This window comes from Procambarus clarkii, chromosome 48 (assembly GCF_040958095.1).
Source record: "Procambarus clarkii isolate CNS0578487 chromosome 48, FALCON_Pclarkii_2.0, whole genome shotgun sequence".
Lineage (NCBI taxonomy): Eukaryota > Metazoa > Arthropoda > Malacostraca > Decapoda > Cambaridae > Procambarus > Procambarus clarkii.
This window is the reverse complement of record NC_091197.1, coordinates 36,616,126-36,904,483: the sequence shown is the minus strand read 5'-3', so window position 1 is coordinate 36,904,483 and position 288,358 is coordinate 36,616,126. Positions and strand designations below refer to the sequence as shown.

Here is a 288,358-nt window from a genome sequence, read left to right as displayed (position 1 = left end):
ATATATATATATATATATATATATATATATATATATATATATATGTATATATATATATATATAGTCTGATGCGACACTTGAGCGTGTTTTGTAAAACTTATTACATTTTCAAAGACTTTAGTTTACACACACAACTATAACTTGAATAGTTATAGTTGTGTATGTAAACACAACTATATAAACTTTATACACACAACTTGGTTGGCTTAATAAAGATTAAGCCACCCAAGAGGTGGCACGGGCATGAATAGCCCGTAAGTGGTACAATTTGTTTCCAGTATTCTGAGGTTGCATTTAATCATCTAGCTGTTATAGCGGGAGGATACTGCTTCACAGTCTTTATGAGGGTGACCAGCTGCTTGACACCTTTGTTGACCAGGAGAGTGACTGTGTTGATGGCTTCAGGGTGGCCACTGCAAGATTCAGGAAGCTCTTCTAAGGTCGTTGGTTGCTTCACATTCCAGAAGATAGTGAAGTAATGGCTTTTCTGTGACAGTTTGGCAGAAGATGCACTTTCTCTGTCGGAGTTCACCAATCTCCCAGTTGCATCTGTAACCTAGACGTAGTCTATATAACCTAACTGCTGTTTCCCTGTGGATTCCTTTTGGGATATTTAACCTTTCTAATTTGGTTGCCTGAAGATACCATGTTGCAGATGGCGAACTTTCAGCTATTCTCTGGCGTAGGTAGGCTTTGTTGAGGTGTGAGAGTTTGCTATAATTTAAATGACTTTCATTTTATATACCTGCATTTGGGTGAGGTGATATGTTACAACAGTTTTGGATGAGGTGAAAACAAACTTTCAACACAAGATAGAACACGAAACAATGGGTATAATATTGGGTAAGTTAGAGGGATGAATGGAAGTAACTGCAAAGGGCTTATTGGCCCATATTTCTTGATGCTTCCATATTGGTGCGGAGTCTTGAAGTGGGTAGAATATAGTTGTGCATTATTGCAAACCAGCCATATACTGTAGATATGTTGACGACATTTTTACACAGGTACCTGATGTTAGACATCTGCAGGAGCTGAAGGAGGCATTTGAGCGGAATTCTGTGTTGCGTTTCACTTACGAGATGGAGAAGGATGGGAAGCTGCAATTTCTAGATGCAACAGTCATGGAAAGGAGCGGAGGTTTCCACACTGCAGTCTACACTAAAGAAACAAACATAGGAATGTGCCTCAATGCCAACAGTGACTGCCCAGACAGGTACAAGAGCAGTGTTGTTAACGAATATGTCGACCGTGCTCTCAGCCACAGCTCAGGATGGAAGCAAGTCGATAAAGAACTCTGTAGGGTAAGGCAGGTCCTAGTCAACAACGGCTTCTCCAATGATTTCGTTGAAGACATCATAAGAAGGAAGGTGAAACGTCATGCAACCTCTGAAGAGACAACTAACACAACACCTGTACCCCCTATTAGACTATTTTACAGGAACTTCTTTTCCACAGCTCATAAAACGGAGGAAAAGGTCCTGAAAGATATTGTTAATAGAAACGTTATCCCTACAGACAAAAATCAGAAGATACAATTGACGATTTACTATAAAACCAAGAAAACTGCCAACCTACTCATGAGAAACTCTCCAGACACAAAGCAGAACGCTTTCAAAGAGACTAATTTCGTCTATGCCCTCAAATGCCCACGTGGGGACTGTAAGCCTCAAAGAACTCAGTATATAGGCAAGACAACAACATCTCTTTCCAGGCGATTAACGATGCATAAGCAACAGGGCTCCATCAAGGAACATATAATCTCTTCCCATAACCAGACCATCACCAGAGAAGTTTTAACAAAAAACACAGAAATTATCGATAGATACAGAGATAGCAGGCGGCTTGATATCTGTGAGGCACTACACATCAAGAAGTCAACACCAGCAATCAACATCCAGTTAATGCACAACTATATTCTACCCACTTCAAGACTCCGCACCAATATAGAAGCATCAAGAAATATGGGCCAATAGGCCCTTTGCAGTTACTTCCATTCTTCCCTTTAACTTACGAAATATTAACAAAATATTATACCCATTGTTTCGTGTTCTGTCTTGTGTTGAAAGTTTGTTTTCACCTCATCCAAAACTGTTGTAACATATCACCTCACCCAAATGCAGGTATATAAAATGAAAGCCGCCTCCAACTTTGCCGCTTCTGCATCGTGTGAGTTAAGGTTTCGTCATCATTATATGTTATATACTCACACATTTTTTATACTTCAGTAAATTTAATGACTTTAATCAATAAAACATGAAATGGGGAACCCACAGATTACCTTATTTAACCTATTTAACACAAACTTATGAATATTCAAGTGAAGAAATGTGCAAAATGGAAAAGTATGATTGTTGATTTATGAAACTTGTGTCGCTGAATTGCTTCAAACGCAGGATAAACATAATTTTTTCTTAAATAGATGTAAGTCGGAATTCCTACTTAATTGTCCTAAACCAAAGCATTGTTCTGCATGATGTTACAAAACTGTTAGAACTCAGATCCCTGATTGATTGGTAGAGATTAACCCACACAAAAGGTGGCACGGAAATTAATAACCCGTTTGGGTAAGCTCTTTGAAGCCATTACCATTATCAATAGCTGATACTAATATGTCAATATCAATTGCTTATACTGGAGATCTGTGGATGGATGGGATCTTCATTTTTTTTTTATTTTTATTTTTACATGCAAGCATGCTTATAAGTACAATAAAAGTAAACAATTACAACATAGAACAGACCAAAATAACAAAGCACAAAGGTGAAAAAACATAAAGGAACAAATGTACTAAACACAAAAACAAATCCCAAGGATACCTTCGCTTATAGGCCTCCCAAATCAAATACTCTATGTCGGTGGGGGGACGATCCCCCTATCGCCGTGAGCCCTGCATAAACTCGGGAACCTCCAGATCAGGCGGAAACAGCCACTCCTGAAGCTCACCGACGCAAGTCGCATAACGAAGCTGGGGAGCGCAAGCCACGTCCTTCGAGGTAGCAGGCAACACCGATGAAGTGTACGAGGGCTGCCGAGACGGCCGCGTCGCCGTACGCACAGGAGCAAAGGACAACCAACGAGATGGTAACGCCTCCACCGAGACCGCAGGAGACACTGAAGAGATGGCCGGAGACGGAATAGGCAATGAAACGGGGACCGAGGAAGGGGTTACAGAACCTCCAGAGCGAGCAGTCTTTTTCAACAGTATCACCAGGCCACCCCGCTCACCACGAACCTCAGCAGGGGGAACCACCCCCATGAAGAACCAGAGCCATCCGAGGCAGGTGACGCACCCGAAGCAGGAACCACAGACACCATATCTGAAGTGGAGGCCGAAACACCGGCACTAACATCCTCAGGCAAATGCACCTCCGCCGTCACCGTAGTATGCAACGCAACCGGAGCCACCCCTCCGTCGCCGGCAGATCCACAAGCGTCGAAGTCGTCAACGTCAGCCCATGCAGAAGAAGAACGCCGGGAACGCTTAGGCTCTGGCCGCACATCATCAGACCCGGAGGCTGACTCAAAGACACTTGCAACACAAGCCGGGCGAACCGATGCACGTCGCAGAACAGGGGGCACATCCACGGCTGAAGAGACGTCCACATCCACCGAATCCTCCTCCACAGGAAGCAGCGGAAAATCCTCCTCACTGAAGAGGTTCACGGGTGCAACGGCAGGCACAAAACAGTCAGCAGCCTGATGGCCCAAGAGACCACAACGATAACACGTCCGAGGCTGGCGGCCGTAAAACACCCGAACGTTGTAACCCAGAAGACGCACAGAGGACGGAATATCTTCCCGGAGCCTCATGCCCAGGGTGCGAATGTTAGACCTCACACCCTTAAGTGGACTGGAAGACACCACGTTCACCCGCACAACGTGCTGCCCCGATTTTGGGGCAGCCTGTCCATGGTTCTTCTGGGACATCGCTTGTTGGGGGTGACAGCTCCGACGATCAGCAGCCTCTTTTTAATTAAGCGCCGTCGCTCGGCTCGGGGTGCGTCGCCTCGTGGGCAGAGGAGCGTGATGCAATGGAGGATGATGATGTGGCCGACACTGAGTTGCCTTCTGAGTTGGATGCTGTGCCTCCTGCTGGTGGCTCCCCTCAGTGGGCTGTTGCCCCTGGTAAGAGCGACCTTGTGGTGGTGTTGACGAAGGATGTGAGGCGGGGGGCCTCTGCTCCTGTTCCGGTTGGTGGGGGCTCTGGGGCCCCTGCAGAGCCACCCTCCGCGGATCTCGGTGCGGTTCCTGACACCGAACGGTGTGCACGCCCTAGTGGGCGGGCCGGTGTGCGGCCTGCCATGCAGTCAGATGTGATTCCCCAGTGTGCGCCCGTGTGTCCAGTGTCCTCGGGGAAAACCCCATCCCTTTTGTCCTCTCGACCGGCGGGGTGCTCGACGGATCTACAGCAACTGCGACTTTTAAGTGTACTGACTTGGTGCGTCCTGTTCCCTGGTGCCCTTCTACCATCTGGGTTCCACGAGAGCAGTGTTTTGTCTCGGGAGTGCCAAATTCGATGCCTCGGCCTACTGCAGCTCCTGGGTGTCCGATTCCTGAAAGTGACCAACTTGTTTGGGAGGCTTATTGTTTACGGTTTCCTGCTCGGGAGTACCCGGAGAAGTATGAGTGATTGGTTTATTGGTGTGTTTGGTTTCTGTCTGTGTTGTGCGTGATGTTTCCCCGGTGCCTGCGTGCACAGGTGGGTGTCCATGTCTGTGCGTGTGGGTGGTGTGGGTGTTGTTCTTGCCCCTGCGTGGCTTGTTTTCTTGTATGTTTTGTGCTTTGCATTTGGTGTGTGTGTTTGTGTTGTGGTTGTGTGCGGTTGTGGGTGTTTGGTGTTATTTCTTTCGTGTCGTTGCGCTCGCCCTGTGTATTGTGTTGGGTGGCGGGCGGTGTGGTTGTGTATGTCGCTTGTGTGCGTGTGTTTATTATCTTGTCCTTGTGACATTGCTTTATTAGGTGTGCGGCATTGTTGTGTTTATGTTATCTCTGTATTTCCCTGTTTATGTCTTTACATGTTTTTTGTTTTTATTTTTTGTTGTTTCCTGTAGCTCTGTACTTATGCCTCTGTGTCGGTGGTTTATGAGGCCTGTTGTTGTTATGTACTAATCTGCACCTGAGTTTGGGTTGCTAGGATGGGCTTGTTTTGTGTTTGCTGTCTGTATTTCTGTACTTCCGTTTTTTGTGGATGTGACTGTTTTATGTTATTTATGTCGTGTTCTTTATTTACATAAGAACATAAGAACAAAGGTAACTGCAGAAGGCCTATTGGCCCATACGAGGCAGCTCCTATTCTATAACCACCCAATCCCACTCATATACTTGTCCAACCCGTGCTTGAAACAATCGAGGGACCCCACCTCCACAATGTTACACGGCAATTGGTTCCACAAATCAACAACCCTGTTACTGAACCAGTATTTACCCAAGTCTTTCCTAAATCTAAACTTATCCAATTTATACCCATTGTTTCGTGTTCTGTCCTGTGTTGATACTTTTAATACCCTATTAATATCCCCCCGGTTATGTCCATTCATCCACTTGTAAACCTCTATCATGTCACCCCTAACTCTTCGCCTTTCCAGTGAATGCAACTTAAGCTTTGTTAATCTTTCTTCATATGAAAGATTTCTAATTTGGGGAATTAACTTAGTCATCCTACGCTGGACACGTTCAAGTGAATTTATATCCATTCTATAATATGGCGACCAAAACTGAACTGCATAATCTAAATGGGGCCTAACTAGAGCAAGATATAGCTTGAGAACCACACCAGGTGTCTTGTTACTAACGCTGCGATTAATTTGTAACGTTATTTGTTACAATAACGTTATTTGTTACAATTGCGTTATTTGTAACGTACTGTTCTTTGTTTGTGTGTGTGTGTGTGTGAGTGTGTTCCCTCCAGTGCCCGTTTCGGGGTTTTCACATTGTGCCATATTTTATGTGCTTTATTTCTTGGTTTTTGTTGTGTATGTTTAGTTTGCATCCGTGTTTCCGTACTTTGTTATGTTTGTCCTGTATGTATGTTTGTTTTCTATTGTTTGGTTTTTATATTGTGTATTTCTTTTATAAAACTAAAATTTTGTATATGTGTCAGTGTCTGGTTTATTCTGTGTATGTTTGTTGAGTCTTTCCATGTCCGTAATGAGTCCGTTTGTTGTGTGTCCATTATTATGTTTCATTTTGTATTCGGACTAATGTCCCTGGAGTTTCTAGGGTCTTGTACTGCAGTGTTCTCTTTTATGCCTGTGTTTCTGCTTATGTTTTGTTGTAATGTTCTTGTTCTTCTGTTCATGTATATTGTGCTATACTTTGTATATTTCTTTTATAAAAATAAAAAAACGTTCACTTGCACACAAACCACTGCGCCAAACCGGCCGAAGTACCGCCTTAGCAGACCCTCCGGAAATTCCAATGGAGCCCCATGCACACTGACGTAAGTGAGGGCACCACTCCGATCAGAGAGTGACACAGTGCCCGCACCATCCGGCAGAGGTAATGTCCGCCCCTCGTATCGACGGGGAAAGTTGCGATACGCCAATTCCTCTGTGAACTTTAATATCGCTCGACGTGCCGTCACCAGCTCGACTTCATAAATGTTTATCACAGGAATATGAAGCCTCACACACCAGCGCTATCTCTGGGTACCCAGCCCAGCCGGAAAATTCGAGGCCCACAATACAGGGGGGAGGGGGGACCCCCATCGTGAACTCCACGTCAGCAGAGGCAGGCAGAGACACACCCGCCCCCATCCGGCCAAACTGGTAAACAACACCAACAGCTGGAGCGCCGAGGCAACACGTCTGTCCCCTACCGAAGCTAGGGCCAGACTCAAAGGAAACTTAAGATTGGAACAGAGGCATACTTTTTCAACCATCTGGTCCACCTTTTAAAGCAAATGGTGGACTCTACAGATATTTTTCTACCGGAATATCGAGCTGGAATTAACAAAATGTGCTCTTGTATTGAAGGGAATTTAAACACGTTCAAGGAAATTTTGCATATCTATAAGATGTTGGTTGACACAGCTCCCACAGCCTATGGGGTTCCCGGACTTGCTCAAGTTGCTGCAGAGTTCCTGGTTACTCTCACAGACTCTGCAGTTACAGTGTACTCTGCATTACAGCTCAAGGATAGTAAACGTTCCAAGTATTCCAAGGATCTCGTCGCTGACTTAGGTGATATTTACCAAAAAATATCTGTAGAGGAAAGATTTACATCTGTTTTCCAGATTCTAAAACGTGACCTTGCACAGCAGTTCTCTCACCTTAGTAAAGAGACAACAGATTTCTGTTTTTTCCATCATATGTCAGTATCGCGTCAAGAATCCTCGGAAGCAGTCCCGGAGGAGTTTATAGACAGCGTGACGCAGGTGGTGATGGAGGCGCCGGTGTTGCTGCTGTCGTCCAAGATGGTGATAGACGAGTCGACGCTGGTCCGCCTACTGCTGGATTCGGCCTCCGACCCCTTCACGCGCCATCCTCTTGTCCACGGCTCCTTCAGTCGTCTGCCTCACCTCCAGGCTGACATTCTGGCATGGAAAAACACTCACAGGGCTCTGCCACAATGAGTGTACATTTACGACAACCACAATATGATAATTTATGGCAACAATGACACTTGCAATTTCGACCACAGAGATAGCTGCAGGAAATTTGATGACCAAACCACACACCAGAGGATGGAGAAGCTCCTCCAACTTTGCCGCTTCTGCATCGTGAGAGTTAAGGTTTCGTCATCATTATATGTTATATACTCACGCATTTTTTATACTTCTGTAAATTTAATGACTTTAATCAATAAAACGTGAAATGGGCAACTCACAGATTACCTTATTTAACCTATTTAACACAAACTTATGAATATTCAAGTGAAGAAATGTGCAAAATATAGAAGTATGATTGTTGATTTATGAAACTTGTGTCGTTGAATTGCTTCAAACGCAGGATAGACATAATTTCTTCTTAAATAGATGTAAGTCGGAATTCCTACTTAATTGTCCTTACCCAAAGCATTGTATTGCTTTGTAGTATACCATATAAATTGAATAGATCGAATACTAATGATCCAAAGTGGATAACAAAGGATCTGAAGAACCTTATAGTTAAAAAGAGAGCGTGGTACAAAAGGATTAAGAATGGGGAAGTCTGTTTAGAACAGGGAATTCGTACAACTGGTTAGAAATACTAAAAAAGAGATAAGGAAAGCAAAAAGAAACTATGATGTTCGCATAGCAGAGCAAGTAAAAACAAGTCCTAAAGGGTTTTTCCAGTTATACAGGACAAAGATTAGGGAAAGGATAGGTCCATTAAAACTGAAACAGGTCAAGTAACAGATAGAGATGAAGAGATGAGTAGTATTTTTAATAAATATTTTATATCTGTATTTACTAAAGAGGAACTTAACAATATGCCATCAGCCGAACAAGTCTATGTGGGTGGGGACGAGGACAGGTTGACGAGTTTAACAGTTACCAGGGAGGATGTTCTTAAACAAATAGTTAAACTCAAACCAAACAAATCCCCAGGGCCGGATGAAGTGTTTGCCAGGGTGCTTAAAGAATGCAAAGAGGAGCTTTGCAACCCACTGTCTACCTTATTCAATAAATCAATAGAGTCAGGCAGAGTGCCAGAGTTTTGGAAAGTTGCTAATGTGATAGCAGTTTTTAAGAAAGGAGATAGATCACTTGCGTCAAACTATCGACCAATTAGCCTAACGTCTATTGTGGGAAAGTTACTCGAATCTATAATTGCAAATAAAATTCGTCTTCATCTTGAAAAACATAAATTAATAATTGAGTCGCAACATGGTTTTATAAATGACCGTTCATGTTTGACAAATTTGTTATCTCTTTATTCTAGCATAGTTGAGGCAGTTGATAGTGGTAAGGATTGTGATGTTGTGTACCTTGACTTTAGCAAAGCTTTTGATACAGTGCCACATGAAAGACTGATTAAAAAGATAAAGGCTCATGGTAGTGGGGGTGCTCTATTAAGCTGGATTAGGTATACCATAGCTATACCAAAGGAAACAGAGAGTTAGTATAAATGGAGTCAAGTCAGAGTGGGAAAATGTTGTAAGTGGAGTGCCTCAGGGCTCTGTTCTGGGACCTCTGTTTTTTGTAATATATATAAATGATTTAGATTCAGGTTTGAGTAGCAACATCTGCAAATTTGCAGATGATACAAAAATCGGCAGGGAAATTATTACGCAAGAACACTCACTATCTCTTCAAGTTGATCTAAATAGGGTTTTCAAACGGTCAAAGGATTGGCTGATGAAGTTTAATGCTGATAAATGTAAAGTTCTGAGGCTAGGTAATGATGATAGAGTTACAAGATACGAGCTAGATGGTGTTGAGATTGCGAAGTCGGATTGCGAAAGGGATCTGGGAGTTATGATAAGTAAGAATTTAAAACAAAAGGATCAATGCATGAATGTTCGTAATAAGGCGAATAGGACACTGGGATTTATTAATCGAAGCGTTAGTAACAAGACACCTGGTGTGGTTCTTCAGCTATATCTTGCTATGGTTAGGTCCCATTTAGATTATGCAGTTTAGTTTTGGTCGCCGTACTATAGAATAAGAACATAAGAACATATGAACAAAGGTAACTGCAGAAGGCCTATTGGCCCATACGAGGCAGCTCTTATCTTTAACCACCCAATCCCACTCATATACTTACCCAATCCCACTCATATACTTACCCAATCCCACTCATATACTTGTCCAACCCGCGCTTGAAACAATCGAGGGTCCCCACATCCACCACGTTACACGGCAATTGGTTCCACAAATCAACAACCCTGTTACTGAACCAGTATTTACCCAAGTTTGTCCTAAATCTAAACTTATCCAATTTATACCCATTGTTTCTTGTTCTGTCTTGTGTTGATATTTTTAATACCCTATTAATATCCCCCCTTTTATGTCCATTCATCCACTTGTAAACTTCTATCATGTCACCCCTAACTCTTCGCCTTTCCAGTGAATGCAACTTAAGCTTTGTTAATCTTTCTTCATATGAAAGATTTCTAATTTAAGGAATTAACTTAGTCATCCTACGTTGGACACGTTCATAAGAACATAAGAACAAATGCAACTGCAGAAGGCCTATTGGCCCATACGAGGCAGCTCCTATCTTTAACCACCCAATCCCACTCATATACATGTCCAACCCATGCTTGAAACAATGGAGGGACCCCACCTCCACCACGTCACGTGGTAATTGGTTTCACAAATAAGAACATAAGAACATAAGAACAAAGGTAACTGCAGAAGGCCTATTGGCCCATACGAGGCAGCTCCTATTCTATAACCACCCAATCCCACTCATATACTTGTCCAACCCGTGCTTGAAACAATCGAGGGACCCCACCTCCACAATGTTACGCGGCAATTGGTTCCACAAATCAACAACCCTGTTACTGAACCAGTATTTACCCAAGTCTTTCCTAAATCTAAACTTATCCAATTTATATCCATTGTTTCGTGTTCTGTCCTGTGTTGATACTTTTAATACCCTATTAATATCCCCCCGGTTATGTCCATTCATCCACTTGTAAACCTCTATCATGTCACCCCTAACTCTTCGCCTTTCCAGTGAATGCAACTTAAGCTTTGTTAATCTTTCTTCATATGAAAGATTTCTAATTTGGGGAATTAACTTAGTCATCCTACGCTGGACACGTTCAAGTGAATTTATATCCAATTTATAATATGGCGACCAAAACTGAACTGCATAATCTAAATGGGGCCTAACTAGAGCAAGATATAGCTTGAGAACCACACCAGGTGTCTTGTTACTAACGCTGCGATTAATAAATCCAAGTGTCCGATTTGCCTTATTACGAACATTTATGAAATCAACAACCATGTTACCGAACCAGTATTTACCCAAGCCTTTCCTAAATCTAAACTTATCCAATTTATACCCATTGTTTCGTGTTCTGTCTTGTGTTGATACTTTTAATACCCTATTAATATCCCCTTTGTTATGTCCATTCACCCACTTGTAAACCTCTATCATGTCACTCCTAACTCTTTGCATTTCCAGTGAATGCAACTTAAGCTTTGTTAATCTTTCTTCATATGAAAGATTTCTAATTTGGGGAATTAACTTAGTCATCCTACGCTGGACACGTTCAAGTGAATTTATATCCATTCTATAATATGGCGACCAAAACTGAACTGCATAATCTAAATGGGGCCTAACTAGAGCAAGATATAGCTTGAGAACCACACCAGGTGTCTTGTTACTAACGCTGCGATTAATAAATCCAAGTGTCCGATTTGCCTTATTACGAACATTTATGCATTGATCCTTTTGTTTTAAATTCTTACTAATCATAACTCCCAGATCCCTTTCGCAATTCGACTTCGCAATCTCAACACCATCTAGCTCGTATCTTGTAACCCTATCATCATTACCTAACCTCAGAACTTTACATTTATCAGCATTAAACTGCATCTGCCAATCCTTCGACCATTTCAAAACCCTGTCTAGATCAACTTGAAGTGATAGTGAGTCCTCCTCCGAATTAATTTCCCTACCGATTTTCGTATCATCGGCAAATTTGCAAATGTTGCTACTCAAACCTGAATCTAAATCATTTATATATATTACAAAAAAACAGAGGTCCCAGGACACAGCCTTGAGGCACTCCACTTACAACATTTTCCCACTCTGACTTGATTCCATTTATACTAACTCTCTGTTTCCTTTGGTATAGCGATGCCCAAATCCAGCTTAATATAGCACCCCCAATACCATGAGACTCTATCTTTTTAATCAGTCTTTCATGTGGCACTGTATCAAAAGCTTTGCTAAAGTCAAGGTACACAACATCACAATCCTTACCACTATCAACTGCCTCAACTATGCTAGAATAAAAAGATAACAAATTTGTTAAACATGAACAGCCATTTATAAAACCATGTGGCGACTCAATTATTAATTTATGTTTTTCAAGATGAAGACGAATTTTATTTGCTATTATAGATTTGAGTAACTTTCCCACAATAGACGTTAGGCTAATTGGTCGATAGTTAGACGCAAGTGATCTATCTCCTTTCTTAAAAACTGGTATCACATTAGCAACTTTCTAAAACTCTGGTACTCTGCCTGACTCTATTGATTTATTAAATATGGTTGACAGTGGGTCACAAAGCTCCTCTTTGCATTCTTTAAGCACCCTGGCAAACACTTCATCCGGCCCTGGGGATTTGTTTGGTTTGAGTTTTACTATTTGTTTAAGAACATCCTCCCTGGTAACTGCTAAACTCGTCAACCTGTCCTCGTCCCCACCCACATAGACTTTTTCGGCTGAAGGCATATTGTTAAGTTCCTCTTTAGTAAATACAGATACAAAATATTTATTAAAAATACTACTCATCTCTCATCACTATCTGTTATTTGACCTGTCTCAGTTTTTAATGGACCTATCCTTTCCCTAGTCTTAGTACGATATAACTGAAAAAAAAACTTTAGAATTTGTCTTTGCTGGCCCTGCTATGCGAACTTCATAGTTTCTTTTTGCTTTCCTTATCTCTTTTTTAACATTTCTAACCAGTTGTACGAATTCCTGTTCTAAAGTGACCTCCCCATTTTTAATCCTTTTGTAACAAGCTCTCTTTTTACCTATAAGGTTCTTAAAATTCTTTGTTATCCACTTTGGGTCATTAGTATTCGATCTATTCAATTTGTATGGTATACTACGTTCCTGTGCTTTGTTTAGAATATTCTTAAATAAGTTATATATTAAATCCACATCGAAATCCCCTTTTACGTCACCTATCGCTAGGTTCATGTCTCGCTCCAAGACCGGCCCACACCCCATACCCAAGACTTTCCAATCAATTTGACCCAAAAAAATTCTTAGGCTATTAAAATCAGCTTTTCGAAAATCTGACACTTTAACAGAATTTTCTCCTACAGGTCTATTCTATTCTATGCTAAATCTGATTACTTTTTTACTGATTTCATCCCATAGATGCTTTGCTTCCATTCTGTCTAAATTTGGTGGCCTATATATATAACCCTCTATTATAATATTATTTGCTTTTTCGTTTAATTCTATCCAAATAGCTTCTGTGTGTGGCTCAGTTTTGATTCCCTCTTTGAGACTACATTTTAAGTTGTCCCTAACATATATGGCTACTCCCCCTACTCGTCTAATATATCGATCTGTGTGAAATAGTTTAAATCCATTTATTTGATATTCAGCTAATAATTTTTTATTTTCTACATTCATCCACGTTTCGGTAAGTGCAATAATATCTATTTTTTTCTGTGCAGACAAGAGCATTTAATTCGTTAATTTTATTTCTTAGACTTCTACTGTTAGTGTAATATACCCTAAGTGAATTGTTATTTTGAGGCCCTTTTTTCCCCTGATCATTTTGCCAATTCCTTTCTCCCACGAACACATACTTTTATTACCTCCTTCCTCCAAATCAATTCCCATACCACTATCTACTAACAGTTTAAACCCAAACAAACACCTCTAACCACTGGTTCCAACGAGTTCGCAACAGCAACAACCCCAGCCCTCGATAGATGCACCCCATCACGAGCATACATTTCATTTCTTCCATAGAAGTGTTCCCAGTTGTCTATGAAAGATATTGCATTGGATTTACAATATCTTTCAAGCCGGCCAAGTGCCCTCGACATCCATTCATTTCCCACTCCCTTTCTTGGAAGAATGCCACATATGATCGGGATTCCTCCCTTGCTCCTAACTAATTCAATGGCTGTCCTGAATCTCTGTATTAGTTCCTCACTCCTAACTCGTCCAACATCATTACCCCCTGCACTAATACAAATAATGGGTTTGTTCCCATTTCCCGTCATAATATCATTCATGTTTCCAACAATATCACCAATTCCAGCTCCCGGATAGCAAACCCTTAATCTGTTCCCCCTATCTCTGGCACAAAACGTTCTGTCTAAATACCTCACCTATAACGTCACCTCGCAAGGCATAACCACTCTAGATTCAAAGATAGAAGCTGTCAAGAACTTTCCAGTCCCTTATAATGCTGAAGCTGTACAAAAGTTCGTAGGCCTAGCTGGATTTTACCGCCATTTCATTACCGGTTATTCAGTGATTGCATCTCCTCTCACTTACCTCCTTAAGAAGGACGTTCCGTTCGTTTGGACAACTGATCAAGAGAAAGCATTTCAAATGCTCAAAGAAGCCTTGATATCTTCTCCCGTTCTCAAGTTCCCAGACTTCACCAAACCGTTTATTTTAGTTACCGACGCCAGTAACATTGGGTTAGGTGCCGTACTCGCTCAAACTAGCGACAGAAAAGAACATGCCATTGCATATGCGAGCCGAGTCCTCTCTAAAGCTGAAAAGAATTATTCGACAACCGAGCGAGAAGCATTGGCTGTCGTGTGGGCACTCAAACATTTCAGAGATATCATCTATAACTACCCTGTCCATGTACTGACGGACCACCAAGCTATCATTCCCTTGTTCAGAGGCAAGAACCCCATAGGCAAGTTTGCCCGTTGGTCGCTCACCATACAAGAGTTCCTACCCACGTTTGGATACTTACCTGGCAAACACAATATAGTTGCCGATTCTCTCTCCCGTTACGTTGCTTTTCACGTTGAATACCCTTCATTAGACTTGCGAGATGTAGAACTCGCACAACGACAAGACCCAATGTGGGCACCGATCATAAGCTTTCTCATTAACCCGCACACGACTCTTACGGTCAAGCCACCCGTACCACTCAAGGAACTAGTACTCTTTGATCATGTGCTCCATCGCAAGGTTATGCTTGGATCTCCTGCCAGACTGGTACATCAACTTGTCATTCCTGAGTCGATAGTGTTAAAACTTGTTCACGACGCCCCACACAGTGCGCATCCTGGCAAGCAGGCTCGTCTTACGTACTACTGGCCCAAAATGGCCAAACAGATTGAACGTCACGTGGATCAATGTCTAACCTGCCTAGCTCACAGAGGCCATATTGTTGGCCCTAACCCGATTCAGACTTACCCTACAACTAATGCACCTTGGAATCGTGTTTCCACCTCACCTCACTTTGTGCTATTTGGGACAGTCATGAGATTTCCTAATATCATCTCCTCGCCGCCCGCGCCACTCTACAACTATGACGACTATGTTAAGGTAAAAAAACGGAGAGACACTCAACTGGTGTTCCAAAGGGTCAAGGAACATCTCTCTAAGGCTACTGATGATTTCACGCGGCTACAAAACGCTCATGTTAAACCTACGAGGATAGGACCTGGATCTTTAGTAATGATCCTCAACCAGCGACGAGATGGTCCCATGTACAAACTGACTGAGAAGTTCCTTGGTCCTTACAGAGTTCTTGAGCATATCACAGGTAATAAGTACAAGCTGGAAAACCTAGCCACTGGAGAACACGTACATGAGCATCTCAACCACATGAAATTAGCCCGTCTGACTGTTGACGATGACACCCCGACTCCTGTCCCTGACAACGTACCGCCTGACCCTACCACTGTGACACCCACTTCGGTCTCAGACACGCCCAGCGATACTACCCCACCACGTACTCACACATACAATCTTCGGTCCAGACCTATTATTTCGACAGTACATCACCAACAATCTGATGATTCATCTTCGTGTGATTGTGTTGTTCCAGTCTGTAAGGGACAATGGATGCGTTCTATCTGCTCCCCTCTTCCTGCCTGTTCATACATGGCAGAGGGAGACTACGTTCGTGATAAATTCTCAGGTGATTAGCACCTGAGAATTCATAGTTTTATGACTAGATTTAAGAGTGATTGCAACAATCGTTTCGCACCCCTCGGCTCAATGTATATAGACCCTTCCACCTCGGGTATCTTTGTTCATAGTTCATTGATCTTGTCGTGTCTCTATACACTATGTAGGTCCTTGTGTTCCAGCCACGTTCATGCTCTCCATATTTTAGTGGAAATGTCGCTTATTCTATGTATTGCCATGTAATATATTGTGCCTACATTAGTGTCTACCATTTATAATCTACTTAACAAGTAACACTTGTGGCTGAACATCATGAATTCCTACGCGCAACTTCTGGTCCGCTGACTCTTCAACTATCACCTCTACCTGCAGCCGGACCTCCTGCCTCCAGTTTGCGCAGACATTTAGCTAGTTAGTCATGATGCTCCATGGATAGCTTAGTTTGAGGATTATATTTAAGCAATGTACTCATTATTCATGCATGTCCGAGATGGTGTTGGACGTCTCAAAAAATAAGCTTGTTTGTTTACGGCCACTATAGGTAAATCACTGTATATAATGTTAGTTAGGTACACACCAAAGGGTTGTCAAATTTGTCAAGCAGATCGCCGAGGACGCCGATAATATCGTGCCGAGCGGTGTTGGACGCCAGTTAGTCGCGATGGACATACACATAGGGTGACCTAATACCCTCTTAAGCTAAACAACTTAATAGGTATCAACAACGTTGTCAGCAGATTTGAATGCAATCTGCTCTGCGCCTGCAGCCTCAGACCTTCAGAGACAGCCTGGGCAAGGGAGCGTCCACACGCGCTCCCTCACACACTCTAGCTAGCTCCTGGCCCGGTGTAGAAGATATATATATTTTTATATAAACTAAGAAAAAGCATTGGACGTTTGGTACTCCAATTCCTGCCCACTACCTAGTAACCTTCGACCATCCCCGGTTCAACACCAACCTTACATCAACCGATGTTACACGTAACGTGGTGGAGGTGGGGTCCCTCGATTGTTTCAAGCGCTGGTTGGACAAGTATATGAGTGGGATTGGGTGGTTATAGTTAGGAGCTGCCTCGTATGGGCCAATTAGGCCTTCTGCAGTTACCTTTGTTCTTATGTTCTTATCATTATGCCTTATGTAGAAAAACTTCTACACAACCTGTGGCACCTAGGGAGGATTCTATGAATTCTACCACAGTACAATATTGCAAGATACACCAAGAAATAAATGTACTTGCTACTGAGTCAGGCAATAATACTACTCTGCCTACGGCTCAACTCAAACTAATTGATAGGAAGTCTAGAGTTAACAGTAGAGGTCTCTTTGATCAAGGATCACAGAAAACCTTCATCACACAACAATTAGTCGAGCAGTTGAAATTAAAACCTGCCAAAAGTGTGAGCCTGAATATTTCTGGGTTCTTGACTAATAGTGGACCTCGTGAATGCCAAGTAGTCAAGGTGTTAGTGAGACTTGAATCTTCCACTAGTCCAATACAAGCGGTAGTAGTAGATAAACTTCCTTCAGACCTGCAGGTCACAGGACTAGTTCGCACTGCGAGATATCTCAAATGTAACCGCATGAGGCTAGCAGATCACAAAATAAATTCTGACTGCCTCACAGATGTTGGTAAGTTACGAACCAGAATTCCTCACCCGAGCACGGAGCAGTGAAGTCCACGCCATCTGTGAGTCCGCTCCCGAAAACTCCACAACATGGACGACGCCATCTAGTGGTGACAGGATATGCCGGCAATAGGCGCTGGATTCCTGTCCTAGTTGGCTCGCGAAGTAGCCGCTGCTGACCTCTGGTGAGGTGGCACTTAGACAGTGAACGAAGAGCGAAGAGGTGGACGTTTGTGTCTAAGCTAGTAAGTGAAGTTTCCTAGTGATCCCATGTAGTGTCCCAGTATTGATGACGTGTCTGCTTTCACAGAGTCAACCTAGGACGGCTGTGATGAACGGTGAATCAGTCTACCCAAGGCAGCCAAGGTCTCTTCACCAGTCTGCTGTGTAGAAGCTGTGAGCCACCCCCAGACGAACTCTGCTGAGTGTGTAATTGCCTGCCTGAGGAGTGGCAGCGACGGGAATCGCCGTATCCGAGGCTGGCTGGTGGAAGAGACTACCCACTGCGGTGCCGACTGAGGAGAGTGACCAGCGAGTTACACGAGGCTCCTGCCTAGGGCTCGCAACCCTAGTATTAGTCGTGGAGTGGCCTAGCAGCGTGGCTGATTGGTACCTGCTAGCTATAGGCTGGACTGTGGTTGTAGGCCATCACGATGAGGCACCCAGTGGGATTGTGATTTGGCTGGCCTATGGCCAGGGTCGATTCATTGTGGGTTCTGGGACACGGAAGAGGAAACCAGGAAAGGCTACCCAGAGTGAGCGTGTCTTCAGAGTGTGACGAAGTTGTATATATATTGTGTAGAAATAATTCCCGTGTGTGACTTTTATTTATATATGGTGATGGAAAAGGAATATATATAGAAATTGGTATACTTGTGTGTTTAATGTACCTCCCCCGTTGATTTTACTTGTATTACGGAGTGCACCCCTTGAAAGCCTCTACTAACTTGGGGCCGGACACACAAAAACAAATACCATCAGAAAAGAACCCGGTTGCGTCCCATTAGGGCCGTAACATAATTGGCATTCCCAGCGGGATCTGACCCCTTGTCAAGTATGTTTGACAGGGGTGGTGATGTAGTGCAATCCCCTGTGAATAATTCCCCTGTTTGTAATTATTAGGACGTTATACGTCCTGTTCAGTGCAGTGTGATCACGTGCAGTGTTGGCGAGTGCGGTGCTCGGTGTGATTAAGTGCAGTATTGGCGAGTACAGTGCTCGGTGGGGTAAGTGCTCAAGTATAGCGGTGTATGAAGTGCTCATGCACCACTTAGTGACAATGGTGGAGAAAATGACCATTGAGGATCTGGACGATGTTCAGGACTTTCTGAACAAAGAGGACTGTCTTGCTAGATTGAAATATCTGGGAAAGCAAGAAATTGTGCTAGTGAGTGCCTATCTGGAGATCAAAATACGTGAAAGTGATTCCCGTGTTGAGATCTTGTCAAAGGTTCACAAACATTTGAAGGCCGGGGAGAAGCAGGAAAGCGAGGTACAAATTAAAGTGAGGTGGTAGCTTCCAGTGAAAAGGAAGATAAGGGTAGTGACGGTGAAAGTGATGCAGGTGAACTGAATATAAGTTTTCTAACTGTAAAAATGCGTACTTTAGAAATAAATCGTGAGATAGAGTGGAAGAAGTTAGAAATAGAAAGGGGAAGTGAAAGAAAAGGAAATAGCTTTGAAAGAGAAGGAAATGGAAATGAAGCGTTTAGAATTACAAGAAAGGAAAGAAGAGCGAGAAAGAGAAGAAAGAAGAGAGAGAGAGAGAGAAGAACGAGAAAAGGAAGAAAAGGAGAAGGAAAGACAACACGAGTTATAAGTGCTGCGATTAGGTGGTCAGAGGAAAACAACGGAAACAAGTTTCGATCTGGTAAGGAATATAAAGATGGTCCCTAAAATCAACGAAAAGGAAGTTTCGAAGTTCTTCGCCGCCTTCGAGAAGGTTGCTGCCTCTTTGGATTGGCCGAAGGAGAATTGGGCCATCATGATACAGTCCATCTTGACTGGGAAGGCCCAAATTGCCTACTCCACGTTGTCCCTTGATGACTCCAGTGATTACGACAAGGTGAAGAAGGTAGTGCTCATGGCTTACCAATTGGTGCCTGAGGCTTATAGGCAGAAGTTCAGGAACCTGAAAAAGACCTCAGAGCACACGTTCACCGAGTTTGCGACCATCAAGGAACGACTTTTTCAGGAGTGGTGTGCTTCTCGGAAGGTGAAGACGAAAGAAGACCTCGAGCAGCTCATACTGTTAGAGGATTTCAAAGACTGCCTATCAGGGGATCTGAAGACATACCTAGAAGAGCAGCAGGTAGAGACCTTGAATGCGGCAGCCACTATGGCTGAAGAATACATCTTGACGCATAGGTCATCCACTAGGTATGTCCCTAAGAATTACCCACGTCTGTTTGGCAAACCTCGTCAAGAAGAGGAGAGACCCGTCCCACAATGTGCTATGAAGACGCCCCCCAAGTAGTCCCCGAAGGACAAGTCAAAGCAGTCCGAAACACCGTAGTCCAAGGAGGAATGTAGTGTGTTGGACTTGTGGGCAGAAAGGACACATTGCTGCTAGGTGCCGAGGCAAAAGAGGTAGCGGTCCACATAGGGAAGTGATGCTGATAGGTTGTGTGACACCACCAGTGGGAACCCAGTCTCTTATGACTAGTCAGGAAGGACCAGGATTGTTTGCCCCTCACTTCAGACAGGTATGTAACGAGTGATCATACTGGTAGATCAGTTGTAGTGCTCAGAGATAGTGGAGCAGCCCAGCCCCTGATCGCGAGAGACTCATTACCCGAGGGAATGAGTGTAGACAAAAGGTTGTCCTGGTTGGGTTTCCTATGACGCGGTACGTTGCCCCCCTTAGTGCCGGTACATCTAGACTCACCTTACTTTAGCGACACATGTGCGTTGGCAGTAGTTGATACCCTGCCTATAGCTGGGATTGACGTAATACTAGCAAACGACATGGTGACAGGTTGGAACGAAAATCATCTCAAGATGGTAGACGAGTCAGCCGGAGCAGCAATAAGGTGTGAGGTAACAATAGGAAACAGTGGTATCCAGATACAGGCAGACGTACAATTATATAATATGTTTACTTCTTCCTCTACCCAACAGATCGAGAGCATTCTAACAGATTCTGCAGATTCTTCTCCCGACAAGAAACATGGGGTTATGGTGACAGAAGCGACTGAGCAAGAGGAGAGACCTCGTGTACAAGCACCCACGGATACCCAAGAGTCTGGAGTGACGGCAGATGAGTACTTGCAGTATGGCAAGGTACAATGTTTACTGAACCGGCCAGAGATTCCCCAGACGTCAGAGGTATGTGAGGTAGGTGCGCAGGCTTCTTTTCTTTGTTCAAGAGAGAACTGGATAAGCACCTCCAAAGGATACCTGATCAACCAGGCTGTGACTCATACGTCAGGCTGCGACCAGCCGCGTCCAACAGCCTGGTTGATCAGTCCAGCAACCAGGAGGCCTGGTCGACGACCGGGCCACGGGGACGCTAAGCCCTGGAAGCACCTCAAGGTAAGGCTCTAGTGCGCTCTTTGATCCAAGCCAGGCTAATGGAGATCGCATCTATGGACGTGATAGGCTCATGAAGCTTATTCCTAAATGTTTCTTGGCGGTATTTTGTTTAATTCTTATGTGTGTTCTAAGTAAGGACCAGTGGACAACCCGACAGATGATGGCTCCTATGAACATCGTGAAGAGACCCCAAGGATTAGAGGCTTGCACTGTGAGTGTTGCAGACGAAGAAGGGACCTGGAAGGTAATGGTGGATACAGGGAGTGGGAGAAATGATATTATGAGTGACTGTTTCCGACAGGTTGACACCCCCCGCGTGATTGCCGAGCCTGGATTCAGCGTTATACGGAACGTTGGTCGACCTGACGGTGGCAGAGCGAACACCATCTTCAATGTACAAGCAGCCCTGTTGGGACTAGGTGTGTAGACGGTTATGCTGTAAGTACCGACTTAACAACTATCGCTGTTACTCCAAATTATCAGTCCCCTGTATTCCAGGTTCCCGTCTCCCTGAAGGACTACCGGACCGGTATAAGAAATGCCGTCTGCAACCAACCACCAGGGGTGCCACGACACAGGGAGGTGTCGATGCACCCCAGATTGCGCAACTGCCGAATCTTACTAAAGACACGTGAGATAATTATGCCCCTGATTAACATCTCGGTGAGGTTGTGGGAAGTCACATCAGGCAGGTCATTGCCTATGATCTTCAAGTTTTCCTTGTGCCAGAATTTCCCATTAGGGCAGTTTTGCGGACAAGACATCCTCGCCACACCAGTCCATTGTTTATGCGAGTCCGTTTGGAGCAGTACCAACATACTAATTTGGTTTGTTTTCTTTTTTGTAGAAACCCAAACCAAATTCTTTTTGGTGCGGAGGTTTTACGAACCAGAATTCCTCGCCCGAGCACGGAGCAGTGAAGTCCACGCCATTTGTAAGTCCGCTCCCGAAAACCCCACAACATGGACGACGCTATCTAATGGTGACAGGATATGCCGGCAATAGGCGCTGGATTCCTGTCCTAGTCAGCTCGCGAAGTAGCCGCTGCTGACCTCTGGTGAGGTGGCACTTAGACAGTGAACCCCATCTATGGAGCGAAGAGGTGGACGTTTGTGTCTAAGCTAGTAAGTGAAGTTTCCTAGTGGTGCCATGTAGTGTCCCAGTACTGATGACGTGTCTGCTTTCACAGAGTCAACCTAGGATGGCTGTGATGAACGGTGAATCAGTCTACCCAAGGCAGCCAAGATCTCTTCACCAGTCTGCTTTGTAAAAGCTGTGAGCCACCCCCGGACGAACTCTGTTGAGTGTGTAATTGCCTGCCTAAGGAGTGGCAGCGACGGGAATCGCCGTATCCGGGGCTGGCTGGTGGAAGAGACTATCGGTAACAAGGTCGTTGATATGTGGAACCAATTACCGCGTAACGTGGTGGAGGTGGGGTCCCTCGATTGTTTCAAGCGCGGGTTGGACATGTATATGAGTGGGATTGGGTGGTTATAGATAGGAGCTGCCTCGTATGGGTCAATAGCCCTTCTGCAGTTGTCTTTGTTCTTGTGTTCTTATGTGAATGCAACTTAAGCTTTGTTGCATTCATTGGGCGTCCTAAGGATGCCCATTGTCCTTAGGGCGTCTGTAGGCGGCCTTGTCAAGGTCTTCTTAAGACCCTGTCCTTAACGACCTTCCACGACGAGGTCTTGTTAATATTGGTCTCCTCCTTCGTTTCTTCCCGATGTTTCAGCTGTCGTACCTCCTCTAGTAGGAAATCCATCTCTGCTCTCAGAGTCACAACTAGATACAACAATTCCTTCACTAATCCTTCCATTATTCCTATAGTAATGTTAATACAATCAGAGCTCCAGCTAACACACAATCTGTTCTCGCACTTGCCTTCAGTCAATATTGGCTTGTTTAATAAGTGCATATGTGACGTATATTGTGAATATTTTAGTTTACCTTAAACATATTCATAGAAAACACCGACCTTACCTAACCTTCTTAGTATGTTAAGATAAGCATCTTATTGCTTCTTAATTACAATTATTACTTAACCTATACCGTTGATAGGTTAAGTAATAATTGTAAATAAGAAGCAATAAGATGGCTTCGAAGATGGCCCGAAGCAAATTTTGGTTGTGGGAGATTCCCATGAGAGGTATTTGGACAGAACGATTTGTGCCAGAGATAGTGGGAACAGATTAAGGGTTTGCTATCCGGGAGCTGGAATTGGTGATATTGTTGGAAACATGAATGATATTATGACGGGAAATGGGAACAAACCCATTATTTGTATTAGTGCAGGGGGTAATGATGTTGGACCAGTTAGGAGTGAGGAACTAATACAGAGATTCAGGACAGCCATTGAATTAGTTAGGAGCAGGGGAGGAATCCTGATCATATGTGGCATTCTTCCAAGAAAGGGAGTGAGTAATGAATGGATGTCGAGGGCACTTGGTGTCAATTGCCGGCTGGAAAGATATTGCAAATCAAATGCAATATCTTTCATAGACAACTGGGAACACTTCTATGGAAGAAATGAAATGTATGCTCGTGATGGGGTGCATCTATCAAGGGCTGGGGCTGTTGCGAACTCGTTGGAACCAGTGGTTTGAGGTGTTTGTTTGGGTTTAAACTGTTAGTAGATAGTGGTATGGGAATTGATTTGGAGGAAGGAGGTAATAAAAGTATGTGTTCGTGGGAGAAAAGAATTGGCAAAATGATCAGGGAAAGAAAAGAGCCTCAAAATACCAATTCACTTAGGGAATATTACACTAACAGAAGAAGTCTAAGAAATACAATTAACGAATTAAATCCTCTTGTCTGCACAGAAAAAATAGATATTATTGCACTTACCGAAACGTGGATGAATGTAGAAAATAGAGAGCTATTAGCTGAATATCAAATAAATGGATTTAAACTATTTCACACAGATAGATATATTAGACGAGGAGGTGGAGTAGCCATATATGTTAGGGACAATTTGAAATGTAGTCTCAAAGAGGGAATCAAAACTGAGCCACACACAGAAACTATTTGGATAGAATTAAACGAAAAAGTTAATAATATTATAATAGGAGTTATATATAGGCCACCAAATTTAGACAGAATGGAAGCAAAGCATCTATGGGATGAAATATCTAGAGCATCTAGATCTAACAGTATTTGTGTCATGGGTGACTTTAATTTTAGTGGAATAAACTGGTTGAACAAAACAGGGAATAGTGAAGCAGAAGATTTTCTAGAATTAATTAACGATTGCTTTCTTACGCAACACATTAAGGAACCAAATCGGGAAAATAATATTTTAGATTTAGTGTTAACTAACAGGGAAACACAAATTAATGACTTCGAAATAGGGAGTGAGCTAGGGAACAGTGATCACAAAGAAATCAGATTTAGCATAGAATGGAATAGACCTGTAGGAGAAAGTTCTGTTAAAGTGCCAGATTTTCGAAAAGCTGATTTTAATAGCCTAAGAAATTTTTTGGGTCAAATAGATTGGAAAGTCTTGGGTATGGGGTGTGGGCCGGTCTTGGAGCGAGACATGAACCAAGCGACAGATGACGTAAAAGGGGATTTCGATGTGGATTTAATGTATAACTTATTTAAGAATATTCTAAACTAAGCACAGGAACGTAGTATACCATTCAAATTGAATAGATCGAATACTAATGACCCAAAGTGGATAACAAATAATTTAAAGAACCTTATAGGTAAAAAGAGAGCTTGGTACAAAAGGATTAAGAATGGGGAAGTCAGTTTAGAACAGGAATTCATACAACTGGTTAGAGATGTTAAAAAAAGAGATTAGGAAAGCAAAAAGAAACTATGAAGTTCGCATAGCAGAGCAAGCAAAGTAAAATCCAAAAGGGTTTTTTCAGTTATATCGAACTAAGACTAGGGAAAGGATAGGTCCATTAAAATCTGAGACAGGTCAAATAACGGATAATGACAAGGAGATGAGTAGTATTTTTAACAAATATTTTATATCTGTATTTACTAAAGAAGAACTTAACAATATGCCTTCAGCCGAACAAGTCTATGTGGGTGGGGATGAGGACAGGTTGACTAGTTTAGCAGTTACCAGGGAGGATGTAATTAAACAATTAGTAAAACTAAAACCAAACAAATCCCCAGGGCCGGATGAAGTGTTTGCCAGGGTGCTTAAAGAATGCAAAGAGGAGCTTTCCGAGCCACTGTCTACCATATTTAATAGATCAATAGTTAGGCAGAGTGCCAGAGTCATGGAAGGTAGCTAATGTGGTACCAATTTTTAAGAAAGGAGATAGATCACTTGCATCAAACTATCGGCCAATTAGCCTAACGTCTATTGTGGGAAAGTTACTTGAATCAATAATTGCAAATACAATTCGTCTCCATCATGAAAAACATAAATTAATAAATGAGTCGCAACATGGTTTTACAAATGGCCGTTCATGTTTAACAAATTTGCTAACTTTTTATTCCAGATCCTCTCCCCGCTCAGCTCGTTGATGCCGTGAGGGGGGCTTAGTGGGCGGCTGCCGGAGTGTGATGCTCCTTGGGACAGTTCTCTGTCCTTTTCTAGCCTTGTGCTCCTGCTGCAGTCCTCTCCAATTGTGCTGAGCACCTTTTCCTTTTCTTTCTGTTTCGTATTTCTCCCCCCTCTTCTCCTATCTGCTTGCCGTTTCCTGCCGACATTTTGCTTGTTTTGGATCTTTCTTTGCACTTCTTCTATTTTGACGCCCAGGTGCTTGAGGAGGCATACTCTTGCACCCGTAGAACTGTTGTACCCGACGTCTCGAGCGAGGGGAACCTTTTATTGTCACTCCCCCTTTCGTCGCTGAACCCGATCTCGACGGACTGACGGTTCTTAAGGTGGCGTTTGTGGGGCGTATACTCACGACGCACCCCTAGGGGCCCCGGCATGATCGGCGATAGCTCCCTGTTGGGTGTCCAGCCTCTAATTGTGGCTCCATGGTGGGTATGCGGGCACATTCGTGGATGAATTTCTCTCTCTTCGTCTCTGTCGATAAATGTTTCCGTTGTACCCTCTCAGGCTCGTGGGGTGGGAGCCCCCAGTGGTGACCACTTCGTCCCCTGGTGCAGCTAAGTCTCTCGTTGTGACTTCTGCGCCTTTTGACCCCTCTCTCTCCAGGGGTTCTCAACGCCGTTCGCGCCCCGGCCGCACTCGCTCGATTAATTCCCGTACTGCCACATATCAGGCCTTGTTTGGTCCCGCTTCATGGGCCAAATACTTTGATCTCATCCCTCTTGATTCTGCGCCTCTTGACGATTTCTCCCTTCATCGGCATCTTGTTGATTCCGTGGATGCGTCTGTTACCTTCAACCCCACTCGTCTCGGTACACGTGTCGTTGCTGCTCCTTCTCAGGATGCAGCTTCCCGCTAGGCAGCCTTGTCTTGCCTTGGCGAGATCCCTGTTAAGGTCTCCAAGAACGTTCAGATAAATGCCAGTGTTGGCACTATTCTCCTCCCGCCCCATGTTGCAACCGGTGTTCGGAATCAGCAGGATTGCCACGATGATATTCGGCATATCCTTGATGCCCAAGGCCATTCTGTCCTCCAGGTTGACTCGTTTACTCGTCCCCCTCGTGGTCGTCGCCGACAACCCCTTCGTGTTGTGAAGATCATCTTTGATGGTAGGACCCTTCCATCCCGTCATTCCTGCTGATGCTAGGTGCTCTGTCCAGGAGTATATTCCTTCTCCTCGGCTTTGTAACAGGCGCTGGAGGTTTGGGCATGGTGCCCTCTGCTGCTCTGGGACTGTCTCTCTCTGTCCTTTGTGTGGGGGTGAAGGTCACTCTAAGTCGGAGTGCACTTCTCCCTAAGCTCGCTGCCTCAAGTGCGGTGGGAGCCGGTCGGCCGAGCGGACAGCACGCTGGACTTGTGATCCTGTGGTCCCGGGTTCGATCCCGGGCGCCGGCGAGAAACAATGGGCAGAGTTTCTTTCACCCTATGCCCCTGTTACCTAGCAGTAAATAGGTACCTAGGTGCTAGTCAGCTGTCACGGGCTGCTTCCTGGGGGTGGAGGCCTGGTCGAGGACCGGGCCGCGGGGACACTAAAGCCCCGAAATCATCTCAAGATAACCTCAAGATAAGAAGGCCCATCCTACCTTCTCCCGTGCCTGTATCCATTACAAGCTTGAGGCGGCCGTCCTCAACTTAAAGCACCGGGAGCGTTTATCTTTTCCTGAGGCGAGGCGCCAGGTTCGCCGGCTCCCGCCTGATGCTAACGTCTCTTATGCTCGCGTGTTGCACTCTTCCTCTCCTCGTCCTTCCTTCCTTCCTCAGACAACCGTTTCCGGGCCTTGGACCCCTGATACGCCCACTGCCCCCTCCTCTTTGAGTTCTGTACCGATGGGTCCCCCTCCTGGTCCTCTGTCTGGGGTTCCCCTTCTTTCTACCCGGTCTGTCGTGTCTCCTGTGTCTTCTTCCTCATCTCCCTCAGATCCTCCTTCCCATCCTCTTCCTCCATCTATTGGCTCTCCTCGCCGCCTGTCGGTGCAGGCGGATGTCCATCGCTCTCCTAACGGCCGTCGTGTGTGCTCTCGTTCAGCTTCTCCTGTTCAGACACTGGAATCCGTTGCCCGGTACGTAGTTGCTGGGACACCAGTCTCTTTAAGTCAGAAGCGTAAGCCTGGCTCCTCTCCTTCCTCCTCCCCGGCGGGTAAGAAGGCTTCGCTTTCTTCCTTGGCCCCTACTTCTGGCTCTGTTGCTCCTTCCCCTCCCATTTCTGTGCTTGTGCCCCCTGTTCCTGCTATGGAGGTTTCTTTGGCCCCTGCTTCCCTTTCGGTTGCTGCTCTTGCTGAGGTGCGCTCCCCTCTTTCTACTCCTCTTCCTGCTGCTGTCCTTGACTGGTCCTCTCCGTTGTCTCCTCCTCCTCCTCCTCCTCCTCCGGACCCCACCCGCTCACCTCTGGTCTGTTCTCCCGCTTCCTTCCCTCCATCTTTGCTCAGTTTACCCATGCCCCCTAACCCTGACTTTGCTGACCCTGATCCCGACCCCTGATATTCTTTAACGTGCTCTGTTGCTCTTTCGCATTAGTTTCTTCCTTGTTCTCTGTTGTTGTCCTTTCTCTTCTCGTCGATGCCTATTCTTCAATGGAACGTTCGAGGTTATTATGCCAATTTCCTCGAACTCCAACTTCTGATTTCGCGGTTTTCGCCCCTTTGTGTCTGTCTCCAGGAGCCGATGCTTGGTGCTCGTCCTGGTAGTTTTCGTGGCTATTCCTTTCTCCCCCCCCCCCCCAGCCGTTGCTGGGGCTCCTAATTCTTCTGCTCTCTTGATCCGCGCTGATGTTCCCTCTGTTCCTTTACTTTTTCCTTTGCCTCTCCATTGTTCTGCTGCTCGTATCTTTGTGGGGAAATGGTACACAGTTTGTTCCATTTATTTCCCCCCGAGTGTCCCGCTTTCTCTTCCTGATTTGAAACACCTCCTAGACTCCTTGCCGGAGCCTGTGAATACCCGGGGTCGCCTTCTTGAGCCGTTTCTCCTCTCTTCTTCCCTGTCTCTTCTGAATTCTGGTGAGCCCACTCATTTGGACTCTCGGACTCGCACCCATTCCTGTCTTGATCTTTCTCTCTGCTCTTCTTCTCTTTACTTAGATTTCACGTGGCAGGTTCTTGATGACCTCCATGGCAGTGATCATTTCCCTATCCTTGTATCCTTTTTCTCGTTTCGCCCTTACCACTCTTTTCCTAGGTGGCAGTTTGCTAAAGCGGACTGGAACCTATTTACCCTCAGTGCTGCTCTCTCTGACGTCTCCCTTCTGCCTCTCCCTTGCGCTCTCCTCCTTTTTCATGACACTGTCTTCGACGCTGCCCTCCGCTCTATTCCTCGCTCTTCCTCTCGGGGTCCACGGAAGTGCGTTCCCTGGTGGAATGCGGACTGTGCTCGGGCTGTCAGCTGTAAGCGTGCAGCCTGGAAGAGGCACCGCCGTCGGCAGACGACCGATTCTTTTCTTTTCTTTCGGAAAGCGAGTGCGGTGGCCCGTAGGGCCATCCGTATGGCTAAACGTGATGTTGGACTTCTTATGTCTCCACAATTACGTCCGAAATTCCCCTGCCACAAATCTGGAAGCGTATCCGCAAGAATGCGGGTAAGTTCGTTCCCGATGTTTTCCCGGTCCTTCACCTCCGTGGTACTCTTGTGGCGGACCTGTTGCAGGTCGCTACCGAACTGGGTTCTCACTTTTCTTCTGTTAGCTCTGGTCTTCATCTTCCCCAATCTTTCCTTCTTCGTAAACCTGTCCTTCAGTCTCGTCCTGTAGATTTTTGCACTCGTCTTCGACTTTCCTATAACGATCCCTTCTCTCTCTCTGAACTTCGTTCTGCCCTGGCCCTCTGCGGTTCTACGGCGGCGGGCTCCGATGGTATTCATTATGAGATGCTTCGCCATCTCCCTCCGTGCACGTCTTAGTATTTACCGAGTCTGTATAATCGGATCTGGGAGTCATCGTCAGTCCCTGAGGACTGGCTCGATGCCGTTGTCCTCCCTGTTCGCAAACCGGGGTCTCTGAGAACTTTCCCTAAGGACTTTCGCCCTATTGCCCTCACAAGTTGTGTCTGCAAACTCTTTGAACGTATGGTTAACGTTCGTCTGATGTGGTTCCTGGAACACCATCGCCTCCTCTCTCCTTCTCAATTTGGTTTCCGCAAGTGCCGCAGCACGACAGATGTCCTGGTGAACTTGGAGGTCTATATTCGTACTGCTTTTGCTGCGAGGACCTCCGTTGTTGCCGTCCTTTTTGACCTGGAAAAGGCTTACGACACCACTTGGCGATATCATATTCTGTCCCAGCTTCATTCTTTTGGCCTTCGTGGTCATCTCCCTCTCTTTCTCTGCAGCTTCCTCTCTCGTCGTTCCTTTCGGGTGCGCCTTGGTACTGCCCTCTCTGCCTCTTTTCAGCAGTATGAAGGTGTGCCCCAGGGTAGTGTTCTGAGCACTACTCTTTTTCTGGTTGCCCTCAGTGGTCTTCTTTCCTCTCTTCCTTCAGGTGTCTTCTCCGCTCTCTGTCGATGATCTTACCCTTTGCTGTCAGGGTGATGATTCGCCTCTCCTTCAGCGCCGGCTTCAACTTGCGATTGATGCCGTGTCATCTTGGCCCACTGATCATGGCTTAAAGTTCTCTACTTCTAAGACTTGTGCCATGTCTTTTACTAGGAAACGGGTCGTTCTTCGTCCCTCTTTGTCACTTTATGGTCATCCCCTTGAGTACAAAGATTCCGTGAAGCTTTTGGGGTTGTTCCTTGACACTCGTTTGTTTTGGTCTCCCCATATCTCTTACCTCCGTGTTGAGTGCTCTAAGGCCCTTACCCTCCTTCGGGTATTGTCCCATACTTCTTGGGGAGCGGATAGGCGCACTCTCCTTGCTTTACATTCCTCTTTCGTCCTGTCTAAGCTCGATTATGGTTGCCCTGCTTACTCATCTGCTTCTCCTTCTACTCTTCGCCGTATTGATGCTTTGCACCATACTGGGTTGCGCCTCAGTTCTGGTGCCTTTCGTTCGACTCCTGTCCTTAGCTTGTATGTTGACACTGGCTTCCTGTCTCTCCAGGACCGCCGTGTCTTCGCTATCTTGCGCGATCCTTACAACATCCTTCCTCTCGCCTCTGTCGTGCTTTAACTTTTACCCCTCCTGCGGTTCCTGTTCCTCTTCACCACCTCCCTCTGTCTGTCCGGTTATCTCGCTTACAGGATTCTCTTTCCGTTCGTGTTTCTAATGTTTCTCCTCGTGTTGTTCCTTCTTTGCCCCTGTGGAGAGTCCCCCTTCTGCAGTTTTGTACATCCATGACCCGCATCACTAAAGCTTTTACCCCTCCTATGGTTCTAAAACGCCTTTTCCTTGAGCACTTTTCTTCTCACTCCCGCTCCGTTTCTGTCTTCATTGATGGGTCTAAGTCTGCGGACGGTGTTGGCTACTCTGTTGTTTTTCCTGATCGCACTTATATGTGTCGCTTACCTCCGGAGACTAGCATCTTTACAGCGGAGCTTTATGCTATTCTCAATGCTCTTCGTCTCCTGCTTTCTCGTTGTCAGTCTTCCTTTGTAGTTGTTGTTGACTCGCGTAGTGTCCTCATGGCTCTCGGGTCCTTTAATCCGGTTCATCCAGTAGTTGTCGAGATCCAGCGTTGGCTGTTTCTTGTCCACAGTAAATTTAAGTCGGTTGAGTTTTGTTGGGTTCCCAGCCATATTGGTGTCTTTAAATGAGCGTGCGGATGCTGCCGCCAAGGAAGCTGTCCGCTCTTGTCCCATCTCTCGTAATGGTATTCCATATTCCGACTTTTACCCGGTTATCCATTCCTCCATTCTTACCCGTTGGCAGGCTTGTTGGTCGTCTGTTACTGGTAACAAACTTCGTACTCTTAAATGTTGTGTTTCCTCGTGGCCATCCTCCTGCCACCGTAACCGGCGATGGGAAACAGCTCTGGCGAGGTTGCGTATTGGCCATACTCGCTTAACCCATGGTCACTTGATGGAGCACCGCCCAGCTCCTTATTGTCCTAGTTGCATTGTCCCTCTTACGGTCGTGCATGTCCTTCTTGAATGTCCTGACTTCCAGGACGAGCGTGTCTTGCTTTCCGACCGCCCCTCGCGGTCGCCTGTCCCTCAGTGGAATTCTTGGTGACTCGGATACTTTTGATATCGTTCACCTGATGCGTTTTTGTTCTCGTATTGGCATCCATGGTGATATTTAGCGCCCTCTGATTATTCTGCACATTTGATGGTGCTACATAGCCTTCCCGGTTTCGTGCCTTTTTTTTATAATTACTTACTTTTTCTTCCAGCATAGTTGAGGCAGTTGATAGTGGTAAGGATTGTGATGTTGTGTACCTTGACTTTTGCAATGCTTTTGATACAGTGCCACATGAAAGACTAATTAAAAAAATAGAAGCTCATGGTATTGGGGGTGCTATATTAAGTTGGATTAGGGCATGGCTATTCCAAAGGAAACAGAGTTAGTATCAATGGGGTTAAGTCAGAGTGAACATAAGAACATAAGAACAAAGGCAACTGCAGAAGGCCTATTGGCCCATTCGAGGCAGCTCCTATTCTATAACCACCCAATCCCACTCATATACTTGTCCAATCCGCGCTTGAAACAATCGAGGGACCCCACCTCCACCACGTTACGCGGCAATTGGTTCCACAAATCAACAACCCTGTTACTGAACCAGTATTTACCCAAGTCTTTCCTAAATCTAAACTTATCCAATTTATACCCATTGTTTCGTGTTCTGTCCTGTGTTGATACTTTTAATACCCTATTAATATCCCCCTTGTTATGTCCATTCACCCACTTGTAAACCTCTATCATGTCGCCCCTAACTCTTCGCCTTTCCAGTGAATGCAACTTAAGCTTTGTTAATCTTTCTTCATATGAAAGATTTCTAATTTGGGGAATTAACTTAGTCATCCTACGCTGGACACGTTCAAGTGAATTTATATCCATTCTATAATATGGCGACCAAAACTGAACTGCATAATCTAAATGGGGCCTAACTAGAGCAAGATATAGCTTGAGAACCACACCAGGAGTCTTGTTACTAACGCTGCGATTAATAAATCCAAGTGTCCGATTTGCCTTATTACGAACATTTATGCATTGATCCTTTTGTTTTAAATTCTTACTAATCATAACTCCCAGATCCCTTTCGCAATCCGACTTCGCAATCACAACACCATCTAGCTCGTATCTTGTAACTCTATCATCATTACCTAACCTCAGAACTTTACATTTATCAGCATTAAACTGCATCTGCCAATCCTTTGACCATTTCAAAACCCTATCTAGATCAACTTGAAGTGATAGTGAGTCCTCCTCCGAATTAATTTCCCTACCGATTTTCGTATCATCGGCAAATTTGCAAATGTTGCTACTCAAACCTGAATCTAAATCATTTATATATATTATAAACAACAGAGGTCCCAGGACAGAGCCTTGAGGCACTCCACTTACAACATTTTCCCACTCTGACTTGATTCCATTTATACTAACTCTCTGTTTCCTTTGGTATAGCCATGCCCTAATCCAGCTTAATATAGCACCCCCAATACCATGAGACTCTATCTTTTTAATCAGTCTTTCATGTGGCACTGTATCAAAAGCTTTGCTAAAGTCAAGGTATACAACATCGCAATCCTTACCACTATCAACTGCCTCAACAATGCTAGAATAAAAAGATAACAAATTTGTTAAACATGAACGGCCATTTATAAAACCATGTTGAGACTCAATTATTAATTTATGTTTTTCAAGATGAAGACGAATTTTATTTGCTATTATAGATTCGAGTAACTTTCCCACAATAGACGTTAGGCTAATTGGTCGATAGTTAGACGCAAGTGATCTATCTCCTTTCTTAAAAACTGGTATCACATTAGCAACTTTCCAAAACTCTGGCACTCTGCCTGACTCTATTGATTTATTAAATATGGTTGACAGTGGGTCACAAAGCTCCTCTTTGCATTCTTTAAGCACCCTGGCAAACACTTCATCCGGCCCTGGGGATTTGTTTGGTTTGAGTTTTACTATTTGTTTAAGAACATCCTCCCTGGTAACTGCTAAACTCGTCAACCTGTCCTCGTCCCCACCCACATAGACTTGTTCAGCTGAAGGCATATTGTTAAGTTCCTCTTTAGTAAATATAGATACAAAATATTTATTAAAAATACTACTCATCTCTTCATCACTATCTGTTATTTGACCTGTATCAGTTTTTAATGGACCTATCCTTTCCCTAGTCTTAGTACGATATAACTGAAAAAAACCTTTAGGATTTGTCTTTGCTTGCCCTGCTATGCGAACTTCATAGTTTCTTTTTGCTTTCCTTATCTCTTTTTTAACATTTCTAACCAGTTGTACGAATTCCTGTTCTAAAGTGACCTCCCCATTTTTAATCCTTTTGTACCAAGCTCTCTTTTTACCTATAAGGTAAAAAGTATAAAACTTTTAGGTATAAAACAGCCATAGAGTTAGTTAGGAGCAAGGGAGGAATCCCGATCATATGTGGCATTCTTCCAAGAAAGGGAGTGGGAAATGAATGGATATCGAGGGCACTTGGTGTCAATTGCCGGCTGGAAAGATATTGCAAATCAAATGCAATATCTTTCATAGACAACTGGGAACACTTCTATGGAAGAAATGAAATGTATGCTCGTGATGGGGTGCATCTATCGAGATCTGGGGTTGTTGCTGTTGCGAACTCGTTGGAAGAAGTGATTAGAAGTGTTTGTTTGGGTTTAAACTGTTAGTAGATAGAGGTATGGGAATTGATTTGGAAGGAGGTAATAAAAGTATGTGTTTGTGGGAGAAAGGAATTGGCAAAATGATCAGGGAAAGAAAAGGGCCTCAAAATAACAATTCACTTAGGGTATATTACACTAACAGTAGAAGTCTAAGAAATAAAATTAACGAATTAAATGCTCTTGTCTGCACAGAAAAAATAGATATTATTGCACTTACCGAAACGTGGATGAATGTAGAAAATAGAGAACTATTAGCTGAATATCAAATATATGGATTTAAACTATTTCACACAGATAGATATATTAGACGAGGAGGTGGAGTAGCCATATATGTTAGGGACAATTTGAAATGTAGTCTCAAAGAGGGAATCAAAACAGAGCCACACACAGAAACTATTTGGATTGAATTAAACGAAAAAGCTAATAATATTATAATAGGAGTAATATATAGGCCACCAAATTTAGACAGAATGGAAGCAAAGCATCTATGGGATGAAATATCTAGAGCATCTAGATCTAACAGTATTTATGTCATGGGTGACTTTAATTTTAGCGAAATAAACTGGTTGAACAAAACAGGGAATAGTGAAGCAGAAGATTTTCTAGAATTAATTGACGATTGCTTTCTTACGCAACACATTAAGGAACCAACACGGGAAAATAATATTTTAGATTTAGTGTTAACTAAGAGGGAAACGCAAATTAATGACATCGAAATAGGGAGTGAGCTAGGGAGCAGTGATCACAAAGAAATCAGATTTAGCATAGAATGGAATAGACCAGTAGGAGAAAATTCTGTTAAAGTGCCAGATTTTCGAAAAGCTGATTTTAATAGCCTAAGAAATTTTTTGGGTCAAATTGATTGGAAAGGCTTGGGTATAGGGTGTGGGCCGGTCTTGGAGCGAGACATGAACCCAGCGATAGGTGACTTAAATGGGGATTTCGATGTGGATTCAATATATAATTTATTTAAGAATATTCTAAACAAAGCACAGGAACGTAGTATACCATACAAATTGAATAGATCGTATACTAATGACCCAAAGTGGATAACAAAGAATTTGAAGAACCTTATAGGTAAAAAGAGAGCTTGGTACAAAAGGATTAAAAATGGGGAGGTCACTTTAGAACAGGAATTCGTACAACTGGTTAGAAATGTTAAAAAAGAGATAAGGAAAGCAAAAAGGAACTATGAAGTTCGCATAGCAGGGCAAGCAAAGACAAATCCTAAAGGGTTTTTTCAGTTATATCGTACTAAGACTAGGGAAAGGATAGGTCCATTAAAAACTGAGACAGGTCAAATAACAGATAGTGATGAAGAGATGAGTAGTATTTTTAATAAATATTTTGTATCTGTATTTACTAAAGAGGAACTTAACAATATGCCTTCAGCCGAACAAGTCTATGTGGGTGGGGACGAGGACAGGTTGACGAGTTTAGCAGTTACCAGGGAGGATGTTCTTAAACAAATAGTGAAACTCAAACCAAACAAATCCCCAGGGCCGGATGAAGTGTTTGCTAGGGTGCTTAAAGAATGCAAAGAGGAGCTTTGTGACCCACTGTCAACCATATTTAATAAATCAATAGAGTCAGGCAGAGTGCCAGAGTTTTGGAAAGTTGCTAATGTGATACCAGTTTTTAAGAAAGGAGATAGATCACTTGCGTCTAACTATCGACCAATTAGCCTAACGTCTATTGTGGGAAAGTTACTCGAATCTATAATAGCAAATAAAATTCGTCTTCATCTTGAAAAACATAAATTAATAATTGAGTCGCAACATGGTTTTATAAATGGCCGTTCATGTTTAACAAATTTGTTATCTTTTTATTCTAGCATTGTTGAGGCAGTTGATAGTGGTAAGGATTGCGATGTTGTATACCTTGACTTTAGCAAAGCTTTTGATACAGTGCCACATGAAAGACTGATTAAAAAAATAGAGTCTCATGGTATTGGGGGTGCTATATTAAGCTGGATTAGGGCATGGCTATACCAAAGGAAACAGAGAGTTAGTATAAATGGAATCAAGTCAGAGTGGGAAAATGTTGTAAGTGGAGTGCCTCAAGGCTCTGTCCTGGGACCTCTGTTGTTTATAATATATATAAATGATTTAGATTCAGGTTTGAGTAGCAACATTTGCAAATTTGCCGATGATACGAAAATCGGTAGGGAAATTAATTCGGAGGAGAACTCACTATCACTTCAAGTTGATCTAGATAGGGTTTTGAAATGGTCAAAGGATTGGCAGATGCAGTTTAATGCTGATAAATGTAAAGTTCTGAGGTTAGGTAATGATGATAGAGTTACAAGATACGAGCTAGATGGTGTTGTGATTGCGAAGTCGGATTGCGAAAGGGATCTGGGAGTTATGATTAGTAAGAATTTAAAACAAAAGGATCAATGCATAAATGTTCGTAATAAGGCAAATCGGACACTTGGATTTATTAATCGCAGCGTTAGTAACAAGACACCTGGTGTGGTTCTCAAGCTATATCTTGCTCTAGTTAGGCCCCATTTAGATTATGCAGTTCAGTTTTGGTCGCCATATTATAGAATGGATATAAATTCACTTGAACGTGTCCAGCGTAGGATGACTAAGTTAATTCCCCAAATTAGAAATCTTTCATATGAAGAAAGATTAACAAAGCTTAAGTTGCATTCACTGGAAAGGCGAAGAGTTAGGGGTGACATGATAGAGGTTTACAAGTGGATGAATGGACATAACCGGGGGGATATTAATAGGGTATTAAAAGTATCAACACAGGACAGAACACGAAACAATGGATATAAATTGGATAAGTTTAGATTTAGGAAAGACTTGGGTAAATACTGGTTCAGTAACAGGGTTGTTGATTTGTGGAACCAATTGCCGCGTAACATTGTGGAGGTGGGGTCCCTCGATTGTTTCAAGCGCGGGTTGGACAAGTATATGAGTGGGATTGGGTGGTTATAGAATAGGAGCTGCCTCGTATGGGCCAATAGGCCTTCTGCAGTTACCTTTCTTCTTATGTTCTTCTTATGTTCTTAAGGTTCTTCAAATTCTTTGTTATCCACTTTGGGTCATTAGTATTCGATCTATTCAATTTGTATGGTATACTACGTTCCTGTGCTTTGTTTAGAATATTCTTAAATAAGTTATATATTGGATCCACATCGAAATCCCCATTTAAGTCACCTATCGCTGGGTTCATGTCTCGCCCCAAGACCGGCCCACACCCCATACCCAAGACTTTCCAATCAATTTGACCCAAAAAATTTCTTAGGCTATTAAAATCAGCTTTTCGAAAATCTGGCACTTTAACAGAATTTTCTCCTACTGGTCTATTCCATTCTATGCTAAATCTGATTTCTTTGTGATCACTGCTCCCTAGCTCACTCCCTATTTCGATGTCATTAATTTGCGTTTCCCTGTTAGTTAACACTAAATCTAAAATATTATTTTCCCGTGTTGGTTCCTTAATGTGTTGCGTAAGAAAGCAATCGTCAATTAATTCTAGAAAATCTTCGGCTTCACTATTCCCTGTTGTGTTCAACCAGTTTATTCCGCTAAAATTAAAGTCACCCATGACATAAATACTGTTAGATCTAGATGCTCTAGATATTTCATCCCATAGATGCTTTGCTTCCATTCTGTCTAAATTTGGTGGCCTATATATTACTCCTATTATAATATTATTAGCTTTTTCGTTTAATTCAATCCAAATAGTTTCTGTGTGTGGCTCTGTTTTGATTCCCTCTTTGAGACTACATTTCAAATTGTCCCTAACATATATGGCTACTCCACCTCCTCGTCTAATATATCTATCTGTGTGAAATAGTTTAAATCCATATATTTGATATTCAGCTAATAGTTCTCTATTTTCTACATTCATCCACGTTTCGGTAAGTGCAATAATATCTATTTTTTCTGTGCAGACAAGAGCATTTAATTCGTTAATTTTATTTCTTAGACTTCTACTGTTAGTGTAATATACCCTAAGTGAATTGTTATTTTGCGGACCTTCTCTTTCCCTGATCGTTTTGCCAATTCCTTTCTCCCACAAACACACACTTTTATTACCTCCTTCCTCCAAATCAATTCCCATACCTCTATCTACTAACAGTTTAAACCCAAACAAACACCTCTAACCACTTCTTCTAACGAGTTCGCAACAGCAACAACCCCAGCTCTCGATAGATGCACCCCATCACGAGCATACATTTCATTTCTTCCATAGAAGTGTTCCCAGTTGTCTATGAAAGATATTGCATTTGATTTGCAATATCTTTCCAGCCGGCAATTGACACCAAGTGCCCTCGATATCCATTCATTTCCCACTCCCTTTCTTGGAAGAATGCCACTAACTAGAGCAAGATATAGCTTGAGAACCACACCAGGTGTCTTGTTACTAACGCTGCGATTAATAAATCCAAGTGTCCTATTTGCCTTATTACGAACATTTATGCATTGATTCTTTTGTTTTAAATTCTTACTAATCATAACTCCCAGATCCCTTTCGCAATCCGACTTCGCAATCTCAACACCATCTAGCTCGTATCTTGTAACTCTATCATCATTACCTAACCTCAGAACTTTACATTTATCAGCATTAAACCGCATCTGCCAATCCTTTGACCATTTCAAAACACTATCTAGATCAACTTGAAGTGATAGTGAGTCCTCCTCCGAATTAATTTCCCTACCGATTTTCGTATCATCGGCAAATTTGGCAAATTTTGCTACTCAAACCTGAATCTAAATCATTTATATATATTATAAACAACAGAGGTCCCAGGACAGAGCCTTGAGGCACTCCACTTACAACATTTTCCCACTCTGACTTGATTCCATTTATATTAACTCTCTGTTTCCTTTGGTATAGCCATGCCCTAATCCAGCTTAATATAGCACCCCCAATACCATGAGACTCTATTTTTTTAATCAGTCTTTCATGTGGCACTGTATCAAAAGCTTTGCTAAAGTCAAGGTACACAACATCACAATCCTTACCACTATCAATTGCCTCAACTATGCTAGAATAAAAAGATAACAAATTTGTTAAACATGAACGGCCATTTATAAAACCATGTTGCGACTCAATTATTAATTTAAGTTTTTCAAGATGAAGACGAATTTTATTTGCTGTTATAGATTCGAGTAACTTTCTCACAATAGACGTTAGGCTAATTGGTCGATAGTTAGACGCAATTTTTTAAATCCTGAAGGGTTTTTTCAGTTATATCGTACTAAGACTAGGGAAAGGATAGGTCCATTAAAAACTGAGACAGGTCAAATAACAGATAGTGATGAAGAGATGAGTAGTATTTTTAATAAATATTTTGTATCTGTATTTACTAAAGAGGAACTTAACAATAAGCCTTCAGCCGAACAAGTCTATGTGGGTGGGGATGAGGACAGGTTGACTAGTTTAGCAGTTACCAGGGAGGATGTAATTAAACAATTAGAAAAACTAAAACCAAACAAATCCCCAGGGCCGGATGAAGTGTTTGCCAGGGTGCTTAAAGAATGCAAAGAGGAGCTTTCCGAGCCACTGTCTACCATATTTAATAAATCAATAGAGTCAGGCAGAGTGCCAGAGTCATGGAAGGTAGCTAATGTGGTACCAATTTTTAAGAAAGGAGATAGATCACTTGCGTCAAACTATCGGCCAATTAGCCTAACGTCTATTGTGGGAAAGTTACTTGAATCAATAATTGCAAATACAATTCGTCTCCATCTTGAAAAACATAAATTAATAAATGAGTCGCAACATGATTTTACAAATGGCCGTTCATGTTTAACAAATTTGCTAACTTTTTATTCCAGCATAGTTGAGGCAGTTGATGGTTGTAAGGATTGTGATGTTGTGTACTTTGACTTTAACAAAGCTTTTGATACAGTGCCACATGAAAGACTGATTAAAAAAATAGAAGCTCATGGTATTGGGGGGGTGCTATATTAAGTTGGATTAGGGCATGGCTATTCCAAAGGAAACAGAGAGTTAGTATAAATGGGGTTAAGACAGAGTGGGATAATGTTGTTAGTGGAGTACCTCAGGGCTCTGTCCTGGGACCTCTGTTGTTTATAATATATATAAATGATTTAGATTCAGGTTTGAGTAGCAACATTTGCAAATTTGCCGATGATACGAAAATCGGTAGGGAAATTAATTCGGAGGAGGACTCACTATCACTTCAAGTTGATCTAGATAGGGTTTTGAAATGGTCAAAGGATTGGCAAATGCAGTTTAATGCTGATAAATGTAAAGTTCTGAGGCTAGGAAATGATGATAGAGTTACAAGATACGAGCTAGATGGTGTTGAGATTGCGAAAGGGATCTGGGAGTTATGATTAGTAAGAATTTAAAACAAAAGGATCAATGCATGAATGTTCGTCATAAGGCGAATAGGACACTGGGATTTATTAATCGAAGCATTAATAACAAGACACCTGGTGTGGTTCTTAAGCTATATCTTGCTCTGGTTAGGCCCCATTTACATTATGCAGTTCAGTTTTGGTCGCCGTATTATAGAATGGATATAAATTCACTTGAACGTGTCCAACGTAGGATGACTAAATTAATTCCCCAAATTAGAAATCTTTCATATGAAGAAAGATTAACAATTATTATTATTAACATCTTTATTGACAAAATTAATTACAATTTTGCCTAATCTGAGGATTTTGATAGTCTTATTAAAGTGAGGATAATGCTAGTATTCACTGTCACGCAGGACAGAGGGTCATACATACGACAATAGGTCTAAACTGTACGCTGAAGCACATATATATCATGATTACAATCAATGTTTTAATGTATCTATATGTGAAAATAACTTTCTGTTGTGCACTGCCACACAAGGGCAGGGATGGGTCCATAAGTGATACAGCTTAGAAGTAATATAAATAAAAATTGTTCTTCATTCTATAAAATGGACAAGCAAATTTTGGGTAAATTGTTAGGATGTCGTCCAGAACACCTGAGTCAATAAAATAGTTACACAGTTGGTGGTACCAGAGGCCAGGAGGTCTAAAGTCCTTTACGGTTTCACATTCATCAATATAGTGTTCTAGTGAATGCATTAAAGGTTTACCACAGAGTTTACAGTCTGAATATTCTGGTAGTGGCTCAGCCTCACTAACCTGCCAGATGTGTCTATAGCCAAGGCGAATTCGCGCAATGACTACATCACATTGCCTGGTCCGGTTACTGTGCTGACCATATTTGAATTTTCCTTGCGTAATATAAATTGCCATGTGCAATTTATATTTCCCCCATAACTCTGTTGGAGATAACGGAGAGCCGGTGGTCTATATGACTGCAAACAATGCACGAATTTGATTTGGATGTGACGTGTTGGACGCGTCATTTATACATACATTCCAGTGTCGGTCGTTCTCCAATAAATTCAGAGCTCGACATGCACTACGGGAAGTGGCATCTGTTACGCCGTTGACAAATCTCAATTGCTGGAAAGACGTTGGACCGGGCACATTTAAAAACAGAATGCGAAGAAAGAAGCATTCATCCAGATTAGGATGCACGGTGTAAAATCTGCCTGTCATTGTTCATTTGAATACGCTAGTTGTCCGTCGATTCGCGCTCCTCGTTTGCTTGTTCAAATTATTTTCTACTGGCATTCCAAGTGAAATACATAGGCACTTCCGAATATAGCATTGTTTTCGCAAACACGTCATTTTGACATAACGTGAAGAAAACAGTTACCGCTGTAGCCGGTGGATTCACAGCTGTTTGTTGCACATTTGCAGCTGTGAAATAAACCTGTTGTTCATTTTCGTGTTTTCAAAACATAAACAAAAAATACTAACAAAATATTTCAATTCAAACGCAGATCAATCGACACAGCTCAATTTAACCACCAACTGCACTGAAAAATCAGAGAGAAAGATAAGAAAACGAAATGAAAAAAATGAAAAAAGAAACAAATAAACTATACCCACGAAATGAACGGTATTATAAACAACACAGCTCAGTTACAACGCAATGTCACACAAAATAATTAAATCAAAATGAAAATAAATCAAAATCTATGAAAATTCAATTTTTCATTGCAATCGGAAACATTGAAATGGAATCGTAATATATTTTGTATAGCTTGTGTTGGTCTTACGTGCAACAGATTGCACTGTTTAAAAAAAATAAAACATATTTTTACCTATCAGAGGTGTGTCATCTAAATAGTAGGTATATAAAAACATGCAGGTATTCGAATAGAACGTTGTGTCAAAATTTCAAAGCATTCGGTAAGGAACTTTCGGAAATAATTGCGTATATTGCTCCGACGTCCTACAGATGGCACTGTTTAAAAAAAAAACATGTGTTTTTTCATGTCACAGGTGAAGCATGTATATAGTAGGTATATAAAAAAAAACTCGCCTATTCCAATGCAACGTTGTATCAAAATTTCAAAGCAATCGGTAAAGAGGATTCAAAGATTTCCTTCACATGAAAAACACAGTTTTCAAAAGAAGCATGTTTTTTCCCGTCACAGACGTGATATCGATAACGTATGTCTATAAAAATCCGCTCGGATTCAAATGGAATGTTGTATGGAAATTTCAGAGCAATCGGTGAAGAAGTTTCGGAGATTATCAATTTTGAACAAACGAACATTTCCATTTTTATTTGTATAGATGAGTCACAGCTTGGTCCTACAAAGTTATACCTTAATGAATCAGAACATGGTCCTTCAAAGCTATACATTAATGATTCACACTATGGTCCTACAGAGATATTCATAAATGAATCACAGCTTGGTCCTACAAAGCTATACAAAAATGATTCAAATCAGGGTACTACAAAGATATTCATTAATGATTCACAAGATGATCCTACAAAGCTATACATGAATGATTCACAACATGGTCCTGCAAAGCTATACATTGATGATTCACAACATGGTCCTACAAAGCTATACATTGATGATTCACAACATGGTCCTGCAAAGCTATACATTGATGATTCACAACATGGTCCTACAAAGCTATATATTGATGCTTCACAACATGGTCCTACAAAGCTATACTTTGATGATTCACAACATGGTCCTACAAAGCTATACATTAATGATTAACATCATGGTCCTATAAAGCTGTATATGGATGATTCACAACATGGCCCTACAAAGCTACACATTATTGATTCACAATATAGTCCTACAAAGCTATACATTGATGATTCACACCATGGTCCATGAAAGATACTCATTAATGATTCACAACATGATCCTACAGAGCTATACATTAATGATTCACAACATGGTCCTACAAAGCTGTTCATTAATGATTCACAACATGGTCCTACAAAGCTATTCATTAATGATTCACGACATGGTCCTACAAAGCTGTACATTGATTATTTCTGATATAGTCCAACAAAGCTGAACATTAATGATTCACAACATGGTTCTACAAATCGTTACATTGATGATTCAAAACATGGTCCTACAAAGCTGTACTTTGATGATTCACAACATGGTCTTGCAAAGCTATACATTGATGATTAACAACATGGTTCTACAAAGCTATTCGTTGATGATTCACAACATGGTCCAAAAAGCTGTTCATTGATGATTCAAAACATGGTCCTACAAAGCTAAACACTCATTATTATCAACATGGTCCTACAAAGCTGAACATTTATGATCTACTACATGGTCCTAAAAAGCTATACACTAATGATTAACAATATGGTCCAATAAAGCTATATATTGATGATAAACAACAAAGTCCTTCAAAAATATATATTGATGATTCACAACATGGTCCTACAAAGCTACACATTGATGATTCACAACATGGTCCTACAAAGCTACACATTGATGATTCACAACATGGTCCTACAAAGCTACACAGTGATGATTCATAACAGGGATCTACAAAGCTACACATTGATGATTCACAACATGGTCCTACAAAGCTATTCATTGATGATTCACAACATGGTCCAAAAAGCTGTTCATTGATGATTCAAAACATGGTCCTACAAAGCTTAACACTCATCATTATCAACATGGTCCTACAAAGCTGAACATTTTAGATCTACTACATGGTCCTACAAAGCTATACACTAATGATTAATAATATGGTCCTATAATGCTATACATTGATGAGACACAACATGGTCCTAAAAAAGCTACATATTAATGATTCACAATATGGTCTTACAAAGATATATATTCATGATTCACAACATTGTCCTACAAAGCCGTACATTGATGATTCACAACATAGCCATACAAAGCTGTACATTGATGATCCACAACATGGTGTCCTACAAAACTGTACATTGATGATTCACAACATGGTAAACAATGCTGTACATTGATGATCCACAACATGGTGTCCTTCAAAGCTATACATTAATGATTCACAATATGGTGCTACAAAGATATTCTTTAATGATTCACAACATGATCTTACAAAGTTATATAATAATGATTAAGAACATGGTCATGCAAAGCTGTACATTGATGATTCACAACATGGTCCTACAAAGCTATACATTAATGATTAATATCATGGTCCTATAAAGCTGTATATGTCGGAAAATCCGACACCATTTAATAATATCATACAGGCAGAAACTATTGCTCTGTTGTATAAACAAGTTAACCCATAGAAAATGTAACTTGTAGTGGAATTTCCGTCTATAGAAAACGGGATATCATTACCACATATTATTATAAATTCACCACCTATTATGGTGGGAATTATTCTTAAATACATTAATCTTTGGACTTTACCATCATAAAAACATCTCATATAAATTAACTTAATTATCAGAATTAAAATAGAGTAAATGTGACCCTTCTATCACTTACTGTCATCTGGACAATGTAGGCCAGTAGCGTCAGTGAGGAGGGAGTGGTCAGCCATTATTATTGTACTTAGACCAGAGGCGCACGGGAGCAAGTTCGGCTCCTGTTAATTTTACTTGGACGAAGTGTTATGGAAACCAAAGGTGTACCATCATCAACACGCTGTCAACAAACAGCGTTCTGCCGAAACCCATTTATCTATCACTTATGGCCATTAATGTCATTAGATAGGGGCGATCCGGTTAGAATACGAACTGCCTCTTAATAAATGGTAATTAAGCCTAGGTCTTTATGGTTCCTTGTACAGTGTTTTCTCTGATATAGCTGTCATATATAAGGATTCTGGCTTCATAGCTAGCGCCCTTTTGACAGGTCAAGACGAGGAAGCATGCTTTGTGTACCAGTTACTGGGTGATGGAAGCTACCTCAGAGAGGATAATTCGGTGTCTACATCCTGGTTATACCTGGTGGACTAAGGCCTGCTGTACAATAAGATAAGGAACCTCTTCAATGTACACTAATGTGTAGTTAATACTGTAGTTTGATTGGCTGCATATATATAAATTTAATATAAACCCCCCCTAATGTGTAGAGGATCGATTTGTGAGATTATTGCAGAAATACAGTCCACTTATCATCATACCAATTGCTATCGAAGTATACAAATTAACGTAAATATAAATTCTATATAAATTCATATAAATTAAATAAATATAAATCTCACAGGTCGGTTCCCACATTATATGGATGATTCACAACATGGCCCTACGAAGCTATTCATTATTGATTCACAACAAAGTTCTTCAAAGCTATACATTGATGATTCACACCATGGTCCATGAAAGATACTCATTAATGATTCACAACATGATCCTACAAAGCTATACATTAATGATTCACAACATGATCCTACAAAGATATTCATTAATGATTCACAACATGGTCCTACAAAGATATTCATTAATGATTCACAACATGATCCTTCAAAGCTATATATAAATGATTCACAACACATACCTACAAAGCTATTCATTAATGATTCACGACATGGTCCTACAAATCGTTACATTGATGATTCAAAACATGGTCCTACAAAGCTGTAATTTGATGATTCAAAACGTAGTCCTACAAAGCTATATATTGATGATTCACAACAAAGTTCTTCAAAGATATACATTGATGATTCACAACATGGTCCTAAAAAGCTACACATTGATGATTCATAACATGAATCTACAAAGCTACACATTGATGATTCACAACATTTTCTTACAAAGCTATACATAAAAGATTCACAACATGGTCTTACAACGCTATATAATTATGATTCACAAAATGGTCCAACAGAGATATATTTATGATTCACAACATGGTCCAATAAAGCTCTACATTGATGATTCACAACATGGTTCTATAAAGCTATACATTGATGATTCACAACATGGTCCTACATAGCTATACATTGATGATTCACAACACAGTCCTACAAAGCTATACATTGATGATTCACAACATTGACCTACAAAGCTAAACATTGATCATTCACAACATTGTACTACAAAGCTGTACATTGATGATCCACTACATGGTCCTACAAAGCTATACACTAATGATTAAAATAAGGTCCTATAAAGCTATACATTGATGATAAACAACAAAGTCCTACAAATATATTCATTGACGATTCACAACATGGTTCTACAAAGCTACACTTTGATGATTCACAACATGGTCCTACAAAGCTACACATTGATGATTCATAACATGGATCTATAAAGTTACACATTGATGATTCAGAACATGGTAATAGAAAGCTACACATTGATGATTCACAACATGGTCTTACAAAGCTATATAATAATCATTCACAACATTGTCCAACAAAGCTATATTTATGATTCACAACATGGTCCAACAACGCTATACATTGATGATTCACTACATGCTTCTACAAAGCTATACATTGATGATTCACAACATGGTCCTACAAAGCTATATATTGATGATTCACAACATAGTCCTACAAAGCTATACATTGATGATTCACAATATTGTCCTACAAAGCTGTATATTGATGATCCACTACATGGTCCTACAAAGCTATACACTAATGATTAAAATATGGTCCTATAAAGATATACATTGATGATAAACAACAAAGTCCTACAAAGCTATGCACTAATGATTAACAATATTGTCCTATAAAGTTGTACATTGATGATAAACAACATAGTTCTACAAAGATATACTCTGATGATTCACAACATGGTCCTACAAAGATGTACATTAATGAGTCACTACGTGGTCCTGCAAAGCTATATATTAATGATTCACACCATGGTCCTACAAAGATACAGAAAATTAATTCACTCAATGGTCCTACAAATATATACATTAAGGATTCATAGCTTGGTCCTACAAAGCTATACATTAATGATTCACCACATGGTCCTACAAAGCTATTCATTAATGATTCACAACATGGTCCTACAAAGCTATACATTGATGATACACACCATGGTCCTAAAAATATGTACATTAATGATTACACAGCTTGGTCCTACAAAGTTATACATTAATGAATCAGAAAACGGTGCAACAAATTTATACATTAATGATTCACAACATGGTCCTACAAAGCTATACAATAATGATTCACAACATGATCTTACAAAGCTATATATTAATGATTGAAAACATAGCCCTACAAAGCTATTTATTAATGATTCACAACATGGTCCTACAATGCTCTACATTATTGATTCACAACATGGTCCTACATAACTATACATTATTGATTCACAACATGGTCCTACAAAGCTATACAATAATGATGCACAACATGGTCCTACAAAGCTATATAATAATGATTCACAACATGATCCTACAAAGCTATACATTGATGATTGACAGCATGGTCCTACAAATATATACATTAAAGATTCACAGCTTGGTCCTACAAAGCTGCAAATTAATGATTCACAACATGGTCCTGTAAATATATACATTAATGATTCACAGCTTGATCCTACGAAGCTATTCATTTATGATTAACTATGCATTGCATTAATGAATCACAACATGGTCCTACAAAGCTGTTCATAGATGATTCACAAAAACGTCCTACAAATATATAAATTAATTATTCACAGATTGGTCCTACAAAGCTATACATGAATGAATCAGAACTTGAACCTTCAAAGCTATATATTAATGAGTCACAGCTTGGTCCTACAAAGATATATATTAATGATTCAAACCATGGTCCTACATATATATACATTAAAGATTCACTACCTGGTCCTACAAAGCTATTAATTAATGATTCACTATCATTCATCCACGTTTTGGTAAGTGCAATAATATAAATTATTTTCTGTGCATACAAGAGCATTTAAAGCATTTATTATCTTTTCTAGGCTCCTACTATTCTTGTAATATTCTTGTAAGTGTATTAGTATTATGAGGCCCTTCTCCTTCCCTGTTCATTTTGCCATTTTTTTCCCCATTTAATACATAATTTTATTACCTCCTTTCTGCATATCAGTTCCCATTCCATTATCTATTAACAGTTTAAACCCCAAAAAAGCACTCCAACCAAAGTAAATGCACCCCATCCCGAGCATACATGTCATTTCTTCCATAGAAGTGTTCCCAGTTATCAATGAATGATATTGGATTTGATTTACAATTTTTGTCCAGTCGGCAAATGAAACCAAGTGCCATCGACAACCATTCATTTCCAACTCCCTTTCTTGGAAGAATGCCGCATATGATCGGGATTCCTTGCCCCTAACTAATTCTAAGGCCGTCTTAAACCTCTCTATCAGATCCTCACTCCTAACTCGTCCTACATCATTTCCACCTGCACTGATACAAATAATGAGTTTGTTCCAATTTCCAGCCATAATATCATTCATGTTGGTAAAAATATCACCAATTCCTGCTCCCGGATAGCAAACCCTTAATCTGTTCCCCCTATCTCTAGTCTAATCTTCCAGTAGATTTGTGTTTTAGAATAATCCATTCTGCCTCTAAAGCCTCACAGACGCTGTCATGTTGAATCGGCCCTGATACCCAAAATGATCTTTAGTCCAGGCTTTGGTGCTATACTTCTGACCCTAACTTTCTTCAGGAATATCATCCGCCTTAGCTTTGCCCTGTCTCTTTTACTGCATTATTTTATCTTCTTACAGTTTTCCTGTCTTTTTTCAAACAAATTCATTCCATTGCTTCTAACCTTTCCTCTACCTGATACGTTTCATTTTTACAGTTTTTATTTTCCTTTCCTTTCTATTAAAAACTTTGCTAAAGTTAAAGAGATTAAAAAGCAAGGTTCACAACGTTACTAACCTATTCACTTTCATCGGCAATTTTAGGCTGGAATAAAATTATAAAAAAAATTGTGAAACATGAGCAACGCTTTGTACGACCATGGTGTGAATCATCAATGTATAGCTCTGTAAGACCATGTTGTGAGTCATCAATGTACAGCTTTGTAGGACCATGTTGTGAATCATCAATGTACAGTTTTGTAGGACCATGTTGTGAATCATCAATGTATAGCTTTGTAGGACCATGTTGTGAATCATCAATGTGTATCTTTATAGGACAATGTTGTGAATCATCAATGTATAGCTTCGTAGGACCATGTTGTGAATCATCAATGAAGAGCTTCGTAGGACAATGTTGTGAATCATCAATGTATAGCGTTGCAGGACCATGTTGTGAATCATCAATTGTGTATGCCCATATTCTGAATCATCAATGTATAGCTTTGTAGAACAATCTTGTAAATCATCAATGTATAGCTTCGTAGCACAATGTTGTGAATCCATGTGTAGGACCATGTTGCGAATCATCAATGTATAGCTTTGTAGGACCATGTTGTGAATCATCACTGTATAGCTTTGTATGACCATATTCTGAATCATCAATGTATAGCTTTGTAGGACAATTTATTTGAATCATCAATGTATAGCTTCGTAGAACAATGTTGTGAATCATTAATGTATAGCTTTTGTGATTGTTGACTCAAGAAATTTAACCACAATGACTAAACTGTTGTCATTACTGTGTCGCCTTCTAGCACTTATATGGCTTCTGAATCAATTTCCCATCATATTTTTGTTTATGGTAAACAATATCATAATAAACACATCAATGTCTTTGTTTATGATAAACAAGTCCCAAGGTCTTCTTAACCTACAATATAGTAATACACTATGACTTAACTCAGTTTTCTCTTTATTATTAATAATATTTTGAATATATAGTTATAAGCATTATTATAAATACAATATTATAAATACAAATAGATAAAAGGTATTTATCTAAAACAATTTTACAATTCATTATAAAATAACTCAGGTGTAGGAATGTCTTTCTGGACCTTTATACTTGAGTAGAAGCTTGGAGTAAAACGCGGCAGGCACCGTTTTGTAGCAGGGCTCAGAGGCACCGTCTGGAGTATGGCTGAGGGGACACCATCCGGGCAGGGCTGAGAGGGCACAAACCGGGAAGGGCTGAGAGTGCACAAGCCGGGCAGAGCTGAGGGGTCACCTTCCGAGCAGGGCTGAAGGATCACCTTCCGGGGAGAGTTGAGGGGACACCATCCGGGCAGGGTTGAGGGGACACCATCCGGGCAGGGTTGAGGGGACACCATCCGGGCAGGGTTGAGGGGACACCATCCGGGCAGGGCTGAGAGGACACCATCCGAGCAGGGCTGAGGGGACACCATCCGGGCAGGGCTGAGAGGCACCGGGGAGGTTAATATTGACGTCGTCAGAAAGTACTAAGTTTAGCTGATGGAGAATGCCGTCAAGAGCAGCTGGCTCTCCCTTACGTGGCAATGCCATTTCACACTTCTTACAGACGCGCGTTTCGTCTTCATTTGTTCAAAGATGTATAAAACCATTCTCCCCAGCTTCTTCACATCCACATCCAGTTTCAAGTCTTTCTTTATCATCTGTGTATCACCCACATCCGCCAGGGATGTGGGTGATACACAGATGATGTGATACACATCATCTGTGATACACATCGTCTTTGGGCTCAAAGTCGATTTTCCGAAGTCAATCAGGAATACTTGAGGTGGCTTACAGAAGTTAGGAGAAAGGGTGACCATGACATTAGAGGTGTGAAGGTCACCATGTATAACTCCCCTCTTGTGGACCTCGCGCAGGCGCTGACCAACCTTCAAAACAATATAGACCAGGTACCAGTCCAGTAGGGCATTCAGTCCGGTAGGACTCCAGAGGACTTCTGAGAGCCATATCTCGCCCCGGGAAGACATCACAATGGCTTTTGGGTCGTAGCACACTCCCAAGACCTTGGGAGCTCCTCCAGCACCATCTAATCTTTTCAAGACAAACAGCTCTGTTTCGAAGGTCCTCGAGAAGGCATGCCTCATCGTCTTCAAGATGGCATGTCCGCCGCACTAGGGAACACGCCCCACAACCCCATCAGCGCCCTTACCGATGTATTCCATCTGGGACGTCAGTTGATCAAGGCGAGCAGAGTTCAGTAAAACGCAAGACATCACGTTGATCGCTGTAATATACTCACAAATTGTCTTATAAAGACTAGTGTATAACGGAAGTATGAGCACCAAAATCAACCGCTTCACAAGACTGTGTGTGCAGAAGATGAATAACGGAAGTATGAGCACCAGGATCAACCGCTTCACAAGACTGTGTGTGCAGAAGATGAGGCACAATAACGTGGCTGAATAGTTAAACAGCACATTCGATGACAGTCAGTCCTGGACATATATAAGAGCCATGTGAGGTGAGAGGAGTAGGCAAGAGAAAACAGATAAAAGGAAGATGAAAGGTAATAACAAAAAATAAGAATAAGGATGGTGAGAATAGGAGGAAGGTAAGAATAAGAGGAAAATAAGAATAAGAGGAAAGGTAAAAATAAGTGGAAGGAAAGAGGAAAGATAAAAAATAAATGAAAGGGGTTGATGCTGTTGCCAACTCGTTGGAACCTATGGTTGGAGTGGTTTATGTTCTTATGTTCGCTTAGAATATTTTTAAATAAGTTATATGTTATATGCTAGGACTCACTATCACTTCAAGTTGATCTAGATAGGGTTTTGAAATGGTCAAAGGATTGGCAGATGCAGTTTAATGCTGAAAAATTTAAAGTTCTGAGGTTAGGTAATGATGATAGAGTTACAACATACGAGCTAGATGGTGTTGAGATTGCGAAGTCGGATTGCGAAAGGGATCTGGGAGTTATGATTAGTAAGGTTTAAGACTGGGGAAATCAGTTTATAACATGAATTTGTGCAACTGGTTAGAAATGATTAAAAAGAGATACGGAGGGCAAAAAGAAACTACGAAGTTTGAGTAGTGGGAAACCAAAGACAAATCCTAAAGGGATTTTTCATTTACATCGAACAAAGATTAGGGAAAGGATAGGTTCATTAAAACTGAGACCGGTCAGATAACAGATAATGACAAAGAGATGAGTAGTATTTTTAATAAATATTTTATCTCTATATTTAGTAAAGAGGAACTTAAGTTATATTTTGAATCCATATCGAAATCCCTTTTTACCTCACCTATCGCTGTGTCCACATCTCTCTCCAATGCCCCCCCCCCCCCCAGCCCCAAGACTTTCCAATCTATTTGACCCAAAAGAAATTCTGAGGCTATTAAAATCAGCTTTTCCAAAATCTCTCACTTTAACAAAATTTTTTCCTACAAATCTATTCCATTCTATGCTAAATCTGATTTCTTCATGATCACTGTTCCCTAGCTCACTCCCTATTTCGATGACATTAATTGTGTTTCCCTGTTATTTAACACTAAATCTAAAATATTATTTTCCTGCATTGGTTCCTTAACGAGTTGCGTAAGAAAGCAATCGTCAATTAATTCGAGAAAATTTTCTGTTTCATTATTCCCTTTTCTGTTAAGCCAGTTTATTCCACTCAAATTAAACTACCCATGACATAAATACTGTTAGACCTAGATGCTCTAGATATTTCATCCCATAGGTGCTTTGCTTCCATTTTGTCAAAGTTTGGTGACTCTCATATTATAAGGCTATTTGCTTTTTCGTTTAATACTATCCAAACAGTTTCTGTGTGTGACTCACTTTTGATTCCCTCTTTGAGACTGCATTTCAATTTTTCCCTACGTATATGGCTACTCCTCCTCGTCTAAAATATCTTTCTGTGTGAAATAGTTTAAATCTATTTCTTTGATATTCAGCTAATAGTTCTCTACTTTCTACATTCATCCACGTTTTGGTAAGTGCAATAATATAAATTATTTTCTGTGCATACAAGAGCATTTAAAGCATTTATTATCTTTTCTAGGCTCCTACTATTCTTGTAATATATCTTAAGTGTATTAGTATTATGAGGCCCTTCTCCTTCCCTGTTCATTTTGCCATTTTTTTCCCCATTTAATACATAATTTTATTACCTCCTTTCTGCATAACAGTTCCCATTCCATTATCTATTAACAGTTTAAATCCCAAAAAAGCGCTCCAACCAAGGTAAATGCACCCCATCCCGAGCATACATGTCATTTCTTCCATAGAAGTGTTCCCAGTTATCAATGAATGATATTGGATTTGATTTACAATATTTGTCCAGTCGGCAAATGAAACCAAGTGCCATCGACAACCATTCATTTCCAACTCCCTTTCTTGGAAGAATGCCGCATATGATCGGGATTCCTTGCTTCTAACTAATTCTAAGGCCGTCTTAAACCTCTCTATCAGATCCTCACTCCTAACTCGTCCTACATCATTTCCACCTGCACTGATACAAATAATGAGTTTTTTTCCAATTTCCAGCCATAATATCATTCATGTTGGTAAAAATATCACCAATTCCTGCTCCCGGATAGCAAACCCTTAATCTGTTCCCCCTATCTCTAGTCTAATCTTCCAGTAGATTGGTGTTTTAGAATAATCCATTCTGCCTCTAAAACCTCACAGACGCTGTCATGTTGAATCGGCCCTGATACCCAAAATGATCTTTAGTCCAGGCTTTGGTGCTATACTTCTGACCCTAACTTTCTTCACGAATATCATCCGCCTTAGCTTTGCCCTGTCTCTTTTACTGCATTATTTTATCTTCTTACAGTTTTCCTGTCTTTTTTCAAACAATTTCGTTCCATTGCTTCTAACCTTTCCTCTACCTGATACGTTTCATTTTTACAGTTTTTATTTTCCTTTCCTTTCTATTAAAAACTTTGCTAAAGTTAAAGAGATTAAAAAAGCAATGTTCACAACGTTACTAACCTATTCACTTTCATCGGCAATTTTAGGCTGGAATAAAATTATACAAAAATTGTGAAACATCAGCAACGCTTTGTACGACCATGGTGTGAATCATCAATGTATAGCTCTGTAAGACCATGTTGTGAATCATCAATGTACAGCTTTGTAGGACCATGTTGTGAATCATCAATGTATAGCTTTGTAGGACCATGTTGTGAATCATCAATGTGTATCTTTATAGGACAATGTTGTGAATCATCAATGTATAGCTTCGTAGGACCATGTTGTGAATCATCAATGAAGAGCTTCGTAGGACAATAATGTGAATCATCAATGTATAGCATTGCAGGACCATGTTGTGAATCATCAATTGTGTATGACCATATTCTGAATCATCAATGTATAGCTTTGTAGAACAATCTTGTAAATCATCAATGTATAGCTTCGTAGGACAATGTTGTGAATCCATGTGTAGGACCATGTTGCGTATCATCAATGTATAGCTTTGTAGGACCATGTTGTCAATCATCACTGTATAGCTTTGTATGACCATATTCTGAATCATCAATGTATAGCTTTGTAGGACAATTTATTTGAATCATCAATGTATAGCTTCGTAGAACAATGTTGTGAATCATTAATGTATAGCTTTTGTGATTGTTGACTCAAGAAATTTAACCACAATGACTAAACTGTTGTCATTACTGTGTCGCCTTCTAGCACTTATATGGCTTCTGAATCAATTTCCCATCATATTTTTGTTTATGGTAAACAATATCATAATAAACACATCAATGTCTTTGTTTATGATAAACAAGTCCCAAGGTCTTCTTAACCTACAATATAGTAATACACTATGACTTAACTCAGTTTTCTCTTTATTATTAATAATATTTTGAATATATAGTTATAAGCATTATTATAAATACAATATTATAAATACAAATAGATAAAAGGTATTTATCTAAAACAATTTTACAATTCATTATAAAATAACTCAGGTGTAGGAATGTCTTTCTGGACCTTTATACTTGAGTAGAAGCTTGGAGGGCACCGTTTTGGAGCAGGGCTCAGAGGCACCGTCTGGAGTAGGGCTGATGGGACACCATCCGGGCAGGGCTGAGAGGGCACAAACCGGGCAGGGCTGAGAGTGCACAAGCCGGGCAGGGCTGAGGGGTCACCTTCCGAGCAGGGCTGAGGGGTCACCTTCCGGGCAGGGTTGAGGGGACACCATCCGGGCAGGGTTGAGGGGACACCATCCGGGCAGGGCTGAGAGGACACCATCCGAGCAGGGCTGAGGGGCACCGGGGAGGTTAATATTGAAGTCGTCAGAAAGTACTAAGTTTAGCTGATGGAGAATGTCGTCAAGGGCAGCTGGCTCTCCCTTACGTGGCAATGCCATTTCAATCACACTTCTTACAGACGCGCGTTTCGTCTTCATTTGTTCAAAGATGTATAAAACCATTCTCCCCAGCTTCTTCACATCCACATCCAGGTTCAAGTCTTTCTTTATCATCTGTGTATCACCCACATCCGCCAGGGATGTGGGTGATACACAGATGATGTGATACACATCGTCTTTGGGCTCAAAGTCGATTTTCTGAAGTCAATCAGGAATACTTGAGGTGGCTTACAGAAGTTAGGAGAAAGGGTGACCATGACATTAGAGGTGTGAAGGTCACCATGTATATCTCCCCTCTTGTGGACCTCGCGCAGGCGCTGACCAACCTTCAAAACAATATAGACCAGGTAGGGCATTCAGTCCGGTAGGACTCCAGAGGACTTCTGAGAGCCTTATCTCGCCCCGGGAAGACATCATAATGGCTTTTGGGTCGTAGCACACTCCCAGGACCTTGGGAGCTCCTCCAGCACCATCTAATCTTTTCAAGACAAACAGCTCTGTTTCGAAGGTCCTCGAGAAGGCATGCCTCATCGTCTTCAAGATGGCATGTCCGCCGCACCAGGGAACACGCCCCACAACCCCATCAGCGCCCTTACCGATGTATTCCATCTGGGATGTCAGTTGATCAAGGCGAGCAGAGTTCAGTAAAACGCAAGACATCACGTTGATCGCTGTAATATACTCACAAATTGTCTTATAAAGACTAGTGTATAACGGAAGTATGAGCACCAGGATCAACCGCTTCACAAGACTGTGTGTGCAGAAGATGAGGCACAATAACGTGGCTGAATATAATAGTTATATATAATATAACAGCACATTCGATGACAGTCAGTCCTGGACATATATAAGAGCCATGTGAGGTGAGAGGTGAGAGGAGTAGGCAAGAGAAAACAGATAAAAGGAAGATGAAAGGTAATAACAAAAAATAAGAATAAGGATGGTGAGAATAGGAGGAAGGTAAGAATAAGAGGAAAATAAGAATAAGAGGAAAGGTAAAAATAAGTGGAAAGAAAGAGGAAAGATAAAAAATAAATGAAAGGGGTTGATGCTGTTGCCAACTCGTTGGAACCTATGGTTGGAGTGGTTTATGTTCTTATGTTCGCTTAGAATATTTTTAAATAAGTTATATGTTATATGCTAGGACTCACTATCACTTCAAGTTGATCTAGATAGGGTTTTGAAATGGTCAAAGGATTGGCAGATGCAGTTTAATGCTGAAAAAATTTAAAGTTCTGAGGTTAGGTAATGATGATAGAGTTACAAGATACGAGCTAGATGGTGTTGGGATTGCGAAGTCGGATTGCGAAAGGGATCTGGGAGTTATGATTAGTAAGAATTTAAAACAAAACGATCAATGCATGAATGTTCGTAATAAGGCAAATCGGACACTCGGATATATTAATCGCAGCGTTAGTAACACGACACCTGGTGTGGTTCTCAATCTATATCTTGCTCTAGTTAGGCCCCATTTAGATTATGCAGTTCAGTTTTGGTCGCCGTACTATAGAATGGATATAAATTCACTTGAACGTGTCCAGCGTAGGATGACTAAGTTAATTCCCCAAATTAGAAATCTTTCAGATGAAGAAAGATTAACAAAGCTTAAGTTGCATTCACTGGAAAGGCGAAGAGTTAGGGGTGACATGATAGAGGTTTACAAGTGGCATGATAGAGGTTTACAAGTGGATGAATGGACATAACAAAGGGATATTAATAGGGTATTAAAAGTATCAACACAAGACAGAACACGAAGCAATGGGTAAATTGGATAAGTTTAGATTTAGGAAAGACTTGGGGAAATAAGAACATTAGAACATAAGAACAAAGGTAACTGCAGAAGGCCTATTGGCCCATACGAGGCAGCTCCTATTCTATAACCACCCAATCCCACTCATATACTTGTCCAACCCGTGCTTGAAACAATCGAGGGACCCCACCTCCACAATGTTACGCGGCAATTGGTTCCACAAATCAACAACCCTGTTACTGAACCAGTATTTACCCAAGTCTTTCCTAAATCTAAACTTATCCAATTTATATCCATTGTTTCGTGTTCTGTCCTGTGTTGATACTTTTAATACCCTATTAATATCCCCCCGGTTATGTCCATTCATCCACTTGTAAACCTCTATCATGTCACCCCTAACTCTTCGCCTTTCCAGTGAATGCAACTTAAGCTTTGTTAATCTTTCTTCATATGAAAGATTTCTAATTTGGGGAATTAACTTAGTCATCCTACGCTGGACACGTTCAAGTGAATTTATATCCATTCTATAATATGGCGACCAAAACTGAACTGCATAATCTAAATGGGGCCTAACTAGAGCAAGATATAGCTTGAGAATAACACCAGGTGTCTTGTTACTAACGCTGCGATTAATAAATCCAAGTGTCCGATTTGCCTTATTACGAACATTTATGCATTGATCCTTTTGTTTTAAATTCTTACTAATCATAACTCCCAGATCCCTTTCGCAATCCGACTTCGCAATCACAACACCATCTAGCTCGTATCTTGTAACTCTATCATCATTACCTAACCTCAGAACTTTACATTTATCAGCATTAAACTGCATCTGCCAATCCTTTGACCATTTCAAAACCCTATCTAGATCAACTTGAAGTGATAGTGAGTCCTCCTCCGAATTAATTTCCCTACTGATTTTCGTATCATCGGCAAATTTACAAATGTTGCTACTCAAACCTGAATCTAAATCATTTATATATATTATAAACAACAGAGGTCCCAGGACAGCGCCTTGAGGCACTCCACTTACAACATTTTCCCACTCTGACTTGATTCCATTTATACTAACTCTGTTTCCTTTGGTATAGCCATGCCCTAATCCAGCTTAATATAGCACCCCCAATACCATGAGACTATTTTTTTAATCAGTCTTTCATGTGGCACTGTATCAAAAGCTTTGCTAAAGTCAAGGTATACAACATCGCAATCCTTACCACTATCAACTGCCTCAACAATGCTGGAATAAAAAGATAACAAATTTGTTAAACATGAACGGCCATTTATAAAACCATGTTGCGACTCAATTATTAATTTATGTTTTTCAAGATGAAGACGAATTTTATTTGCTATTATAGATTCGAGTAACTTTCCCACAATAGACGTTAGGCTAATTGGTCGATAGTTAGACGCAAGTGATCTATCTCCTTTCTTAAAAACTGGTATCACATTAGCAACTTTCCAAAACTCTGGCACTCTGCCTGACTCTATTGATTTATTAAATATGGTTGACAGTGGGTCACAAAGCTCCTCTTTGCATTCTTTAAGCACCCTAGCAAACACTTCATCCGGCCCTGGGGATTTGTTTGGTTTGAGTTTTACTATTTGTTTTACAAATAGTAAAACTATTATTAAACTATTATTACCTTCACTATTACAGTGAAGGACCTGGTGACTCTAGTGGGAGCCCTGAGGACAGAGTTGGAAGTGAAGGACCTGGTGACTCTAGTGGGAGCCCTGAGGACAGAGTTGGACTCTCTGCGGGAGGAGGTGCGTCAGCTTAAAAAACAACGAGAAGTAACGAAGGAGGAGACCAGCAGTAAAGGGACCTCGTCTTGGAGAGTTGCAAAAGACAGGGGCCTTAAGAAGACTTTGATAAAGCCGCCTTCAAACGCCATAGCAACTTCAAATTCATTTGACGTTTTGGAGGACGAGTGCTGTGGAGAGACTGTGGATCGCGCAAAAGGGAAAGCAACGAAGAGAAAGGAAGCGCAGGCCCCTCAGAAAGTAAAGGAAGTACCTAAGCAAACATTAGTTGTGGGAGATTCCCAGATAAGGTATTTGGATAGAACGTTTTGTGCTAGAGATAGGGGGAACAGGTTAAGGGTTTGCTATCCCGGAGCTGGCATTGGTGATATTATAAACAACATGAATGATATTATGGCTGGTAATGGGAACAATCCCATTATTTGCATTAGCGTGGGAGGAAATGATGTTGGTCGAGTCAGGAGTGAGGAACTGATTCAGAGGTATAAAACAGCCATAGAGTTAGTTAGGAGCAAGGGAGGAATCCCGATCATATGTGGCATTCTTCCAAGAAAGGGAGTGGGAAATGAATGGATATCGAGGGCACTTGGTGTCAATTGCCGGCTGGAAAGATATTGCAAATCAAATGCAATATCTTTCATAGACAACTGGGAACACTTCTATGGAAGAAATGAAATGTATGCTCGTGATGGGGTGCATCTATCGAGAGCTGGGGTTGTTGCTGTTGCGAACTCGCTAGAAGAAGTGGTTAGAGGTGTTTGTTTGGGTTTAAACTGTTAGTAGATAGAGGTATGGGAATTGATTTGGAGGAAGGAGGTAATAAAAGTATGTGTTTGTGGGAGAAAGGAATTGGCAAAACGATCAGGGAAAGAGAAGGTCCGCAAAATAACAATTCACTTAGGGTATATTACACTAACAGTAGAAGTCTAAGAAATAAAATTAACGAATTAAATGCTCTTGTCTGCACAGAAAAAATAGATATTATTGCACTTACCGAAACGTGGATGAATGTAGAAAATAGAGAACTATTAGCTGAATATCAAATATATGGATTTAAACTATTTCACACAGATAGATATATTAGACGAGGAGGTGGAGTAGCCATATATGTTAGGGACAATTTGAAATGTAGTCTCAAAGAGGGAATAAAAAAAGAGCCACACACAGAAACTATTTGGATTGAATTAAACGAAAAAGCTAATAATATTATAATAGGAGTAATATATAGGCCACCAAATTTAGACAGAATGGAAGCAAAGCATCTATGGGATGAAATATCTAGAGCATCTAGATCTAACAGTATTTATGTCATGGGTGACTTTAATTTTAGCGGAATAAACTGGTTGAACAAAACAGGGAATAGTGAAGCAGAAGATTTTCTAGAATTAATTGACGATTGCTTTCTTACGCAACACATTAAGGAACCAACACGGGAAAATAATATTTTAGATTTAGTGTTAACTAACAGGGAAACGCAAATTAATGACATCGAAATAGGGAGTGAGCTAGGGAGCAGTGATCACAAAGAAATCAGATTTAGCATAGAATGGAATAGACCAGTAGGAGAAAATTCTGTTAAAGTGCCAGATTTTCGAAAAGCTGAATTTAATAGCCTAAGAAATTTTTTGGGTCAAATTGATTGGAAAGGCTTGGGTATGGGGTGTGGGCCGGTCTTGGAGCGAGACATGAACCCAGCGATAGGTGACTTAAATGGGGATTTCGATGTGGATTCAATATATAACTTATTTAAGAATATTCTAAACAAAGCACAGGAACGTAGTATACCATACAAATTGAATAGATCGTATACTAATGACCCAAAGTGGATAACAAAGAATTTGAAGAACCTTATAGGTAAAAAGAGAGCTTGGTACAAAAGGATTAAAAATGGGGAGGTCACTTTAGAACAGGAATTCGTACAACTGGTTAGAAATGTTAAAAAAGAGATAAGGAAAGCAAAAAGGAACTATGAAGTTCGCATAGCAGGGCAAGCAAAGACAAATCCTAAAGGGTTTTTTCAGTTATATCGTACTAAGACTAGGGAAAGGATAGGTCCATTAAAAACTGAGACAGGTCAAATAACAGATAGTGATGAAGAGATGAGTAGTATTTTTAATAAATATTTTGTATCTGTATTTACTAAAGAGGAACTTAACAATATGCCTTCAGCCGAACAAGTCTATGTGGGTGGGGACGAGGACAGGTTGACGAGTTTAGCAGTTACCAGGGAGGATGTTCTTAAACAAATAGTAAAACTCAAACCAAACAAATCCCCAGGGCCGGATGAAGTGTTTGCTAGGGTGCTTAAAGAATGCAAAGAGGAGCTTTGTGACCCACTGTCAACCATATTTAATAAATCAATAGAGTCAGGCAGAGTGCCAGAGTTTTGGAAAGTTGCTAATGTGATACCAGTTTTTAAGAAAGGAGATAGATCACTTGCGTCTAACTATCGACCAATTAGCCTAACGTCTATTGTGGGAAAGTTACTCGAATCTATAATAGCAAATAAAATTCGTCTTCATCTTGAAAAACATAAATTAAGAATTGAGTCGCAACATGGTTTTATAAATGGCCGTTCATGTTTAACAAATTTGTTATCTTTTTATTCTAGCATTGTTGAGGCAGTTGATAGTGGTAAGGATTGCGATGTTGTATACCTTGACTTTAGCAAAGCTTTTGATACAGTGCCACATGAAAGACTGATTAAAAAAATAGAGTCTCATGGTATTGGGGGTGCTATATTAAGCTGGATTAGGGCATGGCTATACCAAAGGAAACAGAGAGTTAGTATAAATGGAATCAAGTCAGAGTGGGAAAATGTTGTAAGTGGAGTGCCTCAAGGCTCTGTCCTGGGACCTCTGTTGTTTATAATATATATAAATGATTTAGATTCAGGTTTGAGTAGCAACATTTGCAAATTTGCCGATGATACGAAAATCGGTAGGGAAATTAATTCGGAGGAGGACTCACTATCACTTCAAGTTGATCTAGATAGGGTTTTGAAATGGTCAAAGGATTGGCAGATGCAGTTTAATGCTGATAAATGTAAAGTTCTGAGGTTAGGTAATGATGATAGAGTTACAAGATACGAGCTAGATGGTGTTGTGATTGCGAAGTCGGATTGCGAAAGGGATCTGGGAGTTATGATTAGTAAGAATTTAAAACAAAAGGATCAATGCATAAATGTTCGTAATAAGGCAAATCGGACACTTGGATTTATTAATCGCAGCGTTAGTAACAAGACACCTGGTGTGGTTCTCAAGCTATATCTTGCTCTAGTTAGGCCCCATTTAGACTATGCAGTTCAGTTTTGGTCGCCATATTATAGAATGGATATAAATTCACTTGAACGTGTCCAGCGTAGGATGACTAAGTTAATTCCCCAAATTAGAAATCTTTCATATGAAGAAAGATTAACAAAGCTTAAGTTGCATTCACTGGAAAGGCGAAGAGTTAGGGGTGACATGATAGAGGTTTACAAGTGGATGAATGGACATAACCGGGGGGATATTAATAGGGTATTAAAAGTATCAACACAGGACAGAACACGAAACAATGGATATAAATTGGATAAGTTTAGATTTAGGAAAGACTTGGGTAAATACTGGTTCAGTAACAGGGTTGTTGATTTGTGGAACCAATTGCCGCGTAACATTGTGGAGGTGGGGTCCCTCGATTGTTTCAAGCACGGGTTGGACAAGTATATGAGTGGGATTGGGTGGTTATAGAATAGGAGCTGCCTCGTATGGGCCAATAGGCCTTCTGCAGTTACCTTTGTTCTTATGTTTAAGAACATCCTCCCTGGTAACTGCTAAACTCGTCAACCTGTCCTCGTCCCCACCCACATAGACTTGTTCGGCTGAAGGCATATTGTTAAGTTCCTCTTTAGTAAATACAGATACAAAATATTTATTAAAAATACTACTCATCTCTTCATCACTATCTGTTATTTGACCTGTCTCAGTTTTTAATGGACCTATCCTTTCCCTAGTCTTAGTACGATATAACTGAAAAAACCCTTTAGGATTTGTCTTTGCTTGCCCTGCTATGCGAACTTCATAGTTTCTTTTTGCTTTCCTTATCTCTTTTTTAACATTTCTAACCAGTTGTACGAATTCCTGTTCTAAAGTGACCTCCCCATTTTTAATCCTTTTGTACCAAGCTCTCTTTTTACCTATAAGGTTCTTCAAATTCTTTGTTATCCACTTTGGGTCATTAGTATACGATCTATTCAATTTGTATGGTATACTACGTTCCTGTGCTTTGTTTAGAATATTCTTAAATAAGTTATATATTGAATCCACATCGAAATCCCCATTTAAGTCACCTATCGCTGGGTTCATGTCTCGCTCCAAGACCGGCCCACACCCCATACCCAAGCCTTTCCAATCAATTTGACCCAAAAAATTTCTTAGGCTATTAAAATCAGCTTTTCGAAAATCTGGCACTTTAACAGAATTTTCTCCTACTGGTCTATTCCATTCTATGCTAAATCTGATTTCTTTGTGATCACTGCTCCCTAGCTCACTCCCTATTTCGATGTCATTAATTTGCGTTTCCCTGTTAGTTAACACTAAATCTAAAATATTATTTTCCCGTGTTGGTTCCTTAATGTGTTGCGTAAGAAAGCAATCGTCAATTAATTCTAGAAAATCTTCTGCTTCACTATTCCCTGTTTTGTTCAACCAGTTTATTCCGCTAAAATTAAAGTCACCCATGACATAAATACTGTTAGATCTAGATGCTCTAGATATTTCATCCCATAGATGCTTTGCTTCCATTCTGTCTAAATTTGGTGGCCTATATATTACTCCTATTATAATATTATTAGCTTTTTCGTTTAATTCAATCCAAATAGTTTCTGTGTGTGGCTCTGTTTTGATTCCCTCTTTGAGACTACATTTCAAATTGTCCCTAACATATATGGCTACTCCACCTCCTCGTCTAATATATCTATCTGTGTGAAATAGTTTAAATCCATATATTTGATATTCAGCTAATAGTTCTCTATTTTCTACATTCATCCACGTTTCGGTAAGTGCAATAATATCTATTTTTTCTGTGCAGACAAGAGCATTTAATTCGTTAATTTTATTTCTTAGACTTCTACTGTTAGTGTAATATACCCTAAGTGAATTGTTATTTTGCGGACCTTCTCTTTCCCTGATCGTTTTGCCAATTCCTTTCTCCCACAAACACATACTTTTATTACCTCCTTCCTCCAAATCAATTCCCATACCTCTATCTACTAACAGTTTAAACCCAAACAAACACCTCTAACCACTTCTTCTAGCGAGTTCGCAACAGCAACAACCCCAGCTCTCGATAGATGCACCCCATCACGAGCATACATTTCATTTCTTCCATAGAAGTGTTCCCAGTTGTCTATGAAAGATATTGCATTTGATTTGCAATATCTTTCCAGCCGGCAATTGACACCAAGTGCCCTCGATATCCATTCATTTCCCACTCCCTTTCTTGGAAGAATGCCACATATGATCGGGATTCCTCCCTTGCTCCTAACTAACTCTATGGCTGTTTTATACCTCTGAATCAGTTCCTCACTCCTGACTCGACCAACATCATTTCCTCCCACGCTAATGCAAATAATGGGATTGTTCCCATTACCAGCCATAATATCATTCATGTTGTTTATAATATCACCAATGCCAGCTCCGGGATAGCAAACCCTTAACCTGTTCCCCCTATCTCTAGCACAAAACGTTCTATCCAAATACCTTATCTGGGAATCTCCCACAACTAATGTTTGCTTAGGTACTTCCTTTACTTTCTGAGGGGCCTGCGCTTCCTTTCTCTTCGTTGCTTTCCCTTTTGCGCGATCCACAGTCTCTCCACAGCACTCGTCCTCCAAAACGTCAAATGAATTTGAAGTTGCTATGGCGTTTGAAGGCGGCTTTATCAAAGTCTTCTTAAGGCCCCTGTCTTTCGCAACTCTCCAAGACGAGGTCCCTTTACTGCTGGTCTCCTCCTTCGTTACTTCTCGTTGTTTTTTTAAGCTGACGCACCTCCTCCCGCAGAGAGTCCAACTCTGTCCTCAGGGCTCCCACTAGAGTCACCAGGTCCTTCACTACAACTTCCATATTGCTATGATAATATAACAACACTCAGGAGCTCCGGTTAACACAACCTCTCACTGTGACTTCACCTGACCGACTGGTGATGATTCACTGGTGATGAAATACTGGTTCAGTAACAGGGTTGTTGATTTGTGGAACCAATTGCCGCATAACATTGTAGAGCTGGGGTCCCTTGATTGTTTCAAGCCCGGGTTGGACAAGTATATGAGTGAGATTGGGTATTAGAGATAGGAGCTGCCTCATATGGGCCAATAGGCCTTCTGCAGTTACCTTTATTCTTATGTTCAAACCGGAATCTAATATGAATCTTCATATTCCACCATATGAACTATGCTGGAATAAAAAGATCGCAAATTTCCTGTGCTTTGCTTAGAATATTTGTTAATAAGTTATATTTTGAATCCAAATCGAAATCTACATTTACATCACATATCGCTGGGTTTACGTCTTGCTCCAAGACCACCCCCCACCCCTATGCCCAAGACTTTCGAATCTATATGTTTCAAAAAATTCTTAGGATATTGAAATTAGCTTTTCGAAAATCTGGCTTTTTAACATAATTTTCTCCTGCAGATCTATACCACTCAATGCTAAAACTGATTTCTTTATGATCACTGTTTCCTAGTTCACTCCCAATTTCGATGTCATTAATATGTATTTCCCTGTTAGTTAACACTAAATCATTTTCCCGCGTTGGTTCGTTAATGTGCTGCATAAGAAAGCGATCGTCAATTTTAATTCTGTAAATTCTTCTGATTCGTTATTCCCTGTTCTGTTAATCCAGTTTTTTCCACTAAAATTAAAGTCACCCATGACACAAATACTTTTAGACCTAGATGCTCTAGATATTTCATCCCATAAATGCTTTGCTTTCATTCTGTCTAAATTTGGTGGCCTATATATATATCTCCTATTATAAGAATATTTGCTTTTTCGTTTAATTCTATCCAAATAGTTTCTGTGTGTGGCTTAGTTTTGAATCTCTCTTTGAGACTACATTTCAAATTGCCCTAACATATATGGCTACTCCCCCTCCTCGTCTAATATATTTGTGTGAAATAGTTTAAATCCATTTATTTGATATTCAGCTAATAGCTCTCTATTTTCTACATTCATCCAAGTTTCGGTAAGTGCAATAATATCTATTTTTTTCCGTACAGACAAGAGCATTTAATTTGTTCATTTTGTTTCTTAGACTTCCACTGTTATTGTAATATACCCTAAGTGTATTGTTATTTTGAGGCCCTAATCTTTCCCTGATTATTTTCCCAATTTCTTTCTCCCACTAACACATACTTTTATTACCTCCTTCCTCCATATCAATTCCCATTGATGCTTTTGCCAACTCGTTGGCACCTGTGGTTGGAGGGGTTTGTTTGGGTTTATACTGTTAGTAGATTTTAGGAATTGATATGGAGAAAGGGGGTAATAAAAGTATGTGTTTGTGGGAGAAATATTTTGGTAAAATGGAGAGGGAAGGAGTGGGGCCTCAAAATAACAATTCACTTAAGGTATATTACACGAAAAGTAGGAGTCTAAGAGACAAAATAAACTATATAAATGCTCCTGTCTGCACAGAAAAAATACACTTTTTAAACTATAAACTATTATTGCACTTACCAAAACGTGGACGAATGTAGAAAACAGAGAACTATTAGCTGAATATCAAATAAGAATATTAGAACATAAGAATAACGGTAACTGCACAATGCATATTGGCCTTTATTAAAAATAATAGTTTCATTATCCATAAACATTATTACAAACAGGTTAAAACAATTTTACAATTCATTATAAAATAACTCAGGTGTGGAAAGGTCTTTCTAGATCATACTTGAGCAAAAGGTTTCTGTAGGAGAAAATTCTGTTAAAGTGCCAGATTTTCGAAATACTGATTTTAATAGATATTTAATAAATATTTCCAATCAAATAGATTGGAAAGTCTTGGGCATTGCGGGGGTGGGGGGGGGAAGGTAGGGGTGGCCGTCTTGGAGAGAGACGAATGGACATAACAAAGGGGATATTAATAGGGTATTAAAAATATCAACACAAGACAGAACACGAAACATAAGAACAAAGACAACTGCAGAAGGCCTATTAGCCCATACGAGGCAGCTCCTATTCTATAACCACCCAATCCCACTCACATCCTTGTCCAACCCGCGCTTGAAACAATCGAGGGACACCACCTCCACAATGTTACGCGGCAATTGGTTCCACAAATCAACAACCCTGTTACAGAACCAGTATTTACCCAAGTCTTTCCTAAATCTAAACTTATCCAATTTATACCCATTGTTTCGTGTTCTGTCTTGTGTTGATATTTTTAATACCCTATTAATATCCCTCCCCCTGTTATGTCCATTCATCCACTTGTAAACCTCTATCATGTCACCCCTAACTCTTCGCCTTTCCAGTGAATGCAACTTAAGCTTTGTTAATCTTTCTTCATATAAAAGATTTCTAATTTGGGGAATTAACTTAGTCATCCTACGTTGGACACGTTCAAGTGAATTTATATCCATTCTATAATATATCCATTCTAAATTATATAAAGGGTATTAAAAGTATCAACACAGGACAGAACACGAAACAATGGATATAAATTGGATAAGTTTAGATTTAGGAAAGACTTGGGTAAATACTGGTTCAGTAACAGGGTTGTTGATTTGTGGAACCAATTGCCGCGTAACATTGTGGAGGTGGGGTCCCTCGATTGTTTCAAGCACGGGTTGGACAAGTATATGAGTGGGATTGGGTGGTTATAGAATAGGAGCTGCCTCGGATGGGCCAATAGGCCTTCTGCAGTTACCTTTGTTCTTATGTTCTTATGTTATGTTCTAATACGGCGACCAAAACTGAACTGCATAATCTAAATGTTGCCTAACCAGAGCAAGATATAGCTTAAGAACCACACCAGGTGTCTTGTTACTAAGGCTTCGATTAATAAATCCCAGTGTCCTATTCGCCTTATTACAAACATTCATGCATTGATCCTTTTGTTTTAAATTCTTACTAATCATAACTCCCAGATCCCTTTGGCAATCCGACTTCGCAATCTCAACACCATCTAGCTCGTATCTTGTAACTCTATCATCATTACCTAACCTCAGAACTTTACATTTATCAGCATTAAACTGCATCTGCCAATCCTTCGACCATTTCAAAACCCTATCTAGATCAACTTGAAGTGATAGTGAGTCGTCCTCCGAATTAATTTCCCTACCGATTTTCGTATCATCGGCAAATTTGCAAATGTTGCTACTCAAACCTGAATCTAAATCATTTATATATATTATAAACAGAGGTCCCAGGACAGAGCCCTGAGGTACTCCACTAACAACATTATCCCACTCTGACTTAACCCCATTTATACTAACTCTGTTTCCTTTGGAATAGCCATACCCTAATCCAAGTTAATATAGCACCCCCAATACCATGAGCTTCTATTTTTTTAATTAGTCTTTTATGTGGCACTGTATCAAAAGCTTTGCTAAAGTCAAGGTACACAACATCACAATCCTTACCACTATCAACTGCCTCAACTATGCTAGAAAAAAAAGTTAGCAAATTTGTTAAACATGAACGGCCATTTGTAAAACCATGTTGCGACTTATTTATTCATTTATGTTTTTCAAGATGGAGCCGAATTGTATTTGCAATTATTGATTCAATAATTTAGGTCCAGCTCTTCCCAGGGTTAAGCTCTGTGTGCCTTTGGATACATTGGAATTTTCCTTCTGGACTTTTCCTTCCTCTTGGGTCCCTCCTATGTTTGGACCTCCTCTGTTATGAAGGTTCTCGTTCTTTTTCATCGAGGTTGGCAATCAGTGGAGTTAGATGCCAGGTCGCACTCACTTCCGTTGGCTGGTTCTTCTCCGTCTGGTCGGCAATTTACTTACTCTTTTCGGAAGAGTAAGCTCCTTTGACAGGAAGGTTGGGGGGGGGGGGGGTTGACAGAGACAACTAGCCTGATTTGCTGACTCCTGGTCTCACGATTCGTGGGCATTTTGAGTCATTTCCCATGGCCTACAGTGAAGTTGGTCGGTTCCTCCCCCTTCCGTGGGCTCAGGTTTTTCCTTCCTCAACTCGCCTGTATCAGGGTTATCTTGGAGTGGGTGATTTACGGAGTAATCAAAATTACTTTTGTGGCTTGGGTAGGTGTTCTGCCCTGGATGGGACTTGCTGTATCTCTGGTATATCCTTGATCTTTCGCAGTTGAACCGGTTCATTCCTTGTCCCTTCTTCTAGATGACCTCTGTCCTGGGTCCTTCTTGTTCTTGGAGTGGACTTCCCTAATGACTGGATGACTTCCCTGGTCTGTCGGGACGTGTATTGGCATGTCACTATACATTTGGGGTTAAGGGATTGGCTGAATTTTCTGACGGGACAGCAGGCATATCACTTTCAAGTTATCCTGTTTGGTCTTAATCTAGCTCCATGTGTGTTCACATGCTTGGCTCAAGTCATTGTGGCTCATCATTAGTTGTTGGAGGTTTGGCTGGTGTGAGCTCCCAGGAGGTGCGTGTGTCTGCTATCCAGGGATTTGGTTCTTTCACATCTTGCCGAGTTTGGGTTCTTGGTGAACTAGCGGAAGTTCCTGTTGGTTTCGTCCCAGGTTCAAGCCACCATTTGTTGGTGTTGAGTCAACTCTGGGTACCTTGATGGTTGCTCATGCATTTATGCAACCCATCCTCCTGTTTAGATAGTACTTTTGGTAACTTTGTGGAGCATAGTGCATACATAGACGTAATGGATAATAAGATATAATTTGGTACTATTCACTTTATAGAGTTAACAAAAGATTTAGCTAAAAAACAAACGTAAATATTTTTAGGTTTAGTATAACACATATATGTGCTATATTAGGCCTCAGACAACATGTATTAGGCCTAGGATGGGTAGGTTATGTTTTATTTGCAACTTAAGTACAACAACGTTTTAGGTTTGTCCAAATTCAATTGCAGCAATTTCCACTATCTAATTTCCTTGCACGTCAATATATATACTGTATCATGATCCTCGTCGTTTCTATAAGTAATATGTAAACAGGAGGATGGGCTGGGTTATGCAGAAGCCTGTACTTTGTCTGCATCATTTTATCTCTGGGCAAGGTGTGGCTTTAGCAGCTGTTCTGGTATCTGGAGAAACAGCCCCCATCGTCTCCTTCGCGACCGTTGGGTGTGGGTCCCATTGGCTCTTTGCTGGCTTTCTTATCTGGTGTTTCATGTTTTGGTTCCCCTGGCATCTACTTTTGTCCTCACACAACATTCTCACAGATGCCTTGGCTCAGGATTGGGACTTTGTGACCAGTGTTCTCGAATCCAGCTAGTGTCATTTATCTCCCCTCCTTTTTTTGGGCTCACATTATGGTTCGGGAGTTTGCATCCATGTGACATTTGCGACATAGATGCAAACTCCCTACATAACCCAGGGCATTCTCTGCTACTGTAAGTGGCCCATTTCCATGTCACTAGCGATGCTTGTCCCAGCTGCTGCTGCAGAGTTCTAGTGTCCACAGAAGCCAACTGCAACCCCATCATCAGCATACCTTCTTCCCAAAAGTCACCCTACTGATTTCTTTAATCTGCCAGCCTGGGGCCAGATTCCCGAAGCAGTTACGCAAGCACTTATGAACATATACATCTCATCTCAATCTTTGGAGGCTTTGTTTACAATTATTTAACAGTTAATGAGCTCTGAAGCACCAGGAGGCTGTTTATAACAACAACAACAGTTGATTGGGAAGTTTTCATGCTTCTTAACTGTTTAATAAATGTAACCAAAGGCGTCAAAAATTTAGGAAAAATGTACAGGTTCGTAAGTACTTGCGTAACTGCTTCGTAAATTTTGCCCATGGATCCTACCAGCAAAACCATGAGATCTGTCGCGCTCTCACTCCCTCCCTTGGGTATTGTACACGTATATAACATATGAATCATTATAGGTGACTTGCATTTGCATAGCCCTTTTCAGGTAAACGAATAAGACACTAAACCATTGTGGTGTTGACAGTCACTGTGTCCACAATAGACTACCACTGTGGTGTTGACAGTCGCTGGGTCCACAATAGACTACCACTGTGGTGTTGACAGTCGCTGGGTCCACAATAGACTGCCAATGTGGTGTTGACAGACACTGGGGACTACAATAGACTACCATTGTGGTGTTGACAGTCACTGGGTCCACAATAGACTGCCAATGTGGTGTTGATAGACACTGGGGACTACAATAGACTACCATTGTGGTGTTGACAGTCACTGGGTCCACAATAGACTGCCAATGTGGTGTTGATAGACACTGGGGACTACAATAGACTACCATTGTGGTGTTGACAGTCACTGGGTCCACAATAGCCTACCATTGTGGTGTTGACAGTCACTGGGTCCATAATAGACTGCGATTGTTGTGTTGACAGTCACTCGGTTCACAAGTAACCCAATACCAATCCTGCCAACCTTATCTAAAATGTTGGAAAAGTTAATCTTCATGCATCTTTACTCTTATCTAGCAAAACACAATATACTTAGCTCTTGCTAATAGGGTTTCATACCCGAAGAAAAAGCACCAATGATCCACTGATTAGTATGACTGATGCATGCAGCTCTTGACAAGAATGCATAAAAAAGAGAGGAACTCTTCCATTGCTACTGCAGTGCATAGAGGAGGGAGCAGCTGAGTTAACCTGTGCCTTCTGCACTCACCCATGGTACTTGTGTACTCACACTACCATGGATCATTAGATTAAGGGTTGGTTGTGAAGAGAACAGTCATTCACTCAGACCCAAATACTAGTGAAGATCATCAACACGACCAATGCAGCCCCGGGTGACATCCACGAGGACGGCCCCACTAGCACCCTTGCTAGCACACTCCAGCAGAGCCGTCTAACGGCCGACCATGTCACTGCTGCCATTCACTGGTACCTCGTCGACTTCGGTCCTCCCATAACACAGGACTAGAATAATAAAAGTTATTAATGAGAGGGTAAATCTTACTCAACTCTGTATCTGGAACATTGATGGCGCTAAGGTTCATCACAGAGCAATCCACTTACAACAGTTTCCCACTCTGACTTAACTCCTTTTATAGCAACAATTTGTTTAACCTGTCCTCTTACAAAGAACGTCGCATTTCGATCGTATGCGTTACATAAGGCCAAAAAATGTCGTACTTAAAAATGGAAGAGACTCGCGAAAGTGACGGACTGTCCCGATTTCTGTTTTGGGATTAGGTAGATTTGGATAAGGGCACTTTAAATTGAGTACTTTCTGTATGCTGGGAAACCTTAGGAGGATGGGCTGCTTTGTTTCCTTTGGCATACCCATATTCTAATCCATCTCAAGATGATGCCCCCAATAATATGAGCCTCTATCGTTTTAATCAGTCTTTCATGTGTCATAGTATCAAAAGCTTTGCTAAAGTTAAGGTACTTAATGTCACAAACCTTTCCACTATCAACTGCCTCAACTATGCTGGAATAGAATGATAATAAATTTGTTAAACATGAGCGGCCATTAGTAAAACGATGTGAATTTTTAATTAATCTATGTTTTTCAAGATGAAGACGGATGGGTTTTGCAGTAATAGATCAGATAAATTTTCCCATAATAGATGTTAAGCTAATTGGTCGATTGTTCGACGCAAGTGATTCATCTCCTTTCTTGAAAATTTATTATTTATTTACAAAAAGGTACACTGAGGGTTAACAGAGAACCTAGGAATGAAGTTGATGTTACATTCTTGTAAAGCCTCTAGCACGCATTGCGATTCGGGCAAGTTCTTAAACTAACAGATAATTTGAAGTAGATATTTCACAGTAAAATTTAAAAAATAAATTTACAGGTACATTATAAGAAGTTTTGACACAAAAACAAAGATTAGAATAATACACAATACATTATATGAATATGGATTACTAGGTACATTAAGATAACATTTCTAGGTTATACATTAATTCACTGAAGCACAATTTAAGGATCATTTCAAGGAATAATGCAGTAGAATATGCACTCAATATAAGAACTATGATATCAAAAGATATCTAAGATTACAATGGTAAAGTAATATGGCTTAGGTACAAATATTGGGGAATTGAGTAGCACTAGATACAGTGAGAGGTAAAGCACTGGGTAGAAAACTATTAAGATGGTAGCACATTAATAACCTTCCATGATCCCAGGTACTCTGCCTGACTCTAATGATATAGCTAGACAGCGGCTTGTAACAAAACAGCAGTACACAGTAACACTTGGCGCATCATCGGATAGTCGGCAGAATACAATGGAAAATTAACACCTCATGCAGGCTAAACAAGGGTTGGATAAACAGTGATATGGTGACGAGGTTGTCAAGTTAACAAGACCTACAAGGCTGCCATGTTAATCAACGAGGATTAACGTATCAAAAGGAGGGTGAAGACTTCACGCCTCGTTCAGCTGTATATATGATCACGTTCAACGACACAAGGCACCTCGACGGGGAAGACATCTCCCGCCAACACATCACAAGGAACAGTGTGGTCACAATGCGACCCAAACGTCTTAAGGTCAGAGCGACTCCACTTGACGGTCATGCTATCGGGAGAAGCAATACTTTAATTAAAGGTTCTGAAGGACGTTACTGGCCTCGAACCCCCCCCCCCTGACATTAGTCAGAAAGGTGAAGATATCGTGCTCTTCTTTTCATGTGAAGAGGAGCTAGAAAAACTCCTCACAAACGATGCCATTCTTGGCAAAGAGCACCACCTACATCCTCACTTCCCACGTCAGTTCCTGGCTGGAAGAACTGTTTTACCAGCAGGACCAGCCAGTGGATCGCTGAGCGACCTCAACAACATATCATGGACAATATCGAGGACGAAAATCCAAACCTGTCGGTATTCAAGATCCTAGAGTTCTGCAACACCGACAAAACAACAGACACAAAGCACAGAGAGAGTGAGTGAACTGTGCGATGAAGATCCTGGAGGTTGTTGTTGTTTTAGATTCAGTTACTCAGAAGTTCCAGTAGCACGGGCTATGGTGAGCCCGTAAGTGGATTCTCTTTGGAGCCATTATCTGTATCAGTGGCTGATACTAGAGATCTGGCGATGAATGGGGGTCTTCATGATGGTTTTCAGCCTGGGGGGCTGGCTATTCCAGTTATGGAGCTGGTGGGATTAGTGTAGACCTCTAGGTTTTCCGTTTTTTCTTTGCCTGCGTCTTTGGCTGAGCAGTGCTGTCGTTAGAGTTTGGTGACGTGGCCTCCATGAGGAAGTCTTGAACCGTGTATGTGTCGTATTTGTGATGCGGCGGTGGAGCTCCTACTATGATTTCCTCGTCTGAGGAGTCCGTAACCTCCGTTGTGGGCGTTTTTATCTTTCGCCTCGCAGCCGTAGGTAGGCTTAGGTGACGTTGATTGGTGGTTGTTGCTATTTCAGGAGCGCTGGTGGTGCTGTTTGTAGACAGCACGTCTGCTAGCCCGGCTGCTGAGATAGTGATTGTAGGAGTGTTGGGAGCTGGAGAAGGAATTACCTCTGTTTGCGTCGCCCGGGTCATGGGCGGTTCTGGAGTCGGTGTTGAAGTTGACCACATGGTCGTCCTGGTTGTAGTCTCCGGAGTGGTAGAGGATGCAGTGAGATTTACGCTAGTGGCTATGATGGGGGCCAGGCCACTGTCTATGGCCTGGCCCCCATCATAGCCACTGGACATACTGGCGTTTAGTTCACTGACAAAGCGCTGGTTGTCTGGTTCTGCAAGCCTTTCCGCTAGTCTAATAAGACCAGGGATAATGCCTGCACGTGATGCAGGGGGCTCTGAAGGAGCCTGTGGGATCTTGTGTCCCCAATGAGAAGGTTGCTGTCGAGGAGCCAAATGTTGGTAAGACCAGAAAGTCTTCTGGTTGATTAGTGAGAGCTAAGGTGGTGGGTTGAACGCTTGGGGCTCTGGTCGAGGAGGTAGAAGGGTTGTTTCTCTTGGCTTCAACCTGGGCCTTGATGCTTTCCTGTCTGGGGGGTGATTGCCATCACAGAGCAAGCAGCGATGGACTGTTGCCTTGCATATGGAGTAGTGATGGTCCAGTGCGCATAGGCTGCACTTCTGGACAGGGTGCTGACACTTGTTGGTCGTGTGGGGAAGCTCGTAGCACTTAAAGCACTGCTGGGTCTTATGGTATCGTTCCATTTTTATTTGGTGGGGTGGTATTTTTAGGCCGAAGCAGTAGAATCCTTGTGTGGCCGCAGCCTGGTGAACGTAATCTTCATTGATGTTTTGTCGGTGTTGCAGAACTTTAGGTTGAATACCGACAGGTTTTGATTTTCGTCTTCGATATTGTTTATGATATGATGTTGAGCACTGGCTGATCCTGCTGGTAAAAACAGTTCTTCCGGCCAGGAACTGACGTGGGAAGTGAGGATGTAGGTGGGCTTATTGTTTGTGATGTGTGTATGTATGTATTAACACGATGTACTGAATGGGGTGAGAATAGCTTGAGCTACCTCATCCCTTTGTGTGTATTTTTCCTCAATAAACTTATTTCAATTTCAATTCAATCCAACGACAGCAGCTGCATAAGATGCACATTCCACAGCGACTACAATGATTAGAAAAGCCGTTAAAGAATGGGACTCACTAGTGAACATTCTGCACCTACATCTGCCACCAAGATAATGTTATTAAAAAAGACTAAAACCAGTGAACTAAAACAGAAGCGAAAAAGAAACAGGAAAAAGGAGGAATCCCCACCTCCATTTAAAAACTTTTACCCAAATATCACAGTAACAAGGTTATCGAGAATAACCGAACTGCATGGTCATTTCGTTCTGAGTAGCTAAATCTAAAACAAGCAACCAATCCTCCTGTTTAGATAGTACTTTTTGTAACTGTGCACCATGGTACAAACATTGACATACTAAACAATTTGTAAAATTTAAATTAAGTCCAAAAAATTATGCTAAAAAACTAATTTGTAGGCCTAGTATAGAAACCTGTAAAACTACTAGGAAAATCCTCCTCTCTCCTTCTTTCTCTCCCTCCCCCTCTCTTTCCTCTCTCCTTCTTGAGGCGTCAGGAGGTTGACCTCGCCGGCAATTAGTTAAGAGTCAAGTCAAACAATCTTAATTGAAGGGAGACCTCTCCCGTCACGCAGGGTGCAGTCGCACCTCCACAGATCTCCAGTATCAGCTCTTGATACTAGTAATGGCTCAAAAGGGTCACCACTTACGGGCTATTCATGCCCGTGCCACCTTTTGGGTGGCTTAATCTTCATCAATCTTAATTGAAAATTTCTATAGAACGAGTTAGATAAAGTTTTTCCCACCCATTAGTTCAAATTTAAATGTTTATTCAGGCTTAAGTACACATATAAAAGATGAGTTACAAACATAATGTTGGATTTATAAATAGAGCCAGTACATACAATACCTAAAGCCACTAATACGCACAGCGTTTCGAACAAGGTGTGGGGGGAAACACTTAGACTAAAACTGAATACTAATTGAGATTAAAGTATAAATTGTGTTGAAAAAGGAAACAAAGGGGAGGGGTGATCAATGCAGAATTCAGCAATTAACAGTCAACGGTCAACAAACAGTATTGATTGAAAATAGCATGACATTGGTTAACATTTAGGGAGTAAGGTAAGTGGTACTTAGTTTTCCTCTTAAACTAATTGAGAGAGGTACAGCCTTTGACATGATTGGGAAGGTCATTCCTTATTCTGGGTCCCTTGATTTGTAGATCATATCTAGTTTGGTTAAAGCGCACTCTTAGAATATTAAATAGGTATCTGTTTCTGGTGTGGTGCCCTTGGGTTCTGTTACAACCTTCAAGGAAGCGTTTAAGGTCAGGATTAGCATTACAGTTCAGAGTTTTAAATATATAGACTACACTTGAGAGGATGTGCAGTGACTTAATATCTAACATATTCAAAGATTTAATATAAGTAAGGGTACCGAGTACTGTCTGGGGCTAGAATTTGATGTTCTAATAGCAGCTTTGTGTTAAGTAATTAGAGGACGTAGATGATTTTGAGTAGTAGAACCCCAAGTATAAATGCTATAATTAAGATAAGGATAGATGAGTAACTCTCATATCAGGACAGGTTGAGGGGGTCACAGGGCCAACAACACCACAAACCAGGCATCACAAGGCGGATCTCATTGAATCGTTCAAAATATTGAACAGTTTAGAGAATGTTGATCCAGACAATTTCTTCAAAGGATCATATTTTGAAAAAGATTCAACAAGCCACAATGTAGGACTGAGGCCAGGATATGTTTTTTTTCACCCACAGGATTATAAGCCCATGGAACCGCATACCCGCCGAAACCGTAAATACCAAAGTTGTTAAATATTAAAATCCAACTGGAAAAGATTGTAAGGGCTAATGGAGGGACTTCTGACAACAATTTCGCAGACTTCCTATCCTCGTCGAGGCCGCTAGTGTGTTAGTGGCTCACAAGTATATATAAAGAACACGTATATGTTAACTGCATTTACTGTTAACATTTACTGCATTCCATAATAGTTGGAACTAAACATCAGTTACGAGAGTTTCATGTCAAACAGCTTTAATAAAAGAAATCCCACAGAATGTTGAGTGTAATATTATTAACGATATTGATAACAGGCACTTGGGGTGAGCAGACACTACAAGCTTTCAACTTGAAGGTGGCAACAAGCAAAACTACCTACCAGCTGACACTAGCTGGGCCAGTTCGGGTGTATAAACCCCGGTGTGTGACGATAGAGTGCCTGGAGGTGAGGACTGGTGCCAGACCGGGTCATCCGGCTCACTGCCGGGTAGAGGCAGTAAGTCTCCAGCTGCTGAGAGGCTGTAGTTCATAAAGTTATGTGATATCTCTTATGTTATTGTCTATGTCTAAATTACTTACCATTTGCCAGTGTAGGATAGTAACTTAGGGAATGTTGGTGAATATCATAATTTTGATTCAATAAAATTTTGTCACATTCCATTTGTATGTGTCTCTGGTTTTCCACCACATTGCCATTTCAGGTGTATGTCATCAAGTACGTTTAACCTCCCAGAATTCTCCAGCATTAAATTGTTTAATGTTGCTAACATTAAAAGATGATAACTAATACGATCTTAGTAGTAATTATCAAAACCCTTCTCCTGGATGCTTATATCAACATCAAGTTGTTGATGTTGATATTAAGCTAAAGTTTAATATAAAGTTTGATATAAAGGGTGCAGTGGTTTCCCCCCATAAACCATTGGCGATCCATTAATTATCAATATTCTTGTAGTAATGAATGTAATGGTGTGGTGGCTTATCTCAATTCTCCTTTGAATTGAGATAAGGATTTCCTTGAGAGTACCATTGGTTTAGGGTGAGACTAGTATTACCAGGTTACACTCAACTGTAAATATTGTTTAAGATTTTATAAGATAATACACTTAAGATCTCTATTTCTCTCCAGATACTAACATTCATAGCGCTTCGGGCAGGTCCTTAATGTAACATCAGGTAAGATGAAAGAGTATATTGTAGTACCGTTTGCAAATAATATAGGTTTAAGAATGTTAGAATCATTGGACAAATCAATAGCTATCTTCGTGTAGGCGATGAGTCACAACAACGTGGCTGAAGTATGTTGACCAGACCACACACTTGAAGGTGAAGGGACGACGACGTTTCGGTCCGTCCTGGACCATTCTCAAGTCGATAGTTATCTTTAATCATAGATAAAGATAGTTATCTTTAATCATTATTTATGTTATTCATATGGCGAACCAGTGATATTATACTTCCAAGTATTAGATTGTTACAGGCTAACAAAGCTCCTCTTTGCATTCTGGCAAATACTTCGTCCGGAAATTTGTTTGACTTGATTTGATTATATTTGTTTGACTTGATTTGAAGGTACCCTGGTACCTTTCCTTTCCCTAACCTTTGATCGATATAATTGAAAAAAAAAACCTTTAGGGTTTGCCTTGCTTGCCCTGCAGAAGGCCTTTTGAACCATACGAGGCAGCAGCTATTTATGTGTCACCAAATTCACTCATATGACTAACCTACTCTTGAAACAAGCGATCACCGTTCTAAAATGTTACCCGTTAACTTGTTCCATAAGTCAACAACATTATTTCCAAATCAAAATTTATCCTGGTCTGTTTTAAATCTAAACTTATCCAATTTATATACATTTTTTCGTGTTGATATATTTATAACCTTATTTATATCGTCTTGGTTTGTTTCCGATTTGCCACCTTTCCCTTCAGCTCTTCAATTAATAAACATTTATAGTAATCTTTCAAAGGAAGGTTTCAAGTTATTTTCAGTCTGTAGTTCGGTGACCAAAACTGACCTGCATAATCTAAATTACTAATGCTTCTAGTAATGAATCCCGGTAACCTACTGACATTATCCTTTACATTAATGCATTGATCATGGCTTCAATCCAACTCGGTTATTCTTACTCTATATGCTTTAAAAGTTAAACAAACTATTATCCATCAATATTTATTACACATAAAAATTCCTTACAATCATTGTTACAATTTCATGGTTTTTTATTGCACAAAAATTCCTTACAATCATTGTTACAATTTCATGTTTTTTTTATTACACAAAAATTCCTTACAATCATTGTTACAATTTCATGGGACACAAGTTCATGGTAAGACTTAAGTAGAAGGAAGAAGCAGGGCTCAGAGGCACCGGGGGTTAATATTGAAGTTGTTAGTAAGTACAGAGTTCAACTTGTCGAGAAGATCGTCGAGGGGAGCTGGCTCAATCTCACATAGTGTTGCCATTTCAATTATTTTCATAATAGACTCGAGGGCAATCTTCATTATGCTAAATATTTCTAGGAGCATCATGCCCAAACACTTAATATCTAGGGAGTATGTCAGGTTTCCCTGGACCATCTGTGTATCCCCCAAATCTGCCAGGTCCTTTGGGCTTAAGGTTGACAGAGCCTGTGGACTGAATCCCGACATTCCGAAGTCAATAAGGAATACTTCAGGTGGTTTACTGAAGTCAGGAGAGAGGGTGACCATGACATTAGAGCCGTGGATGTCACCATGTACAACTCCCCGCTCGTGGACCTCGCGCAGGCGCTGACCAATTTTCAGAGCAATATAGACCAAGTACCAGTCCGGTATGTTCCGCAGGAGGGCTCTGGTGAGTGTTAACTCGCCCCGGGAAGACATCACTATGGCTCTTGGGTTGTAGCATACTCCCAGGATCTTGGGAGCTCCTCCAGCAGAATTCAATCTTTCCATGATAACCAGCTCTCTCCTGAAGTCCATCTCAGAGGCATTCCTCATCATCTTTAAGATGGCATGTCCACCGTCCCAGGGAACGCGCCCCACAGTACCATAAGCGCCCTGGCTAATATGTTGGCTCTGGGACACAAGGTCATCAAGGTAAGCGCTACTCAATAGAGTAGCCTTCATGTTGGTGTAATAGTTACACTAACCAACTGATGGAACTGACCAAACTGATGTTGTTGTTAAAGCTTTAGCTACTCAGGACGAAGTAGTTCATGTAGCAAAACTGATCCCAACGTCGACTTTTATACAACCAGGTGAAGTGAAAAGGGAAGTGAATGACACAAATACGAACATAAACTACAGAAGGCTAATTGGTCAATCCCAGGCAGCTTCAATTTATATCGCCTTCAATCAAATCGCCCTCAATAAATCAATCACTCTATTTCCAAGACAAACCCAAAAGCTTATTGTGGAGTGACTTCCTCTAAACTGATTTTCTTCCTTAAATAAGAACATAAAAATGAACGTAACTGCAGAGGGTCTATTGGCACATACGAGGCAGCTCCTATTTATAACCACCCAATCCCACTCATATTCATTTCCAACCCTCACTTGAAACAATCAAGGGACCCCACCTCCACCACGCCACGCGGTAATTGGTTCCAAAAATCAACAACCCTGTTACCGAACCAGTATTTACGCTGGTCTTTCCTAAATCTAAATTTATCCCATTCATACCCATTGTTTCATACATAAGAACATAAGAACAAAGGTAACTGCAGAAGGCCCATTGGCAAACACGAGGCAGCTCATATCTATAACCACCCAGTCCCACTCATATACATGTCCAACCATCGCTTGAAACAATCAAGGGACCCCACCTCTACCACGTTACGCGGTAATTGGTTCCACAAATCAACAACCCTGTTACTGAACCAGTATTTACCCAAGTCTTTCCTAAATCTAAACTTATCCAATTTTTACCCATTGTTTCGTGTTCTGTCTTGTGTTGATACTTTTAATACCCTATTAATATCCCCTTTGTTATGTCCATTCACCCACTTGTAAACCTCTATCATGTCACCCCTAACTCTTCGCCTTTCCAGTGAATGCAACTTAAGCTTTGTTAATCTTTCTTCATATGAAAGATTTCTAATTTGGGGAATTAACTTAGTCATCCTACGCTGGACACGTTCAAGTGAATTTATATCCATTCTATAATATGGCGACCAAAACTGAACTGCATAGTCTAAATGGGGCCTAACTAGAGCAAGATATAGCTTGAGAACCACACCAGGTGTCTTAATACTAACACTGCGATTAATAAATCCAAGTGTCCGATTTGCCTTATTACGAACATTTATGCATTGAGCCTTTTGTTTTAAATTCTTACTAATCATAACTCCCAGATCCCTTTCGCAATCCGACTTCGCAATCTCAACACCATCTAGCTCGTATCTTGTAACTGTATCATCATTACCTAACCTCAGAACTTTACATTTATCAGCATTAAACTGCATCTGCCAATCCTTTGACCATTTCAAAACCCTTTCTAGATCAACTTGAAGTGATAGTGAGTCCTCCTCCGAATTAATTTCCCTGCCGATTTTCGTATCATCGGCAAATTTGCAAATGTTGCTACTCAAACCTGAATCTAAATCATTTATATATATTATAAACAACAGAGGTCCCAGGACAAAGCCTTGAGGCACTCGACTTACAACATTTTCCCACTCTGACTTGATTCCATTTATACTAACTCTCTGTTTCCTTTGGTATAGCCATGCCCTAATCCAACTTAATATAGCACCCCCAATACCATGAGACTCTATCTTTTTAATCAGTCTTTCATGTGGCACTGTATCAAAAGCTTTGCTAAAGTCAAGGTACACAACATCACAATCCTTACCACTATCAACTGCCTCAACTATGCTAGAATAAAAAGATAACAAATTTGTTAAACATGAACGGCCATTTATAAAACCATGTTGCGACTCAATTATTAATTTATGTTTTTCAAGATGAAGACGAATTTTATTTGCTATTATAGATTCGAGTAACTTTCCCACAATAGACGTTAGGCTAATTGGTCGATAGTTAGAAGCAAGTGATCTATCTCCTTTCTTAAAAACTGGTACCACATTAGCAACTTTCCAAAACTCTGGCACTCTGCTTGACTATTGATTTATTAAATATGGTTGACAGTGGGTCACAAAGCTCCTCTTTGCATTCTTTAAGCACCCTGGCAAACACTTCATCCGGCCCTGGGGATTTGTTTGGTTTGAGTTTTACTATTTGTTTAAGAACATCCTCCCTGGTAACTGCTAAACTATTTATTTATTTATTTATTTATTTATATATATACAAGAAGGTACATTGGGTTTGTGAGAATACATTGGATAGTACAGTATTTACATTCTTGTAAAGCCACTGGTACGCACAGCGTTTCGGGCAGGTCCTTAATCTAGCAGATAATTTTAAATAGGTAATTTCAATCAGAATTGATAAATGATAAAGATACATTACAAGAGAAAAATGAGATGAGAGAGATAAGTAGGTATATTAAAGCACATTATTATATTAAAGCTCTGATTGATTACATTGACAGCTTGATTAGTAATTTAAACAAGGTTAATAGACACCATACAGCAGATTGACAGCACATATAAGACAGCAATGATTATAATGGTAAAGATGTTCAGATTGGGTACATAAAGATTGGGAGACTGGGTAGCAAAAGATACAGATAAACAAGATTTATAAACACCATACAACAGATTGGCAGCACATATAAGAAAACAGCAATGATCACAATGGTAAAGATGTTCAAATCGGGAACATAAAGGTTGGGAGATTGGGTAGCAATTGATAAAGTGCAATTTTAAGGCAAAAAGTGAAAAACTATGAAGATGAAATTAGGTACTTTTTAGTATTGATTTTGAATTATGTAAAAGTTGGACAGCTTTTCAATTCAGTAGGGAGTGAGTTCCATAAACTGGGTCCCTTTAATTGCATAGAGTGTTTACACAGATTAAGTTTAACTCTGGGGATATCAAAGAGATATTTATTTCTGGTATGGTGATAATGGGTCCTATTACATCTGTCCAAGGAGAGTTTCAGACAAGGATTTGCATTTAAGAACAGGGTTTTGTAAATGTAGTTGACACAAGAGAATTTGTGGAGTGAGATTATGTTTAGCATGTTTAGGGAGTTAAACAAGGGGGCTGTGTGTTGTCTGAAAGCAGAATTTGATATTATTCTGATAGCAGATTTTTGCTGGGTGATGATGGACTTGAGGTGGTTTGCAGTGGTTGAACCCCATGCACAGATACCATAGTTGAGATAGGGATAGATTAGTGCATAATATAGAGTGATGAGAGCAGAGTTAGGAACATAATATCTGATTTTGGAGAGTATACCAACTGTTTTAGAGACTTTCTTAGTTATGTGTTGTATGTGGGTACTGAAGTTGAGTCTCTTGTCTAGGAATATGCCAAGAAACTTTCCATCATTTTTATTGCTAATGTTTACATTGTCAATCTGAAGCTGAATTGCATTTGTAGATTTGCTTCCGAATAGGATGCAGTAGGTCTTTTCTATGTTAAGTGTTAGTTTGTTGGTTGACATCCATAAGTGGACTTTTTTTAGTTCATTATTAACAACACCATTTAGTGTATGTGGGTTGGTGTTAGAGTAGATGAGGGTAGTATCATCAGCAAACAAAATAGGTTTCAGAATGTTAGAGACATTAGGCAGATCATTAATGTATATAAGAAAAAGAAGAGGTCCCAAGATGCTGCCCTGTGGCACTCCAACAGTTATTGGTAGAATGGGAGAGATTATATTATTGATGGCTACACATTGGTGTCTATCACTAAGATAGGATTGGATATAGTCCAGTGCATGGCCTCGGATTCCATAATGATGGAGTTTACTTAAGAGGTAATCGTGATTAACAGTATCAAAGGCCTTTCTCAGGTCAATGAAGAGTCCAATTGGAAACTCATTTTTGTCAAGAGCTGAGTAAATTATATCAAGGAGACTAATAATTGCATCGTTGGTACTCTTTTGAGAGTGGAATCCAAACTGACAGGGGCTAAGAATGTCGAATTTTACGAGATAGGAGTAGAGCTGTTTGTAGATAATTTTTTCAAATATTTTTGATAGTATGGGTAGGTTCGATATTGGTCTATAGTTGTTTATGTCTGACGGATTACCTCCATTATGAACTGGCGTTACTCTTGCTTTTTTAAGGATATCAGGGAAGGTATGACACTCAAGGGATTTGTTGAACAGCAGAGCTATAGGTGGCGCAAGGGCATGGGAGGCGCTCTTGTATACAATGGATGGGATTTCACTGATGTTCCCAGCTTTGGTTTTTAGTGAGTGTATGATGGACACAACATCTGACGGGCTGACTGGTGAGAGGAGAAGAGAGTTTGGATAGCTGCCTGAGAGATATGTGTTGATATGTGTCTGAGTCTGTGGGATTTTACTTGCAAGGTTAGCACCAATCGATGAAAAGAAGCTATTAAATTCATTCGCCATTTCTAAGTCAGATGACAGTGTAAGGCCATCCTTAGAGAGTGTTATCTGGTTGTGGGAGTGTTGTTTAGTTCCCAGGATGTTAGAGATGGTATTCCACGTGCTTTTCATGTTGCCTTTTGCTTCTTTGAATCTAGTCTCATAATATGAAAGTTTTGCTTTTCTTATGATACTGGTAAGCACTGACGAGTACCTTTTAACTACTTCCATTGAAACTAGGCCACTCCTAAATTTCTTTTCGTATTCATGTTTTTTGTTGATTGATTTAATTATGCCACTTGTGAGCCACGGGTTATTTTTTCTTTTATCAGTTACTTGTTTGGTAAGGAGGGGACAGTGAGTGTTGTAGAGGCTTAGAGTTTTGGAGAGAAATAGGTTAGTTGATGAGTTTATATCCTGTGAATTATTAAATTCAGATTCCCAGTTAATATTGTGGAGTGCATTAGAGAGATTGCCTAAAGCTGATTCACTATGTAGACTGAATGAAAGTTTTTTGGTTTCTGGTGGTGATGTGTCAATGTTTGCTATGAGGAAAGTAGGATAGTGGTCAGTTGTTCTGTCATAAATTACCCCAGATGTAAGGGGAGCTGCTATATTAGTCCATAGGTGATCCAGGGTAGTGGCAGATGTTTGAGTGACTCGGGTGGGCTTGGTGATTGTGGGGATTAGCATACAGGAGTGCATGCTGTTTTGGAAATAGTCAACTTGAGGGTTGTTTTGAAGACCCAGGTCAATATTGAAATCACCTCCCAGAATGATGTGATTTTTGTTGAGATTGTTATTTATGATAAGATTCCTTACATTGTCAGAGAATAAAGCTATGTTGGTATTAGGAAATCTATAGATGGCACCGATTATCAGGGAGGATTTAAGGGATTTACTGGAGAACTTGGCAAAGGTATATTCACAATAGTCGTCTCTATCACTAATGACACTATTGCAAGTGAAGGTATCTTTGTAATATATTGCTGTACCGCCACCTTTTTTATTAGGCCTGCAGTTATGAATGGCTTTATAACCAGCTAAATTGTAGAGTTGGGTATAGTCATTACTTAGCCAAGTTTCTGTTAAAATGATGAAAGATAATTTAGTACCTAGTGCTGTAAGAAGTGCATTTATATCATCAAAACGTTTACCAAGTGACCTAACATTTTGGTTGTAAACTGATAAGCAGGTGCTATTTAGGAGTTTGTTTTTTGCATGATTTGCTGTGTAATACCTGCAATAATGATGATCAATGTGAACTCAGACGAGATCAATGTAAACTCGTCAACCTGTCCTCGTCTCCACCCACATAGACTTGTTCGGCTGAAGGCATATTGTTAAGTTCCTCTTTAGTAAATACAGATACAAAATATTTATTAAAAATACTACTCATCTCTTCATCACTATCTGTTATTTGACCTGTCTCAGTTTTTAATGGACCTATCCTTTCCATAGTCTTAGTATGATATAACTGAAAAAACCCTTTAGGATTTGTCTTTGCTTGCCCTGCTATGCGAACTTCATAGTTTCTTTTTGCTTTCCTTATCTCTTTTTTAACATTTCTAACCAGTTGTACGAATTCCTGTTCTAAAGTGATCTCCCCATTTTTAATCCTTTTGTACCAAGCTCTCTTTTTACCTATAAGGTTCTTCAAATTCTTTGTTATCCACTTTGGGTCATTAGTATTCGATCTATTCAATTTGTATGGTATACTACGTTCCTGTGCTTTGTTTAGAATATTCTTAAATAAGTTATATATTGAATCCACATCGAAATCCCCATTTAAGTCACCTATCGCTGGGTTCATGTCTCGCTCCAAGACCGGCCCACACCCCATACCCAAGACTTTCCAATCAATTTGACCCAAAAAATTTCTTAGGCTATTAAAATCAGCTTTTTGAAAATCTGGCACTTTAACAGAATTTTCTCCTACTGGTCTATTCCATTCTATGCTAAATCTGATTTCTTTGTGATCACTGTTCCCTAGCTCACTCCCTATTTCGATGTCATTAATTTGTGTTTCCCTGTTAATTAACACTAAATCTAAAATATTATTTTCCCGTGTTGGTTCCTTAATGTGTTGCGTAAGAAAGCAATCGTCAATTAATTCTAGAAAATCTTCTGCTTCACTATTCCCTGTTTTGTTCAACCAGTTTATTCCACTAAAATTAAAGTCACCCATGACATAAATACTGTTAGATCTAGATGCTCTAGATATTTCATCCCATAGATGCTTTGCTTCCATTCTGTCTAAATTTGGTGGCCTATATATAGCTCCTATTATAATATTATTAGCTTTTTCGTTTAATTCTATCCAAATAGTTTTGAGGAGGGGCTGTTGTGAGGAGGGGACTGTTATGAGGAGGGGGCTGTTATGAGGAGGGGGCTGTTATAAGGACGGGGCTGTTATGAGGAGGGGGTTGTTATGAGGAGGGGGCTGTTATGAGAAGGGGGCTGTTATGAGGAGGGGGCTGTTATGAAGAGAGGGCTGTTGAGGAGGGGGCTGTTATGAGGAGAGGGCTGTTATGAGGAGGGGGCTGTTATGAGGAGGGGGGCTGTTATGAGGAGGGGGCTGTTATGAGGAGGGGTTGTTATAAGGAGAGGGCTGTTATGAGGAGGGGGCTGTTATGAGGAGGGGACTGTTATGAGGAGGGGGCTGTTATAAGGAGGGGGCTGTTATGAGGAGGGGGTTGTTATGAGGAGGGGGCTGTTATGAGAAGGGGGCTGTTATGAGGAGGGGGCTGTTATGAGGAGAGGGCTATTGAGGAGGGGGCTGTTATGAGGAGAGGGCTGTTATGAGGAGGGGCTGTTATGAGGAGAAGGCTGTTATGAGGAGGGGGGCTGTTATGAGGAGGGGGCTGTTATGAGGAGGGGTTGTTATGAGGAGGGGGCTGTTATGAGGAGGGGGTTGATATGAGGAGGGGCTGTTATAAGGAGAGGGCTGTTGTGAGGAGAGGGCTGTTATGAGGAGGGGGCTGTTATGAGGAGGGGCTGTTATGAGGAGGGGCTGTTGAGGAGGGGGCTGTTATGAGTAGAGGCCTGTTACGAGGAGGGGGCTGTTATGAGGAGGGGGTTGTTATGAGGAGGGGCTGTTATGAGGAGAGGGCTGTTATGAGGGGGGGCTGTTATGAGGAGGGGCTGTTATGAGGAGAGGGCTGCTATGAGGAGGGGGGGCTGTTATGAGGAGGGGGCTGTTATGAAGAGGGGTGCTGTTATGAGGAGAGGGCTGTTATGAGGAGGGGGCTGTTATGAGGAGAGGGCTGTTATGAGGAGAGGGCTGCTATGAGGAGGGGGCTGTTATGAGGAGGGGGCTGTTATGAGGAGGGGCTGTTATAAGGAGGGGGATGTTATGAGAAGAGGGCTGTTATGAGGAGGGGGCTGTTATGAGGAGAGGGCTGTTATGAGGAGGGGGCTGTTATGAGGAGAGGGTTGTTATGAGGAGGGGGCTGTTATGAGGAGAGGGCTGTTATGAGGAGGGGGCTGTTATGAGGAGAGGGCTGTTATGAGGAGGGGGCTGTTATGAGGAGGGGGCTGTTATGAGGAGAGGGCTGTTATGAGGAGGGGGCTGTTATGAGGAGAGGGCTGTTATGAGGAGGGGGCTGTTATGATGAGAGGGCTGTTATGAGGAGGGGGCTGTTATGAGGAGAGGGCTGTTATGAGGAGGGGGCTGTTATGAGGAGGGGGCTGTTATGAGGAGGGGGCTGTTATGAGGAGAGGGCTGTTATGAGGAGGGGGCTGTTATGAGGAGGGGGGGGGAGCTTCAAACTCCGGGAGAGACTGTAGGGCTGTACAGGACAGGTTCGAGCATAACCAGCTGTGTCTCATGTGTGCAGGGGTTTTTCCTAAAAAAGGCCCAAAGACCAATCCATGCTCCCGCCAAACCCCAACAGTTTATGAATGAAAATCGGCTTACACACGGCTTACAACTGATTTTGTTCGAACACTTCCGGAGCAAGTGCTTCACTGACGAATTTTGTTCGAATCTCAACGCTGTAAATGCTTCAGCCACATACTACAAATACAAATACAAATTCCTGTTTTGAATGAACAGGATGTAAAAATTTATGAATGCGTCAGTGGGGGTCGACCGCTGGGTGTAATAGACTTGAATCGAGAACGAGTTGAAATGCTTCATACATGTACTAAAAATACAAATAGTCGCCAATGGATACTAAACACCTAAATTATTCAGTGCCTAAATATGCACTATATGCTAAAATATAACAATATTAATTTATATTTGAGAAAATGAAAAAACAGCATGTTAAAATTTATGAATGCGTCTTTGGGGTCGACCAGCAAAATGGTCGAGATGAAATGGACTTGGTGTAAGGACGGGTTGTATGTGTGAAGTGATTGTCATCCATAAACAGGGAGTTTGGCGGGTAGATTAACGAGCATTTAGAGGGCTGAAAAACAGTGTGGCGCGTCATCAGTCAAACACGGCGAGGCACCTGTATATAAAGGCTCCCTGCCCCGTGACGGAGTCAGTCTTGCCTGAGAGGTGGGAGGGACCTCACATTGCGGCGCTTCCATCCCAAGCGCTCTTTAAGGCAAGTATCTCAATAATACTATTCTCATTATTCTAAATGAGTATAACTGAACCAACAATTATTACACTTCTCTTTTCAGAAGCTGACGAGTGTCTTAATGTTTATTTCCTTAAGAATATATTACCTGACACGCCTACACGGACTTGTTTTGTTATTAAGTTATTCCACAAGATCACTGTTGTTGTTCAAGTGTATAATGTATTGTTCATCATGATCTCCACTCACAACTGAGAAACCCGGGTTGTATCCTCGGGCAGGGAAGAAAACGTTGGTCAAGTTCCTTTCACCTGATGCTGCTGTTCACCTAGCAATAAATAATTTCGTGGGTGTTAGGTAACTGTGGTGGGTTGCATCTTGGGGCAGGTGGGTACTTGGCTAAGGGGGGTAGGTCGGTACTTGGCTAAGGGGCAGGTGGGTACTTGGCTAAGGGGCAGGTGGGTACTTGGCTAAGGGGCAGGTGGGTACTTGACTAAGGGGCAGGTGGGTACTTGACTAAGGGGCAGGTGGGTACTTTTGCTAAGGGGCAGGTGGGTACTTGGCTAAGGGGCAGGTGGGTACTTGGCTAAGGGGCAGGTGGGTACTTGGCTAAGGGGCGGGTGGGTACTTGGCTAAGGGGCAGGTGGGTACTTGACTAAGGGGCAGGTGGGTACTTGACTAAGGGGCAGGTGGGTACTTGACTAAGGGGCAGGAGGGTACTTGGCCGAAGGGCAGGTGGGTACTTGGCCGATGGGCAGGTGTGTACTTGGCCGAGGGGCAGGTGGGTACTTGGCCGAGGGGCAGGTGGGTACTTGGCCGAGGGGCAGGTGGGTACTTGGCTGAGGGGCAGGTCGGTACTGGGCCGAGGGGCAGGTCGGTACTTGGCCGAGGGGCAGGTGGGTATTTGGCCGAGGGGCAGGTGGGTACTTGGCCGAGGGGCAGGTGGGTACTTGGCCGAGGGGCACCTCGTAAAGCAAACAGGTTTCCTGTCCCCAATAATGACAATTAAATTTACTCAACTTGCAGAAGGAAGGTAGGAATGATGAGGGTGTGCTCAGTCGTTGTGACTAAACCCGTGGAAGGGACACGAGGACAAGCAGCTGGGATACGAGGACAAGCAGCTGGGATACGAGGACAAGCAGCTGGGATACGAGGACAAGTAGCGGGGATACGAGGACAAGCAGCTGGGATACGAGGACAAGCAGCTAGGATACGAGGACAAGCAGCTGGGATACTAGGAAGACAGCTGGGATACGAGGACAAGCAGCTGGGATACGAGGACAAGCAGCTGGGATACGAGGACAAGCAGCTTGGATACTAGGAAGACAGCTGGGATACGAGGACAAGCAGCTGGGATACGAGGACAAGCAGCTGGGATACGAGGACAAGCAGCTGGGATACGAGGACAAGCAGCTGGGATACTAGGAAGACAGCTGGGATACGAGGACAAGCAGCTGGGATACAAGGAAGACAGCTGGGATACGAGGACAAGCAGCTGGGATACTAGGAAGACAGCTGGGATACGAGGACAAGCAGCTGGGATACTAGGAAGACAGCTGGGATACGAGGACAAGCAGCTGGGATACAAGGACAGGCTGCTGGGATACTAGGATGTTTTTGTTAAAGATTCGCCACCTGGAACAAAGTTCCAAGTAGCATGGGCTATGGTGAGCCTGTGTGTAGGATACTAGGAAGACAGCTGGGATACGAGGACGAGCAGCTGGTATACGAGGACAAGCATCTGGGATATGAGGAAGAGTGCTGGAGTTAAGGAAACTGGTCCAACCACATGAACCATCGGGGATCGAACTCTGACGGTGAAAGAAGCGAGACCGTTGCTCCACCCAGCAGTCCACGTCAAAGAACCAAAAGTACAGTATGGAGGAAGTGCGCACCTAAATAATGACAACACGTGTTGCGCACTGCACAAGTACCTTAAGCAACATTACTGCAACAATCTCACCTAATATATTGTAGGCTGAGTGTAAACAGTCCTAGGCCTAATGTGCACAGTCTCTGGCCTAATGTTGGCTTTATGCAGGATATGTACTATATTAGGCATAGGTTATGCTGCCTATATTTTTTTAGGCCTTTGGAAAATTTATGGTAAATAGTTTTGACTATTTTGAGTGTAAGTAATTATCAAAGAAAGGCACCAAACCGGGAAGGCTATTTAGCACCATATGTTGAGTGTAGTTGAACATACTTCGTGTTCCCGACTGTTGCATGTAGTTACTCGCAATTCTGCAGGGAACGTTGCAATATTTAGGAAGATATTTGAACAATAGACTAGATATTCTTAACCATTTTTATTTTGAAAACTGAAATGATTGTTATTAAACATTTTCACATTGATGAAGGTAGTTATTGAGCTGCAGGAATCTCCGGTGCGCACCAGTCTGGCTACAGTATCCATGCTGAAACTTCACCTTCACAAGGTCATATCTGCTCTGGAGAAAGCTCAACACACAGCAACAAAAATCATCCCAGAACTAAGTTGATTATCATACAAGGAGCGGTTGAGGGCCACTACAGAGCTGATTTCATCCACACTTTTAAAATACTGAACAATATTGGATGGTATCAATCCAAACGACATATTGAAATGGTCAAATGTAACACAAACAAGGTCAAATGTAACACAAAAGAGGTGTGATGTAACACAAAAAAAGAAAGATATAACAGAAAAAAGGACAGATGTAACAAAAAAAGCAACATCCACAGGTTAATACATCCATGGAGAGGCCTACCCGCCGAAACCGTAAATATTGAACTGGGAAAAATCCTCATGAATACTCATGGAGGAAGAAGAGAATTGAAAAGCTGCCGGCTTCCTGCCTCTTGAGGGCCAATAGAGAAAATTGCCCTCGGGGATTCCTGTCCCTTCGAGATTACATGATATAGAAGCCTTCAGTTGGTGGTGGGTGGTAGTGGCGGGTGGTGGTGGTGTGGGTGGTAGTGATGGGTGGTTGGTGGAGGGTTGTTATGATGGGTGATAGTGGCAGGTGGCGGTGGTGTGGGTGATAGTGATGGGTAGTTGGTGGAGGGTTGTTATGATGGGTGATAGTGGCGGGTGGTGGTGGTGTGGGTGGTAGTGATGGGTAGTTGGTGGTGGGTGGTAATAGTGGGTGGTGGTGGCAGGTGGTGGTGGTGTGGGTGGTAGTGATAAGTAGTTGGTGGTGGGTGGTAATAGTGGGTGGTGGTGGCAGGTGGTGGTGGTGTGGGTGGTAGTGATGGGTAGTTGGTGGTGGGTGGTAAAAGTGGGTGGTGGTGGTGTGGGTGGTAGTGATGGGTAGTTGGTGGTGGGTGGTAATTGTGGGTGATACTGGCGAGTGGTGGTGGAGTCAAACTATCGGCCAATTAGCCTAACGTCTATTGTGGGAAAATAACTTGAATCAATAATTGCAAATACAATTCGTCTCCATCTTGAAAAACATAAATTAATAAATGAGTCGCAACATGGTTTTACAAATGGCCGTTCATGTTTAACAAATTTGCTAACTTTTTATTCCAGCATAGTTGAGGCAGTTGATAGTGGTAAGGATTGTGATGTCGTGTACCTTGATTTTAGCAAAGCTTTTGATACAGTGCCACATGAAAGACTAATTAAAAAAATAGAGGTTCATGGTATTGGGGGTGCTATATTAACTTGGATTAGGGCACGGCTATTCCAAAGGAAACAGAGAGTTAGTATACATGGGGTTAAGTCATAAGAACATAAGAACAAAGGTAACTGCAGAAGGCCTATTGGCCCATACGAGGCAGCTCCTATCTATAACCACCCAATCCCACTCATATACTTGTCCAACCCGCTCTTGAAACAATCGAGGGACCCCACCTCCACCACGTTACATAAGAACATAAGAACAAAGGTAACTGCAGAAGGCCTATTGGCCCATACGAGGCAGCTCCTATTCTATAACCACCCAATCCCACTCATATACTTGTCCAACCCGTGCTTGAAACAATCGAGGGACCCCACCTCCACAATGTTACGCGGCAATTGGTTCCACAAATCAACAACCCTGTTACTGAACCAGTATTTACCCAAGTCTTTCCTAAATCTAAACTTATCCAATTTATACCCATTGTTTCGTGTTCTGTCCTGTGTTGATACTTTTAATACCCTATCAATATCCCCCCGGTTATGTCCATTCATCCACTTGTAAACCTCTATCATGTCACCCCTAACTCTTCGCCTTTCCAGTGAATGCAACTTAAGCTTTGTTAATCTTTCTTCATATGAAAGATTTCTAATTTGGGGAATTAACTTAGTCATCCTACGCTGGACACGTTCAAGTGAATTTATATCCATTCTATAATATGGCGACCAAAACTGAACTGCATAATCTAAATGGGGCCTAACTAGAGCAAGATATAGCTTGAGAACCACACCAGGTGTCTTGTTACTAACGCTGCGATTAATAAATCCAAGTGTCCGATTTGCCTTATTACGAACATTTATGCATTGATCCTTTTGTTTTAAATTCTTACTAATCATAACTCCCAGATCCCTTTCGCAATCCGACTTCGCAATCACAACACCATCTAGCTCGTATCTTGTAACTCTATCATCATTACCTAACCTCAGAACTTTACATTTATCAGCATTAAACTGCATCTGCCAATCCTTTGACCATTTCAAAACCCTATCTAGATCAACTTGAAGTGATAGTGAGTCCTCCTCCGAATTAATTTCCCTACCGATTTTCGTATCATCGGCAAATTTGCAAATGTTGCTACTCAAACCTGAATCTAAATCATTTATATATATTATAAACAACAGAGGTCCCAGGACAGAGCCTTGAGGCACTCCACTTACAACATTTTCCCACTCTGACTTGATTCCATTTATACTAACTCTCTGTTTCCTTTGGTATAGCCATGCCCTAATCCAGCTTAATATAGCACCCCCAATACCATGAGACTCTATCTTTTTAATCAGTCTTTCATGTGGCACTGTATCAAAAGCTTTGCTAAAGTCAAGGTATACAACATCGCAATCCTTACCACTATCAACTGCCTCAACAATGCTAGAATAAAAAGATAACAAATTTGTTAAACATGAACGGCCATTTATAAAACCATGTTGCGACTCAATTATTAATTTATGTTTTTCAAGATGAAGACGAATTTTATTTGCTATTATAGATTCGAGTAACTTTCCCACAATAGACGTTAGGCTAATTGGTCGATAGTTAGACGCAAGTGATCTATCTCCTTTCTTAAAAACTGGTATCACATTAGCAACTTTCCAAAACTCTGGCACTATGCCTGACTCTATTGATTTATTAAATATGGTTGACAGTGGGTCACAAAGCTCCTCTTTGCATTCTTTAAGCACCCTGGCAAATACTTCATCCGGCCCTGGGGATTTGTTTGGTTTGAGTTTTACTATTTGTTTAAGAACATCCTCCCTGGTAACTGTTAAACTCGTCAACCTGTCCTCGTCCCCACCCACATAGACTTGTTCGGCTGAAGGCATATTGTTAAGTTCCTCTTTAGTAAATACAGATACAAAATATTTGTTAAAAATACTACTCATCTCTTCATCACTATCTGTTATTTGACCTGTCTCAGTTTTTAATGGACCTATCCTTTCCCTAGTCTTAGTACGATATAACTGAAAAAACCCTTTAGGATTTGTCTTTGCTTGCCCTGCTATGCGAACTTCATAGTTTCTTTTTGCTTTCCTTATCTCTTTTTTAACATTTCTAACCAGTTGTACGAATTCCTGTTCTAAAGTGACCTCCCCATTTTTAATCCTTTTGTACCAAGCTCTCTTTTTACCTATAAGGTTCTTCAAATTCTTTGTTATCCACTTTGGGTCATTAGTATTCGATCTATTTAATTTGTATGGTATACTACGTTCCTGTGCTTTGTTTAGAATATTCTTAAATAAGTTATATATTGAATCCACATCGAAATCCCCATTTAAGTCACCTATCGCTGGGTTCATGTCTCGCTCCAAGACCGGCCCACACCCCATACCCAAGACTTTCCAATCAATTTGACCCAAAAAATTTCTTAGGCTATTAAAATCAGCTTTTCGAAAATCTGGCACTTTAACAGAATTTTCTCCTACTGGTCTATTCCATTCTATGCTAAATCTGATTTCTTTGTGATCACTGCTCCCTAGCTCACTCCCTATTTCGATGTCATTAATTTGCGTTTCCCTGTTAGTTAACACTAAATCTAAAATATTATTTTCCCGTGTTGGTTCCTTAATGTGTTGCGTAAGAAAGCAATCGTCAATTAATTCTAGAAAATCTTCTGCTTCACTATTCCCTGTTTTGTTCAACCAGTTTATTCCGCTAAAATTAAAGTCACCCATGACATAAATACTGTTAGATCTAGATGCTCTAGATATTTCATCCCATAGATGCTTTGCTTCCATTCTGTCTAAATTTGGTGGCCTATATATTACTCCTATTATAATATTATTAGCTTTTTCGTTTAATTCAATCCAAATAGTTTCTGTGTGTGGCTCTGTTTTGATTCCCTCTTTGAGACTACATTTCAAATTGTCCCTAACATATATGGCTACTCCACCTCCTCGTCTAATATATCTATCTGTGTGAAATAGTTTAAATCCATATATTTGATATTCAGCTAATAGTTCTCTATTTTCTACATTCATCCACGTTTCGGTAAGTGCAATAATATCTATTTTTTCTGTGCAGACAAGAGCATTTAATTCGTTAATTTTATTTCTTAGACTTCTACTGTTAGTGTAATATACCCTAAGTGAATTGTTATTTTGCGGACCTTCTCTTTCCCTGGTCGTTTTGCCAATTCCTTTCTCCCACAAACACATACTTTTATTACCTCCTTCCTCCAAATCAATTCCCATACCTCTATCTACTAACAGTTTAAACCCAAACAAACACCTCTAACCACTTCTTCTAACGAGTTCGCAACAGCAACAACCCCAGCTCTCGATAGATGCACCCCATCACGAGCATACATTTCATTTCTTCCATAGAAGTGTTCCCAGTTGTCTATGAAAGATATTGCATTTGATTTGCAATATCTTTCCAGCCGGCAATTGACACCAAGTGCCCTCGATATCCATTCATTTCCCACTCCCTTTCTTGGAAGAATGCCACATATGATCGGGATTCCTCCCTTGCTCCTAACTAACTCTATGGCTGTTTTATACCTCTGAATCAGTTCCTCACTCCTAACTCGACCAACATCATTTCCTCCCACGCTAATGCAAATAATGGGATTGTTCCCATTACCAGCCATAATATCATTCATGTTGTTTATAATATCACCAATGCCAGCTCCGGGATAGCAAACCCTTAACCTGTTCCCCCTATCTCTAGCACAAAACGTTCTATCCAAATACCTTATCTGGGAATCTCCCACAACTAATGTTTGCTTAGGTACTTCCTTTACCCTCTGAGGGGCCTGCGCTTCCTTTCTCTTCGTTGCTTTCCCTTTTGCGCGATCCACAGTCTCTCCACAGCACTCGTCCTCCAAAACGTCAAATGAATTAGAGGTTGCTATGGCGTTTGAAGGCGGCTTTATCAAAGTCTTCTTAAGGCCCCTGTCTTTCGCAACTCTCCAAGACGAGATCCCTTTACTGCTGGTCTCCTCCTTCGTTACTTCTCGTTGTTTTTTAAGCTGACGCACCTCCTCCCGCAGAGAGTCCAACTCTGTCCTCAGGGCTCCCACTAGAGTCACCAGGTCCTTAACTACAACTTCCATATTACGCGGCAATTGGTTCCACAAATCAACAACCCTGTTACTGAACCAGTATTTACCCAAGTCTTTCCTAAATCTAAACTTATCCAATTTATACCCATTGTTTCGTGTTCTGTCTTGTGTTGATATTTTTAATACCCTATTAATATCCCCCCTGTTATAAGAACTATTAATATCCCCCCTGTTATAAGAACAGAGTGGGATAATGTTGTTAGTGGAGTACCTCAGGGCTCTGTCCTGGGACCTCTGTTGTTTATAATATATATAAATGATTTAGATTCAGGTTTGAGTAGCAACATATGCAAATTTGCCGATGATACGAAAATCGGTAGGGAAATTAATTCGGAGGAGGACTCGCTATCACTTCAAGTTGATCTAGATAGAATTTTGAAATGGTCAAATGATTCGCAAATGCAGTTTAATGCTGATAAATGTAAAGTTCTGAAGCTAGGAAATGATGATAGAGTTACAAGATACGAGCTAGATGGTGTTGAGATTGCGAAGTCGGATTGCGAAAGGGATCTGGGAGTTATGATTAGTAAGAATTTAAAACAAAAGGATCAATGCATGAATGTTCGTAATAAGGCGAATAGGACACTGGGATTTATTAATCGAAGCGTTAGTAACAAGACACCTGGTGTGGTTCTTAAGCTATATCTTGCTCTGGCTAGGCCCTTTTTAGATTATGCAGTTCAGTTTTGGTCGCCGTATTATAGAATGGATAAAAATTCACTTGAACGTGTCCAACGTAGGATGACTAAGTTAATTCCCCAAATTAGAAATTTTTCATATGAAGAGAAATTAACAAAGCTTAAGTTGCATTCACTGGAAAGGCGAAGAGTTAGGGGTGACATGATAGAGGTTTACAAGTGGATGAATGGACATAACAGGGGGGATATTAATAGGGTATTAAAAATATCAACACAAGACAGAACACGAAACAATGGGTATAAATTGGATAAGTTTAGATTTAGGAAAGACTTGGGTAAATACTGGTTCAGTAACAGGGTTGTTGATTTGTGGAACCAATTGCCGCGTAACGTGGTGGAGGTGGGGTCCCCTCAATTCTTTCAAGCGCGGGTTGGACAAGTATATGAGTGGGATTGGGTGGTTATAGATAGGAGCTGCCTCGTATGGGCCAATAGGCCTTCTGCAGTTACCTTTGTTCTTATGTAATGTGATACCAATTTTTAAGAAAGTTGTAAAGGACAGGGGCCTTAAGAAGACTTTGATAAAGCTGCCTACAGATGCCCCAAGAACGTCTAATTCATTTGCCGTATTGGAGGACGAGTGCTGTGGTGAGACTGTGGGTCACGCAAAAGGGAAAGCAATGAAGCGCAGGCCCCTCAGAGAGTAAAGGAAGTACCTAAGCAAACTTTAGTTGTGGGAGATTCCCAGATAAGGTATTTGGATAGAACGTTTTGTGCTAGAGATAGGGGGAACAAGTTAAGGGTTTGCTATCCCGGAGCTGGTATTGGTGATATTATAAACAACATGAATGATATTATGGCTGGTAATGGGAACAATCCCATTATTTGCATTAGCGTGGGAGGAAATGATGTTGGTCGAGTTAGGAGTGAGGAACTGATTCAGAGGTATAAAACAGCCATAGAATTAGTTAGGAGCAAGGGAGGAATCCCGATCATAAGAACATAAGAACATAAGAACAAAGGTAACTGCAGAAGGCCTATTGGCCCATACGAGGCAGCTCCTATTCTATAACCACCCAATCCCACTCATATACTTGTCCAACCCGTGCTTGAAACAATCGAGGGACCCCACCTCCACAATGTTACGCGGCAATTGGTTCCACAAATCAACAACCCTGTTACTGAACCAGTATTTACCCAAGTCTTTCCTAAATCTAAACTTATCCAATTTATATCCATTGTTTCGTGTTCTGTCCTGTGTTGATACTTTTAATACCCTATTAATATCCCCCCGGTTATGTCCATTCATCCACTTGTAAACCTCTATCATGTCACCCCTAACTCTTCGCCTTTCCAGTGAATGCAACTTAAGCTTTGTTAATCTTTCTTCATATGAAAGATTTCTAATTTGGGGAATTAACTTAGTCATCCTACGCTGGACACGTTCAAGTGAATTTATATCCATTCTATAATATGGCGACCAAAACTGAACTGCATAATCTAAATGGGGCCTAACTAGAGCAAGATATAGCTTGAGAACCACACCAGGTGTCTTGTTACTAACGCTGCGATTAATAAATCCAAGTGTCCGATTTGCCTTATTACGAACATTTATGCATTGATCCTTTTGTTTTAAATTCTTACTAATCATAACTCCCAGATCCCTTTCGCAATCCGACTTCGCAATCACAACACCATCTAGCTCGTATCTTGTAACTCTATCATCATTACCTAACCTCAGAACTTTACATTTATCAGCATTAAACTGCATCTGCCAATCCTTTGACCATTTCAAAACCCTATCTAGATCAACTTGAAGTGATAGTGAGTCCTCCTCCGAATTAATTTCCCTACCGATTTTCGTATCATCGGCAAATTTGCAAATGTTGCTACTCAAACCTGAATCTAAATCATTTATATATATTATAAACAACAGAGGTCCCAGGACAGAGCCTTGAGGCACTCCACTTACAACATTTTCCCACTCTGACTTGATTCCATTTATACTAACTCTCTGTTTCCTTTGGTATAGCCATGCCCTAATCCAGCTTAATATAGCACCCCCAATACCATGAGACTCTATTTTTTTAATCAGTCTTTCATGTGGCACTGTATCAAAAGGTTTGCTAAAGTCAAGGTATACAACATCGCAATCCTTACCACTATCAACTGCCTCAACAATGCTAGAATAAAAAGATAACAAATTTGTTAAACATGAACGGCCATTTATAAAACCATGTTGCGACTCAATTATTAATTTATGTTTTTCAAGATGAAGACGAATTTTATTTGCTATTATAGATTCGAGTAACTTTCCCACAATAGACGTTAGGCTAATTGGTCGATAGTTAGACGCAAGTGATCTATCTCCTTTCTTAAAAACTGGTATCACATTAGCAACTTTCCAAAACTCTGGCACTCTGCCTGACTCTATTGATTTATTAAATATGGTTGACAGTGGGTCACAAAGCTCCTCTTTGCATTCTTTAAGCACCCTAGCAAACACTTCATCCGGCCCTGGGGATTTGTTTGGTTTGAGTTTTACTATTTGTTTAAGAACATCCTCCCTGGTAACTGCTAAACTCGTCAACCTGTCCTCGTCCCCACCCACATAGACTTGTTCGGCTGAAGGCATATTGTTAAGTTCCTCTTTAGTAAATACAGATACAAAATATTTATTAAAAATACTACTCATCTCTTCATCACTATCTGTTATTTGACCTGTCTCAGTTTTTAATGGACCTATCCTTTCCCTAGTCTTAGTACGATATAACTGAAAAAACCCTTTAGGATTTGTCTTTGCTTGCCCTGCTATGCGAACTTCATAGTTTCTTTTTGCTTTCCTTATCTCTTTTTTAACATTTCTAACCAGTTGTACGAATTCCTGTTCTAAAGTGACCTCCCCATTTTTAATCCTTTTGTATATGTGGCATATGTGGCATTCTTCCAAGAAAGGGAGTGGGAAATGAATGGATGTCGAGGGCACTTGGTGTCAATTACCGGCTGGAAAGATATTGCAAATCAAATGCAGTATCTTTCATAGACAACTGGGAACACTTCTATGGAAGAAATGAAATGTATGCTCGCGATGGGGTGCATCTATCGAGGGCTGGGGTTGTTGCTGTTGCGAACTCGTTGGAACCAGTGGTTAGAGGCGTTTGTTTGGATTTAAACTGTTAGTAGATAGTGGTATGGGAATTGACTTGGAGGAAGGAGGTAATAAAAGTATGTGTTCGTGGGAGAAAAGAATTGGCAAAATGATCAGGGAAAGAAAAGGGCCTCAAAATAACAATTCACTTAGGGTATATTACACTAACAGTAGAAGTCTAAGAAATAAAATTAACGAATTAAATGCTCGTGTCTGCACAGAAAAATAGATATTATTGCACTTACCGAAACGTGGATGAATGTAGAAAATAGAGAGCTATTAGCTGAATATCAAATAAATGGATTTAAACTATTTCACACAGATAGATATATTAGACGAGGAGGGGGAGTAGCCATATATGCTAGGGACAATTTGAAATGTAGTCTCAAAGAGGGAATCAAAACTGAGCCACACACAGAAACTATTTGGATAGAATTAAATGAAAAAGCAAATAATATTATAATAGGAGTTATATATAGGCCACCAAATTTAGACAGAATGGAAGCAAAGCATCTATGGGATGAAATATCTAGAGCATCTAGATCTAACAGTATTTATGTCATGGTGACTTCAATTTTAGTGGAATAAACTGGGTGAACAAAACAGGGAACAGTAAAGCAGAAGATTTTCTAGAATTAATTGACGATTGCTTTCTAACGCAACACATTAAGGAACCAACGCGGGAAAATAATATTTTAGGTTTAGTGTTAACTATCAGGGAAACACAAATTAAGGACATCGAAATAGGGAGTGAGCTAGGGAACAGTGATCACAAAGAAATCAGATTTAGCATTCAATGGAATAGATCTGTAGGAGAAAATTCTGTTAAAGTGCCTGATTTTCGAAAAGCTGATTTCAATAGCCTAAGAAATTTTTTATGTCAAATAGATTGGAAAGTCTTGGGTATGGGTTGTGGGCCGGTCTTGCAGCTAGACGTTTACCCAGCGATAGGTGACGTAAAAGGGGTTTTCGATGTGGATTCAAAATATAACCTATTTAAAAATATCTATCCAAAGCCCAGGAACGTAGTATACCATATAAATTAAATAGACCGAATACTAATGATCCAAAGTGGATAACAAAGGATCTGAAGAACCTTATAGGTAAAAAGAGAGCGTGGTACAAAAGGATTAAGAATGGGGAAGTCTGTTTAGAACAGGAATTCGTACAACTGGTTAGAAGTGTTAAAAAAGAGATAAGGAAAGCAAAAAGAAACTATGAAGTTCGCATAGCAGAGCAAGCAAAGTCAAATCCTAAAGGGTTTTTCCAGTTATATCAGACAAAGATTAGGGAGAGGATAGGTCCATTAAAAACTGAGACAGGTCAAATAACAAATAGTGATGAAGAGGTGAGTAGTATTTTTAATAAATATTTTGTATCTGTATTTACTAAAGAGGAACTTAACAATATGCCTTCAGCCGAACAAGTCTATGTGGGTGGGGACGAGGACAGGTTGGCGAGTTTAGCAGTTACCAGGGAGGATGTTCTTAAACAAATAGTAAAACTCAAATCAAACAAATCCCCAGGGCCAAATGAAGTCTCAAAGAGGGAATCAAAACTGAGCCACACACAGAAATGGACAGTGCTTGAGACTCGTAATCCCTGGGTCCTGGTTCGAACCCGGCCGCCAGCGGAAACAGATGGGCAAAGCTTCCTTCACCCTGATGCCCCTGTTAACTAGCAGTAAATAGGTAATTGATGGTTAGACAGCTGTTACAATCGACAATCGACTTGAAAATGGTCCAGGATGGACTTGAATGTGTGTGTGTGTGTGTGTTAGTTATCCACTTTGGGTCATTAGTATTCGATCTATTCAATTTGTATGGTATCTTATCTTGACATGATTTCGGGGCTTTATAGTGTCCCCGCGGCCCGGTCCTCGACCAGGCCTCCACCCCCAGGAAGCAGCCCGTGACAGCTGACTAACTCCCAGGTACCTATTTACTGCTAGGTAACAGGGGCATTCAGGGTGAAAGAAACTTTGCCCATTTGTTTCTGCCTGGTGCAGGAATCGAACCCGCGCCACAGAATTACGAGTCGCGCTAACCACCAGGCTACCTGGCCCCCCTGGTAGCCTGTGTGTGTGTGTGTGTGTGTATGTACTCACCTAGTTGTACTCACCTAGTTGTGTTTGCGGGGGTTGAGCTCCGGTTCTTTGGACCCGCCTCTCAACCGTCAATCAACAGATGTACAGATTCCTGAGCCTATTGGGCTCTATCATATCTACACTTGAAACTGTGTATGGAGTCAGCCTCCACCACATCACCTAATGCATTGCATTTGTCAACCACAACAATTTTGTGTGTGTGTGTGTGTGTGTGTGTGTGTGTGTGTGTGTGTGTGTGTGTGTGTGTGCGTGTGTGTGTGTGTGTGTGTGTGTGTGTGTGTGTGTGTGTGTGTGTGTGTGTGTGTGCGTGTGTGCGTGTGTATGTGTGTGTGTGTGTGTGTGTGTGTGTGTGTGTGTGTGTGTGTGTGTGTGTGTGTGTGTGTGTGTGTGTGTGTGTGTGTGTGTGTTGAAAAAATTAGTTAGTAATTAGTAACAGTTGATTGATTGACAGTTAAGAGGTGGGTCGAAAGAGCAGAGCTCAACCCCCACAAGCACAACTAGGTAAAAACAGCTAGGTGAGTACATCCTAATTAAGGATAGGGGCAGACAGATTCACTACAAACGACAAGGAAGTGTGCGAGGAACTGAATTTGAAATTCCAGGAGGACTTCACATTAGAACAAGGAGACGTTCCAGAGATAGGAGAGGGAATAGTTATCCAGGTACCACTAGAAAAGTTTTAAATTACCAGTGGGAATGTAAGGAAGCTCTTGCTAGAGTTGGTTGTGACAAAGGCTATTGGCCCTGACGAAATCTTCCATTGGATCCTAAAGGAAGGAACAGAAGCACTGTGAATGTGTATAACAAATCACTGCAAACAGAGGGAACTGCCAAAAAATGGGAAGATGGCTAATGTAGTCCCGATATACAAGAAGGGGAATAGACAGGAGGCACTGAACTTATAGGCCAGTGTCCCTAACTTGCCTACCATGTACGTTGATGAAGAAGATTGTGTGAGAAAACCTAGTGGGACTTCTGGGGCGAATGAACTTTGTAACACAACATCAACATGGGTTCACGGAAGGCAATTCCTGTTTCACAGGATTAATTGAATTCTACGACCAGGCAACAAAAATTAGGCAAAAAAGAGAGGGGTGAGCACACTGCATATTTTTGGATTGCCAGAAAGCCTTTAACTCTGTACCACACAAGAGGCTAGTGTAAAAGCTGGAGATGCAGGCATGAGTGAATGGGAAGGTACTCCACTGGGTAAGGGAGTACCTCAGCAACAGAAGACAGCGAGTCACTGTGACAGGTGAGGTCTCTGATTGGCGATGCGTCACCAGTGGAGTCCTGCAGGGTTCAGTCCTTGGACCTATATAGTTTCTGATATATGTAAATGATCTCCCAGAGTGTATAGAATCGTTCCTCTCATTATTTGCTGATGATGCAAAAATTATGAGGAGGATTAAGACAAAGGAAGATAGTATAAGGCTTCATGATGACCTGGACAAACTGAATGAATGGTCCAACAAATGGCTACTAAAGTTCATCCGGAATAAATGTAAGGTAAAGAAACTAGGAGGTGGAAACAGGAGGACAGACACAGGATACAGAATGGGAGATGAAGTACTTCATGAAACGGACAGAGAGAAAGAATTAGGAGTAGATTTCACACCAAACCTGTCTCTTGAAGCCAACATAAAAAGAAAAACATCTGTGGCATATGGGAGGCTGGCTAACATCAAAACTGCCATCAGGAACCTGTATAAGGAATCATTCAGAACCTTGTATACCACATATGTAAGACCAAACCTGGTATATGCGGCCTCAGCATGGAGCCCATACCTTGTCAAGCAAAAGACGCAGCTGGAAAAAGTTCAGAGGTATGCCACTAGGCTAGTTCCAGAACAAAGAGGCATGAGTTATGAGGAAAGGCTGCGTGAAATGCACCTCACGACACTGGAAGACAGAAGAGTGAAGGGAGAAATGATCACTACCTACAAAATTCTCAGAGGACTTGACAGGGTAGATAAGGATAAACTGTTTAATACGGGAGATACACGAACAAGGGGATACAGGTGGAAACTGAGTATCCAAATGAGCCACAGGGACGTTAGAAAAAACTTTGTAAGTGTCAGAGTAGTTAACAGCTGGACTACATTAGGCAGTGATGCTGGAGGCTGACTTCAAACAGTTTCAAATGTAGATATGACAGAACCCAGTAGGCTTAGGAATCTGTACATCAGATGATTGACAGTTGAGAGGCGGGACCAAAGAGCCAGAGGTCAACACCCGCAAGCACAACTAGGTGAGTATATAGCGTTTCGGGCAGCTCCTTAATCTAACAGATCAGGTAAGATGAAAAGTCACATTGTAGCAAAATTTGAGTTCAACATATGACTAAAATATAAATTGACAGAGGTGATTTCACTGATGATGATATACGTTTTAAATACTAATATTGAAGAGTGGGTTGCACAAGATTCAGTGTGAGTTTGAAGCACAAGGTTACTATGAGGATGAAACTTGGTACTTTCTTTTACTTTTAAATGAGGCACAGGCTGGACACCTGTTACGGACCCGAATCCAGCGTCCGAGCCTGGAGCAGTGACGACCACGCCATCTGCGGGTCAGCTCCCGAAACCCCCTCCAAATGGACGACGACACCTGGTGAGGACGAGGTGTGCTGGCCACCAGGGCCAGTTTCCAGTCCTGTTCAGCTAACAACACAGCCACTGCTGACCTCTGGTGAGGTGGCGCTCAGACAACAACGCCATCTATGGAGTGGATACGTCGGGCGTTTGTGTCTGAGCCTGTAAGTGAGGTGTTTTTGTGTGTCCCTGTTACTGATGACGTGTCTGATTACAGAGTCGACCTGGGACTGCTGTAATGGAAGTTGGATCAGTCTACCCAAGGCAGCCGTCTCGACACCAAGTGTTTTGCTGCAGCAGCTGTGAGTCGCCTCCCGGATGAACACTGTGGTGTTACCCTGCCTGTGAAGTGGCAGTTGAAGGATTGTCATACCCGGGACTGACTGGTGGAGACGCTTAACCACTGGGGTATTGTGGAAAGGAGAGTGATCTGTGGTATCACACGAGGCTCCTGACTAGGGCGCTACCCTAATATCGCTCGTGGAGTGGCCTAACCAGCGTTGCTGATTCGGAACCTGCCAGCTATCTGCTGGACTTGTGGTTGACGGCCTCCACGGCGGTGCCCCCAGTGGAACTGTGTTTTGGCTGGCCTGTGGCCGGGGTAGACTCAGCTTCTCGAAGGATTCGTCGTGAGGCCACGAGAACACCGAGAGCTTGGCACCGAGAAGATCCAGAGTCTTCAGAAGAAGACAACCGTGTATTATAGTGTTCATATCCCCCCCCCCCCCCCCGTGTAATCTTCTTATATATATTTAGTGGTGAAGGTGTTAATTATAATATTAAGTTTTTGCCTTTCTTTCCCTTCCCCTTTTAATTTACTTGCGTTACGGATCACATCCCTTGAAAGCCACTACTGGCTTGAGGCCGGATACCCTTCCTCTAATAACATCAGAGTAAGAACCCAGTTGCGACCCGAGAGGGCCGTAACAACACCTTTTTAATTAATTAAGGAGTGAGTTCCGTAGACAGTGTCCTTTTATTTTCATGGATTGTTTGCACAGATTTAGTTTGACATTGGAGATATAAAAGATATATTTATTTCTGGTGTGGAGCTCGTGGGTTCTATTACACCTATCAAGGAAATGTTTCAGATCAAGATTAGCATTTAGGAACAAGGTTTTGTACATGTAAATAGCACATGAGAATGAGTGAAGTGAGTGCATATTTAACATGTTAATGGACTTTGGGCTATGAACAGAAGGGCTATGTGTTGTCTGAAGACGGAGTTTGTAATAGTTCTGATAGCAGATTTCTTATGAGCGATGGTGGGCACGAAGAATTTGCAATGGATGAACCCCCATGCACAGATACAGTATGAAAGATTTGCATAGATTAACGTCTACTATAATGAGTGGAGAGCAGAGTGTAGAACATAATATCTGATTTTAGAGAGTATATCGACCTTTTTTAAACTTTTTTGGCTATGTGTTGTATGTGAGTGCAAAAGTTCAGTCTTTTCTCCATGTAAAGACCAAGTAACTTTCCCTCATTTTTTATTACTAATTTGAATTTAATCTGATGACTTTGTAACACGGGTTTAGGTTCCTCTCTCTTTACTTCCTTCTTTCTACTCCCTCTACCCGTATTCTTACTTTTATTTCTAAACCAAGGGACTCCAAAACTTTTACCAAAGCCAACTCCACGCCACGTGGTCCTAAGACGATTGACCGACTTAGGATTCTACACCCAGTATGACGTGACCTAAGCTCTGAACAAAACCCTAGAGTCACCTCTGCTGCCACCACCAGACCAGTAATACAAGAGCAATGATCGAGGTCTGGATCGATCCCGCTAATTAATCAACCTAGGGGCTTGATCCCCACTATAAACGATGACCTTGAGTGTGGAATAAATTACACGGTAATGATAATTCCGATTCGATGTTAGAATCGGCGCCCAATGCAACTCTACCTCGTGTGGACCACGTGACCAGGACAAGTATACACATAAAACACATGGAAACAATAAAATGCAAATTAATAACAAATTTAATTTATTAAAAGAAAACTAAAACAAAATCTAAATATGTTCACTCCCTATCACTTTAACACTCCCTACTTGACCTGAGTGGCAAATGAGACTATTTCTATACTTAACAATAGCAACTATACCTTGGGCGACCACAGCTCTAGGTGTTGGGGCTGTTCTTGGGGAGAGGTAAGATGTTGACCTCTTATCCCAGCTGCTTCCGTGACCACACTGATCTGTCCTCGTCTGATCTCGCCCAGACTAGAACATTGTATTGTTCCGCATCGCTTACCCAGTTACTTTAGCAAGGTTAAGTTATAACAATTAAACTCTGTTTGTACTGAATTGATCCAGACTGGTTGAATTATTTTACTGAATTAAATTACAAACATCTAACGGCAGAGCTGTTCCCGATCACAAAAATGGTTATTAAAACTTTGAGAAATATTAGACATGTCAACCCTGCTGACCTATGACCGCCGGTCACTCCGCCTTAAAAGTTAGATCCGATTCGTGACGTCACTGATGGTGACTTAACTCAATAATTAGAATACTCTTGATATTGTATCCAGTACTATTATACAATACAATTTTAATAAAAATGAATAAAGGCTAATTTTCTCTAAATTACTGAATACTATAGGATGATTCATTATACGCAGATATGAACAAAGCGTCGGTTATTTCCACCGCGAATTCCCCTGGGGGTCAGGTCACCATGCGGCTCAGCTTCCCATTCTCTTTTGTCGATAAACCACTCTGGATAATTCTTACAACAGCCTAGTTTGTTACAACCCCCCCGCACAAGCACTTAGTAAACCTTGTTAATTTGTTACAATTCACGAGGTTTAGTATCCAAACCCACAATTCAACTCATGCCACAAACAAAAGCTAACCTAACTAATAAAATTTGACAAATAATAGTCCAACATCATAATGAACATGTTCATATTTCATAAATTTCTCAGCTGTCAACTGACAGCAATCCTCTAATATCAGGAAACATACATCCTATCCTTACTGACATAGCTAAATAACATGTCCCTACTCTACCATCAAAAACTAGCTATTAAACTCTCTTGGCTCTTCACTAGCCAAGTCCATGTGTCCTCTAGAGCCGGCCACACCGTGCTCAAACAAACATTAAAGTTATATCATCAGACTGAACTTTCAGTCATCCGGGAGCGTACTACAGAACTATCAGGTACACATCCGTGTACTAACCACTCCCCATCAATGTCAGCCTTGACATGCTAAGGAACACACCTAACGTTTATTTCATGTATCTAAAAATAAAAAAAAAATTCCTATACTATATCACAGGTTTCAGCTGACTGTACAGCCAAGTGTTCTCACTCACTAGAAGTGTCAATGTTTATATTGGTCCGCCTCTCCTGTGTTCAAACATTCTGAAAAAAATAGCACAACATAATTTTCCATAACCGTTTGTTCTGGGCTGAGACAATTACACAGGGGCTTCGATTTTGATTACTGACCAATTTATAGAGTAAAATTTTCATATATTATACCAGAATTATTTTAAATCTGTTTTTCAACATTTAAACAAAAGTGTCCAGATGGTCTTTACACAGATGTTCAGAGCCAACTTTGTTGTTTGTATCAATGGTTCATATTGAGTAAACGAGAAAAAAAAAATCGATGCTGCTTGATGCTGAATGTAGGCGCTGACGATGACGGTGTCGATCTTGCTTCTTCTCATGTGTAGACATCAATACCTGGTCCTCTTGTACTCCCATCCGGTACTCCTGAATGACGACAGAGTGTAGTAGAGCGGAGTGCCAAGTGACAGCTGTAGAATACTGTTACTTCGGCCATTAATCTTGCTCTCGACAGTCCACACGCCTTCATATCAATCACAGTTCACACGGCAGTCTTGATGTTAGACTTGACGGCGCAGATGACCACAGCAGAGCAGAACTGGATGTACCAACGGTGTCTCTTAGCAGGAGTGATGTTAGAAGGTCGTAGAGGCGGGTTGCTTGTTTGCAGAACAGGTGAATCTCGTCTTCCATCATTGCTCACGTCATCTCAGGCGTTTCTTGATGTCACCAGGTTACTAGGCCGTAAACACCAACTGTGCATACCCTCGTACCGCCGACTTTAGGCCAAAGGAGACAATTTTGCGACCTTCTAATGGCGAGTCCCGGTACTCTGTAGGGAAACCGTGCCTTCCACCTGTGACCGCCTTACTTCTGCTTTCTTGTTACTTCAGATGACGTAATCATTAATCTTCCGGCGAAATTCTTGAGTACTGCTACGTGCTTTCCATTTCTTGACCTCTCCTCCAACACTGCTGGAATGGCTGCAGTCTTGATGACGCAGCAGGTGGGTATTGGTGATCTCGAGACAGCTACCCCGGCGTTGTATGGCACCTCCGGTGACTGCTATAATGTGGACAGCTCGCTGGCCCTGACAACCTCGTTAGTGACGTGAGGCGTCGGCCGGGTGACTCTTGGACAGTCACTCCTCCCCACAGTAACTGATGTATGGGTTACTGGGTCTGGTGGGGGAGGGCTTTGTGTAACGTGCCTCCCCCCTCGGTCTTTACAGACAAGGGTTCACGTGTGGCTGGAACAACTGGGTCGGTGTACCAATCAGACCTGGGAACAGACAGACACAACACAGCGGAAGCATAGATATACTCTGGGTTTGGTGGAGGTGGAACCCCAGAGCACGGTAAAAGTTGCTACCTGAGTCAAGTATAGACATAGTACATCTCATTGCCTTTACAGGAAAATCTAATGAATACTAAATTATACTAACCAAGGAAGTTACTTTACTGTACAGCGCGAGATCTCGTCACCATAGGGTGGCGAGACTGCACCTGACTACTGATGAGCGATGACAGAGGGTCATCCTCATCTTCTGACTCGTCGGTGAAGCCATGAGTCAGCACTGCTGAGTCAGGAACTAGACCCGCTGAAGGCAGTTCTAATTCCTCTCTAGCATGATAATGTTTCAATTTATTCACGTGAATTGTCCTTTCCACCTGGTCCTCGAACACTCCTTTTATAACAAGATTAACCGGCCCCGCCCTTTTAATTACTCTATAGGGTCCTCGCCACCTCGGAGCTAGTTTCCTGCTCTGATTGGCGGGCGCAGCCTCATTCACTCTCAATACGAGGCTTCCTTCCTTCAACTCAAGAGGGCGCACTTTCTTGTCATAAAAATGAGCATACCGAGTCCGTGCCTTCTTGGACGCTTCAGCTGCAATATTCCATGCATTTCTCATTTTTCCAAGGACCTCTGAAGGATAGTCCTCCCCGTATGCAACATTATGTCTGTTAAGCAGACCTGAGGGGAAATTGCATGAATTACCAGTAAACAAATGAAGTGGTTGGGTGTTAATTGATTGGTGGATGGCAGTATTCAAGGCGAACTGAACATAGGGTAGGTGTTCATCCCAGGTGTTTGCATCATGTTCAGCAAGGATTGCAAGCATATCCTTGACTGAACGATTAGTCCGTTCCGTCATTCCGTTTGCTTGTGGGTGGTAGGCCGTTGTAAAAGCCGAAGTTGTCTCTAAAATCTTACAAACTTCTCTAAATATATTCCCATTGAATTCTTGACCCCGGTCAGAGACTAAAACTTTAGGAGGTCCGAATACAGTAACGAACCTACGCAAGAACGCATCTGCAACCGTACGAGAATCCTTCTGAGGTAATGCAACTAGTGTAGTGTATCTAGACAGATGGTCAACTAGTACCAACACATATCTGTTACCTGAATGACTGTGGTGTAAACCAATCAGATCGGCCCCCACACGATCTAACGGTTCACAAATTTCAGGAAATTCCTGAAGTGGGGCTTGTACCTTAAGGGTGCCTTTCCTCCTCTGGCAACGAGGGCACGACTTCACGAAATTGATTACCTCAGAAAGTAATCCTGGAAAATAAAATAGAGACTTTGCTTTTAAGTGCGTTTTAAAGATCCCCGGATGCCCTGCAATTTTTGAAGCATGCGCAAGCTTTAACGCTGATGACCGCAACGCGTCCGGAATAACTAGCTGAAATACTGCCCTATCATTCTGGCTATTAACATAATACAGGACGCCCTGTTTCATCTCAAAATCATGTATAGGTAAGTTCTTTTTCTTTTTGGGGTATTTTCCTCCCTCTAAATACTCAATAATCTCTCTCCATCTCGGCTCGTTCATCTGGTATTCTCTCATTTTATCCGATGGAATGGTTTCAATGTTTTCATTAATCTGTACTGCCGCTATATTTCTACTTAGCGTATCTGGCACAACATGGGCTGGACCAGGCTTGTACAAAATCTGGAATGAGTGGGCCGAAAGTTCGTGAGACCAGCGTGACATTCGTGGGCATTTCGTTCGCTTTTTAAATATGTGTGTTAACGCTCGATGGTCTGTGTAGATTACAAAATGCCGCTGAAATAGGTAAGGCTCGAAATACCTAACTGATTCTACTACTGCCAGTGCCTCCCGATCCGTAGCTGAATAACGAACTTCAGGTCCTTTGACCTTCCTACTGAAATAGGCTACTGGATGGGGTAAATTATCTGCGTCTCGCTGAATTAAGCACCCGCCAATAGCAATACCGCTGGCGTCAGTGTGCACTTCCCACTCTTTCTCAAAATCAGGAATAGCCAATACCGGTGTCGTGATTAGTTGGTCTTTCAGTTTGCGATAGGCCTCGTCATGTTCTGATTTCCACACAAACTTCGCATTTTTCTTTGTCAGATCAGTCAGGGGTGCTGAAATGCCAGCGAAACCTTCAATGTGACGACGAAAATATCCGGCCGCCCCCAAAAACCTACGCACGTCCTTTGCTGTCCTTGGAGTAGGCATGTCAGCAATGGCGCGGCAAGAATCTGGGTCAGGTCGGATACCGTCTGGGCACACCTGGAACCCCAGAAATTTGAATTTCTGAGCCGCCAAGGTGCACTTCTGAACATTCAGCCTGAAACCTGCCTGATCTAACAATTTCAAAGTCTCAGTCAAGTCCTGTAGGTGTTCCTCAAACGTCCTGGAATATATCACAACATCATCCAGGTACGCTAAAGAATGCCTACCCAGTACCGGACTAAGGATAAAGTTGATGGCCCTCTGAAACGACGAAGGCGCTGTCTTCAAACCAAACGGCATCCTACGGAATTGATAAGTGTGCCTACCATCCGAGAATGCTGTTTTTCCCTATCTTGTTCTGCCACCGGAATCGCCCAATACGCCGATTTTGCGTCAAGAGTTGAGAAATACTTAGCAGCACCAAATTGATCTATTATCTCCTGTATTCGGGGCAACGGATACACATCACCCTTAGTTAATTCGTTCACCTTCCGGTAGTCAACACAGAAACGATAACTACCGTCCGGTTTCCGAACTAGCACAACAGGAGAGAGCCATGGTGACGTACTAGGCTCTATCACGCCCTGTCTCAACATTTTCTGGCACTCCTCCCTGATAATGTTCTTTGCCTGTTCCGGCAACCTCCACTGTCTTGTGTACACAGGCAAATGGTCACCAGTTGGAATGGTGTGCTCGATCTTATCAAGGAGACCAATCTGGTCATCCTCTGTCGCAAACAATTTCGGGAATTTTCGTAAAACTCCTCTCAGTGCCTTCCTATCCGCCTGTGCAACATGTTGCAAATCAAGTGCTGAAATTAATTTTTCTATTTCCTCTACATTCTGTGCAACATTTCTCGTCTCGTATTGTACTTTGGATGGTGTTTTAGTGTTCAACATATTTAGTGCACTACATTGTGCAGTGACGGCTGGCGTCTCAGCTGACTCATGGTGAAAGATTTCTGTGTCCTCCACCATGGTTCCCTGAGATACCCTATCACCTGCCCTGAAGCGAAAAGTCTTATGTGAAAGATTGACAACTGGAATGAGTGCACCTTTATCGAGCACTACAACTAAGTGATGAGGAATTAATAAACTATCACATCTCCCAGCCACCTGAAGGGTGGTACCTGGTTGTATGTGACGTCCCACGGCTACTTTAATAAATTTAACAGAATGTGGTGGGCAACTCTGTTTGGTCAATGCATGCAATGCGCATGACCTCTTAACTGTGTCTGGAAGAGACTTAAAAATCAATTTTGGATAGTGCGCGTTATATTTCAGCTTCCTCTTAATTGAAGCTACAACTGGGGGATGGTCGATCATCTCCACTGGGTAGGAAGTCTGTCCCAACTGCAACCTGCAGTTCCTAGCCCCTTTTTGAGCAGACAAGGAATAATCAAATCGTGACAGAAAATCAGTTCCCATTAAGATGTGACCAGGAAAATCAAGGTTCTCTACGATCATACATGTGTGAGGCTGCAATTCCCCATCAATCTCAAAATTAACTGTACCTTGACCTACGATCTCAATCTTTTCCCCATTGACTGCTGTTAATGTCTTTGCGCAACGTTGAAGACGTGCATACTTAAAATTGCTGAAGGCTGACTTTTTAATTACCGTTGCCTGGCTTCCTGTATCAACAAAAGCTGTCAATCTCACACCTTCCACTTTCACCTCAAACGTAGGCCTACCATCACTAGGAGCCTGCTTTCATGCTTTCGTAGGAGTGACTTCGCAATCCCTCTGTATATGCCCGCGCTTCCAGCAGGAGTAACACCTCCGCGGATCTCTGTTGTTACCCCGCGCAGGGTGGCTCGAACTTGCAGCTGAGGGCTGCTTCCCGCCTGATGAACCCGCGCCACAGTTCCTCGGCTTGGCTCCCTCGCCTTTACTTAACGCCTCTACGTATGGCGACAACTGAGTGCCCGGCGTCTCCGTGCGCATCTGCCTGTCTAAGGCTGTGGCGGCCTGGGGTTGGGGTTGAGGTATGGTGTGGGTGGCCTGGGGTTGGGGTGTGGATGGAGGTTGGGGTTGAGGTATGGTGTGGGTGGCCTCGGGTTGGGGTGTGGATTGAGGTTGGGGTTGAGGTATGGTGTGGGTGACCTCAGGCTGGGGTGTGGATTGAGGTTGGGGTGGGTATGGGGTGGCCTGGGGCTGGAATGGGTATGGGTATGGGGTGGCCTGGGGTTGGAATGGGTATGGGTATGGGGTGGCCTGGGGTTGGAATGGGTATGGGGTGGCCTGGGGTTGGAATGGGTATGGGTATGGGGTGGCCTGGGGTTGGAATGGGTATGGAGTGGCCTGGGGTTGGGGGAAGGGTTGGTATGGGAACTGAGGATGGGGTTGGGGTGGTTGTAATGACGGATGAGGTGTACCTAGGTGTTGTGGGTGCTGTGGTATTGGTGTTATGTTGGGTAGTTCCTGCTGTTGGTGTGGTTGTTCATGTTCCCGTTGAACAGGTTGCTGTTCTCTACCGAGCGAAGTGGGACGTCCTGCCATACTAACTGAGGCCCCCTGTCTGCCCTGCTGGCATGGCGTCGATGTTATTTGTGGGGGAACCCAAGACGGCTCTCCCCACTCATGGGACGACTCCTCGCAAGACTCCCCACTCATGTCAATAATAGTATCTCTCCAGGGATGGAAAGATACCCTCGACTGCCCAGTCCCATGCAGAACCCGTGAACTCGTCGCTTCAGTCCCACTGGCCCCACCTGTGGTGCCAGTTGAGCTACCTGAGCGGTCCCCAGTGGTGTCGGAAGAGGTTCTATCCTCTACACTCCCATTCCCACTGGTCCCTACTGACTGGCCATTATCTGGGTTAAACATTTTCTGTGATTCCTGGTGTGCCACGTCTCTTCTAAACTACCCTTTAGTACACCCTCGACCCGGACTCACTACAACCGTGATCTTACACAAATAAAAAAAAATCACAACTCTATTCCAAGAAACAACTACTAAATCCCCAAAATAGGAAATACACCGATTTATCGAGAGAATCGCTGAAGTGAATCCAATGAATGAGTGTCTGCCCCGCACTCGTGTCTGACCGTGAAATATCCCGCAGTTCTATTGCTGAAACCTAAGTCCTTTACGTTAAAAAAAATTAAAGAATCTAATTTATATAAAACAATTTAAATGATAACGCAACTAACGCGCAGCACTCGTGATGGATTAATAAAGAATATTTACTGTACTTGAATACTAAACGCGCTTGAAGTGAGCAGCGTGGCCACTGATGACTGATGGAGCGGGACCAGCTGCGCTGAAAAAAACTAAGTCCCGCGCTTTTTCGCTTAAACGCTGAAAAATCAAAATTTTTGTTCTGAAGGAAAATAACTAGTTTTACGTTAATAAACCGCTCTAGCGATTAATATAGACACCCAGGACCTATAAATGCTTACTAAAAATTGAATTTTTATCAAAAACTGCGTTTTTACTCAATTGCTGGACTCTGCCAATTTTTCTGACTCAGAGGGAAAAATATTCTATCACCCCAAATATCACAAAACTCCTTTAATTCACAAAAATTTGGGTTTCTCGTTCCCAGATATAAATACGTTATTATTTAATACTGACGTTGTATACAGAACAATACTGACACATCGGGCGGTTTCAACACTCACTAATTCGATTTTTCGTCAAAATCCGAGATTTTCACCTCAAATGGACTCTGACAAAATTACGACACGATTTTCTCGAAAAATAACTAAATTCGGCAAAAATGTAATTATCACTGTTTAATGCTTTACGAACAGAATTACGTCCCTTGCGCGCACTAGAGAGTAATACTGACCCTAGGATATACACAAAACATGAAAATTCGAATTTCCGCCAAAAAGTCAGATTCTAGCCCAAGCTGGACTTAGAAAATTTTCCACCTACGTTTCTACTGAAAACAGAGCTCTAAGTTTACAAACACAATTTTACCGTCTTACTGGTAAAAACTAGAAAATATCACGCGCATCGACTGGGGAATCCTAATGACGCCCAGAACATACACGTGACGCACGAATACAAATTAATTACAGTTAACGACTTTCCGACATCGACTTAGCCGAAAACTTATCCCAAAATACTTAGAAATATTCCGCGGACAAATAACATTTACACGCAACTTACTATCCCTTAAACTCCTTCACTTATCTATCGTGACCGACATATAGCCCTAAGTCCAGAGGATTAACAACGCCTCTGACTTAGACTAATACAACAGGGAATAACAAAACTTAACGTACGCACTTAGCCTAATATGCAAGAAAACGCTAAACACTTTGATAAAAAAAAATTTTTAACCGGGGATTGAATTTAGGGAAAAAAAAAATTAATCTAGAACAACGCAAATAAACGGAAATTACTTTATAAATTTAAGTATACTTAATTAAAAAAAATGCACTCGACTTAATCCTATAATTGTCCTTACCGGCTCGCCGTACCACACCTAGCCTAGGGGCCACACCCTCTAGGTTCCAACAGAGCGACACGCAGCTTTCAGCAACAATTATGACTAGGGACGACTCAACCTCCACTAAGTGTGCGATCACTTAGTTGTTGAATCGCTGCTAGGTAGGTTACTAGTCCGTCCCTCGGAGGCCGCAACGCCCTTCACGGATTACGTTTTTCCTAGCGTTTTGGGTCGTCTAATAACGCCCTCGGACTATCTATTGGCGTCCCTCAGATATATCCGCCCCCGACAGCCCTCAAGGAACTGCTGTTGAGAGTATGGCGGCTCCCAACACCTCTGAATTAATTGCAATGGGTCGAGTATGGTACCCAGTCCAATCAACTCGGAGCGGTCTCCTTTTCAATAAATCTAATTTTAACAACCTAATCTTACTAACTAAACCTTAATCATATCAGCCCGCATGACCCAAGATTCGCCAATCCCCACTCAAACGCACTTGTGGGGCGCACTGCTAATCCTGGCCCGCGGCTGTCTCCTTAGCATCCGCGCACGTGTTCGAACGGCTAGACGCGTGAGCCTTTCAACAATTTCAAACAAAATTGTTGAAACCACCGCTGTGCACCATTGTAACACGGGTTTAGGTTCCTCTCTCTTTACTTCCTTCTTTCTACTCCCTCTACCCGTATTCTTACTTTTATTTCTAAACCAAGGGACTCCAAAACTTTTACCAAAGCCAACTCCACGCCACGTGGTCCTAAGACGATTGACCGACTTAGGATTCTACACCCAGTATGACGTGACCTAAGCTCTGAACAAAACCCTAGAGTCACCTCTGCTGCCACCACCAGACCAGTAATACAAGAGCAATGATCGAGGTCTGGATCGATCCCGCTAATTAATCAACCTAGGGGCTTGATCCCCACTATAAACGATGACCTTGAGTGTGGAATAAATTACACGGTAATGATAATTCCGATTCGATGTTAGAATCGGCGCCCAATGCAACTCTACCTCGTGTGGACCACGTGACCAGGACAAGTATACACATAAAACACATGGAAACAATAAAATGCAAATTAATAACAAATTTAATTTATTAAAAGAAAACTAAAACAAAATCTAAATATGTTCACTCCCTATCACTTTAACACTCCCTACTTGACCTGAGTGGCAAATGAGACTATTTCTATACTTAACAATAGCAACTATACCTTGGGCGACCACAGCTCTAGGTGTTGGGGCTGTTCTTGGGGAGAGGTAAGATGTTGACCTCTTATCCCAGCTGCTTCCGTGACCACACTGATCTGTCCTCGTCTGATCTCGCCCAGACTAGAACATTGTATTGTTCCGCATCGCTTACCCAGTTACTTTAGCAAGGTTAAGTTATAACAATTAAACTCTGTTTGTACTGAATTGATCCAGACTGGTTGAATTATTTTACTGAATTAAATTACAAACATCTAACGGCAGAGCTGTTCCCGATCACAAAAATGGTTATTAAAACTTTGAGAAATATTAGACATGTCAACCCTGCTGACCTATGACCGCCGGTCACTCCGCCTTAAAAGTTAGATCCGATTCGTGACGTCACTGATGGTGACTTAACTCAATAATTAGAATACTCTTGATATTGTATCCAGTACTATTATACAATACAATTTTAATAAAAATGAATAAAGGCTAATTTTCTCTAAATTACTGAATACTATAGGATGATTCATTATACGCAGATATGAACAAAGCGTCGGTTATTTCCACCGCGAATTCCCCTGGGGGTCAGGTCACCATGCGGCTCAGCTTCCCATTCTCTTTTGTCGATAAACCACTCTGGATAATTCTTACAACAGCCTAGTTTGTTACAACTTACTTCCAAATAAAATCTATTAGGTCTTTTTTATGTTTAGTGTGAGTTTATTGCTTGCTCAGCAATGTGAGCCACAGTTACCTTCCCCTGTCCTCCCCATCATTCCCCATCCCCCCATCTCCTCGTCCTCCCAACCATTCCCCCCTTCCCCATCCCTTGTCCTCCCCACCATTTCCCTCTTCCCCATCCCCTCGTCCTCCCCCACCATCCCCCACTCCCCTGTCACCTCGTCCTCCCCACCATCCACCACTCCCCCATCACCTCGTTCTCCCCACCATTACCCCTCCCCCATCCCCTGGTCCTCCCCAAAATCCCCAGCATCATGGTCCTTACTCACAACTTCTGGTCCACTGCCTCTACATCCTACGGACTACTCTGCCTCTACCTGCAGACTGCCCTACTGCCTCCAGTATGCGCAGACGTTCAGCTAGATAGTCATGATTCTCAATGGGTAGCTTGGTTTTAGACCTGCATTTATACCATGCACGCTATAGTCATGCATGTCCGAGACGGTGTTGGACATCTAAACACTTATTAACGGCAACTATAGATAAAACTGTGCATAAATGTTAGTTAGGTACACAACCAAGAAGTTTGTCAGGCAGATCGGTGAGGACGCCGATGATGGCAAGCCGAACGGTGTTGGACACCCCGGGGATAGTTGACGCCATCTTACTATGCTGTTGCTATGCCTACTCAACACACCTCAGAACAACGTGCTCATTTTATGCATGTCTGAGGTGCAGCCAAGTACAACACTCTGTGGGCAGATCAGTGCCTGCCCTTGCCCAGCACTGACACTCACGATAGCTAGTACATGGCCCAGTAGATATTATATATTTTGTTAATATAGAAAAAAAGGCCACTGGTGTTTGTACTGCTTCCCTTCCCTCTATTAAGAAAGCTACAGCCACAACCTACAACCATTAATACCAAGGCCAGCCAGCCCCTCTGGCGCCGCAGCCGCAGCGCCCAACAACGCCAGCCGTCGACCCACACATTATCACATCACCATCATCAGTGAGAGCAGTCTTGTCTAGGACATCATCAGTGAGAGCACAGTCTTGTCTCGGACATCATCTGTGAGAGCACAGTCTTGTCTCGGACATCATCTGTGAGAGCACAGTCTTGTCTAGGACACCATCAGTGAGAGCACAGTCTTGCCCCGGACATCATCTGTGAGAGCACAGTCTTGTCTAGGACATCATCAGTGAGAGCACAGTCTTGTCTAGGACATCATCAGTGAGAGCACAGTCTTGTCTCGGACATCATCTGTGAGAACACAGTCTTGTCTAGGACATCATCTGTGAGAACACAGTCTTGTCTAGGACATCATCTGCGAGAGCACAGTCTTGTCTAGGACATCATCAGTGAGAGCACAGTCTTGCCTCGGACATCATCTGTGAGAGCACAGTCTTGTCTCGGACATCATCTGTGAGAACACAGTCTTGTCTCGGACATCATCTGTGAGAGCACAGTCTTGTCTCGGACATCATCTGTGAGAACACAGTCTTGTCTAGGACATCATCTGTGAGAACACAGTCTTGTCTCGGACATCATCTGTGAGAGCACAGTCTTGTCTCGGACATCATCTGTGAGAACACAGTCTTGTCTCGGACATCATCTGTGAGAACACAGTCTTGTCTCGGACATCATCTGTGAGAACACAGTCTTGTCTCGGACATCATCTGTGAGAGCACAGTCTTGTCTCGGACATCATCTGTGAGAGCAGTCTTGCCTCGGACATCATCTGTGAGAGCACAGTCTTGTCTCAGACATCATCTGTGAGAGCACAGTCTTGTCTCGGACATCATCTGTGAGAGCACAGTCTTGTCTAGGACATCATCTGTGAGAGCACAGTCTTGTCTCGGACATCATCTGTGAGAGCAGTCTTGTCTCGGACATCATCTGTGAGAACACAGTCTTGCCTCGGACATCATCTGCGAGAACACAGTCTTGCCTCGGACATCATCTGTGAGAACACAGTCTTGCCTCGGACATCATCTGTGAGAACACAGTCTTGCCTCGGACATCATCTGTGAGAACACAGTCTTGCCTCGGACATCATCTGTGAGAACACAGTCTTGCCTCGGACATCATCTGCGAGAACACAGTCTTGCCTCGGACATCATCTGCGAAATGTCATCATGAGGTGGCTGTGATGAGGAGGTGGCTGTTGTGATGAGGGGGCTGTACAGTATTAATGTCATCATGAGGGGGCTGTACAGTATTAATGTCATCATGAGGGGGCTGTACAGTATTAATGTCATCATGAGGGGGCTGTACAGTATTAATGTCATCATGAGGGGGCTGTACAGTATTAATGTCATCATGAGGGGGCTGTACAGTATTAATGTCATCATGAGGGGGCTGTTATAAGGAGGTACTATCATGAGGAGGGAGCTATGATGAGGGGGGCTGTTAGAGATGGAGCTCTTATGCAAAGATTGTAATGAGGGACTGTTATGAGGAAGGGCTGTTATGAAGAGAGCTGGTATGATGTGGAGTTGTTATGTGGATGGGCAGTTATGAAGAGGGGTTATTATGAGGGGAGGCTGTTGTGAGTAGGATTTTATGAGTGGGCTGTTATGAGGATGGGTTGCTATGAGGAGAGGCTGTTATGAGGAGGGGTCTGTTATGAGGTGGGGGCTTTTATGAGGAGGGGCTGTTATGAGGATGGGCTGTTATAAGGAGGGGGCTGTAATGAGGAGGGACTGTTATGAGGAGGGGTCTGTTATGAGGTGGGGGCTTTTATGAGGAGGGGCTGTTATGAGGATGGGCTGTTATAAGGAGGGGGCTGTTATGAAGAGAGGCTGTTATGAGGAGGGGGCTGTTATGAGGTGGGAGCTGTTATGAGGAGGGGGCTGTTATGAGGAGAGGGCTGTTATGAGGAGGGGGCTGTTATGAGGAGGGGTCTGTTATGAGGTGGGGGCTTTTATGAGGAGGGGCTGTTATGAGGATGGGCTGTTATAACGAGGGGGCTGTTATGAGGAGGGGTCTGTTATAAGGAGGGGTCTGTTATGAGGTGGGGGTTTTTATGAGGAGGGGCTGTTATGAGGATGGGCTGTTATGAGGAGAGGCTGTTATGAGGAGGGGGGCTGTTATGAGGTGGGAGCTGTTATGAGGAGGGGCCTGTTATGAGGAGAGGGCTGTTATGAGGAGGGGGCTGTTATGAGGAGGGGGCTCTTATGAGGAGGGGGCTGTTATGAGGAGGAGGCTGTTATGAGGAGATGGCTGTTATGAGGAGATGGCTGTTATGAGGAGGGGGCTGTTATGAGGAGGAGGCTGTTATGAGGAGGGGCTGTTATGAGGAGGGGGCTGTTATGAGGAGGGGCTGTTATGAGGAGGGGCTGTTATGAGGAGGGCCTGTTATGAGGAGAGGGCTGTTATGAGGAGGGGGCTGTTATGAGGAGGGGGCTGTTATGAGGAGGGGGCTGTTATGAGGAGGAGGCTGTTATGAGGAGATGGCTGTTATGTGGAGGCGCTATTATAAGGAGGGGTCTGTTATGAGGAGGGGCTGTTATGAGGAGGGCTGTTATGAGGAGGGGCTGTTATGAGGAGGAGTCTGTTATGAGGGGCTGTTATGAGGAGTCTGTTATGAGGAGGGGCTGTTATGAGGAGGGGCTGTTATGAGGAGGGGCTGTTATGAGGAGAAGGCTGTTATGAGGAGGGGCTGTTATAAGGAGAGGGCTGTTATGTGGAGGGGGCTGTTATGAGGAGGGGGCTGTTATGAGGAGGGGGCTGTTATGAGGAGAGGGCTGTTATGAGGAAGGGGCTGTTATGAGGAGGGGGCTGTTATGAGGAGAGGGCTGTTATGAGGAGGGGACTGTTATGAGGACAGGGCTGTTGAGGAGGGGGCTGTTATGAGGAGAGGGCTGTTATGAGGAGGGGCTGTTATGAGGAGGGGACTGTTATGAGGAGAGGGCTGTTATGAGGAGGGGGTTGTTATGAGGAGGGGGCTGTTATAAGAAGGGGGCTGTTATGAGGAGGGGGCTGTTATGATGAGGGGGCTGTTATGAGGAGAGGGCTGTTGAGGAGGGGGCTGTTATGAGGAGAGGGCTGTTATGAGGAGGGGGCTGTTATGAGGATGTAACGGGGGTGGGGGAAATAGCTCTATCTTGTCCATTATTCCACCCCCCAGTTATCTAACGAGGCCGGGGGAAACAGCTCTCTCTAGTCCGTTATCCCGTCCCCAGTTAGCTAACTATTCTAGAGCACTCCCAGAGATCCTAAGGCAACCTCTCTCGTTCAACACCTTGTAACCTAGGTATTCGACTACCCAGGTGCTAAGACCACAAGGCGCCGTAACTGGATCAGCTACCCGAAACTCTAGAGAGAACTCTAGAATACAGAATCATTGCCACAAACGTATAAGAGAAAACGAAAGGAAAGAAATGAATAGTGAAGTAATTAGTGAGGGTTTGGGGTGAGAGGTAGGGAGGTGGGAGGAGGGAGGAGGGTCATTAGTTGAAAGTGAGAGTTCAGAGAGGGGTGGAGGGAGAGGTGTAGATAGGTAGAAGTAGAAGAGTAGATAGTAGAAGTAGATAGTAGAAGACGAAATGCTGCCACCATCCATTCATGATCATTACATAAAAGACAAGGAATGGAACTTGTCTGTATCACAATATTCACCAAAGATGTTATCAAGAGATCATTATTAGTATGGTCCCATCTTTATCATGTACTTATTCTAAACCATGAAACCAGTAACCACAGAGGCTTTCTCACCTCAACTCAAAATCTCTAGGGAACAAAATAAAGTCCATTTAAATAATAAATTCAACAAATATATTTTTCATGATAAGTATCATAACTTAAGCAATCCAATTAAAATGTTAAAGATTAATATTCGAAGTGAGTCATCCTCCAAGAATCTGAGAACACTACAACTGACTGCCCCTGATCATCACACAACACTTGTAAAACACGACCAAGTCACCTAAATGTTCACTCACCGAGGACTGAGTCCACGTTGAATAGAGAGGGGGGGGGGGAGTCTGCAATTTTCAGGCAGCGTCACCCCCCGTCTTGTGACGGCCTATCTCGACGGCTGGCCTCTGCTCTGCTCCTCTGGCTGGTCTCCTGTTCTTCCCTTAATGGGAAGGGATAACGGACTAGAGAGAGCTGTTTCCCCCGGCCTCGTTAGATAACTGGGGGGGGGGTGGAATAATGGACAAGATAGAGCTATTTCCCCCACCCCCCCGTTACAAGGAGGGGCTGTTATGAGGAGAGGGCTGTTATGAGGAGGGGGCTGTTATGAGGAGGGGGGCTGTTATGAGGAGGGGCTGTTATGAGGAGGGGGCTGTTATGAGGAGGGGGCTGTTATGAGGAGGGGGCTGTTATGAGGAGGGGGCTGTTATGAGAAGGGGGCTGTTATGAAGAGGGGGGCTGTTATGAGGAGGGGACTGTTATGAGGAGGGTTCTGTTATGAGGGGCTGTTATAAGGAGGGGGCTGTTATGAGAAGGGGGCTGTTATGAGGAGGGGGGCTGTTATGAGGAGGGGGCTGTTATGAGGAGGGGCTGTTATGAGGAGGGGCTGTTATGGGGAGGGGCTGTTGAGGAGGGGGATGTTATGAGGAGAGGGCTGTTATGAGGAGGGGGCTGTTATGAGGAGGGGCTGTTATGAGGAGGGGCTGTTATGGGGAGGGGCTGTTGAGGAGGGGGCTGTTATGAGGAGAGGGCTGTTATGAGGAGCGGGCTGTTATGAGGAGGGGGCTGTTATGAGGAGAGGGCTGTTATGAGGGGGCTGTTATGAGGAGGGGCTGTTATGAGGAGAGGGCTGCTATGAGGAGGGGGCTGTTATGAGGAGGGGGCTGTTATGAGGAGAGGGCTGTTATGAGGAGGGGGCTGATATGAGGAGGGGGCTGTTATGAGGAGGGGGCTGTTATGAGGAGAGAGCTGTTATGGGGAGGGGGCTGTTATGAGGAGAGGGCTGTTATGAGGAGGGGGCTGTTATGAGGAGGGGGGGGCTTCAAACTCCGGGAGAGACTGTAGGGCTGTACAGGACAGGTTCGAGCATAACCAGCTGTGTCTCATGTGTGCAGGTCTTTTTCCTAAATAAAGCCCAAAGACCAATCCATGCTCCCGCCAAACCCCAACAGTTTATGAATGAAAAACGGCTTACACACGGCTCACAACTGATTTTGTTCGAACACTTCCGGAGCAAGTGCTTCACTGACGAATTTTGTTCGAATCTCAACGCTGTAAATGCTTCAGCCACATACTACAAATACAAATACAAATTCCTGTTTTGAATGAACAGGATGTAAAAATTTATGAATGCGTCTGTGGGGGTCGACCGCTGGGTGTAATAGACTTGAATCGAGAACGAGTTGAAATGCTTCATACATGTACTAAAAATACAAATAGTCGCCAATGGATACTAAGCACCTGAAAAATGAAAAAACAGCATGTTAAAATTTATGAATGCGTCTTTGGGGTCGACCAGCAAAATGGTCGAGATGAAATGGACTTGGTGTAAGGACGGGTTGTATGTGTGAAGTGATTGTCATCCATAAACAGGGAGTTTGGCGGGTAGATTAACGAGCATTTAGAGGGCTGAAAAACAGTGTGGCGCGTCATCAGTCAAACACGGCGAGGCACCTGTATATAAAGGCTCCCTGCCCCGTGACGGAGTCAGTCTTGCCTGAGAGGTGGGAGGGACCTCACATTGCGGCGCTTCCATCCCAAGCGCTCTTTAAGGCAAGTATCTCAATAATACTATTCTCATTATTCTAAATGAGTATAACTGAACCAACAATTATTACACTTCTCTTTTCAGAAGCTGACGAGTGTCTTAATGTTTATTTCCTTAAGAATATATTACCTACCACGCCTACACGGACTTGTTTTGTTATTAAGTTATTCCACAAGATCACTGTTGTTGTTCAAGTGTATAATTTATTGTTCATCATGATCTCCACTCACAACTGAGAAACCCGGGTTGTATCCTCGGGCAGGGAAGAACCGGTTGGTCAAGTTCCTTTCACCTGATGCTGCTGTTCACCTAGCAATAAATAATTTCGTTGGTGTTAGGTAACTGTGGTGGGTTGCATCTTGGGGTAGGTCGGTACTTGGCTAAGGGGCAGGTGGGTACTTGACGAAGGGGCAGGTGGGTACTTGGCTAAGGGGCAGGTGGGTACTTGACGAAGGGGCAGGTGGGTACTTGGCTAAGGGGCAGGTGGGTACTTGGCTAAGGGGCAGGTGGGTACTTGGCTAAGGGGCAGGTGGGTACTTGGCTAAGGGGCAGGTGGGTACTTGGCTAAGGGGCAGGTGGGTACTTGACGAAGGGGCAGGTGGGTACTTGGCTAAGGGGCGGTGGGTACTTGGCTAAGGGGCAGGTGGGTTCTTGGCAAAGGGGCAGGTGGGTACTTGGCTAAGGGGCAGGTGGGTACTTGGCTAAGGGGCAGGTGGGTACTTGGCTAAGGGGCAGGTGGGTAGTTGGCTGAGGGGCAGGTGGATACTTGACTAAGGAGCAGGTGGGTACTTGGCCGAGGGGCAGGTGGATACTTGACTAAGGAGCAGGTGGGTACTTGGCCGAGGGGCAGGTGGATACTTGGCCGAGGGGCAGGTGGGTACTTGGCCGAGGGGCAGGTGGTTGCTTGGCCGAGGGGCAGGTGGGTACTTGGCCGAGGGGCAGGTGGGTACTTGGCCGAGGGGCAGGTGGGTACTTGGCCGAGGGGCAGGTGGGTACTTGGCCGAGGGGCAGGTGGGTACTTGGCCGAGGGGCAGGTGGGTACTTGGCCGAGGGGCAGGTGGGTACTTGGCCGAGGGGCAGGTGGGTACTTGGCCGAGGGGCAGGTGGGTACTTGGCCGAGGGGCAGGTGGGTACTTGACCGAGGGGCCGGTGGGTACTTGGCCGATTGGCAGGTGGGTACTTGGCCGAGGGGCAGGTGGGTACTTGGCCGAGGGGCAGGTGGGTACTTGGCCGAGGGGCAGGTGGGTACTTGGCCGAGGGGCAGGTGGGTACTTGCCTCGTAAGTAGCGTTTGCTTTACGTAAACCTCGTAAAGCAAACAGGTTTCCTGTCCCCAATAATGACAATTAAATTTACTCAACTTGCAGAAGGAAGGTAGGAATGATGAGGGTGTGCTCAGTCGGTGTGACTAAGCCCGTGGAAGGGACACGAGGACAAGCAGCTGGGATACGAGGACAAGCAGCTGGGATACGAGGACAGGCAGCTGGGATACTAGGATGTTGTTGTTCAAAATTCGCTACCTGGAACAAAGTTCCAAGTAGCACGGGCTATGGTGAGCCCGTGTGTAGGATACTAGGAAGACAGCTGGGATACGAGGACGAGCAGCTGGGATACGACGACAAGCATCTGGGATATGAGGAAAAGTGCTGGAGTTAAGGAAACTGGTCCAACCACTTGAGCCATCGGGAATCGAACTCTGACGGTGAAAGAAGCGAGACCGTTGCTCCACCCAGCAGTCCACGTCAAAGAACCAAAAGTACAGTATGGAGGAAGTGCGCACCTAAATAATGACAACACGTGTTGCGCACTGCACAAGTACCTGAAGCAACATTACTGCAACAATCTCACCTAATATATTGTAGGCTGAGTGTAAACAGTCCTAGGCCTAATGTGCACAGTCTCTGGCCTAATGTTGGCTTTATGCAGGATATGTACTATATTAGGCATAGGTTATGCTGCCTATATTTTTTTAGGCCTTTGGAAAATTTATGGTAAATAGTTTTGACTATTTTGAGTGTAAGTAATTATCAAAGAAAGGCACCAAACCGGGAAGGCTATTTAGCACCATATGTTGAGTGTAGTTGAACATACTTCGTGTTCCCGACTGTTGCATGTAGTTACTCTCAATTCTGCAGGGAACGTTGCAATATTTAGGAAGATATTTGAACAATAGACTAGATATTCTTAACCATTTTTATTTTGGAAACTGAAATGATTGTTATTAAACATTTTCACATTGATGAAGGTAGTTATTGAGCTGCAGGAGTCTCCGGTGCGCACCAGTCTGGCTACAGTATCCAAGCTGAGACTTCACCTTCACAAGGTCATATCTGCTCTGGAGAAAGCTCAACACACAGCAACAAAAATCATCCCAGAACTAAGTTGATTATTATACAAGGAGCGGTTGAGGGCCACTACAGAGCTGATTTCATCCACACTTTTAAAATACTGAACAATATTGGATGGTATCAATCCAAACGACATATTGAAATGGTCAGATGTAACACAAACAAGGTCAAATGTAACACAAAAAAGGTGTGATGTAACACAAAAAAAGAAAGATGTAACAGAAAAAAGGACAGATGTAACAAAAAAAAGCAACATCCACAGGTTAATACATCCATGGAGAGGCCTACCCGCCGAAACCGTAAATATTGAACTGGGAAAAATCCTCAGGAATACTCATGGAGGAAGAAGAGAATTGAAAAGCTGCCGGCTTCCTGCCTCTTGAGGGCCAATAGAGAAAATTGCCCTCGGGGATTCCTGTCCCTTCGAGATTACATGATATAGAAGGCTTCAGTTGGTGGTGGATGATAGTGGTGGGTGGTGGTGGAGGGTTGTTATGATGGGTGATAGTGGCAGGTGGCGGTGGTGTGGGTGGTAGTGATGGGTAGTTGGTGGAGGGTTGTAATGATGGGTGATAGTGGCAGGTGGTGGTGGTGTGGGTGGTACTGATGGGTAGTTGGTGGAGGGTTGTTATGATGGGTGATAGTGGCAGGTGGTGGTGGTGTGGGTGGTAGTGATGGGTAGTTGGTGGAGGGTTGTTATGATGGGTGATAGTAGCAGGTGGCGGTGGTGTGGGTGGTAGTGATGGGTAGTTGGTGGAGGGTTGTTATGATGGGTGATAGTGGTAGGTGGCGGTGGTGTGGGTGGTAGTGATGGGTGGTTGGTGGAGGGTTGTTATGATGGGTGATAGTGGTAGGTGGCGGTTATGAGGAGAGGGGCTGTTATGAGAAGGGGGCTGTTATGAGGAGAGGGCTGTTATGAGGAGGGGGCTGTTATGAGGAGAGGGGCTGTTATGAGGAGGGGCTGTTATGAGGAGTTGCTGTTATGAGGAGGGGGCTGTTATGAGGAGGGAGCTGTTATGAGGAGGGGGCTGTTAAGAGGAGAGGGCTGTTATGAGGAGAGGGGCTGTTATGAGGAGGGGCTGTTATGAGGAGGGGCTGTTATGAGGAGAGGGGCTGTTATGAGGAGGGGCTGTTATGAGGAGGGGGCTGTTATAAGGAGGGGGCTGTTATGAGGAGAGGGCTGTTCTGAGGATGGGGCTGTTATGAGGAAAGGGGCTGTTATGAGGAAAGGGGCTGTTATGAGGAGGGGGCTGTTATGAGGAGGGGACTGTTATGAGGAGAGGGCTGTTATGAGAGGGGGCTGTTATGAGGAGGGGCTGTTATGAGGAGGGGCTGTTATGTAGAGGGGGCTGTTATGAGGAGGGGGCTGTTATGAAGAGAGGGGCTGTTATGAGGAGGGGGCTGTTATGAGGTGGGGCTGTTATGAGGAGGGGCTGTTATGAGGAGGGGGCTGTTATGAGGAGGGGGGCTGTTATGAGGAGGGGGCTGTTATGAGGAGGGGGCTGTTATGAGGAGAGAGCTGTTATGAGGAGGGGCTGTTATGAGGAGAGGGGGCTGTTATAAGGAGGGGGCTGTTATGAGGAGAGGACTGTTATGAGGAGGGGCTGTTATAAGGAAGGGGATGTTATGAGGAGGGGCTGCTATAAGGAGGGGCTGTTATGAGGAGGGGCTATTGTAAGGAGGGGGCTGTTATGATGAGGGTCTGTTATGAGGAGGGGGCTGTTATGAGGAGGGCGCTGTTATGAGGAGAGGGGCTGTTATGAGGAGGGGGCTGTTTTGAGGAGGGGCTGTTATGAGGAGGGGCTGTTATAAGGAGAAGCAGTTATGAGGAGGGGCTGTTATAAGGAGGGGGACTGTTATGAGGAGGGGCTGCTATAAGGAGGGGCTGTTATGAGTAGGGGGCTGTTATGAGGAGGGGCTGTTATAAGGAGGGGGCTGTTATGAGGGGCTGTTATAAGGAGGGGGCTGTTATGAGGAGGGGGGCTGTTATGAGGAGAGGGTCTGTTATGAGGAGGGGGCTGTTTTGAGGAGGGGCTGTTATGAGGAGAGGGCTGTTATGAGGAGAGGGCTGTTATGAGGAGGGGCTGTTATAAGGAGGGGCTGTTATGAGGAGGGGCTGTTATAAGGAGGGGGACTGTTATGAGGAGGGGCTGTTATGAGGAGGGGGCTGTTATGAGGAGGGGCTGTTATAAGGAGGGGGCTGTTATGAGGGGCTGTTATGAGGAGGGGGCTGTTATGAGGAGGGGGCTGTTATGAGGAGAGGGGCTGTTATGAGGAGGGGCTGTTTTGAGGAGGGGGCTGTTATGAGGAGGGGCTGTTATGAGGAGAGGGCTGTTATGAGGAGAGGGCTGTTATGAGGAGGGGCTGTTATGAGGAGGGGGCTGTTATAAGGAGGGGGCTGTTATGAGGAGGGGCTGTTATGAGGAGGGGGCTGTTATGAGGAGAGGGCTGTTATGGGGAGGGGGCTGTTATGAGGAGAGGGCTGTTATGAGGAGGGGGCTGTTATGAGGATGGGCTGTTATGAGGAGGGGGCTGTTATAAGGAGGGGGCTGTTATGAGGAGGGGCTGTTATGAGGAGGGGGCTGTTATGAGGAGGGGGCTGTTATGAGGAGAGGGCTGTTATGAGGAGGGGGATGTTATGAGGAGAGGGCTGTTATGAGGAGGGGGCTGTTATGAGGAGAGGGCTGTTATGAGGAGGAGGCTGTTATGAGGAGAGGTCTGTTATGAGGAGAGGGCTGTTTTGAGGAGGGGGCTGTTATGAGGAGGGGGCTGTTATGAGGAGGGGGCTGTTATGAGGAGAGGGTTGTTATGGGGAGGGGGCTGTTATGAGGAGAGGGCTGTTATGAGGAGGGGGCTGTTATGAGGAGGGGGGGCTTCAAACTCCGGGAGAGTCTGTAGGGCTGTACAGGACAGGTTCGAGCATAACCAGCTGTGTCTCATGTGTGCAGGCCTTTTTCCTAAATAAAGCCCAAAGACCAATCCATGCTCCCGCCAAACCCCAACAGTTTATGAATGAAAAACGGCTTACACACGGCTCACAACTGATTTTGTTCGAACACTTCCGGAGCAAGTGCTTCACTGACGAATTTTGTTCGAATCTCAACGCTGTAAATGCTTCAGCCACATACTACAAATACAAATACAAATTCCTGTTTTGAATGAACATGATGTAAAAATTTATGAATGCGTCTGTGGGGGTCGACTGCTGGGTGTAATAGACTTGAATCGAGAACGAGTTGAAATGCTTCATACATGTACTAAAAATACAAATAGTCGCCAATGGATACTAAACACCTAAATTATTCAGTGCCTAAATATGCACTATATGCTAAAATATAACAATATTAATTTATATTTGAGAAAATGAAAAAACAGCATGTTAAAATTTATGAATGCGTCTTTGGGGTCGTCCACCAAAATGGTCGAGATGAAATGGACTTGGTGTAAGGACGGGTTGTATGTGTGAAGTGATTGTCATCCATAAACAGGGAGTTTGACGGGTAGATTAACGAGCATTTAGAGGGCTGAAAAACAGTGTGGCGCGTCATCAGTCAAACACGGCGAGGCACCTGTATATAAAGGCTCCCTGCCCCGTGACGGAGTCAGTCTTGCCTGAGAGGTGGGAGGGACCTCACATTGCGGCGCTTCCATCCCAAGCGCTCTTTAAGGCAAGTATCTCAATAATACTATTCTCATTATTCTAAATGAGTATAACTGAACCAACAATTATTACACTTCTCTTTTCAGAAGCTGACGAGTGTCTTAATGTTTATTTCCTTAAGAATATATTACCTGACACGCCTACACGGACTTGTTTTGTTATTAAGTTATTCCACAAGATCACTGTTGTTGTTCAAGTGTATAATTTATTGTTCATCATGATCTCCACTCACAACTGAGAAACCCGGGTTGTATCCTCGGGCAGGGAAGAACCGGTTGGTCAAGTTCCTTTCACCTGATGCTGCTGTTCACCTAGCAATAAATAATTTCGTTGGTGTTAGGTAACTGTGGTGGGTTGCATCTTGGGGTAGGTCGGTACTTGGCTAAGGGGCAGGTGGGTACTTGACGAAGGGGCAGGTGGGTACTTGGCTAAGGGGCAGGTGGGTACTTGACGAAGGGGCAGGTGGGTACTTGGCTAAGGGGCAGGTGGGTACTTGGCCAAGGGGCAGGTGGGTACTTGGCTAAGGGGGCAGGTGGGTACTTGGCTAAGGGGCAGGTGGGTACTTGGCAAAGGGGCAGGTGGGTACTTGACGAAGGGGCAGGTGGGTAGTTGGCTGAGGGGCAGGTGGATACTTGACTAAGGAGCAGGTGGGTACTTGGCCGAGGGGCAGGTGGGTACTTGGCCGAGGGGCAGGTGGATACTTGGCCGAGGGGCAGGTGGGTACTAGGCCGAGGGGCAGGTGGGTACTTGGCCGAGGGGCAGGTGGGTACTTGGCCGAGGGGCAGGTGGGTACTTGGCCGAGGGGCAGGTGGGTACTTGACCGAGGGGCAGGTGGGTACTTGGCCGAGGGGCAGGTGGGTACTTCGCCGAGGGGCAGGTGGGTACTTGGCCGAGGGGCAGGTGGGTACTTGGCCGAGGGGCAGGTGGGTACTTGGCCGAGGGGCAGGTGGGTACTTGGCCGAGGGGCAGGTGGGTACTTGGCCGAGGGGCAGGTGGGTACTTGGCCGAGGGGCAGGTGGGTACTTGGCCGAGGGGCAGGTGGGTACTTGGCCGAGGGGCAGGTGGGTACTTGGCCGAGGGGCAGGTGGGTTCTTGGCCGAGGGGCAGGTGGGTACTTGGCCGAGGGGCAGGTGGGTACTTGGCCGAGGGGCAGGTGGCTACTTGGCCGAGGGGCAGGTGGGTACTTGGCCGAGGGGCAGGTGGGTACTTGCCTCGTAAGTAACGTTTGCTTTACGTAAACCTCGTAAAGCAAACAGGTTTCCTGTCCCCAATAATGACAATTAAATTTACTCAACTTGCAGAAGGAAGGTAGGAATGATGAGGGTGTGCTCAGTCGGTGTGACTATGCCCGTGGAAGGGACACGAGGACAAGCAGCTGGGATACGAGGACAAGCAGCTGGGATACGAGGACAGGCAGCTGGGATACTAGGATGTTGTTGTTCAAAATTCGCTACCTGGAACAAAGTTCCAAGTAGCACGGGCTATGGTGAGACCGTGTGTAGGATACTAGGAAGACAGCTGGGATACGAGGACGAGCAGCTGGGATACGAGGACAAGCATCTGGGATATGAGGAAGAGTGCTGGAGTTAAGGAAACTGGTCCAACCACTTGAGCCATCGGGAATCGAACTCTGACGGTGAAAGAAGCGAGACCGTTGCTCCACCCAGCAGTCCACGTCAAAGAACCAAAAGTACTGTATGGAGGAAGTGCGCACCTAAATAATGACAACACGTGTTGCGCACTGCACAAGTACCTGAAGCAACATTACTGCAACAATCTCACCTAATATATTGTAGGCTGAGTGTAAACAGGCCTAGGCCTCATGTGCACAGTCTCTGGCCTAATGTTGGCTTTATGCAGGATATGTACTATATTAGGCATAGGTTATGCTGCCTTTATTTTTTTAGGCCTTTGGAAAATTTATGGTAAATAGTTTTGACTATTTTGAGTGTAAGTAATTATCAAAGAAAGGCACCAAACCGGGAAGGCTATTTAGCACCATATGTTGAGTGTAGTTGAACATACTTCGTGTTCCCGACTGTTGCATGTAGTTACTCTCAATTCTGCAGGGAACATTGCAATATTTAGGAAGATATTTGAACAATAGACTAGATATTCTTAACCATTTTTATTTTGAAAACTGAAATGATTGTTATTAAACATTTTCACATTGATGAAGGTAGTTATTGAGCTGCAGGAGTCTCCGGTGCGCACCAGTCTGGCTACAGTATCCAAGCTGAGAATTCACCTTCACAAGGTCATATCTGCTCTGGAGAAAGCTCAACACACAGCAACAAAAATCATCCCAGAACTAAGTTGATTATTATACAAGGAGCGGTTGAGGGCCACTACAGAGCTGATTTCATCCACACTTTTAAAATACTGAACAATATTGGATGGTATCAATCCAAACGACATATTGAAATGGTCAGATGTAACACAAACAAGGTCAAATGTAACACAAAAAAGGTGTGATGTAACATAAAAAAAGAAAGATGTTACAGAAAAAAGGACAGATGTAACAAAAAAAGCAACATCCACAGGTTAATACATCCATGGAGAGGCCTACCCGCCGAAACCGTAAATATTGAACTGGGAAAAATCCTCAGGAATACTCATGGAGGAAGAAGAGAATTGAAAAGCTGCCGGCTTCCTGCCTCTTGAGGGCCAATAGAGAAAATTGCCCTCGGGGATTCCTGTCCCTTCGAGATTACATGATATAGAAGCCTTCAGTTGGTGATGGGTGATAGTGGTGGGTGGTGGTGGAGGGTTGTTATGATGGGTGATAGTGGCAGGTGGCGGTGGTGTGGGTGGTAGTGATGGGTAGTTGGTGGTGGGTGGTGGTGTGGGTGGTAGTGATAAGTAGTTGGTGGTGGGTGGTAAAAGTGGGTGGTGGTGGTGGTGTGGGTGGTAGTGATGGGTAGTTGGTGGAGGGTTGTAATGATGGGTGATAGTGGCAGGTGGTGGTGGTGTGGGTGGTAGTGATAAGTAGTTGGTGGTGGGTGGTAAAAGTGGGTGGTGGTGGCAGGTGGTGGTGGTGTGGGTGATTGTGATGGGTAGTTGGTGGTGGGTGGTGGTGGTGTGGGTGGTAGTGATAAGTAGTTGGTGGTGGGTGGTAAAAGTGGGTGGTGGTGGCAGGTGGTGGTGGTGTGGGTGGTAGTGATGGGTAGCTGGTGGTGGGTGGTAATAGTGGGTGGTGGTGGTGGTGGTATGGGTGGTAGTGATGGGTAGATGGTGGTGGGTGGTAATTGTGGGTGATAATGGCGGGTGGTGGTGGTGTTAATGATAGTGATGGCTAGTTGGTGGAGGGTGGTGGTGTGAGTGTGGGTGTGGTGTGGATGGTAGTGATAGGTCGTTGTGTGGGTTGTGATGTGGGTGTGGAAGTGGTGTGGGTGGAAGTGGTGGTGTGTGTTACGGCCCTCTCGGGTCGCAACTGGGTTCGAACTCTGATGTCGTTAGAGGAAGGGTATCCGGCCCCAAGCCAGTAGTGGCTTTCGAGGGATGAGATCCGTGACGCAAGTAAAATAAAAGGGGAAGGGAAAGAAAGGCAAAAACTTAAGATTATAATTACCTTCACCGATAAGTAATATATAAAAGTTACACAGGGGAAGGGGTATTAACACTACACAGGGGAAGTATATACACGGTCGTCTTCTCCTGAAGACGCTGGATCCTCTCGGTGCTCTCGTGGTCTCTTGACGAATCCTTCGATCAAGCTGAGTCTACCCGGACACAGGCCAGCCAAAACACAGTTCCACTGGGGCACCGCCGTGGAGGCCGTCAACCACAAGTCCAGCAAGCTGCTGGCAGGTTCCGGATCAGCAACGCTGTTCAGGCCACTCCACGAGCGATACTAGGGTAGCGCCCTAGTCAGGAGCCTCGTGTGATACCACAGTTCACTCTCCTGTCCATAATACCCCAGTGGTCAATCATCTCCAACAGTCGGTCCCGGGTACGACAATCCTTCGACTGCCACTTCACTGGCAGGGTAACACCACAGTGTTCCTCCGGGAGGCGACTCACAGCTGCTGCAGCAAAGCACAAGGTATGGGGACGGCTGCCTTGGGTAGACTGACTCAACTTCCCTTACAGCAGTCCAAGGTCGACTCTGTAAGCAGACACGTCATCAATAACAGGGACACACTAAAGCACCTCACTTACTGGCTCAGACACAAACGCCCGACGTATCCACTCCATAGATGGCGCTGTTGTCTGAGCACCACCTCACCAGAGGTCAACAGCGGCTGTGTTGAGCGCTGAACAGGACTGGAAACTGGCCCTCGAGGCCAGTACACCCCGTCCTCGCCAGGTGTAGTCGTCCATTTGGAGGGGGTTTCGGGAGCTGACCCACAGATGGCGCGGTCGTCACTGCTCCGTGCTCGGACGCTGGATCCGGGTCCGTAACAGTGTGGTGTGGGTGGTAATGATGGGTGGTGTGGGTGGTAGTGACGGTGTTGGTGGTGGGTGATAGTGAAGGAGATGGTGTGGGTGGTTGTGACGATGGTGGTGTGGGTGGTAGTTATGGTGGTGGTGTTGGTGGTGGGTGAGAGTGACAGAGGTGGTGGTCGTGTTGGTAGTGACAATGGTGGTGTGGGTGGAAGAGACGGTGGGGATGTGCATGGTAGTGACGGTGGTGGTGTGGGTGGTAGTGACGGTGATGGTGTTGGTGGTAGTGACGGTGGTGGTGTTAGTGGTAGTGATGGTGGTGGTGTTGGTGGTAGTGACGGTGGTGGTGTGGGTGGTATTGACGGTGGTGGTTTTGGTGGTAGTGACGGTGGTGGTGTGGGTGGTAGTGACGGTGGTGGTGGTAGTAGTGACGCTGGTGGTGTTGGTGGTAGTGACGCTGGTGGTGTTCGTAATGACGGTGGTAGTGTGGGTGGTGGATGGAAGTGGCGTTGGTGTGTGAGTGGTCGGTGGTAGTAATGGTGGTGGTGTAGGTAGTAGTGAATGTGGTGGTGTGGGTGGAAGGTGGAGGTAGCGGTGGTGTGTAAGTGGTCTATGGAAGTGATGGTGGTGGTGTGTGGGTGGTGGATGATAGTGACGGTGGTAGTGATAATCACGGTGTTTGTGTTGGTGGTCGTGTTAGTGACAGTGGTGGTGAGAGTGGTGGTGTTATTGGTAGTGGAGGTGTTGGAGGTAGTGACGGTGTTGGTGCTTTTCATAGTGACTGTGGTGGTGTTGGTGGTAGTGACGGTGGTAGTGTTGATAGTGACGGTGGTAGTGGTAATGACGGTGGTGGTGTTGGTAGTATAGTGACCGTAGTGATGTTGGTAGTGAGAGTGGTAATGTTTATGGCGGTGGTGGTATTGGTGGTTGTGACGGGGTTGGTGGTGGTGACGGTGGTGGTGTTGGTGGTAGTGACGGTGGTGGTGTTGGTGGTAGTGACGGTGGTGGTGTTAGTGGTAGTGATGGTGGTGGTGTTGGTGGTAGTGACGGTGGTGGTGTTAGTGGTAGTGATGGTGGTGGTGTTGGTGGTAGTGACAGTGGTGGTGTTGGTGGTGGTGTTAGTGGTAGTGATGGTGGTGGTGTTAGTGGTAGTGACGGTGGTGGTGTTAGTGGTAGTGATGGTGGTGGTGTTGGTGGTAGTGACGGTGGTGGTGGTAGTGACGGTGCTGGTGCTAGTGACGGTGGTGGTGTTGGTGGTAGTGACGGTGGTGGTGTTGGTGGTAGTGACGGTGGTGGTATTGGTGGTAGTGACGGTGGTGGTGTTGGTGGTAGTGACGGTGGTGGTGTTGGTGGTAGTGACGGTTGTGGTTTTGGTGGTAGTGACGGTGGTGGTGGTAGTGACAGTGGTGGTGTTGGTGGTAGTGACGGTGGTGGTGGTAGTGAAGGTGTTGGTGTTGGTGGTAGTGACGGTGGTGGTGATAGTGACGGTAGAGGTGTTGGAGGAAGTGACGGTGGTGGTGGTGGTGGTAGTGATAGTGGTGGTAGTCACGGTGGTGGTGGTGGTTTTGGTGGTAGTAACGGTGATGTCGTGGGTGGTGGTGATAGTGGTAGTGACAGTCGTTGTGTTGGTGGTAGTGACGGTGATGGTAGTAGTGGCGGTGGTGGTGTTGGTGGTAGTGACGGTGGAGGTGTTGGTGGTAGTGACTGACAGTAGAGGTGTTGGTGGTAGTGACGGTGGTGGTGTTGGTGGTAATGACGGTGGTGGTGGTAGTGACAGTGGCGGTGGTGGTGTTGGTAGTAGTAATGGAGTTGGTACTGACTGTGGTGATGTTGATGGTTGTGACTGTCGTGATGGTGGTAGTAGTGATAGTGGTGGTGTGAGTAGTAGTGACGGAGGTGGACAGGTACTGACGGTGGTCGTGTTGGTGGTGGTGACAGTGGTGGTGTTGGTGGTAGTGACGGTGGTGGTGACGGTGGTGGTGTTGGTGGTAGTGACGGTGGTGGTGTTGGTGTTAGTGACAGTGGTGGTGTTGGTGGTAGTGACGGTGGTGGTGTTGGTGGTAGTGACGGTGGTGGTGTTGGTGGCAGTGACGGGGGTGGTGTTGGTGGTAGTAATTGTGGTGGTGTGGGTGGTAGTGACAGGGGTGGTGTTGGTGGTATTGACGGAGGTGGTGTTAGTGGTAGTGACGAGGGTCGTGTTAGTGGTAGTGACTGGGATGGTTTGGGTGGTAGTGACGGTGGTTGTGTAGGTGGTGGTGATAGTAGTGGTGTTGGTGGTGGTGACAGTGGTGGTGACAGTGGTGGTGTTGGTGGTAGTGACGGTGGTGGTGTTGGTAGTAGTGACGGTGGTGGTGTTGGTGATAGTGACTGTGGTGGTGTTGGTGGTAGTGACTGTGGTGGTGTTGGTGGTAGTGACTGTGATGGTGTTGGTGGTAGTGACGGTGTTGGTGGTAGTGACTGTAGTGGTGTTGGTGGTAGTGACTGTAGTGGTGTTGGTGGTAGTGACTGTAGTGGTGTTGGTGGTAGTGACTGTAGTGGTGTTGGTGGTAGTGACTGTAGTGGTGTTGGTGGTAGTGACTGTGGTGGTGTTGGTGGTAGTGACGGTGGTGGTATTGGTGGTAGTGACTGTGGTGGTGTTGGTGGTAGTGACTATAGTGGTGTTGGTGGTAGTGACTGTAGTGGTGTTGGTGGTAGTGACGGTGGTGGTATTGGTGGTAGTGACGGTGGTGGTAGTGACGGTGGTGGTGTTGGTGGTAGTAACTGTAGTGGTGTTGGTGGTAGTAACTGTAGTGGTGTTGGTGGTAGTGATGGTGGTGGTGTGTGGGTGGTTGGTGATAGTAGGGGTGGTGTCGGTAGTGATGGTGGTGGTGGTTGTGACTGTGGTTGTGGTGGTGGTGGTTGTGACTGTGGTTGTGGTGGTGGTGGTTGTGACTGTGGTTGTGGTGGTGGTGTGGGTGGTAGTGACGATGGTGATGTTAGTGGTGGTGATGGTGTTGGTGTTAGTGAACCTGGTGGTGTTCGAGTAGTGATGGTGGTGGTGACGGTAGTGGTGACGTTGGTGGTGGTTGCGGTAGTGACGGTGGTGGTGTTAGTGGTGGTGACGGTGGTGGTGTTAGTAGTGGTGACGGTGGTGGCGTTGGTGGTAGTAATTGTGGTGGTGTGGGTGGTAGTGACAGGGGTGGATTTGGTGGTAGTGACGGTGGTGTTGTTGGTGGTAGTGACGGTGTTGGTGGTAGTGACGGTGGTGGTGTTGGTAGTAGTGACGGTGGTGGTGTCGGTGGTAGTGACGGTGGTGGTGTTGGTGGTAGTGACGGTGGTGGTGTTGGTGGTGGGGACGGTGGAGGTTTCGGTGGTAGTGACAGTGGTGGTAGTGGCAGTGACGGTGATAGTGTTGGTAGTGACGTTGGAGGTGATGGTGGTTGTGGTTGTGGTGGTGGTGTGGGTAGTAGTGACGATGGTGATGTTAGTGGTGGTGACGGTGGTGGTGTTGGTGGAAGTGACGGTAGTGGTGTTGGTGGTAGTGACGGTGGTGGTGTTGGTGTAATGACGGTGGTGGTGTTGGTGTAGTGACGGTGGTGATGACGTTGGTGGTAGTGATGGTGGTGGTGGCGGTAGTGACGGTGGTGGTGATAGTGGTGGTGACGGTGGAAGTGACGGTGGTGGTTTGGGTGGAAGTGATGATGGTGGTGTTGGTGGTAGTGACGGTGCTGGTTTTAGTAGTAACGGTGGTGGTGTATGTTATGGCCCTATTGGGTAGCAACTGGGTTCTTTCTCTGATGTTAGTAGAGTTTGGGTATCCGGCCCCAAGTTAGTAGTGGCTTTCAAGGGGTGTGTTCCGTAACGCAAGTAAATTAAAGGGGAAGGGATAAAACAGCACTAAATTAAATATATAATTATTCCACCACCATAAATAAATATATAAACAGTCACGCGCGGGGTTGCTATTACAACACTTATTATTTATAATAACTCGTCTTCCTGCGAAGACACGCGATGTTCCACGGTGCTCACGATGAGTAGCCCTGGTCCTCTTCTCGTGGCCTCACGATGAATCCTCAGATTCTCTAGACGAGTCTACCCCGGCCACAGGCCAGCCAAATCACAGTCCCACTGGGTGCACCGTCGTGGAGGCCTTCAACCACAAATCCAGCCTGTAGCTGGCAGGTTTCAATCAGCTACGCTGCGTAGGCCACTCCACGACCGATACTAGGGTTGCGAGCCCCAGGCAGGAGCCTCGTGTGATACCGCTGATCACTCTCCTCACCACAACACCCCAGTGGCTAGTCTTCTCCACCAGTCAGCCCCGGGTACGACAATTCCAGATTCTGCTACGTCACAGGCAGGCTAACACAACAGTGTTCATCCGGGGGGTGACTCACAGCTTCTACAGCAAACACGTGGACATACTATGGCTGCCTTGGGTAGACTGATCCACCGTCCATTACAGCAGTCCCAGATCGACTCTGTAATCAGACACGTCATTAGTACTAGTTACACTCTAGGGCACCTCACTTACAGGCTTAGACACAAACTCCCACCTATCCACTCCATAGATGGCGTTGCTGTCTAAGCGTCACCTCACCAGAGGTCAGCAGCGGCTACATTACTAGCTGATCAAGACGGGAAACCAGCCCCTGTGGCCGGTATATCTCGTCCTCACTAGATGGCGCTGTCCATTTGGAGGGGGTTTCGGGAGCTGACCCACAGATGGCGTGGTTGTCACCGCTCCGTGCTCGGACGCTGGACTCGCGTCCGTAACACCTCCCCACCAAAAAGAATTTGGTTTGGGTTTCTAAAAAAAAAAAAAAAAAAAAAAAATTAGTACGTGGGTACAACTCCAAATGGACTCACGTACACTATAAACTGGAGTGGCGAGGCTGTCTTGTCCACAGAACAGTCCTAATGGGAAACACAAAGGAAACTTGTCGATGGAAGGCAATGACCTGCCTGATGTGATTTTCCACACCTCCACTAAGGTGTTAAGCAGGGGCATCATCTCACGTGTCCCGAGTAAGGATTGATACTGACGCGATCCGGGGTGAATCGACACTTCCCTGTGTCGTGGCACCGATGATGGCTGGTCACAGACGGCATTTCTGGTACCTGTCCGGTAGTCCTTCAGGGAGACGGGAACCTGGAATAATGGGGTTGGATTATTTAGAGTGACAGCGACCGTTAAATCAGTACTCACAGCATACGCCTCTACTAGGTCCACACCTAGTCCCAACAGGGCTGCTCGTTCATCGAAGATAGCATTCGCTCTGCCACCGTCAGGTCGACCAACGTTCCGTATAACGCTGCATCCCGGCTCAGCAATCACACGGGGGGTGTCAACCTGTCGGAAACAGTCACTCATAATATCATATCTCGTACCTCCTGTATCTACCATCACCTTCCAGGTCCCTTCTTCGACTGCAACACTCACAGTGCACGCCTCTAATCCCTGGGATCTCTTCACGATGTTCATGGGAGCCACCATCGGTCGGGTCGTCCACTGGTCCTTACTGAGAACACACATAAGAACAAAAAATACCGCTAGGAAACATTTGGTTAACTTAGGGATAAGTTTCCTGAGCTTGTAATGTCCATAGCCGGCTATATCCATTAGCTTGGTTTGGACCGAAGAGGGCACTAGAACTTTCGCACATACCTCACATACCTCTGACGTCTGGGGAATCTCTGGCCGGTTCAATGAACGTGGTACCTTTCCATACTGCAAGTACTCGGGTGCCTTCACTCCAGACTCTGGGGTATCCGTGGGTGTTTGTACATGAGGCCTCTCTTCTCGCTCAGTCGCTTCTGCCATCGTAACCTCATGTTCCTCGTCGGGAGAAGAATCAGGAGACTCTGCTATAATGCTGTCAACCTGTAGGTGAGAGGAAGGATTAAACATGTTATCTAATTCCGGTTCTGTCTGTACCTGGACATTACCACTGTCTCCTATCGTTACTTCAGACCTTATGTCTGCTCCGGCTGACTCGTCCGCAACCTTGGAATGATTGTTGCTCCAATCTGTCACCAAGTCGTTGGCTAGTATCACGTCAATCCCAGCTATAGGTAGGGTATCGACTACTGCCAACGCACACGTGCCGCTGAAGTAAGGCGAGTCGAGATGTACCGGCACTAAGGGGGCGACATACTGCGTCCTAGGAAACCCAACCAGGACAACCTTTTGTCTCCCGTCCACACTCACTCCCTCGGGTAACGAGCTACTCACGATCAGGGACTGGGCTGCTCCACTATCTCTGAGCACTACAACTGATCTACCAGTATGATCACTCGTTACATACCCGCTTGAAGTGTGAGGGGCGAACAAACTTGGTCCTTCCTGACTAGTCATAGACTGGCTTCCTTCTGGTAGTGTTACGCAGCTCATCAGCATCACCTCCCTACGTGGGCCGCTACCTCTTCTGCCTCTGCACATAGCAGCTACATGCCCTTTCTGCCCACAAATCCAACACACCATATTCCTCCTCGGACTCCGGGGTTTCGGACTGCTAGGACTGGTCCTTCGAGGGCTACTTGGGGGTGTCTTCACAGCGCTTTGTGGGACAGGTCTCTCCTCTTCCTGACGAGGCTTGCCAAACAGACGGGGGTAATTCCTAGGAACATACTTAGTGGAAGACCTATGCGTCAGGATGTATTCCTCAGCCATGGTGGCTGCCGCACTCAAGGTCTCTACCTGCTGTTCCTCTAAGTACGTCTTTAGTTCTCCAGCCAGACAGTCTTTGAAGTCCTCTAACAGTATGAGCTGCTCGAGGTCTTCTTTGGTTTCCACCTTCCGAGAGGCACACCATTCTTGGAAAAGTCGCTCCTTGATGGTCGCGAATTCGGTGAAAGTGTGCTCTGAGGTCTTTTTCAGGTTCCTGAACTTCTGCCTGTACGCCTCAGGTACCAATTGGTACGCCATGAGCACTACCTTCTTCACCTTGTCGTAATCGCCGGAGTCATCAAGGTACAACGTGGAGTAGGCGATTTGGGCCTTCCAAGTCAAGACGGACTGTATCATGATGGCCCAATTCTCCTTTGGCCACTCCAAAGAGGCTGCGACTTTCTCGAAGGCCGCGAAGAACTTCGAAACTTCCTTCTCGTTGAACTTCGGGACCATTTTGATGTTCCTTACCGGATCAAAACTACTCGTTTTCATTGTTTGCCTCCCACCACTTAATCGCAATACTTCTAGCTCATGTTGTCTTTCTTTTTCTTTTTCTTCTCTCGCTCTTCTCTTTCCCTTTCTCTTTCTCGCTTTTCTTTCCTTTCTTCTAATTCTAAACGCCTCATCTCCATTTCTTTATCTTGTCTCTCTCTTTCCATTTCTAATTTCTTCCATTCTATCTCACGATTTATTTCCAAGGCACGCATTTTGACAGTTAGCAAGCTAATATTCAGCTCACCTGCATTGCTTTCAATGTCACTGCCCTTATCTTCCTTTTCCGTGGAAGCTACTTCTTCACTTTCTTTTGTACCTTGTGCCTCACTTTCTTGTTTCGCGTTGGTAGTGACGGGGGTGATGTTGGTGGTAGTGACGGTGGTGGTAAGAGTGATAGTGACAGTGTTGGTGCTGGTATTAGTGGTAGTGACGGTGGTGGTAGTGACGGTGATGGTAGTGACGATGATGGTGTGAGTGGTAGTGAAGGTGGTGGTGTTGGTAGTGACTGTAGTGTTGTTGGTAGTAACTGTTGGGGTTTTGGTTGTGACTGTATTGGTGTTGATGGTAGTGACAGTGGTGGTGTTGATGGTAGTGACGGTGGTGGTGTTGGTGGTAGTGACGGTGGTGGTGTTGGTGGTAATGACGGTGGTGGTGTTGGTGGTAGAGACGGAGTTGGTGGTAGTGACGGTGGTGGTGTTGGTGGTAGTGACGGTGGAGGTGTTGGTAGTAGTGACGGTGGTGGTGTCGGTGGTAGTGACGGTGGTGGTGTTGGTGGTAGTGACGGTAGTGGTGTTGGTAGTAGTGAAAGTGGTGGTGTTGGTTGTATTGACAATGTTGGTGGTAGTGACGGTGGTGGTTGTGGTAGTGACGGTGGTGGTGTTGGTAGTGACAGTGGCGGTGCTGGTGGTGGTGTTGGTAGTAGTGATGGAGTTGGTACTGACTGTGGTGATGTTGGTGGTTGTGACTGTGGTGATGGTGGTAGTAGTGATAGTGGTGGTGTGGGTGGTAGTGATGGTGGTATTGTTGTTGGTAGTGACGGTAGTGGTGGTGTTGGTGGTGTGATGGTAGTGGTGTTGGTGGTAGTGACAGTGGTGGTGTTGGAGGTAGTAACAGTGGTGGTGTTGGTGGTAGTGACTGTGGTGGTGGCAGTGGTGGTGTGGGTGGTAGTGACGGTGGTGTTGGTGTCAGTAGCGGTGACGGTGGTGGTGTGGGTGGTAGTGACGGAGGTGGACAGGTACTGACGGTGACATTGGTGGTGGTTTTGGTACTGACGGTGGTGGTGTTGGTGGTAGTAACGGTGGTGGTGTGAGTGGTAGTGACGGTGGTTGTGTTGGTGGTAGTGACGGTGGTGGTCTTGGTGGTAGTGACTGTGGTGATGGTAGTGACGGTGGTGGTGTTGGTGATAGTGATGGTGGTAGTGGTAGTGACGGTGGTAGTGTTGGTGGTATTGACGGTGTTGGTGGTAGTGGTATTGACGGTGTTGGTGGTAGTGACGGTGGTGGTGTTGGTGGTAGTGACAGTGGTGGTGTTGGTGGTAGTGACGGTGGTGGTGTTAGTGGTAGTGATGGTGGTGGTGTTGGTGGTAGTGACGGTGGTGGTGGTAGTGACGGTGGTGGTGTGGGTGGTATTGACGGTGCTGGTGTTGGTGGTAGTGACGGTGATGGGGTTGGTGGTAGTGACGGTGGTGGTGTTGGTGGTAGTGACGGTGGTGGTTTTGGTGGTAGTGACGGTGGTGATTTTGGTGGTAGTGACGGTGGTGGTTTTGGTGGTAGTGACGGTGGTGGTGTGGGTGGTAGTGACGGTGGTGGTGGTAGTAGTGACGCTGGTGGTGTTGGTGGTAGTGACGCTGGTGGTGTTCGTAATGACGGTGGTGGTGTGGGTGGTGGATGGAAGTGGCGTTGGTGTGTGAGTGGTCGGTGGTAGTAATGGTGGTGGTGTAGGTAGTAGTGAATGTGGTGGTGTGGGTGGAAGGTGGAGGTAGCGGTGGTGTGTAAGTGGTCTATGAAAGTGATGGTGGTGGTGTGTGGGTGGTGGATTACAATGACGGTGGTAGTGATAATCACGGTGTTTGTGTTGGTGGTCGTGTTAGTGACGGTGGTGGTGAGAGTGATGTTATTGGTAGTGGAGGTGTTGGAGGTAGTGACGGTGTTGGTGCTTTTCATAGTGACTGTGGTGGTGTTGGTGGTAGTGACGGTGGTAGTGTTGATAGTGACGGTGGTAGTGGTAATGACGGTGGTGGTGTTGGTAGTATAGTGACCGTGGTGATGTTGGTAGTGAGAGTGGTAATGTTTATGGCGGTGGTGGTATTGGTGGTTGTGACGGGGTTGGTGGTGGTGACGGTGGTGGTGTTGGTGGTAGTGACGGTGGTGGTGTTGGTGGTAGTGACGGTGGTGGTGTTAGTGGTAGTGATGGTGGTGGTGTTGGTGGTAGTGACGGTGGTGGTGTTAGTAGTAGTGATGGTGTTGGTGGTAGTGACGGTGGTGGTGTTAGTAGTAGTGATGGTGTTGGTGGTAGTGACGGTGGTGGTGGTAGTGACGGTGGTGGTGGTAGTGACGGTGGTGGTGTTGGTGGTAGTGACGGTGGTGGTGTTGGTGGTAGTGACGGTGGTGGTGTTGGGAGGTAGTGACGGTGGTGGTGTTGGTGGTAGTGACGTTTGTGGTTTTGGTGGTAGTGACGGTGGTGGTGGTAGTGACAGTGGTGGTGTTGGTGGTAGTGACTGTGGTGGTGTTAGTGGTGGTGTTAGTGGTGGTGTGGGTGGTAGTGACGGTGGTGGTGGTGTCAGTAGCGGTGACGGTGGTGGTGTGGGTGGTAGTGACGGAGGTGGACAGGTACTGACGGTGACATTGGTGGTGGTTTTGGTACTGACGGTGGTGGTGTTGGTGGTAGTAACGGTGGTGGTGTGAGTGGAAGTGGCGGTGGTTGTGTTGGTGGTAGTGACGGTGGTGGTCTTGGTGGTAGTGACTGTGGTGGTGGTAGTGACGGTGGTGGTGTTGGGAGGTAGTGACGGTGGTGGTGTTGGTGGTAGTGACGGTGGTGGTGTTGGTGGTATTGACGGTGTTGGTGGTAGTGGTATTGACGGTGTTGGTGGTATTAACGGTGGTGGTGTTGGTGGTAGTGACGATGGTGGTGTTAGTGGTAGTGATGGTGGTGGTGTTGGTGGTAGTGACGGTGGTGGTGGTAGTGACGGTGGTGGTGGTAGTGACGGTGGTGGTGTGGGTGGTATTGACGGTGCTGGTGTTGGTGGTAGTGACGGTGATGGGGTTGGTGGTAGTGACGGTGGTGGTGTTGGTGGTAGTGACGGTGGTGGTTTTGGTGGTAGTGACGGTGGTGGTTTTGGTGGTAGTGAGGGTGGTGGTTTTGGTGGTAGTGACGGTGGTGGTGTGGGTGGTAGTGACGGTGGTCGTGGTAGTAGTGACGCTGGTGGTGTTGGTGGTAGTGACGCTGGTGGTGTTCGTAATGACGGTGGTGGTGTGGGTGGTAGTGTGGGTGTTGGTGTGGGTGGAAGGTGGAGGTAGCGGTGGTGTGTAAGTGGTCTATGGAAGTGATGGTGGTGGTGTGTGGGTGGTGGATGATAGTGACGGTGGTAGTGATAATCACGGTGTTTGTGTTGGTGGTCGTGTTAGTGACGGTGGTGGTGAGAGTGGTGGTGTTATTGGTAGTGGAGGTGTTGGAGGTAGTGACGGTGTTGGTGCTTTTCATAGTGACTGTGGTGGTGTTGGTGGTAGTGACGGTGGTAGTGTTGATAGTGACGGTGGTAGTGGTAATGTCGGTGGTGGTGTTGGTAGTATAGTGACCGTGGTGATGTTGGTAGTGAGAGTGGTAATGTTTATGGCGGTGGTGGTATTGGTGGTTGTGACGGGGTTGGTGGTGGTGACGGTGGTGGTGTTAGTGGTACTGATGGTGGTGGTGTTGGTGGTAGTGACGGTGGTGGTGTTAGTGGTAGTGATGGTGGTGGTGTTGGTGGTAGTGACGGTGGTGGTGGTAGTGACGGTGGTGGTGGTAGTGACGGTGGTGGTATTGGTGGTAGTGACGGTGGTGGTGTTGGTGGTAGTGACGGTGGTGGTGTTGGGAGGTAGTGACGGTGGTGGTGTTGGTGGTAGTGACGGTTGTGGTTTTGGCGGTAGTGACGGTGGTGGTGGTAGTGACAGTGGTGGTGTTGGTGGTAGTGACGGTGGTGGTGGTAGTGAAGGTGTTGGTGTTGGTGGTAGTGACGGTGGTAGTAGTTACGATTGTGGTGTGGGTGGTGGTGGTGGTGTTGGTGGTAGTGACAGTGGTGGTGAGGGTGTTGGTGATAGTGACGGTAGAGGTGTTGGAGGTAGTGACGTTGGTGGTGGTGGTGGTGGTGGTAGTGATAGTGGTGGTAGTCACGGTGGTGGTGGTGGTTTTGGTGGTAGTAACGGTGATGTCGTGGGTGGTGGTGATAGTGGCAGTGACGGTCGTTGTGTTGGTGGTAGTGACGGTGATGGTAGTAGTGGCGGTGGTGGTGTTGGTGGTAGTGACGGTGGAGGTGTTGGTGGTAGTGACTGACAGTAGAGGTGTTGGTGGTAGTGACGGTGGTGGTGTTGGTGGTAATGACGGTGGTGGTGGTAGTGACAGTGGCGGTGGTGGTGTTGGTAGTAGTAATGGAGTTGGTACTGACTGTGATGATGTTGGTGGTTGTGACTGTGGTGATGGTGGTAGTAGTGATAGTGGTGGTGTGGGTAGTAGTGACGGAGGTGGACAGGTACTGACAGTGGTCGTGTTGGTGGTTGTGACAGTGGTGGTGTTGGTGGTAGTGACGGTGGTGGTGACGGTGGTGGTGTTGGTGGTAGTGACGGTGGTGGTGTTGGTGTTAGTGACGGTGGTGGTGTTGGTGGTAGTGACGGTGGTAGTGTTGGTGGTAGTGACGGTGGTGGTGTTGGTGGTAGTGACGGGGGTGGTGTTGGTGGTAGTAATAGTGGTGTGGGTGGTAGTGACAGGGGTGGTGTTGGTGGTAGTGACGGAGGTGGTGTTAGTGGTAGTGACGAGGGTCGTGTTAGTGGTAGTGACTGGGATGGTTTGGGTGGTAGTGACGGTGGTTTTGTAGGTGGTGGTGATGGTGGTGGTGGTGACAGTGGTGGTGTTGGTGGTAGTGACGGTGGTGGTGTTGGTGGTAGTGACGGTGGTGGTGTTGGTGGTAGTGACGGTGGTGGTGTTGGTGGTAGTGACTGTGGTGGTGTTGGTGGTAGTGACTGTGGTGGTGTTGGTGGTAGTGACTGTGGTGGTGTTGGTGGTAGTGACGGTGGTGGTGTTGGTGGTATTGACGGTGTTGGTGGTAGTGGTATTGACGGTGTTGGTGGTATTAACGGTGGTGGTGTTGGTGGTAGTGACGGTGGTGGTGTTAGTGGTAGTGATGGTGGTGGTGTTGGTGGTAGTGACGGTGGTGGTGGTAGTGACGGTGGTGGTGTGGGTGGTATTGACGGTGCTGGTGTTGGTGGTAGTGACGGTGATGGGGTTGGTGGTAGTGACGGTGGTGGTGTTGGTGGTAGTGACGGTGGTGGTTTTGGAGGTAGTGACGGTGGTGGTTTTGGTGGTAGTGAGGGTGGTGGTTTTGGTGGTAGTGACGGTGGTGGTGTGGGTGGTAGTGACGGTGGTGGTGGTAGTAGTGACGCTGGTGGTGTTGGTGGTAGTGACGCTGGTGGTGTTCGTAATGACGGTGGTGGTGTGGGTGGTAGTGTGGGTGTTGGTGTGGGTGGAAGGTGGAGGTAGCGGTGGTGTGTAAGTGGTCTATGGAAGTGATGGTGGTGGTGTGTGGGTGGTGGATGATAGTGACGGTGGTAGTGATAATCACGGTGTTTGTGTTGGTGGTCGTGTTAGTGACGGTGGTGGTGAGAGTGGTGGTGTTATTGGTAGTGGAGGTGTTGGAGGTAGTGACGGTGTTGGTGCTTTTCATAGTGACTGTGGTGGTGTTGGTGGTAGTGACGGTGGTAGTGTTGATAGTGACGGTGGTAGTGGTAATGTCGGTGGTGGTGTTGGTAGTATAGTGACCGTGGTGATGTTGGTAGTGAGAGTGGTAATGTTTATGGCGGTGGTGGTATTGGTGGTTGTGACGGGGTTGGTGGTGGTGACGGTGGTGGTGTTAGTGGTACTGATGGTGGTGGTGTTGGTGGTAGTGACGGTGGTGGTGTTAGTGGTAGTGATGGTGGTGGTGTTGGTGGTAGTGACGGTGGTGGTGGTAGTGACGGTGGTGGTGGTAGTGACGGTGGTGGTGTTGGTGGTAGTGACGGTGGTGGTGTTGGTGGTAGTGACGGTGGTGGTGTTGGGAGGTAGTGACGGTGGTGGTGTTGGTGGTAGTGACGGTTGTGGTTTTGGCGGTAGTGACGGTGGTGGTGGTAGTGACAGTGGTGGTGTTGGTGGTAGTGACGGTGGTGGTGGTAGTGAAGGTGTTGGTGTTGGTGGTAGTGACGGTGGTAGTAGTTACGATTGTGGTGTGGGTGGTGGTGGTGGTGTTGGTGGTAGTGACAGTGGTGGTGAGGGTGTTGGTGATAGTGACGGTAGAGGTGTTGGAGGTAGTGACGTTGGTGGTGGTGGTGGTGGTAGTGATAGTGGTGGTAGTCACGGTGGTGGTGGTGGTTTTGGTGGTAGTAACGGTGATGTCGTGGGTGGTGGTGATAGTGGCAGTGACGGTCGTTGTGTTGGTGGTAGTGACGGTGATGGTAGTAGTGGCGGTGGTGGTGTTGGTGGTAGTGACGGTGGAGGTGTTGGTGGTAGTGACTGACAGTAGAGGTGTTGGTGGTAGTGACGGTGGTGGTGTTGGTGGTAATGACGGTGGTGGTGGTAGTGACAGTGGCGGTGGTGGTGTTGGTAGTAGTAATGGAGTTGGTACTGACTGTGATGATGTTGGTGGTTGTGACTGTGGTGATGGTGGTAGTAGTGATAGTGGTGGTGTGGGTAGTAGTGACGGAGGTGGACAGGTACTGACAGTGGTCGTGTTGGTGGTTGTGACAGTGGTGGTGTTGGTGGTAGTGACGGTGGTGGTGACGGTGGTGGTGTTGGTGGTAGTGACGGTGGTGGTGTTGGTGTTAGTGACGGTGGTGGTGTTGGTGGTAGTGACGGTGGTGGTGTTGGTGGTAGTGACGGTGGTGGTGTTGGTGGTAGTGACGGGGGTGGTGTTGGTGGTAGTAATAGTGGTGTGGGTGGTAGTGACAGGGGTGGTGTTGGTGGTAGTGACGGAGGTGGTGTTAGTGGTAGTGACGAGGGTCGTGTTAGTGGTAGTGACTGGGATGGTTTGGGTGGTAGTGACGGTGGTTTTGTAGGTGGTGGTGATGGTGGTGGTGGTGACAGTGGTGGTGTTGGTGGTAGTGACGGTGGTGGTGTTGGTGGTAGTGACGGTGGTGGTGTTGGTGGTAGTGACGGTGGTGGTGTTGGTGGTAGTGACTGTGGTGGTGTTGGTGGTAGTGACTGTGGTGGTGTTGGTGGTAGTGACTGTGGTGGTGTTGGTGGTAGTGACGGTGGTGGTGTTGGTGGTATTGACGGTGTTGGTGGTAGTGGTATTGACGGTGTTGGTGGTATTAACGGTGGTGGTGTTGGTGGTAGTGACGGTGGTGGTGTTAGTGGTAGTGATGGTGGTGGTGTTGGTGGTAGTGACGGTGGTGGTGGTAGTGACGGTGGTGGTGTGGGTGGTATTGACGGTGCTGGTGTTGGTGGTAGTGACGGTGATGGGGTTGGTGGTAGTGACGGTGGTGGTGTTGGTGGTAGTGACGGTGGTGGTTTTGGAGGTAGTGACGGTGGTGGTTTTGGTGGTAGTGAGGGTGGTGGTTTTGGTGGTAGTGACGGTGGTGGTGTGGGTGGTAGTGACGGTGGTGGTGGTAGTAGTGACGCTGGTGGTGTTGGTGGTAGTGACGCTGGTGGTGTTCGTAATGACGGTGGTGGTGTGGGTGGTAGTGTGGGTGTTGGTGTGGGTGGAAGGTGGAGGTAGCGGTGGTGTGTAAGTGGTCTATGGAAGTGATGGTGGTGGTGTGTGGGTGGTGGATGATAGTGACGGTGGTAGTGATAATCACGGTGTTTGTGTTGGTGGTCGTGTTAGTGACGGTGGTGGTGAGAGTGGTGGTGTTATTGGTAGTGGAGGTGTTGGAGGTAGTGACGGTGTTGGTGCTTTTCATAGTGACTGTGGTGGTGTTGGTGGTAGTGACGGTGGTAGTGTTGATAGTGACGGTGGTAGTGGTAATGTCGGTGGTGGTGTTGGTAGTATAGTGACCGTGGTGATGTTGGTAGTGAGAGTGGTAATGTTTATGGCGGTGGTGGTATTGGTGGTTGTGACGGGGTTGGTGGTGGTGACGGTGGTGGTGTTAGTGGTACTGATGGTGGTGGTGTTGGTGGTAGTGACGGTGGTGGTGTTAGTGGTAGTGATGGTGGTGGTGTTGGTGGTAGTGACGGTGGTGGTGGTAGTGACGGTGGTGGTGGTAGTGACGGTGGTGGTATTGGTGGTAGTGACGGTGGTGGTGTTGGTGGTAGTGACGGTGGTGGTGTTGGGAGGTAGTGACGGTGGTGGTGTTGGTGGTAGTGACGGTTGTGGTTTTGGCGGTAGTGACGGTGGTGGTGGTAGTGACAGTGGTGGTGTTGGTGGTAGTGACGGTGGTGGTGGTAGTGAAGGTGTTGGTGTTGGTGGTAGTGACGGTGGTAGTAGTTACGATTGTGGTGTGGGTGGTGGTGGTGGTGTTGGTGGTAGTGACAGTGGTGGTGAGGGTGTTGGTGATAGTGACGGTAGAGGTGTTGGAGGTAGTGACGTTGGTGGTGGTGGTGGTGGTGGTAGTGATAGTGGTGGTAGTCACGGTGGTGGTGGTGGTTTTGGTGGTAGTAACGGTGATGTCGTGGGTGGTGGTGATAGTGGCAGTGACGGTCGTTGTGTTGGTGGTAGTGACGGTGATGGTAGTAGTGGCGGTGGTGGTGTTGGTGGTAGTGACGGTGGAGGTGTTGGTGGTAGTGACTGACAGTAGAGGTGTTGGTGGTAGTGACGGTGGTGGTGTTGGTGGTAATGACGGTGGTGGTGGTAGTGACAGTGGCGGTGGTGGTGTTGGTAGTAGTAATGGAGTTGGTACTGACTGTGATGATGTTGGTGGTTGTGACTGTGGTGATGGTGGTAGTAGTGATAGTGGTGGTGTGGGTAGTAGTGACGGAGGTGGACAGGTACTGACAGTGGTCGTGTTGGTGGTTGTGACAGTGGTGGTGTTGGTGGTAGTGACGGTGGTGGTGACGGTGGTGGTGTTGGTGGTAGTGACGGTGGTGGTGTTGGTGTTAGTGACGGTGGTGGTGTTGGTGGTAGTGACGGTGGTAGTGTTGGTGGTAGTGACGGTGGTGGTGTTGGTGGTAGTGACGGGGGTGGTGTTGGTGGTAGTAATAGTGGTGTGGGTGGTAGTGACAGGGGTGGTGTTGGTGGTAGTGACGGAGGTGGTGTTAGTGGTAGTGACGAGGGTCGTGTTAGTGGTAGTGACTGGGATGGTTTGGGTGGTAGTGACGGTGGTTTTGTAGGTGGTGGTGATGGTGGTGGTGGTGACAGTGGTGGTGTTGGTGGTAGTGACGGTGGTGGTGTTGGTGGTAGTGACGGTGGTGGTGTTGGTGGTAGTGACGGTGGTGGTGTTGGTGGTAGTGACTGTGGTGGTGTTGGTGGTAGTGACTGTGGTGGTGTTGGTGGTAGTGACTGTGGTGGTGTTGGTGGTATTGACGGTGTTGGTGGTAGTGGTATTGACGGTGTTGGTGGTATTAACGGTGGTGGTGTTGGTGGTAGTGACGGTGGTGGTGTTAGTGGTAGTGATGGTGGTGGTGTTGGTGGTAGTGACGGTGGTGGTGGTAGTGACGGTGGTGGTGTGGGTGGTATTGACGGTGCTGGTGTTGGTGGTAGTGACGGTGATGGGGTTGGTGGTAGTGACGGTGGTGGTGTTGGTGGTAGTGACGGTGGTGGTTTTGGAGGTAGTGACGGTGGTGGTTTTGGTGGTAGTGAGGGTGGTGGTTTTGGTGGTAGTGACGGTGGTGGTGTGGGTGGTAGTGACGGTGGTGGTGGTAGTAGTGACGCTGGTGGTGTTGGTGGTAGTGACGCTGGTGGTGTTCGTAATGACGGTGGTGGTGTGGGTGGTAGTGTGGGTGTTGGTGTGGGTGGAAGGTGGAGGTAGCGGTGGTGTGTAAGTGGTCTATGGAAGTGATGGTGGTGGTGTGTGGGTGGTGGATGATAGTGACGGTGGTAGTGATAATCACGGTGTTTGTGTTGGTGGTCGTGTTAGTGACGGTGGTGGTGAGAGTGGTGGTGTTATTGGTAGTGGAGGTGTTGGAGGTAGTGACGGTGTTGGTGCTTTTCATAGTGACTGTGGTGGTGTTGGTGGTAGTGACGGTGGTAGTGTTGATAGTGACGGTGGTAGTGGTAATGTCGGTGGTGGTGTTGGTAGTATAGTGACCGTGGTGATGTTGGTAGTGAGAGTGGTAATGTTTATTGCGGTGGTGGTATTGGTGGTTGTGACGGGGTTGGTGGTGGTGACGGTGGTGGTGTTAGTGGTACTGATGGTGGTGGTGTTGGTGGTAGTGACGGTGGTGGTGTTAGTGGTAGTGATGGTGGTGGTGTTGGTGGTAGTGACGGTGGTGGTGGTAGTGACGGTGGTGGTGGTAGTGACGGTGGTGGTGTTGGTGGTAGTGACGGTGGTGGTGTTGGTGGTAGTGACGGTGGTGGTGTTGGGAGGTAGTGACGGTGGTGGTGTTGGTGGTAGTGACGGTTGTGGTTTTGGCGGTAGTGACGGTGGTGGTGGTAGTGACAGTGGTGGTGTTGGTGGTAGTGACGGTGGTGGTGGTAGTGAAGGTGTTGGTGTTGGTGGTAGTGACGGTGGTAGTAGTTACGATTGTGGTGTGGGTGGTGGTGGTGGTGTTGGTGGTAGTGACAGTGGTGGTGAGGGTGTTGGTGATAGTGACGGTAGAGGTGTTGGAGGTAGTGACGTTGGTGGTGGTGGTGGTGGTAGTGATAGTGGTGGTAGTCACGGTGGTGGTGGTGGTTTTGGTGGTAGTAACGGTGATGTCGTGGGTGGTGGTGATAGTGGCAGTGACGGTCGTTGTGTTGGTGGTAGTGACGGTGATGGTAGTAGTGGCGGTGGTGGTGTTGGTGGTAGTGACGGTGGAGGTGTTGGTGGTAGTGACTGACAGTAGAGGTGTTGGTGGTAGTGACGGTGGTGGTGTTGGTGGTAATGACGGTGGTGGTGGTAGTGACAGTGGCGGTGGTGGTGTTGGTAGTAGTAATGGAGTTGGTACTGACTGTGATGATGTTGGTGGTTGTGACTGTGGTGATGGTGGTAGTAGTGATAGTGGTGGTGTGGGTAGTAGTGACGGAGGTGGACAGGTACTGACAGTGGTCGTGTTGGTGGTTGTGACAGTGGTGGTGTTGGTGGTAGTGACGGTGGTGGTGACGGTGGTGGTGTTGGTGGTAGTGACGGTGGTGGTGTTGGTGTTAGTGACGGTGGTGGTGTTGGTGGTAGTGACGGTGGTAGTGTTGGTGGTAGTGACGGTGGTGGTGTTGGTGGTAGTGACGGGGGTGGTGTTGGTGGTAGTAATAGTGGTGTGGGTGGTAGTGACAGGGGTGGTGTTGGTGGTAGTGACGGAGGTGGTGTTAGTGGTAGTGACGAGGGTCGTGTTAGTGGTAGTGACTGGGATGGTTTGGGTGGTAGTGACGGTGGTTTTGTAGGTGGTGGTGATGGTGGTGGTGGTGACAGTGGTGGTGTTGGTGGTAGTGACGGTGGTGGTGTTGGTGGTAGTGACGGTGGTGGTGTTGGTGGTAGTGACGGTGGTGGTGTTGGTGGTAGTGACTGTGGTGGTGTTGGTGGTAGTGACTGTGGTGGTGTTGGTGGTAGTGACTGTGGTGGTGTTGGTGGTAGTGACGGTGTTGGTGGTAGTGACTGTAGCGGTGTTGGTGGTAGTCACTCTAGTGGTGTTGGTGGTAGTGACTGTAGTGGTGTTGGTGGTAGTGACTGTGGTGGTGTTGGTGGTAGTGACAGTGGTGGTATTGGTGGTAGTGACAGTGGTGGTGTTGGTGGAAGTGACGGTAATGGTGTTGGTGGTAGTGACGGTGGTGGTGTTGGTGTAATGACGGTGGTAGTGTTGGTGTAGTGACGGTGGTGGTAGTGGCAGTGACGGTGATAGTGTTGGTAGTGACGTTGGTGGTGATGGTGGTTGTGGTAGTGATGGTGGTGGTGGCAGTAGTGATGGTGGTGGTGTTAGTGGTGGTGATGGTGGTGGTGTTGGTGGAAGTGACGGTGGTGGTTTGGGTGGAAGTGATGCTGGTGGTGTTGGTGGTAGTGACGGTGCTGGTTTTGGTAGTAACGGTGGTGGTGTATGTTACGGCCCTATTGGGTAGCAACTGGGTTCTTTCTTTGATGTTAGTAGAGTTTGGGTATCCGGCCCCAAGTTAGTAGTGGCTTTCAAGGGGTGTATTCTGTAACGCAAGTAAATTAAAGAGGAAGGGATAAAACAGCACTAAATTAAATATATAATTATTCCACCACCATAAATAAATATATAAACAGTCACGCGCGGGGTTGCTATTACAACACTTATTATTTATAATAACTCGTCTTTCTGCGAAGACACGGGATGCTCCATGGTGCTCACGATGAGTAGCCCTGGTCCTCTTCTCGTGGCCTCACGATGAATCCTCAGATTCTCTAGACGAGTCTACCCCGGCCACAGGCCAGCCAAATCACAGTCCCACTGGGTGCACCGTCGTGGAGGCCTTCAACCACAAATCCAGCCTGTAGCTGGCAGGTTCCAATCAGCTACGCTGCGTAGGCCACTCCACGACCGATACTAGGGTTGCGAGCCCTAGGCAGGAGCCTCGTGTGATACCGCTGATCACTCTCCTCACCACAACACCCCAGTGGCTAGTCTTCTCCACCAGTCAGGCGGGTACGACAATTCCAGATTCTGCCACGTCACAGGCAGGCTAACACAACAGTGTTCATCCGGGGGGTGACTCACAGCTTCTACAGCAAACACGTGGAGATACTACGGCTGCCTTGGGTAGACTGATCCACCGTCCATTACAGCAGTCCCAGATCGACTCTGTAATCAGACACGTCATTAGTACTAGTTACACTCTAGGGCACCTCACTTACAGGCTTAGACACAAACTCCCACCTATCCACTCCATAGATGGCGTTGCTGTCTAAGCGTCACCTCACCAGAGGTCAGCAGCGGCTACGTTACTAGCTGATCAAGACGGGAAACCAGCCCCTGTGGCTGGTATATCTCGTCCTCACTAGATGGAGCTGTCCATTTGGAGGGGGTTTCGGGAGCTGACCCACAGATGGCGTGGTTGTCACCGCTCCGTGCTCGGACGCTGGACTCGGGTCCGTAACACCTCCCCACCAAAAAGAATTTGGTTTGGGTTTCTAAAAAAAAAAAAAAAAAAACAAATTAGTACGTGGGTACAACTCCAAATGGACTCACGTACACTATAAACTGGAGTGGCGAGGCTGTCTTGTCCACAGAACAGTCCTAATGGGAAACACAAAGGAAACTTGTCGATGGAAGGCAATGACCTGCCTGATGTGATTTTCCACACCTCCACTAAGGTGTTAAGCAGGGGCATCATCTCACGTGTCCCGAGTAAGGATTGATACTGACGCGATCCGGGGTGAATCGACACTTCCCTGTGTCGTGGCACCGATGATGGCTGGTCACAGACGGCATTTCTGGTACCTGTCCGGTAGTCCTTCAGGGAGACGGGAACCTGGAATAATGGGGTTGGATTATTTAGAGTGACAGCGACCGTTAAATCAGTACTCACAGCATACGCCTCTACTAGGTCCACACCTAGTCCCAACAGGGCTGCTCGTTCATCGAAGATGGCATTCGCTCTGCCACCGTCAGGTCGACCAACGTTCCGTATAACGCTGCATCCCGGCTCAGCAATCACACGGGGGGTGTCAACCTGTCGGAAACAGTCACTCATAATATCATATCTCGTACCTCCTGTATCTACCATCACCTTCCAGGTCCCTTCTTCGACTGCAACACTCACAGTGCACGTCTCTAATCCCTGGGATCTCTTCACGATGTTCATGGGAGCCACCATCGGTCGGGCCGTCCACTGGTCCTTACTGAGAACACACATAGGAACAAAAAATACCGCTAGGAAACATTTGGTTAACTTAGGGATAAGTTTCCTGAGCTTGTAATGTCCATAGCCGGCTATATCCATCAGCCTGGTTTGGACCGAAGAGGGCACTAGAACTTTCGCACATACCTCACATACCTCTGACGTCTGGGGAATCTCTGGCCGGTTAATGAACGTGGTACCTTGCCATACTGCAAGTACTCAGGTGCCTTCACTCCAGACTCTGGGGTATCCGTGGGTGTTTGTACATGAGGCCTCTCTTCTCGCTCAGTCGCTTCTGCCATCGTAACCTCATGTTCCTCGTCGGGAGAAGGATCAGGAGACTCTGCTATAATGCTGTCAACCTGTAGGTGAGAGGAAGGATTAAACATGTTATCTAATTCCGGGTCTGTCTGTACCTGGACATTACCACTGTCTCCTATTGTTACTTCAGACCTTATGTCTGCTCCGGCTGACTCGTCCGCAACCTTGGAATGATTGTTGCTCCAATCTGTCACCAAGTCGTTGGCTAGTATCACGTCAATCCCAGCTATAGGTAGGGTATCGACTACTGCCAACACACACGTGCCGCTGAAGTAAGGCGAGTCGAGATGTACCGGCACTAAGGGGGCGACATACTGCGTCCTAGGAAACCCAACCAGGACAACCTTTTGTCTCCCGTCCACACTCACTCCCTCGGGTAACGAGCTACTCACGATCAGGGACTGGGCTGCTCCACTATCTCTGAGCACTACAACTGATCTACCTTTATGATCACTCGTTACATACCCGCTTGAAGTGTGAGGGGCGAACAAACTTGGTCCTTCCTGACTAGTCATAGACTGGCTTCCTTCTGGTGGTGTTACGCAGCTCATCAGCATCACCTCCCTACGTGGGCCGCTACCTCTTCTGCCTCTGCACATAGCAGCTACATGCCCTTTCTGCCCACAAATCCAACACACCATATTCCTCCTCGGACTCCGGGGTTTTGGACTGCTAGGACTGGTCCTTCGAGGGCTACTTGGGGGCGTCTTCACAGCGCTTTGTGGGACAGGTCTCTCCTCTTCCTGACGAGGCTTACCAAACAGACGGGGGTAATTCCTAGGAACATACTTAGTGGAAGACCTATGCGTCAGGATGTATTCCTCAGCCATGGTGGCTGCCGCACTCAAGGTCTCTACCTGCTGTTCCTCTAAGTACGTCTTTAGTTCTCCAGCCAGACAGTCTTTGAAGTCCTCTAACAGTATGAGCTGCTCGAGGTCTTCTTTGGTTTCCACCTTCCGAGAGGCACACCATTCTTGGAAAAGTCGCTCCTTGATGGTCGCGAATTCGGTGAAAGTGTGCTCTGAGGTCTTTTTCAGGTTCCTGAACTTCTGCCTGTACGCCTCAGGTACCAATTGGTACGCCATGAGCACTACCTTCTTCACCTTGTCGTAATCGCCGGAGTCATCAAGGGACAACGTGGAGTAGGCGATTTGGGCCTTCCAAGTCAAGACGGACTGTATCATGATGGCCCAATTCTCCTTTGGCCACTCCAAAGAGGCTGCGACTTTCTCGAAGGCCGCGAAGAACTTCGAAACTTCCTTCTCGTTGAACTTCGGGACCATTTTGATGTTCCTTACCAGATCGAAACTACTCGTTTCCATTGTTTGCCTCCCACCACTTAATCGCAATACTTCTAGCTCATGTTGTCTTTATTTTTCTTTTTCTTCTCTCGCTCTTCTCTTTCCCTTTCTCTTTCTCGCTTTTCTTTCCTGTCTTCTAATTCTAAACGCCTCATCTCCATTTCTTTATCTTGTCTCTCTCTTTCCATTTCTAATTTCTTTCATTCTATCTCACGATTTATTTCCAAGGCACGCATTTTGACAGTTAGCAAGCTAATATTCAGCTCACCTGCATTGCTTTTAATGTCACTGCCCTTATCTTCCATTTCCGTGGAAGCTACTTCTTCACTTTCTTTTGTACCTTGTGCCTCACTTTCTTGTTTCGCGTTGGTAGTGATGGGGGTGATGTTGGTGGTAGTGACGGTGGTGGTAAGAGTGATAGTGACAGTGTTGGTGCTGGTAGTGACGGTGGTGGTATTAGTGGTAGTGACGGTGGTGGTAGTGACGGGGATGGTAGTGACGATGATGGTGTGAGTGGTAGTGAAGGTGGTGGTGTTGGTAGTGACTGTAGTGTTGTTGGTAGTAACTGTTGGGGTTTTGGTTGTGACTGTATTGGTGTTGATGGTAGTGACAGTGGTGGTGTTGATGGTAGTGACGGTGGTGGTGTTGGTGGTAGTGACGATGGTGGTGTTGGTGGAAGTGACGGTGGTGGTGTTGGTGGTAGTGACGGTGGTAGTGTTGGTGGTAGTGACAGTGGTGGTGTTGGTGGTAGTGATGGTGGTGGTGTTGGTGGTAGAGACGGTGTCGGTGGTAGTGACGGTGGTGGTAGTGACAGTGGTGGTGTTGGTAGTAGTGACGGTGGTAGTGACGGTGGTGGTGTTGGTGGTAGTGACGGTGGTGGTGTTGGTAGTAGTGACAGTGGTGGTGTTGGTTGTAATGACGGTGTTGGTGGTAGTGACGGTGGTGGTTGTGGTAGTGACGGTGGTGGTGTTGGTAGTGACAGTGGCGGTGCTGGTGGTGGTGTTGGTAATAGTGATGGAGTTGGTACTGACTGTGGTGATGTTGGTGGTTGTGACTGTGGTGATGGTGCTAGTAGTGATAGTGGTGGTGTGGGTGGTAGTGATAGTGGTGGTGTGGGTGGTAGTGATGGTGGTATTGTTGTTGGTAGTGACGGTAGTGGTGGTGTTGGTGGTAGTGATGGTAGTGGTGTTGGTGGTAGTGACGGTGGTGGTGTTGGAGGTAGTAACAGTGGTGGTGTTGGTGGTAGTGACTGTTGTGGTGTTAGTGGTGGTGGCAGTGGTGGTGTGGGTGGTAGTGACGGTGGTGGTGGTGTCAGTACCGGTGACGGTGGTGGTGTGGGTGGTAGTGACGGAGGTGGACAGGTACTGACGGTGACATTGGTGGTGGTTTTTGTACTGACGGTGGTGGTGTTGGTGGTAGTAACGGTGGTGGTGTGAGTGGTAGTGACGGTGGTTGTGTTGGTGGTAGTGACGGTGGTGGTCTTGGTGGTAGTGACTGTGGTGGTGGTAGTGATGGTGGTGGTGTGGTGTTGGTGATAGTGAGGGTGGTAGTGGTAGTGACGGTGGTGGTGTTGGTGGTATTGACGGTGTTGGTGGTAGTGACGGTGGTGGTGTTGATGGTAGTGACGGTGGTGGTGTTGGTGGTAGTGACGGTGGTGGTGTTGGTGGTAGTGACGGTGGTGGTGTTGGAGGCAGTGACGGTGGTGGTGTTGGTGGTAGTGACGGTGGTGGTGTTGGTGGTAGTGACGGTGGTGGTGTTGGTGGTAGTGACGGTGGTGGTGTTGGTGGTAGTGACGGTGGTGGTGTTGGTGGTAGTGACAGTTGTGGTTTTGGTGGTAGTGACGGTGGTGGTTGTAGTGACAGTGGTGGTGTTGGTGATAGTGACGGTGGTGGTGGTAGTGACGGTGTTGGTGTTGGTGGTAGTGACGGTGGTCGTGTTGTTAGTAGAGACAGTGGTGGTGTTGGTGGTAGAGACGGTGGTAGTAGTTACGATTGTGGTGTGGGTGGTTGTGATGGTGGTGGTCTTCGTAGTGACGGTGGTGGTGTTGGTGGTAGTGACAGTGGTGGTTTTGGTAGTGACAGTGGTGGTGATGGTGGTGGTGATAGTGACGGTAGAGGTGTTGGAGGTAGTGACGGTGGTGGTGATGGTGTTAGTGACGGTGGTGGTGATGGTGTTAGTGACGGTGGTGGTGTTGGTGGTAGTGACGGTGGTGGTGTTGGTGGTAGTGACGGTGGTGGTGTTGGTGGTAGTGACAGGGGTGGTGTGGTGGTAGTAATTGTGGTGGTGTGGATGGTAGTGACGGTGGTGGTGTTGGTGGTAGTGACAGGGGTGGTGTGGTGGTAGTAATTGTGGTGGTGTGGGTGGTAGTGACAGGGGTGGTGTTGGTGGTAGTGACAGAGGTGGTGTTAGTGGTAGTGACGAGGGTCGTGTCAGTGGTAGTGAAGGTGGTAGTGACTGGGATGGTTTGGGTGGTAGTGACGGTGGTTGTGTAGGTGGTGGTGATGATGGTGGTATTGGTGGTGGTGACAGTGGTGGTGTTGGTGGTAGTGACGGTGGTGGTGTTGGTGGTAGTGACGGTGGTGGTGTTGGTGATAGTGACTGTGGTGGTGTTGGTGGTAGTGACTGTGGTGGTGTTGGTGGTAGTGACTGTGGTGGTGTTGGTGGTAGTGACGGTGTTGGTGGTAGTGACTGTAGTGGTGTTGGTGGTAGTGACTGTGGTGGTGTGGGTGGTAGTGACAGTGGTGGTATTGGTGGTAGTTACGGTGGTGTTGTTGGTGGTAGTGACTGTAGTGGTGTTGGTGGTAGTGACTGTAGTGGTGTTGGTGGTAGTGACGGTGTTGATGGTAGTGACGGTGTTGGTGGTAGTGACGGTGTTGGTGGTAGTGACAGTGGTGATGTTGGTAGTAGTGACGGTGTTGGTGGTAGTGACTGTAGTGGTGTTGGTGGTAGTGACTGTAGTGGTGTTGGTGGTAGTGACTGTAGTGGTGTGGGTGGTAGCGACGGTGGTGGTATTGGTGGTAGTGACGATGGTGGTGTGGGTGGTAGTAACTGTAGTGGTGTTGGTGGTAGTGACGGTGGTGGTGTGGGTGGAAGTAGCGGTGGTGTGTAAATGGTCGGTGGTAGTGATGGTGGTGGTGTGTGGGTGGTTGGTGATAGTAGGGGTGGTGTCGGTAGTGACGGTGGTGGTGTTGGTGGTTGTGACTGTGGTTGTAGTGGTGGTGTGGGTGGTAGTGACGATGGTGATGTTAGTGGTGGTGATGGTGTTCGTGTTAGTGAACCTGGTGGTAATCGAGTAGTGACGGTGGTGGTGACGTTGGTGGTAGTGATGGTGGTGGTTGCGGTAGTGACGGTGGTGGTGTTAGTGGTGGTGACGGTGGTGGTGTTGGTGGTAGTGACGGTGGTGGTTTGAGTGGTAGTGACGTTGGTGGTGTTGGTGGTGGTGACGGTAGTGGTTTGGGTGTTGGGTAGAAGTAGCGGTGGTGTATGAGTGGTCGATGGTAGTGATGGTGTTGGTGGTGCTGGTAGTAGAGATGGTGCTGGTATAGGTAGTAGTGACGGTGGTGGTATGGGTGGTAGAGACGGTGGTAGCGTCGGTGGTAGTGACGGTGGTGGTGTTGGTGGTAGTGACGGTGTTGGTGGTAATGACGGTGGTGGTATGGGAGGTAGTGACGGTGGTGGTGTTGGTGGTAGTGACGGTGTTGGTTTTGGTGGTAGTGACGGTGGTGGTGATGGAGGTAGTGACATAGGTGATAGTGACGGTGGTAGTAGTTATAGTGGTGGTGTGAGTGGTAGTGACGGTGTTGGTGGTAATGACGGTGGTGGTGTTGGTAGTGGGGACGGTGGAGGTTTCGGTGGTAGTGATAGTGTTGGTAGTGACGTTGGTGGTGTTGGTAGTTGTGGTTGTGGTGGTGGTCTGCGTGGTAGTGACGATGGTGATGTTAGTGGTGGTGACGGTGGTGGTGTTGGTGGAAGTGACGGTAGTGGTGTTGGTGGTAGTGACGGTGGTGGTGTTGGTGTAATGACGGTGGTGGTGTTGGTGTAGTGACGGTGGTGGTGACATTGGTGGTAGTGATGGTGGTGGTTGCGGTAGTGACGGTGGTGGTGTTAGTGGTGGTGTTGGTGGAAGTGACGGTGGTGGTTTAGGTGGAAGTGATGCTGGTGATGTTGGTGGTAGTGACGGTGGTGGTAAGAATGATAGTGACAGTGTTGGTGCTGGTAGTGACGGTGGTGGTATTAGTGGTAGTGACGGTGGTGGTAGTGATGGTGATGGTAGTGACGATGATGGTGTGAGTGGTAGTGAAGGTGGTGGCGTTGGTAGTGGCTGTAGTGTTGTTGGTAGTAACAGTTGGGGTTTTGGTAGTGACTGTATTGGTGTTGATGGTAGTGACGGTGGTGGTGTTGATGGTAGTGACGGTGGTGGTGTTGGTGGTAGTGACGGTGGTGGTGTTGGTGGTAGTGACGGTGGTGGTGTTGGTGGTAGTGACGGTGGTGGTGTTGGTGGTAGCGACGGTGGTGGTGTTGGTGGTAGTGACGGTGGTGGTGTTGATGGCAGTGACGGTGGTGGTGTTGGTGGTAGTGACGGTGGTGGTGTTGATAGTAGTGACGGTGTTGGTGGTAGTGATGGTGGTGGTGTCGGTAATAGTGACGGTGGTGGTGTTGGTGGTAGTGACGGTGGTGGTGTTGGTAGTAGTGACAGTGGTGGTGTTGGTGGTATTGACGGTGGTGATGTTGGTGGTAGTGACGGTGGTGGTTGTTGTAGTGACGGTGGTGTTGGTAGTGACACTGGCGGTGCTGGTGGTGGTGTTGGTAGTAGTGATGGAGTTGGTACTGACTGTGGTGATGTTGGTGGTTGTGACTGTGGTGATGGTGGTAGTAGTGATAGTGGTGGTGTGGGTGGTAGTGATGGTGGTATTGTTGTTGGTAGTGACGGTAGTGGTGGTGTTGGTGGTAGTGATGGTAGTGGTGTTGGTGGTAGTGACGGTGGTGGTGTTGGAGGTAGTAACAGTGGTGGTGTTGGTGGTAGTGACTGTGGTGGTGTTAGTGGTGGTGGCAGTGGTGGTGTGGGTGGTAGTGTGTTACGGCCCTCTCGGGACGCAACGGGGTTCTTACTCTGATGTTGTTAGAAGAAGTTATATCCGACCCCAAGCCAGTAGTGGCTTTCAAGGGATGTGATCCGTGACGCAAATAACTTAAAGGGGGTAGGGAAAGAAAGTTAAGAACTTAAGATTAAAATTTACCATCACCATATAAATAATATATAAAAGAGTGCACAGGGGGAGGGGTATTAACACTGTACAAGGGAATTGTCTTCGTACTGAAGAAAAGCACAATCGTCTTCTCCTGAAGACTCTGGTTCAACTCTCTCGGTGCTGAGTCCTCGGTGCTTTCGTGGCCACACAACGAATCCTCTGAGAAGTTGAGCCTACCCTGGCCACAGGTCAGCCAAAACACAGGTCCACTGGGGGCACCGCCGTGGAGGCCGTCAACCACACGTCCAGCTGGTCTGCTGGCAGGTTCCGGATTAGCAAGGCTGGTCAGGCCACTCCACGAACGATATAAGGGGAACACCCTAGACAGGAGCCTCGTGTGACACCACAAATCACTCTCCTGTCCTCAATACCCCAGTGGATGATCGTCTCCAACAGTCGGTCCCGGGTAATCCTTCTATTGCCACTCCACTGGCAGGGTAACACCACAGTGTTCTTCCGGGGGGACGACTTCACAACTGCTGCAGCAAAGTACAAGGTATGGAGATGGCTGCCTTGGGTAGACTGACTCAACTTCCATCACAGCAGTCCCAAGTCGACTCTGTAAGCAGACACGTCATCAATAACTGGGACACACTAAGGCACCTCACTTACAGGCTCAGACACAAACGCCCACCTATCCACTCCATAGATGGCACTGGTATCTGAGCGCCACCTCACCAGAGGTCAGCAGCAGCTGTGTTGAGCGCTGAACAGGACTGGAAACTGGCCCTTGTGGCCGGTATTCGCCGTCCTCACCAGGTGTCGTCGTCCGTTTGGCGGGGGTTTCGGGAGCTGACCCACAGATGGCACGGTCGTTACTGCTCCGTGCTCGGACGCTGGATCCGGGTTCGTAACACCTCCCCACCAAAAAAAATTTGGTTTGGGGTTCTATAAAGAGAGACACAAACCAAATTAGTACGGCGACACAATTCCAAATGGACTCACCATTACTGTAAACTGGCACGGCGAGGCTGTCTCGTCCACAGAACTGTCCTACTGGGCAATTCCGGCACAATGGGAACTTGCAGATGTAAGGCAATGTCCTGCCTGGCGTAATCTTCCACGTCTCCACTGCGATGTCAAGCAGGGGCATCATCTCACATCTCTCAAGTAAGGATCGGTGTGGACACGATCTGGGGCGACTCGACACTTCCTTATGTCGTGGCACCGATGATGGCTGGACACAGACGGCATTTCTGGTACCGATCCGGCGGTCCTTCAGGGAGTCGGGCACCTGGAATACAGGGGTCTGATAATTCAGAGTGACAGCGACTGCGGGTAAAACAGTACTTACAGCATACTCTACTAGGTCCACACCTAGTCCCAACGGGGCTGTTCGTACGTCGCAGATGGCATTCGCTCTGCCCACGTCAGGTCGACCAACGTTCCGTATAACGCTGTATTGAGGCTCAGCAATTACGCGGGGGGTGTCAACCTGTCGGAAACAGTCACTCATATTATCATTTCTCGTACCTCCTGTATCTACCATCACCTTCCAGGTCCCTTCTTCGACTGCAACACTCACAGTGCACGTCTCCAATCCCTGGGAACTCTTCACGATGTTCACGGGAGCCATCATCCTTCGGGTCGTCCACTGATCCTTACTGAGAACACAGAGAACACATACGAGAACAAAACAAAATACCGGTAGGAAACATTTGGTTACCTTAGGGACAAGTTTCCTGAGCCAGTCATGTCCATAGCCGGCAACATCCACTAGCCTGGCTTGGACCGAAGAGGGCACTAGACCTTTTGAACACACCTCACATACCTCTGAGGTCTGGGGAATCTCTGGCTGGTTCAATACACGCTGTAACTTGCCATACCGCAAGCACACATCCGTCTTCGCTCCAGACTCGTTGGTATCCGTGGGTGCCTGCACACAAGGCCTCTCTTCTAGCTCAGGTACTTCTGCTATCATAACCGCATGTTCCTCATCGGGAGAAGAACCAGGAGACACTGTTAGATAACTGCCGATCTGCGGGTGAGAGGACAAATTAGACATGTTCAAATCCGAGTCTGTCTTTACCTGGACATTACCACGGCCCGTCGTTACCTCAGACCTTGCTGTTCTGGCTGACTCGTCCGCTATCTTGGGATGATTGGTGCTCCAATCTGTCACCAAGTCGTTGGCTAGTACCACGTCAATCCCAGCCACAGGGAGGGTATCGACTACTGCCAACGCACATGTGCCGCTGAAGTAAGGCGAGTCGAGATGTACCGGCACTAAGGGGGCGATATACTGCGTCCTAGGAAACCCAATCAGGACAACCTGTTGTCTCCCGTCCACACTTACTCCCTCGGGTAACGAGCTCTTCACGATCAGGGACTGGGCTGCTCCACTATCTCTGAGCACTACAACTGATCTACCAGTATGATCACTTGATACATACCCGCCTGAAGTGTGAGGGGAAAACAATCTGGGTTCTTCCTGCGTAGTCGTCAACTGGCTTCCTGCTGGTGGTGTAACACAGCTCATCATCATCACCTCCCTACGTGCGCTGCCACCTCTTCTGCCTCGGCACCTAGCAGCTACATGCCCTTTCTGCCCACAAGTCCAGCACACCATATTCCTCCTCGGACTCCGGTGTTTCGGACTGCTAGGACTTGTTCTTCGGGGGCTACTTGGGGGCGTCTTCTTAGCGCTTTGTGGGACGGGTTTTTCCTCTTCGTCATGAGGTCTGTCAAACGGCGCTGGTAATTCCTTGGGACGTACTTAGCAGACGGCCTATGAGTCAGGATGTACTCTTCAGCCATGGTGGCTGCCGCACTCAAGGTCTCTACCTGCTGTTCCTCTAGGTACGTCTTCAGGTCTCCAGACAAACAATCCTTGAAGTCCTCGAGCAGAATCAGCTGCTCGAGGTCTTCCTTGGTCTCCACCTTCCGAGAGGCACACCATTCCTGAAAAAGTCGCTCCTTGATGGCGGCAAATTCGGTGAAAGTGTGCTCTGAGGTCTTCTTCAGGTTTCGGAACTTTTGCCTGTAAGCCTCAGGTACCAATTGGTACGCCATGAGCACAACCTTCTTCACCTTGTCGTAATCGCCGGAGTCGTCAAGGGATAACGTAGAGTAGGCGATTTGGGCCTTCCCAGTCAAGACTGACTGTATCATGATGGCCCAATTCTCCCTTGGCCACTCTAAAGAGGCAGCGACTTTCTCGAAGGCTGCAAAGAACTTCGAAACTTCCCTCTCATTGAATTTGGGGACCATTTTGATATTCCTTACCGGATCGAAACCGCTGGTGTCCGTTGTTGGCCTCCGACCACCGCCTAATCGCAATACTTCTAGTTCATGTTGTCTCTGTCTTTCTTTTTCTTCTCTCTCTCGCTGTTTCTCTTCTCTTTCTCGTTCTTCTCTTTCTCTTTCTCGTTCTAATTCTAAACGCCTCATCGCCAATTCTTTATCTTGCCTTTCTCTTTCCATTTCTAATTTCTTCCACTCTATTTCTCGATTAATTTCCAAGGCACGCATTTTGACAGTTAGCAAGCTTATATTCAGCTCACCTGCATCACTGTCAATGTCACTGCCTTTATCTTCCTTTTCCATGGAAGCTATTTCCTCACCTTCCTTCGTACTAGGAGTCTCGCCTTCCCGTTTCTCTTCTGCCTTCAAGTGCCGGTGAACCTTGGACAATATTTCCACACGGGAATCACTGGCACGGATCTTGATCTCCAGGTAGGCGCTCACTAGTACAAGTTCCGGTTTGCTCAGATACTTTAATCTGGCAAGACAGTCCTCTCTGTTCAGAAAAGCCTGAACATCGTCCAGATCATCGATGGTAGCTTTTTCTGCCATTGTCACAGATGGAACACTCAACTAGCACTTAACACACCGCGTACACGTTAGCACTTAACGCACCGAGCACAGTTCTACGTCAATATTGCACTTTATCGCACCAAACACTGCACTTGCCAATATTGCACGTAATCACTTCGGGCACCGCACTACGCAATATTGCACTGAATCACAGCGAACACTTCGCTCTACAATATTGCACTGAATCACTGAGCACCGCACTAGTCAATATTGCACTTAATCGCTTAGTCACAACGAGCACCGCACTGCACAATATTGCACTTACTCACTCTTGAGCACCGCACAGGACGTATAACGTCACAATCGTCACACAGGGGGAATTATATACAGGGATTACGCCACTTCATCACCCCTGTCAAACATACTTAACAAGGGGACGGATCCCGCTGGGGATGCCAATTATGTTACGGCCCTCTCGGGACGCAACGGGGTTCTTACTCTGATGTTGTTAGAGGAAGTTATATCCGACCCCAAGCCAGTAGTGGCTTTCAAGGGATGTGATCCGTGACGCAAATAACTTAAAGGGGGTAGGGAAAGAAAGTTAAGAACTTAAGATTATAATTTACCATCACCATATAAATAATATATAAAAGAGTGCACAGGGGGAGGGGTATTAACACTGTACAAGGAAATTGTCTTCGTACTGAAGAAAAGCACAATCGTCTTCTCCTGAAGACTCTGGTTCAACTCTCTCGGTGCTGAGTCCTCGGTGCTTTCATGGCCACACAACGAATCCTCTGAGAAGTTGAGCCTACCCTGGCCACAGGTCAGCCAAAATACAGGTCCACTGGGGGCACCGCCGTGGAGGCCGTCAACCACACGTCCAGCTGGTCTGCTGGCAGGTTCCGGATCAGCAAGGCTGGTCAGGCCACTCCACGAACGATATAAGGGGAACGCCCTAGACAGGAGCCTCGTGTGACACCACAAATCACTCTCCTGTCCTCAATACCCCAGTGGATGATCGTCTCCAACAGTCGGTCCCGGGTAATCCTTCTATTGCCACTCCACTGGCAGGGTAACACCACAGTGTTCTTCCGGGGGGACGACTTCACAACTGCTGCAGCAAAGTACAAGGTATGGAGACGGCTGCCTTGGGTAGACTGACTCAACTTCCATCACAGCAGTCCCAAGTCGACTCTGTAAGCAGACACGTCATCAATAACTGGGGCACACTAAGGCACCTCACCTACAGGCTCAGACACAAACGCCCACCTATCCACTCCATAGATGGCGCTGGTATCTGAGGGCCACCTCACCAGAGGTCAGCAGCGGCTGTGTTGAGCGCTGAACAGGACTGGAAACTGGCCCTTGTGGCCGGTATTCGCCGTCCTCACCAGGTGTCGTCGTCCGTTTGGCTGGGGTTTCGGGAGCTGACCCACAGATGGCGCGGTCGTTACTCTGCTCCGTGCTCGGACGCTGGATCCGGGTTCGTAACATAGTGACGGTGGTGATGGTGTCAGTAGCGGTGACGGTGGTGGTGTGGGTGGTAGTGACGGAGGTGGACAGGTACTGACGGTAACATTAGTGGTGGTTTTGGTACTGACGGTGGTGGTGTTGGTGGTAGTAACGGTGGTGGTGTGAGTGGTAGTGACGGTGGTTGTGTTGGTGGTAGTGACGGTGGTGGTCTTGGTGGTAGTGACTGAGGTGGTGTTGGAGGCAGTGAAAGTGGTGGTGTTGGAGGCAGTGACGGTGGTGGTGTTGGTGGTAGTGACGGTGGTGGTGTTGGTGGTAGTGACGGTACTGGTGTTGGTGGTAGTGACGGTGGTGGTGTTGGTGGTAGTGACAGTTGTGGTTTTGGTGGTAGTGACGGTGGTGGTTGTAGTGACAGTGGTGGTGTTGGTGATAGTGACGGTGGTGGTGGTAGTGACGGTGTTGGTGTTGGTGGTAGAGACGGTGGTAGTAGTTACGATTGTGGTGTGGGTGGTTGTGATGGTGGTGGTCTTCGTAGTGACGGTGGTGGTGTTGGTGGTAGTGACAGTGGTGGTTTTGGTAGTGACAGTGGTGGTGATAGTCACGGTAGAGGTGTTGGAGGTAGTGACGTTGGTGGTGGTGGTGGTAGTGATAGTGGTGGTAGTCACAGTGGTGGTGGTGGTTTTGGTGGTAGCAACGATGATGTCGTGGGAGGTGGTGACAGTGGTAGTGACGGTCATTGTGTTGGTGGTAGTGACGGTGGTGGTAGTAGTGGCGGTGGTGTGGGAACCGACCTGTGAGATTTATATTTATTTAATTTATATGAATTTATATTTACGTTAATTTATATACTTCGATAGCAATTTGTATAATGATAAGTGGACTGTATTTCTGCAATAATCTCATAATCTCACAAATCGATCCTCTACACATTAGGGGGGGTTTATAATAATTTAATTTATATATATGCAGCCAATCAAACTACAGTATTAGACTACATACATTGAAGAGGTTCCTTATCTTATAGTACAGCAGGTCTTAGTCCACCAGGTATAACTAGGGTGTAGACACCACATTTTCCCTCTTTGAGGTAGCTTCCATCACCCTGGTAACTGATGCACAAAGCATGCTTCCTCGTCTTGACCTGTCAAAAGGGCGCTAGCTGTAAAGCCAGAATCCTATATATGACAGGTATATCAGAGAACACTGTACATGGAACAATGAAGACCTGGCTTAATTACCTTTAGTTTGAGGCTGCCTCGTGCTCTAACCGGCTCACCCTATATAATGACATTAATGGCCATAAATGAAAGATAAACGGGTTTCGGAAAGAACACTTAACTTGAATTTGTTGACAGCGTGTTGAAGATGGTACACCTTTGGTTTCCATAACACTACGTCCAAGTAAAATTAACAGGAGCCGAATTTGCTCCCGTGAGCCTCTGGTCTAGTACAAACAATGGCTGCCCCTCCTTCCTCACTGACGCCTGGCTTACATTGTCCAGATGACAGTAAGTGATAGAAGGGTCACATTTACTCTACTTTAATATTGATAATTAAGTTAATTTATATGAGATGTTTTTATGATGGTAAAGTCCAAAGACTAATGTATTTAAGAATAATTCCCAGCAGAATAGCTGGTGAATTTATAATAGTATGTGGTGATGATATCCTGTTTTCTATAGACGGTAATTCCACTACAAGTTACGTTTTCTATGGGTAACTTGTTTATACAATACAGCAATTATTATCTGTCTGTATGTTATATTAAATGGTGTCGGATTTTCCGACATAATTCCCCAGGGGGCTGCTCACGGGTCGAAGTCCTCTTTAGAACAGACGAACACCGATACTCCTCCTTCGAAATATTTGATTAATTTGATGTTAGTAGTTAGTAATCACACATTTGTGCGTCTGTTCGTACAGGACGGATGTCCCGTACTGGAGTTGCAGGGGATAGAAGTCTAATGTGATTTCATTTCCCTGTCAACTCTTGAAAGGCTAATATTCAAGCCTAAATACATATTATTTAACCCAGAAGACTGGATGTGATCAAGTACTACAGTCAAGTATGATTCAGGGACTGCAGTGAGATCAGTGACATTAGATATAACTTGAAGTTTCTTCAGGTAACTATTCACTGATATATAAACACTGAGGCCCATGGAATACATCTTGATTAAATAATAAATGTATCAAATCAGTCATCAGATTTATTGGGGTTTAATTTAGTTAATTGATTCAGAAGATTGAATAGCTCATCATTAAAGTAAAGTATGGTTCTGAGACTGCAGTGGGTTCAGTGACATTGGTCGCAGTGACTTGTAGCTGGTTTAGGCTACTGTTCACTGATTTGCCACTGAGGCCTCATGAACTCATCTCCAGCTTCAAATGATGATACTAACATCAACCTCTGTTGGTATAGTCAGCTGTAATCTCCTTAGTATAATGCTACTGGAGAAATATAATCAGCTGACAAATTTAGATTTCTATTGGTATTGTTTATCTGCAGCCATAGGTCTCCTCAGGCTTGATACTGGGCCTGAGAGTAATTTACCTCCTGCAGATTTTAACATGGTTATACCCTGATATTTAGTAGGGCTACCGATGAATCGATGACAATAGTCTGTCCCTACAAGGAGACCGAAGTCGGTGAGGTAATCAGACTTAATATTATCTGCCAATTTTATTCCTCTATTTCTCAGGAATTTGGCTGTTGCTCTCAGACCTTGAACTTGTAGGTCTACTGGTATTTTGTCCACCACAATGGCTTGTACTCGACAGACGTACCTGCCTAAGCGTACTGATGGTTGTACCACCTGGTAGACTTGAGGTCCTGCATCTGTTACAAACCCTGAGATATTGAATGACATCTGGGCTACAGGCCTTAATTGTAGTTCATCTGCCAACTTTTTAGTGACATATGTTCTCTGGGATCCTTGGTCAAACAACCCACGGGTATGGACCTTGGCCCTCTTATTCAGGATGGTAATTTGTGCAGTAGGCAAAGTCGTATTACCTTTAGACTTTGCCGATTGGACACTCTTTGTTTGTTGCACCTTGCAGTACTGTACTGTGGTGGGAATGCTATCTTCCACCTTGGGGTTTGGAGACGTTGTTTTGGTGTCTCTGCACAATGCTGCATGGTGCTGACCTTTGTTACACCTATTACAGGTGTGTAATTGGGTATCACAGTCGTTGATGTTATGTTTCCTGAGGCACCTCGTGCAATGTTGCAAATCTTTGAGTCGCTCAACACGGGCGTCACTATCAGGAAAATTAGAGCAGTGGTACATTGAATGTTTCTCATTGCAGAACAAACATGTTCCATAGCTTCCAGTACCCTTTGGTGTCACGTTCTTGGGTGACACAGTAACTATAGGCTTGGAGGGTCCCACTGCATATACGCCCACACTCCTACTGTTCCACTTTGGTGTTGAATTATATTGTCTAGATTGATTTGGAGTACCTTTGGTACTCTGTGGTTTACTATTATTGGTTTCTGAGGGTTTACTTGGTGGTTTTAATTTGTCATGTGTTCGTAATTGATGAACTACTGACTTTAAACCCTCAGATATTTCATTCATGGATAAGTTACTTTTATTGTAATGAGCACTCATTTGTCTCAATATGTCCCTAGGTATTTTCTCCTGGACAATTATTTTCAAGACCCACTCAGCCCCGTTTGTATCTGCTGTCAGGCTGAGGGCATTGATCAATGATTCTACCTCCAGCTTGAAGACTTGGAGTGAATCAGCTGAAGCCTCCGGTGGGGGTAAATGCAACAGCTCATGAACTAAATGTGATGTTCTTACTTCTGGATCAGCATAATTATCCTTGAGGAGTTTTACTGCAAGATCATAGCCGTCATTAGTTAATCTCAGATGGGATACTACTGTTTTAGCCTCACCTGATAATTGGCCTTACAAATAAGAGAATTTGCTACTCTTTGGTAAAGATTGTTTTGAGTCCACAAGGTCAACGAATTTGTTCCAAAATTCATCCCAATCTTCCTCATCTTTTCCTGAGAAAGTGGGTAAATTAATTGGAGGGAGTCGAGCTTCTGCTTGACTCGTATTAGATGCAACTGTTGTTGTTGTTGCCTTGTTCTGGGCAATTAATTTGACATAAGGCTGTAATGTGGCTTGAGTGTGATCTTCATAATTCGCTAGATCAACCATAATGTCGTCTATTTCTGTTTCTGTTAAATTGGTGTTGGCAAGTTCAGCCACATATGTTGCTATTTGGCATTTGATTTGCTCAAATTTACCTGCAGCTGCTTGATAATAGCTTTCCAGGTCAGCATAATCAACTTGAGATTGTTGTGACAAATCTTCACATTTCTTGATCTGTCTTGTTAAGTGGCCTTTAAGACCTGTAAGGGTTCTTTTCATTCTCCCTGCATTATCCATATTGGCTAGTTGGTAAAGCCTTGTGGGGCTTGTACTTGGGTCGCTCATAATACTGAACAAGTACTGATGGTAGCCTAGGGTAAATTCTGCACTCACTAGGCTGTAATCCTACCTCTGCTAGAGGTTAGCACTTAAAATTAATACACATTATATATATACAATCATATACACTAATGATTTGAGTGATAAACCAGTGTCATTGGAAGTACCTTTAGGTTAGCTCTTCTATATCACCCTAGGATGGTAGAGACACTAATTAATCACTCAAAGATGTAATGATCATAAGTAAATTATTATATATAAACAACTCAACTCGAGTTGATAAAAATTACACCCAAAATAGGGTCTGGACCATTCATTAATGGTGTTAGGTTGTTGAATATAGTACAACTGACTATGGTAATAATGGGACTAGGATGAACGATAATAGTTCAACTAGTCATTGGTAATATCCTACCCTGTTGTGGGTTGGCAATTAGTAAATATTATATTGTGATCACTAGTGCAATATATATTAAATAATTCTTTATTTTGGAGAAATAATATACACAATTATTGATAATAGCCTCTATGAAACTTCTAATATTATCAAGAAGTATTAAATATTATTAGTGACCTCGCGAAATAAACTCCACAAAATTCGTGGATAATCTCTCGCGAAATTTAACACCACGAAATCCGTGAATAATCTCGCGACACCACAGCCACTACTTTGGCTGGCTTCAATATTAGCGCTGTCATTTCACAGAATAACACGCCACCAAATCTGTGGGTGTACATGAAACCGCTGACTAAGGCTTAACTGGGCTGAGGGAGGCTCCTGAGCTCCCTCGAGGCTACGCTGCCGTCTTTGACTGCTGGCTTTGTATAAATCACACTGCACTAGTATATTTAATGAATCCACTGGTTAACTGGTTCATCCGGTACTAAGATGACCAAATGTGGGTTCAAAGGACCAAATAATCCGGTTCGAAGGACCAAATAATGTGGGAACCGACCTGTGAGATTTATATTTATTTAATTTACATGAATTTATATTTACGTTAATTTATATACTTCGATAGCAATTTGTATAATGATAAGTGGACTGTATTTCTGCAATAATCTCACAAATCAATCCTCTACACATTAGGGGGGGTTTATATTAATTTAATTTATATATATGCAGCCAATCAAACTACAGTATTAGACTACATACATTGAAGAGGTTCCTTATCTTATAGTACAGCAGGTCTTAGTCCACCAGGTATAACTAGGGTGTAGACACCACATTTTCCCTCTTTGAGGTAGCTTCCATCACCCTGGTAACTGATGCACAAAGCATGCTTCCTCGTCTTGACCTGTCAAAAGGGCGCTAGCTGTAAAGCCAGAATCCTATATATGACAGGTATATCAGAGAACACTGTACATGGAACAATGAAGACCTGGCTTAATTACCTTTAGTTTGAAGCTGCCTCGTGCTCTAACCGGGTCACCCTATATAATGACATTAATGGCCATAAATGAAAGATAAACGGGTTTCGGAAAGAACACTTAACTTGAATTTGTTGACAGCGTGTTGAAGATGGTACACCTTTGGTTTCCATAACACTACGTCCAAGTAAAATTAACAGGAGCCGAATTTGCTCCCGTGAGCCTCTGGTCTAGTACAAACAATGGCTGCCCCTCCTTCCTCACTGATGCCTGGCTTACATTGTCCAGATGACAGTAAGTGATAGAAGGGTCACATTTACTCTACTTTAATATTGATAATTAAGTTAATTTATATGAGATGTTTTTATGATGGTAAAGTCCAAAGACTAATGTATTTAAGAATAATTCCCAGCAGAATAGCTGGTGAATTTATAATAGTATGTGGTGATGATATCCCGTTTTCTATAGACGGTAATTCCACTACAAGTTACGTTTTCTATGGGTAACTTGTTTATACAATATAGCAATTATTATAATAATAATAATAATTTTTATTTAGGTAAAGGTACATACATAAAGAGATTTTACAAAGTATGTTGGCTTTATAGATAGGGCTAGTACATACAATGCCTAAAGCCACTATTACGCAAAGCGTTTCGGGCAGGAAAAAACACTAATGACTAAAGCTTAAAACTAATGGGTAAAAAGAAAAAAATGCGTTGAGTACAAATAAAAATAGAGGTAAAAGAGGGGGGAACATTGTTGAAAAAGCAGCACAAATACAATTACAAATTATTACAGAAAATTACATTCAAACAGCGTTGATTTGAAAAACAAAAAACATACATGGATTGACAATAGAGGGATAAGGTAGGTTACAGGGAATTTATTAGGTATAGCTTCGTTTTTAACTTAAACTGGTTGAGAGAGGTACTGTCTTTAACATGGTTGGGAAGGTCATTCCACATTCTGGGCCCCTTGATTTGTAGAGCATTTCTGTTTTGATTAAGTCGTACTCTAGGAATATCAAAACTGTATTTATTTCTGGTGTGGTGCTAATGGGTTCTGTTACAACCTTCTATGAAGCTTTTGAGATCAGGATTGGCATTATAGTTTAGCGTTTTATATATGTATAATACACATGAGAGAATGTGCAGTGACTTAATGTCTAACATATTCAGAGATTTGAGTAGGGGTACCGAGTGATGTCTGGGGCCAGAATTGGATATTGTCCTAATAGCAGCTTTGTGTTGAGTAATTAGAGGACGTAAGTGATTTTGGGTAGTAGAGCCCCAAGCACAAATACCATAGTTGAGATATGGATAGATAAGGGAGTAATAGAGAGTCACCAGGGCAGGGCGTGGTACATAATATCTGATCTTAGAAAGAATGCCCACAGTTTTTGAAACTTTTTTTGATATGTTTAGAATGTGTCCCTGGAAATTCAGCTTGTGGTCAATGAGAATGCCAAGGAATTTGCCATCTAATTTGTTACAAATTTGGGTATTGTTTATTTTGAGATTTATTTGATTAGAGGATTTATTGCAAAACAGAATATAGAAAGTTTTGTCAATGTTAAGGGTGAGTTTGTTGGCAGTTAGCCACCGATGGACTTTATTTAGCTCAAATTATCTGAGAGATTATCTGTCTGTATGTTATATTAAATGGTGTCGGATTTTCCGACAGGTGGTGGTGTTGGTGATAGTGACGGTGGAGGTGTTGGTGGTAGTGACTGACAGTAGAGGTGTTGGAGGTAATGACGGTGGTGGTGGTAGTGACAGTGGCGGTGGTGGTGTTGGTAGTAGTGATGGAGTTGGTACTGACTGTGGTGATGGTGGTTGTGACTGTGGTGATGGTGGTAGTAGTGATAGTGGTGGTGTGGGTAGTAGTGACGGAGGTGGACAGGTACTGACGGTGGTTGTGTTAGTGGTGGTGTAGGTGGTAGTGACGGGGGTGGTGTTGGTGGTGTGGGTGGTAGTGACAGGGGTGGTGTTGGTGGTAGTGACGGTGGTGGTGTTGGTGGTAGTGACGGGGGTGGTGTTGGTGGTAGTAATTGTGGTGGTGTGGGTGGTAGTGACAGGGGTGGTGTTGGTGGTAGTGACGGAGGTGGTGTTAGTGGTAGTGACGAGGGTCGTGTTAGTGGTAGTGAAGGTGGTAGTGACGGTGGTTGTGTAGGTGGTGGTGACAGTGGTGGTGTTGGTGGTAGTGACGATGGTGGTGACGGTGGTGGTGTTGGTGGTAGTGACTGTGGTGGTGTTGGTGGTAGTGACTGTGGTGGTGTTGGTGCTAGTGACGGTGTTGGTGGTAGTGACTGTAGTGGTGTTGGTGGTAGTGACTGTGGTGGTGTGGGTGGTAGTGACGGTGGTGGTAGTTACGGTGGTGTTGTTGGTGGTAGTGACTGTAGTGGTGTTGGTGGTAGTGACTGTAGTGGTGTTGGTGGTAGTGACGGTGTTGGTGGTAGTGACAGTGGTAATGTTGGTAGTAGTGACGGTGTTGGTGGTAGTGACTGTAGTGGTGTTGGTGGTAGTGACTGTAGTGGTGTTGGTGGTAGTGACTGGTGGTGTGGGTGGTAGTGACGGTGGTGGTAGTGACGGTGGTGGTGTTGGTGGTAGTGACTGTAGTGGTGTTGGTGGTAGTGACTGTGGTGGTGTGGGTGGTAGTGACGGTGGTGGTAGTTACGGTGGTGTTGTTGGTGGTAGTAACTGTAGTGGTGTTGGTGGTAGTGACTGTAGTGGTGTTGGTGGTAGTGACGGTGTTGGTGGTAGTGACAGTGGTAATGTTGGTAGTAGTGACGGTGTTGGTGGTAGTGACAGTAGTGGTGTTGGTGGTAGTGACTGTAGTGGTGTTGGTGGTAGTGACGGTGGTGATATTGGTGGTAGTGACGGTGGTGGTGTTGGTGGTAGTGACGGTGGTGGTGTGGGTGGAAGTAGCGGTGGTGTGTAAATGGTCGGTGGTAGTGATGGTGGTGGTGTGTGGGTGGTTGGTGATAGTAGGGGTAGTGTCGCTAGTGACGGAGGTGGTGTTGGTGGTTGTGACTGTGGTTGTGGTGGTGGTGTGGGTGGTAGTGACGATGGTGATGTTAGTGGTGGTGATGGTGTTGGTGTAAGTGAACCTGGTGGTGTTCGAGTAGTGACGGTGGTGGTGACGTTGGTGGTAGTGATGGTGGTGGTTGCGGTAGTGACGGTGGTGTTAGTGGTGGTGACGGTGGTGGTGTTAGTTGTGGTGACGGTGGTGGTGTTGGTGGAAGTGACGGTGGTGGTTTGAGTGGTAGTGACGTTGGTGGTGGTGGTGACGGTAGTGGTTTGGGTGTTGGGTGGAAGTTGCGGTGGTGTATGAGTGGTCGATGGTAGTGATGGTGTTGGTGGTGCTGGTAGTAGAGATGGTGCTGGTATAGGTAGTAGTGACGGTGGTGGTATGGGTGGTAGAGACGGTGGTAGTGTCGGTGGTAGTGACGGTGGTGGTCTTGGTGGTAGTGTCGGTGGTAGTGACGGTGGTGGTCTTGGTGGTAGTGACGGTGTTGGTGGTAATGACGGTGGTGGTATGGGAGGTAGTAACGGTGGTGGTGTTGGTAGTAGTGCTGGTGGTAGTGACGGTGTTGGTTTTGGTGGTAGTGACGGTGGTGGTGATGGAGGTAGTGACATAGGTGATAGTGACGGTGGTAGTAGTTATAGTGGTGGTGTGAGGGGTAGTGACGGTGTTGGTGGTAATGACGCTGGTGGTGTTGGTAGTGGGGACGGTGGTGGTGTTGGTGGTAGTGACAGTGGTGGTAGTGGCAGTAACGGTGATAGTATTGGTAGTGACGTTGGTGGTGTTGGTGGTTGTGGTTGTGGTGGTGGTGTGGGTGATAGTGACGATGGTGACGTTAGTGGTGGTGACGGTGGTGGTGTTGGTGGAAGTGACAGTAGTGGTGTTGGTGGAAGTGACGGTGGAGGTGTTGGTGGTAGTGACGGTGGTGGTGTTGGTGGTAGTGACGGTGGTGGTGTTGGTGGTAGTGACGGTGGTGGTGTTGGTGGAAGTGACGGTGGTGGTGTTGGTGGTAGTGAGTAGTGACGGTGGTGGTGTTGGTGGTAGTGACGGTGGTGGTGTTGGTGTAATGACGGTGGTGCTGTTGGTGTAGTGACGGTGGTGGTAGTGATGGTGGTGGTTGCGGTAGTGACGGTGGTGGTGTAGTTGGTAGTGACGGGGGTGATGTTGGTGGTAGTGACGGTGGTGGTAAGAGTGATAGTGACAGTGTTGGTGCTGGTAGTGACGGTGGTGGTATTAGTGGTAGTGACGGTGGTGGTATTAGTGGTAGTGACGGTGGTGGTATTAGTGGTAGTGACGGTGGTGGTAGTGACGGTGATGGTAGTGACGATGATGGTGTGAGTGGTAGTGAAGGTGGTGGTGTTGGTTGTGACTGTAGTGTTGTTGGTAGTAACTGTTGGGGTTTTGGTAGTGACTGTATTGGTGTTGATGGTAGTGACGGTGGTGGTGTTGATGTTAGTGACGGTGGTGGTGTTGGTGGTAGAGACGGTGTTGGTGGTAGTGACGGTGGTGGTGTTGGTGGTAGTGACGGTGGTGGTGTTGGTGGTAGTGACGGTGGTGGTGTTGGTAGTAGTGACAGTGGTGGTGTTGGTGGTACTGACGGTGGTGGTGTTGGTGGTACTGACGGTGGTGGTATTGGTGGTAGTGACGGTGGAGGTGTTGGTGGTAGAGACGGTGTTGGTGGTAGTGACGGTGGTGGTGTTGGTGGTAGTGACGGTGGGGGTGTTGGTGGTAGTGACGGTAGTGGTGTTGGTGGTAGTGACGGTGGTGGTGTTGGTGGTAGAGACGGCGGTGGTGTTGGTTGTAGTGACGGTGGTGGTGTTGGTGGTAGTGACGGTGGTGGTGTTGGTGGTAGAGACGGTGTTGGTGGTAGTGACGGTGGTGGTGTTGGTGGTAGTGACGGTGTTGGTGGTAGTGACGGTATTGGTGTTGGTGGTAGTGACGGTGGTGGTGTTGGTGGTAGTGACGGTGGTGGTGTTGGTAGTAGTGACAGTGGTGGTGTTGGTGGTATTGACGGTGGTGATGTTGGTGGTTGTGGTAGTGACGGTGGTGGTGTTGGTAGTGACAGTGGCGGTGCTGGTGGTGTTGGTAGTAGTGATGTAGTTGGTACTGACTGTGGTGATGTTGGTGGTTGTGACTGTCGTGATGGTGGTAGTAGTGATAGTGGTGGTGTGGGTGGTAGTGATGGTGGTATTGTTGTTGGTAGTGAAGGTGGTGGTGGTGTTGGTGGTAGTGATGGTAGTCGTGTTGGTGGTAGTGACGGTGGTGGTGTTGGAGGTAGTAACAGTGGTGGTGTTGGTGGTAGTGACTGTGGTGGTGTTAGTGGTGGTGGCAGTGGTGGTGTGGGTGGTAGTGACGGTGGTGGTGGTGTCAGTAGCGGTGACGGTGGTGGTGTGGGTGGTAGTGACGGAGGTGGACAGGTACTGACGGTGACAGTGGTGGTGGTTTTGGTACTGACGGTGGTGGTGTTGGTGGTAGTGACGGTGGTGGTCTTAGTGGTAGTGACTGTGGTGGTGGTAGTGACGGTGGTGGTGTTGGTGATAGTGACGGTGGTAGTGGTAGTGACGGTGGTGGTGATGGTGGTATTAATTTAACTGTGTTGGTGGTAGTGACGGTGGTGGTGTTGGTGGTAGTGACGGTGGTGGTGTTGGTGGTAGTGACGGTGGTGGTGTTGGTGGTAGTGACGGTGGTGGTGTTGGTGGTAGTGACGGTTGTGGTTTTGGTGGTAGTGACGGTGGTGGTGGTAGTGACAGTGGTGGTGTTGGTGGTAGTGACAATGGTGGTGGTAGTGACGGTGGTCGTGTTGTTAGTAGAGACAGTGGTGGTGTTGGTGGTAGAGACGGTGGTAGTAGTTACGATTGTGGTGTGGGTGGTTGTGATGGTGGTGGTCTTCGTAGTGACGGTGGAGGTGTTGGTGGTAGTGACTGACAGTAGAGGTGTTGGAGGTAGTGACGGTGGTGGTGTTGGTGGTAATGACGGTGGTGGTGGTAGTGACAGTGGCGGTGGTGTTGTTGGTATTAGTGATGAAGTTGGTACTGACTGTGGTGATGTTGGTGGTTGTGACTGTGGTTATGGTGGTAGTAGTGATAGTAGTGGTGTGGGTAGTAGTGACGGAAGTCGACAGGTACTGACGGTGGTCGTGTTGGTGGGGGTGACAGTGGTGGTGTAGGTGGTAGTGATAGTGGTTGTATAAGTGGTGGTGATGGTGGTGATGTTGGTGGTTGTGACAGTGGTGGTGTTGGTGGTAGTGACGGTGTTGGTAGTGGTGACGGTGGTGGTGTTGGTGGTAGTGACGGCTGTGGTGTTGGTGGTAGCAATTCTGGTGGTGTTGGTGGTAGTGACAGGGGTGGTGTTGGTGGTAGTGACTGACAGTAGAGGTGTTGCAGGTAGTGACGGTGGTGGTGTTGGTGGTAATGACGGTGGTGGTGGTAGTGACAGTGGCGGTGGTGGTGTTGGTGGTGTTGGTAGTAGTGATGGAGTTGGTACTGACTGTGGTGATGTTGGTGGTTGTGACTGTGGTGATGGTGGTAGTATTGATAGTGGTGGTGTGGGTAGTAGTGACGGAGGTGGACAGGTACTTGCGGTGGTGGTGTTGGTGGTGGTGACAGTGGTGGTGTAGGTGGTAGTGACGGTGGTTGTTGTTGGAAATTTCCAACACTAATACAATACTGTTGTATTATTATTAATTATTACTAAAATTTACTAATTACTGTAGTAACTAAAATTAACTAACAGTAGTGTTCACATGAACTAATAATTGTATCTGTGCAATAATGCTGGAATTCTTACGTAACCAAGAGCCAGTATTGCGTCAGATTCTACCAAGTCCAACACATTTATATCCATTGTGTAAGAGAATTGAGTGTGATTCTCTAAAATCAGCAGTATTCCGTGTGATAATTATTTACTGATAACATAACTCCCAAATAATGCCAAATCGAGAGTTTTTAGTTACAATTGTTATCAAGTAATGAATTTAACATCACGCGTAAATGCCATGGAGAGAACTAAAATCATCTCCATTTCTCGTTTACCATCGTAAGACGAGAAAGTAATAATATTTAGCTCCCTAGCATTACAACCCAGTCTTTATCAAAGCATTTTAGCCACAACTGCGCGAAGTAATATTATTCGTGATAAATAATTTCTGTAGCGAATGCGGGACGCAGGGTGGAGAGGGAGAGGCCATTGTTGTGGTAGATGCCAGCTCGAGGAGAAGTCGCCTGTGTGCGGCGTGAAGACTTGTTGTGGAATTGAGCAACTCGTTTGGTGTCAGAGTCTAGGATACGTTGTGGTGAATTGTCAGCAAGATTTAACCTGACATTCAGCCCGGAACTAGTTAATTTGTTCTACATGATCCATCGTGACCGGCCAAATAAGCGCGTCGACACCCAAGCCAAGCTAGCCACCACGTGTTCGCCATTGTGACGCTAGAGCCTGGGACGCGAGTTTCGGCAAGCTTCAACTTATACAGTGCCCTATTAGCTAAGTACTTATATAACTCCCTTTTGATGCATCATTAGAGATTGTATATAGCAGGGTAGCTTGTCATCACGTCGAGCAACATAAATAAACCACATGTTAGTATTCTAAATTAACTTTATTCCCAATTTCTTGAATACAGATATTTAGTAGCCTAGTACGTTGTTACGTAATATCCCTTAATTTACAGCTCGCGTGTGAGGAATTCCACGAGCTGCTACTTTACCCGTGTTATTCATCTCCCAGTGTTCTACGAGGAATTCCGGAGATCCCGAGGATGATTCGTAACTGATGTCTTTGAAAACGTCTTCAAGCTATTTCTTTGATTATTCAAATTATCAGTATTTTAGTTATCATTTATAGAATGCTGTGTGCACTGGAGATAATACGTGTTTATTATAATTATTAATTTCTGATATTTATGATCTATATTCTTATTGGTGACAAATTTTCTATTGATTCTCTAATTGGTCATAAGATTAGGTTATTACACAATGAACTGGTGTACGAACCACACTAGTTCCTAGACATATATGAAGTTCTAGCAATAACCCCCCAATGTAGGTTTTTGAGGCTTTGATTCCAGTAAATAATTTATACAGCCCATTAATTAATCAAGTGATTATATTTCCTAATATTTATCCATAGTCACTGGTTCTTCCAGGAATTTCTAATGATCACATTTAATTAGTTTCCCTCTTTACTATAAAAGCGGGTGGTCCTTCGTAATTGATTTCATTACTTTAATAATTAAATAGAGTCAAGCCCCAAATGTCCCACATTATGGTCCTTCGAACCGGATAAACAAAATATAAATATACATACTAATTAGTAATAACTAATCCCCGTGTGAAGTAGTCTAGACTAACCATTTTAATTAATTGTGTCTACCAACAGCGTAACACATAGGTTAGCCTAAGTCACACCAATTCATTGCTACTTTCACCTCATGTGTAAGGTAGCACTCGTGGGACACAGTCAATTACCCACAACACTTAAACCTATACCTCATACTGAAGTAAGAATCTTTAGGTCACCAGGAGCAACAGCTCATAACTTGTATATTAATTCCTCACTAACACCAATTATGTGTTAACTATTGGGCTATACAAATATTTCAATATATGACTGTCAGCAGACTGTCCATTATAGCCTAAATTCATTCCATAATTACTGATTCACTCAAGTCAGTGGATCATTAACATTTTAGGATCCAGTACATTAATACAAATTGCTGATCCCATACTAATTAATCATTACTAACCCTGATAACATTTTATTCCACAATTAGGAGTACATTCAGGAGTTAAATATTATTTACGGCAGTAGAATACTTGCCAAACACAATTAATTCTCTTGTGTTCATTTAATTTCTTATACACATAATTTCTACCAGTGTATATATTATATAAACTATAAAATCCAAAAACCCAAAAATACAGAACAATTATTTGCACATTACTGCACCACAATATAATCTTTGCCAACCTTTATTAGGTAGCAATTTAGGCTGTGATTGTGCTGAATTTGGCACAAACACAGACTAAATAAATTTGTAGTTTCTTAAGTAGAAATTCTCACGACTAGGCTTGAGCTAGTTAGTGGCATATATCATACATTCTTATGCTGACCCTATCAAGGGTGGGATTAACCATTTATTGTGTATTATATTTATTGCATATTTCTATGTACATCTTTGAGTGTTACTGTAAGTTCACTACCCATCCGAGGCTGATTTTGAAGAGCTAAGCTGAGGAACACCTGTAGTGAGACCAAGGTACCACTCAAATCTTAGTTGCTTATTATTAGGTAGGTAGCTGACCTCTAAATGAGGTAAATTACAAACAGCATCAAGAAAATATCAGGCTGTCAATAATTATACCTGCTCTACATAAAGGAGTAGACACCATAGCTGTCCAAGTAGCTATATAAGCCCTATAAGGCTCAAATTTACAGCCAGAATGGATACTCCTGCAATATTAAGGAGAATCGGTATTACCCTGAGATGTCTTCGAAAGTACCTGTCAAGACGACTTGACGAATGTGACAACTGTTTAGAAAACAACCCAATTGACTTCTTTGAGTTCAACCTTTCCACAGAGGCGGCTAACGAAAAATGTGTCCAGGTGAAGGAGACAATCGAGGCTTATAAGAACAAACTCCTTAGCAGTAATACTGACCCAGACGAATTATGTCTGATAGAATCTGATCTTGATGAATATGAATGTATCATTCAAGACAAGTTAGATCACTATAAAAGAGTGCTTGCGAAACAAAATGATCCTGAGTGGATAGAACATTTTTGTAGAAGACCTACAACCGAGCAAGCACCCAGCTCAGATGAAATACATGAGCTACCTCAAGATGAGGAGAATCCTCTAATCAATACTGATCACTATACAGGATCAACAACTGAAGTTCAACCTTCATTCTCTAACATCTCATCTAATACAACTTCACGTAATGATTTGTTTACAGAGTCTGATCAATTTTCAGACAGCTCTTCTCAATGTTCCCTGGATTCTATAAATTCAATGCAGGAGGCTACTGAATTAACTAGCTCCTCACAAGAACCCAGAGAAACAAGTGAAGCTGCAGATGAAACTCTTAGTGAAACTGCAATAATCAGTGAATCTGAACCAGAAGATGATAAAGCTAATGCTGCAGCAGCAGCCGAAGCTGTAATTAAAGCTGAGGCTAAGCAAGAAGCCTTAAGCAATACAAGTAATGGTAACAATTGCTCACACCAACCTTCTAAAGTAAGTGCTAACAATGAGAAGATGTTATAAACCTTGTACACCAATTATTAGATTTATCTTCACCAGAACAATCAGTTGACTCTTTACAAGCCTTTAGTTTTCAGCTTGAGTCACTGTTAAATTCCTTCAGTAAAGAGGTGGATCACCCAACTGCTGAGTGGATGACTAAAATTATCATCCAAAGAAAATTGTCTGGTGACACACTAAATAAATTATATGTATACCAGAATGGTAATACCCTGTCAATGCAGGATATATTTACAGGTTTGCGCAATATGAGTAATCATACAGCAAATCAGGCACTTAATGCTTCATCTGAATGCACCAAAACTGTACCCACATCAGTTTCCTTACCTGGAACTCCTAACGTGACACTGTCACTAGGTAATAAGGGTACGAATAATCAATGTAATGACAATGAGTCAAACACTGATTCATCAGTAAGGCCCAAGAGCCCCACAGGTGCTCCTAAGAGACCTAATAGTCCAAAGAGCACTCCCAATAATTCCACAGGTGCTCCTAAGAGACCTAATAGTCCAAAGAGCACTCCCAATAACTCCACAGGTGCTCCTAAGAGACCTAATGGTCCAAAGAGCACTCCCAAGAGCCCAGTAATGGCTCCCCAGAGTACACCAATTACTCACAAGAGAATAAATAACAAGCAAATGCAAGCAGCAAAATCATCACAACCTACAAGTACTGTTCTACCTAAACCGGTAACCCCTAAACGAGCTGTAGGATGGGGAATGTGCTTGTTTTGCAATCAAAAACATTCTCTGTACAAATGTACCAATTACCCTAATAGAGACACAAGAGTCAGACGACTCAAACAGTTACACAAATTTACTAGGTGTCTAAAATCACAGCTGTGACACCCCACTGAACACCTGCAATAGGTGTAGAAGAGGCAAGCATCATGCTGCACTGTGCAAATTAGTTAGGACAAATTATGTCAATCCTAGAATAGGAGGTAGAGAATCTACATCAGTACAGTGCTGCAGGTGCGAGATGTGTACAGCGTAATTTCACAAGCATCTCAAGTGGATGCTGCTTTGCCTACTGCCCAACTTCAAGTAAAGAACAGAGGAGCCAAGATCACCACTCGTGGACTATTTGATCAAGGTTCCCAGAGAACTTTCATAACTCAGAAAGCAGCAGAGGCACTCAATTTACAACCAATCAGACAGGTAAAATTAAACTTGTCAGGGTTCATGATAAATCGAGGAACCCATGAATACTCAGTAGTTCAACCGTTTGTTCGACTAGGTAGTCATGCCAAGGCTATCCAAGCCATTGTTGTAGATCAAATACCTTTTGACTTAAATATTAAGGGTCTGGGGTACACAGCCCACTTCCTGCAGGAATGTGAAATTAATTTGGCTGACAACAAGTTAACGTCTGACCGCCTTAACAATGTAAATGTACTAGTAGGAGCCGACTGCTATTACCAGTTCATAACTGGACATGTTAAACGATTGGGAATGAATATGCTCCAATCTGCAGGTGGCTACTTACTTACTGGTAAAGTTCTGAATGTGAACAAGCCTAAACCTGCCAACAATAACAAATTAGTCAGCAGTAAATCAATTCTCCAGCAGCAAGCTAAAATGAGAAACACAGCTGAGTAATAAACTCAGATTGAATGTAGTACAGGTAGTACTCGCCGAGATGTTTCATAGCTCTCAGTGGAAAACCAATGGTCCGTACTCAAACAAGTACAAGTCACAGCGACCAAGCCATTGAATCCACTGCAGACCTAGAATTATTCTCGACAAGTAATAATTGACCACACTCAGTCTTCCTAGGTAAATTATAATGTTAGGCTAGAGAATCTAGTACTCCCTAGGTAATTAATAATGTTAGGCTAGAGAATCTAGTACTCCCTAGGTAATTAATAATGTTAGGCTAGAGAATCTAGCACTCAATGCCACTGGCATTTCCTGAATTTAGTAATACTGTGAAGTCATCAAGCAACTTCTGTAATTATAAATTCACTAGGACCACTGGTCCACAATACTTGCGCTTGAGGTTTGCCAAGAAAACCTTCTTAATACAATGTTTTCTGCACTAAGAGTTAGTGATAAATACTTGCATCAATTTTGTTTGAGTTGTTTTTCTTTCGTTTCTGCTTAATTAGTGTAGGAGCGCAGCACGAACAAACTTGCAAACTTACCAATACGTAAGTGAGTCTACAGAGAACTAATAACCCGTGAAACGCTTAGGTTGGGAAAATGTTACAAATTATCTTGAATAGGATTAGTCGTAGCAGTAATTTAATTTCCAGCAATCTTAGGTTTCCCTTTGTTTAATGCATTATCGTTAAACATCAGCCTTGTTAATTAACATGCTTCTTGAGCTCAATATAGCTCACCTTAGAATTAACGTAACAATTGAGTGCTTATTGTTCCCCATGCGAATACGAGCTTAATACTGCCCGCCATGATAATTGAACGCTTTGATGTTCCCCATGCCACGAGCACTGCTCGCCATGATAATTGAACGATGCAATACTCTACCTCGTTAATTCGAGCTCACTGTAGCTCACGCTGTTAACACTGTTAACGAGTTCAATATAACTCACCCTGTTGACATGTTTAATGAGCTCAATATAGCTCCCTTTGTTAACGAGCTCAATACAGCTCACCCTGTTGACATGCTTAATGAGCTCAATATAGCTCCCCATGTTAACGAGCTCAATACAGCTCACCCTGTTAACTCTGTTAACGAGCTCAATATAGCTCCCTCTGTTCACGAGCTCAATATAGCTCACTCTGTTAACTGTTTATGAGCTCAATATAGCTCGACCTGTTAATGAGCTCAATACAGCTCCCAATGTTAATTAGAGTACATTTTGCTCACAATTAGCTTAGTCCCTTACTTAGGTAGGTTAGAAATTTAAACCATTTATTTAGGTAGGTTTAGGGACTTGTTACGGCCCTCTCGGGACGCAACGGGGTTCTCACTCTGATGTTGTTAGAGTCAGATATATGTATCCGTTCCCAAGCCAGTAGTGGCTATCAAGGGATGAGATCCGTGACGCAAGTAACTTAAAGGGAGTAGGGAAAGAAAGCTAAGAACTTAATATAATATAATGTTCACCATCACCGTTTAAATATATAGAATAAAAGTACACACGGGGGAGGGGTATTAACACTTTACAAAGGGATCGTGCACAATCTAGTCTTCTGCTGAAGACTCTTGATCTGGAAGCTAGGTGCTGAGTCCGCGGTGCTTTCTTCGTGGCCTCAAGACGTGTCCTCTGAGAACGCCGAGCCTACCCTGGCCACAGGTCAGCCACAACACAGGTCCTATGGGGGCACCGTCGTGGAGGCCGTCAACCACACGTCCAGCAGGTCTGCTGGCAGGTACTGAGCCACCAAGGCTGGTACGGCCACTCCACGAACGATAAAAGGGGTACGCCCTAGACAGGAGTCTCGTGATATCACCAATCACCCTCCTGTCCTCAATACCCCAGTGGATTATCGTCTCCAACCGTCGGTCCCGGGTAAATCCTTTCACTGCCACTCCACTGGCAGGCTTAACACACCACAGTGTTCTTCCGGGGGGACGACGTCACAACAGCTGCAGCAAACTTCACTGTATGGAGACTGGCTGCCTCGGGTAGACTGACTCAATCGTCAACACAGTGGTCCCAGGTCGACTCTGTAAGCAGACACGTCATCAATAACCGGGACACTAATACACCACACTCACAGGCTAGGGCACAAACACCTGACGTATCTAGTCCATAGATGGCGCTGTCGTCGGAGCACCACCTCACCAGAGGTCAGGAGCGGCGGTGTTGAGCGCTGAACCAGACTGGAAACTGGTCCTCGAGGCCAGTACACGCTGTCCTCACTAGGTGTCGTCGTTCGTTTGGCGGGGGTTTCGGGAGCTGACCCACAGATGGCGTGTTTGTCACTGCTCCAGGCACGGACGCTGGATCCGGGTTCGTAACACCTCCCCACCAAAAAGAATTTGGTTTGGGGTTCTATAAAAAACACAAACCAAATTAGCAGGGCGATACAACTCCAAATGGACTTACTTATACTATGAACTGGAGAGATGAAGCTGTCTTGTCCACAGAACTTTTCTACTGAGAAACCCTGGCACAAAGGGAGCTTGAAAATGGCAGGCGATGACCTGCCTGACGTAATCTTCCACACCTCCTCTGCGATGGCAAATAGGGGCATCATCTCACATCTCTCTAGTACGGATTGGTTTCGACACGATCTGGGGTGACTCGACACTTCCTTCTGTCGTGGCACCGATGATGGCTGACCACAGACGGCATTTCTGGTGCCGGTCCGATGGTCCTTCAGGGAGACAGGAACCTGGAATACAGGGGTCTGATAATTCAGAGTGATAGCGACAGTGGGTAAAACAGTACTTACAGCATACTCTACTAGGTCCACACCTAGTCCCAACGGGGCTGTTCGTACGTCGCAGGTGGCATTCGCTCTGTCACCGTCAGGTCGACCAACGTTCCGCATAACGCTGTGTTGAGGCTCAGCAATCACACGGGGGGTGTCAACCTGCCGGAAACAGTCACTCATTTTATCATATGTCGTACCTCCTGTATCATCTATTACCTCCCAGGTCCCTTCTTCAACTGCAACACTTGCAGTTCAAATCTCCAATCCCTGGGACCTTTTCACGATGTTCATGGGGGCCATCATTCGTCGGGTCGTCCACCGGTCCTTACTGAGACCACATAGAACACATAGGAGAACAAAACAAAATACCGGTAGGAAACATTTGGTAAGTCGAGGGATAAGTTTCCTGAGCTTGTCATGTCCATAGCCGGCAACATCCACACGCCTGGCTTGGACCGAAGAGGGCACTAGACCTTTTGAACACACCGCACCTACCTCTGACGTCTGGGGAGTCTCTGGCTGGTTCACTACACGCTGTAACTTGCCATACCGCAAGCACACATCCGCCTTCGCTCCAGACTCGTTGGTATCCGTGGGTGCCCGCACACAAGGCCCCTCTTCTTGCTCAGGTACCTCTGCCTTCTTAACTTCATGTTCCTCGTCGAGAGAATCAGGAGACACTGCTAGATAACTGTCGATCTGCGGGGGAGAGGACAAATTAGACATGTTCAAATCCGTGTCTGTCTTTACCTGGACATTACCATTGCCTGTAGTTACCTCAGACGTTGCTGTTCTGGTAGACTCGTCCGCAACCTTGGGACGATTGGTACTCCAATCGGTCACCAAGTCGTTGGCTAGTACCACGTCAATCCCAGCCACAGGGAGGGTATCGACTACTGCCAACACACATGTGCCGCTGAAATAAGGCGAGTCGAGATGTACTGGCACTAAGGGGGCGATGTACTGCGTCCTTGGAAACCCAACCAGGACAACCTCTTGTCTCCCGTCCACACTTACTCCCTCGGGTAACGAGCTCTTCATGATCAGGGACTGGGCTGCTCCACTATCTCTGAGCACTACTACAGATCTACCAGTATGATCACTCGATACATACCCGCCTGAAGTGTGAGGGGAAAACAATCTGGGTTCTTCCTGCGTTGTCGTCGACTGGCTTCCTGCTGGTGATGTTCCACAGCTCATCAACATCACCTCCCTTCGTGCGCTGCCACCTCTTCTGCCTCGGCACCTAGCAGCTATATGCCCTTTCTGCCCACAAGTCCAGCACACCATGTTCCTCCTCGGGCTCCGGTGTTTCGGACTACTAGGACTTGTTCTTCGGGGGCTACTTGGGGGCGTCTTCTTAGCACTTCGTGGGACGGGAGTCTCTTCATCGTCGTGAGGTCTGTCAAACCGGCGCTGGTAATTCCTCGGGACGTACTTAGCAGACGGCCTATGAGTCAGGATATACTCTTCAGCCATGGTGGCTGCTGCACTCAAGGTCTCCACCTGCTGCTCTTCTAAGTATGTCTTGAGGTCTCCAGACAAACAATCCTTGAAGTCCTCGAGCAGAATCAGCTGTTCGAGGTCTTCCCTGGTCTCCACCTTCCGAGAGGCACACCATTCCTGGAAAAGTCGCTCCTTGATGGTGGCGAATTCGGTGAAAGTGTGCTCTGAGGTCTTCTTCAGGTTTCTGAACTTTTGCCTATATGCCTCAGGTACCAATTGGTACGCCATGAGCACCACTTTCTTCACCATATCGTAATCGCCGGAGTCAAGGGATAACGTAGAGTAGGCGATTTGGGCCTTCCCAGTCAAGACTGACTGTATCATGATGGCCCAATTCTCCCTTGGCCACTCCAAAGAGGCAGCGACTTTCTCGAAGGCTGCGAAGAACTTCGAAACTTCTCTCTCGTTGAATTTGGGGACCATTTTGATATTCCTTACCGGATCGAAACCGCTTACTCCAGTTTGTCTGGCGCCTATTCGTAATACTTCTAGTTCATGTTGTCTCTGTCTTTCCTTTTCTTCTCTTTCTTCTCTCTCTCGGTTCTCTTCTCTTTCTCGTTCTCCTTTCCTTTCTTCTAATTCTAAACGCCTCATCGCCAATTCTTTTTCTTTCATCTCCATTTCTTTATCTTGTCTCTCTCGTTCCATTTCTAATTTCTTCCATTCTATTTCACGATTGATCTCTAGGGCACGCATTTTGACTGTTAGGAAGCTGATATTAAGCTCACCTGCATCACTATCAACGTCGCTGCCCTTATCTTCCTTTTCCGTGGAAGCTATTTCCTCGCCTTCCTTTGTACTAGGAGCCCCGCCTTCCTGTTTCTCTTCTGCCTTCAGGTGCCGGTGAACCTTGGACAAGATCTCCACACGGGAATCACTGGCACGGATCTTGATCTCCAGGTAGGCGCTCACTAGTACAAGCTCTGGTTTGCTCAGATATTTTAATCTGGCAAGACAGTCCACTCTGTTCAGAAAAGCCTGAACATCGTCCAGATCATCGATGGTAGCTTTTTCTGCCATTGTCACCGATGGAACACTTAACTAGCACTTGACACACCGCTTACACTTTAACACTTAACGCACCGAGCACAGTTCTACGCCAATATTGCACTTTATTGCACCAAACACCACTTGCCAATATTGCACGTAATCACTCCGGGCACCGCACTACCCAATATTGCACCGAGTCCAAGCGAACACTTCGCTCTACAATATTGCACTGAATCACTGAGCACCGCACTAGTCAATATTGCACTTAATCGCTTAATCACAGCGAGCACCACACTGCACAATATCGCACTTAGTCACTCTGAGCACCGCACAGGACGTATAACGTCACAATCGTCACACAGGGGGAATTATATACAGGGATTACGCCACTTCACCACCCCTGTCAAACATACTTAACAAGGGGACGGATCCCGCTGGGGATGCCAATTATGTTACGGCCCTCTCGGGACGCAACGGGGTTCTCACTCTGATGTTGTTAGAGTCAGATATATGTATCCGTTCCCAAGCCAGTAGTGGCTATCAAGGGATGAGATCCGTGACGCAAGTAACTTAAAGGGAGTAGGGAAAGAAAGCTAAGAACTTAATATAATATAATGTTCACCATCACCGTTTAAATATATAGAATAAAAGTACACACGGGGGAGGGGTATTAACACTTTACAAAGGGATCGTGCACAATCTAGTCTTCTGCTGAAGACTCTTGATCTGGAAGCTAGGTGCTGAGTCCGCGGTGCTTTCTTCGTGGCCTCAAGACGTGTCCTCTGAGAACGCCGAGCCTACCCTGGCCACAGGTCAGCCACAACACAGGTCCACTGGGGGCACCGTCGTGGAGGCCGTCAACCACACGTCCAGCAGGTCTGCTGGCAGGTACTGAGCCACCAAGGCTGGTACGGCCACTCCACGAACGATAAAAGGGGTACGCCCTAGACAGGAGTCTCGTGTGATATCACCAATCACCCTCCTGTCCTCAATACCCCAGTGGATTATCGTCTCCAACCGTCGGTCCCGGGTAAATCCTTTCACTGCCACTCCACTGGCAGGCTTAACACACCACAGTGTTCTTCCGGGGGGACGACGTCACAACAGCTGCAGCAAACTTCACTGTATGGAGACTGGCTGCCTCGGGTAGACTGACTCAATCGTCAACACAGTGGTCCCAGGTCGACTCTGTAAGCAGACACGTCATCAATAACCGGGACACTAATACACCACACTCACAGGCTAGGGCACAAACACCTGACGTATCTAGTCCATAGATGGCGCTGTCGTCGGAGCACCACCTCACCAGAGGTCAGGAGCGGCGGTGTTGAGCGCTGAACCAGACTGGAAACTGGTCCTCGAGGCCAGTACACGCTGTCCTCACTAGGTGTCGTCGTTCGTTTGGTGGGGGTTTCGGGAGCTGACCCACAGATGGCGTGTTTGTCACTGCTCCAGGCACGGACGCTGGATCCGGGTTCGTAACAGGACTTTAGTTAGTGTCAACTGAGTACTAGCCTAATCTGTACTCACCATTAATTACAGTTGACTATACTTATAGAGACTGATTTAATAAACTCAATTTCATGTAAAGGTTGATTTCGTATCAATGTTACGGCCCTCTCGGGACGCAACGGGGTTCTCACTCTGATGTTGTTAGAGGAAGATATATGTATCCGTTCCCAAGCCAGTAGTGGCTATCAAGGGATGAGATCCGTGACGCAAGTAACTTAAAGGGAGTAGGGAAAGAAAGCTAGGAACTTAATATAATATAATGTTCACCATCACCGTTTAAATATATAGAATAAAAAGAGTACACAAGGGGGAGGGGTATTAACACTTTACAAGGGGATCGTGCACAATCTAGTCTTCTGCTGAAGACTCTTGATCAAGAAGCTAGGTGCTGAGTCCGCGGTGCTTTCTTCGTGGCCTCAAGACGTGTCCTCTGAGAACGCCGAGCCTACCCTGGCCACAGGTCAGCCACAACACAGGTCCACTGGGGGCACCGTCGTGGAGGCCGTCAACCACACGTCCAGCAGGTCTGCTGGCAGGTACTGAGCCACCAAGGCTGGTACGGCCACTCCACGAACGATAAAAGGGGTACGCCCTAGACAGGAGTCTCGTGTGATATCACCAATCACCCTCCTGTCCTCAATACCCCAGTGGATTATCGTCTCCAACCGTCGGTCCCGGGTAAATCCTTTCACTGCCACTCCACTGGCAGGCTTAACACACCACAGTGTTCTTCCGGGGGGACGACGTCACAACAGCTGCAGCAAACTTCACAGTATGGAGACTGGCTGCCTCGGGTAGACTGACTCAATCGTCAACACAGTGGTCCCAGGTCGACTCTGTAAGCAGACACGTCATCAATAACTGGGACACTAATACACCACACTCACAGGCTCAGATACTAACACCTGACGTATCCAGTCCATAGATGGCGCTGTCGTCGGAGCACCACCTCACCAGAGGTCAGGAGCGGCGGTGTTGAGCGCTGAACCAGACTGGACACTGGTCCTCGAGGCCAGTACACGCTCTCCTCACTAGGTGTCGTCGTCCGTTTGGCAGGGGTTTCGGGAGCTGACCCACAGATGGCGTGGTTGTCACTGCTCCTTGCTCGGACGCTGGATCCGGGTTCGTAACAATCAACAAATTTACAGTGTCAAGCCTATGAGCTGCACTTCAATTAGCTCATAAGTCAGAATGACTAGGCTACCAATCTCACTGTCGACTCAGAATTTTCCTTGATTTTAATGAACAAACCTTTTCAGTTCTCTAATATTACACTATCTTAGCTAGTTAGCAAATTAGTTGCACAATCAGTCAGAATGACTACTGCACGACAGTACACATTAAATTCAATTTCCTCATTTGATTTTGGGGTGATCATGATGCTCTGTGATGTTATTGTCTAGTAACTCACTAGTTACAAGTCACAGCGACCCTAGACAGTGACCTTACTATAGTGTCATAGTCTCCTTGATCTTAAATGACCCAATAATACTTTACTGTATAATAATGTAAAATACAACTTATACAATAGTGTTATCAGTTCTTAGGAACTTTTTCTGAGTTTGCCTACAATTCAGCAACTACGTAATACACCATTACATGTCACTGCGACCCTAGTTGTTGAGTTTATTGTAAGCTTTAGAGAGTTCCTGATTACCGATAACTTAATCATTTAATATTTCAATATTTAATACATGTTTCCACTAAAGCAGTTGTTCAATAATGCAAAAGGAAACTACAAGCCTATTATAGCTCTGACCAAGAGCAAATACCTTCCCATCCAATTTCAGTAATCATGATGATACTGTGTTGTGATGTCAATTAACAAAACAGTTACAAGTCACAAGGACCCAGAACATTCACATCACAGTAGATTCTCAGTTATTTAAATTGTGTGATTTAAATTCTTAATTATTGTATAGGCTATAAATAACATCATTTCGTCTAGAGTATCTGAGAGTTTACTAGACTTTGAGACTTAGTAACATAAACATTACATGTCATAGCGACACCAGTCACAGAGTTTATTATAAGCTTTCTTAGTTATTAGCTTTAGGTAATTCATAATAGCATGTTCCATTTAACATGAAATCTGCAAGACTTAAGTTTATTGTATGTCCTTGACAAATACGGGACATCCGTTATGTGTGTGTACTAACATACTAACATACTAATATTAATACTAACTTCGGAATGGGTATGTCAGTACTCAACATTACACTGCGACCCGATAAATCTCCCCCGGAGTTATGTTGGAAATTTCCAACACTAATACAATACTGTTGTATTATTATTAATTATTACTAAAATTTACTAATTACTGTAGTAACTAAAATTAACTAACAGTAGTGTTCACATGAACTAATAATTGTATCTGTGCAATAATGCTGCAATTCTTACGTAACCAAGAGCCAGTATTGTGTCAGATTCTACCAAGTTCAACACATTTATATCCATTGTGTAAGAGAATTGAGTGTGATTCTCTAAAATCAGCAGTATTCCGTGTGATAATTATTTACTGATAACATAACTCCCAAATAATGCCAAATCGAGAGTTTTTAGTTACAATTGTTATCAAGTAATGAATTTAACATCACGCGTAAATGCCATGGAGAGAACTAAAATCATCTCCATTTCTCGTTTACCATCGTAAGACGAGAAGTAATAATATTTAGCTCCCTAGAATTACAACCCAGTCTTTATCAAAGCATTTTAGCCACAACTGCGCGAAGTAATATTATTCGTGATAAATAATTTCTGTAGCGAATGCGGGACGCAGGGTGGAGAGGGAGAGGCCATTGTTGTGGTAGACGCTAGCTCGAGAAGTCGCCTGTGTGCGGCGTGAAGACTTGTTGCGGAATTGAGCAACTCGTTTGGTGTCAGAGTCTAGGATACGTTGTGGTGAATTGTCAGCAAGATTTAACCTGACATTCAGCCCGGAACTAGTTAATTTGTTCTACGTGATCCATCGTGACAGGCCAAATAAGCGCGTCGACATCCAAGCCAAGCTAGCCACCACGTGTTCGCCATTGTGACGCTAGAGCCTGGAACGCGAGTTTCGGCAAGCTTCAACTTATACAGTGCCCTATTAGCTAAGTACTTATATAACTCCCTTTTGATGCATCATAAGAGATTGTATATAGCAGGGTAGCTTGTTGTCATGTCGAGCGACATAAATAAACCACATGCTAGTATTCTAAATTAACTTTATTACCAATTTCTTGAATACAGATATTTAGTAGCCTAGTACGTTGCTACGTAATATCCCTTAATTTACAGCTCGCGTGTGAGGAATTCCACGAGCTGCTACTTTACCCATGTTATTCATCTCCCAGTGTTCTACGAGGAATTTCGGAGATCCAGAGGATGATTCGTAACTGATGTCTTTGAAAACGTCTTCAAGCTAAGACTTTTCGTATTTCTTTGATTATTCAAATTATCAGTATTTTAGTTATCATTTATAGAATGCTGTGTGCACTGGAGATAATACGTGTTTATTATAATTATTAATTTCTGATATTTATGATCTATATTTTTATTGGTGACAAATTTTCTATTGATTCTCTAATTGGTCATAAGATTAGGTTATTACACAATGAACTGGTGTACGAACCACACTAGTTCCTAGACATATATGAAGTTCTAGCAATAACCCCCCAATGTAGGTGTTTGAGGCTTTGATTCCAGTAAATAATTTATACAGCCCATTAATTAATCAAGTGATTATATTTCCTAATATTTATCCATAGTCACTGGTTCTTCCAGGAATTTCTAATGATCACATTTTATTAGTTTCCCTCTTTACTATAAAAGCGGGTGGTCCTTCGTAATTGATTTCATTACTTTAATAATTAAATAAATAGTCAAGCCCCAAATGTCCCACAGTTGTATAGGTGGTGGTGATGGTGGTGGTGTTGGTGGTTGTGACAGTGGTGGTGTTGGTGGTGGTGACGGTGTTGGTGTTGGTGGTAGTGACGGTGGTGGTGTTGGTGGTAGTGACGGTGGTGGTGTTGGTGGTAGTGACGGTTGTGGTGTTGGTGGTAGTGACGGTTGTTGTGTTGGTGGTAGTGACGGTGGTGGTGTGGATGCTAGTGACGGTGGTCGTGTCGGTGAGGGGTGACGGTGGTGGAGTGGGTGGTAGTGAGGGTGGTGGTGTGTATTTTGGGTGGTTGTGGGTGTGGTGGGTGGTAGTGGGAGTGGTGATGTGGGTGGTGGATGGTAGGAGTGATGGTGGTGGTGTGGGTTGTGGGTGTTGTGGTGTGCGTGCTAGGTGTTAGTGGGAGAGGTGATGTGGGTTTTGGGTGGTAGTAGTAGTGGTAGTGGCGGTGGTGTTGTGGGTTGGTGTAGGTGTATGATTGTGGTAAGGAGGGCCAAGCAATTTAAACCTTTGCTAGGCAGCTTGGATACTATGTATACGCTCAACCATAGTAAGAAACATCTTAAGCCAAGCTCGTTGCACGGAATAATTACTGTCAGAGTTGGCACTGGTCGAGCTCTCTTGTCTGTTTGTCTGTTTTGACAATGAGAACACCTGTTATCTGTTCTATCCTTTTATTAAGTATAATATTTTATTTCAACTACTTAAGTGAGATCGTTTGTTGTCTACTTTGCGTCACATGCTCTCATCTTTTTGGCTTGGAGTAATTTTTTCGTTATTTAATCTCATGACTCTCCCCAGTGCGTTTTGAAGTTTTATATAATATTTCCTCTAATGTTTCCACGACAGCTGTCACCTCTGTCTTGAATCACAGCATTACTGTGAAATGCAGCATTGATAATTATTTGTTTTTAACACTTTTTAAAAATATTTAACAATGTGCTATGTTGTATCATGTAGCATTGATGCAGGTAGTCGCAGTTGTAATGGCGTATCGTTATTATCAGATGAAAGATAACTCAGTGTGAGTTATCTTGAATGTGTTTCTTTACAATGACGATGTCTACAGATGGAGTTGGCAGTGATGAGTTTGTTGATGATGGCTTTGACTGGGGGCATCGCTGGGGAGCTGGCACCCCCTGAGAGACCGTACAAGATCCTCATGCTCTTCCCTGTCTCCACCAAGAGCTACTCCAATACTTTCCTGACACTAGCAGAAGCTCTGGCTGACCGTGGACATAAGGCAAGTCCACACTCTCCCTCCAACTGAATATCTATATAAATAAAAATGGAAATGTTCGTTTGTTCAAAATCGCTAATCTCCGAAAGTACTTAACTGATTGCTTTGAATTTTTTACACAATGTTCCATTCGCATCCGGCCAGGTTTTTATATGCATACTATATAGATGTCACGTCTGTGACGGTAAAAAAAACATGCTTTTTCTGAAAAACTGTTTTTCATGTGTTTTTCATGTGAGGGAAATCTTCGAAACCTCTTTACCGATTGCTTTGAAATTTTGACACAACGTTGCAATCGAATAGGCGTGTCTTTATATATCTACTATATACATGCCTCAACTGTGACAGGAAAAAACATGCCGTTTTTGAAAAACAGCGCCATCTGTTGGATGTAAGTGCAACACACACTATAATCTCCAAAAGTTCTTCACCAATTGCTTTGAAATTTTGACACAACGTTGCATTCGAATAGGTGCGTCCGTTTTATATGCCTACTATATAGATGCCACACCTGTGACAGGTAAAAACATGCGTTTTTTAAAAACAGCGCCATCTGTTGCACATAATAGTAACATGCACGCTGTACTAAATATGTCGGAAATTCGACAAATTTAAATTCAAATTTAATATATATATATATATATATATATATATATATATATATATATATATATATATATATATATATATATATATTAAATACTATATATTAATATATATATGCAATATATATATAATGTGTATATATATATATATATATATATATATATATATATATATATATATATATATATATTAGTATATTTTGGTAGCAGTCTTTCCTGTAGACATATATTATTAAATATGACCGAAAAAGTAAGATTAATAATTCTAACACGAATTTTCTCAATCTTTCGTACATTACGCTTCACTGTTGGAGGTAAATCAAAAATCACTTCTCCAAAATTCATTTTTATTTCTAGTCTGACACGACACGGGCGCGTTTCGTAAAACTTATTACATTTTCAAAGACTTCACAAATACACAACTGATTAGAACTTGCGTTTCCCTGATTTTATATCTACATTTGAGTGAGGTGGGAAGGGTGATGTGGCATTACATTTGAGTGAGGTGGGAAGGGTGATGTGGCATTAACACAAGACAGAACACTAGGGGATATTAATAGGGTATTAAAAGTATCAACACAAGACAGAACAGAAACAATGGGTATTGAATAGAAGTGTTTGTAGAAAGCCTATTGGTCCATATTTCTTGATGCTTCTATATTGGAGCGGAGTCTTGAGGTGGGTAGAATATAGTTGTGCAATAATTGGCTGTTGATTGCTGGTGTTGACTTCTTGATGTGTAGTGCCTCGCAAACGTCAAGCCGCCTGCTATCGCTGTATCTATCGATGATTTCTGTGTTGTTTACTAGGATTTCTCTGGCGATGGTTTGGTTATGGGAAGAGATTATATGTTCCTTAATGGAGCCCTGTTGTTTATGCATCGTTAAACGCCTAGAAAGAGATGTTGTTGTCTTGCCTATATACTGGGTTTTTTGGAGCTTACAGTCCCCAAGTGGGCATTTGAAGGCATAGACGACGTTAGTCTCTTTTAAAGCGTTCTGTTTTGTGTCTGGAGAGTTTCTCATGAGTAGGCTGGCCGTTTTTCTGGTTTTATAGTAAATCGTCAGTTGTATCCTCTGATTTTTGTCTGTAGGGATAACGTTTCTATTAACAATATCTTTCAGGACCCTTTCCTCTGTTTTATGAGCTGTGGAAAAGAAGTTCCTGTAAAATAGTCTAATAGGGGGTATAGGTGTTGTGTTAGTTGTCTCTTCGGAGGTTGCATGGCTTTTCACTTTCCTTCTTATGATGTCTTCGATGAAACCATTGGAGAAGCCGTTATTGACTAGGACCTGCCGTACCCTACAGAGTTCTTCGTCGACTTGCTTCCATTCTGAGCTGTGGCTGAGAGCACGGTCGACGTATGCGTTAACAACACTCCTCTTGTACCTGTCAGGGCAGTCGCTGTTGGCATTTAGGCACATTCCTATGTTTGTTTCCTTTGTGTAGACTGCAGTGTGGAAACCTCCGCCATTTTCCATGACTGTTACATCTAGAAAAGGCAGCTTCCCATCCTTTTCCGTCTCGTAAGTGAAACGCAGCACGGAACTCTGCTCAAATGCCTCCTTCAGCTCCTGCAGATGTCTGACATCAGGTACCTGTGTAAAAATGTCGTCAACATACCTGCAGTATATGGCCGGTTTCAAGTTCATGTCGACTAAGACTTTTTGCTCGATGGTACCCATGTAGAAGTTTGCAAACAGGACACCTAGGGGAGAACCCATGGCGACCCCATCTACTTGCTTATACATGTGCCCATCCGGGCTCAAGAAGGGTGCCTCTTTAGTACAAGCTTGGAGTAGTTTCCTCAGAATACTTTCTGGCATGTCAAGAGGAGTACAGGCTGGATCACGATACACTCTGTCGGCTATCATTCCGATTGTCTCGTCCACAGGTACGTTGGTAAACAGCGATTCTACGTCCAACGAGGCTCTTATCCCTGTGGCCCGTGCGCCCCGCAGTAAGTCCACAAATTCCTTTGGAGACTTCAGGCTGAAGGCGCAAGGAACATAAGGAGTCAGCAGGCCGTTGAGTCGCTTCGCCAGTCTGTACGTGGGTGTGGGTATCTGGCTAATGATTGGCCGAAGTGGGTTTCCAGGCTTGTGCGTCTTGACATTTCCATACGCATATCCAGGTTTATATTCCCCAATGATCTTTGGCAGGTGGAGTCCGGATTTCTTGGCGTTCACAGTTTCGATCAGTTTGTTGACCTTTGCTTTTAATTCGGCTGTAGTGTCCTTCGTTACCCTTTGGAACTTAGTTTGGTCAGAGAGTATGATGTTCATTTTCGCCAGATATTCGTCTTTTTTAAGAATGACATATATTGGCGACTTGTCACCTCTCCTGACAACTATCTCCTTGTTCTCACGAAGGCTTTTAGCTGCCGCTTTAAGCTCGGGGGACAGTATGGTGCTTCTGTAGTTGCCTCGATTCTTTCCTCCTTCTGCAATAAGTTCTGCTTGTAAGGTATCTTTGGTAGTGACCTTCTTTTGTGTCTCGAGGTCGAATATGTCGTCCAACAGAATTTCCAACTCTACTTTCCGGGCCATTTCACTCGGTCTGGACATAACATGACAGTTTATGCCCAGATTTAGGAGAGTGACTTGGTCCTCAGTGAGGTTAATTCCTGCAAGGTTCAGGAAGCCATCTCTTGGTCGTGGAATTGCCATAGGTCCTCCATATAATGTTGTTAGTTTCTTGATAATCCTTGTTTCAGTGCTGAGGTGATGTTGGTCTGTGAGGATGTCGAGGTGTTGTTCAATGCGGGTACGGATACTATGGTCGATGTTGCTATTTCTCCACTCGTTTGTAGCATGAAGTAGTTGCGTTTTGTTGTCTTTGATTTCATTCTCTGCCTTGTATATCTGATCACGAATCAGATCCTGGCGATATTTTATCGTGAAGGCTTGATTCCTTGCTGCTGGGTCGTGCACTTTAACATTAGTATATTTTGGTAGCAGTCTTTCCTGTAGACATATATTATTAAATATGACCGAAAAAGTAAGATTAATAATTCTAACACGAATTTTCTCAATCTTTCGTACATTACGCTTCACTGTTGGAGGTAAATCAAAAATCACTTCTCCAAAATTCATTTTTATTTCTAGTCTGACGCGACACGGGCGCGTTTCGTAAAACTTATTACATTTTCAAAGACTTCACAAATACACAACTGATTAGAACTTGCGTTTCCCTGATTTTATATCTACATTTGAGTGAGGTGGGAAGGGTGATGTGGCATTACATTTGAGTGAGGTGGGAAGGGTGATGTGGCATTAACACAAGACAGAACACTAGGGGATATTAATAGGGTATTAAAAGTATCAACACAAGACAGAACAGAAACAATGGGTATTGAATAGAAGTGTTTGTAGAAAGCCTATTGGTCCATATTTCTTGATGCTTCTATATTGGAGCGGAGTCTTGAGGTGGGTAGAATATAGTTGTGCAATAATTGGCTGTTGATTGCTGGTGTTGACTTCTTGATGTGTAGTGCCTCGCAAACGTCAAGCCGCCTGCTATCGCTGTATCTATCGATGATTTCTGTGTTGTTTACTAGGATTTCTCTGGCGATGGTTTGGTTATGGGAAGAGATTATATGTTCCTTAATGGAGCCCTGTTGTTTATGCATCGTTAAACGCCTAGAAAGAGATGTTGTTGTCTTGCCTATATACTGGGTTTTTTGGAGCTTACAGTCCCCAAGTGGGCATTTGAAGGCATAGACGACGTTAGTCTCTTTTAAAGCGTTCTGTTTTGTGTCTGGAGAGTTTCTCATGAGTAGGCTGGCCGTTTTTCTGGTTTTATAGTAAATCGTCAGTTGTATCCTCTGATTTTTGTCTGTAGGGATAACGTTTCTATTAACAATATCTTTCAGGACCCTTTCCTCTGTTTTATGAGCTGTGGAAAAGAAGTTCCTGTAAAATAGTCTAATAGGGGGTATAGGTGTAAACTAAGTTCCAAAGGGTAACGAAGGACACTACAGCCGAATTAAAAGCAAAGGTCAACAAACTGATCGAAACTGTGAACGCCAAGAAATCCGGACTCCACCTGCCAAAGATCATTGGGGAATATAAACCTGGATATGCGTATGGAAATGTCAAGACGCACAAGCCTGGAAACCCACTTCGGCCAATCATTAGCCAGATACCCACACCCACGTACAGACTGGCGAAGCGACTCAACGGCCTGCTGACTCCTTATGTTCCTTGCGCCTTCAGCCTGAAGTCTCCAAAGGAATTTGTGGACTTACTGCGGGGCGCACGGGCCACAGGGATAAGAGCCTCGTTGGACGTAGAATCGCTGTTTACCAACGTACCTGTGGACGAGACAATCGGAATGATAGCCGACAGAGTGTATCGTGATCCAGCCTGTACTCCTCTTGACATGCCAGAAAGTATTCTGAGGAAACTACTCCAAGCTTGTACTAAAGAGGCACCCTTCTTGAGCCCGGATGGGCACATGTATAAGCAAGTAGATGGGGTCGCCATGGGTTCTCCCCTAGGTGTCCTGTTTGCAAACTTCTACATGGGTACCATCGAGCAAAAAGTCTTAGTCGACATGAACTTGAAACCGGCCATATACTGCAGGTATGTTGACGACATTTTTACACAGGTACCTGATGTCAGACATCTGCAGGAGCTGAAGGAGGCATTTGAGCAGAGTTCCGTGCTGCGTTTCACTTACGAGACGGAAAAGGATGGGAAGCTGCCTTTTCTAGATGTAACAGTCATGGAAAAGGGCGGAGGTTTCCACACTGCAGTCTACACAAAGGAAACAAACATAGGAATGTGCCTAAATGCCAACAGCGACTGCCCTGACAGGTACAAGAGGAGTGTTGTTAACGCATACGTCGACCGTGCTCTCAGCCACAGCTCAGAATGGAAGCAAGTCGACGAAGAACTCTGTAGGGTACGGCAGGTCCTAGTCAATAACGGCTTCTCCAATGGTTTCATCGAAGACATCATAAGAAGGAAAGTGAAAAGCCATGCAACCTCCGAAGAGACAACTAACACAACACCTATACCCCCTATTAGACTATTTTACAGGAACTTCTTTTCCACAGCTCATAAAACAGAGGAAAGGGTCCTGAAAGATATTGTTAATAGAAACGTTATCCCTACAGACAAAAATCAGAGGATACAACTGACGATTTACTATAAAACCAGAAAAACGGCCAGCCTACTCATGAGAAACTCTCCAGACACAAAACAGAACGCTTTAAAAGAGACTAACGTCGTCTATGCCTTCAAATGCCCACTTGGGGACTGTAAGCTCCAAAAAACCCAGTATATAGGCAAGACAACAACATCTCTTTCTAGGCGTTTAACGATGCATAAACAACAGGGCTCCATTAAGGAACATATAATCTCTTCCCATAACCAAACCATCGCCAGAGAAATCCTAGTAAACAACACAGAAATCATCGATAGATACAGCGATAGCAGGCGGCTTGACGTTTGCGAGGCACTACACATCAAGAAGTCAACACCAGCAATCAACAGCCAATTATTGCACAACTATATTCTACCCACCTCAAGACTCCGCTCCAATATAGAAGCATCAAGAAATATGGACCAATAGGCTTTCTACAAACACTTCTATTCAATACCCATTGTTTCTGTTCTGTCTTGTGTTGATACTTTTAATACCCTATTAATATCCCCTAGTGTTCTGTCTTGTGTTAATGCCACATCACCCTTCCCACCTCACTCAAATGTAATGCCACATCACCCTTCCCACCTCACTCAAATGTAGATATAAAATCAGGGAAACGCAAGTTCTAATCAGTTGTGTATTTGTGAAGTCTTTGAAAATGTAATAAGTTTTACGAAACGCGCCCGTGTCGCGTCAGACTAGAAATAAAAATGAATTTTGGAGAAGTGATTTTTGATTTACCTCCAACAGTGAAGCGTAATGTACGAAAGATTGAGAAAATTCGTGTTAGAATTATTAATCTTACTTTTTCGGTCATATTTAATAATATATATATATATATATATATATATATATATATATATATATATATATATATATATATATATATATATATATATATATATATATATATATTAAATTTGACAGAAAAAGTAAGATTAATAATTCTAACACGAATTTTCTCAATATTTCTTATGTTTCTTTTCACTGTCGATGGTAATTGAAAAATCAATTCTCCAAAATTCATTTTTATTTCTAGTCTGACGCAACACTTGAACGCGTTTCGTAATAACTTATTACATTTTCAAAGACTTTAGTTTACATACACACACAACTTTAACCTGCAAATACTAAACAGAGTCCTATGATGTAATTTAAACGGCTTTCATTTTATATACCTGCATTTGGTATATGTAATATGTAATAAGTTATTGTAGCATAGTAGGACTCTGTTTAGTGTTTGCTGGTTAAAGTCTATATAGCGTACCTATAGCCTATATATAATATATATTATTATTTATATATTATTAAATATGACCGAAAATTAAGATTAATAATTCTAACACGAATTTTCTCAATCTTTCGTACATTTCTTTTCACTGTTGGAGGTAATTCAAAAATCAATTCTCCAAAATTCATTTTTATTTCTAGTCTGATGCGACACTTGAGCGCGTTTTGTAAAACTTATTACATTTTCAAAGACTTTACACATACACAACTGAATAGAACTTACATATCTCCGATTTGTTTATATCTACATTTGAGTGAGGTGGATGGGGTGAGGTGGTATTTAATAGGGTATTAATTTCATCAACACAAGACAGAACACGAAACAATGGGTATTGAAATGGAAGTGATTGTAGAAAGGCTATTGGTTCATATTTCTTGATGCTTCTATATTGGAGCGGAGTCTTGAGGTGGGTAGAATATAGTTGTGCATTAATTGGCTGTTGATTGCTGGTGTTGACTTCTTAATGTGCAGTGCCTCGCAAACGTCAAGCCGTCTGCTATCGCTGTATCTATCGATGATTTCTGTGTTGTTTACTAGGATTTCTCTGGCTATGGTTTGGTTGTGGGAAGAGATTATATGTTCCTTAATGGAGCCCTGTTGCTTATGCATCGTTAAACGCCTAGAAAAAGACGTTGTCTTGCCTATATACTGGGTTTTTTGGAGCTTACAGTCCCCAAGTGGGCATTTGAAGGCATAGACGACGTTGGTCTCTTTTAAAGCGTTCTGCTTTGTGTCTGGAGAGTTTCTCATGAGTAGGCTGGCCGTTTTTCTGGTTTTATAGTAAATCGTCAGTTGTATCCTCTGATTTTTGTCTGTAGGGATAACGTTTCTATTAACAATATCTTTCAGGACCCTTTCCTCCGTTTTATGAGCTGTGGAAAAGAAGTTCCTGTAAAATAGTCTAATAGGGGGTATAGGTGTTGTGTTAGTTGTCTCTTCAGAGGTTGCATGGCGTTTCACTTTCCCTCTTATGATGTCTTCGACGAAACCATTGGAGAAGCCGTTGTTGACTAGTCGACGAAGAACTCTGTAGGGTAAGGCAGGTCCTAGTCAACAACGGCTTCTCCAATGGTTTCGTCGAAGACATCATAAGAAGGAAAGTGAAAGTATTTTTATATATATTGATATATATATTATATATATATTGATATATAACTTCATCTATTTAGTTTCCTACACTGAGCTTTAAATTTGCTCTGTACCTAGTGTTACCCAATCTCCTAATTTTTATGTAATATCAAACAACCTTATCATTGTGTTCATTGCTGTCTTCTTTTATGTGCTAGCCATATGCTGTATTGTGACTACCAATTTTTTTGTCAACTACCATTCAAGCTGTCATTGCAATCAATCTTATATTGTTTCTGCTGTATTGTGCCTACCAATTTGTTGTCAACTACCATCTTAAACTGTCATTGCAATCAATCATAGCTACCTATGTGCTCTAATATACTGTACCTATAATTTTCTCTCATCTTTTTTTCATTCCATGTAATCTGTTATCATTTTTTGTCTATAAATTTTGCAAGTATTTACCTCCTTAAAATTTTCTTAGATTAAGGACCTGCCCGAAACGCTGCGCGTGCTAGTGGCTTTACAAGACTGTAATTACCATATTTGTTTCCTCACATTCCTTATGTACATTCTTGTATATGCATAAATAAATAAATAAATAAATAAATAAATATATATATATATATATATATATATATAGAGGAACTCGACAATCTATGATAATCATCTTTGTACCCTATATATAACTCCTTTTTTATATATAATATTTATAATATATAATATATATACCCTTTCTACGTTAAAAATTATAGATATATATTATTCACCTGGGCACTAGGAGACTCGAACCACCGACCCCCAGATGTAGGAGACTCTATCCACTATTCTGGTAGACATATTCACCATAAGCATGGGACAAATTTGGAAAATCCTAACCCACATGTGTTGATCGACATCAGTATAGAGTTAGGTCAACGCAGGTGTCTGACGTGCTGTTCATCAGACTCCTGCGAGATTTTGACTGGTGGACCGAATAACGCAAAGCCAATAGCAAATCTTTTGCTGGTAAAAAATATAATTGACTACAGGCTAATTAGATATAATGAGAGTACATTAAATGTGAGCTCTAGGTGGTATAAGATTGTCCCATTTTTTTATAAAAGAATACCTTCCTGTTTTAGCCCCTCTTCCTGCAGTGAGAGATACAAAGTTGACTAACTACCTCTCCCTGCAGGTAGTTATGTTGACAAACCACCCGAAGTCATCGAACCATCCCAACATAAGCGAGATAACACACGGGCTCACATACTTTAGGGAAGAAAACATCAATGTATTTCAGTCGCTAAAGAATCCATCGAAATTATTTGAGCTGGTGCCAACGGTGGCCCGGGACCTCTACCACGTCCCAGCCGTGAAAGACCTCTACAACAGCAGGAAACAGTTCGACTTAATGATAGTCAGCATCTTCGTCAACGAGGTGAGAATTCCAGTTAAACTAGAACACGGGTAGTTTAACAGTACTATGCACCATAACCATCAATAACAGATCAGTGTTCAAATGTCTTTTATCTCCAGCATACCTATTTGGGAAGAAAATTGCATATGAGTTTATCTTTTTACAAAAACTTTTGTTTTATAGATTAGGATCAACATACAGACGATGAGTCCCAATAACGGGGGGGGGGGGGGCTGAAGGTAAACAAAAGATGACCAAAGAAGTTGGTCAGATGACCAAACAACACATCAAAGATGGGAAGCGACGCCGTTTCGGTCCGTCCTGGACCATTATCAAGTGGTGTGTGTGGTTTGGTCATGATAGGATCATCAGGATTTGTCGTTCATGTCTTGAGAATGAGTTCCAGATCCCTAAGTGGTTCCTTGAGGCTCCACGAGTATTCCATCAAGTATTAAATTACTAATCTTCAAATAATTTCTGTGGTATTTATCTTATGTATTACTTATCTCATTGTCTCCATTGTTGTATATTTGTAGGAATCCTGAAGTCTCGTGAGACTAAGGAGTTGCGCTCTGGTTATCAAGGCTGGAGTGTGGGACATTTGGGGCTTGACTCTATTTATTTAAATATTAATGTAATGAAATTCTATTACGAAGGACCAACCGCTTTTATAGTGAAGAGGGAAACTAATAAAATATGATCATTGGAAAATTCATAGATGAACCAGTAACTATGGATAAAATACTAGAGAATATGATCACTTATATAATTAATGGGCTGTATAATTTAACTGAATCAAAGCCTCAAACACCTACATTGGGGGGTTATTACTGGAACTTCATATATGTCCAGGAACTAGTGTGGTTCGTGCACCAGTTCATTATGCAATAATCTAATCCTATGACCAATTATAGAATCATTATATTTATCACCAATAAGAACATAGATTATAACATGAGAAATTAATAATTATAATAAACACATGTCAATCCAAAGAAACCGTGCTCTGCGTGAATAATACTACAGATAATGGAATTTAAGGAATACGGAAAGGGTCTTAGCTTGAAGACGATTTCCAGGAAGTCGGTTACGACTCATCCTCGGAATCTCCTGGACTCATCATGGAACACTGGAAGATGATTAACACGGGAAATGACAGCTCGGGGAATTCTTCACACATGCTGTAAATCAAATTATATTCAGTAGCAACAGATTAAGCTGCTAGACATCTATGTTCAAGAAAATTAAATTAAATAATGGAGGCAGATAATAACCTGTGGTTTTTTATAGTCGCTCTGCGTGACGACAAGCTACCCAGCTATAACCCCCTCCTAAATGATGCATCAAATGGGAATAAAGGTACTTAGCTAATAGGGCACTGTGTAAGTTAAGGCTTGCCGAAGTTCGCGTCCTAGGTTCAGGCGTCGTTGTAACGAACACATGGTGTCGAGCCTAGCCTAGATGTTGACGCGCTTCTCTGGCCGGTCACGTTGTGCTACACGGAACAAATTTAACAGGTTCCTGGCTGAATGTCAAATTAAATCTCTTGACAATTCAACACGATGTGTAAAGTGACACTGACACCAGCTAAGTTGTTGTCTGCAAAGATTCTTCACACCTCACAGTGGCGACTTTTATCTGGAGCTCTTGGTGGCGTCTACCCTGGTGGCTTGGGTAATGGCGTCTCTCTCTGAGCGCATCGCCTCGTGTACTGGCGTCTCCCCTACCCCGCTCCGCGTCCCGCATTTGATACACAAATTATTTACTACGAATATTATCATTTCTCGCAGTTGTGATTGAAATGCTCGGATAAGGACGGGTTTATTATTCAGAGGAGTTAAATATTATTATTTGCCCGTTTTAGGATGGTAAACGAGCAATGGAGATGAATTAAAGTCTCTCCAGGGCATTCACTCGTGACGTTAAATTTATTACCAGATAACAGTTATAAATATAAACGCTCTATTTGGCATTAGTTGAGGATCAGTTTATCTGCAATTAATTATCACACAGAACACTGTTGTTTTATAGAGAATCAAACTCAATTCTCAGACACACTGGATATAGTTGTGTTTATTATAATGGAATCTGACGCAATACTGGCGTCTGGTGACGTAAGAATTCTAGCCTTATTGTACAGATGTAATTATTAGTACATGTGAACTCTACGTTTGGTTAATTTTAATTACTACAATGATTAGTAGATTTAGTAATAATTAATAATAATACAACAGTGTTGTATTTAGTGTTGGAAATTTCCAACATAACTCCGGGGGGAGAGTTTTAGGGTCGCAGTGTAATGTGAAGTACTGACACACCCATCCCGAAGTTGGTATTAATATTAGTATGTTAGTATGTTAGTACACACATAACGAATGTCCTGTATTTGTCAAGGACATACAAGAAACTTAAGTCTTGCTGATTTCATGTTAAATGGAACATGTTATTATGAATTACCTAAAGCTAATAATTAAGAAAGCTTACAATAACTCTGAGACTGGTGTTGCTATGATATGTAATGTGTATGTTACAAATCTCTAAGTCTGCAAACTCTCAGATACTCTAGATAAATAATGTTATTTATAGCCTATACAACAATTAAAGATTTAAATCACACAATTCAAACAACAGAATCTACGGTGATGAGAATGTCCTGCGGCATAGTGACTTGTAATGGTTTGTTACTTGACATCACACCACAGTATCATCATAGTTATCTAAATTGGATGTAAAAGGAATTACTCTTGGTCAGAGCTGTAATAGGCTTGTAGTTTCCGCTTACATTGTTGAGCAGCAGCTCTAGTGGGGCGGTTGCTCGGAGGATCAGAATTACTGTCCTCGGAAACTACTGGGGAAGCTAGTTCTGGTTGATACTCTCGTTCAGCCAATTCGAGAGGAACCAGCTTCTCTAAAGTTTTTAGAGTAGTGTTACCTCGGCATAAAACTTTCACTACTCTCAGGACACCTTGATGATCTGGATGAATGGCAACAATTTTGCCTATGGGCCACTCTGACCTTGGTCCATGACTGTCGACTAGTACTAGGTCCCCTGGTTTTAGTTGCACTTTATTATAAGGACTCGAAGCTCCGTAGTGGTACTCTCGTAGAGCTGTGAGGTACTCTCGAGTCCACACCTCATTCCACCTGTTAATAACCCCTGAAAGATGCTGGTAGCTTTCCACCAAGTCACCTCTGGTCACATGTGACGGGTCTACGGGGTCCTCTTCGGCTAAAGGGATGAGAGGGCTCAGTAGACCTCCATGTATCAAGTGTGAGGGACTCAGAGGTTCTCTCTGGGTGAAATCATCAGACAGGTATGTTAATGGGCGGTTATTGACTCGCGCTTCGATTTCCACAACAATGGTTTGGAGCTCGGAGTAACTGACCTTTTGTCTGTGTAAAGTTTTTCTTAAACACTTCTTGACTGTGCCTATCATTCGCTCATAGAACCCACCTTGCCAAGGGGCTCTTGGTGCTATAAATTTCCAGTGACATTGTCGTCTCTGCAGGACTGACTGTACTTCTGGGTGATTCCAGACTTCTCGTAGACAAGTTTTTCCTGCCACAAAATTGGAACCATTGTCCGATATCATTAATTTGGGACAAGATCTGCGAGCAACAAATCTCCGGAAGGCCTGGAGGAAGGCTTCAGCACTCATATCTGAAGTCACTTCTAAATGTACGCCTCTGGTTGTAGCACACGTAAAGAGACAAATGTATGCTTTCACTGGTATCTTGTCTGGGTTGCCAGTGAGAAGTAAGGCTCCTGTGTAATGAACACCAGTGGTTTCAAAGGGATGAAGATGAACCACTCTTTCTTCAGGGAGTGGTGGAGGTCCTGGGTAAGGACATACTCTAGCATCGTATCTTTTACAGATTACACAGAATTTAATTATTGACTTAACTGTCTGACGACCTTGAGGAAGCCAGTACTTTTGTCTAAGGTCGGTGAGAGTATCTAACACTCCACCATGTAAAGTACCATATTGATGGTGATGTAAAACAAGAAGTTTAGTGATAATGTGGTGACGAGGTTGAAGAATTGGATTCTTTGTGTCCAAATCAATTTTTGCGTGAAGCAAACGTCCTCCACATCTTAGTATATTATGAGTGTTGGCATCATACCAGATACCTAGAGACTTAGTTAATTTATCTGGAAGATTTTCATATTCGCTTCCATATGTCTCTTGTTGTGCACGTTTGATCCAGTAGAGGATAGGATAGGGAAACTTATGTCGAATTCCTATCTTAGCAAGAAAGTCAAACACATGTGCAGTCACTCTTAATAACTTACTTAAGTTAGAATAATTGTGAGGATCAATGGCTAAGATTCGTTGAGGTTCTGGTTCTTTCATGGGAGTGGTGATATTGGTCACTATGACTTGTGGCTTTTGTTTGGGCCACTGACCACCAACAAGCCATGAAGGTCCATTGAACCACAGCGAGGACTTGATAAGTTGTTTTATCGTTAACCCTCGAGATAAATAATCTGCAGGATTGTCCTTAGTAGGAACATGTCTGAATTTATATCCAGCAGATAACTCATGAACTTCCCTAACACGATTACTGACGTAGGGAGTCTTGTTGTTGTTGTTTCTTACCCACTGTAAGACTGCCTCATTGTCTGACCACACGACAATCTCACCAAAGTGGATATTATTGAGTGTCTTTGTGTAGTGGCATATTGGCTCCTAATAGCTCACGGTTAGCCTCATGGTAGATTTCTACCAAATTAGTTTGATCATTAGTTGTTCCCTGGAAATTGTCGACATACAAGTTGTCGCTAATGTCTGCCTTATAAGGACTATTTGATTTCCTCAAATGTGTGTCTAATGTTGCTTGCAAAAGAAACGGTGAGGACATAGCTCCGAATAATACTGAGGCAAACCGATATGTGATGACTTCACTGTTAGGATCCAGTGGGTCCTTAATCCAGAGAAACTTTGTGTAGTTACGATCTTTCTCCTGCAAACCTACTCGGAGGAAAGCTTTGCTGATATCAGCAGTATAGGCGAAAATACCAGTACAAAATCGTAACAGCACATCATGTAGCCTTTGTGTTAGGCTAGGTCCCGTTTGGAGACATTCATTTAAAGACACACTGCTTGGCTTTACTTTAGCACTACAGTTAAAGACAATACGAATAGGTGTTGTCAATGAGTCTTTCACCACAGCGTGATGAGGTAAATAATGACCTAATTTTCGGTCATCATTATCAACAACTTCAATAAATTTACTGTTAAGTTGTTGTTGGATGAGTTGATGATACATGTTCAGTTTGTCTGGCTGCTTTTGTAGTCGTGCTAATTGAGACTGCAATTGTGAGGCTGCCATAAAATAATTAACTGGAAGTTGTGGATGATTCAACTTCCATGGGAGTCTTACCCAGTATTGTTTATTTTCATAGACAACTGTATCCAGATATTGCTGGTAAGTCCACATATCATCAGGGCTTGGTTGTTCAGGGATAATACCTAAAGTGTCTAAATCCCACAAACGATGTACAGGTGGATCAGACTCAATATCTTCAGATATTTCTCTGAAACGTAGGGGTGACTTCCAAGCCTAGTCACGCCACTATTATGTTATTAGATTGTTGGTTTGTTGACGCTGGATTTTGTCGGAAAAGCACCGGTCCCGTAAGCAATTTGCCTCCAGCAGACAACAACAAATTCATTCCGTGTTGTCTGGTGCATCCAGTTATAAATTTGTAATAATGATCCGCGCCTATAAGTATTCCAACATCAGTGAGGCAGTCAGAATTTATTTTATAATCTGCTAGCCTCATGTGGTTTCGTTTAAGATGTCTCGCAGTGCGAGCTAACCCTGTGACCTGTAGGAAGTTTATCTACTACTACCGCTTGTATTGGACTAGTGGAAGATCCGAGTCTCACTAATACCTTAACTACTTGGTATTCACGAGGTCCACTATTCGTCAAGAAACCAGAAATATTTAACCTCACACTTTTGGCAGGTTTTAAATTTAACTGCTCTACTAACTGTTGTGTAATGAAGGTTTTCTGTGATCCTTGATCAAAAAGACCTCTAGTGTTAACTCTAGATCTTCGGTTTATTAGGCTAAGTTGAGCTGTAGGCAGAGTGGTATTATTGCCTGACTCAGTAGCAAGTACATTTACTTCTGAATGCACTTTGCAATATTGCACTGCGGTAGAATTCGTGGAATTCTCCCCAGTGGTCATGGTTGGTGTAGAAGATTTTCTACATAAGGCGTAGTGATGTACACCTTGGTTGCATCTGTTGCAGGAACGTAGCTGCACTACACATTTTTTTGGGATCACGAGAGCCCATGCACTTGGTGCACTTGTGAATTTCTTGCAACCTTTTAATCCTAGTATTATTAGTAGGATAAACAGAGCATTGGTAGGTGGTATGTCCTTGATTACAAAACAGACACCTTCTCTGGTTAATTGACTTGGTCTCTTTAGTAGACAAGTCATTGGTTATCTCAGAAGGAGACACCGAATAAGTACCTACATTTCCACTTCTTTTCCCAGTGGATGGAGTAGTCTTGGATTTATATTTACTAGACTTATTCAAAGCCTGTTTAGGTTTGACTGAAGTGTCAGTATTAGTTGGTTTAGACTCAGGTTTAATTTTATCATGAGTCTTCAACCTGTTAACCGTTATTCTCAGTCCCTCGAATATTTGGTCAAGAGTGAGAAACTCGGTATTATAGTGTGAGCAGAGCTCTGTTAAGACATTTCGAGGTAATTTCCTCTGCAAAAGTAACTTGATTGACCATTCTGAAGCTGGTATATCAACTTTAGTACCTAAGGCCTTTACTAGAGACTCTACTTCTAGTCTGAAGCTTTGAAGTGACTCTGGTCTACTATTTGGTGCATTCAGATCTAGCAATTGGTAATAGAGGGTAGCTATACTTAACTCTTTGTTGCAATAGTTCAACTTCAAAAGTTTTATAGCTTCCTCATAATTACTCTCATCGAGAGTTAGGTTATGTATGACCTTTTTAGCTTCTCCTTTGAGAAGACTAAGTAGGTATGAGAATTTAGAAACCTTGTCAAGAGACTGTTTCTTGTGTATATGAACTTCAAATGAAGTCCAAAAATTATCCCAGTTTTCTGTATCTAATCCTGAAAATGTAGGTAAGTCTAAAGTAGGTAAACGAACCTCTGGTAGTTGGGTATTGAATTGAGACCCTGTGTTACTGGTATTGGATCCAGATTGTTTTGCTAATCTAGATAGCATGTAAAGTTTATCTTGAGTCTCATCTTCATACTGGGAGATACCGTCTACAATTTGACTTACTTCATCAGGATCAGTCTCTGTGGTATTCAGTAGAGTAAGATAAGACTGACTTGTAGACTTAACTTGATCAAATTTCAGATCAGCTACTCTTACTGATGTCTCTAAGTGATAAGAGTCAATGGGAGTATCTTTAGATAAGCCCTCAGCCTTGTTAATTAGTCTGGTCAAATGACCTTTAAGGCTAATATAGGTTCTCCTTAATTGCTCAGGAGTAGCCATGTTGGGCTTGGGTCCAAACTTCATGGGATTAGTATATGTATTACTAATGAAGCTTGGGTACTTGTTCATTAGTTGACAAGTAACATTAAATGTAGCTTAATTTAAGGTGGCTAATTTATACTCTACCTCACTTGAGGTTCAATGTACCTACCTAACAACAAGTAGCTAGATATTTTGTGCATTGTCTGAACTTCACCATTAGTTCTCGTCCGGTTAGCTCTTCTATATCACCATCAGAGGTAATGGGGATCATCCAGCAATACACAAAATAGATACATACAAATAATGAGTACAAGATGAAATATTATGGAGACACTCCAATCAGAGTTATCTCAAAATTTAATCCCACCCTGGATAGGGTCAGCACAAATAGTATAATACATACACTACTGACTAGCTTAAGTCTAGTCGTGATAATTCCTAACTAAGAACTATAAATTTATTTAGTCTGGGCTTGTACCAAATTCAGCACAATCTCAGCCTAAATTCTACCTAATAACATGGGTAAAGATTATTGTGGTGCAGTAAGGTGAATATAATTGTGCTGTATTTTTGGGTTTTTTGTTTTTATAAGGGTGCACTTGCACACACAAGTGAAAACATATAAAGGTTATGAGCTGATGCTCCTGGTGACCTTAAAGATTCTTACCTCAGTATGAGGTGTAGGTCTAAGTGTTGTGGGTAATTAACTGTGTCCCACTAGTGCTACCTTGTACATGAGGTGAAAGTAGCAATGAATTGGTGTGACTTAGACTAACTTATGTGTTACGCTGTTGGCAGACACAATTAATTAAATGGTTAGTCTAAACTACATCACACAAGGATTAGTTATTAATAATTAGTATTTATAATTATAATTTATGTTTATCCGGTTCGATAAGGACCATAATGTGGGACATTTGAGGCTTGACTCTATTTATTTAAATATTAATGTAATGAAATTCTATTACGAAGGACCACCCGCTTTTATAGTGAAGAGGGAAACTAATAAAATATGATCATTGGAAAATTCCTAGATGAACCAGTAACTATGGATAAAATACTAGAGAATATGATCACTTATATAATTAATGGGCTGTATAATTTAACTGAATCAAAGCCTCAAACACCTACATTGGGGGGTTATTACTGGAACTTCATATATGTCCAGGAACTAGTGTGGTTCGTGCACCAGTTCATTATGCAATAATCTAATCCTATGACCAATTATAGAATCATTATATTTATCACCAATAAGAACATAGATTATAACATGAGAAATTAATAATTATAATAAACACATGTCAATCCAAAGAAACCGTGCTCTGCATGAATAATACTACAGATAATGGAATTTAAGGAATACGGAAAGGGGCTTAGCTTGAAGACGATTTCCAAGAAGTCGGTTACGACTCATCCTCGGAATCTCCTGGACTCATCATGGAACACTGGAAGATGATTAACACGGGAAATGACAGCTCGGGGAATTCTTCACACACGCTGTAAATCAAATTATATTCAGTAGCAACAGATTAAGCTGCTAGACATCTATGTTCAAGAAAATTAAATTAAATAATGGAGGCAGATAATAACCTGTGGTTTTTTATAGTCGCTCTGCGTGACGACAAGCTACCCAGCTATAACCCCCTCCTAAATGATGCATCAAATGGGAATAAAGGTACTTAGCTAATAGGGCACTGTGTAAGTTAAGGCTTGCCGAAGTTCGCGTCCTAGGTTCAGGCGTCGTTGTAACGAACACGTGTTGGCGAGCCTAGCCTAGATGTTGACGCGCTTCTCTGGCCGGTCACGTTGTGCTACACGGAACAAATTTAACAGGTTCCTGGCTGAATGTCAAATTAAATCTCTTGACAATTCAACATGATGTGTAAAGTGACACTGACACCAGCTAAGTTGTTGTCTGCAAAGGTTCTTCACACCTCACAGTGGCGACTTTCATCTGGAGCTCTTGGTGGCGTCTACCCTGGTGGCTTGGGTAATGTCGTCTCTCTCTGAGCGCGTCACCTCGTGTACTGGCGTCTCCCCTGCCCCGCTCCGCGTCCCGCATTTGATACACAAATTATTTAATACGAATATTATCATTCTCGCAGTTGTGATTGAAATGCTCGGATAAGGACGGGTTTATTATTCAGAGGAGTTAAATATTATTATTTGCCCGTTTTACGATGGTAAACGAGCAATGGAGATGAATTAAAGTCTCTCCAGGGCATTCACTCGTGACGTTAAATTTATTACCAGATAACAGTTATAACTATAAACGCTCTACTTGGTATTAGTTGAGGATCAGTTTATCTGCAATTAATTATCACACAGAACACCGTTGTTTTATAGAGAATCAAACTCAATTCTCAGACACACTGGATATAGTTGTGTTTATTATAATGGAATCTGATGCAATACTGGCGTCTGGTGACGTAAGAATTCTAGCCTTATTGTACAGATGTAATTATTAGTACATGTGAACTCTACGTTTGGTTAATTTTAATTACTACAATGATTAGTAGATTTAGTAATAATTAATAATAATACAACAGTGTTGTATTTAGTGTTGGAAATTTCCAACATGGAGTATTCTCTCTAGGGCGCAAAGCCTGGGTAGGTCAATATGGAGAAGCTGTTACCCATGCAGCAGATCCCCTCTCAACCCATTGCTGAAATTGTCCAATGGAAAGGCTAATAATGGGTTATTTTAAAACAGAACACAGCTTAACTGTTATGTAGAATGTTGCATATTAAATAAGCCATGCACATTTGCTGATCAAATAAATCGTATCGTCTCGTGGTCGAACTATAATGGCATCAGGGCAGGCTTCGAGTAGAACCAAGTGATTTGTTGCCAATGCTTTAAGTCGTCACAAGTTACCTGCTGGATTAATACACCGTAAAAGATGCAACAACATCCATATAACAGATATAACATGACATTGGATATTACAGGATAAAAATGAGACACTCGTTTGGGTATTTCTCGCGTCTCGTAACCGCCTTGACATTAATGTTATCAGGCCTGAATCTATCTATTAAGAGGTCAAAACGGACACAAGGTATTTCTCAACAAGTGGTGAGGTGCAGACGCAGTTTAGCTCCAAATAATTCGTGGAATTCGATGATTGGTGAGACACTGTGAAGTACATGTCTCACAGAGAAGTTTACTTAATGGCGACTCTGGTGCCAGTCCTCATGCAAGTGACGTCTCTTCTGCCTCACCGCTTGCACGCATTCAAAACAGTTCGAGTTTCATTTCATCAAAAATGATATTTATTTAATATTTTGTTAGTAAATGATTATATGAGATGCGAGGAAGAGTTTTTTAAAACATAGTCATCTGACTGCTTGTTTTATGACTATTTTATAGATAAATACAGATCTGTTGACGTGGCAAATGTCCCATCTTCTAAGAAAAGCCACGAAATCTGAATTTCTTTGAATGATTCCTTAAACTATTTAGGGTTAGTGTTAATATTTGACTAACATAATAGCAATTGTTCAGTATCTTGAGGTTATCTTGAGATGATTTCGGGGCTTAGCATCCCTGCGGCCCGCTTCTCGACCAGGCCTCCTTTTTTATACACATCCCAAAGAAGCAGCCCGTAGCAGCTGTCTAACTCCCTGGTACCAATTTACTGCTCGGTGAACAGACGCATCAGGGTGAAATAAACTCTGGACAGCGCTTCGAATCTGAAGCGCTGTCCACTCAGCTGTCAGGCTCCACATACAACTGTAAGTCTGCTAGGAATTAGTACTTAATATCAGAATTTTCAGACATGCCCGAGCCTTCATGTGATCAGTTGACCTGATCTCCTGTGTATCAACCTGTTGAGCGAACAAGTTCCAGATGCGAGTCAGCCTAGGAATTTCTGATTTCTGATGGATTGATGCTTTTAAAAAAAGGCAATTCGAGCATGAGGCTTTTGAGGGTTGAGAGCTTACTGTTCCGGGTTCCAGCTGCTGGTTGTCCACGGAGTTGGGCCAGGTTCAGGAACTTTGAGAATGTTGCCTTGTACATAACAATAACTCCACCAACGTCATGACAGTGTTGCAGGCTCTGATGTTCAGACAATTCTCACCAGACTTGGTCAAGACTAGAGATGAACCTTCTTGCACGGACCTCCACTATGTCCAAAAGTCTAGTGAATGATGGAGGGCAGGCACTCTAGGAGAGGATAGTCCCTAAAGATGGAGTATCATTACTACTGGTGGCCTTTCATTCCTCTCTACAGGTGACGTATCATTCTCTCCTACAAGTGGCCTATCTTCTCTCCTACAGTTGGCATATTATTCTTCCCTATAGGTAGCCTTTCACTCTCCTTTACAGGCGTCCTATCATTCTTCCCTATTGGTGGCGTATCCTTCTCCCTTACAAGAGTCGTATAATTCTCCCCTACAGGTGGATTATCATTCTCCTCAACCGGTATTCTATTATTCTCACCTTCAGGTTGTTAATCATTCTCCTTTGCAGGTGTCCTATTATTATCACATACAGGCGGCCGATCATCCCCCTCGCCAACAGGCGGCCGATCATCCCCCTCCCCAACAGGCGGCCGATCATCCCCCTCCCCTACAGGCGGCCGATCATCCCCCTCGCCAACAGGCGGCCGATCATCCCCCTCCCCAACAGGCGGCCGATCATCCCCCTCCCCTACAGGCGGCTGATCATCCCCCTCGCCAACAGGCGGCTGATCATCCCCCTCCCCAACAGGCGGCTGATCATCCCCCTCCCCAACAGGCGGCCGATCATCCCCCTCCCCAACAGGCGGCCGATCATCCCCCTCCCCAACAGGCGGCCGATCATCCCCCTCCCCTACAGGCGGCTGATCATCCCCCTCGCCAACAGGCGGCTGATCATCCCCTCCCCAACAGGCGGCTGATCATCCCCCTCCCCTACAGGCGGCTGATCATCCCCCTCCCCAACAGGCGGCTGATCATCCCCCTCTCCAACAGGCGGCTGATCATCCCCCTCGCCAACAGGCGGCCGATCATCCCCCTCCCCAACAGGCGGCCGATCATTCTCCCTTTCAAATATCCTATCATTCTCCATTACAGGTGGTCAATCCTTCTCCGCTTCAGGTGGCCTATCATTCTCGTCAACATGTGTCCTATCATTCTCCCTTACAAAGGACCTATAATTCTTCCCTAGAGGTGGTCTATCATTCTCCCCCACAAGTGGTCAATCACTCTTCCCAACATGTGGTATATTATCCTTCCCATTAGGTAGTCTATCATTCTCCCAATGCAAGTATCCTATCATTCTCCCCAACAGGGGGGTTTATCATTCTCCTTTAAAGGTGGTCAATCATTTTTCCCTACAGGCGGTCTATCATTCTCACATACAGTTGGTCTAACATTCTCCTCTACAGGTGGCGCATCATTCACCCCCTACAAATGGCCAATCAATCATTCTCCTCTACAGGTGGTCCATCATTCTACCCTACATGTGCCAATTATTCTCACCTAAAAGTGGCTTATCATTCTCCCCTACAGATGGTTTATCATTCTCCCCAACAGGTGTCTTATCATTCTCCCTTACAAATGGTCTATCATTCTTCCCTATATATATTTTGCATCCTGTATGTATTCTTGTAGTATTCTTACTGTTGAGATCTTGCTTGGCTTTGGAAAGATACACAGACTGTACTTCTTGGCTTTATTGGTTATGGTAGAGTAAATATCCAGCACACCGGGGTCCTGAGGTCCTGCTCTGAGCTAGGTCTGTGAGGTACTGATTCGCTTACAAAGAAAACGGCTACTCTGTTACTCTGAGGAATGACGTCATAAGGCTCACTGACCACAGGATTGGCTGTACACCAACCGACATAGATTTTAAAGGCTAACATATAGGTGGTCTATCATTCTCCTCTACAGGTGTCCTATCATTCTCCCCTACAGGAGGTCTATCATTCTCCTCTACAGGTGTCCTATCATTCTCCCCTACAGGAGGTCTATCATTCTCCCCTACAGGAGGTCTATCATTCTCCCCTACAGGTGTCCTATCATTCTCCCCCTACAGGTGTCCTATCATTCTCCTCTACAGGTGGTGTATCATACTCTACCTAACGTTGCCTATAATTCTCCCCCTACAGGTGTCCTATCATTCTCCTCTACAGGAGGTCTATCATTCTCCCCTACAGGTGTCCTATCATTCTCCTCTACAGGAGGTCTATCATTCTCCCCTACAGGAGGTCTATCATTCTCCCCTACAGGAGGTCTATCATTCTCCCCTACAGGAGGTCTATCATTCTCCCCTACAGGAGGTCCATCATTCTCCCCTACAGGAGGTCTATCATTCTCCCCTACAGGAGGTCTATCATTCTCCCCTACAGGTGTCCTATCATTCTCCCCTACAGGTGTCCTATCATTCTCCCCTACAGGTGTCCTATCATTCTCCCCTACAGGTGTCCTATCATTCTCCCCTACAGGAGGCCTATCATTCTCCCCTACAGGTGTCCTATCATTCTCCCCTGCAGGAGGTCTATCATTCTCCCCTACAGGTGTCCTATCATTCTCCTCTACAGGTGGTGTATCATTCTCCCCTACAGGAGGTCTATCATTCTCCCCTACAGGTGTCCTATCATTCTCCCCTACAGGTGTCCTATCATTCTCCCCTACAGGTGTCCTATCATTCTCCCCTACAGGAGGTCTATCATTCTCCCCTACAGGTGTCCTATCATTCTCCCCTGCAGGAGGTCTATCATTCTCCCCTACAGGTGTCCTATCATTCTCCTCTACAGGTGGTGTATCATTCTCCCCTACAGGAGGTCTATCATTCTCCCCTACAGGAGGTCTATCATTCTCCCCTACAGGTGTCCTATCATTCTCCCCTACAGGTGTCCTATCATTCTCCCCTACAGGTGTCCTATCATTCTCCCCTACAGGTGTCCTATCATTCTCCCCTACAGGTGTCCTATCATTCTCCTCTACAGGAGGTCTATCATTCTCCCCTACAGGAGGTCTATCATTCTCCCCTACAGGAGGTCTATCATTCTCCCCTACAGGTGTCCTATCATTCTCCCCTACAGGTGTCCTATCATTCTCCCCTACAGGTGTCCTATCATTCTCCCCTACAGGTGTCCTATCATTCTCCCCTACAGGAGGTCTATCATTCTCCCCTACAGGAGGTCTATCATTCTCCCCTACAGGTGTCCTATCATTCTCCCCTACAGGAGGTCTATCATTCTCCCCTACAGGAGGTCTATCATTCTCCCCTACAGGAGGTCTATAATTCTCCCCTACGGGTGTCCTATCATTCTCTTCCACAGGAGGTCTATAATTCTCCCCTTACAGGTGTTCTATCATTCTCCCTCTTCAGCTACAGGTGTTCTATCATTCTCCCTTTTCAGCTACAGGTGTTCTATCATTCTCCCTCTTCAGCTACAGGTGTCCTATCATTCTCCCCTACAGGTGTTCTATCATTCTCCTCTACAGTTGGCCTATCATTCTCCCCTACAGAACGTCTATCATTCTCCCCTACAGGAGGTCTATCATTCTCCCCTACAAATGTCCTATCATTCTCCCCTACAGGAGGTCTATAATTCTCCCCTACAGTTGGCTTATCATTCTCCCCTACAGTTGGCTTATCATTCTCCCCTACAGGAGGTCTATCATTCTCCCCTACAGGTGCCCTATCATTCTCCCCTACAGGTGCCCTATCATTCTCCCCTACAGGTGCCCTATCATTCTCCCCTACAGAAGGTCTATCATTCTTCCCTCCTGTTGGCTTATCATTCTCCCCTACAGGAGGTCTATCATTCTCCCCTACAGGAGGTCTATCATTCTCCCCTACAGATGTCCTATCATTCTCCCCTACGGGAGGTCTATCATTCTCCTCTACAGTTGGCCTATCATTCTCTTCCACAGGAGGTTTATAATTCTCCCCTTACAGGTGTTCTATCATTCTCCCTCTTCAGCTACAGGTGTTCTATCATTCTCCCTCTTCAGCTACAGGTGTTCTATCATTCTCCCTCTTCAGCTACAGGTGTTCTATCATTCTCCCTCTTCAGCTACAGGTGTTCTATCATTCTCCCCTACAGGAGGTCTATCATTCTCCCCCTACAGCTATCCTATCCATTCCTGCTGGGGATGCCCTTCGTGTCCGTGTTGACGCAAACCCTGAATCCCCGCCAAAGCGCCGCCCAAGGCAACGTGCTCCACCCGGCCTACGTTCCCTCCTGGGGCGCACTGAGGGCCCCTGCGTCAGCCTGGGAGCGCGGCCTCAACGCACTCTCCCACATTTACAAGGCCCTCGACTACCGGTTCAGGTACCTGCCTTTGGTGCAGAAAGAAGTAAGTTCCATGGACAAAAGTCTTTCTTGTGATATTGTGTCATTTTGACGTAGTTAATCATGATTAAGATATGTGATGGAACGTTCATGTTTCCTGTGAATCATTTGACATTGTTCTTCTCTCTACATTCTGGGCATATTCGTAGTTGAGGAAGTGTTACGTTTTTAGTGTGGTCCGTGATACTGTAGTACTGTGGTCCGTGGTCCATGGTCCGTGGTACTGTGATACTCTGGTACTGTGGTCTGTGGCTCGTGTCTACGATGATGGTCGTGGCTTGCTTCAGAATTTACCTATTAATTACTTTCATGTCCCCTTTCGAAACCTGTACATCTTTCCTCAACCATAGCGGCTCAGTTTGTGTTTATTAAACAGTTTACGAGCACTGAAACATTGGAACTGCAAATTATTATTGTCATTGATGAGCTCATATCGCTTCAGAACTCTTAAAGTGTTTACAAACATTTAAACAACGTCGTCATACTTGACGAGAGATGTAGAGGTGTGGTAAGGTAATGTTGGTTCTGCTCTTGGCCAGATCAGTGCCCACTTCCCGGACTTGCCGCCCCTGCAGGAGCTGGAGAGGAACTCAAGCCTCACCTTTATCAACACCCACTTTACCCTGGGGGCGCCGCTGCCTCTCCTTCCCTCACAGGTGGAGGTGGCCGCTATGCACTGTCGCCCCGGCAAACTTCTTCCTCAGGTAAGTTTCCATGGCTCATAATCCAGGTCCGTGTTTACCCAGGCCGTGTTTACCCAGGCCGTAGACACTGGCCCAGGCCAGTGTCTACGGATGATAACCCAGGTCCGTGTCCCTGATTCATAACCCAGGTCCGTGTCCACGGCTAATAGCCCAGGACCTAGATTCAGGAAGCTCTGTGTATTTCTTCGTAAGTGGGTTTGCTACGAAGGTTCCTAAGTGCGCCCTAAGAAGATGCTTAGATGCGATTCAATAAGGTATACTATAGGAAGAAAATTGTTGGTTCACCTGCGTGCCGATAGAGGTCACTACTGTGTTTCGTTTGGCCAATCAGAGAGCAGCAACATTCTTTTTTTTTTTTTTTTTTGAGATATATACAAGAGTTGTTACATTCTTGTACAGCCACTAGTACGCGTAGCGTTTCGGGCAAGTCCTTAATCCTATGGTCCCTGGAATACGATCCCCTGCCGCGAAGAATCGTTTTTTCATCCAAGTACACATTTTACTGTTGCGTTAAACAGAGGCTACAGTTAAGGAATTGCGCCCAGTAAATCCTCCCCGGCCAGGATACGAACCCATGACATAGCGCTCGCGGAACGCCAGGCGAGTGTCTTACCACTATACCACGGAGACTGCTTTTACTGTTTACTTTAGACTTTAGACTTTAGACTTTAGACTTTTAGACTTTAGACTTTACTTTTACTGTGTAATCTTCATATTGAAGATTTAGCGCTGGCTTATCGGAGCTCTACTGCCTCCTATTTACGTCGAATTTTCTTATAAAATTAGTATATTTCGAAGTAAAACAATGTTTTTTCAACTTCTACAGCCAGCACCGACATTGTAGTAAACAAATATGTTACATTTGTTGTTTACCTACGTAATTCTAAGAGATACTGTGTAGCTGTCCTTGTTGCTCGGAAGATGCGCTGACAATTATTGTATATATTTACTGAATTTACCCAAGGGCCAATAACTATCTAGTGACCTCGAAGAGGACAGAAAGCCGGCAGCTTGTTAAAGGGCCCGCCAATTGTCTTAATGATATTTTTTAGCTGGAATTTGGCATTTACGGCTTCAGCGGGTAAGCGGTTCCATGGGTTTATAGCCCTCTTGGTGGAAAAAAAAACATGTTTTCAGTCCTACTTGAGAGAACATACTCTCCAACACTATATCTGTGATTGTCCTGTTATCAGTGACTTCATACCAAATGGTATGAGGTATTTTGAGCTCTGTATATTACTTCATACACTCAGGAATATTGGAAAATATTCTTGTGCTGCACCCAGATTTTGCCAGTGGGGGCTAATAGATCAGCATTAAGTATTCTGTTCTCTCCTAATTCCATGTATAACTGGCCATCCTGTGAGGTGAGGATGTTGGATGAGCTTGTAGCTGGTTTTTGATCTACACTGTGTGGTCCTTTATGCAGAATAGGGAAGTAGCACATTGCTGTGTATACCTAAACATGTTTAAAAATACATTGTTTGAGAGGAGTTTTGTAGAAACTGGTAAGAGTAATTATAATATAATGTTTCCATGATTCAGTGCTTACCTCTTGTGAAAATTGCTTAGAGTTGTTTAGTCAGAGTTGATTTGTTTTTTGTATTGAGGCTGGTATTTTCTAAATTGATTCCATGTACAGTATGTCTAACCATCCTGTGAGATGGGAGTATTAGATAAACTTATAGCTAGTTTTTTATCTACACTGTGTAATATTCCATATAGAATAGGGTAGCAGCACATTGCTGTGTATACCTAATCTTCTTAATAAAAAAAATCAGTAATAAAGATTTTAAATTATAGTTTGTATTATTACAAATACAGTACTGTATTATCCTTATTAAATCATGTTGACCATGGATCATTAAGATCTCATGTTGATATGTAATACAAGTCATATTTCTTTTGAACTGCTAATCCATGCTAATCATTCATTAAATTGTGCATTATGTCTCAATTTTTCACTTCCTTGGATATACTGTACAGTACAAAAAGATAGGATAAAAATAAACCAGTAATATTTCTTTCATTATATTTTTCATTTAAATAACTGCATCAATATTTTTACAGCTGACAGGATTTGTTTTCCCATACAGGTGCATTATTTGTTAAAAAAAATTTGGTTTATTGTTACACACAATGGTGCTACATAGCCTTCCCAGCTTGGTGCCTTCTTTTATTTATTTATTTATTTATTTATTTATTTATTTATTTATGCATATACAAGAATGTACATAAGGAATGTGAGGATACAATTATGGTAATTACAGTCTTGTAAAGCCACTAGCACGCGCAGCGTTTCGGGCAGGTCCTTAATCTAAGAAAATTTTAAGGAGGTAAATACTTGCAAAATTTATAGACAAAAAAATGATAACAGATTACATGGAATGAAAAAAAAAAAAAAGATGAGAGAAAATTATAGGTACAGTATATTAAAGCACATAGGTAGCTATGATTGATTGCAATGACAGCTTAAAATGGTAGTTGACAACAAATTGGTAGGCACAATACAGCAGAAACAATATAAGATTGATTGCAATGACAGCTTGAATGGTAGTTGACAAAAATTGGTAGTCACAATACAGCATATGGCTAGCACATAAAAGAAGACAGCAATGAACACAATGATAAGGTTGTTTGATATTACATAAAAATTAGGAGATTGGGTACCACTAGGTACAGAGCAAATTTAAAACTCAGTGTAGGAAACTAAATAGATGAAGTTAGGTACTTTTTGGTTTTGCTTTTAAATAAGGCAAAAGTTTTACAGTTTTTCAATTCACTAGGGAGTGAGTTCCATAGACTAGGTCCCTTAATTTGCATAGAGTGTTTACACAGATTAAGTTTGACCCTGGGGATATCAAAGAGATATTTATTTCTGGTGTGGTGATAATGGGTCCTATTACATCTGTCCAGGGAGAGTTTCAGAGCATGGTTTGCATTTAAGAACAGGGTTTTGTAAATGTAGTTGACACAAGAGAATGTGTGGAGGGAATTAATATTTAGCAAGTTTAGAGATTTAAACAAGGGAGCTGAGTGTTGTCTGAAAGCAGAGTTAGTTATTATTCTGATAGCAGATTTTTGCTGTGTGATGATGGGCTTAAGGTGGTTTGCAGTGGTAGACCCCCATGCACAGATACCATAATTAAGATAGGGGTAGATTAGTGCATAATATAGTGAGAGGAGAGCAGAGTTAGGAACATAATATCTGATTTTGGAGAGTATACTGTCATGTTCACAGAAAATGGTACCATCCGTTTTCTATGTGCGGCGGCTGAGACGCCAGAGAGAGTGAAGGTAAACAATAGAGCGTACAGGACGCCTGCCAAGCTTGGTAGCTACTAGTCATGTAATCATATTAAGTATTAAAGTCAGTAACCAAGTCATGACTTTACATCAACCCTACAACCAAGACTTCCTCAGTAACACACAAACACCACATTGGCGACGAGGATGAACTGTGAACGCAGGTATTTGTTCAGTTTCAAACACAAGGGAGAAGCATGCTGCCTGGAGGAGGAAGAGAAGCTGTGAGCGCCATACCCGATGCTGTATGCTAACCGATGCTGTGTGCTAACCAATGCTGTGTGCTAAACGATGCTGTGTGCTAAACGATGCTGTGTGCTAACCGATGCTGTGTGCTACCCAAGCTGTGTGCTACCCAAGCTGTGTGCTACCCAAGCTGTGCTGAAGAAACTGTACTGAGGAATCTGCCGACGTTGTGTACGAAACGACGCTTTGATGTGTACAAAACCTGATGTTTTGGTTACGAAACGACGCTTCGTGCTACAAAATTCATCACACTGAATTGACTGCTGTACCAACTGCTGCACCAACTGCTGCACCAACTGCTGTACCAACTGCTGCTGTACCAACTGCTGTGCTGCTGCGGTGAGTAGGAACAACACATGTACACAAGGGCTAGGTAAGAAGTCAGTTGCTGCTATATTGTGCACTGTTGTGAACTTTTGCATTAAAATGCTTGTGTGCTTTGCAAAATTAAAGTAATTACTGTGAATTCTTGACTAACATATACAGTGCAGTAAGTGTTTAATATTCTGAGGAACATTTAAGTGATAAGTTACATTTATTCAGTAAAAAATGGCAAATATACCTCAGTTTCCTGCATTTGATCCTGACTGTGACCAGACAAACCTGTCACAGAGGTGGGTCAAATGGCTTAAAAGGTTTGAAAATTTGTTGATAGTTTCTGACATCAAAAGTGCTGAAAGAAAGCGTGCCTTTCTACTTCATTATGCAGGTGATCGAGTTTGTGACATCTTTGACACACTGAAAGACACTGGTGGTGCCAAAGATTATGACACTGCCAAAGCCAAACTAACAGAGCATTTCAAACCAAGGCAAAATACTGCAATGGAAATTATGCATTTCAGGAGAGCAAAACAACTCTCTAATGAAACTGTGGATCAATACCACACACGTCTGCAGGGTTTAGCAGCCCATTGTGAGTTTGCTGATGTTGACAAAGAAATCAAACAACAAATAATTGAATCATGCACATCTACACGTCTTCGTCGAAGAGCTCTAGAACTTGTTGATGATGACAGTTCTCTTACCAAGATACTGGATATGGCTCGTCGAATGGAAGATGCTGCACGTGATGCTCGTGTCATGGAGTGCAGTGCTAATAACGGTTCTGCCACTGTTACTAACAGTGATGAGGTACGTAAGGTTCAGGGAGGACACCGTGATCAAAGAAGATATCATGGCAAACCTAACAGTAAATTTAGCCGAGAACCACGTCACAACTGGGGTCAAGGAACAAGGCTCAAGCAGTCACAACGACCCACATCAGAGGGTGTCAACAATAAATGTTACAATTGTGGAGGAGACTACCCACACCAAGATAATGTTTGTCCTGCTCAAGGTAAGAAGTGCTATGAGTGTGGAAAACTAGGTCATTTTGGTGCTATGTGTCGTTCTGCACTAAAGAAACCACAGTCAATGAATAAAAGCACTGTACGAGGATCAGGTCATAGGGGTCGAGGTGGTAAACACAATATTGCACCTCAAATCAAGAATGTTAACAATGTACAAGACAACATTTCATTACAACCAGTCTCAGATGACAGTGAATGTGATTATACTTATGGAGTACAAGCAATCACAGAATGGAATGATCTTCCAAACAACCCAGAGACATGTGTATACATTGCTGGTATTTGTCTCAAAGTTCTCATTGACACTGGATCAAACATTGATACCATTGCTGAGTGCCACTATGAGAAATTTAAAAAACAGTTCCCAAAGCTTGAGAACTATAATGGCAAAGCCACTGCCTATGCTTCAAAGGTAGCCTTGCCAGTGATTGGAACTTTCACTGCAGAGATTAAGTCAAAGAATGCAATGCTCATTACTACATTCCATGTTGTTAGGAATGCAAAGGAGTCTTTACTCAGTTACAAGACTTCAACCAAATTGGGGCTACTTCAGCTTTCTAATGCTGTAGCAGTGGAATCTGCAAACAATGTTGATGCTATTGTTGCTGAATTTTCTGATCGATTTAAATCCATAGGTTGTTATACTGATAGCAAAGTACATCTGCATATCAACCCAGATGTAATTCCAGTTGCCCAACCACATCGCCGACAACCATTCCATACTCGCAAGAAAGTCGATGCTGAACTGGATAGGCTGATGGAACTAGATATCATTGAACCAGTAACAGGCCCAACACCATGGGTAAGCCCAATTGTCACTCCACCAAAGCCGAAGAATCCAGATGAGATACGCATTTGTGTGGACATGCGTGTTCCCAACAAGGCAATAATGCGTGAACGCCATCCTACACCCACTGTAGATTATATGATCTACCGCTTGAATGGTGCAACTGTATTCAGCAAGTTAGATTTAAACAAGGGCTATCATCAGCTTGAACTTGATGATGAGAGTCGCTTCATCACAACGTTTACGACACATCGAGGTCTGTATAGGTACAAGCGCCTGAGTTTTGGTATCAACAGTGCTGCCGAGGTATTCCAGCACATCATCAGCCAGGTATTGCAAGATATACCTAATGCTGACAACATGTCTGATGACATCATTGTTTATGGCCGTACCCAAGCTGAACACGACAAAGCTCTTCGTGCAACATTGCAACGCTTACGAGAAAAGAATCTGACGTTAAGCCGAGCAAAGTGTGAGTTCAATCAACATAAAATTGAATTCTTTGGACATGTACTTAGTGACAAAGGTCTGTCTCCAGATCCTAAGAAAGTTGCAGATATCAAGAATACTGCACCTCCTTCAACGTCCACTGAAGTACATAGTTTTCTGGGAATGGCAAACTACTGTTCTCGCTTCATTCCAGATTTTGCTACCATTACGAAGCCTCTACGTGAGCTCCTGAAGAAAAACGCATCATGGTACTGGAGCGATATCGAGCAAAATGCATTTGATGCTGTGAAAGATGCACTAGTAGAGAATGCGACTGCTGCGTATTTTGATCCATCAATGGACACTGAATTAACGGTGGATGCTAGTCCTGTTGGATTAGGTGCTGTTTTAGCCCAACACAAACCTGGTCAACCAGATTCCAGAGTAGTAATTGCCTACGCCAGCCGTTCTCTCACAGATGTTGAGCAACGATACAGTCAGACAGAGAAGGAAGCTCTTGCTCTTGTATGGGGCTGTGAACACTTCAATGTGTATCTGCATGGTGCACCCTTCACCACGATAGTCACTGACCACAAACCGTTGGAGACCATCTTCAATAATCCAAAGTCCAAACCACCAGCTCGCATTGAGAGATGGGCTCTTCGTCTGCAACCATACAACTTTACGGTGAAATACAAGCCGGGTGCAGGCAATCCCGCTGATTACATCAGTCGACATCCTGCAAACAGTTTCACCATCACCAAGCATCAGCAAGTTGCCGAGGAATATGTACACTCTGTAACCTGTGATGCAGTCCCTAAGGCTCTCACTCTTGATGAAATCCGTACTGCAACCCGGGAGGACCCAACTCTGCAAGCAACAGTGGATGCATTGACTAAGAAAAAGTTTCCACGCATCCCACCCTCAGGAGTTGACCAAGATGCATTCAAAGCACTTGAACGCATCCAGACAGAATTAAGTGTTACGCAACAACTCGACACTGTGCTGCGAGGTACTCGTATCGTGATTCCAGCTGTTCTCCAGCAACGTGCTCTGAAGCTTGCACATCAAGGACACCAAGGTCTTGTTAGGACGAAACAGCTGCTACGAGAAAAGGTGTGGTTTCCTGGCATTGATCGTCAAGCAAAGGATATGCATGATGCCTGTGTCCCTTGCCAAGCTGCAGTGGATACTTTTTTTTGGTAATTACAGTCTTGTAAAGCCACTAGCACGCGCAGCGTTTCGGGCAGGTCCTTAATCTAAGAAAATTTTAAGGAGGTAAATACTTGCAAAATTTATAGACAAAAAAATGATAACAGATTACATGGAATGAAAAAAAAAAAAGATGAGAGAAAATTATAGGTACAGTATATTAAAGCACATAGGTAGCTATGATTGATTGCAATGACAGCTTAAAATGGTAGTTGACAACAAATTGGTAGGCACAATACAGCAGAAACAATATAAGATTGATTGCAATGACAGCTTGAATGGTAGTTGACAAAAATTGGTAGTCACAATACAGCATATGGCTAGCACATAAAAGGAGACAGCAATGAACACAATGATAAGGTTGTTTGATATTACATAAAAATTAGGAGATTGGGTACCACTAGGTACAGAGCAAATTTAAAGCTCAGTGTAGGAAACTAAATAGATGAAGTTAGGTACTTTTTGGTTTTGCTTTTAAATAAGGCAAAAGTTTTACAGTTTTTCAATTCACTAGGGAGTGAGTTCCATAGACTAGGTCCCTTAATTTGCATAGAGTGTTTACACAGATTAAGTTTGACCCTGGGGATATCAAAGAGATATTTATTTCTGGTGTGGTGATAATGGGTCCTATTACATCTGTCCAGGGAGAGTTTCAGAGCATGGTTTGCATTTAAGAACAGGGTTTTGTAAATGTAGTTGACACAAGAGAATGTGTGGAGGGAGTTAATATTTAGCAAGTTTAGAGATTTAAACAAGGGAGCTGAGTGTTGTCTGAAAGCAGAGTTAGTTATTATTCTGATAGCAGATTTTTGCTGTGTGATGATGGGCTTAAGGTGGTTTGCAGTGGTAGACCCCCATGCACTGATACCATAATTAAGATATGGGTAGATTAGTGCATAATATAGTGAGAGGAGAGCAGAGTTAGGAACATAATATCTGATTTTGGAGAGTATACCAACTGTCTTAGAGACTTTCTTAGTTATGTGTTGAATGTGGGTGCTGAAGTTGAGTCTCTTGTCTAGGAATAGGCCAAGAAACTTGCCATCATTTTTATTACTGATGTTAATGTTGTCTATCTGATTACTGATGTTAATGTTGTATATCTTATTCAGCAACGGTTCCTGAGCTGAAAACAATTCAGAATGCTTCAGAAGCAATTGTGCCCAGGTTAAATAGATATTTGTTCTGGATTACCTTGACTAGAATGGCATTCTAGGGGAAATGGCAATAAGGAGACTGACCCTTCAATGCCAGCTTAACAAGAGCCAAACTAGGCCAACTAACTTGATTACCTAATTGATTCGAGGTCCGAATTAACAACTAGGAGCGAGGCCCTAGGAGCCTCAGCCACCTGGTAGGATCAACTTGCAGACGGAAGGAAACAGTATCTGACTGATTCTCACTCCCAGAGGCGGCCGCAGCAACTCCCCAACAGAGCCTGCTAGGCTTAAACCCAGCTCTCAAACCCCACCAACACCAGCACAAAGCCACTGCTTTGCATTCATTCGGTCCTATGAAACAATTCGGTCCTATCTTGTTTCTGATATATGTAAATGATCTCCCGGAGGGTATAGATTAATTTCTCTCAATGTTTGCTGACGACACCAAAATTATGAGAAAGATTAAGACAGTGGAGGACTGCTTGAGGCTTCAAGAAGACCTAGACAAGTTGAAGGAATGGTCGAACAAATGGTTGCTAGAGTTTAACCCAAGCACAAGTGATTTGTAATGTAATGAAGATAGGCGTAGAGAGCAGGAGGCCAGGTACTAGGTATCATCTGGGAGATGAAATTCTTTATGAGTCAGAGAGAGAAAAAGACTTGGGGGTTGACATCACACCAGACCTCTCCCCTGCAGCTCATATCAAGAGGATAACATCAGCGGCATATGCCAGGCTGGCCAACATAAGAACAGCATTCAGAAACTTGTGTAAGGATCATTCAGAACTTTGTATACCACTTATGTCAGGCCAATCCTGGAGTATGCAGCTCCAGCATGGAGTCCATATCTAGTCAAGGATAAGATCAAACTGGAAAAGGTTCAAAGATTTGCCACCAGACTAGTACCCGAGCTGAGAGGTATGAGCTACGGGAATTAAACCTCACTTTACTGGAAGACAGAAGAGTTAGGGGAACATGATCATCACATTCAAGATTCTCTAGGGAACTGATAGGGTAGATAAAGACAGGCTATTTAACACAAGGGGCATGCCATGTTCCCGTTTTCTATGTGCTGCGGCTCGGACGCCAAGGGAAGGTAAACAGAGAGCGTACAGGACGCAACCCGTTCTCGCAAATTTAATAAGTCAATATTGACTTATTAGTTGCGTGCATAGGTGACATACTAAACATAATAGTTTCCCTTGAAAAGCTTCATAGAAAACATCGACCTTACCTAACCTACTTAGTATGTTAAAATAAGCATCTTATAGCTTCGTAATTACAATTGTTACTTAACCTATTATAGGTATAGGTTAGGTAATAATTGTAATTACGAAGCAATAAGATGCTTATCTTAACATACTAAGTAGGTTAGGTAAGGTCGGTGTTTTCTATGAAGCTTTTCAAGGGAAACTATTATGTTAAGTATGTCACCTATGCACATATTTAATAAGTCAATATTGACTTATTAAATTTGCGAGAACGGGTTGACAGGACGCTACCAGCTTGGAAGCAGCTAGTCATGTAATCGTTTATAAGTATTAAACTCAGTAACCAAGCCATGACTTTATATCAACCCTACAACCAAGACTTCCTCAGCAACACACAAACACCACACTGGTGACGAGGATGAACTGTGAACGCAGGTATTTGTTCAGCTCAAAACAAGGAAGGAGCATGCTGTCTCGCCCGGGAGGAAGTCGAGCTGTCTGTGAGCACCATACCCGATGTTGTGTGCTAACCAATGCTGTGTGCTAACCAATGCTGTGTGCTAACCGATGCTGTGTGCTATCCAGTGCTGTGTGCTAACCCAAGCTATGTGCTAGTCAATGCTATGTGCTGACTGAAGCTGTGTACTGAGGAATCTGGATATCTGCTGATGCTGTGTACGAAACGACGCTTTGATTCTGTGTACAAAGCGCGATGTTTTGTGTATGAAACAACGCTTCGTGCTACAAAATTCATCATGTTGTGAACTCTGCTGTGTTGACAGTGCTGACAACTCATCAAACAACAACATTGCTGACAACTGCTGTACCTACTGCTAACTACTGCTGTGCCAACTGCTGTGAGTAGGAACAACACATGTACACAAGGGCTAGGTAAGAAGTCAGTCTCCCTGGACAGATGTAATAGGACCCATTATCACCACACCAGAAATAAATATCTCTTTGATATCCCCAGGGTCAAACTTAATCTGTGTAAACACTCTATGCAAATTAAGGGACCTAGTTTATGGAACTCACTCCCTAGTGAATTGAAAAACTGTAAAACTTTTGCCTTATTTAAAAGCAAAACCAAAAAGTACCTAACTTCATCTTCTTAGTTTTCCTACACTGAGCTTTAAATTTGCTCTGTACCTAGTGTTACCCAATCTCCTAATTTTTATGTAATTTCAAACAACCTTATCATTGTGTTCATTGCTGTCTTCTTTTATGTGCTAGCCATATGCTGTATTGTGACTACCAATTTTTGTCAACTACCATTCAAGCTGTCATTGCAACCAATCTTATATTGTTTCTGCTGTATTATGCCTACCAATTTTTTTGTCAACTACCATTCAAGCTGTCATTGCAATCAATCTTAGCTACCTATGTGCTTTAATATACTGTACCTACAATTTTCTCTCATCTTTTTTTTCATTTCATGTAATCTGTTATCATTTTTTGTCTATAATTTTGCAAGTATTTACCTCCTTAAAATTTTCTTAGATTAAGGACCTGCCCGAAACGCTGCGCGTGCTAGTGGCTTTACAAGACTGTAATTACCATATTTGTATCCTCACATTCCTTATGTACATTCTTGTATATGCATAAATAAAATAAAAATAAAATAAAATAAGTTGCTGCTGTGTTGTGCACTGCTGTGAACTTTTGCATTAAAATGCTTGTGTGCTTTGCAAAATTAAAGTAATTACAGTGAATTGTTAACTAACATATACAGTGCAGTAAGTGTTTAGCATTCTGAGGAACATTTAAGTGATAAGTTTACATTTATTCAGTAAAAAGGGCAAATATACCTCAGTTTCCTGCATTTGATCCTGACTGTGACCAGACAAACCTGTCACAAAGGTGGACCAAATGGTTTAAAAGGTTTGAAAATTTGTTGATAGTTTCAGACATTTATTTATTTATTTTATTTATTTACTTATTTATATATATACAAAAAGGTACATTGGGTTTGCGAGAATACATTGGATAGTACAGTATTTACATTCTTGTAAAGCCACTAGTACGCACAGCGTTTCGGGCAGGTCCTTAATCTAGCAGATAATTTTGAGTAGGTAATTTCAAAATCAAAAGACATCAAAAGTGCTGAAAGAAAGCGTGCCTTTCTACTTCATTATGTAGATGATCGAGTTTGTGACATCTTTGACACACTGAAAGAGACTGGTGGTGACAAAGATTATGACACTGCCAAAGCCAAATTAACTGAGCACTTCAAACCAAGACAAAATACTGCAATGGAAATTATGCATTTCAGGAGAGCCAGACAACTCTCTAATGAAACTGTGGATCAATACCACACACGTCTGCAGAGTTTAGCAGCCCATTGTGAGTTTGCTGATGTTGACAAAGAAATCAAACAGCAAATAATTGAAACATGCACATCTACACGTCTCCGTCGAAGAGCTCTGGAACTTGTTGATGATGAAAGCTCTTACCAAGATACTGGATATTGCTCGTCGAATGAAAGATGCTGCAAGTGATGCTCGTGTCATGGAGTGCAGTGCCAACAACGGTTCTGCCACTGTTACTAACAGTGATGAGGTACTTAAGGTTCAGGGAGGACACCGTGATCAAAGAAGATATCATGGCAAACCCAACAACAATTTGAACCGAGAACCACATCACAAATGGGGTCAAGGAACAAGACTCAAGCAGTCACAATGACCCACATCAGAAGGTGTCAACAATAAATGTTACAATTGTGGAGGAGACTACCCACACCAAGATAATGTTTGTCCTGGTCAAGGTTAGAAGTGCTATGAGTGTGGAAAACTAGGTCATTTTGGTGCTATGTGTCGTTCCGCACTAAAGAAACCACAGTCAATGAATAAAAGCACTGTACGAGGATCAGGTCATAGGGGTCGAGGTGGTAAACGCAATATTGCACCTCATATCCAGAATGTTAATAATGTACAAGACAACATTTCATTACAACCAGTCTCAGATGACAGTGAAAGTGATTACACTTATGGAGTACAAGCAATCACAGAATGGAATGATCTTCCAAACAACCCAGAGACTATAGTATACATTGCTGGTATTTGTCTCAAAGTTCTCATTGACACTGGATCAAACATTGACACCATTGCTGAGTGTCACTATGAGAAATTTAAAAAAACAGTTCCCAAAGCTGAAAACTACAATGGCAAAGCCACTGCCTTTGGTTGAAAGGAAGCCTTGCCAGTGATTGAAACTTTCACTGCAGAGATTAAGTCAAAGAATGCAATGCTCACTACTACATTCTATGTTGTTAGGAATGCAAAGGAGTCTCTACTCAGTTACAAGACTTCAACCAAATTGGGGCTACTTCAGCTTTCTAATGCTGTAGCAGTGGAATCTGCAAACAATGTTGATGGTATTGTTGATGAATTTTTTGATCGATTTGAACCAATGGATTGTTCTACTGATAGCAAAGTTCATCTGCACATCATGCCAGATGTAATTCAAGTTGCCGAGGAATATGTACACTCTGTAACCTGTGATGCAGTCCCTAAGGCTCTCACTCTTGATGAAATCCGTACTGCAACCCTAGAGGACCCAACTCTGCAAGCAACAGTGGATGCATTGATTAAAAAAAAGTTTCCACGCATCCCACCCTCAGGAGTTGACCAAGATGCATTCAAAGCACTTGAACGCATCCAGACAGAATTAAGTGTTACACGACACCGTGCTGCGAGGTACTCGTATCGTCATTCCAGCTGTTCTCCAGCAACGAGCTCTGAAGCTTGCACATCAAGGACACAAAGGTCTTGTTAGGACCAAACAGCTGCTACGAGAAAAGGTGTGGTTTCCTGGCATTGATCGTCAAGCAAAGGACATGCATGATGCCTGTGTCCCTTGCCAAGCTGCAATGGATACTTCAAGACCAACACCTCTACAACCTTCACCACTACCTGCTGCACCATGGATGGAAGTATCGATGGACTTCTGCGGACCGCTACCAACTGGAGAGTACTTGATGATAGTCATTGATGATCACTCACGTTATCCAGAAGTAGAAATCATCACTTCCACATCTGCAAAGGCTGTCATCCCGAAACTCGACAAGATCTTTTCAAACTTTGGCATTCCTGAAGTTGTCAAGACGGACAATGGACCGCCATTCAATGGACAAGACTTCGTCAACTTTGCGGAGCATATTGGATTCAAATACCGCCGTGTGATGCCACTACATCCTCAAGCAAATAGAGAAGTCGAGAGATTCATGCAACCTCTCATGAAAGCGGTACGCTGTGCTCATGCCGAAGGACGATCCTGGAAACAAGCTATGTATGCTTTTCTCAGGAACTACCGTGCAACACCGCATGGAACACTGGGCAAGTCGCCAGGCGAACTTTTATTTGGACGTCCTATGAGAATCGCACTACCCGTCATGCTAGCCAAGGTAACGGATAAACGTCTCGCTCAGAAGGATGCACTAGCCAAGGGCAAAATGAAAATTGCTCATGATCAACGTGCAAAGGAACAATTCATAAAGGTTGGAGATACTGTTCTAGTTAAAAAGAAAAAAGAGGGAAAGCTAGATATGCCGTATGATACAAAACCATATAAAGTGATTAGTGTAAAAGGAACTATGATAACAGCTAGTAATAGAGATCATAGTATAACACGTAATATGGCCTTTTCTGTCCAGGGGGAGAAAGATACAGGCAGCATGGGGCGTTAAAGTTTATTGAAGATTAAATTCTGCAGAACATGTAAATATATAAAGTAAGAATTAACAGTAACAATTCCAAGTCCGAGGACTAGATTTAACTTAAAAGGTACACCCGTAGTAATTATGAGACCTTAGCCTATAGTGACAAGGAAACTAATTCTGCAGAAACGTAAAGCTTAACTGGTACTAGAATTAAGGCCGAATGCAAATGTGAGTAATTATATAACACTAGGATATAACAGGCAGGACACAAAGAGTAACTAATAAGTGAGAGACCACATAACACATAATGTACCCGACCAAGAGGCCGGAAAGACCTAATGAATAAGGAGAAGGGGTTGACTACAAGTAGGGCTTACTAGCACCTAGACTGGGCAAAGTATTAGCTGCGGATAGCGGGACACTTGGGGACCGGCGCTGCACCCCCCTTCCCACATGCATTGGGGAGACAATCAGGACAACTGTGCAAAGCATGACAAGGGTACAAAAGCAGCCGCTTGCAAAGGGGGGGAGGGTGGGAATTTGCGAGGGCAGCGGCGAGGGCAGGCGGAGTGAGGGCAGAGCCCCAGTGTGCGCCCGTATTTATAGGGCCCCAAACTGCCCGCGCAACGCCGCGGGACGCGCTGCGCAATTGTTTCCTTCTCCCCCGCCAGAAACATCCCCGCTTGCATCAAGCAAGCAGTGACCATTTTCTGTCCAGGGGGAGAAAGATACAGGCAGCATGGGGCGTTAAAGTTTATTGAAGATTAAATTCTGCAGAACATGTAAATATATAAAGTAAGAATTAACAGTAACAATTCCAAGTCCGAGGACTAGATTTAACTTAAAAGGTACACCCGTAGTAATTATGAGACCTTAGCCTATAGTGACAAGGAAACTAATTCTGCAGAAACGTAAAGCTTAACTGGTACTAGAATTAAGGCCGAATGCAAATGTGAGTAATTATATAACACTAGGATATAACAGGCAGGACACAAAGAGTAACTAATAAGTGAGAGACCACATAACACATAATGTACCCGACCAAGAGGCCGGAAAGACCTAATGAATAAGGAGAAGGGGTTGACTACAAGTAGGGCTTACTAGCACCTAGACTGGGCAAAGTATTAGCTGCGGACAGCGGGACACTTGGGGACCGGCGCTGCACCCCCACCGCAGGCCAGCGGCCGGACCCCCCCCCCCCCCGAAGGGCGAGTGCCAGCTGGCCGCGTGAGGCACTCAAAGTGGCAGAGCAACAACGTCCCGCCTGACGTAGGATGTGAAAGCGCTACTCCTCCACCTGCCGACAGCCATTATTTCTGAAGTGGCGAGCCCATCCCGAGACAGCTGAGTGGCCCTGCCGATACGGAAGGAATGCGGCACGTAGTCATCTGGAGGCAAGCCTAGCGCCGTGAGGGCAGAGCGTAGGATCTTGGAGAAATCTCGCCTGGTGACAGGAGCGCCTGCGGCGTGTTTGAATATGGGCCCCGGGCTCAGGCCCCTGTGATTAAAGTATTTAGACAGGGCACGGACCGGGCAGTACTTGCTGGAAGGGTTCGCTCTCAGGGAGAGGGTGGGCGTGCGCCCTGCACTGTGCTTGTAGGTGTTGAAGACGATATCTATTCCTGCCGTCGTAAGTGATACCTGCTCAAGGTTGAGCGTGTGTCGTCCATGGTCCACGTAGACCGCCTCACCCGGGCGTAGGCAGGCGTGGAAAGCCAGGGAGGAGAGCGCCCTGTAGCAGGACTTCTCGTAGGCAGAGTTACATACGCCTCCCAGTGCCCGCAGCAGGCGATGCAGGAGGCTCCTCGTCACTGGGAGACGCCGTGCAGGGGCCCGCTGTGCGGAGTTACGTGCCCCTTTGAGGAGTTGGGTGACCAGGAACTGCCGAGTTGGGTTGGTGGAGTTGGGGCGGAGCGTAGTCATCTGAAGTCAAGCCTAGCGCCGAGAGGGCAGCGTGAAGGATCCTGGAGAAATCTCGCCTGGTGACAGAAGCGCTTGTAGGATCCGAAGAGTGTTGATTCCTGACCATGTAAGCGATACCTGGTCCAGTCGGAGCGTGCGTCGATTTTTTGTCGCGTAGCTCACCTCCCCCGGGCTGAAAGATATAAGGCAGTAAGGGTGGGCAGAAGCGGCGTGCAGTGTTATCGTGACAGGCAAGAGCACAGACGAGAGGGAAACCCTAGCTGAATCAATACGGAGACGAAAAACGGGGGAGGGAGCCCGGCAGCAGGAATTAAGAGAAACCTTAATTAACAATCCTGGATGAAGAAGAGCTTTCCGGATAATTATACTGTAGCAATGAAGGGGGCTAACAATTCTAAGAATCTTCCAGCAAACGGAAGGGGGAAGTACCTTTGCTAAGAGCAAAGGAGGGAGAAAAACAGTAGGAGAACAGCAAGGAAGCACAAAGCAACTATAACAGGGTAATACGAAACACTATAAATCTTGAATATAAACAATACATATACCAAGAACGGGTATAACAACTAAGCAACATATGCATAAACAATAAAATGGAATAAGAACCAATTCTTAAAGCCAAATCTATAACATGCTTGTGTCCTAAGCGGATGTAGAATGTGAGTGGGGAACATTACCCTTGGTCTCTATCCCAACTCTGCCTCCAGACGGGTGATTGGGCTGGATAGAAGCCAAGGAGTCTGCCTTAAATGGCCGCTGAGTGTAGTCTTGTGTTGTCAATGAGCGTCTGCGAGCCGCAGCTAGTACGCCGTGAACTTCGGCAACATCTTTAGAACAGGAGCAAAGTGAAATCGACGGCAGGGAGCTGCCATTCAGTAACTGTAATAAGGATAATAATAAGAATACAATGTCGTAAATAATCGTACAATGAAGAATACAATGTAATATCGTAAATAACCGATGACGGCAAGTGCCGCAGAATGGAAGAAATTAAGAAAGCAACGCCAAACCATAATAATTTATATTTTAATAAAATAATACTGGAATGACAGTAACGATACGGAATAATATTAATACTACCATATAGCCCAGCAAATAAAGGGAAGATAATAGTATTAACGTAGGCCCTGGGCGGCTGCATCCCGGCACCGCTGCGTGCGTTGAATGGTGATCAGAGGAATATCCGGCTCGGATATATAAGGCTGCGAAAAAAGTCGGGGGGGAGGGGACCCCACCCAACTAAGGGGGGGGGGACCCCACCCGAATGCACTGCAACTAGCGTATCCTAGCTGAAATTAACTTAATGGCACAGAGGCAAAGCAATAGATTAATACAAATCCTAATTGAAAGTCCCTTAATATAACAAATTGAACGTGAAACTTAAGCAAAGTGTAAATTGTGGGAAAAATTTTTCGTAATAAATACAAATCATAATTGCGAGTCCAACCATAGCAAATTTAACAGATAAGCAGACGTAGGAGGAACCAAGGGGACGTTTCCCACAGGCGGGCCCGCACGGCTGGGGGGGGGGGCGGAAATGACCTATAGGGCCGAAGAGAAGATAACGTCGCCGAGGCGCGCTGGACGGCACACAACCCGGTCTGAGAAAGGACATAGGCCCAAAAGCGAGAGGAGACAATCGTAGAATGGGATGGAGGAATGCGGAAGTAAGCGGGCGAGACCGAGTAAACAGGGAACCAGGGAGGGGGGGGGGGCAACCGATAAGCCGCGGCTCGCGCACCGCTGGCCATACCTAGACATACCTAGACAGGAAGGGGAGAAGCATAAAAGTAACCCAGCAAAAGACTAGTAATTAGTAATTAGTAAATCTGCAAATAGCACATCCTGGCTGACTTTACTTAATAATTTGCTTAGTAACTCTGCAAATAGCACATCCTGGCTGACTTTACTTAATAATTTACTTAGTAACTCTGCAAATAGCACATCCGGGCTGACTTGACTTAATAATTTACTTAGTAAGGCTGCAAATAGCACATCCTGGCTGACTTTACGTAATAATTTACTTAGTAACTCTGCAAATAGCACATCCTGGCTGACTTTACTTAATTTACTTAGGAACTCTGCAAATAGCACATCCTGTCTGACTCTACCTAATAATTACTTAGTAACTCTGCAAATAGCACATCCTGGCTGACTTTACTTAATAATTTAATTAGTAACTCTGCAAATAGCACATCCTGGCTGACTTACTTAATGACGTAAGGCAAGGAAAAATGAACAACCATACTGAACACAGCAACGCAACAATAAACATGCGACATGAGCAAAGCATCAACTGTCGGAGTAAAATAAGGTAGGCTGTTTGGGAAAAGGAATCCGTGGTAATCTGAAAGCAGGAGGCATGTTAGTGCTGAAATGTAGAACGTAATTAAGAGGAAGGGCAAGGCATGTCGCGAGATGTCTGCCAGTACAAAATAAGAAACTTTCCAATAAAATCAGTAAAAAACTTAATTTACATTGTCTTAGGAAGGCAAAGAAACGGGATATCATTAAATATACGACGTTCCCGACGACGCTTCGACGCCGCCATCTGCTGGAGTGTACCGTGCCCCAGGCAACGTGGGGGCCACCCCCCTGTCCAGGTCACCTGAATAGGGGCAAGGCATGGCACGTGATATCTGCAGGTACAAAATAAGGGTATACAATCGGCGTGCATATATAACCATTTTTACAATAAGAGAACGGAGGTGAAGCATAACATAAATATAACCAAATAAGTAACGTGAATAGACTGCAAGAGCCAAGCGTAAATACTGTAACCACTGAGGAAACCAAACTGCAAAGCTAAGCATAAACTACTGTAACTACCGATGAAACTAGGCAAAAATGCAGGGCCAGGAGACGTGAAGCTAAAATAAGGGCCCGCGAATACTGCAAATAGCACATCCTGTCTGACTTTACTTAATAAATCTTAGGAACTCTGCAAATAGCCCATCCTGGCTGACTTAACTTAATAATTTACTTAGTAACTCTGCAACTAGCACTGCCTGTCTGACTTTACTTAATAAATTACTTCGCAACACCGAAGGCAAGGCGAACTAGGAGACCTTACAGACGTAGAAGCAACAAGCGTAGCTGAACGACGGAGGAACCGGGGGAAGAACATAGCTAACAGCGAGACTAGGCGTAAACGAGAAGAAAAGAAAGGGGAACCCAACAAGAGCAGGGCCGGAGGCATAAAGCAAGAGGCGAGGGCCACAACTGCACCTCGCGCATCCTGGCTGCCTAGAAGCCACAGCGAAGGAAAGGGGACTACTAACTGAAGACACTGCCAAGGAAACAAAGGATGGCTGAGACAAAGAATAACGTAAGCTAAATGTAACAAATCGCCCTATAGTAAACAAAAAATGTTTTTATAACAAACATAAAAGATGCACGACACAAGTGTAACCAAATAAGTAACAGGGATGAATAGTGGTGAATGGGACATTTCGCCCTATAATAAATAGAAACATACTTAATGACAACCATAAATGAAGCACAGCACAAATGTTAGCAAATAAATAAGATGTATTAAATTGTGGTAGGCTAAATGGTACATATCGCCCTAGAATAAATAAAACCAATTTTACATTAAGCAACGGAGGAAAGCATAACATAAATAACCATAGAAGTGACGTGAATAAACTGCAATAGCCAAGCATAAACTACTGTAACTACCTATGACTCTAGGCAAATTGCAGGGCCAGGAGACGTGAAGCAAAATAAGGGCCCGCAAAACTGCAAATAGCACAGCCTGTCTGACTTTACTTAATAATTCTAGGGACTCTGCAAAACACATCCTGTCTGACTTTACTTAATAATTCTAGGAACTCTGCAAAACACATCCTGGCTGACTTTACTTAATAATTTCTTAGTAACTCTGCAACGAGCACTGCCTGGCTGACTTCACTTAATAATTTACTTAGTAATTCTGCAAATAGCACATCCTGTCTGACTTTACTTAATGAGGAAGGCAGGGTAACATAGGCAAGCATACTGAACACAGCAACGTACAAATAAACGTGCGACAAGCAACGCATCGACTGTCGGGGTAAATTAAGGAGGCTGGTTGGGAAAGAGAGCGAGGTAACCTGGAACAGGAGGCATGTTAGCGCTGAAATGTAGAACATAATTATGAAAAGGGGGTATCATGTCACGTGGTATCTGCAAGTACAAAATAAGGGTATACAATCGGCGTGGATATATAGCCATGTTACATTAAGAGAACGGAGGAGATGCATAACATAAATATAACCAAATAAGCGACGTGAATAAACTGCAAGGGCCCAGCGAAAGTACTGTAACTACTGAGGAAACTAGGCAAAATGCAGGGCCAGGGAACGTAAAGCAAATTAAGGGCCCGCAAATACTGCAAATAGGACGTCCTGTCTGACTTTACTTAATAGATTACTTATAACTCTGCAAATAGGACATCCTGGCGACTTTACTTAATGACGTAAGACAAGGAAAAGTGAACAAGCAAACTGTGACACAGCGGACGCGAAGATTGAACGTACGACATGCACAAGGCTACGAATGCCTGAGTAAAGTTAGGCTGGGGCAAAGTGAATCCGAGGTGATCTGAAAGCAGAGGCATGTCGGTGCTGAAATGTGGAACATAAATATGAATAAGGGCAAGGCATGTCGCGAGAAGTCTGCTAGTACAAGATAAGAAACCTTCCAAATTTTTTCTCACACCAAGTGTGAGAAAGACATAATTTACAGTGTCTTAAGGAGGCAAAGAATGGGAATCATTAAATATACGACGTTCCCGACGACGCTTCGACGCCGCCATCTGCTGGAGGATACCGTGCCCCGGGCAACATGGGGGCCACCCCCCTGTCCAGGGCACGGCCCCTGGAACTGGACGCCGAGGACTTAACGAACATAACGAAGTCATCCTGGATTGCCGGCGTCAACGCCGAACCCAGGGCCTGTGGTGCGTACCCGTAGACGTAAACCTGCCATCGTCGTCGAGCTGATCTCGGGTCCTTGCTCCAACGCCGGCGTCTCCCTCCGACGAAGAACAACAGACGACACAGGCGAACGGGCAGGCAGACGAACGCTGAACTTACGACGTAGGAGGAATCCCTGCTACACCGGACGGGCAGGGCGCTTAAGACAAACACACCAGGCTACACCGGCCAGGCGGGAGCGCCTGGGAACCAACTTGCCGGCAACACCGGCCAGACGGAGGACATGTGGGAACGGTCCTGGCTACCCCCCAGGCAAGCAGGGCACGTGCCTGAGGGCCTGGACGGCGGAAAGCTTGAAATAACACACCGGGCAACACCGGCCAGACGTACGTCTGGGGACTACATGCCGGACTTACACCGGCCGACGGACGTCTGGGGACATCTTGATCGGCGCCACTCGGGGAAGACGTACCTGGGGACTCCGGGACACCGAAGGGCCTGGGGCTAACACCCCGGGCAACACGGCCGGGCGGGACGTCAGAGGGCGACGTGCCTAGCAGAGAACACACCACACACGGCAAGGACCCCGTGGCCTACCAACCACGCTACCAACCATACTGTATAATATACAGTATACAGTTATATTATACTATTATACCATTATAGTATTATATTATATATTAATACATATTATATTATACCGGCCGACGGACGTCTGGGGACAACTTGATCGGCGCCACTCTGGGGAAGACGTACTTGGGGACTCCGGGACACCGGAGGGCCTGGGGCTAACACCCCGGGCAACACGGCCGGGCGAGACGTCCGAGGGCGACGTGCCTAACAAGAGCACACCACACACGGCAAGGACCCCGTGGCCTACCAACCACGCGCTGCCACACGGCATGCTCAGGGCCTAGACGAAAAGGGGGAGGGGGGGGGGGGCCGCACACAGGGGCGGCCGTACGGGCGCAAGGCAGCCCGAGCCCCGACATGGGAAGCCGTGGCGCAAAGCCACGTGGATTAGCACCCAAAAGGGAACAGGAAGGGCGGGACACAGCCCAACCGTGCGCGCCACGGAACGCCGTGCCACGTGGCAGCACGACCAGGCGTGTGCCCCGTAGCAGGCCCGGGCGGAGGGCCGGACCTGGCCACGAGTCGTCGCCAGGGGCAACGCTTGTCCGCTCAGGGAGACCCGACCCCTGGGGACATCCCAGGGAAGCCGGCAGACCGGCAACAGGGAACACCCGAAGGAAAAACAGGAAGGACGCAGAAGCACGCCCTGCCGGCCAGGCACGTGACGGCCCGGCAAGGCATACATGGGCCCCAAGGCGGGGCCCGCCATAGGGCCGCCCACGCCTGGCCACGTGCCGCCGCCGCCGAGAACATGCGCCCCGGGCGTAGGACCGAACCTGGCCACAATCCGTCGCCGACGGCGACACATGTCCTCGGACAAGGCGAAACCTGGCCCCCTGGGACACCCAGGGAACCCGGCGGGCCGGCGACAGGGAGCCCCGAAGGAAAGGCGGGAAGGACGCCGAGGCACGCCCAGACGACCAGACACGTGGTCGATGGCGGCGAGGGAAGGGCCCCAAGGCAGAGCACAAAGGGCGTAGGGCCCACCACGCCAGGCCACATGGCGACGCCGGCAAGGGCACGCCTGGCCGCCGACGGGGGGCCCCGGGCAGGGCGCGCGCCTAGCACGCCGCGCGGCGGGGCCCCTTGGACACGGACGGGCACGGCCGGACGGGGCCCCACATGAGAGGAGACCGAACGCAGGCCACTAGGGACGCGGCCCAGGGCACGCCGACCCTAAGCCAGCCACGCGACCAGCACGGCACGGGGGCGCCCGGCACAGGCCCAAGGAGGGCGCCCCAGCTCTCCGGGAGCAACAGCAGAGAGCCCGAAGGACTAACTAAGGCGGCACACACGTACCGCGAGGGGAAGGCGCTTGGCACACGCCGCACTGGGGAGACCTGACTAGGGTTGAACAGAAAACCTCACCTTGGGTTTAGCAGTGTAGGGCAGGAGGGCCCTGCCGGAACAGTCTGGGGTGTCGAGGGCCCCAGGATGTCCGTGAGAGAGAGGTCAGGTACCGAGGCAGCTGGCGTGTTGTCCATCTCGTGCGAAGTCGGGCGGCCGGGGAGCGGTTGCGAGGGCAGCGGCGAGGGCAGGCGGAGTGAGGGCAGAGCCCCAGTGTGCGCCCGTATTTATAGGGCCCCAAACTGCCCGCGCAACGCCGCGGGACGCGCTGCGCAATTGTTTCCTTCTCCCCCGCCAGAAACATCCCCGCTTGCATCAAGCAAGCAGTGACCATATTTCAAAGTGATTCCAACTAGTGTAGAAAATGATGAAGTGCAAAGTTGTGCAAAAGAAAAAGAAAAAATAAGTTATAACTCAATAAACAATTCATCAAGGGATGTTCTTATATTTGGGGACTCTCGTCCTAAACGTCATGTTAAACGCCCTACACGATTTGATGATTAATTGTGTTCCTATGTAATGAAAAGTATTTACTTGTTATGCTGAACTAAATTTAATATTGTTTGAATAATGCAGATCTCTCATTCAATATTTTGTAACTTTGTATTACAGTTTCTTTCATGTTTGTTTAACATTGCATATGTATTTTTAACATTGAAATCCTTTGTGGTAAAGATTAAGTTGTTTAAATTCTTTGTGTGCTTAATTAATGTTAAATGTATGCAATATCTTTTGATGTGTTAGTAACTTACTTTGTGTCAATAACTTTGCTTTGTGCTACAAGCATGGTAGACATCCTGTATTCATTCTTTTTAAAGAAAAGGAGGGATGTCATGTTCACAGAAAACGGTACCATCCGTTTTCTATGTGCTGCGGCTCAGACGCCAAGGGAAAGTAAACAGAGAGCGTACAGGACGCTACCAGCTTGGAAGCAGCTAGTCATGTAATCGTTTATAAGTACTAAAGTCAGTAACCAAGCCATGACTTTATATCAACCCTACAACCAAGACTTCCTCAGCAACACACAAACACCACAGGGCATACGCACTAGGGGACACAGGTGGAAACTGAGTGCCCAAATGATCCACAGAGATATTAGAAAGAACCTTTTTAGTGTCAGAGTGGTTGACAAATGGAATGCATTAGGAAGTGATGTGGTGGAGGCTAACTTCATATACAGTTTCAAGTGTAGATATGATAGAGCCCAATAGGCTCAGGAAGCTGTACACCTGTTGATTGACGGTTGAGAGGCGGGACCAAAGAGCCAGAGCTCAACCCCCGCAAGCACAATTAGGTGAGCAATTAGGTGAGTACTGCCGTAGAGTGTAAATTTGCAACCGTTAATTAATTTCAATTTCCGAACACAGCTGTGATTATATTCGAAAGTGTTTAATGTTATAATACAGTGAAAGATACAATTTGTATCTTTCTGTACTTCATTTTGCCTTTCAAAACATTAAAAGTGTTCCTGTGTCTAGGGAAAGTTAACGAGAATTAGAACACAGAGCTTTTCGGCAGACAAAAAGCTGGTTCAGTAAAAAATATTTTACAGGAGCTGGAGTCGTGGATCACAGGTGCGGGATCCGCCGGAGTTATCTACTTCGCTCTGGGCTCCTTCATACGAGGGAAGAACATGCCAAGCCAGTACCGCGACCTCTTCCTCCAGGCTTTCCGCAGACTACCCCAGCGAGTCATCTGGAAGTATGAGGAAGAACTGGAGAACGTCCCCGATAACGTAATGATCAGCAATTGGCTTCCCCAGCAGGATATTCTTGGTGAGTCCAAGTACTTGTAAGTTAACGAGGAAGATAGTGTGTAGTGGAGGTCTGGAGTGTGACCCGAGCATCGTCGTGTATACTTTATAGTTATAGAAATGCATACACAATATATATGGTATAATGTTTTCTTTATTATTATTATAATCGTCACTCTATCGTCCAACCACTTGGGCTCGATGGTAGAGTGACGGTCTCGCTTCATGCAGGTCGGCGTTCAGTCCCCGACCGTCCAAGTGGTTGGGCACCATTCCTCCCCTCCGTCCTATCCCAAATCCTTATCCTGACCCCTTCCAAGTGCTATATAGTCTAATGGCTTGGCGCTTCCCCCTGATAATTTCCTTCCTCCCGGGTTCAATTCCTGTAAGGACAGAAACATTGGGGCAATGATTCATTTTATCTGGTGCATCTGTTTACCTAGCAGTAAGCAGGCTAATACTGTGCCTCAGCCCACCACAGGGTGAAGGTGTTCATCACCCACGGCGGCATGTTCAGCATGCTGGAGGCCATCTACCACGCCACGCCACTCCTCGTCCTCCCCATCAGCAACGACCAGCCCCGGAATGCAATGTTCGTCACGGACGCCGGAGTGGGACTCACTCTCGTCTGGGACGCCCTCACTGTTGACATCCTCCTCCACACTCTCGCCCGCCTCATCAACCACTCAAAGTTTGTGTTGTTTGTGAGGCTTGCGTTTAGAAGTGTTGTGAAGCTTGTGTTTAGATGCATTGTGAAGCTTGTGTTGTGAAGCTTGTGTTTAGATGCATTGTGAAGCTTGTGTTGTGAAGGTTGTGTTTTGAAGCTTGTGTTTAGATGCATTGTGAAGCTTGTGTTGTGAAGGTTGTGTTTTGAAGCATTTTGAAGCTTGTGTTTAGATGCATTGTGAAGCTTGTGTTTAGAAGTGTTGTGAAGGTTGTGTTTTGAAGCATTGTGAAGCTTGTGTTTAGATGCATTGTGAAGCTTGTGTTGTGAAGCTTGTGTTTAGAAGCATTGTGAAGGTTGTGTTTAGAAGTGTTGTGAAGGTTGTGTTTAGAAGTGTTGTGAAGCTTGTGTTTAGAAGTGTATAGTAAATGTCAAAAGGATTGTTTAGTGAAAAAAATATGGAAATGTTTAGCATGTAGGAGGCTGCATTTTTGAGGTAAGAGATAAGTGAGTGCAAGAAGATGATTATGCAAGGAGGAGGGGTATCAAAGATGAATCAAATTGTATAGGTAGAGAGTAGGTAAGAAAAGGGGATAATATTAAATAGAGGGAAAAAAAAGATGTGGAGTAATAGTAATGACTTACGAAAAAGAATGGTGGTTTAGTGAATTATTGAAGAAACTTACATCCAAGTTAACTTACGTGTACATTAACTGGATGGGTCGTTAGCAGGATGTAAAAAATTTTCGCAGCACAACGTGGTGAAGTAACGGCAGCTAATAACCGTCCATCTTTGCTCACCTCACACACCAACACTCTAGCATATCAGACGCACAGCTTATACATATTTCTCAGTATAACGTGGAGGTCTCCGTCGGGGCAGTCTCTCTCTCTCTCCCCTCCCGAAGAACGACAACCAATGATAGGGTGTCTATGCCTCCTCAAACCCAAGACCCCCTCACGACTTCTGCGATAATCTGAATGGATAGCCACACCTCGCACATGATACCACTCCCTCGCTCCTCCTTTCTGTTCCATCCCACCCCCATTCTACCCCACTCCAGAAAATTGTCTGCTCTCATTCTCTGTTTTCCACGAAGCAAAACACATTTTTTGTTACTATAATCTGCATTGTCGTCAGTTAATAACGGTGATCGCTGAGATACTCCCACTTAAAACACACACACACACATTTTATATATATATATATATATATATATATATATATATATATATATATATATATATATATATATATATATATATATATATACATATATATATATATATATATATATATATATATATATATATATATATATATATATATACATATATATATATATATATATATATATATATATATGTCGTACTTAGTAGCCAGAACTCACTTCTCAGCCTACTATTCAAGGCCCGATTTGCCTAATAAGCCAAGTTTTCCTGAATTAATATATTTACTATAATTTTTTTCTTATGAAATGATAAAGCTACCCTTTTCACTATGTATGAGGTCAATTTTTTTTATTGGAGTTAAAATTAACGTAGATATATGACCGAACCTAACCAACCCTACCTAACCTAACCTAACCTATATATATAGGTAAGGTTAGGTTAGGTAGCCAAAAAAAGCTAGGTTAGGTTAGGTTAGGTAGGTTAGGTAGACGAAAAAACATTAATTCATGAAAACTTGGCTTATTAGGCAAATCGGGCCTTGCATAGTAGGCTGAGAAGTGAGTTCTGGCTACTAGGTACGACATATATATATATATATATATATATATATATATATATATATATATATATATATATATATATATATATATATATATATATATGTCGTACCTAATAGCCAGAACGCACTTCTCAGCCTACTATGCAAGGCCCGATTTGCCTAATAAACCAAGTTTTCATGAACTAATGCTTTTTCGACTACCTAACCTAACTAGCCTAACCTAACCTAACATTTTCGGCTACCTAACCTAACCTAACCTATAAAGATAGGTTAGGTTAAGTTAGGTAGGGTTGGTTAGGTTCGGTCATATATCTACGTTAATTTTAACTCCAATAAAAAAAAATGACCTCATACATAATGAAATAGGTAGCTTTATCATTTCATAAGAAAAAAATTAGAGAAAATATATTAATTCATTAAAATTTGGCTTATTAGGCAAATTTGGCCTTGCATAGTAGGCCGAGAAGTGCGTTCTGGCTACTAGGTACATATATATATATATATATATATATATATATATATATATATATATATATATATATATATATATATATATATATATATATATATATATGCGGAAAATCCACAGAGAAATATGAAATGAGGTGAACGTTTCGGCCCGCTAAAGCCTTTGTCAACACCAGACTGACTTAAGGAGAAGGGAAGGGGGAGGATATATAGGCCGACACCTGACCAACCCAACCCTAGGGAAAGAATTAACCAAAAACAGGTATAGCTTAGCTTAAAATGGTCAAAGAGGATTAAGCGGTCAGAGAATAAGGATGAAAGAATAAAGAAAAGCCTCATGAACACACAATATATGAATATACAATTATAATGAGACATTGTAAGCCTCTCTATCAGAGTTGTTTCTTAAACCGTTGTGCAATATTATAACTTAAAAATGGATCAAGTTTGTACATACCAGTACTAACATTAAGAAGATTTGGACACTGACTGATTAGAGCAGACTCAATCAAATTCCGTTCCACGAAATCCCCACAATTGGTAATGCTTTTTGCCCCATTCCAGTTAATATTGTGATCGCATAAACTCGTATGTAGATACAATGCATTAGACGTTTGGGCAGTTCTAATACTATAAGCATGTTGTGACAACCGCAATTGTAAGGACTTTCCTGTTTGTCCAAGGTACACAGAATCACAATCATTGCAGGGAATCGAATACACACAACCTGCTGTGTCAGGGGAGTTTTTTATTAAATTGGATTTGATCGTACTATTAGTGAACACCAAATTTATATTAAGTTTCTTAAAAATCAGAGACAATTTTTCAAGTCCACTCGCATAAGGTACCACCAACGAGTTAATAATTTTTGGTTTCGCCTTAGGGACGTGATTATAAAACGAACGCTTGGCTTGTACAAACGAGCAATCCAAAAACCTCTTAGGATATTGTAAACTCTTCCCAATTTCATATATTTTAGCAATCTCTTCATCAAAAAACTCAGGGCTGCAAACCCTCAAAGCTCGTAGAAACATTCCTGAAAATACTGCCTGTTTAACTTTACTATGATGATTCGAATAAAAATGAACATACGACCCCACGTTATTAGGTTTCCTATACACATTAAATTTGAACTTTCTAGTGACTCTATGAATCATAATGTCCAAAAACGGAAGAGTACCATTCTCCTCAGTCTCACAAGTGAATTTTATTGAAGGTACCAAAGAATTGAGTTCATTAAGAAAAACTATCTGGTCTTTGTTGCACGGCCATAAGCACAAAATATCATCAACATACCTAAACCAAACTACATTAGCCGGGATAATCCTGGATAAGATTTTTGTTTCAAAGAATTCCATATACAAATTGCTTAAAACTGGGGACAGGGGATTGCCCATCGCCATACCAAATGTTTGTTTGAAAAATTTTCCATTAAAACTAAAATAATTGTCTTTTATACACAATTTAATAAGTTCCAATACTTTATTGGTCTGCAAGCTCAAATTATATTTAGGCAGTTCCTCACGTAGAAATTCTAACAGATCATCAACAGGAACTTTAGTGAATAAAGAGGTCCAATCTCTAAGTAAGACCAATCCTGGAGTATGCAGCCCCAGCATGGAGCCCGTACCTTGTCAAGCACAAGACGAAGTTGGAAAAAGTCCAAAGGTATGCCACTAGACTAGTCCCAGAACTAAGAGGCATGAGTTACGAGGAAAGCTTGCGGGAAATGCACCTTACGTCCCTGGAGGACAGAAGAGTCAGGGAAGACATGATTACAACCTACAAAATCCTCAGGAGAATCGACCGGGTAACCAAGGATAAATTATTCAACACTGGTGGTACGCGAACAAGGAGACACAGGTGGAAACTGAGTACCCACATGAGCCACAGAGACGTTAGAAGGAACTTTTTCAGTGTCAGAGTAGTTAACGGATGGAATGCATTAGGCAGTGATGTGGTGGAGGCTGACTCCATACACAGTTTCAAATGTAGATATGATAGAGCCCAGTAGGCTCAGGAACCCGTACACCAGTTGATTGACAGTTGAGAGGCGGGACCAAAGAGCCAAAGCTCAACCCCCGCAAGCACAAATATATGAGTACAAATAGGTGAGTACACACACACACACACACACACACACACACACACACACACACACACACACACACACACACACACACACACACACACACACACACACACACATTCAGACACACGAATTGATAGGGTAGATACAGACAGGCTATTTAACACAAGGTGCACACGCACTAGGGGACGCAGGTGGAAACTGAGTGCCCAAATGAGCCACAGAGATATTAGAAAGACCTTTTTTAGTGTCAGAGTGGTTGACAAATGGAATGCATTAGGAAGTGATGTGGTGGAGGCTGACTCCATACACAGTTTCAAGTGTAGATATGATAGAGCCCAATAGGCTCAGGAAGCTGTACACCTGTTGATTGACGGTTGAGAGGCGGGACCAAAGAGCCAGAGCTGAACCCCCGCAAGCACAATTAGGTGATTAGGTGGGTACACACACACACACACACACAATTCCAGTTGATTGACAGTTGAGAGAGGGACCAAAGAGCCAGAGCTCAACCTGACTGGTAGGAGCTTGTGGTGTAGTTCTCTAGTTTAAGTACTATAGTGTTCTAGTACTCTCAACTGTGTAGTACCCTTGCATATACGTGGACAATCATCATTTAGTACTGTTATGAATGATTTAGCTAGATACAGTTCGTCCTCCACATTTGTAAAATCTCAAACTATTTATTGCAAACGCAATGTACACCTAGGTATGAAACTGCCTAATGATTTAAGCATCTATAGACACAAATGGATTTTCTAAAAAAAAAGTGGGTGCAGGATTTTTTTCCGATGCTGTACTCTACTCTCATTCAGCATGTTTGTGCTACTTCATATCCATTTTCTGTTAAAATTTTTACATGAACACATATTCATTTAACATACAGGATTTATGCTTTGATGACTCAACTGACTGTCAGTAAAACCTTAATATAATACGCATTATTTCCCGTGGATATTGTAATTCAAATCGCACCCACATATTTCTTATACACAGTGATAGTTCTCCAGCTTTCTCCCTTCCCTCGTTTGTCAGGTATAAAGACAACGTTTTGAAGATGTCTGCTGGACTGCGGGACCAACCCACCTCACCCAGGGACCTGGCGGTGTTCTGGACGGAGTATGTCATCCGCCACAGAGGGGCGCCCCATCTGAGGTCACCGGCGGCACAGCTTTCCTGGGTGGAGTTCCTCATGCTGGACGTCATTCTGCTTCTCCTCCTGGCCCTCTTCATATTCTACTTCATCCTACGTCGTTTCCTCAGCCTCCTCTCTCGTGACATCTCCGGTTCCGCTGGCTCTGCAAAGAAAGATTAGGGCTCATTCTATGTGCAGGGGCAGGCGCAAGTTTGACACCTTCAGAACTGAATGTATGTAAAGAGCTGTTTTGGCGTTGCCGACCAAACCACCTCTCACTCAAACTTTCCGCAGATAAAAAATCATTCCCTTAAAGTTTAGAAAAATTATTGCAACAAATATTTTCGAAGCACTCCTATACAAGGTTACTTTTTTGGCTCAATACTCAAATAATTCTTAGATAATAATAATAGTCAAATAACAAAATATACAACCTCTGAGAGGCGCTGCCCCACATACAGCCACACCACTCATACCCACCAGTGTGGCTGTGAAACACCACTCATACCCACCAGTGTGGCTGTGAAACACCACTCATACCCACCAGTGTGGCTGTGAAACACCACTCATACTCACCAGTGTGGCTGTGAAACACCACTCATACCCACCAGTGTGGCTGTGAAACACCACTCATACCCACCAGTGTGGCTGTGAAACACCACTCATACCCACCAGTGTGGCTGTGAAACACCACTCATACCCACCAGTGTGGCTGTGAAACACCACTCATACCCACCAGTGTGGCTGTGAAACACCACTCATACCCACCAGTGTGGGTGTGAAACACCACTCATACCCACCAGTGTGGGTGTGAAACACCACTCATACCCACCAGTGTGGGTGTGAAACACCACTTATACCCACCAGTGTGGTGAATGTGACTGTGAAACACCACTTATACCCACCAGTGTGGTGAATGTGACTGTGAAACACCACTTATACCCACCAGTGTGGTGAATGTGACTGTGAAACACCACTTATACCCACCAGTGTGGTGAATGTGACTGTGAAACACCACTTATACCCACCAGTGTGGTGAATGTGACTGTGAAACACCACTTATACCCACCAGTGTGGTGAATGTGACTGTGAAACACCACTTATACCCACCAGTGTGGTGAATGTGACTGTGAAACACCACTTATACCCACCAGTGTGGTGAATGTGACTGTGAAACACCACTTATACCCACCAGTGTGGTGAATGTGACTGTGAAACACCACTTATACCCACCAGTGTGGTGAATGTGACTGTGAAACACTGCTCATACCCACCAGTGTGGTGAATGTGGCTGTGAAACATTGCTCATACCCACCAGTGTGGTGAATGTGGCTGTAAAACTATATCTGATAGCTGTAATGTTCCAAGATGCTCCAGGCATTATTATCCAGCCAGCACAAAGATAATATACAACTCATCACAGAAATCCAACATATAGGAAAAGGAGCACACACAATCTAGGGCTATCAATTACCTTAAATTGGACACCAAGTCACACTGGCATAGATGGTAATGAAAAGGCAGACTCACTAGCAAAAACTGCCACTGCACTACCTGTTGTACAAGTTAAAATACCTACAAGTTTTTCACAGATTAAGGAGCAAATCAAGAAGAAAATACTCCCAACTAACAAAAGTCGCCACAGCGCCAAAGTAGCATAAAAAAGATCCACTACGATGTAGTATGAACAAGCCACTGGGGACTCTTCTTTTAATCTCTTCTCAATCTTTCTCAATCAATCTAATCTCTTCTCTTTCTTTCTCTTCTCAACCCAAGACGAATCAGACCAACTTAAGCTCCTTGATTCTGTCATCATCTCATCACAGGATTTTCCCCATGAAACTGACAGAGAAGACTGTACTGCCATCGTGATCCAGGAATTGCGTACTAAGTTGAATTATTCAATCGAAGCAAGAGACATTAAGTCAGCTTATAGAGTGGGTACCAAATCATCTGGTGCAAACAACAGAAGGATACGCGTGAAGTTGGATAGCTGCTCCCGCAAGTCAGACCTTATCACTGCTGCAGTCGCTAGGAAAGCCAAGGTTTATGTGAACGAATGTCTTACCAGATTCAGACAAAATCTCTTATTTAAACTACGTGGAATTCGCAATAGATCCACTGCTATTAAACATTGTTTTGTGCGCGATGGTAAAATAATAGCTAGGAAGACTGACTCTGGAAAAACTTATGTCATAACCACTGAGGCACACCTCACTTCTTTCCTGGATGACTGTGGGATATCAGCTGAATAACCAGAACATAATTTGTAGTCTCACATACAACCAAAGTGTACTGAAGCTCTGCCTTTCCTTTCCAAAGGTGTTTATTTTTATTTTTATTTGTTTTTTTTTATTTTTTTGTTTTTTATTTTTTTTGTTTGTCATCTTTGCCTGTTATATACTCTTAATTATTTGTTCTTAGTTAATCCCCTTGTCACTAAACCTAGGGCTTTTTATTACCCTGTTAATTAACCATTACTAAGCTAATTATCTTCAAGATCATTTTTTTATGATTATTATTTTTCTTATTATTTTTTATTTTACATTTATATTGTCAGTCTCTACTGATTTTTTGTGTTTTATTTTATGTAACTTCTGTGTCCTCCCTGGCTATCTATTGGATCTTTATTTTACTTCTAAATTGTTACTATTTTATTGTATCTGCTCTTATTCTTGTGTTTTGCTTTATCGTGTATCTTGTATCGTGATCCCTCTGCATCTCTATGCACACTGATATTGATCCTGATCAAAATCTTCTGTCTCATATCTACACCAACCAGCACATTGATCATCATTATTGTAAGTATTTCACAGCACACCAGGCTAAAAACAAACTCCAAAATAGCACCTATCTATCAGTTTATAACCAAAATGTTAGATCACTTGGTAAACATTTTGACGATTTAAATGCACTACTCACAGCACTAGGTACTAACCTATCGTTCATTATTTTAACAGAAACTTGGCTAAATAAAGACTATACCCAACTCTACAACTTAGCTGGTTATAAAGCCATTCATAACTGTAGGCCTAATAAAAAAGGTGGTGGCACAGCTATATATTACCGAGATACATTTATCTGCAACAGTGTTATTAGTGACAGAGATGACTACTGTGAATATACTTTTGCTCAGTTTACAATTAAATCCCTTAAATCCTCTTTGACTATTGGAGCCATCTATAGATTTCCCAATACTAACATAGCTTCTTTCTCAGACAACCTAAGGAATCTTATTATAAACAACAATCTCAACAAAAACCACATCATTCTGGGAGGAGACTTTAATATTGACCTGGGTCAACAAAACTGCTCTCAAGTTGACTATTTCCTTAACAGCATGAACTCCTGTATGCTAATCCCCACTATCACCAAACCTACCCGAGTCACTCAAACATCAGCCACTACCTTGGACCACATATGGACAAACATAACAGCTCCCCTTGTATCTGGTATAATCTACGACAGAACAACTGACCACTATCCTACCTTTCTCATAGCGAACATGGACATAACACCACCAAAAAGCAAGAAATTTTCATTTAGGCTACACAGTGAATCAGCTTTAGACAATCTTACAGAGGCACTTCACAATATTAACTGGGATTCTGAATTCAATAATACCCATGATATAAATTCATTAGCTAACCTCTTCCTCTCCAAAACTCTAAGCCTCTACAACCTTCATTGTCCCCTTCTTACAAAGCAAGTAACTGACAAAAGATTAAACAATCCATGGCTCACAAATGGCATTCTCAACTCAATCAACAAGAAACATGAATATGAAAAGAAAGTTAGGATTGGCCTAGTTTCAAAGGAAGTAGCTAAAAGGTACTCATCAATGCTTACCAGTATCATAAGAAAGGCAAAACTTGCATATTATGTGAATAGATTCAATGAAGCAAAAGGCAACATGAAAAACACTTGGAAAACTATCTCTAGTATCCTAGGAACTAAACAACACTCACATAATCAAATAAAACTCTACAAGGATGGGGATATACCGTCAACTGATTTAGAAATGGCAAATGAATTTAATAGTTTCTTTTCATCGGTTGGTGCTAATCTTGCCAGTAAAATCCCACAGACTCAGACACATATTAACACATATCTCTCAGGCAGCTATCCAAACTCTCTTCTCCTTTCACCAATCAGCCCGGCAGATGTTGTGTCCATCATACACTCTCTAAAAACCAAGGCAGGGAACACCAGTGAAATTCCGTCCATTGTGTACAAGAGAGCCTCCCATGCCCTTGCCCCACCCATAGCACTACTGTTCAACAAATCTATAGAGTGTCACACCTTCCCTGATATCCTCAAAAAAGCAAGAGTAACGCCAGTCCATAAAGGAGGCAATCCGGCGGACATAAACAATTATAGACCAATATCAAATCTACCCATTCTATCAAAAATATTTGAAAAAATTATTTACAAACAGCTCTATTCCTACCTCGTAAAATTCGACATACTCAGCCCCTGCCAGTTTGGCTTCCGGTCCCAAAAGAGTACCAATGATGCAATCATTAGTCTCCTTGACATTATCTACTCAGCCCTTGACAAAAATGAGTTTCCGATTGGACTCTTCATTGACCTAAGAAAAGCCTTTGATACTGTTAATCACAACTACCTCTTATTTAAACTCCAGCATTATGGAATCCGAGGCCTTGCCCTTGACTACATCCGATCCTATCTTAGTGACAGACACCAATATATAACCATCAATGATACAACTTATTCCACTCTACCAATTACCGTTGGAGTGCCACAGGGCAGCATCTTAGGACCTCTTCTATTTCTTATATATATAAACGATCTGCCTAATGTCTCTAATATTCTCAAACCTATATTGTTTGCTGACGATACTACCCTTATCTACTCAAACCTCAACCCACATACACTAAATAATGTTGTGAATAATGAATTAAAAAAAGTCCACTTATGGATGTCAACGAACAAACTAACATTAAACATCGAAAAGACTTACTACATCTTATTTGGAAGCAAATCATCAAATGCAATTCAGCTACAGATAGACAACATTAACATCAGTAATAAAAATGATGGCAAGTTTCTTGGCCTATTCCTAGACAAGAGACTCAACTTCAGCACCCACATTCAACACATAACTAAGAAAGTCTCTAAGACAGTTGGTATACTCTCCAAAATCAGATATTATGTTCCTAACTCTGCTCTCCTCTCACTATATTATGCACTAATCTACCCCTATCTTAATTATGGTATCTGTGCATGGGGGTCTACCACTGCAAACCACCTTAAGCCCATCATCACACAGCAAAAATCTGCTATCAGAATAATAACTAACTCTGCTTTCAGACAACACTCAGCTCCCTTGTTTAAATCTCTAAACTTGCTAAATATTAACTCCCTCCACACATTCTCTTGTGTCAACTACATTTACAAAACCCTGTTCTTAAATGCAAACCATGATCTGAAACTCTCCCTGGACAGATGTAATAGGACCCATTATCACCACACCAGAAATAAATATCTCTTTGATATCCCCAGGGTCAAACTTAATCTGTGTAAACACTCTATGCAAATTAAGGGACCTAGTCTATGGAACTCACTCCCTAGTGAATTGAAAAACTGTAAAACTTTTGCCTTATTTAAAAGCAAAACCAAAAAGTACCTAACTTCATCTATTTAGTTTCCTACACTGAGCTTTAAATTTGCTCTGTACCTAGTGGTACCCAATCTCCTAATTTTTATGTAATATCAAACAACCTTATCATTGTGTTCATTGCTGTCTTCTTTTATGTGCTAGCCATATGCTGTATTGTGACTACCAATTTTTGTCAACTACCATTCAAGCTGTCATTGCAATCAATCTTATATTGTTTCTGCTGTATTGTGCCTACCAATTTGTTGTCAACTACCATTTTAAGCTGTCATTGCAATCAATCATAGCTACCTATGTGCTTTAATATACTGTACCTATAATTTTCTCTCATCTTTTTTTTTTTCATTCCATGTAATCTGTTATCATTTTTTTGTCTATAAATTTTGCAAGTATTTACCTCCTTAAAATTTTCTTAGATTAAGGACCTGCCCGAAACGCTGCGCGTGCTAGTGGCTTTACAAGACTGTAATTACCATAATTGTATCCTCACATTCCTTATGTACATTCTTGTATATGCATAAATAAATAAATAAATAAATAAATAAATAAATCCTGGCAAAAAGATTTCGAAAGACATTTCAGAAGACATACATAGACTCAGACTTGGTTAAAGTGCTGCTGGGGGTAATAAACCCAATATTTAAAGAGTGTCATATGTGTGGAACAGATGTAGAGGCACCACTATTGCATTACATACTGGTATGTGAAGCAACTGAAACCTTGTGCATTAAACTTAACATTAATCCAACGACAGCAGCTGCATTAGATGCAAAATCCACAGCTTTTCTAACACTGATTAGAAAAGCAGTTGAAGAATGGAACATACTAGTACTGTGCATCTATATCCAACACCAAGATAATGTTATTAAAACAAGACCAAAACCAGTGCGCTACAACAGAACCGGAAAAGAAACGGGAGAAAAGGAGGAAACCCCACCTCTATTAAAATATTTTACCCAAATATCACAGTAACAAAGTAATCGCGAAAAACCAAACTCAATTACGTGCTCACTATAGCCCATGCTACATAGACATTTGAGTAGCTAAATCAAAAGTAACAGCAACAACATTCAGAGATTCGTTCAGCTGAAGTCAGTCACGTGTCTCTTAACTTTTGTCTTGTTGTGGCCAACCTGACGATGGCCGCCTTGTCCTGGCCATGTGTCCCCCATGGTTGCTGCTTTCATATTTGATCTGGCTTAATTCACAATATCTATTGTCACTCATTACTATTGTATTTTTGTTTATAAATTAAAATAATTATTGAACGGTTATTATATGTATGACTGGATTATTATTATTATTAATATTATTATTATTATTATTATTATTATTATTATTATTATTGTTATTATTATTATTAATATTATTATTATAATTATTGATATTATTATTATTATTATTATTATTATTAAAGTGTGTCAGTCACAAAATATAACTATTCATGGGAATGTCCTTCACTCTACATCTTTAAATTTCTAACAAACTAGATTGCAAAGGCAAATATATATTCTATCAATGAAGTGAACAAAAGAACTTTATATAGTACCCAGTGTTGAATATGGAACAATTATTACTTACATTAACTAATAATTTGCTGGCGAGTTTTGGCACCAGCAAGTTCTTTCCAAATTTTAACCGAGAACTTTATCATGACTGCGCGTTCCAGACTCCATCCTACAACGCTACACACAAACAAGTTTAACCTTGCATCACAATGGTGTGATATATCAATGAACATCATTTTGAGGCAATGGAGTGGTTTAAACTCGCGTTCTGGTGATTCCCAGACGTCTGCCTTAACTGACTCGGCCATGGTGGTAAATATGTTCAAGTTTAATCTTGTTTTATCATGTATGCTTCCAGCTATGCATTATATAGTGCATAGCTGCTACCATTTATTACTGTGATTCAACATAAACTCAACTCGTAGGCCAGTAAGGGTGTGAACTAACATCACAACTTATGGCGAGAAGTGTAAACATTACAAGAGATATAAATTTTCATCCACACTTTCGTGGACATAATCATTCTATTCACCTGGACTGTATGGGGTCTCGAACCGCGAACCCCACGATAGGCTAGGATCATGGCCTAGTTGATAGTTCTATGGCCTCACACGCGTGGAGTCCATGATTCGAGACCCATACAGTCCAAGTGAATGAAAGTACAAGGGATGCCTCAGTTGATGATACAAGCTCCTACACGCAAGTACACGCCCCTACACACCCCTACACACCACTACACGCCCCTACACACCACTACACGCCAGTACACGCCCCTACACATCCCTACACGCCAGTACACACCCCTACACGCCAGTACACGCCCCTACACACCACTACACGCCACTACACACCCCTACACGCCACTACACGCCCCTACACAACCCTCTACGCCCCTACACGCCACTATACGCCACTGCACATCCCTGCACGCCACCACACCACGCCCCTACACGCCCACACACCCCTTCACACCCTACACGCCACAACACGCCCCCCCCACACGCCACTACACACCACAATACGACGCCACTACACTCTCCTACACACCCCTACGCCTCTACACATCCCTGTACGTCACTACACACCCCTGAACGCCACAACACCATGCCCCTACATAACCCTACACGCCCCTACACAATCCTACACAGCCTTACACGCCCCTACACGCCCCCACACGCCACTACACTCCACTATACAACCTTACACGCCCCCACACGCAACAACACGCCCCTACACGCAATTAACAGTCTCCGTGGTGTAGTGGTAAGACACTCGCCTGGCGTTCCGCGAGCGCTATGTCATGGGTTCGTATCCTGGCCGGGGAGGATTTACTGGGCGCAATTCCTTAACTGTAGCCTCTGTTTAACGCAACAGTAAAATGTGTACTTGGATGAAAAAACTATTCTTCGCGGCAGGGGATCGTATTCCAGGGACCTGCCCGAAACGCTACGCGTACTAGTGGCTGTACAAGAATGTAACAACTCTTGTATATATCTCCAAAAAAAAAAAAAAAAAAAAAAAAAACACGCCCCTACACGCAACAACACGCCCCTACACGCAACAACACGCCCCTACACGCCAGCACACGCCTCTACACGCCCCTACACACCACTAAACAACCCTACACACCCATACACGCCCCCACACACCCCTTCACACCCTACACGCCACAACACCACGTCACTACACAACCCTGTACGCCACTATACCACCACACCCCAAACCACCGCTGCCACCCCCAACACCACCACCGCCACCCCCAACACCACCACCGCCACCCCCAACACCACCGCTGCCACCCCCAACACCACCGCCGCCACCCCCAACACCACCGCCGCCACCCCAACACCACCGCTGCCACCCCCAACACCACCACCGCAGTAGTAGGGTGTACGACTCACAGACGATTTTTTTTTTGGGGGGAGAGGACCCCTGTGAGTTGTACGACTCACAGACGATTTTTTTTTTTCTGGGAGAAAAATCGTTTGTGAGTCGTGGGGGTTTCAGGTGAATTTGGGGGGGAAAAATGTTCTGTGCGGGCCAGGGTTTTCAGGTAAATTTAGAAAATGTTCTGTGCGGGCCAGGGGTTTTCAGGTGAATTTGGGGAGTCACAGATTTGGAATTAGGGAATTCTTATAATGAAAAATAATGTCATACGAGTTTGTTAAAGTTCTTATGAGAAAAATAATTTCCAAGACATAGAAGTTTGTTAAGGCCTTATGGGACAAATTCAAGTAACGTATGTAGCTCTTTAGGGCTTCCAGGAGAACTCTACGGACATGTTTTACATATTTTCAACTTACAAAATCCGTCTGTGTAAGCCATAGTTTTCATGTAAATTTAGAAAATCACCTGTGTAAGTCATGGTTTTCAGGGTTTCGTACATCACACCCCCCTCCCTCCCCCTTACCTCGCAATCTCTCGCGTCACCTTTATTTACTTTACGCCCGGCCAGCCAGTCGGCTCTTATCTTATCTTATCTTCTTCATAATATCTGGACCGTCCCTCCTCTCTCTCTCTCTCTCTCCTTTCATTCAGTTCAACTATTTTCCAACATCGTATGTTTGCTCCTTTTCATTAAGCAAGTCAGTTTTACACAAATAAATCATGTTAGTAAGCATGTTCTAGCTCACGTTCCCCCACCTTAGTCCCCTGTCGTATAATGAATACTATCATTCCAATCCCTCTAAAATTTAAAAATAATCATATTTCAAATGTAGTTCAATACAGTAATTTAGTTACCAAGCTCCAGCGCTTGTCCTCCGCCTTAGCTCTCTCTCGTATCTTCGTTAGTATCAGTCCAATTTCCCTGAAATTTTTACCCTCTGTATTTCAGGCACCATAAATAAGATCAAAACAGTTACCAAGCTCCAGCGCTTGTCCTCCGCCTTAGCTCTCTCTCGTATCTTCGTTAGTATCAGTCCAATTTCCCTGAAATTTTTACCCTCTGTATTTCAGGCACCATAAATAAGATCAAAACAGTTACCAAGCTCCAGCGCTTGTCCTCCGCCTTAGCTCTCTCTCGTATCTTCGTTAGTATCAGTCCAATTTCCCTGAAATTTCTACCCTCTGTATTTCAGGCACCGTAAATAAGATCAAAACAGTTACCAAGCTCCAGCGCTTGTCCTCCGCCTTAGTTCTCTTTCGTATCTTTGTAAATAAACCATCAATTTCCCTTAAATTTTTACCCTCTGTATTTCAGACACCGTAAATAAAATCAAGTCAGTTATCGAGCTCCAGCTCTCGTCCCCACCTTAGTTCTCCTTCGTATCTTTGTAAATAACCCATCAATTTCCCTAAAATTAAAAGCAGACATACTTCAAAGTTAGTAAATAAGATCAAGTCAGTTACTGAGCTCCAGCTCTCGTCCCCCACCCTCTTCCACCCTCAAGTCTTTGTAAATAAACCATCAATTTCCCCGAAATTTTTACCCTCTGTATTTCAGACATAGTAAATATGATGAAAACAATTATAAAACTCTAGCTCTTGTCCTCTGTCCAAGTTCACTCCTGTAAATTCATTACTATCAATCCAAATCCCCCTGAGATTTAAACACCCAACTACATTTTCAGACATAGTAAATAAAAACCAGTTCAGTTATCAAGTTTCAACTCTTGTGCCCCAGCTTAGTTCATTTGTGCAAGTTCTTTATTTTCCAACTAAATCATCCTAAGATTTAAGATCACCTTATTTTCTAACGTAGTAAAATTAATCAGGGCATTAACCAAGCTCCATTCCCTCAGCCTTAGATCATCAGACATAAATATTTTCGATCAAGTCCGTCTCCAGCTTAACTCTTACCCTTTCCCTCCCTTACCTTCTCATCCCCAACGTATCAAAACCTTCAATAATCATACTGTATTTGCATATTTTCTCTATATTCACTGTGTTCTTCGTATTCTCATCCGTGTTCACTCCATGTTCTTCATATTTTCACAAGTATCTCCATTTTTTATGTAATCTTTCTCTTAGTCTCATTATGTTCTCTACAAATTCTAGTCATATTTTCTATGTACATCATATGTTCTCTTTACAACTTTTATACTCAATATTCATGCTAACTTCCATATTTTGTGTTCTTTGTCAATATTCATGTTCCTCTACAAGTTCATGTTCCTCACAAGATCACTTCGTTTTTCACCTTCACTTACATATTTTCTACATTCTTTTGTCATATTCTCCATGTTCTTCACAAGTCCATTGTTCATTCTTTGTAATCCCTATTCTCCTTATCATGTTTTCATGTTCTCTGTAAGTTCATATTCCCAGCATGTTCACTGTATTCATCAACTTTTCTTACATATGTTCTTTGCCATGTTCCCCATATGTTCTCTAGGTTTTTCCCCTTACATGTTATCTAACGTTCCTTAACTAAAAAATCTTTCACCAATCAACTAAAAACATAGTCACTTTCGTCATTTCTCAACTAAACTTATTATCCAGTCAACTAAAAATAGTCAGAAATAGCCTCGTTCAACACTGTTCTTAACTAAAACAACCTTTCTCTTAGCTGAAAATTGTCAAAGGAAACTTCTTTCAGCACTTTCTTAACAGCCGCTATGTTTCATCAGGAAAAAATTGTCAAAGGAAACTTTCCAAAACTGTTCATAACTAGCTTTTATCCATCGTCAATCAACTAAATAATAACTTTCATCATTTCTTAACTAAACTTATTCCCCCAGTCATCAGAAAATAGCCGTGTTCTTCATGTTTCATTGTCATTTCATAACTAAAATTATCCATCAATCAACAGAAAAAGTCATATTCATCATTTCGTAACAGCCATTATGTTTTCGTCAAGTAAGAAAATATAGTCAAAGATATCTATCATCGTCGTTCTTAACTTCCATTTATACTTTGTGGAGCACTAAAAATAGTCAAATGTAACTTTTTCAACACTTTCGTAACTAAAATTATATGTCGCTAAGTAAGAAAAATAGTCAAATGTAACTTTTTCAGCACTTTCGTAAAAAAAATTATATGTCGTCAAGTACGAAAAATAGTCAAAGGTGCTCTCCATGACACCAAAGTTACTCTTCGAGAAATCAAAGACACTCTTCAATACATCAAGGACTTACTCAAAGATACCAAAGTTACACTCTAAGACATCCTTCGAGACATCAAAGACATCCTTTAAGACTTCAAGGGCACTCTTCGAGATATCAAAAGACACTCTCAAACACTCAAAATTTACTCGCATCCTCAAAGTTATTCTCAGAGTCATCAAAAAGTTAATCTCAGTCATCAAAATGCTATTCTCTAAGTAGCCTTTCGTTCATCAGAGAAACTTTCTAAGACATCTTCGTTCATTAAAGTTAATCTCAGAGGCATAAAAGTTATTCTCGGAGCTATCAAAATTAATCTCTAAAACAACAAAAGTTAATCTCTGTCATCAAAGTTGATCTGCAAGATATCTTCGAGACGTCAAAGTTACTTTTCATTACATCAAAGACGCATTCAAATACTACCCATGTTCTCAGAAGTCATTCTCTAAGCCATCAATGTTCTTCTCTAAGACATAAAAGTTATTCTCTATGTCATCAAAAAGTTATTCTCTGAGCTAACAAAATACTACTCATGTTCTCAAAGACATTCTCCAATTCGTCAATGTTGTTTCAAAGACATCAAAGTTAATCTCAGAGTTATCCAAAGACATTCTCAAAGTCATCTAAAGTTATTCTCTAAGACATCAAAGTTATTCTAAGAGTTATCAAAAGTTATTCGCAGTCATGTTATGTTATTCTCTAACTCACTTCCATTCATCAAAGACATTCTCTAAGCCCTCAAAGTTATTCTCTAAGACAGCAAAGTCATTCCCAGAGTCATCAAAAAGTTATTCTTCGAAACATAAAATTTGCTCTGTAAGATATCTTCGTTCATCAAACTTATTCTCAGAGATATCTAAAGTTATTCTCAGAACAATCAAAAGTTATTCTAAGACAACAAAAGTTATTCTCAGAGCTACCCAAAGCTATTCTCAGAGTCACCTTCGTTCGTCAGAGAAACTTTCAAAACATCTTTGTTCATCAAACTTGTTTTCAAAGTCATCAAAAGTTAATCTAAGACATCTTCTTTCATCAAAGTTATTTTCAGAGACATCTAAAGTTATTCTCAGAGCTATCAAACTTGTTCTCAGAGTCGTCAAATGTTATTCTCGAAGTCATCAATGATATTTTCAGAGACATCTAAAGTTAATTTCTATGTTATAAAAGTTATTCTCAGAGACATCTAAAGTTAATCTTGGTCATCAAAGTTGTTCTCTAAACATCAATGTTGTTCTCCAAGACATCAAAGATGTTCTCAAAATCATAAAAGTTATTCCCAGAGCTATCAAAGTTAATCTCAGAGTTATCCAAAGATATTCTCATGTCCACAAAAGTTATTCCAAGAGACGTCAAAGTTATTCTCAGAGACATCTAAAGTTATTCTCTAAGACATCAAGTTATTCTAAGAGCCATCAAAAGTTATTCTCAGTCATGATATGTTATTCTCTAAGTAACCTTCCATTCATCAAAGACATTCTCTAAGTCCTGAAAGTTATTCTCTAAGACAACAAAGTCTTTCTCAGAGCTACCAAAGTTGTTCTCTAAGACATAAAAGTTGTTCTCTAAGACATAAAAGTTATTCTCAGAGTCATCAAAGTGATCTCTAATTCACCTTCGTTCACCCAAAGTTGTTCTCTAAGACACCTTCGTTCATCAAAGAAACTCTCCTTCTTCCATCATGTTATTCTTTAAGACATCTTCAGTCATAAAATTTCTCTCCAAATGTAACTAGTTCAGCTTTTCATACCAAACCTGCATTTCTGTTAAATATATTTTCTTAGACATTTTACCTTTTAAACTGTTCTCTGAACTACACTGTTCACCTAACTTTACCTATCCTAACATAACTTACCATACCTTACCTACCTTTCCTAACTTAACCTGCATAACCTAACTTTACCTATGTTACCTTACTTTACCTATCTTACCATACCTTACCTATCTTACCTAACTTTACCTATGATACCTTACCTTACCTACCTTTCCTAACTTTACCTATCTTACCTAACTTACCTACATTACCTAACTTAACTTAACCTGCTTAACCTAACTTACCTTACCTTACCTAACTTATATAACTTATCTTACATATCCTAACGTAACCTAACTTGCTTTACCTAACTTAATCTTACATTCCCAAACTGATGTATCCTAACTTATCTAGTCAAACCAGACATGATCTAACTTAAGTATTCCTTCTTGTCTTTGTGTTTCGTCAATCATTGTCTCATATTCATTTACTCATTTCATTAGTTAATTTCTCAAATGGTCACTTATGCATTTCAAGTGCTATTTTGTTAGAGATTGGATATTTAAGCATTTCAAAGAATTATAATTTCTCAAATGGACGTTTTTGCATTTCAAGTGTTATTTGTTAGAGATTGGATATTTAAGCATTTCAAAGAATTTTTGTTATATATGGGCATTTACTCATTTCAAGGGATAATTTCTCAAATGGACGTTTTTGCATTTCAAGTGTTATTTGTTTAAGATTGGGTATTTAACCATTTCAAAGGATTTCTGTTATATATGGGAACTTACTCGTTTCAAGGGTTAATTTCTCAAATGGTCATTTTTGCAGATCAAGGGTTATTTGTTAAAGTTCATCAAGTTGCCCATAAGTTGTATTTATTATGTTTGTTATCATATGTTCTTATTCCCCAACCCCTTAACCTAACCTCTTGTAATCTTAGTGTATTTAGTAGGTTCTATCTTATGTTCTTATTCCCCAACCCTTTAACCTAACCTTTCAGATGTAGTATTTAGTAGAACCTACTAAATACACTAAGATTACAAGAGGTTAGGTTAAGGGGTTGGGGAATAAGAACATATGATAACAAACATAATAAATACAACTTATGGGCAACTTGATGAACTTTAACAAATAACCCTTGATCTGCAAAAATGACCATTTGAGAAATTAACCCTTGAAACGAGTAAGTTCCCATATATAACAAAAATCCTTTGAAATGGTTAAATACCCAATCTTAAACAAATAACACTTGAAATGCAAAAACGTCCATTTGAGAAATTATCCCTTGAAATGAGTAAATGCCCATATATAACAAAAATTCTTTGAAATGCTTAAATATCCAATCTCTAACAAATAACACTTGAAATGCAAAAACGTCCATTTGAGAAATTATAATTCTTTGAAATGCTTAAATATCCAATCTCTAACAAAATAGCACTTGAAATGCATAAGTGACCATTTGAGAAATTAACTAATGAAATGAGTAAATGAATATGAGACAATGATTGACGAAACACAAAGACAAGAAGGAATACTTAAGTTAGATCATGTCTGGTTTGACTAGATAAGTTAGGATACATCAGTTTGGGAATGTAAGATTAAGTTAGGTAAAGCAAGTTAGGTTACGTTAGGATATGTAAGATAAGTTATATAAGTTAGGTAAGGTAAGGTAAGTTAGGTTAAGCAGGTTAAGTTAAGTTAGGTAATGTAGGTAAGTTAGGTAAGATAGGTAAAGTTAGGAAAGGTAGGTAAGGTAAGGTATCATAGGTAAAGTTAGGTAAGATAGGTAAGGTATGGTAAGATAGGTAAAGTAAGGTAACATAGGTAAAGTTAGGTTATGCAGGTTAAGTTAGGAAAGGTAGGTAAGGTATGGTAAGTTATGTTAGGATAGGTAAAGTTAGGTGAACAGTGTAGTTCAGAGAACAGTTTAAAAGGTAAAATGTCTAAGAAAATATATTTAACAGAAATGCAGGTTTGGTATGAAAAGCTGAACTAGTTACATTTGGAGAGAAATTTTATGACTGAAGATGTCTTAAAGAATAACATGATGGAAGAAGGAGAGTTTCTTTGATGAACGAAGGTGTCTTAGAGAACAACTTTGGGTGAACGAAGGTGAATTAGAGATCACTTTGATGACTCTGAGAATAACTTTTATGTCTTAGAGAACAACTTTTATGTCTTAGAGAACAACTTTGGTAGCTCTGAGAAAGACTTTGTTGTCTTAGAGAATAACTTTCAGGACTTAGAGAATGTCTTTGATGAATGGAAGGTTACTTAGAGAATAACATATCATGACTGAGAATAACTTTTGATGGCTCTTAGAATAACTTGATGTCTTAGAGAATAACTTTAGATGTCTCTGAGAATAACTTTGACGTCTCTTGGAATAACTTTTGTGGACATGAGAATATCTTTGGATAACTCTGAGATTAACTTTGATAGCTCTGGGAATAACTTTTATGATTTTGAGAACATCTTTGATGTCTTGGAGAACAACATTGATGTTTAGAGAACAACTTTGATGACCAAGATTAACTTTAGATGTCTCTGAGAATAACTTTTATAACATAGAAATTAACTTTAGATGTCTCTGAAAATATCATTGATGACTTCGAGAATAACATTTGACGACTCTGAGAACAAGTTTGATAGCTCTGAGAATAACTTTAGATGTCTCTGAAAATAACTTTGATGAAAGAAGATGTCTTAGATTAACTTTTGATGACTTTGAAAACAAGTTTGATGAACAAAGATGTTTTGAAAGTTTCTCTGACGAACGAAGGTGACTCTGAGAATAGCTTTGGGTAGCTCTGAGAATAACTTTTGTTGTCTTAGAATAACTTTTGATTGTTCTGAGAATAACTTTAGATATCTCTGAGAATAAGTTTGATGAACGAAGATATCTTACAGAGCAAATTTTATGTTTCGAAGAATAACTTTTTGATGACTCTGGGAATGACTTTGCTGTCTTAGAGAATAACTTTGAGGGCTTAGAGAATGTCTTTGATGAATGGAAGTGAGTTAGAGAATAACATAACATGACTGCGAATAACTTTTGATAACTCTTAGAATAACTTTGATGTCTTAGAGAATAACTTTAGATGACTTTGAGAATGTCTTTGGATAACTCTGAGATTAACTTTGATGTCTTTGAAACAACATTGACGAATTGGAGAATGTCTTTGAGAACATGAGTAGTATTTTGTTAGCTCAGAGAATAACTTTTTGATGACATAGAGAATAACTTTTATGTCTTAGAGAAGAACATTGATGGCTTAGAGAATGACTTCTGAGAACATGGGTAGTATTTGAATGCGTCTTTGATGTAATGAAAAGTAACTTTGACGTCTCGAAGATATCTTGCAGATCAACTTTGATGACAGAGATTAACTTTTGTTGTTTTAGAGATTAATTTTGATAGCTCCGAGAATAACTTTTATGCCTCTGAGATTAACTTTAATGAACGAAGATGTCTTAGAAAGTTTCTCTGATGAACGAAAGGCTACTTAGAGAATAGCATTTTGATGACTGAGATTAACTTTTTGATGACTCTGAGAATAACTTTGAGGATGCGAGTAAATTTTGAGTGTTTGAGAGTGTCTTTTGATATCTCGAAGAGTGCCCTTGAAGTCTTAAAGGATGTCTTTGATGTCTCGAAGGATGTCTTAGAGTGTAACTTTGGTATCTTTGAGTAAGTCCTTGATGTATTGAAGAGTGTCTTTGATTTCTCGAAGAGTAACTTTGGTGTCATGGAGAGCACCTTTGACTATTTTTCGTACTTGACGACATATAATTTTTTTTACGAAAGTGCTGAAAAAGTTACATTTGACTATTTTTCTTACTTAGCGACATATAATTTTAGTTACGAAAGTGTTGAAAAAGTTACATTTGACTATTTTTAGTGCTCCACAAAGTATAAATGGAAGTTAAGAACGACGATGATAGATATCTTTGACTATATTTTCTTACTTGACGAAAACATAATGGCTGTTACGAAATGATGAATATGACTTTTTCTGTTGATTGATGGATAATTTTAGTTATGAAATGACAATGAAACATGAAGAACACGGCTATTTTCTGATGACTGGGGGAATAAGTTTAGTTAAGAAATGATGAAAGTTATTATTTAGTTGATTGACGATGGATAAAAGCTAGTTATGAACAGTTTTGGAAAGTTTCCTTTGACAATTTTTTCCTGATGAAACATAGCGGCTGTTAAGAAAGTGCTGAAAGAAGTTTCCTTTGACAATTTTCAGCTAAGAGAAAGGTTGTTTTAGTTAAGAACAGTGTTGAACGAGGCTATTTCTGACTATTTTTAGTTGACTGGATAATAAGTTTAGTTGAGAAATGACGAGAGTGACTATGTTTTTAGTTGATTGGTGAAAGATTTTTTAGTTAAGGAACGTTAGATAACATGTAAGGGGAAAAACCTAGAGAACATATGGGGAACATGGCAAAGAACATATGTAAGAAAAGTTGATGAATACAGTGAACATGCTGGGAATATGAACTTACAGAGAACATGAAAACATGATAAGGAGAATAGGGATTACAAAGAATGAACAATGGACTTGTGAAGAACATGGAGAATATGACAAAAGAATGTAGAAAATATGTAAGTGAAGGTGAAAAACGAAGTGATCTTGTGAGGAACATGAACTTGTAGAGGAACATGAATATTGACAAAGAACACAAAATATGGAAGTTAGCATGAATATTGAGTATAAAAGTTGTAAAGAGAACATATGATGTACATAGAAAATATGACTAGAATTTGTAGAGAACATAATGAGACTAAGAGAAAGATTACATAAAAAATGGAGATACTTGTGAAAATATGAAGAACATGGAGTGAACACGGATGAGAATACGAAGAACACAGTGAATATAGAGAAAATATGCAAATACAGTATGATTATTGAAGGTTTTGATACGTTGGGGATGAGAAGGTAAGGGAGGGAAAGGGTAAGAGTTAAGCTGGAGACGGACTTGATCGAAAATATTTATGTCTGATGATCTAAGGCTGAGGGAATGGAGCTTGGTTAATGCCCTGATTAATTTTACTACGTTAGAAAATAAGGTGATCTTAAATCTTAGGATGATTTAGTTGGAAAATAAAGAACTTGCACAAATGAACTAAGCTGGGGCACAAGAGTTGAAACTTGATAACTGAACTGGTTTTTATTTACTATGTCTGAAAATGTAGTTGGGTGTTTAAATCTCAGGGGGATTTGGATTGATAGTAATGAATTTACAGGAGTGAACTTGGACAGAGGACAAGAGCTAGAGTTTTATAATTGTTTTCATCATATTTACTATGTCTGAAATACAGAGGGTAAAAATTTCGGGGAAATTGATGGTTTATTTACAAAGACTTGAGGGTGGAAGAGGGTGGGGGACGAGAGCTGGAGCTCAGTAACTGACTTGATCTTATTTACTAACTTTGAAGTATGTCTGCTTTTAATTTTAGGGAAATTGATGGGTTATTTACAAAGATACGAAGGAGAACTAAGGCGGGGACGAGAGCTGGAGCTCGATAACTGACTTGATTTTATTTACGGTGTCTGAAATACAGAGGGTAAAAATTTAAGGGAAATTGATGGTTTATTTACAAAGATACGAAAGAGAACTAAGGCGGAGGACAAGCGCTGGAGCTTGGTAACTGTTTTGATCTTATTTACGGTGCCTGAAATACAGAGGGTAGAAATTTCAGGGAAATTGGACTGATACTAACGAAGATACGAGAGAGAGCTAAGGCGGAGGACAAGCGCTGGAGCTTGGTAACTGTTTTGATCTTATTTATGGTGCCTGAAATACAGAGGGTAAAAATTTCAGGGAAATTGGACTGATACTAACGAAGATACGAGAGAGAGCTAAGGCGGAGGACAAGCGCTGGAGCTTGGTAACTGTTTTGATCTTATTTATGGTGCCTGAAATACAGAGGGTAAAAATTTCAGGGAAATTGGACTGATACTAACGAAGATACGAGAGAGAGCTAAGGCGGAGGACAAGCGCTGGAGCTTGGTAACTAAATTACTGTATTGAACTACATTTGAAATATGATTATTTTTAAATTTTAGAGGGATTGGAATGATAGTATTCATTATACGACAGGGGACTAAGGTGGGGGAACGTGAGCTAGAACATGCTTACTAACATGATTTATTTGTGTAAAACTGACTTGCTTAATGAAAAGGAGCAAACATACGATGTTGGAAAATAGTTGAACTGAATGAAAGGAGAGAGAGAGAGAGAGGAGGGACGGTCCAGATATTATGAAGAAGATAAGATAAGATAAGAGCCGACTGGCTGGCCGGGCGTAAAGTAAATAAAGGTGACGTGAGAGATTGCGAGGTAAGGGGGGAGGGAGGGGGGTGTGATGTACGAAACCCTGAAAACCATGACTTACACAGGTGATTTTCTAAATTTACATGAAAACTATGGCTTACACAGACGGATTTTGTAAGTTGAAAATATGTAAAACATGTCCGTAGAGTTCTCCTGGAAGCCCTAAAGAGCTACATACGTTACTTGAATTTGTCCCATAAGGCCTTAACAAACTTCTATGTCTTGGAAATTATTTTTCTCATAAGAACTTTAACAAACTCGTATGACATTATTTTTCATTATAAGAATTCCCTAATTCCAAATCTGTGACTCCCCAAATTCACCTGAAAACCCCTGGCCCGCACAGAACATTTTCTAAATTTACCTGAAAACCCTGGCCCGCACAGAACATTTTCCCCCCCCAAATTCACCTGAAACCCCCACGACTCACAAACGATTTTTCTCCCAGAAAAAAAAAAATCGTCTGTGAGTCGTACAACTCACAGGGGTCCTCTCCCCCCAAAAAAAAAATCGTCTGTGAGTCGTACACCCTACTACTCACCGCCACCCCCAACACCACCACCGCCACCCCCAACACCACCGCTGCCACCCCCAACACCACCGCCGCCACCCCCAACACCACCGCCGCCACCCCAACACCACCGCTGCCACCCCCAACACCACCACCGCCACCCCCAACACCACCACCGCCACCCCCAACACCACCGCTGCCACCCCCAACACCACCGCCGCCACCCCCAACACCACCGCCGCCACCCCCAACACCACCGCCGCCACCCCCAACACCACCGCTGCCACCCCCAACACCACCGTCGCCACCCCAACACCACCACCCCCAACACCACCGCCGCCACCCCCAACACCACCGCCGCCACCCCCAACACCACCGCCGCCACCCCCAACACCACCGCCGCCACCCCCAACACCACCGCTGCCACCCCCAACACCACCGCTGCCACCCCCAACACCACCACCCCCAACACCACCGTCGCCACCCCCAACACCACCGCCGCCACCCCCAACACCACCGCCGCCACCCCCAACACCACCGCTGCCACCCCCAACACCACCGCCGCCACCCCCAACACCACCGCCGCCACCCCCAACACCACCGCCGCCACCCCCAACACCACCGCTGCCACCCCCAACACCACCGCTGCCACCCCCAACACCACCGCCGCCACCCCCAACACCACCGCCGCCACCCCCAACACCACCGCTGCCACCCCCAACACCACCGCCGCCACCCCCAACACCACCACCGCCACCCCCAACACCACCACCGCCACCCCCAACACCACCGCTGCCACCCTTAACACCACCACCGCCACCCCCAACACCACCACCGCCACCCCCAACACCACCACCGCCACCCCCAACACCACCACCGCCACCCCCAACACCACCGCCGCCACCCCCAACACCACCACCGCCACCCCCAACACCACCGCCGCCACCCCCAACACCACCACCGCCACCCCCAACACCACCACCGCCACCCCCAACACCACCACCGCCACCCCCAACACCACCACTGCCACCCCCAACACCACCACCGCCACCCCCAACACCACCACTGCCACCCCCAACACCACCGCTGCCACCCTTAACACCACCACCGCCACCCCCAACACCACCACCGCCACCCCCAACACCACCACCGCCACCGCCAACACCACCGCTGCCACCCCCAACACCACCACCCCCAACACCACCGCCGCCACCCCCAGCACCACCACCGCCACCGCCAACACCACCACCGCCACCCCCAACACCACCACCGCCACCGCCAACACCACCGCTGCCACCCCCAACACCACCACCCCCAACACCACCGCCGCCACCCCCAGCACCACCACCGCCACCGCCAACACCACCACCGCCACTGACCAGAATTACATTTCACCTTTGTGAATGTACATTAATGACACTATGTAAAAGACACATCAAACACTTTATGTAGGGCATACGTAAATCTGTGTATCTATGTATTTACGTATGTAGGTTAGCTTAGCATTTTAAAAGCACCGAATCCCCTTCTGTGGTTGAGTGTTCAATAAACCCTTGAACTATATGTTTAACATTTCTCTAACCCTGTCCATGGAGGACAGAAGAAAATGTATATATGCTGGTTAGCATTGTAAATGTGTGGCCACGTCTGTGGTAGAAAAATACAAAAAAAAAAACGCCACCCAGCCAGTTAGTATCTGAAATGTTTTGTTAAATATAAAGTGGTTCTCTCACCAAAAGAGGCTAGTTTGTTAATGTTCAAGAAATGTCATGATGCATTCTCCATACAGAAATGTCTTTGGTGATTTAACTGTATTTCTAAGATGAATGTGAAAATTAAAATACATATTCAGTACTGTAAAGAATCCTTTAGTTGAAATGGTTAAGGGCAAAGATGTCTTTGGATTAAAAGAAAATTTAGTTGAATGATGCCTTTACTCTGGAACAGCTTCATAATGCTAGTTTAAAATATCATGGCTTTATCATTTGTTTTGTTTTAATTCCCTGATATATATGTGCCATTTCCAGAATGGCACATATACATATTTTTGAGTGCATACTTACATTCAAAAGAAGAACTAATAATCCCAGTCACGGTCTTTTTGGAAGAAAGGAACTATGACCAACTCAGTCCTTGGTCCATGCATTAAATAAAAGTGAAATAGTTAATTAAAATTAAATGTACAATTGAAAACACTGGAAATCATTAATAATTAATTTTAATTAACTAAAGGCAGAATAATAAAATTAATGCAATATAATGAAATTAGGAAGAATTTTAATAAAAAAAGGTGAATGCGGTAGTTTCCCTAAAAAAACGACTAGCATTTCAAAATGGCTGTCACTGAGCTCTGATTGCTTTAGCTTGATCTCTTTCTGGAAAGAGTAGATCCTCTCCATGGCAGAACTGGAGGGTATAGGCTTATTGAATTAGATGAACAAATCCTTCAATGCCAAGCTAGAGAACAAGCCCTTGATGGATTTATGTTTGACAGGCCCCTCTCTGAGAAATTTCTCCAATTTAAAAATAGACTGTCCAGATTTGCTTTAAAAATAGGTTGTTGGTCCCCACTTTGATCCTTCTTGGAAAAAGGATCGCCGTTTCCAGTCACGGTCTTCATAATGGACAGAGTTCCAGGAATTAAAAACTTGGTCCTGCCCACCTTTGTCAGTACAGTACAACCTCAATTCAATGAACTATATGGGACCAACTCCAATCTGTTGCAACCGGAGATGCCTCCAGGATTTATTTCCCATGTCCTGTGGGCTCATTTCTCTTAGCAAAATTTACATTTCAGCCTATAATATAATGGACAATTACTAAATGAACATTTTCGCAATAAAATTTAACCACATCTAGCTTATTTCTTACATCCTGAGCCTCATAACTCATGCCTGAGTAAACAAAAACCATGCCGGTCGGCCGAGCGGACAGCACGCTGGACTTGTGATCCTGTGGTCCTGGGTTCGATCCCAGACGCCGGCGAGAAACAATAGGCAGAGTTTCTTTCACCCTATGCCCCTGTTACCTAGCAGTAAAATAGGTACCTGGGTGTTAGTCAGCTGTTACGGGCTGCTTCTTGGGGGTGGAGGCCTGGTCGAGGACCAGGCCGCGGGGACACTAAAAAGCCCCGAAATCATCTCAAGATACTCAAGAAGATAACCCCCAACACCACCGCCGCCACCCCAACACCACCGCCGCCACCCCCAACACCGCCGCTACCCCCAACACCACCGCCGCCACCCCAACACCACCGCCGCCACCCCCAACACCACCGCCGCCACCCAATAGAACACTGCTTGGAAAACCTCACAAATCCAGCTCCGAACATCATCCTGCTTGGGGACTTCAATCTACGGCACCTGAAATGGAAGCACCTGGCTAATACAGTAATATCAGAAAGAATACCAGGAAGTAGCCTAAATGAACAGGCACATGCAAATGACCTGCTATGGATGTGCGACAGGTTTGCCTTAAACCAGCAAATAGTAGAACCCACTAGGAAGGAGAACACGCTGGACCTCATTTTCACTAATAATGATGAATTGATCAGGAACATAATGATTACAAATACCTGTTACTCAGATCACAACTTAATTGAAGTTATGACAACCATGGGGAGTAGACCTTCAAAACCAGTCCAGATTCCCGGTGGAGGAGATTTCAGCAAATTCAACTTCAATAATAAACAGATAAACTGGGAGCAAATAAACCAGGGCTTCACAGAAATAAACTGGGAAGAACAGCTAGAAAAATGCAAACCTAAACCAGTGCCTGGAAAAAATAAGCTCAGTAGCACTAGAAATATGTTCAAACCTCATACCCCTAAGAAAAAAGAGGAAGAGATGCAGATTGGAACGGGAACGTCGTTCCCTATATAGGCGAAGAAAACGAATCGCGGAACAATTTGAGAGCTCTGTTCAGTTAAAGTTGTGTGTGTTTGTGTAAACTAAAGTCTTTGAAAATGTAATAAGTTTTACGAAACACGCTCAAGTGTCGCGTCAGACTAGAAATAAAAATGAATTTTGGAGAATTGATCTTTGAATTACTATCAACAGTGAAAAGAAACGTAAGAAAGATCGAGAAAATTCGTGTTAGAATTATTTATCTTACTTTTTCGGTCATATTTAATAATATATGTCTACAGGAAAGACTGCTACCAAAATATATATATATATATTTGCGCAGTTTAAGGGTTAAGAGCATAGCTAAACCTAATGCCTCTTTCTCCACTGTACTGTATGCCCGTTGATACTTCTCAAATTTCTTGGAGTAGAGCACCACCGGCCTGTGTACTTCACTTCTTTCCTGGACCAACATTGCTCCTACTCCCAATTCGCTAGCGTCGACATATATTATGAATCCTGCGTCGAAATCCGGGGAAATTAACACTAGGGGCCTCTGTCAACAACTTCTTCGTTTTCTTGAATGACTCTTGACAGGCCTCCCCACACTTCCGTCTAATATTCTTAGATAGAAACTCTGTCAGAGGGTGTGCCACAGTCGAGAAATTCCTATAAAAAACCCTGTAGTAGCCTATCATTCCCAGGTAGCGTAGCAACTCTTTCCTCACCCTGGGCGCCGGATACTTCTTGATTGCAACCACCTTCTGATCAACCGGAGCTACCTCTCCTTATTTTACTAAAAACCCTAAATACTGTGCTCCAAAAAAGCCTTTCCGAATTCGCTTTTAGCTAAATTGACTGTCAGGTTCGCCTCCTCCAATCTTCTGAATAATTCCTTTAGCTGAGTCATATGCTCTTTCCAACTGTTGGCGTACACTACAATTTCAACGATATACACTGTGAAGCCTTCAGCTCCTCGAACCACTTCGTTCATCATTCTCTGAAAGCAGCTCCTGCTGTTCTTCATGCTAAATAGATGCACTTTGTACTGGTATAGTCCATCCAGTGTGACAAACGCAGAGATCTTCCTTGCACTTGGAGACAATAGTATCTGATAATAGCCTTTCAACAGGTCGACCTTTGAAACGTACCTGGCGTTTCCCACCTGGTCAGCGCAATCATTCACTCAAGGCATAGGGTGGGAGTCTGACATGGTGATGGCGCTTATCTTCCGATAATCTGTACAAAAATGGTACGAGCCGTCACCCTTCATCATCAACAATCAGGGTGAACTTCACTTTCTGTTGCTAGGCTCTGCAAGATCATTCGCTAACAAATACTTCACCTCTTGCCCATGAGCTTCCTTTTCTCTGGGGCTGACCCAATAAGCACTCTGCTTGATCAGTTTTTTGCTCCTCACTTCCACCTCGTGCATCACGCTCTTATGCCGTCAGGATACGTCCGTGAAGTGTGACTCATTCTCCCTCAGTAGAGTTACTAGGTCGTTCCTCTGTCTCACTTCCAGATATCATAGTCTCTCCTCGATGTGTATTAAACTTCCGGTGTTGGAGAGACGAGTACCATTAGCACAGGCCCACTTTCCTTCCTCCGCTGGCAACTCTTGGCTCAACTTCATGCACATGACTATCTTTTGCCCTCCTTCTAGGCACATTGTCTTCTTCCAGTCTGCGACTTCCTTCTCTTCTCTTCTTGGAAGTATGGTTTCAGTCGGTTCACATGATACACCAGTGTCTTGCGTGGGTGGTTTGGCTTGCTGATCTCATAATTCACCTTGTCTATTCTCTTGACGATCGAATAGGGACCGCCAAAGCGCGATTCCGTCACTCTATCCCTTCTGGGCAGTAGTATCATTAGCTTGGTTCCTACTTCAAATTCTCTCGGGACAGCATTCCGATCGTACCAGGCCGACACATCTTTTGTGCTGTCCTCAGGTGTTCAGTCGCAAACTTCTTCGCCATTTCTAACCGTTACCTGAACTTCCGTATGCACTTCTCCGCTGTTAGTAAGGTTTTCCCTGACGTCAGCTGCTCTTTCAACATTACTAAAGAACATCTCTCTTCATGGCTATACACTAGATGGAATGGTGAGATTCCCAGAGATTCCACCACAGCATCTCTCATCGCAAACAAGGCTGGAACACAGCTTCGTTCTATTCCGCCCCTGCTTATCACAGTATACTCTCAACACGGTTTTCAAAGTTGAGTGTAACCTCTCAATCACCCCCCCCCCCCACCCGCGACTGAGGCCTGTACGGCGAAGCTCGTAATTGGGTTATACCCCAGCTCGCGATAGTCTGCCGAAACCATTTTGACTGGAACACACTTTCACAATCTGACTGGATATTTGTGGGCACTTCTATCCAAGAAAAGAATTGCTGAAGATGTCCCATAACGGTTCTCGATGTCAGCTTATACACTGGGATCGCTTCTGGAAACCGTGTGGAAGCATACATGATGGTAAGTAAATAGTTGTTCCCCCTTCTTCGACCGGGGTAAGGGTCCCACAACGTCGATAAGTAGGTGCTCGAACTCCTGTTCGAAAGCAGGAACAGGTGCCAGAAGGGCCTTCAGTATAGCCGGGACGTTTTTCCCTGCTCTCTAACATGGGAAACATGTCTTGCAATATCTTCTCATATCGGCGTCCATCTCGGCTAATAGAAATGTTCCCTGATCTGCTTCAGTGTCATGGTCCCCATGCATGCTCGAGTACCACGCCCCAACATCGCCTTGGCACTATCACTTGTCGCTTTACTCCCAACACTTTATCATCTACCTCCATCTGCACCGGTCTCCACTGTCTCATCAACATTCCTTTCTCTAAATAGATGTGTGTCGGCGACTCGAGTCTGGCGAGACCATCTTCGGCCTCCCACACCAACTCGGGAAACTCCTCCCGCTGCAGCTCAAATTAAAAAAAAATTCAAATTCAAATGTTTATTCAGGTAAAGTACATACGTACAAGGTGTGATACAAACATTGATGGATTTATAGGTAGAGCTAATACATACAATGCCTAAAGCCACTATTACACAAAGCGTTTCGGGCAGCTCATTCAGATGGACGCAATCCACTCCAATAGGACTGGTGAGAGTTACCTGGATACCTCTATCCGGACCTTCTCCACCTAATACTTGTCCTCCGGTCTCCTCCTTGAACAGACTATCGAGTCTCAGGTGATCTGGCATATCCTCTCCAGCATGAGCAGATCTTCTCACATCGCCATCGACGCTCCGTCCTGACGCATTGCGAATACTGGGAACGCCACTTTCGCATTTCCCATTGCTTCATCTTTGGTGTCTGTTGCGGTGCCTCCTCTCCAATAGGGCTCCACACACTTCTTGTCCCTGATGAGGTTTGGGAGAATGCATCCTGCACAGGGAGTCGTTTCCTAAAATTACTCGGGCCTCCATCCTAGGAAGTGAGGCACAGACCTCCTCATCATTAGGATCTGGCAACCGTAGTCTGAGTTCAGTGTCACTTCGTGGAGGGGCATTCTCATTGCCCCCCCCCCCCCACCATACCCACCATGGCTACTTCCACACTGGTGCTCTCATAGCCCACAGGGAATAGGGTCTCACTAACTAGAGTAAAATCTGCCCCAGTTTCCCTCAACATCCTCACTGGGACTGGGTCTGCTGCACCTACTCTCACAGTACCCTCACCTAAAAATGGGTGGATCCTCTTCTCCCTCTCTATTTGGAGTCTTCCTCAAAATGTCGTCGGCTTCTTGGCCTACCACTCTGACCAAGGCCATGTTACCACCTTGCTTGGGGCGGCCACACTTTCGCGCAAAGTTTATTTTTTTTTATTTATTTATATACAAGAAGGTACATTAGGGGTTAAGAGAATGTCCTCGCCCTCCACAATTAAAACATCTGCCACCTCTCCAGGATGACTCCCCATTAGTCACCCTGGCTACACTCCTGGAAGACGCCATTCCCTGGGTCCTCCTCCTTGGATCATTTGTCGCCATCTCCCTGGCAGCACTTCCTGCTCCTGAGTTAGATCCGACATTCCATCCTTGGGGTCTCCTCATCATTCAACCCGTTCTCACACCAGGCTGTTTAAAGCAGAGGCCGTCCTCCCAAGACGCATTCACCAATTTTAACATAATGTGTATTAAAAATCGGTGTGTTCTCGTATATAAATTAATATTCTTATACATAAAAATTGTATGTATAGTTTGGCATAGGTTAGGTTAGGTTTGGTGTTTAGGTTCTGTTGGTAATTATTTGTATTGATAAGTTCGTGGGTGAGGCATTTATAGAATTGTGGTTCGAATAGAAGACGTTAGCGAAGCACTTGTTCCGGAAGTGTTCGGACGTCAACAGTTCTGAGTCGTGTGTAAACCACTTTTCATTCATAAACAGGGGATTTGGCGGCTGGATTAAAGAGCTTGGATCTTTGTATGCGAGAAGGGGTTGCACCGTTTCTCTTGAGCTCTTGAATCCCTGGTTCATTCCGTTGGGGAGGTAAGCCTTGGGAGAATCCGTCTTCACTCCTATTGATCTCTTGAAATTTGCACCAAACCTTGGGTACGTGGGTGGCCTGGGCGGTCCATCCCGGCGAGGACATAATGCTTCCTCTAGCATGTACACCTTGTCCGCTGCGGTCTTCCTCTGATCCTCAGCTCTGGGTGGAGTACAGACATGAATTTCTCCATTACCATTAGCTGTTTGAGTTCCTCCTCCGTTTCCGCTCCCTCAGCTTTTAACCATTGTAAGAATTTCCATTCCATCTCTCTGACAGTCTCGGCGTACGTCCTTCCCGGCGCTCCAGTTCATTCCCTGAAACGCTTCCGGTACACCTCTGGAGTCTGCCAGAAAGAATAGAGTACAGTATTCTTTATCGCCTCATACGTCGCACATTTTTCGAGATCCAGCATGTTGTAGGCCTCTCGGGCCTCAATGGTCAGCCTACTCTGGACCAATGCAGCCCAATCCCCCTTCTGGCTATCCTTTTAGTGTCACAACTCTTTCAAGGTATTTGAAGACCCCCTCTGCCTCATGAGATATGAAGGCCAGCAAGTCACGCTCCTTCGATTTGAGGTCATCCCGCTGCGTAGGTAGTGAGGTCAGCCCGTACTCGACATGCCTAAAATTGACCGTATTCTCGTTCTTCTCGCTGCAGCCATGCCACTCGTTCTCGTTCTTCTCGCTGCAGCTGTGCCACTCGTTCTCGTTCTTCTCGCTGCAGCTGTGCCACTCGTTCTTGTTCTTCTCGCTGCAGCTGTGCCTCTCGTTCTCCTCGCTGCAGTTGCGCCTCCCGTTCTTCCCAACGCAACTGGGCTTCCCGTTCTTCTCGCCGAAGCCAATCTTCCAGTTCACGTTCTTCTCTCTGCATCTGGGCTTCCCGTTCACATTCTTCCCTCTGCAGCTGGACTTCCAGTTGCATCCTCGTCATTTCCAGCTTCATGCTCCTCTTACTGCCACTGGACCCTCCGCTGCTTCCTCCTTCACTCTGGGTCCTCCCCACACTGGCAGATGCTTGGGACGGCTCTTCCACAGTGGCCTCTCGCGTCTTGAGGTGCACTATAATCTATCCGGCGCTTTGCTACCTTGGACGTCCTCAGGTGGATGCCGAAGTGGTTCACCACGAGTTGGAGCTTGGCCTTGATACACTCCTCCAACACACTCTTTTCCCTTGTCTCAACAAACCTAGTCACCTTACCATCCTTCATCTGTATGTCACTAAGCAAATGACGGCACAACACTACTTCACTAGCACAGAAATAAATTACCACTTAATGTCAGTTCTATTACACTGTATGGCACTCGTAATCCCTGGGCAATACTGTCACTGTGCACGATAATCCTTGGCAATACTGTTACTCCTTCGACAATCCTGGTAAGTCGCCACTTCCTTATTATGCAGATGGCCTTGAGTGTCGAGAGTTATAGTCATACAACGGAGGAGCAGTATTATGAAATACTTTAACTAATCGCAGCGGAACTTCACTCCCTCTTCTCGGGCGCCACTGTCCACCCTGGGAGCCCTCCAAGTCTTGCTACGAGTTGAATCTCTACCCGCGTCCTGGCATCGTACCCATGGGGAAGTGGAGAAAACTCAGCTCATCCTGCAGGTCCTCGAACCTGCAGCACCTCCATTGGGCTTGCCTGCCGCAGCACGAATAATAATACCGGGGACTCCAATACTCACCTGAGATCTTCCCTTGTTCCGGTCGTCAGCTGGGTAATCTGTATCTGCGTCCCAGCAATGCTTCACATTAATCCTATATAATATTGCCAGCCAAGGGTATATTTCCAATAGTATAGTGTGGTGCAAATATAGTATCACTTTCATATAATGCCCAATGAGATGGAGGAAATATACAAAGCCTGGGGTAAAATACAAAAAAGTTTACTGAAGAAAAATCTACATAAAGCATGAAAGGTAAATATAAAAGTAAACTGGCAGGTGTTGGCGGCTTCCCTCTCGCCGCCTCTGGCAACTCGATCAGCTGGGCGAATTTAAAGGAACCGGCGCTCCCAACTGGTGTGCACTGGTCACCATTTGGTCCGGGAGACATCTCCCGTCACGCTGGGTGCAGTCGCACCTCCACAGATCTCTAGTATCATCTATTGATACTGGTAATGGCTTAAAAGGGCCACCACTTACGGGCTATTCATGCCCGTGCCACCTTTTGGGTGGCTTAATCTTCATCAATCAATCAATCCCTTCTCCACACGGGAGACATCTCCCGTCACGCAGGGTGCAGTCACACCTCCACAGATCTCCAGTATCAGCTCTTGATACTGGTAATGGCTCAAAAGGGCCACCACTTACGGGCTATTCATGCCCGGGCCCCACACACGGGCCACAGGGATAAGAGCCTCGTTGGACGTAGAATCGCTGTTTACCAACGTACCTGTGGACGAGACAATCGGAATGATAGCCGACAGAGTGTATCGTGATCCAGCCTGTACTCCTCTTGACATGCCAGAAAGTATTCTGAGGAAACTACTCCAAGCTTGTACTAAAGAGGCACCCTTCTTGAGCCCGGATGGGCACATGTATAAGCAAGTAGATGGGGTCGCTATGGGTTCTCCCCTAGGTGTCCTGTTTGCAAACTTCTACATGGGTACCATCGAGCAAAAAGTCTTAGTCGACATGAACTTGAAACCGGCCATATACTGCAGGTATGTTGACGACATTTTTACACAGGTACCTGATGTCAGACATCTGCAGGAGCTGAAGGAGGCATTTGAGCAGAGTTCCGTGCTGCGTTTCACTTACGAGACGGAAAAGGATGGGAAGCTGCCTTTTCTAGATGTAACAGTCATGGAAAAGGGCGGAGGTTTCCACACTGCGGTCTACACAAAGGAAACAAACATAGGAATGTGCCTAAATGCCAACAGCGACTGCCCTGACAGGTACAAGAGGAGTGTTGTTAACGCATACGTCGACCGTGCTCTCAGCCACAGCTCAGAATGGAAGCAAGTCGACGAAGAACTCTGTAGGGTAAGGCAGGTTCTAGTCAATAACGGCTTCTCCAATGGTTTCATCGAAGACATCATAAGAAGGAAAGTGAAAAGCCATGCAACCTCCGAAGAGACAACTAACACAACACCTATACCCCCTATTAGACTATTTTACAGGAACTTCTTTTCCACAGCTCATAAAACAGAGGAAAGGGTCCTGAAAGATATTGTTAATAGAAACGTTATCCCTACAGACAAAAATCAGAGGATACAACTGACGATTTACTATAAAACCAGAAAAACGGCCAGCCTACTCATGAGAAACTCTCCAGACACGAAACAGAACGCTTTAAAAGAGACTAACGTCGTCTATGCCTTCAAATGCCCACTTGGGGACTGTAAGCTCCAAAAAACCCAGTATATAGGCAAGACAACAACATCTCTTTCTAGG

The 288,358-nt window shown here is 43.8% G+C and overlaps 3 protein-coding genes across 3 annotated transcripts; 1 reads left to right on the top strand and 2 right to left on the bottom strand.

Moving 5' to 3' along the window:
* Window positions 1-79,878: 79,878 nt before the first annotated feature.
* LOC123764886 (uncharacterized) lies at window positions 79,879-80,628 on the bottom strand. Its single transcript, XM_045753083.1, has one exon. The coding sequence runs from the start codon at window positions 80,626-80,628 to the stop codon at window positions 79,879-79,881; it is 750 nt and encodes a 249-aa protein (XP_045609039.1).
* A 51,401-nt stretch (window positions 80,629-132,029) lies between these two features.
* On the bottom strand, window positions 132,030-196,132 carry LOC138351208 (uncharacterized). The gene is made up of 7 exons (XM_069302851.1): window positions 196,076-196,132; window positions 157,261-157,466; window positions 157,027-157,105; window positions 156,457-156,735; window positions 141,531-141,737; window positions 140,727-141,005; window positions 132,030-132,746 (listed from the first exon to the last, which is right to left on the bottom strand). The coding sequence occupies exons 1-7, from the start codon at window positions 196,130-196,132 to the stop codon at window positions 132,030-132,032; spliced, it is 1,824 nt and encodes a 607-aa protein (XP_069158952.1).
* Window positions 196,133-197,773: 1,641 nt separating this feature from the next.
* LOC123764888 (UDP-glucosyltransferase 2) lies at window positions 197,774-256,141 on the top strand. Its single transcript, XM_045753084.2, has 7 exons — window positions 197,774-198,795; window positions 208,091-208,333; window positions 223,868-224,095; window positions 224,631-224,795; window positions 249,524-249,746; window positions 250,196-250,415; window positions 255,713-256,141. The coding sequence occupies exons 1-7, from the start codon at window positions 198,622-198,624 to the stop codon at window positions 255,990-255,992; spliced, it is 1,533 nt and encodes a 510-aa protein (XP_045609040.2). The 5' UTR covers window positions 197,774-198,621; the 3' UTR covers window positions 255,993-256,141.
* The last annotated feature ends 32,217 nt before the right edge of the window (window positions 256,142-288,358 follow it).

Bases quoted from the DNA above. Each gene is read 5' to 3' on its own strand.
- LOC123764886 (XM_045753083.1), bottom strand. From the start codon at position 80,628: ATGAAGGCTACTCTATTGAGTAGCGCTTACCTTGATGACCTTGTGTCC.
- LOC138351208 (XM_069302851.1), bottom strand. From the start codon at position 196,132: ATGGATATAAATGTGTTGAACTTGGTAGAATCTGACACAATACTGGCT. The intron at 157,106-157,260 runs GTATGTGAGGTA...GTGTGTTCTCAG, and splicing joins AGATTCCCCAGACGTCAGAG to TAAGGACCAGTGGACGGCCC. The intron at 132,747-140,726 runs GTACGTGAGTCC...TATTGGGGACAG, and splicing joins TCGCCACTCCAGTTTATAGT to GAAACCTGTTTGCTTTACGA.
- LOC123764888 (XM_045753084.2), top strand. From the start codon at position 198,622: ATGGAGTTGGCAGTGATGAGTTTGTTGATGATGGCTTTGACTGGGGGC. The intron at 224,796-249,523 runs GTAAGTTTCCAT...AATATTTTACAG, and splicing joins CCGGCAAACTTCTTCCTCAG to GAGCTGGAGTCGTGGATCAC. The intron at 250,416-255,712 runs GTTTGTGTTGTT...CTCGTTTGTCAG, and splicing joins CGCCTCATCAACCACTCAAA to GTATAAAGACAACGTTTTGA.